The sequence below is a fragment of the Lepidochelys kempii genome, chromosome 3 (genome assembly GCF_965140265.1).
Source record: "Lepidochelys kempii isolate rLepKem1 chromosome 3, rLepKem1.hap2, whole genome shotgun sequence".
NCBI lineage: Eukaryota > Metazoa > Chordata > Testudines > Cheloniidae > Lepidochelys > Lepidochelys kempii.
Genome location: NC_133258.1, coordinates 93109084 through 93391906, shown reverse-complemented (window position 1 = coordinate 93391906; position 282823 = coordinate 93109084). Strand labels below are relative to the sequence as shown.

At 41.9% G+C, this 282823-nt stretch overlaps 2 protein-coding genes and 1 long non-coding RNA gene across 3 annotated transcripts; 2 read left to right on the top strand and 1 right to left on the bottom strand.

Annotated features, from left to right (window-relative positions):
• The first annotated feature begins 40004 nt into the window (after positions 1-40004).
• Positions 40005-172167, top strand: LOC140908984 (uncharacterized). The gene is made up of 3 exons (XR_012158039.1): positions 40005-40047; positions 80098-80204; positions 171505-172167. It is a non-coding gene; the product is annotated as an uncharacterized lncRNA (long non-coding RNA).
• LOC140908231 (uncharacterized) lies at positions 101627-103441 on the top strand. The gene is made up of 2 exons (XM_073335181.1): positions 101627-102221; positions 102809-103441. The coding sequence occupies exons 1-2, from the start codon at positions 101639-101641 to the stop codon at positions 103363-103365; spliced, it is 1140 nt and encodes a 379-aa protein (XP_073191282.1). The 5' UTR covers positions 101627-101638; the 3' UTR covers positions 103366-103441.
• A 10573-nt stretch (positions 172168-182740) lies between the features above and the next one.
• LOC140908787 (uncharacterized) lies at positions 182741-195602 on the bottom strand. Its single transcript, XM_073336661.1, has 3 exons — positions 195020-195602; positions 194127-194432; positions 182741-182862 (listed from the first exon to the last, which is right to left on the bottom strand). Exons 1-3 carry the CDS (start codon positions 195600-195602, stop codon positions 182741-182743), a joined length of 1011 nt encoding a protein of 336 aa, XP_073192762.1.
• Between the last annotated feature and the right edge of the window lie 87221 nt (positions 195603-282823).

Below are 282823 nucleotides of genomic sequence, written 5' to 3'. Positions count from 1 at the left end.
CAGGTATGTCTCAATTTGCTTAGTACTGGAAATGAGTACTCGAGATATGTCTTTGTGTGTTGGGGATTGGAATGAAGTAATATTTGTGAGGAAATGTGTTGGAGTGTAGCATGTGGGAATATGCTAATATTTCATTAGTTCCAGATGCTGAGACTTAGTTTCACAAGGGTCCCATTAGTAATTTGCAGAAAGATTCATCAAGTGTCTGATCTAAACCCCACTGAAGTCAATGGAAAGATTCCTATTAACTTTGATGAGCTTTGGATCAGGGCCCTAATTTGTATATACATTGAAAATAAGTGCACGCAACCATAACATCTGCTTGTACTTAAATCTCCCTAAAAATTCAATAGAATTTAATTATTAGTTGAATTTACTAAAAGCAGCTAACTAAAGACTGCAACTTCACCCTCAAAAACAACTTCCTTGCCTATTCAGAGAGGGAGAGCACATGTGGTCTCCAATCTGACAGAATCATTAGGTTACACAGGCTGTTCCTATGTATCAAAATATAGGAGATGAGCAGGACCCCATGGAGTGCATTTAGCTCTGCTTTTGATCACCCCAGCACTATCATTATAGATGGCACTGGTAGTGATGCCTATAGTTGCCTAACACTTTCTATTATAAGTCCCTATTTTTAGTTGCTTAAAACTGAGCTGGACTGTCACTAATCAGAGTGAAATTTTCCATGCTTGGTCTCTGCCTCAGGTTGAATTTCTTTGGAAATTTTCAGCAAAAATGGCCCAGCCATTTCTGAGGTTAGGAAAAGTAGATCACTTTGCCAATATTAAAAAATGTTTCCAGACATCTCTTTGAAGAGCTCTAGCACTTCCAAGGTGTGGGAGCAGAAATTGAAATTTGGGAGGATGATCCTTGAGTTCTAGTCTCAGCTGTTCCACTGACCTGATAATTCTGTGCACATCACAGCACTTCTTACTGAGCATGGCCTCACAGGCCAATCTGAGGAGACAGGAAAGAGTATTCAGCTATGTTGCAGGTGAAGTAACTGAGAGAAGGCACAAGGGCACTTCTGACAGACCTGTGAATAGAAACTCTGCTGCAAATTTGCAAGTGGTGCAAGACAAAAGGCACAGGTGAAGTTTGAGATGAAAGGCAAAGGTAGTCTTATGTCACTTTTTTGCCTCCTAGAATCTGGTGATCCAGGGTCAGTGTCGCTCCCCACAACTCAACATAACTTAGAGGAACCCCAGAGGTTCCTCCAACTTATTGCAGCATTGCCTGGATTCCTGTGGGTATCTCAGTAGCCTTTGTCTACAGGAGGGCACAAGGCTCCAGGTATTTTCTCGCCTCCCCACAACATGTCCCTGTGCTTGAGGCTGTAGGAGGGAGGTAGTGTAGGGATATATATACTGGCCCCACAATGTCCTATACTAGAGGATTTCCCTTGGGAGCCACTATGCTGTCTTTATGGCCCCTGTGCACCATTGGAGCAGGGGCTAGAAGTTGGTCTCAGGTCCTGAATATAGCAGATCCAAGTTTCATTCTCTTAGCCACACTGCCTTTCAGAATGAATAAGCCAAATCTATATTTTTAGCTGTGTTGTCTGTAGCCAATAGATCACATTCCTCCAGAACCAGGAATAGAATGTAAGATTCCCAATATGTTACATCTTCCTCCAGTATCTGAGCCTCATAGTAGCTACTCCTTTAGCTCCAGTGGTAGAGGTTTGCACTGTGGATTTAAAGATCTTGGATTCCAACTCTTATGATGAGGGGGTCATTATGGTTTATATGATGGAATTTCTATTTTTTCAGGTTTCGACCAGCTCTATCCCTCATCACAACACAAAGGAACTTTTGTTTCCTTCTGTGTGTCATAATACCAACCCTTGTTGTCATAATGTTAATGCAGTTGAATATACTAGCTAAATTATATTTCAACATTGCTGCCCACCATTGTTGGTCAGAAAATGTAAGGAAATTTTGTTACTGTTCTTCATTAAATTATGTTTTCATCATAATATTCTGACCACTTGGGTGTCCTTCATGCTATTATTGTTGTTGTTGTTATTTTTGTGCAGGGGGTGTAAGGACTCCATTCAATGATTAGGGCCCTATTATGCCAGTGCCTAGTGCAAATAGCACAGTGACATTCCCTATCCCACAAAGGTCACAATCTGGTATCTATACAACAGGTTAGTAGACACAGAAAGGGGAGGGAGGGAGAGGGAAGCCGTGATCACACATTCATTTTCCCATTCTTTGCAACTATATGGATAAAAGTGAAAGAAAATGTGAAACTGAAGGAACACATCAATTAATGTTGCTAGTGGTATAAATCATTGAATTTTTATAGCATTTTGCTGAACATAAAGGGACATGTTAACCATTGTCACTGCACTGTTATTAAGTCTTGAAGGTTCTAAATTGTCATTCTTAACCAGCTTCATTGCTGACGAGCAACAGAACTGATTGAATTTATCTTTGTGAATAGTTGTTGCAAATGTAGGGTTTTTTTTCTGCTTACAAACCAATCCTGCTTTCTATTAATGTGTTTGTTATTCCATTGGAAACATTCTCTGGATAGTTTCAAAAGACAATTTTCATTCTTTGGGTTATCTGCTGTCTGTTCAGTTTGACTTTTTGCTATTCATGGTGAATGTTGGTCACATAAGTCTCATGGTATTGTTTCTGTTCCCTGAATGGATTATGTTTCAAACAGAAGGGAATAGAGAAAATGGTCTGTATCATCTGCATTTGCTTTGGACCTTTCATGTGATGCATTTTGCATACATGCTCTAGGGCAGTGGTGGGCAACCTGTGGCCCATGGGCCACATGTGGTCTGTCAGGATAATCTGCTGGCGGGTTGCGAGACAGTTTGTTTACATTGACCGTGCACAGGCACATCTGTCCGCAGCACCCAGTGGCTGTGGTTTGTCGTTCCCGGCCAATGGGAGCTGCAGGAAGCAGAGGCCAGCACATCCCTGTGGCCCGCGCTGCTTCCTGCGGCTCCCATTAGCCAAGAACAGCGAACTGTGGCCACTGGGAGCTGCAGGCAGCCGGGCCTGCGGAAGGTCAATGTAAACAAACTGTCTCATGGCCCGCCAGCAGATTATCCTGACAGGCCACGTGTGGCCCAGGTTGCCCACCACTGTTCTAGGGTATGTAAGATATTATTTTGATTTAAGAGCTTTGCTCTTAAGACTCACCATGTGGGTCACTAACATTACTATGGCCCTGATCATGCAAACACACATGTGCTTAACTTAAAGTAAGTGGAACTCCGCACGTGCATAGGTGTTTTGCAGGGGTGAGGCCTTTATTTGCAATGGAACCATGACCACTAAGTATAGCTATAAACAGCTGGCAATATGGATTTGTGCATAAAAAGCATGACCATCTTTTAAGTGATTGAGAACAATAGGTGTTTACCTAAGGATCAAGCAGAAGTTTTGTTGAAACAAATAATTTTACAATTCCTCACTTTGATTTATAAGCATATGCATGAAATGTCCTTCCAGTCCAGATGACGATAATATGGAAATTCCTCTAGGAAATGACAGTAAGTGTTGGAATGCTATCAGAAATGCAGAAATCAAGGGACTATTTAAATTAATTTATAAGAGCAAGATTCATGCCTGAGATAGTGTTTAAATGCACAAATTCAAACTTGTGGCTACAGTACTTCATCTAAAGAAGATTATTATACTTCTGTTCCAATTCAGTCCAAAGGAAAATGAGCACATTATTAATGTCCCCTTGGCATCCCCTTGATAGCAGAATCCATATAAAATCAGCATTTGCTCTTTGCAAAAGCCACTGGCTAGAATGCTTGTTTGGTATTTGCTGCATTTCTTCTGATATCCAAGTCTAATTAAAAGGCCTTCATAACTCACATAGTGGATGGGCAACATCTACAGATACTGACACAGCTTTCGTCAGCTGTGATCCATATGGTAGCAAAACAGAGAGTAGCATGATACACCAAGTTAGAATAAGGAAGCATTTGGCAGCAGAGTAGCTAAACTGGAACCACAGCTGATCTCAGCAGCAGTCAGACAGGATTAGTTTTCTGCTTGGCATGGACAGGACGGGAGGAGAGGATGGAAAGACTCTGAAAAGTTGCTCTTTAAAAATGGCACTTTTGTGCTCAGCAGATCTGTTAACTTTGTGACAAAACCAGGCCCTCTCCGAGGTCTAGAAAGCCCCGGGCCACTTCCAACTTTTGAGGCCCCTAGCTGTAATAAAAATTAAAAATTACAACACATGAAAACAAAATAAGGCACCAAAAGAAGAGTGAGACATAATTTGAATATTTTTTTATTTAACTAATGCTTTTCTAGCCTTTTTCTGTGCAAAGGCACTAATTATGGAGGAAAAATCTAGCTTTTGTGCAATGTCACAGTTGATATTAAGCATGGTGAGCCCATTCAAATGCTCTTGTCCCATAGTTGAATGGTGATAGTTCTTTACCTGCTTTACACATTGAAGGTGCGTTCACCTGAAGACACTGATGCAGGCAAACTGACAAAAATACACAATTCAATTGTGATATTAAGAAACACCGCAGAGAGTCCAAGTTTGGGTACTTCTTGAAGCAATTCCTTTGGCTTGCAATCCAATTTAAAGTTTATGGAATATCATCATTTGAGGAAGATGACCTCGTCACTAAGATCTTTTGAGACTTCTTTGTTGTACTGTTGCTGAAACTGTTCAGCTGCAGAAAGTAGATCTTCATTACTCAGTCTGTTGAACTGCCAAAGAAATCCCAAAAGGGTACAAATTAGTTGCAGTGACCCAAATCAATGTGTAAGACCTGATTGAATAGCGTCAGTGATGACAAGGAAGACATTGACCCTATAATGCTGCTTGGCATCAGATTCCGTAGGTAAGTTGCGATTGGTGGAGAACTCAGATGAAATGCCAATATTCTGTGCTGCTAATTTTGACTTGGTCAGGATTGCATCCCATTGTTCACGAATCTGTTGAATGTCATTGATAAGACTTTCAGTGTTATCCCTCTCAACATCAAGTGTAGTACTGCATGCTTCAATTACCAGATTAGTTTGATGATCACTGTAAGTAGCTTCATCCACAAAGATGACATCAGAATGCATTCAAATTTGAACATAAAGAAAAAGGAGTACTTGTGGCACCTTAGAGACTAACCAATTTATTTGAGCATAAACTTTCGTGAGCTACAGCTCACTTCATCGGATGCATTCAGTTCCGGAACTGAATGCATCCGATGAAGTGAGCTGTAGCTCACGTAAGCTTATGCTCAAATAAATTGGTTAGTCTCTAAGGTGCCACAAGTACTCCTTTTTCTTTTTGCGAATACAGACTAACACGGCTGCTACTCTGAAATTTGAACATGTGCTTCTGAATAGACTGAAGTTCAGTTCGAGCCTGTGCAGTGAGATTGAGAGATTCAAGCTCATTTAAAGCCTTTCTCACTGAATTCAAATGGTGTTCAACTGGTTGAACACCATCAATCCATGCAGATCATCTAGTTTTGGACATCCCATGCAGTGAAACAGGAAGATATTGCTTCAGAATGTCCCACCTTTGTGGACTGCTACTGAAGGGATTGTACAGTTGCTGAACAGTTCCAAAGTAAGTAGTTGCCTCCTTGCATGATTCAGCACAGTCAACATCTACAAGGTTTAGTGTGTGGTTTCTACAGCTGGAAAAAATAGTTTGAATTATGCTCATGCAGAACTGCTTGTATACCTTTGTACTTCCCGGTCATATTAGAACCATTTCATAGGCTTGACCAATGCAGACGTGAAAATCTAACTTAAAAACTTCTAGAATTGCTAGTACTCGAGCAGCAATTTCTTTTCCAGTTTTGCTCGTGAAATTATCAAACAAAATAAACCTTTCTTCAATTGAAAATTTTGAGCTGTCTACAATCTTAATATATCGAATAACCATAGTAGTCTGTTCCTTGTGAGAACAATCTGGAGTGGCATCAACAATGATTGAAAAATACATGGCATTTCAATTCTCAGACATGTTTAACATGCTCTGATAAAAGTGGGTCATATTTGGTGCGGAGCTCAACTATGCCTAGGAAGTTTCCATTTGCATGATCACCAATACGTTGTCTGGAACCAGAGAGCCAATCCCTGCTCAGAAAGAAAAAGGATGACATTCAGGATGCACTCAAGAAGTTTTTTCCAGTTATTAGTTTCTGTAGAGAATTCAGTCAAGAGTAAATTCTCAACTGAACTTTCAGCTGATGCTGCACTACTGGCTGATTTCCATGCAACATAGTTTTCTTTGTGTGACGTTGAACTCTCACGTGGTGGTATTCGGTCTTTCAACTTCCTCCAACCTCTGTTGGTTTCAGAGTAACAGCCGTGTTAGTCTGTATTCGCAAAAATAAAAGGAGTACTTGTGGCACCTTAGAGACTGACCAATTTATTTGAGCGTAAGCTTTCATGAGCTACAGCTCATCCTGATTGATCAGAGAGAACTGACGCATTTGCAGCACTTTTGTTCAAAATGAAGCAGGGTGAACAGTACAGAGATTGGTTTTTTCCGTACTCTAGCATAACCAGTCTCTTGTGCAGATCTCACCATTTGGAAGAGTTTTTTGTCAGACGAATAGGGTAAGCATGATTATCAGCATCTCATGGAATGTTACATGGAATTTCAAAACAACTAATTTGAAGAAAAGATTGTATTTGGGCAGCATTGCTCTTGTCAATAATTCCAATGTCAGTCACAGTCAAACCTGTAGTACTCATGAATTGCTCTTGCTGCGTAAGATCTACATCTTCCTGTTGCTGTTGAGTTTCTTGATCATACATAGGATCTTCTGCTGCATCTGCTACTGTTGGCACATCTTTCTTGACTGTTGTCCTCAGGTTCAGGTATTGGCATTGAAATATCACCTGTTGCAGTTGTGGCGTTTTCATTGTCTCTAGCATTGTTTGTTGGGTAAGGTGTGTATTTCAGTGGTTTGAGAGATGAAGTTATTGTCTTTGAGCTCTTAGCTGCTGCTTCACTCAGTTGTTTTTGCTGTCTCTTGCTTGCACCATTTCCAAATCTCCTCTTCATAGTGATCTATCTGATCAATATGTAGCCTATCCACACTTGAAATATTCTGCTGTAAATAAGTAGCTTATCTACACTTGAAATCTTCTACTGTAAACATACACAAATGCTGAATGGTACACAAATACTGAAAAGACTTAGAACAAAGGAATACTAATTAAGAACACAAAATGAAACAGTCAGACAGGTTATTATTCTTATCACTGAATCAAAACTCAAGCACACAAGGTATAATATAACTGGCTGAGCTGAAGACAAAGGGATGACATAGTAAATACAGACAGAGGGATAATGTCCAAAAATTTCAAACGTGTCCTCATGAAACTCACTGTACAAGATTGTCCTCACAAATTTTCATCTGGATTCTGGGCCTATAGACTACAAAAGCCTATGATGATGGCCAGGCTAGCAAGCTAGGGCTCAACCAATCAACCAGTCACCTCTTTTAGCTACCATATGAAGATGATAATGAGGAATTCTCAGAAATAAATAATTCCTTAGTCAACTAGATGTAAAACTATAAAGATACTAAAAATGTAACAATTCTCTACCTTTCAACATCCCCTTGATCCAGCACCAGCCACTAGTAGTGGTTTGTTTTTATAATCAGCTGATCTGAGAGGACACCTTCATCACACTCTCTAATCTTGTGCCAACAGAACCAATATATTTTTATTAATATTTATGAACATTTTTAACTCTGTAATATGACAAAATCTATATCAGTTAACAAAAAAATTCTTTTACCAAATCACATCTCTTATTCGATAAACTTTTCAGCTCTAAGCTGAGAGTGTGTGTCACATCTTGGTCCAATAGGGATGCACATAAAAACAAGTCACGAAACTTATCAAATGCCAAAAAATTAACAAGTGTCTAAAATTGAGGCCCCCTTTGAGCTTAAGGCCCAGGCTAAATCGTTCTCCTGCCGCCGCCCCCAATTGGCCCTGGAACTGAGGCTTGGTCTACCCTACAAACTTATGTTGGTATAAATATGTTGCTCAGGGGTGTGGAAAATCCACATCCCTAAGCAATGCAGTTATACCAACCTAGCCCCCAGTGTAGACAGCACTCTGTCAACAGGAGGGTTTCTCCTGTCAATATAACTACCTCCTCTCAGGGAAGTGGAGCACCTATGCTGGCAGAGGCAACGACTTCACTGAATGCTACAGCGGTGCTGCTGCACTCCTGCAGCTGTGCCACTGCAGAACTGTAAGTGTAGACAAGCCCTAAGTTTGTATTTCTTTTTTACATCTGCTAGCATTGTAAGCACACAGCTAAGATTGAGTGAGCTCAAGATTCAGTTCCATCTTGTGCATCAGCAACAACATTATTTACTAAATGCAGCCTCTTACACCTCTTACAGCCATGTTGACCTCTGTGTAAACACTGCCTGAGTCTCGCAATATTTGGCATCTTTATTAAAGTCCCAGCTCTTGGAGTCAAGTGATTACATAAGAATATTGGATTTTGTTGTTTAAAATTTTTTTCTAGCCCTCATGGTTGCCAAGAAAAGCATGGAAAGGTGACTCAAGCATACCCTTAAGGTTCAGAAACCAGAAGACAATAAAAACACCCCCTACCCTCCCAAAAAATCTCATGACTTTTAAGTCAGTCATATAATTTTTGAATGCTTGGGTTGGTAATACTGTGATGGAAATGAAGTTGCATTGGTGTTATTGAGGGCATAATTGGAAGAAATTGGAGTTTTGCAGGTATAACTGAGGCCTACTGTGGCTTGCAGAACCCTTGTTACCAGTGGTGATGCACAAGAAGGAAAGAATTCAGACTTGATTCTCTGAGTCCCAGCTGAGTTTGCAAAGCTGGTAGTTAGAAAAAAAAAACAACCATATTTTTACTTGTAAATGGAGCACATTTGATCTGGAAGTCATTGAGAGGCAATAAACATGGGAACTCACATTGCCAGTTTTTGGCTGAACTTGCAAGGTTTTACACTTAACTTGATAGAATTTCTATTCTTACACAATTTTTGAATGCTGCATCTGACAAATTTCAAAATTTCAGGGAATGTTGTGTGCAGTGTTTGCATTCCCAGGAGAGCTCTGTGTAAGCTCTAAAGCTTGTCTCTCTCACCAACAGAGGTTGGGGAGACAAAATGGGTGAGGTAATATCTTTTATTGGACCAACTTCTGTTGGTGAGAGAGACAAGCTTTTGAGCCACACAGAGCTTTTCCTCAGGTCTGGGAAAAGTACTCCCAGGGTCACAGCTAAGTGCAAGGTGGAACAGATTGTTAGCATAAGTAAAAAGAAAAGGAGTACTTGTGGCACCTTAGAGACTAACCAATTTATTAGAGCATAAGCTTTCGTGAGCTACAGCTCACTTCCTCAGATGCATATCGTGGAAACTGCAGCAGGCTTTATATATACACAGAGAATATGAAACAATACCTCCTCCCACCCCACTGTCCTGCTGGTAATAGCTTATCTAAAGTGATCATCAGGTGGGCCATTTCCAGCACAAATCCAGGTTTTCTCACCCTCCACCCCCCCACACAAATTCACTCTCCTGCTGGTGATAGCCCATCCAAAGTGACAACTCTTTACACAATGTGCATGACAATCAAGTTGGGCTATTTCCTGCACAAATCCAGGTTCTCTCACATCCCCCCCACCCCCATACACACACAAACTCACTCTCCTGCTGGTAATAGCTCATCCAAACTGACCACTCTTCAAGTTTAAATCCAAGTTAAACCAGAACATCTGGGGGAGGGGGTAGGAAAAAACAAGAGGAAACAGGCTACCTTGCATAATGACTTAGCCACTCCCAGTCTCTATTTAAGCCTAAATTAATAGTATCCAATTTGCAAATGAATTCCAATTCAGCAGTTTCTCGCTGGAGTCTGGATTTGAAGTTTTTTTGTTTTAAGATAGCGACCTTCATGTCTGTGATTGCGTGACCAGAGAGATTGAAGTGTTCTCCGACTGGTTTATGAATGTTATAATTCTTGACATCTGATTTGTGTCCATTTATTCTTTTACGTAGAGACTGTCCAGTTTGACCAATGTATATGGCAGAGGGGCATTGCTGGCACATGATGGCATATATCACATTGGTGGATGTGCAGGTGAACGAGCCTCTGATAGTGTGGCTGATGTTATTAGGCCCTGTGATGGTGTCCCCTGAATAGATATGTGGGCACAATTGGCAACGGGCTTTGTTGCAAGGATAAGTTCCTGGGTTAGTGGTTCTGTTGTGTGGTATGTGGTTGTTGGTGAGTATTTGCTTCAGGTTGCGGGGCTGTCTGTAGGCAAGGACTGGCCTGTCTCCCAAGATTTGTGAGAGTGTTGGGTCATCCTTTAGGATAGGTTGTAGATCCTTAATAATGCGTTGGAGGGGTTTTAGTTGGGGGCTGAAGGTGACGTCTAGTGGTGTTCTGTTATTTTCTTTGTTAGGCCTGTCCTGTAGTAGGTAACTTCTGGGAACTCTTCTGGCTCTATCAATCTGTTTCTTTACTTCAACAGGTGGGTATTGTAGTTGTAAGAAAGCTTGACAGAGATCTTGTAGGTGTTTGTCTCTGTCTGAGGGGTTGGAGCAAATGCGGTTGTATCGCAGAGCTTGGCTGTAGACGATGGATCGTGTGGTGTAGTCAGGGTGAAAGCTGGAGGCATGCAGGTAGGAATAGCGGTCAGTAGGTTTCCGGTATAGGGTGGTGTCTATGTGACCATTGTTTATTAGCACTGTAGTGTCCAGGAAGTGGATCTCTTGTGTGGACTGGACCAGGCTGAGGTTGGTGGTGGGATGGAAATTGTTGAAACCTACTCTACTTGCGCTATATTGATGACATCTTCATCATCTGGACCCATGGAAAAGAAGCCCTTGAGGAATTCCACCATGATTTCAACAATTTCCATCCCACCACCAACCTCAGCCTGGTCCAGTCCACACAAGAGATCCACTTCCTGGACACTACAGTGCTAATAAACAATGGTCACATAGACACCACCCTATACCGGAAACCTACTGACCGCTATTCCTACCTGCATGCCTCCAGCTTTCACCCTGACTACACCACACGATCCATCGTCTACAGCCAAGCTCTGCGATACAACCGCATTTGCTCCAACCCCTCAGACAGAGACAAACACCTACAAGATCTCTGTCAAGCTTTCTTACAACTACAATACCCACCTGTTGAAGTAAAGAAACAGATTGATAGAGCCAGAAGAGTTCCCAGAAGTTACCTACTACAGGACAGGCCTAACAAAGAAAATAACAGAACACCACTAGACGTCACCTTCAGCCCCCAACTAAAACCCCTCCAACGCATTATTAAGGATCTACAACCTATCCTAAAGGATGACCCAACACTCTCACAAATCTTGGGAGACAGGCCAGTCCTTGCCTACAGACAGCCCCGCAACCTGAAGCAAATACTCACCAACAACCACATACCACACAACAGAACCACTAACCCAGGAACTTATCCTTGCAACAAAGCCCGTTGCCAATTGTGCCCACATATCTATTCAGGGGACACCATCACAGGGCCTAATAACATCAGCCACACTATCAGAGGCTCGTTCACCTGCACATCCACCAATGTGATATATGCCATCATGTGCCAGCAATGCCCCTCTGCCATATACATTGGTCAAACTGGACAGTCTCTACGTAAAAGAATAAATGGACACAAATCAGATGTCAAGAATTATAACATTCATAAACCAGTCGGAGAACACTTCAATCTCTCTGGTCACGCAATCACAGACATGAAGGTCGCTATCTTAAAACAAAAAAACTTCAAATCCAGACTCCAGCGAGAAACTGCTGAATTGGAATTCATTTGCAAATTGGATACTATTAATTTAGGCTTAAATAGAGACTGGGAGTGGCTAAGTCATTATGCAAGGTAGCCTGTTTCCTCTTGTTTTTTCCTACCCCCTCCCCCAGATGTTCTGGTTTAACTTGGATTTAAACTTGAAGAGTGGTCAGTTTGGATGAGCTATTACCAGCAGGAGAGTGAGTTTGTGTGTGTATGGGGGTGGGGGGGATGTGAGAGAACCTGGATTTGTGCAGGAAATAGCCCAACTTGATTGTCATGCACATTGTGTAAAGAGTTGTCACTTTGGATGGGCTATCACCAGCAGGAGAGTGAATTTGTGTGGGGGGGTGGAGGGTGAGAAAACCTGGATTTGTGCTGGAAATGGCCCACCTGATGATCACTTTAGATAAGCTATTACCAGCAGGACAGTGGGGTGGGAGGAGGTATTGTTTCATATTCTCTGTGTATATATAAAGCCTGCTGCAGTTTCCACGATATGCATCTGAGGAAGTGAGCTGTAGCTCACGAAAGCTTATGCTCTAATAAATTGGTTAGTCTCTAAGGTGCCACAAGTACTCCTTTTCTTTTTGCGAATACAGACTAACACGGCTGTTACTCTGAAACTTAGCATAAGTAGTTAGCATAAGGTAGAGTGGCCTGTTAACATCTCTGCAGTCATAGGACAGGCCATGATTTTTAGTGTCTATAAGAGTTATGAATTTAAACTCCCAGGCTCATCTTTTGAAGGTGTTGTGCAGGTTTCCTTTGAGGATGAGGACTGACAGGTCAGATATGGAGTGATCATTCTGTAAAAAAGTGATAGTGTTTTTGTCTTATCATTTTCCTATGTGAGTTCATTCGAGAGCATAGTGATTGTCTGGTTTTACACACACAATTGTTATTGGGGCAGTTGGTGCACTGGATGAGCTACATCAGATGTTGTGATAGGCATGTGTAAGACCCCTGGATCTTGAAAGGTGTGTTGTGGAGGGGTGTTGATCATTGTAACAATGGAGATATGTCTGTGGGTTCTGCATCTGTTGTTCTGGCAGGATCCAGTGCCACTTTGAATTGATGTGTCGTGGTCTTTGGGGAGCTTGCTTCTGATGATGAGTTTGGAGAGTTAGGATTGTTTGAAGGCCAGAAGAGGGAGTTCAGGGAAGATTTCTTTCAGGATGGGATCCCCATTGATTATGGTTTGTAGTTGTTGATACCCCATATAGATTGGTCCAATAAAAGATATTACCTCACCCACCTTGTCTCTCGGGAATGTTCTAGGCATGAGTGGTCACAACCTACTGATCTTGGTGAAAACTGGAAAACCAGAAGTGGGAGACAGGGGACATACGAAGCCCCTGGCAGCTACTACCTGTGTAATTGTCTACATATGAAAGAACCAGTTGATGCAGACATTAACATAATCCAGCATAAGAATATTCCTCATTTTAGCTCTGCCCATCCTCTCAGTACAGTTTTAAAATAATGACAACCTGAAAAAAGAGAAAAGAACAGATAAAGAAGGAATACCCCTGGCGTGTGTGTGGGGGGGGGGGCGGGAGAGGGAATGCGGGGGGCACGTTTTGGAGGGAAGAATGGGGGGTGCATACAGGCCCTGTCATGGAGTAAGGGGTGGGGTGGGGTTCCAGGGAGACCCTTAAATAGAAGGAGATAGCAGTGTGGCTTGTGGGAAAGAATGGGGAGAATGCAAGTAGCCCCTGCTGTGTATGGAAACAACAAGGAGGGTGACCCTCTAGCTAGTCACTTTTTTAAATGTACAACTACAGTGTAATATTAAATACACCAAACAATGAAAGGCCTCCCACCCCACCAAAAAAAAAAAAAAAGTGCCCATAAAACGAAACATAGGAGAATAAAAAATCTGACTGTGTCTAAATGTCAGTAACACTAATAGGTGCTGGTAGCTTATATACCAAGGCAATCATAGAATGATTCAAGAGGAAAATATGGATTTTTGGGGGTTTATCATACCACCTTTGTCTTTACTTCAGTAAGGGCCTGATCCAAAGTCCATAGAAGTCAATAAGACTCCAATTGAATGGGCTTTGAATCAGACCATATGTGATTAAGAAATCCAAGTAGTAAATTCCCCACTTCTGGGAGTATCATGGCTGGGACATGAAGCTCTGGAATCTAATGGGACTAGCAACAAAAAGAGAACTCCAGTAGCACAAGGGAAAAGAAAGATGATGGGCTTCAATTCTGAACACTAGAGTAGTCTTTCTTTTCCATTTAAATTCCTGCTTCCCTTCTTCTCAGCTCCACACTGGACACCTTATTAGAACCAGCAGGGCTAAACTGCAGAGCAAAAGAGAACTGCATGAAAACATTCAGAATATATAAATGCCACTTCCAATAATATAAAACAAAAACAATTTCCCTTAAAGATTCCAGTTTGTCAAACACTGCAGTGACTTATGTCCTGTTGCATTAAGAGCTAAGAACAGCACATGGCTCACTCTAGCTATCACTTACACGTAAGTTCAGATGTAAGTCTGGATTGAAGTGAAAGCAACAAAATTTTTCAGGCAAATTGGGAAAAAACGTTTGTTTCCCACTCTACCCGCAGTATATACAGAGTTGGATTAAAGCATAGAATCTCTAGGCCAGGGGTTCCCAAACTTGGTTCATGGCTTGTTCAGGGTAAGCCCTGGCAGGCCGCGAAACACTTTGTTTACCTGACCGTTTGCAAGTATGGCCGCTCGCAGCTCCCGTGGCCGTGGTTCGTGGTTCCCGGCCAATGGGAGCTGCGGGAAGCAGTGGCCTGACCTGCGCCATTTGCTGCAGCTCCCATTTGGCTGGGAACAGCAAACTGTGGCCACTGGAAGCTGCAAGCAGCAGTACCTGCGGACGCTCAGGTAAACAGTGCCTCACAGCCCACCAGGGGCTTACCCAGAACAAGCTGCAAATCAAGTTTGGGAAATCCTGGTCTACACTTAAAAGGCTTTGCAGATATAAATGTACCTGTAGAGCTATAGTGGGATCCCCTCCCTAGTGGAAATGTAGCTTTTGCTGATATAGTTTAAACCAGTTCTCCAGACACAATAAGCTATACCGGCAAAAGCCCCCCCCCCTTTTGGGGGGGGGGGCAGTGTAACTGCTTCTACATCAAGGCTTTTTCTGGCACTGCTATGTTGATTAGGGGGTGATTTTTTTCACACTCCTAGCCCACATAGTTATGTTGGTAAAACATTCTAACAGAGACCAGGTCTCAAAGTACCTTAATCAGATCCTGAGTACATAACGTGGGGTTTCAATTGTTCCAAATATATATTCTCTCCATTTAGCTGATTTGAAAAGATGATGTTAATTAGATTAGTTCCCAAATTAAAGTTTTGGTTTTTTTTTTTTTTTACAAAAGCTGTATATATTATGGACTTTAAAGTTTTCTTAGTAGTTTTTTAAAAATATTGAAAAAACCCAGCATTTAAAAAATATTCATTCTTTGCTCGGCAGTGTTGGAAATACAAAGACAACTATATTGTGCTGGTTTCAGAGTAGCAGCCGTGTTAGTCTGTATCCACTAATTAGTTAAGATGCGCTATTATCAGCAGGAGAAAAAAACTTTTGTAGTGATAATCAAGATGGCCCATTTAGACAGCTCACAAGAAGGTGTGAGGATACTTAACTTAGGGAAATAGATTCCCTAAATTAAGTTAAGTATCCTCTCACCTTGTCAACTACCTTAAACTATATTAACTTATATCTATATCAACTATATAATCTTCTTAGTATATATTCCATTCTATGCATCCGATGAAGTGAGCTGTAGCCCACGAAAGCTTATGCGCTAATAAATTGGTTAGTCTCTAAGGTGCCACACATACTCCTGTTCTTAATATTGTGCTGGTACTACATAAGCAAACCATGACGCCTATTTAGTTTTACTGTCCATGCTAAATGAAACACAAAAATTAAGCCAACGTCATAAATGGATAAAAATTTTGAAAAGCAACAGTTTATGGAACACACGATTTCCAGTACCCCACTACGAGCATTACACTGCATTATGCAGTCTCAGGATGTCCCAGTCTGCCTAATTGTAAATAAGATTGTTGATAAAATATCTCGGGTTTCTGAAGAAAACATGGTCTTGACAAAGGCCCAAATCCAAGGTAGATAGTTCCTGGGAGAAGTGACTAAAGGGAGCCTCAGAAAAGTTAAAGAGAGAGCCACAAGTCTTCATCAAATATTTTGCCATTAAATGAGAAGTCTTACAAAGATGCTGGTATGTTATACTCTGGCTGGTCTCTGAATGGCAGACATGTCTCTTTTTGATGCAAAAGAAATATTTTTGATGCACTTTGGCCTTTATGTTCTTTTTGAGAAGAGAGGCCATTATTTATTTGTAAAGATCCTATGTCTAGATCTTTGTAGGAATTGACATTGAAAAAGAAAGTCTTAAGTACTTCTTGAAGTACTAAGACAAATAATTTATTTTTAAAAATAAACATCCAAAAGACCTGGGGGCTTTAAGATATCATTAAAACATGTGTACAGCTCATACAAGGATAATTTAAATTGTCCTGAAAGCAATTTCTTAATTTATTTCCTGTTCTAAGTGAAATAGGAAATAAAAGTAGCTCTGATGGAAATGCATTGGGCCATGCAACTCAGCCCAAATAAACGCCTTTTATTTTTCTTGCCTTTTCTAAACTAAACACTTCTTAACCAAGCGTTTGTGTCTCCATTCAGAATTCTATTGTAGTGTTCATTCTGCTACACATACACAATGAACATTCAGTGTGCGTGCCTCAGCACAGGGAAACATAAGGCATTTATTATAAATGAATTCCAAATAATTAGTGTAGGAGATCATAAAATGTGCATAGAAAAAAAAGCTTGCCTGAGACATATTGCAAGCAGGAGGGGGTCCAGGACATTAATGGGCAATCTGCACTACTGCTAATCCCTTAGGGCTCCTGCTACAGGTGGTTCATATTTCTAGAACTGAAAAGTATGCGGTATTAAATAGAAACTTTCTCTTAAAAATTTTCCACTACACCATTTCAGCATTAGACTCTCCTTACTATAGAATTCTTGAGAGGGTGGGCAATTGGTGTATTATTATTTATTTATTTATTTATTTATACCTCATTTTGGAAAAGCACTGAGTTTTATAGACCCCCATTCCCACCCGATTTAAGAACCATTTCCTTTGCTGGATTAGAATGGAACACAAAGCAATAAAAGCCATGCAATGATGACAGTTGGAGGTAAGAGCTAATGAAGGGGAAACAAAATGAGTTAAGAAAGGAATGTATTAGCCCCTAAACTGAACATTCGTCCTTTGTTGGTCTGTGGCCCAAGCTTGGCCATACTGCAGTGTTGGTTTTTTTCTAGGAATTTGCCAGGTGTTACAGTTTTCAACAAATACTTCATAGAAATTTTTAGAAAATATTCTATTCAGGACAAAAAAACCCAACCACCACCCTATGTCATACACTCCCACTCCCCACCCCAGAACACACTCCCTTCAATGTTGATTAGTGGGGTCATTTGCATAAAAACAAGCATTTTTGTTTTGTTTTGTTTGCTATTTGTTCTCCAGCTGAAGTTAACCACATGCTTTGCTGAAGCAGGGCCATAGGGAAGAAATAGTTCTGGGACATTGAGAAGGCCCAATGAAAGAGAAGTCACTGGGGTATTGTGATAAACAGTGGTTGGTTCGAAGGAACATCTCTTTGGGCAGAATGTTGTTCCAAAATTTTGACAAAACTCAAATGTTTTCTTTTCTGTGAGGCTGATTCCCAATATGAAAGACATTCCTTCAGGAAAGGCAGTCGTGGCACAGCTAGGGTTCCCTGAATTTAGCCGTGGGCATGCTAACATCATTATCCATCTCATGTGGTATTACAGACGAAAGAGCGGTAAAATGTTTAGTACTGTGGGTTATCAAATTGTCCAGTAAATGAAGTTAACACACAAAAGTTGATAAAAGTTTATTGGGCCACAAAAAAGCAAAGTAAAGTTATGAAGCATTAACAGACCATCTTAAAAACTTTCCAGTGCTTTGAAAAGCCTAAACAGGACTATGATCATGGAGTGACCGTTGAAATATGAGCACCAGGGTAGGACCATTGAACCAAATGTTGAATGGTGCCATGCCTTTATATGTTTACAGAAAAAAAAACCCGGAGAAAGTATATTGTAGCAACTTGAATCTTACTGAATCATAGAATCATAGAATATCAGGGTTGGCAGGGACCCCAGAAGGTCATCTAGTCCAACCCCCTGCTCGAAGCAGGACCAATTCCCAGTTAAATCATCCCAGCCAGGGCTTTGTCAAGCCTGACCTTAAAAACCTCTAAGGAAGGAGATTCTACCACCTCCCTAGGTAACGCATTCCAGTGTTTCACCACCCTCTTAGTGAAAAAGTTTTTCCTAATATCCAATCTAAACCTCCCCCACTGCAACTTGAGACCATTACTCCTCGTTCTGTCATCTGCTACCATTGAGAACAGTCTAGAGCCATCCTCTTTGGAACCCCCTTTCAGGTAGTTGAAAGCAGCTATCAAATCCCCCCTCATTCTTCTCTTCTGCAGGCTAAACAATCCCAGCTCCCTCAGCCTCTCCTCATAAGTCATGTGTTCCAGACCCCTAATCATTTTTGTTGCCCTTCGCTGGACTCTCTCCAATTTATCCACATCCTTCTTGTAGTGTGGGGCCCAAAACTGGACACAGTACTCCAGATGAGGCCTCACCAATGTCGAATAGAGGGGAACGATCACGTCCCTCGATCTGCTCGCTATGCCCCTACTTATACATCCCAAAATGCCATTGGCCTTCTTGGCAACAAGGGCACACTGCTGACTCACATTCAGCTTCTCGTCCACTGTCACCCCTAGGTCCTTTTCCGCAGAACTGCTGCCTAGCCATTCGGTCCCTAGTCTGTAGCTGTGCATTGGATTCTTCCGTCCTAAGTGCAGGACCCTGCACTTATCCTTATTGAACCTCATCAGATTTCTTTTGGCCCAATCCTCCAATTTGTCTAGGTCCTTCTGTATCCTATCCCTCCCCTCCAGCGTATCTACCACTCCTCCCAGTTTAGTATCATCCGCAAATTTGCTGAGAGTGCAATCCACACCATCCTCCAGATCATTTATGAAGATATTGAACAAAACCGGCCCCAGGACCAACCCTTGGGGCACTCCACTTGATACTGGCTGCCAACTAGACATGGAGCCATTGATCACTACCCGTTGAGCCCGACAATCTAGCCAACTTTCTACCCACCTTATAGTGCATTCATCCAGCCCATACTTCTTTAACTTGCTGACAAGAATACTGTGGGAGACCGTGTCAAAAGCTTTGCTAAAGTCAAGAAACAATACATCCACTGCTTTCCCTTCATCCACAGAACCAGTAATCTCATCATAAAAGGCGATTAGATTAGTCAGGCATGACCTTCCCTTGGTGAATCCATGCTGGCTGTTCCTGATCACTTTCCTCTCATGCAAGTGCTTCAGGATTGATTCTTTGAGGACCTGCTCCATGATTTTTCCAGGGACTGAGGTGAGGCTGACTGGCCTGTAGTTCCCAGGATCCTCCTCCTTCCCTTTTTTAAAGATTGGCACTACATTAGCCTTTTTCCAGTCATGCAGGACTTCCCCGGTTCGCCACGAGTTTTCAAAGATAATGGCTAATGGCTCTGCAATCACAGCCGCCAATTCCTTCAGCACTCTCGGATGCAACTCGTCCGGCCCCATGGACTTGTGCACGTCCAGCTTTTCTAAATAGTCCCTAACCACCTCTATCTCCACAGAGGGCTGGCCATCTCTTCCCCATTTTGTGGCCATCTCTTCCCCATTTCCCCATACTGCTTTTTGTTCAACACTCATTAAAATCCTTTTTTATAAAATGCACAGGTATTTCTCTTCTGCTAATAGCCATTTTTCAGCAGTTCTACATGAACAGAATCTTGATGCCTTTATACTAGAAATGTCACAGTTACACCCACAGGTGTGTAAGCTGCTTGCTCAAATTTGCAGGCTCTCTGTTTAGTTTGGACCTTATCCAAACTGATGTCAATAGGTGTCTTCCATTGATTTCAGTGTGCTTTTGATCAGGCTCTATATGTATCACGATTGCCACTGAGTTGATTGCACAAAGGACTCTCTGACTTTTAAGAATACTCTCATTTATAAACAAGCTTCACTGTTTTGGGAAGGTCATGTGCCTATTTGTGAGCTTCAGGGAAAAATACTGGTATGTTACTAACTGGGCACTACCTACCATGGGCCGATTACACTCATAGGCTTTAAGGCCAGAAGGGATCATCATGATCAACTAGTCTGACGTCCTGCACATTGCAGGCCACAAATCGTCATTCACCCACTCCTGTAATAGACCCCTAACCTCTGGCTGAGTTAGTGAAGTCCTTAAATCATTATTTAAAGACTTCAAGTTACACAGAATCCACCATTTACTTTAGTTTAAACCTTCAAGTGACCCATGACCCATGCTGCAGAGGAAGGTGAAAAACCCCAGGGTCTCCACCAGTCTGACACGGGGAAAATTCCTTCCTGACCTCAAACATGGTGATCAATTGGATCCTGAGTATGCCAGCAAGACCCAACAGCCAGACACCTGGAAAAGAATTCTCTATAGTAACTTGGAGTCCTTCCCATCTAGTGTCCCATCTCCAGTCATTGGGGATATTTGCTACTAGCAGTTGCAGATTGGCTATATGCCATTGTAGGTGGCCTCATCATACCATCCCCTCCATAAATTTATCAAGCTCAGTCTTGAAGCCAGTTAGGTTTTGTGCTTCCACTGCTCTTTTTGGAAGGTTGTTCCAGAACTTCAGTCCTCTGATGGTTAGAAACCTTTATCTGATTTCAAGCCTAAACTTGTTGATGGACAGTTTATATCCATTTGTTCTTGTGTGCACATTGGCGCATAACTTAAACAACTACCCTCCCTCCATAGTATTTATCCCTCTGATGTCTTTAAAGAGAACAATCATATCTCCCCTCAGCCTTTGTTTGGTTAGGCTAAACAAGCCAAGCTCTTTGATTCTCCTCTCATAAGGTAGATTTTCCATTCCTCAAATCATCCTAGTAGCCCTTCTCTGTATCTGTTCCAGTTCAAATTCATCTTTTTTAAAAATGGGAGATCAGAATTGCACATAGTATTCCAGATGAGGGTTCACCAGTGCCTTGTATAATGCATAGTATAATGTACTAAGATTACCCTATCTCTACTGTAAATATTTCCCTTGGTGCATCAGAAGGTTGCACTAGTCTTTTTCATGGCCGCATCACATTGGCAGCTCGTAGTCATCCTGTGATCAATCAATACACCCAGGTGTTTCTCCTCTTCTGTCACTTCCAACTGATAAGTCCTCAGCTTATAGCAAAAATTCTTGTTAGTTCCTAAGTGCATGACCTTGTGTGATGCTGTATGATTGATATTACCACTGTTATACAGTTGCAACAAATCGTGTACAAAGTGTGTCCTGTAAGGTGTCAATAGAGAAGTTATGATTTGTTAGGTATGATTATCCTGTTTACGTGCATATATTATCTTTGTATCTGAAGTTATGAATATTGGCTATGTACTGGTATCTTATACCTGTGTTGTATTCCTAGGTAACACCCACCAGATAGGATTTACATTGGTGCCAGACAGCTGGGACACTTAACTCTCACAATGGGCTTTTCCCACCCAAATAGCTTCTCCTGCGGATGCCGCAGACTCTAAGGGGCAAATGGCTACCCATTGTGAGTTATCAAAGCGTGTAAGGACATGCATGATATGCTAATGTGACCCTGGATTCCATCTTGGGCCAGGTTTCAGAGCACGAAAGCTCATGCTCAAATAAATTGGTTAGTCTCTAAGGTGCCACAAGTACTCCTTTTCATCTTGGGCCAGTAACTTTCCACAAACAGAGGCTATGGGCTTTGTTTGGGACATTAAAATTCCATGTACATGGCAGAGGATGTAAAAGGATCTCTGAACATCTTCATTTTGTCATTTCCTGCTTCATTTTTTCTGGACTGGATTTCTATCAAGGAATCTTTGAACAAGGACTGATGACCCGTAATATGTTTGGGTAATTCCAGAGAGACTTTTGTAAGATAGCAGTTTATTCCATCACTGCTATGATCCTGATATATGAACACTTTGAATTCTCTTGTATGTATCTGATATACTAACCATTATAACTCTCTTCTTCTTTTCTTTTATTATTAAACCTTTAATTTTTAATAACTAAAGGATTGCCATCAGCATGATTATGGGGTGAGATCTGAGTTATATATTGACCTAGCTAAGTGGCTGATCTCTTGGGATTGGAAGGACCCTATATATTATGAAATTGGTTATCAATAACCACTTATCATAAAGTTCAGTGTCTGGGTGTTAAGCCCTGGGGTGGAATGCTTAAAACTTCATTTTTTATTTCTTTTTTACCAGTGTGGTGATAGAGAAATTTACTTTTGTTACTGGCTTGGTATAATCTAATTGCCAAATTCACCCCAAATTGGTGTTTATTCTTTCTCAATTGTGACCCACTGAGGCCTGGAGACACCTTACACTTTAAACTATTAAATTTCATCCCATTTCTATTACTCCAGTTTTCAAGGTCATCCAGCTCTTCTTATGAGATATTCTGGTCCTCCTCCATGTTGGCAATGCCTCCCAGTAGTACATTTTATTTTGATTTAATCTCTCTCTTTGTCTCATATATGTAATATATATAACACTTCTATATAAAACACAAACCTTGATGTGTGTATCCTGATTAAAAATTCCATGGGATTCTTAAGAAAATGTGATCTTTCCTGCCACATGAAATAGAAACATTAAATACATTGCCTTGCATAATGACAGGTTTCAGAGGAATACATTGAAATTTCATAGAAAAAACAACCTCCTTGCATGTTATTTTTTAAATTATATATTTAATTTTAAGGTATTGCTTAATAGTTTAGTAATGAAAAATATACAATACTATATTTTGTAAAAATGAACAACTAGTCAAGAATGGGCCATCAGGCTGCAAGTCAGAGAATGGCAGTTCCATCTAAGATTATGGGAAGTCACCAGATGGCACTATTGCAGATGGTCTTGGTTATTTTGTGTATCTGAATGTAGAGGAATTAGATCCTGGAGAAATATTTATTGTCAACTGTGCTGCACTTCTTTTTACAAGATGAGTATATTACCACTAAATTCTGTTTTACCTATGTTGTTAATCTGATTGATTTGTGTGATACTCTGCACCCCAAAGCATCCCATATTCATCATGGTGATGTAATTATGATATGTTTTGTACAAAGTATGCCTTGTGAGTTATCATTCAAAAAGTCTTGATCTGTTAAACATTAATATGTCAGTGGATTGTATGTGCTATCATCCTAAGTGAAGTTATGAAATCTTACTATGTGTGAGTTACTAAAGTATGATGTAGGGCTGGAAACACCTCAGGCCAGCCATTCAGGTTCAGCAATAAAGTAGCCCTTGTTAATTGCTGTCATCAACACCATCAAGGGAAGAATCCACTAACACGGGAGCGCCGTATAAGGAAACCTCCTCAGAGGGAGCACAGAGATAATGGAGACTGTTTGGCCAATGGGGATATACCCCACACATGCATAGACTTTCCAGCAAGGTGGAAGAAACTATAAAAGATGGGGTGTGGCATCATGACTTGTCTTCACTCCCCCACAACTCAGCACCTCAAAGAACCTCTGGAAGAAAAAGGACTTTGAACGGGGAGGAGAACCCAGACTGCAAAGCAGATACAGCCTGTGGCCTTGTCTACACTGGCAAGTTACTGTGCAGTGAAGCAGCTTTCTGCAGTGTAACTCCCGAGGTGTACACACTGCCAGCCACTTAGTGCGCAGAAACTCCTCAGTTGCAGCGTTACAAAAAACCACCTTGACAAGAGTCGTCAAAGGCTCCAGCACTGTTTTGGCAGTGTAAACACATTACAGTGCAGAAAGCAATCAGTTGCCCTCCGGAAGTGTCTCATAATCCCTCAAGTGGCCGCTCTGCTCACTGTTTTGAACTCGGCTGCCCTGGAAACGTGCCCCTCCCCTTTAAAAGCTCCGTATCTGACAGCCATTGCGTGCTGTGCTGATTTGCTCCAGGATTCAAAGCAAACCATTAATATGGAATGCTCGTGCTGTTGAACACAGAGGAGTGTGTGTGTTCGTGTGAGAGAGAGAGAGAGAGAGAAATGTGCAGAGGGCAGGGGTGGGAGGCAGGGCGGATGTCGGGGTTTCCCCCTCCCCCTGCCTCAGGACTGGTTGCTTCCTGATGCTGTCTGAACTTACAGGACAGCATACTGACACATTCTCTGTCCCCCAAAACACACTCCCCCCCCCATATACACACACACACCCTGTCACACACTCACCCCCCCCATTGAAAAGCAGCTGGCAATGTAGTAGGATGCCCATGGAACAATGGGATGAGGAAACCTGCATCATGTGACTCTGTGCCTGCCCCATGAGGCACTGCAAACCCTTCTCAAAGCACCCTGGGGGTAACTGCACAGTGGGATAGCTACCACAATGCACTGCTCTCTTTGCCATTGCAAAAGCTGCTAATGTGGATGTGCTCCAGCATCATAAGGAGCACAGTGTGGACACGCAACAGCGGTTTAATTCCAGTGTTTTAATAAAAGTGGTATAACTTGTTGCACTGAAACTTGCCAGTGTAGACGTACCCTGTGCCTCAAGAAACTGTAAACCTACTTGTATCATCAGTCAGGGTGAGACACTGCTCGATTCAAATCGTATCAGTATACTAGGCTTAGACTGCGTTTTTGTTTATCTGCTAAGTAATCTACTTTGATCTGTTTGCTATCACTTAAAATCTATTATATATTTTATAAACCACAAAAATCATAAATCTATTTATTTAAAAATAATAAATCTACTAATAATAAATCTGTAGTTAATAAATCTATTATAAACCACACCTAAAACAGTGTGGTTTAAGTGAAGTGATGGGGGGAGGGGAATCTCAGCTCAGTTAGCAAATGCTTTGTGCATGTTCCTTTCCACATTGAGGGAGGGGGCGGACTGGGGTAATAACTTATATACATTGGTCAGGTTTTGTGACCTGCCAGAATGATACAGTTCTGGGGTCCTAGGCTGGGGAGCTGGGGATATTTTGGCTGAAGCCTTTCTATTGCTGTTTCATTAAGTGGCTGGCAGAGCATTCATGAACACAGCTGGGTGTGGCCCCTGCCTGTGGATGTTGGTATGAGTGCAAGCTTGGAGGGCTTTTCAGCTTGTCACAACGTCACCGTACTGAGAGGGAACCCAGGTGGATCAGCTGCTCCTGAGTTCCAGGTTGCACCCCAGGGGAGGGAGGGAGGGACCCATCAGAATTTGCTTCTTAGATGCAGGTTATACCCACGGGAGCAAAGGAAAACATATGGTATGAAAATTTTACATCACTGGACTGTAAAAAAGACACCTTTAAATAGAGAAATTAGGAAGCTTCTAGATAGAAGGGGCAAGGTTTTGGTTCCACATGCCCCCCTGCACACTACTGTTTTTTTTTTAAACACTCAGATCCCCCAATATGGAGCCCAGCAACTTGTTTGACTAAAGCATATCTTCCAGAAATATGTGAGACTAGCATAGTTTACTCATGTAACTGCACATTCCTTACTTGCATAGTTGAATGGAGCACATATTATATACATACATAATTTATGGCTTATTTTCCCCTATATTCTCAATTGAAAACAAAGCTCAGTCTATGAGAAAAGCAGTGAGCATACACAAATCTCCCCACACTGATGAGGCCTGCTCTATGTTAAAGTCAGTATCAACAACAATAAAACCAACAGACAAACCCTTGTGTATATATAAGCCAATGCTATACCTCCCTCATCAAGGATATTATATGAGGTGTGATCCATAGGAAAGTACTGAACTTTGAGGCCAGTTTCAGGGGATTTTTATCAGCATCAGATTTCAAGGACACCAAAATGTACTGTTAGAGATGAAACAAAAAGAAAAGGAGTACTTTTGGCACCTTAGAGACTAACAAATTTATTTGAGCATAAGCTTTCGTGAGCTACAGCTCACTTCATTGGATGCAGTATTCCAGCTTGAGAGCTAGCCAAAATGTCTGTGGTTGGATGCACCACAACTGCATCTTTTAGAGATCTTGTGTGTTTTAGGGACAATGACACATGCAGTTCAGAGACTTTTCTGCTTGAAAGTATTTTTCTCAGTGGAATATGGCATTCCGTTTCTAAAGGGTTTTAAGTTCAAAACCTGCCTCTTGCCTTTAATGTAAGTCCCAAGGTGCAATAATCTTAGAAATTAGCATTACGAATATACATCCTCTGAGCTGCATCTATTTCATTTGATTCTTTTTAACTGAGGGAATGGAGCAGTTGTCAGATAAATCAGTTATTTTTATTTAGACAGGGATGATTCTTTACAGGCAAGTCTCTTCATGACAGAAGAACATACAGGATAGTATTGTACTGAGGACCTCAGTTTTCTACTTTCTTTCAAGTCAAGCCACCAACTACCTGGCCTCTCTTACTTTTCCTTCACGAGGATCACTCATGGCTAGCTAAAGATACAGTAAAAACAATTAAGGAGAAGGAGTTTCTTAGATGGCAACATTCCAAATGATGGGATAGACATTCTGCCTTTCTTGAATATATGTTATGTCATCATTTGGCAAAAGATCATAGACTGAGGGATGAGTTAGATAGTGAAGCAAATGGACTTTGGACTAGGGATATAAATGTGCAATAAATGATTGTTGCCAGAAAAACTACTACTGCAGATGTGGTTGTATCTTCCTGTTCTGTTTTTTCACTTTTTTGAGACTACCACAAGAAGTGTAGAGTATCATTTTAAGTCTGGCTTTCATTCTGTTTGAGAAGGGGAGAGAGATGTGGAAATGTATACCATTTTTCTTTTAAGTATGTCATGTAATTTTTGTGTGTGGTGGGTTTTTTTTTTTTTTTTTTTTTTGGAGTTTCACCATCTGTATCCAATGACCATAGCCTTTCAGTGCACAAATGGTGAAATTCTGTGAGGAACCCCCAGAACTGTCACAGATAAAAGTTAGGGTGAGAGTATTCCTGAACAAAAATTACCATTTTCACAGCCAGAACAGATGTTCGCAGCAGAATGACAATGTTAATGACAATGTTAATGCAGAAACTGCCTTTGTTTTTGGAAAGAGCTTGAAGTGAAAGTAAAGAACTTTTTCACTTTTCCACAAGTCTTCAGAGATGTCATTTTTAGTTGGTGGTGAGGACTTTTCTCACAAAGCCCTTCCCAACAACACTTACTGTCCTCTCACAAATGGAAGCTGTGTCTCACAAAATATGTAGGGTGAAATCCTAACACCATTTGAAGTCAATGGAAGTTTTGCTTTTGACTTCAGCAGGGCCAAGGTTTCATCCCTACAATGTCCACAAAAACATGGCTTTCTCTGGTAAAAGGTCCACCACAAAAAATGCACAAGTAGTTAAGGCTGTAAGAAAGTTATGACTTTTTTGGTCAAATTGTTGCAGAAACTATTTAGTAAAGTTGTGTTTTTAGTGTGGTCAGTTCAAATATGAGTGGTGTTACGACCTGTTGCATAGGGTCACACCACTTAAATTTATGGCAACTATTCAAAGTTTCAGTTTCTTCAACAAAATCACAGCCTGCAATTTTCTTACAGCTTTACCAGTAGTAGATTAAACAAAAATGCATTAACATACTGCCCTTGCTTTGGTTCTGCCTCTGAAGAATATAATTATTTAGAGCCTGGTCCAGCACCACTGTTATTGTTAATAGTAGTCTGCTTCTGTTGTGCCCTCAAAATTAACATGTGACAGCATACAGATCTCAGTGAAATCGTATGCCGTCAGTTCTGTGCTGGCAGACTCCTATGCGCATGGGACACTCATTACAGGATCGGGACCATGGTCACCACACAACACCATTTCATTTTAAATGGTTTGGCTACATATTCTCAGATTATTTTAATTAATTTTGTAATTTAATTTAACCAGGAGAGCTCAGTTCAGATGCAAATTCCCATATGATTCTGTTATATTTTTTTGACCCAGTTTTCCAGGTAGATCAATGAGGAGGCTCAGGGAATATGCTGTACATTTTGGATGCACTGCAGATTGCTAGGATGTATGCTGAAAATTGTATCAAGCATATAACATGCATTGTTAAAGCTTAATTATTTTTTGTACCAGGGAATGCACATACAAGAAATAATGACAGGTTTCAGAGTAGCAGCTGTGTTAGTCTGTATCTGCAAAAAGAACAGGAGTACTTGTGGCACCTTAGAGACTAACAAATTTATTAGAGCATAAGCTTTCGTGGGCTACAGCCCACCTCATTGGATGCATAGACTGGAACATATAATAAGAAGATATATATACATACATACAGAGAAGGTGGATGTTGCCATACAAACTGTAAGTAACAAAACTGTAACAAACTGTTAATTAAGATGAGCTATTATCAGCAGGAGAAAAAAACTTCTGTAGTGATAATCAAGATGGCCCATTTAGACAGTTGACAAGAAGGTGTGAGGGTACTTAACATGGGGAAATAGATTCAATATGTGTAATGACCCAGCTACTCCCAGTCTCTATTCAAGCCCAAGTTAATGGTATCTAGTTTGCATATTAATTCAAGTTCGGCAGTTTCTCATTGGAGTCTGTTTTTGAAGCTTTTCTGTTGCAGAATTACCACTCTTAAGTCTTTTACTGAGTGGCCAGGGAGGTTGAAGTGTTCTCCTACCGGTTTTTGAATGTTATGATTCCTGATGTCAGATTTGCGTCCATTTATTCTTTTGTGTAAAGACTGTCCAGTTTGGCCAATGTACATGGCAGAGGGGCACTGCTGGCACATAATGGCATATATCACATTGATAGATGTGCAGGTGAACGAGCCCCTGATGGCATGGCTAATATGATTAGGTCCTATGATAGTGTCACTTGAATAAATATGTAGACAGAGTTGGCATCGGGCTTTCTTGCAAGGATAGGTTCCTGGGTTAGTGTTTTTTGTTGTGTGGTGTGTGGTTGCTGGAGAGTATTTGCTTCAGGTTGGGGGGCTGTCTGAAAGTGAGGACTGGTCTGTCTACCAAGATCTGTGAGAGTGAGGGATCATTTTTCAGGATAGGTTGTAGATCTTTGATGATGAGCTGGAGAGGTTTTGGTTGGAGGCTGAAGGTGATGGCTAGTGGCGTTCTGTTATTTTCTTTGTTGGGCCTGTCCTGTAGTAGGTGACTTCTGGGTACTCTTCTGGCTCTGTCAATCTTTTTTCTCACTTCAGCAGGTGGGTATTGTAGTTGTAAGAATGCTTGCTAGAGATCTTATAGGTGTTTGTCTCTGTCTGAGGGATTGGAGCAAGTGCAGTTGTATCTTAGAGCTTGGCTGTAGACAATGGATCATGTGGTGTGTCCTGGATGGAAGCTGGAGGCATGTGATGTGAATAATGTGAATTGGAGAAAGAGATGAAATGCCAAATAATGGCTATTTTGAAAAATAGTTTGATGGCATGCAAGTAATGAGAGCCCTATTTTATTAATCCAAGATGTGGCAGGAAAGTTGTGGTTTTTTATTTTTGTTTTGTTTTAATAATTGGAGATGCTGTCAAAAAATGAATGAGTAACTTAGATTCATGGTAGCAACTCCTTTATATCTCCTGGACATGTTTGGAAAATGGGAGTTTGTTAATTATTTTTAAACAGTGGAAGTTACAGAAGGTGCATCTAAAATGCCTAAGTGTCTTGAAATCTGGCACTTCTGGGATACATTGATCATCTTTAATACACAGGCAGGTGCTAGTGGCTGTGCAATAAACTGTATAATGAAATGTTCAGCAAAACCCAGGTGTTTCAACTTGAACATCCAGGAGGTTTAATGATCAAGTACAACATCCCCAGAAAATGTTTTCACTTGTGAATTTGAATGTGGGAACCATCTGCATTTACAGCACATGGACAAGGAGAGTCAAGGAGTAAGCAAAGAAGTTTGCTTGTGAGGTAACTGAGAGTGAGAGGTCAGCTTCTGTGAGTGGACATTTTCCTTTTAGAGCTGTTCATTCGTAGTTCATTCTAAATTCTGAGTGTAGGTTTATCTGGTAGCAGTAATTTCCCCTTATATATATATATATAGTGACGGGGCAAGGCCAGATGGCTATAGAAAAGTAGTGGGAGATAGATATATTAGCTCCAGGCTAAAGAAATCCTTGGTACCAGGTTAAGTGAAATGGAAGCTGCTCCAGGTCAATTAAGACACCTGGGGCCAATTCAGAACTTTCCAGAAGGCAGGGAGAAGGCTAGGTTGATTGGGACACCTGAAGCCAATCGGGGCTGGCTGAAACTAGTTAAAAGCCTCCCAGTCAGTCAGGTGGGTGTGCGTGTCAGGAGCTGTGGGAGGAAGTTGTGCTGTTGGAGAGACTGAGTAGTACACACCATATCAGGCACAAGGAAGGAGGCCGTGAGGTGAAGTGGAGCTTGAGGAAGTGAGGGCTGCTGTGTGGGAAGTAGCCCAGGGAATTGTACATTTCATGTTTCTAAAAGGTCAGCTACCATAGCTGATACTATTAGGGTCCCTGGGCTGGAGCCCGGAGTAGAGGGTGGGCCCGGGCTCCCCTCCTCCCCCCACCTTTGCCCCCTGATTAATCACTGAGACTGAGAGACAACAGAGACTATGCAAGGAATGATAACTTCTCCTCACCTCCCTTGCTGGCTTATGGTGAAAATGGCTCAGAAGACCGTAACCCTGGTCTCTAGAGAAAGAAGGGTTACGTGAAGGGTCACAGTGAGCCTCTGAGGCTAGCGAAATCCTCCAGGAAACACGGGACCCACAGAGGCAAGGACAGAGCTTTGTCACTATATATATAGATATATATACACACACACACACACATACAAAGGGGATATTACTGCTACAAGATAAGCCAACACTCAGAATTTAAAATGAATTATGAATGAACTGTTCTAAAAGGAAAATGTTGACTCATAGAAGCTGACCTCTCACTCTCAATTACCTCACAAGCAAACTTCTTTGCTTATATATATATAATATGTTGTGGTTGTGACTGGCACCAGTGGGAACAGCTGGAGGCAAACTACTGTAGGAATGCTGATGCATATGGATTGCATCCAGTGGGGAAGGGGGAATCATACTCAGGCCATGTCTACACTTATCGGGGATTGACACTGCTGCGATTGATACAGGAGGGTCAGTTTAGCAGGTCTAGTGAAGAAGCCTGAAACGCTGACAAAATCTTGGACTCACAGAAAGGAAGAAATCATCCTAGGGGAGGATGCATGTCAGGACTTTGTTACTTTTCCAAGATTTGTAACTCCTGAGTGAAGGAGACTGTCATTAAGAAATTCCTTTGCTGAGCCTGTCTTCCTTACTTTGCTGCTATGCTGTCTCCAGAAGAGTTTATCTAGAAGCTCAGAGGCCTTACAAAATCAGTGAAGCTCCAGGGGAGCATGTGTAAGTGATTGGGGAAGGTCTGGAGGTCTAAGGCACTGGTTTTCAGGGTCTAGGATGGCTGGATTTGTAGTCCCAAATCCAAAAAAAGGTGTAAGACAAGAGGTTTGAGTCTCAGAGTGCACCCTGAAGACTCTGCTAGAAACTGACTAGTCTCTGCCTGGACCCAGTTGTCTCAGAAGCACGGGGGACCCAGCAATTGTGTGTACTTGCAACAGACTGGTGACTGTCCACTACCAGGCCAGGTTGTATTGCCTTCTACTCACAATAGTATAGGGACTTCTCCCTCTCTACTCCTAGGTGGAAAGAAGAAGGAATGACCATGTATTTGTCCTTCTGTTTTTCCCTGCAATGGCTGATGACATCACTAGATTGACTTCAGTGGGAGCAGGGTTGGGCCCTAAAGTAGTACAAGGACTGCAGCTCCCCATTCTGCTTCAGTGTTAGCAACACTATTATTGTGTGCAGTGTTGTTGCTTAATGTAGCTGTGTTGTCCCCAGGACATTAGGGAGACAAGGTGGGTGAGGTAATATCTTTTATTTGACCAACTTCTGCTGGTGAGAGACACAAGCTTTCAAACTTACACACAGCTCTTCTGTGTAAGCTCAAAAGCTTGTCCCTTTCACCAACAGAAGGTGGTCCAATAAAAGATATTACATCAGCCACTTTGTCTCAGCAACACTATTAATGGTTATGTGACAACCACAGATTTCTTGAACTCAGATCTTGGCAGGTAACACAATTTTTCAGTTCACTTTTAATTATAGAACTGAAGCAGAAAATCTTCAGTAAGTATTCAGTTTGATTTGGCTCTACACAATAGAAATGGTCTTTCTGGTTGGATGGTCATTATTACAGATGAATAAAACAGTTAAAGTAAATGAAGTATGTCAAATCAGTTAAATGAATCCACCACAGTTTCAGAAGAGTTTGATTTCATTAAATAAATAGTTCTTTCTACGCCAGTCCAAGCAGTATCACTCTCAAGAGCTTCCCAAATGCCATCAATTTTTATGTTAATAACTATAATTGCTTTTGGCTAGACTGGGACACACACTAGCCCCTTATGAATATTCTCTGACATTGCTTGCTACTACTAGTATTCACACACAAATGAATTCTTTTGTAACCCTCTCCCCTTATGGTTGTGTGATACTTAAGCCTTTTTCCCATTAAATCATACAGAGAATGGGCAGAAACAACAATTCTACTATCAAATTATGTGCTTGGAAAGCAATTGGTGATTGCTGGACAATGATTCTTGAAGTCGTTGTTTGATAGAAGATTCAGATTTACAGCTCAGAGACAAGTTGAATAGTGGTGGCTCTCTGACTTGGATGTTTTTGGAAGCCATGTGGTCTGTAAGAAATAATCTGGGAGGCAGGTTATGTCAGGGGTTGATTTGTATTATTGTGCTGCAGTAGTACCTAGGGGACCCAGTCAGGGACCAGGACTCCATTGTGCTAGGTGCTGTACACACACAACAAAAAGACAACTGCTCAGAAGAGTTTACAATCTAGCTGTGAGACACGTTATAACAGATAGATACAGATAGATGGGAAAGTACCAGGAAACAATGAGACAGTGTTGGCATGCATATGCATTTGTCTAGCTCATAGATTAGTGCTTTGAGAAGGATACGTTTACAGATGAGCTGAACTATTCTAAAAGAATTCAAACAATCCACCTCCTATCTGGACTGTTCATGAGAAAAACTTCTTATGAAAGTATTAGTATAGTTATATTGCCTCATTAAGCAGGTATTTGAGTAATGCAACTATTCACCAGCAGTTCAATTTTGGATCAACTCTAATGATCATTTTCGTACTTTTAAAATTTTTTAGTATGAAATATGAAAAACAATTTAAAAATAATATTCATGTTGCAAAGTGAAGTCCTCAAAAATTAAGAAAGGTCAAAATTAAAGTTGCCTATGCAATCTTAATTAAATTCCCTTGTGCATATGCATTATTAGTGAGTCTTGCCCAACATTGGGGATGAAGTCTGTGGCCCACCAAGCTACAGAATTAACTCTTTCAGGTTCCAGTCCACTGTTTCAAATACAAGATAACATATTTGCCCTGTTTATAATCCTCTGCCCTATTCACTGATATAGGCAAGGGTCTTGAAGAGCATGTGGTATGGTAATCATATAATTAAAGCACATATTGTGATGCATATATTCAAGGAAGCATCTATAAAGATTGTGGGGACTCTAAGTACTGATATTTTTGAACTTGACTTTGCACCCAATATTGTATTAAGGACATTTCAGTAATAAATAATAATAAAAAAGCAGTGCAACTACAGTGATTGTCAGAACAAAGTCACCGTTTACCAGGAAACAACTAAATATGGACAAATTTTATAAGTCCTTGTATACAAATGCAAGACCTCTAAGTACTAACATGGGTGAATTTGAGTGTCTGATATTAAGTGAGGATATTGATATAATAGGCATCACAGAGACTTGGTGGAATGAAGATAATCAATGGCACATGGTAATACCAGGGTACAAAACATAGGAATAACAGAGTAGGTCACACTGGTGGGGTGTGTGTGGGTGGGAGGGCAGCACTATATGTGAGAGAAAGCATAGAGTCAAATATAGTACAAATTGTAAATGAATCAAACAGTACCATAGAATTTCTATGGATAGAAATTCGAGTATAGCATCAGTAATATACTGTCGACTACATGATCAGGATGGGGACAGTGATTGTAAAATGCTCAGGGAGATTAGAGAGGTGACAAAAACAGAAAAACCAATAATAATGGGGGATTTCAACTATCCCCATATTCACTGGGAACATGTCACCTCAACATGGGATGCAGCAATAAGATATCTAGACATCATTAATGACTGCTTGTTGGAGCAGCTAGTCCTGAACCCACAAGGGGAGAGGCAATTCTTGATTTAGGTGGTGCACAGGATCTGGTTCAAGAGGTGACTATAGCTGAACCACTCGGAAATAGCAACCATAATGTAATTAAATTTAACATCCCTCTAAGAGGGAAAATAACAAAGAAACCTACCACAGCAGCATTTAACTTAAAAAACGGGAACTATACAAAAATGAGGAGGCAAGTTAAACAGAAATTAAAAGTAACAGTTGCAAAGGTGAAATGCCTGCTACTTGCATGAAAACTTATTAAAAACACCATAATAGAGGCTCAAACTATATGTATACCCAAAATAGTAATAATAAAAAAACATCAAGAGGAACAAAATATACCACCATGGCTAAACAGCATGGTAAAAGAGGTGGTTAGAGACTGGTCTCTTGAAATATGTGTTAACTGCTTATACTGAACAATCTCTCCCACCTTGTGTTTAGCTGTGACACTCTGAGTACATTTCCTAGACCAGTGTAAGCTCAAAAGCTTGTCTCTCTCACCAACAGAAGTTGGTCCAATCAAAGATATTACCTCACTACCGTGTCTCTCTAATCTCAAAAAAGATATATTAGAATTGAAAAAAGTATGGAGAAGAGCAACAAAAATATGTAGGGGACAGCTTCCATATGAGAAGAGTTTAAAAAGACTGGGTCTTTTAGCTTGGAAAAGAGACAACAAAGGGGTCATATGAAAGATGTCTATAAAATCATGACTAGTGTGAAGAAAGTGAATAAAGAAGTCATATTTATCCCTTCACATAACACATGAACCTGGGTCACCCAATGAAATTAGTAGGCAGAAGGTTTAAAACAAATATAAGGAAGTACTACTTCATACAACACACAATCCACCTGTGGAACTCATTGCCAAGGGATGTTATGAAGGCCAAAACTATAACTGGCTTCAAAAAAGAATTAGATAAGTTCATGGAGGATAGGTCCATCAATGGCTATTAGCCAAGATGGTTAAGGACGCAATCCCATGCTCTGGGTGTCCCTAAGCCTCTGACTGCCAGAAGCTGGGAGTAGATGACAGAAGATGGATCACTCGATAAATTTCCCTGCCTGTTCATTCCCTCTGAAGCATCTGGCACCAGTTACTGTCAAAAGACAGGATTGGGCTAGGTGGGCCATTGGTCTGACCCACTATGGCCATTCTTATGTTATACTGTAGTTACCACAATTGTTGCCTTTTCTTAGACCAGGTAATTATTGGCAAATGGCAACTATTCTACATGAAGCACATACTGTAGACACCAATGAGGAGCATACGTGTAGCCAAAATGGCATTTGTTAGGTCCAGTTGCTCTTAGAGTGTCAATGAAATATGAGGACATGTTGAATGACAGGAGCCTGGGTTAGGCTGGGTTTGTAGAACTCCTTGACTTCCAATAATTTTGGTTAATTCAAGGGACAGGTAAAGTTTCCATCATTAATTAATATTTATGGAATAAGTCTGCATGCCATTTTATAGAGCAATAAAAGACAAAACTGTTGTCCCCCAAAATTTGTAGCCTTGTGGATGGATGAGAACAACTGGTGGTTCAGTGGGTAGATCAGGCCCACCAGATCATTTTATTAGGCCTGTCACAGCCCAGGTCAGGGCAGATTATCTGGAGGCACCAGAGCTGGGAAGGGAGTGGGGCAGGGTATGTCATCTCAGGTGGAGGGTCCCGCCTGTGCATAGATGTGTGTGTTGCATGACGCTATGGCGATGGTGAGAGCCAGCAGGCTGGAGCGGGGAGCTGGGCCCAGCCTGAGGGACAGGAGCTGCCACTGTGGGGTGAGTGCAGGGTGGGCTCACTCTACAAACACCCCAGCTGGGTCTACCATCCTCAGGGACAGGAACCAATTCCCCACCCTGTGTCACACACCCCTGCCCACCAAAGGGTTTTAATGGATTTTGTGGTCCTCTGCTACCTTTGAGCTGACTATCTCTGGCCTAGCGGATATAACATGGGACTGGGATTCAATAATAACGGGGGAATTCAACTATCCCAATATTGCCGGGGTACATGTCACCTCAGGACAGGATGCCACAGATAAACTTTCTTGACACCTTAAATGACTGCTTCTTGGAGCAGCTAGTCCTGGAACCCACAAAAGAGACAATTCTTGATTTAGTCCTAAGTGAAGCACTGGATCTGGTCCAAGAGGTGAATATAGCTGCACCGCTTGGTAATAGTGACCATAATATAGTTAAATTTAACATGCTGGTGGCAGGGAAAACACCACAGCAACCCAACACTGTAGCATTTAATTTCAGAAAGGAAAGCACTCCAGAACAATAAGGCCATTGCGGGGAAACTAAATGAATTCTTTGCATCGGTCTTCATGGTTGAGGATGTAAGGGAGATTCCCACACCTGAGCCATTCTTCTTATGTGACAAATCTGAGGAACTGTCCCAGATTGAGTGTCATTAGAGGAGGTTTTGAAACAAATTGATAAACTAAACAATAAGAAGTCACCAGGACCAGATGGTATTCACCCAAGAGTTCTGAAGGAATTCATATGTGAAATTGCAGAACTACTAACTGTAGTCTCAGGTTTCAGAGTAGCAGCCATGTTAGTCTGTATTCGCAAAAAGAAAAGGAGTACTTGTGGCACCTTAGAGACTAACAAATTTATTTGAGCATATTTCCACTGAATGCATCTGATGAAGTGAGCTGTAGCTCATGAAAGCTTATGCTCAAATAAATTTGTTAGTCTCTAAGGTGCCATAAGTATTCCTTTTCTTTTAACTGTAGTCTGTAACTTGTCATTTAAATCAGCTTCTGTACCAAATGACTGGAGGATAGCTAATGTGACGCCAATATTTAAAAAGGCTCCATAGTTGATCCTGGCAATTACAGGCCGGTAAGCCTGACTTCAGTGCCGGGCAAACTGATTGAAACTATAGTAAAGAACAAAATTGTCAGACAGATAGAGGAACATAATTTGTTGGGGAAGAGTCAACATTATTTTTGTAAAGGGAAATCATGCCTCACCAATCTACTAGAATTATTTGAGGGGGTCAACAAGTGTGTGGACAAGGAGGATCCAGTGGATATAGTGTACTTAGATTTTCAGAAAGCCTTTCACAGGGTCCCTCACCAAAGGCTCTTAAGCCAGGTAAGCTGTCATGGGATAACAGGGATTGGTAACTGGTTAAAAAAAATAGGAAACAAAGGGTAGGAGTAAATGGTCAGTTTTCAGAATGGAGAGAGGTAAATCGTGGTGTCCCCCAGGCATCTGTACCCACAGGGCCCAGTCCAATTCAACATATTCATAAACAATCTGGAAAAAGGGATAAACTGTGAGCTGCCAAATTTGAAGATGATACAAAACTACTCAATATAGTCCCAGGCAGACTGCAAAGAGTTACAAAAGGATCTCTCAAAACTGTGTGACTGGGCAACAAAATGGCAGATGAAATTTAATGTTGATAAATGCAAAGTAATGCACACTGGAATACATAATCACAACTATACATATAAAATGATGGGATCTAAATGAGCTCTTACCACTCAAGAAAGAGATCTTGGAGTCATTGTAGATAGTTTTCTGAAAACATCCACTCAATGTGCAGTAGCAGTCAAAAAAGCAAACAGAATGTTGGGAATCATTAAGAAAGGGATGGATAATAAGACAGAAAATATCATATTGCCTCTCTATAAATACATGGTACATCTTAAATACTGCATGCTGATGTGGTTGCCCCATCTCAAAAAATATATATTGGAATTGGAAAAGGTACAGAAAAGGGCAACAAAAATGGTTAGAGTATGGAACGGCTTCCCTATGAGGAGAGATTAATAACACTGGCACTTTTCAGATTGGAAAAGGGATAACTAAGGGGGAATATGATCGAGGTCTATAAAATCATGACTGGTGTGGAGAAAGTAAATAAGGAAGTGTTATTTACCCCTTCTCATAACACAAGAACTAGGGATCACCAAATGAAATTAATAGGCTGCAGATTTAAAACAAACAAAAGGAAGTATTTTTTCACACAACGCACAGTCAACCTCTGGAATGCTTTGCCAGAGGATGTTGTGAAGGCCAAGACTATAACAGGGTTCAAAAAAGAATGATATGAGTTCATGGAGGATAGATCCATCAATGGCTATTAGCCAGGATGGACAGGGACGTTGTCCCTAGCCTCCGTTTGCCAGAAGCTGGGAATGGGAGACAGGCTGGATCACTTGATGATTACCTGTTCTGTTCATTCCCTCTGATGCACCTGGCATTGGTCACTGTCAGTAGACAGGATACTGGGCTAGATGGACCTTTGGTCTGACCCAGTAAGGCTGCTTTTATGTTCTTATGTTCTAGGAGATCTGAGTTCATCTCCCGTCTTTATTACTGGTTTGCTGGATGACAGTGGGCAAATCACTTCCCCTCTCTGTGCCTGAGCTTCACCACCCATAAAATGGAGGGCTAATGCTACTGATCTCCCTTATGTAGGGCTTTGAGATTTTCAGATGAAAAATGCTATTTAAGAGCTAGTTGTTATTATTATCTAGAATAGGAAAAGCATGACATTGCAAGGGGAGAAATGCTATCAGACTGAAAGTTGGGAATTGGGTGGGAGATTTACATAATGAAATGTTACGAGGTGACTGCCTTACACATCCAGCTATATATATTTTTTCATGGTGAGTGGGGGAGTCAGCATGGTATTTGTGGGTATACAACATTTTAAACTTTTGCTTTTTTAAGGTAAGATACCTAGGTGCTGGGTACACAGTGAGAAGGGGAAGATGTAGGAAACTGCTTGCCATAACTCAATGTTATGTAACTCAGGCTATGGCTCAGGTCAAGTGAAAGATTTTTGCCTGGTTTTATAAAAATGTAAAACTGGATTCTATACTGGCATTCATATTTTCCTTATTAGCGTAAGCTGAGCCAACAACTTTTAGTTTTAAAATATCCTTCCCATAACTAACAACAAAACCATGTTTGCTTTAGTGCCACTGTTACAGACCAAATTAGTGGTGTAGCTTTGAAGACTAAAAACATGGAAAACTTATTTTAGGGCCAGCCTGATGGTAGGTTTATACTCTGCACTACCATGCAGGAGACCTAGATTTGACTCCAGGTACCACTCCCTGGACTGGCCAAAGTTGAAAGTGCTTCTGAGACAGGGTGTTCAGATCTTATAGGGAGCTAGAGATTCATTTCTGACACTCAGGAATTCCTCTGATTTGCAGCATTCAATAGTGGGCTATGAAAGGAGCTCAGCCAATCCTTCCTAGCCAGGAAAAGGTCCCCACAAAGGTCTGGTTCCCGCAAATCCTCACTCAGGGTATAGCTGTGGCAGGCAGGGGTGTGAAAAATCCACACCCAGGCATGCCATAGCTATGCCAACTGAACCCGTGTGTAGCTGCAGGTCGGGTGGTGGAAGAATGCTTCCATTGATATAGCTACCACTGCCCAGGGAGATGGTGTTCTTACAGCAATGCACAAGCCCTTCTGTTGCTGTAGGACGCATCTATACTATGAAGTTATGCTGGCTTAGCTATGGCCCTGTAACTATGCCACTATAGTCCCTGTAATGTAGTCTTGGCCTTAAGCTCATGTGTGATCCTCAGCAGGCAAATGAGTGCTTAAAAAAGGTTGAGATGCGGAGCACTGTGAATATAAGCACAAGATAAAAGCATTATGATGCGTAAACCTCTCAGGCCTTATTCCTACTGGTGGGCAGGAGTCACTTGGTAGCTCTATAGCAGTCCTCTGGTTCATGCAGGACCTGGTCTCCGTGAGCTCCCTTTCCTTCTCTTCACTTTCACTTTTGCTTACAGGTGCAATAGGCCAGACCTGTGCTGTGTATGACCAAGTCTTGAGGATGAGATATAACATAGGACAAAAAGGTAAGGTGTATATGATGCCATTCTTTCTCAATATTCAGCTTCAAAATAATTCCAGACTTGAAATAGTTCATAAATAATCACCCAACTTCTGTACTGCATTTTCATTCATGGCACGTCTTGCTTTACAATATTGCTATCATACATATCAACTCTGGTCAGTATTATATAATACACTGTCTGCAGGAAAGGCTCAGTCCTTCAAAGTGCAGAGCACTTTGGTGCCATTGAGCAAAAGGACATGAACATGTGCTTAAAATTAGGTACTAGATGGGAGCAAGAATGCTCAGCATTCTGTAGAACAGCATTCTAACCTGTGAATATATGAGCTCCAGCAATGGTGTCTGGATGACATCTCCGAGGGAAACTTGCTCTAATTTCTTTTCTTTTTTTTTCTTTTCCTGTTTCTTTTCCTGTTTCTGATTCACCCATGAGTCTTTTCTATGCTTTGTGCTTGCCATTTAATGTCGAGTCGTCATTATATTATATTTGTCTGTAATGTTGTTATTGGTGCATTGTATTCTTTGGCCATCTGAGCATGAATTTTCTGCCCTTTTACATCCAGTCCGGTGAAGCGAGCCATCCACCCTGAAGAACTTCACTTGACACCCTGCTTTTTTGGAAACCACCAAATCAATCTTTCATATTAATGTAATCATTTTGTTTAAACTAGTTGCTGACATCCCTAAGCAAGGAGAGCAGGAGAGTGATCTCTCTCCTTGGCTCACTGGAGATGAGATGTTGTCCAACAGTTAACCTGATTTCCAGAGCCACTGACACTGAAAGTGCCTAAATGTGTTTTTTTCCCAGCATCTAAGTTTGAAAATGTTGGTCCTTGCAAATGATCCTCCTTTAGACCAAATGAACCTAATTCCTACTGCACAGGAGCTATGGCATTTTGCAGAGCAAGAGACATGATTCCTGAACCCACGCACTTAAGAAACACAAGAGTCAAGCTACTGGGTCTAGCTCCTGTCATCAAAGTGTATTTTATTATATTTAAAAAAAAAATTCTAGACTATTCTCTCTCCCAATCCAGGCTTCTATTACTTTGTATGAAAATCAATCAGCACGTTACCGCAGACCAGAAAGCAGACTGCTAGTTGATATATTTACCTTTATTGGCCTATCACAGCATAGGCCAATAAAGAAATCAGGATTAGACAAAATGTTTGTGTTAAATTAACATCAGTGGTAATTTTTGTATTCCCTGATCTGAAGTCAGTACATTCAAACAAAACAAAATAGAAATACCACACCAAACTTGCCATCTTAATCAATCTTTTTTTTTCCTGAAATGCTTGATGTTAAGACTGATCAAAGGAACATTTCAGGGCTGAGGCATAGGAAGAATGAACAAAGCAAAGAGATGAGCCCCAGTACCTCCAGTCTTTTCATCCTCTTTTTATATTCTTTATATTCTTCCATATTTATATTCCATTAATATTCTTTTTAATTCTTTGCATTAATCCAAACCTTGAATATGTTATCTGCCCGCTCATCTTCTTAGCAATGAATTATGCATAAAGTTTCAATAGGAACAATGAACCTAATTAAACTAATAATACTAGCCTCAGGAATACAGGCTAGCATAAATACAAAATGTCTTGAATAGATATGTAATATATTGAGTTAGAGAGGAATCCAAATCAAGACCCCTTTTGCTCCAAACATCCTCTGAATTTTGGAGGAAGCTCAGATCAGGTTGCAGACCTGAAGTTTGCAGTTGGCCCCTATATCCAAAATGGATCACAAAACAAACCTGGCTCAAACCCTTCTAAACTCTGAGTCTTTGATCCAGCAAATCATGAAAAGTATATGCTTAACTTTAACTTCCAATGATCCCAACTTTGTGGTTCAGGTCCATCCCTATTTTGAAATAAGAGGTTGCAATGTCATTGCCTCCTTTTGTTCCTAGATGGTATTTCAGAGCCCCCACCCCTTATCTAGTATATACTTGTTAGCTGCATGTACCATCCTAACAATATAGCCCCGAGGCAACAATTAAATGCCATGAGAGGCAGTTCAAGCATCTGGCCCAAGAGGCCTATTAGGTATATGAACAGGTTGAATTACCTGGGAGAAGTCCACATGAAAAGACTAAAGAATTTGCATGAAATAAAATGTCTAAGCACTTATTTACTTTCATAAAGCTCAGACCTTCCATATGAAACACTCTCTGCCTCTCTCATTTATCCCATCTATGTGGATGGTGTTCTGGGATTGTGCTCAGTTATATGTATTCAATTCTTGTTGAGTAGGTAACAGCTCATTTGATTTGGCAAAACTTATTTCCCAAATATTTTTGCATTGGTATGAGATCATTAGAGCCAAGAACTTTCAGTGCAGACTGAGAATTCTGGTTCCCTTGCTGCTTTGGAAGCCCCTAGTGTTCTTTGACTCCCACTCAGAACAATTTGCTGAAAGTTGCTGAGTCAGCTTCTCACAGTGCTGCTGGCTTTCTGCCACCAGAACTGCAAGACTGTGTGCTTGATTCCAAGCCCATTGACGTCAATGGAAAATCACCCATTGCACATTGGATTGTATCGAATTTGAATGGTGCCATTAAAAAATAACTTATAATCTAAAGTACCTCTTTGACTAAAAGCGATCCACAGCCCTGAACACTGGTGAAAAATATTGTGTCCAACCCTGGTCTCACTGAAGTCAAGGACAGAGTTCTTTGGTGCAAATCCATGGTGTATAGATGACGGTGGTGCAAGATTGGGTCCATTATGAAAACAACCTGCTCCAGAACCTTTGGATAAATTAAAATCCATCTGAAAATCTCAAGTTAAAAACAAGTTCTCCCCACCCCCAAGTTCTAAAAAGTAGGTTAATTTAAATTTCTCCCATTTTTTTTTTATTTTCGTGTGTCTCTGCACGTTTGGGTTCCAACCGTGCATGGAAACAGAAAGTACTTGAAATCTGGCAAGAGAAACTGATTCCATGAATCTTCCCGACCAATACTGCAGATCAAAGAAAATCCAGTGCGTATCTGAACCAAATTGTCAGAGGCTCACCCACTGCTTTAAAAGTATTAGGTTTCCCTTTTTTCTCTCTAGATCTTTAATGAAGTGTTGAAAATTGTATGTGTGTTTTAAATTAATAATTTGCCCCTTGTTCCCAAGTCAGATAATGAGCACATCCTTTCTTATTTGTTTCCTCTTTTCTTTGCTTTCTGTCTCACTGATTATAACAACAAAAAACAAAATTCCTCCCTTGGCATTAGTGCATTACCCAGCTCTAAACACTGAAAGCCTCTCCAGTCCTCTCCGCTTCATTTGGAGTTACATTAGGAATAAATTGGACCCAGTCCAGCAGAACTATCTGAAAAGGGAACAATCAAGCTCCCAGGGATTCTTTCCATTGATTTGCATGGGAACTGAATGTGGTCCAAAGCAGGTAGAAATTGTCACTTGTTCAGATATACACTGACTCCATCTGCTCCTAGCCTAGCTACTGGAGGAATTTGGTGTACCCTGCAGTGTTCCTGTCATCCTACAAAGCCAGTCTTGGTCTGGTCTAGTGAAAAATGTGGTTTGGAGACTGTGCTTTCAAGGGCTGAGCTTCCCAGACAGTATCTGGGCTGGGTGCTGTGAAGCTCTTGTTGTTATACACAGCAAGGAGCCGGATACACAATAAAATAGAGCTGTTGCAAGCCCCTTAAGTACTGCATGATCACTTAACACCACAATGTGTATGTAGCCTGCACAGGTGCTAGAACAAAGTGTTCCTCTTGCGATATTCTGCAAAACTTCAAATCATGAAAATTTGATAGCTTGTTCCTTTTAGAAGATAATATTGAGTGGCAGCTGTAGGTCTACTTTTTAGGTGGGACACTGTAATGTACCTCTACAGGTGCTCATTACTGAAGGACAATTTTGAAAGTGTTTCTCAGTTACAACTGTTCCATGAAGTCTATGAGCAGCTGCTACTTTTGGAGTCTTCTGTTGGAATGTGTACTGTGCAATCCGGGCACCAGAGCAACAGCCCGGCATGGATTCCTCATCAGAAGAATACTAATTTCAATAGACAGTGTGAATGCTCAACATAGACTTAAGAAGAATGAAAATGTATTTACCTCTGACTTAATGTTTATGAGTGAGACAATACCCCAGTGCTAGAGAGCCTCCAGCTCAAAATTGTAAGACATTGTCAAGTACTTATTCAATTAGGACTTTTTATTTTTACTCCCCATAGTTTTCAATGACTTATTTTTTAATGCTTTATTTTAATGTTTTAAAGGGAAGTTAGTGCTCAGGTAAGATACTGGACAGCTTGAAATCCTGTCTTTACCTGTAGAACAGGTCTAACATGACAAGCAGCAAATGCAAGCTTCCTCACATACTTCCCCCCATTACTTCAAACATGAACTGAGTGAAAGGATAATTTAGTTTCCTTTGTTATTTCATCTTTAGTCTCTCTGCCAAGCTTTCCAATTAAAATTAATATTGTTATATGGTAACCTGGCCACTAAGTACTAGGTCAAGACCAACAATTTGTTTCATATTAGGTGGCAGCTCATAATGACTTTTGATCACTACTGATCTGGACTGGATTTGAATGAGTTGACCTAATGTTGGAAGATTCTAAATTCCATTACCAAACCTCTGAGCCATCGAGTCACTATACTGAAGTATCCTTTTAAGAGCTTCAAGATTTGCATACCAATTTTGTATTTCCCAACTGTAGATCATTATTTTCTTGAGTTTAAAATGAACTTGAAATTTAACATAGTCTTTTTTTTCTACATATTTTGTGCACCAGCAACAATTCAAGAAATGTAACAGATGTGCTTTCTTGCAAGAACTCCTACAGAGTTTTGGCTCACACAGCTCTAGGAATAGTGTTTACATTAGTTAAAGTACAGTTTTCCTCTGAAAAGTCATTCCTCAACAGTGCATTGTGGGGCTCCATGTTTATTTTCTCTGAATGACTCCATATAAAATCAACTCATCTTTCCTATATATTTCTATCTGCAAGCTCATCCTGGAATCTAAAGTCAAGTTGGGTTCTTTCTGGTTTGTGTGCCACCATCAGGAAAAGAATGGCAATTGGATCTTAGTGAACAATTCTGATGATGGTGCATGAGATAGAAATGAATCCGGCTCACACCCCCATAGCTGTGTTGGCTCTCTACCAGAGTAACCTAGTATTCGGTGTGTTATAAATCCCCTTTGTGCCTATCGACAGAGCATTGCAGATTGTTACAAGCAGCTGGAAATATTTCTGTTTATGCAATTACTTTGTTTCGAATCAGCGTGGTAGAAGTCTGACTAGTGCAGTAAGAAAACCAATTTTCTGTCCCATGACAAATTTTGAGATTAAAAAAAAAACCAAAATAGGATGAGAAGCTAACATTTTGAATTTTTTACACAATGAAATTTTCAGTTCAGTCAAAACATTGCATTTGAAATTTGAAATGTTTCAATTTCAGATATTTATTTATGTTTGAAATATAAAGTAGTGTGAATTGTGAAGCAAAGTAATTTTGAAACAAAAACAGAAAACTCACAGAAATTGGGTCTTCTAACATTTTTGAAAGATTTTTTTTCAAATTTTTGTTGGGAATGAATTTTCATTAAAATCAATCCGATTTCTTGAAAAACTTAGTTTTTGTCAAAATGACTTTTAATTTCAGTTAAAAAGCTTTTGACCAGCTCTACTTCTGACTAAAATCCTGATTTAACACCAGCATTTATGTAGGAGAAATGGATGTCTATGGCGAAACTACCTCTTTGCAAAAGACAGTGAGAACCAAGGTCGAGTGAAAAATCTGTCATAAAAATTGAGCAGTTTATAAGATGGGAGCAGTGGGCAAAGAGAAGTAAGATGGAGGCTTCTCATGAACCATAACTGAACACTTACAGGACAAAACAGAGGAAGGACTATTGTTTGCAGATGTGACCGTAGCAACAAAAGAACGACGTGATTACCTGACAAACAAACTGATCGCCCTTATGTAAAATTGCTACAGAATTCCTCAGTAATTATCTAAAGGAAAGCATCTTGAAATAGTTGTTTTGGAACAGTAGTTACCACAAACACCACAAGAGAACCATTGTAAGCAGTCATGCAGAATGCATTAGTACATTTTATATGGGAATAAACCAAAATAGATCAAAGAATAAGTTGTACAGATGAAATGGAAAACAAACTAGTACTCTAGAAAACAAATGCAAAAATGCTGGATGACAATCATAAATTAAGTATTTCCAAAATTTATCCGGAGAAAAAGCAAATGATTGTGTGACATTCAAGTGAAATGTGTAATGCTGAAGAAAGAGTGAAGTTCTACATGAGATCATTAAACCAGTACTAAGGGTCTGATTCAAGGCCATGAGGGTCTTTCCTTTGACTCTAGTTCAAGCTCTAATGGTTGGACTGAAGGATGAAAATCTGTTGGCTAGATCTGATAATACAGGCTCTTGCACTGTACTGCTAGCATGGCTTTTTCAGTCACAAGACACCCCAGCAGAAGGTACAGAACTGCATATTAAAAGGCTTTACATGGAAATTGACATTTTATGGGAGATGAGAAATGATGTTCAGTTAGACATACTGAGCCAAATTGTGTTCTAAATAACACAATTCAAGTCACTGGTGCAACTGCAAGTAGGCTCTAACCTTGTGTTCTCTTCTCTTGGTGTTGTATACTATTGTCTAGAGAGTTGCTGTGACCTGTTCACCAGCAACCCTATTTGATCCGAATGGTGGCTGAATTTCCATGGTGACTGAAGTAGTATCTATAGGTTGAATGTGTAGTTTATAAATATGTTGAGAGTTTTGTGTGAAATGTGGGTCTAAGACTGGGGACTGAACTGCGGGATCTAAGGTCCACCTCAAAACTCACCACCTTCCATTCCAAGTGCAAGGTATATTTTATTGACCTTGCATCCACTAATAAAAACACACATACAGCTAACATAAAATAATTATAATAATTTAACATAAAATCCACCTGCAGTTTTCCCATTAGGGAGACGAAGAAGGAAGAACCACTCACGAAAGATGCTAATCATGCTGCCTAATGTACTATTGGATAGAGTTCAGATCCCCAGTAGTGAGCATTGCAAGAGAACTCAGAATAGAATGGGTACAATTCATTTTTGTTCATAGGACTGCTACAAAACCTATGCACCACTAACGCCCTATGTTCATGTATACTGGTGGTCTTAAGTGATGTAGAAGCCTTCTCCTGGTCCTGTGAACAAAAATAAATGTCACCATTTCACTGTGTATCCTCTCTCTACTAGTGGGGTTGCAGGTGAATGTGGATTGAGTGAGAAATTGAGGGACTAGGATAGAAACAAAGTATTATTGTGGTGAGTGGTGAAACCTGATGCCAGCTCGGGGGGGAGCAGGAGCTGCTGTGTGAGGGCTCTGGCTGAATTAAAGTTTGTTGGATTTTAGACAATGTGATCTTGCTTCATTCCTTCAGAGCCCGCTGATGTTACAGTGTTATCCCCATTTCACAGAGCAATGAGATTAAATGTTCTGCCAAGAGTAACAAAGGAAGTTTCTGTCTGAGCCAGGACTAAACCTACATCTCCTGAAACCCCAGCCAGTACCTCAGCCACAAGACCATCTTTCCTCTCTATACTTACAGCACATGGATGGATAAAATGAACTTTATATACCACCAGGGCACCTTTACTTTAACAATTAAAAACCACAGCTTTAAACATATGGGGAAAGCATTAAAATACCAAAAGTATTTAGATGAAACCATACCTCAATACATTGAACAAGCTTCTGATGCATTATAGTATATATTTACACCTGTGTGTGTGGTAGAAATGTTATTTTAACAGGCAGGGAATGCATTAAAACAAAGCGATTTTTTGGTTGGCTCAAACCTAAACTATTGGCACTGTGTGAGGAAATCTCAAATGTATCCCATGTGTTACAAATGCTTCAGTAGGGGCTGAAGATGAGCTTTCATCTCACTGAGCTATGCATCTGCATCAAAAAAATCTTCATTAAAAACCCCAGTATTTATTTTTTCATGTCATTATTCCAGTTTTAATGTAAGAGTTTGGTTTCCACACTGATGTCAAAGAATGAACGGAAAAATAAAGAAACCCTTAATAACTCTAATAACAGAATATGGTGACAAGAAAATTTTCCATTACTGAATTTTTTTTGTTAAACCAGTATCATTTTTCTTAGAACAGCTGATATATCATTATTGTTTTATTTGTTTTAAAATATTTGCTTGCCAAAAATGTACAATCCATCCTTGAACTAAAAACAGAACACGTCTTCAGATTCCTGGCTTCTCTTTCTTAACTGTAATTTTATTTTCTCCTCTCTGCTACTCCTATTGTGTTAAGTGACTGCAACTTTCTGGGATGGGGATAGGAAAGCCCATAAAGCACTAACTTCTCCACCCTTTTACTGTCCAGCTGTGTGGGATAACTACGACTACACTTAGCTTAGCACAACAGAGGTGAAGTCCTTTTTTACCCTTTATGACTCAGTTCCACTCCCTCACTCACAATGTTTTTTAAAACTATGATTTCCTCCAGACCTCTTACAACTCAGTCTCCCATATCTTCATTGACTAGTTCCTCCTGATTGCTGTACTATATTGAGAGAATACAATTTGATACATTAAAAACTTTCTTTATACGGGTTTGGTGGTCAGATCAGAGGACTAGGAGTCAGGACTTTTAGATCTTCTGTTGCTAACTCACTTTGTGACTTGGGCAATTCACAACCTCTCCATGGCCTGGATAATGGGTAAAACTACCCACTTCTCAGTGGTAGTCTGAAATTTAATTAATTTAATTAATACCTGTCAAGCACCTTGAGGTCCCTATTTACATGAAAACTATAATTGTGTTCTATTTGGTCTTCTTTACAATCTGACAGACTTCATCAGAGACCCAGTTGTGGTATTGTTAGAGTTTATATCCAGCCTTACTCTGTTATTCTATATGTCTATATGGTGCCCATCAACATGTGATCTCTGTTATAATGTATCATCCTATTATATACTACAGTCATTCTAGCCCAGACTTTCGATTTACTTAGTTTGTGAGGTGAGCCCAATGCACTGAATGCAGATGAAAATTCTGTATTTGCAACTGAGAATTCCCATCTGAGCATGTACATCAGGTGTTGAGTGTGCACAATGGAAACTTTGAACTCCAGTGCCTCCATTTTTACATTTCTGGGGTGTGAGCCATTTCCCATTGAAGCCAATGGAAAGACTCACATATAGCAACTGGAGGTTGGCTTGGGATCTTGATGTTTTCATTACCTTTCTGGATACTTTAAACATTTTCAGACCTTCCAGTAGTCTCCTGAACCTGTGCTGTATAAACATTATTGAACTGCCCATTCTTTTGTGTAGCTGGATTCATTTAATTAATTTTTACATTTTATGCATACTTTTTGCAGCTCATCTTAACCGTTAATGAGTTCTTGCCTAAGTTTCTCCAGTACAGAGCATTATACTTCTTTAGTACTATCATCAGCTACCAGTGAGGAACAGCAGTAATGGTACCTGTCAGGAAGATGTTAAGTACCACGGTACTGACCATCAGTTCCTAAAGGTTAGGAACTGCTCAGTGTGGCTATCATTTTTTAAAGTGATCAGTAGCCTATTTGTAAACCCCCACTCAAATGAACTATGTGAGGACACACCCCTTACCTGCTACCCCACTGATGAATCAGCATCGAGACGAACCAGAAACCCTCCCCTAGATGTATGCCAAGTCCCATCTTACGAAGCATGCACGGTGGGTGGATTTTTTGTTGTTTTACTTCCTGGAGTAAACCTGGCCCCTGACCACAACTGTGGACCAACCAAAAGCAGGATGGGGGTGAAAGACATTCTACAGATTGCCCACACTCCCCATCACTCAAGGGTGCTGTAACAGTTTTTATAGTGGGGGTGCTGAGAGTCATTGAACCACCCTATATATAATGGACACCACTTCAAGCCAGAGGGTGTGGCAGCACCCCAGCATCCCTATTTCCAGCACCTATGCCTCCACTATCAGTCTTAATCTATGACTGGGGTGTGAGCCAATCAGGGCTTGTGTGGGGAGTGGGGCCTCTAACACTCTGACCAAGGAGAGTGGGTATGTTGGCCAGCTTATGAAAGAGGCCATCTTGTCTGAATACCATACTTCTGAAATTGGAGGAAAGAGAGAGAGGAAGCATTGATTCTTGCATCCCCTCCATGAGCAATATGGAGTTTACTTTACCTTTTTTGGTGCTCAGGTGCCTGCAAAGAAAATGGTACAAAGCGACAGCTCAGAGGATGGACTCAAGGACAGTCCCTGGCTCAGTCTTTGGTTGAGACTCCAGAACCTGACTGGAAGACCGGGGCAAGGATAAGGCAGTTTATGAGTACTATGCTCAGGATCTAGAGCAGACCCTAAAACAGAGGGAGAAGACATCCACCAGTTATCCTAACCAGTGTTGAAGCATGCCATGTATGAGGATACAGATCCTCTGTTGAACAATTAGAACCATGGTGCTAAGGCATTGGTAAACATGTCGAAGGGGACGGTAGGTGGATGAGGGTGGTGTTATTGGTAAAAGGAACCAGCCATAGCAACTTAAATCTAAACTGGCGATTTACATATGTTTCTTTGTTATTTGAAATCTCTCATCAGTGGGATGATTGTTCTTCAGATGTCCTTGAGAATCTGAACAGTGGTAATTCTGCAGGCACAAATACCATGTTGTGGGGCCAGTACCCTCCTGTCACCCTGGGGGTGGAGCAAGGGTGTGGTAGCCCCGCGGTGAAGCGAATGGGTTTGTGCCTGGCCTCAGGGTCGCTTAGTCCAATGGCCAGAGTCAATAGGACTGCCCTTGGGAGCAGGATGGTGTGGCCTACTGGCCAGAGCCAATACAACCACCCTTGGGTGCAGGATGGTGTGGCCTAGTGGCTGGAGTCAATAAAACCACCCTTGGGTGCAGGGTTGTGTGGTGTAGTGGCCAGAGTCAATATAATCATCTTCCAATGCAGGGTAGTGTGGCCTAGTGGCCGCACCTGGGGGCTGTCACCAGAGGGATGGCGGCCCTGGTAGGGGGGCCCAGGCCCGCCCGACTCTACCAGGCCCCGACTCAGGGCCCTAACAGTGGCGGAGTGGTCCACCACTGGGTCAGTGGGGAATCCCACTGAAACACGCTGACCTCATGAGGGTGGGAGGTACCACTCACACACCCTCCCTGGGTCACTTCCTACCAGCTTGCTTGCAGCAACAGTCCATAGGGTATTGCGTCCTCCAGGCTCTTCAGCGCAGGATGCTCCCTGGGATTCTGCTGGCGGCAGGCTTCTGGTCCGGGCCTCAGGCTCTTCAGCTCCCATAGGCAAGAGCTGTAATGGCTCCTGGGCTGGAGCCTCTACTAAATATCTTTCCTCCTTGGCAGTCAGCCCAGACTGAGGTAGGCTTCTCCCTTTTATACTGCAGCAGCTGTTGGAGCATGCCCAGCAGAGTTGAGGGGGCATGGCTTCTGCTGCTAAGAGCACTGCCGTCACCCCGTCTGTTCCACTGTGGGGCCAGTCCACCCTGTCATACACCCTCCCCCTCAAGAGAGTACCTGTCTGGTGTCCTTCCTTGTTGTCCTCCCTACCCTATCTAGAAAAGAAGTCGGTGTTGGTGCGTGCCTTACATGGTCGATGGAAGACCCAGAAATCGTATGGCTGTAGGGAGAGATACAAATGCATGATCCAGGCATTGGTGTCTTTCATGCTATTAAGCCAGTGAAGGGGTGCGTGGTCTGTAATTAGTTGGAAGGGGTTCCCCAGTAAGTAATAACGAGGGCCTCCACGGCCCACTTCATGGCTAGCACCTCTTTCTTGATGGTTAAATATCAGGTCTCTCTGGGGAACAGTTTCTGGCTTAGGTATAGGACCAGGTGTTCTTCCCCATCGACTTGTTGGGAGAGGACAGCCCCGAGTCCCATTTCTGAGGCATCCGTCTGTAGGAGGAAGGACCTCGTAAAGTCTGGGTGGGTTAAAACTGGCTTATTGGCTAGACATTCCTTCAGCATCTGGAAGGCCGCCTTGCACCTCTCAGACCACCGGACCTTCTGTGCTAGCAAGTTCTCGGTCAGGTCTGAGAGGGGGGCTGCCAGCGTTGTGAAATCAGGTATGAACTGGCAGTAATACTCCACCTCTCCTAGGAACTGTCTCACTTGCCTCTTTATAGTGGGGACAGGCCAGTCCTTTAGGACTTGCACCTTGCCACAACCCACTGTGTACCCTAGGTATATCTCCTCCTGTTGACCAAGGTGACATTTTGCTGGGTTTGCCATGAGCCCAGCTTCTTTTAGGGCTCCTCACACATTGGCAATGTGTCGGAGAGGGTCCTCCCTGTTGGCACTATATATCACACTGTTGATGATATATACCACAGCGTACTGGTTGTGGGGCTGCAGGATGGAGTTCATTAGCCGCTGGAAGGTGGCTATGGCTCTGTGCAGTTTGAAAAGCATCCTCACAAAGTGAAATAGGCTGAATGGCGTAGGGAGGGCCGTCTTCGCCCTTGAGTTTGGTGTAAGGGGTATTTGTCAATACCCCTTTGTCAAATTAAGCATGGACAGGAATGTAACCCTTCCTAGCCTCTCTGAGAGCTCCTCCACATGCGGCATGGGGTACACATCAAAGCAGGAGAGGGCGTTGAGTTTCTGATACAAAAGCGAGTGCTCCTGTTCGGCTTCAAGACTAGGACAATCGGACTACGCCATTCGCTCCTTTATTCTTCCATTACCCCTAGCTCCAGCATGCAGTCTTTAAATGACTGCTTCTCGGAGCAGCTGGTACAGGAACCCACAAGGGGAGAGGCAATTCTTGATCTAGTCCTGAATGGAGCGCAGGATCTGGTCCAAGAGGTAACTGTAACAGGACCGCTTGGAAATAGTGACCATAATATAATAACATTTAACATTCCTGTGGTGGGAAGAACACCCCAACAGCCCAACACTGTGGCATTTAATTTCAGAAAGGAGAACTATGCAAAAACGAGGTTAGTTAAACAGAAATTAAAAGGTACAGTGACTTCAGTGAAATCCCTGCAAGCTGCATGGACACTTTTCAAAGACAACATAATAGAGGCCCAACTTAAATGTATACCCCAAATTAAAAAACACAGTAAAAGAACTAAAAAAGAGTCACCGTGGCTTAACAACCATGTAAGAGAAGCAGTGAGAGATAAAAAGGCATCTTTTAAAAAGTGGAAGTCAAATCCTAGTGAGGTAAATAGAAAGGAGCATAAACAGTGCCAAATTAAATGTAAAAATGTAATAAGAAAAGCCAAAAAGGAGTTTGAAGAACAGCTAGCCAAAAACTCAAAAGATAATAACAAAATGTTTTTTAAGTACATCAGAAGCAGGAAGCCTGCTAAACAACCAGTGGGGCCCCTGGATGATCGAGGTACAAAAGGAGCACTTAAAGACGATAAAGTTATTGCAGAGAAACTAAATGAATTCTTTGCTTCAGTCTTCACGGCTGAGGATGTTAGGGAGATTCCCAAATCTGAGCCATCCTTTGTAGGTGACAAATCTGAGGAATTGTCACAGATTGAAATGTCACTAGAGAAGGTTTTGGAATTAATGGATAAATTTAACAGTAACAAGTCACCGGGACCAGATGGCATTCACCCAAGAGTTCTGAAATAAATCAAATGTGAAATTGTGGAGATATTAACTATGATTTGTAACCTGTCCTTTAAATCAGCTTCTGTACCCAATGACTGGAAGATAGCTAATGTAATGCCAATATTTAAGAAGGGCTCTAGAGGTGATCCCGGCAATTACAGACCGGTAAGTCTAACTTCAGTACTGGGCAAATTAGTTGAAACAATAGTAAAGCATGAAATTGTCAGACACATAGAAGAACATAAATTGTTGGGCAAAAGTCAACATGGTTTCTTTAAAGGGAAACCATGTCTTACTAATCTATTAGAGTTCTTTGAAGGGGTCAACAAACATGTGGACAAGGGGGATCCAGTGGACATAGTGTACTTAGATTTCCAGAAAGCCTTTGACAAGATCCCTCACCAAAAGCTCTTAAGTAAAATAAGTTGTCATGGGATAAGAGGGAAGATCCTTTCATGGATTGAGAACTGGTTAAAAGACAGGGAACAAAGGGTAGGAATAAATGGCAAATTTTCAGAATGGAAAGGGGTAACTAGTGGTGTTCCCCAAAGCTCAGTCCTAGGATCAATCCTATTCAACTTAATCATAAATGATCTGGAGAAAGGGGTAAACAGTGAGGTGACAAAGTTTGCAGATGATACTAAACTGCTCAAGATAGTTAAGACCAAAGCAGACCGTGAAGAACTTCAAAAAGATCTCACAAAACTAAGTGATTCAGCAACAAAATGGCAAATGAAATTTAATGTGGATAAAGGTAAAGTAACGCACATTGGAAAAAATAACCCCAACTATACATACAATATGATGGGGGCTAATTTAGCTACAACTAATCAGGAGAAAGATCTTGCAGTCATCGTGGATAGTTCTCTGAAAAAAAGTCCACGCAGTGTGCAGCGGCCGTCAAAAAGCGAACAGGATGTTAGGAATCATTAAAAAAGGGATAGAGAATAAGACAGAGAATGTTTTATTGCCCTTATATAAATCCATGGTATGCCCACATCTTGAATACCGCATACAGATGTGGTTCCCTCATCTCAAAAAAGACATACTGGCATTAGTAAAGGTTCAGAAAAGGGCAACTAAAATGATTAGGGGTTTGGAACGGGTCTCATATGAGGAGAGATTAAAGAGGCTAGAACTTTTCAGCTTGGAAAAGAGGAGACTAAGGGGGATATGATATCTAAAATCCTGAGTGGTGTGGAGAAAGTGAATAAGGAAAAGTTATTTACTTGTTGCCATAATATAAGAACTAGGGGCCACCAAATGAAATTAATGGGCAGCAAGTTTAAAACAAATAAAAGGAAGTTCTTCACACAGCACACAGTCAACCTGTGGAACTCCTTGCCTGAGGAGGTTGTGAAGGCTAGGACTATAACAGGGTTTAAAAGAGAACTGGATAAATTAATGGAGGTTAAGTCCATTAATGGCTATTAGCCAGGATGGGTAAGAAATGGTGTCCCTAGCCTCTGTTTGTCAGAGGGTGCAGATGGATGGCAGGAGAGAGATCACTTGATCATTACCTATTAGGTTCACTCTTTCTGGGGCACCTGACATTGGCCACAGTCAGCAGACAGCATCCTGGGCTGGATGGACCTTTGGTCTGACTCAGTATGGCCATTCTTATGTTCTTATGTATCTAATTCCCTCTGGATGGCCTCTCACATCTTCCTTGGAAGGGGTCGGTGGGCGTCACAGACCCTTTGGCCTGGTAGAGTGGCTATATGGTGGTGCGTGACTTCCATCCGCCCTGGGCGGGAAGATAAAACTTCTGGAAAGGACTGCAAGAACTGCTGCTCAAGGCTCAGCTCAGTGCCCATCATGGCTGGCCCTGACTCTGGGGTTCCGTCGACCAGTGGTCCCAGTTTGGGCTCCGGAGGGAAAGGGGTAATGAACAGGCTCTCCCTGGCCTTCCACGACTTCAGCAGGTTAACATGGTATATGCGTCTCTCTCCGTCTCACCAGTAGCCGGATCTCGTAGTCCACCAGTCCCAGATGTTTAGTGATCTTGTAGGGTCCCTGCCAGTTGGCCATCAGTTTGGACTCTGTGAAGGATAACAAGAGCAGGACTCGATCTCCTGGCTCGAACCTGTGGAGTCTGGCCCCCTTCTTGTCGTGCTGTTCTTGTACATACTGAGCCTGTAACAGATTCTTCTGGGCAAAAGTCCCTGGAGTATGGAGTTGCTCCCGCAGTTGCAACATGTAGCGGATCACCCCTGTGACCCAGGTCGCTTGCTCTTCCCAATCCTCTTGAACAAGCTCAAGGAGGCTCTGGGGTTGCCACCCATAGAGGAGTTCAAAGTGGGAGAAGCCAGTTGATGCATGGGGTACCTCCTGCACAGCGAACAACAGGGTCAGGACTAACGTGTTCTAGTACCAGGTTCCTCTTCCACAAACGTATGCAACATCATTTTCAACGTCTGGTTGAAACACTCTACCAGCCGGTCTGTCTGAGGGTGGTACACTGTCGTCTTGAGAGCCCAGATGTTGAGTAAGCAGCAGAGTTCGGCCATCAGACAGGATGTCAGGTTGGTACCTTGATTGGTCAGGATTTCCCACAGTATCCCCACCCAGGCGAAGACTTTCACTAGCTTGGTTGCGATCTTAGGTGCCGTGGCTCTTCACAATGGGATGGCTTCCGGGTGCTGGGTAGCATAGTCCACTATCACCAGGATGGAGCAGTTTCCCACAATACTTCTTTCCAGCGGCCCCACCAGGTCTAGGCTGATATGCTCAAAGGGAACCCCTATCATGGGTAATGGGATGAGAGGCGCCTTGGGTATCCCCTTTGGTCTGGCATGCTGACACTCCAGGCAATAGGCGCAGAAATCCCTCACCTCCTGGTGGATGCCTGGCCAGAAGAGTCGTTGGGACACCCTTTGGAGGGTCTTCTCTTCCTCAAAGTGCCCCACCCATGGCACTGCATGGGCCAAGTGCAGGAGATCACGCTGATGCCAGCAGCTGTCGGAGGTCTTCCTGCATCTGAGGGTCTTTGACCACCTGGTACAGATGATCCCCATAGAAGTCTCTGTCTGGGGTGGTGGTCCATCTGGTGCCCTAGGGGAGTCATAAGGGCCCTCCCCCAGGACGGGAACCACTGATTGGCCGAGTAGCCCTTCCTGTGGAGTCGCTGCCTCCTCTCCACCTGGGTTTTGGTGTCCATAGCCCCTTAGGAACTCCTTGAACCAAGGCCAGTCATGCCCCAGGATCAAAGAATATGCTAATCGGGGGATGACCCCAACCTGGAAGACTGCATTGTGTGGGGCGATCTCAAGTTTAACCCTCGCTATGGGATAGAGCCGTGTGTCCCCATGGATGCACTGCAACTGTATCTCCTTCTCTGTAGGCTTAGGGCTAGGTACCACCCCATCATGGATGAGGGTCTGGCTACATCCGGTGTCCACCAAAGCCAGTGTTGGGGCCCCATTTACCTTACAGGGACCATGAGTTTCTTTGAGCTCTTCCTCTGGGCCCGGGGGCTGGCCCATACTGAAATCCATGTATGGGCAATCTCGGCAAAGGTGTCCCTCTTGCGTGCACTCATAGCACTGGTCCAAGCCTCCCACGGAGGGTGCGCATATCTTTGGTGGGGGTACCCCCTCTGATGGGTTCCTTCCTTCTCCATTGGTCCTTCACCCGCTGGTCACCTTTCTTTGGGGCCTGAGCTGGTAGCTGAGATTCAGGATAGGTGCCATCCTCTCCCGCTTTGTTGCAATGAGGGGTCCCTCTGGCTGAACCATCCTTCCCCTTCAGGGTTGCCTGCTTGGGGAATTGTGGCCATGGGGTATCTGCCACCATTAATTCAATGGCTTCAGCAAGGGTTGGTGGCCTATGCCGCTAGACCCATTCCTTCCCTCCACCGGGGAGGATCTGGGGGAATTGCTTGAGGATCACTATTTTGGCCACCTGGGCCTGTGACTATTTATTGGGGTCTAGCCACCACCAGGCACAGTCCCAGAGACACTGAGCCACCACCCTTGGTCTGACCCCAAGAGGATACCATTCCCGGCAGAAATGATGGTGGTAGGTCTCAGGGCTGATGGCCAGTCTGGTCTAAGACCACTGCCTCTACCTTCTGGTATTCGAGGGTATTCAGCGAGTCCATATTCCGATATGCGGACTGGGCCAGACCTGTCAAGTAGGGGGACAGCAGGGTGGCCCAGTGTTTGGAAGGCCACCACACAGCAGTGGCTACTCTCTCGAAAGTCACAAGAAAGGCCTCCGGGTCATCTCCAGGTCCCATCTTTGTGAATCGCACCAGGAGGTTGGTGGGAAGGGTTCCGGCATCTGCTCCCGCTGGGCCGGAAGGGGGAGGGGCCCTCCAGGCCACAACAATTGTACCATTTGCTGCACAACCACTCCTGCTGGGTCTGGTGCCGGTCAGCCAGGTCACGCATCAGCTGTTGCTGCTGGGTGGTGATCTGCTGTATCAGCTGTGCTTGGCTCTGCTGCTGCTGGGTCACTTGTAGTTTTTGGTTCTCTAACAACCACTTCAATAGTTTCTCAGTCTCCATCGCACTTTGCAGTAGTTAACGAACGAGGGGGACCCTGGGATTGCCTTGAGCAGTTTCTCCTTGCTCGGGGCCTTCTAGCAGGTCCCAACCACTGCCTGCATTCTCCACCACGTGTCGCAGGGCCAGTACCCTCCTGTCACCCTGGGGGTGGAGCAAGGGCATTGTAGCCCTGCGGTGAAGTCAGTGGGTTTGCGCCCGGCCTCAGGATCACTTGGTCCCGTGGCCAGAGTCAATAGGACTGCCCATGGATGCAGGTTAGTGTGGCCAAGAGGACTATGAAAGCTGTGTCAAAGATGCAGCAGGACAACACCATTATGATTCTGAGACCTAGACTTCAGAGAATGTGGATTGCAAAATCACGGCTCTCAGTGTTGAACTGTGCAAGGAAAAGGTATTAATTGCCTTTAGTACAATGAGGCACGCATTGCAATATCTGTGCTGAATCCAAGAAAGTGTAACTCAAGTGCTTTTGGTAAGGAATGTGAGAAACACTAAAACTCTGATAGCCAGACCAGAGGATAAATGCTTAATGTTGTATGTTGACCATGCATTCTACACAAGAAATTACACAACCTTGCTCTTAAAAAGCACTGCTTGTAAGAAATCTTCAGGAAGTAAGTCAGAGGATGGTGAGGGGACAAGCAACTGATGCAATAATAAAAATGGTATCTGTAGAGAAAATATTAATTGAAAATGACTGTGTGGGAAGGGTGACTTTATATTGACCAACAGGCTAAAGAGAGTGTGTCGTTACATGAACATGCAAGAGTTGGTCATGGTGCATCATATTTTTGTATATGCCACAACCATGTATAAACCATGGGCATTCTACTCAAACACTCAGAATCGGTATAAAGTTAAAATAGCGAATTAAAATGACAGTCTATGTATGCATTATTTACACAGGTCAATGCCGGTTAAGAGAAAGGGTTAAGAAAATGGATATTAGGGGGAAAGGTGACTGTTATGTAACAGGTTTCAGAGTAGCAGCCATGTTAGTCTGTATCCGCAAAAGGAAAAGGAGTACTTGTGGCACCTTAGAGACTAACCAATTTATTTGAGCATAAGCTTTCGTGAGCTACAGCTCACTTCATCGGATGCATTCAGTGGAAAATGAATGCATCCGATGAAGTGAGCTGTAGCTCACGAAAGCTTATGCTCAAATAAATTGGTTAGTCTCTAAGGTGCCACAAGTACTCCTTTTCTTTTTGTTATGTAACAGTATCAGAGCTGTGTGTTTTATTTAATGGGCATTGTAAGGGAAAGACAAAGTGTAGGGAGGACCCTTGCATGTCAAGGCCTTTATGACTTTGAAACAAAACAGCGTTTGAAGGCGCCCATCTCCCATTGATTCTGATGGGTTTTAGCCATCCCCATTGAAGAAGTGCTGGTTCTGTTGATTTCTGCAACCCTGGTAATGGTGGTAGATATATTCATTGAATGGCCTATCAGTGATAAAGTTATAAAAACAAAAGAATGTAAGAATGTCCATATAGGGTCAGACCAATGGTCCATCTAGCCCGGTATCTTGTCTTCCAACAGTGCTGGTGCCAGATGCTTCAGAGGTAATGCACAGAACAGGGAAATTATAGAGTGATCCATCCCCTGTTGTCTACTCACAGCTTAGGACACCCAGAGCATGGGGTTGCATCACTGATCATATTGGCTAAAAGCAATTGATGGACCTATCCACTATGAATGTATCTAATTCTTTTTTGAACCTAGTTATAGTTTTGGCCTTCACAACATCCCCTGGCCACGAGTTCCTGTGCGTTATGTGAAGTAGTACAGTAGAACCGCATTTATCCGACCCTCTATTATCCGGCATTTCGCATTAACCGAACAACCAGGACTCCAGGACCAGAAGCAGGTGGTGTCTCTTGTGACCACTAGATGGTGCTGCAGCATCACATTTTTCCATTCTCTGGATTATCTGGATTTTTGATTATCTGATTTGTTCCCAGTCCCAATTAGATCAGATAAACAGGGTTCTGCTGTACTTCCTTTTGTTTGTTTTAAACCTGTTGTCTATTAATTTCATTGTGTGACCCCTGGTTCTTGTGTTATGTGAAGGGGTAAATGACACTTCCTTATTCACTTTCTCCACCCCAGTCATGATTTTATCGACCTGCATCATATCACCCTTTAGTCTCCTCCTTTCTGAGCTGAAAAGTTCCAGTCTTTCTAATCTCTCCTCATACAGAAGCTGTTCCATACCCCTTATGCTTTGCAGTTGTGTGGAAAGCTCATGGTAAAACTGATGGAATGATGAATGTTCAGACTTAAGCAACAATTGGTTCAGACACTCACATGACCTGAATTCTGCTTACTCTTAATAAAATACAATTGAATTGGCCAAATTGCAATTGTACGTGCCTCTTCATCATGAGGGGCATTTATAAGATGAAATGTTCATCCATCTGCCCCTTATTAACTGTACTATTATATATCTTCATGTTATATCAAATAAATTGGGATAGAATTCTTTACAGTTGAGATGCAAACATGAAAAATTAAAATAGCTTTTTCAGACCTAATGGTTTAACTACTATCACTACAGATTCCCAGGCAAAAACCTTAAGTTTGAGAGTACATAAGAGTTATTTAGGACAAAATGCATTACAAGCATCTTGTAATTATCACTGAACTAAACATTATAAATGTAGGAAACGTAGAGTTAAGGTTATATGTCATAGAAATCCAAACATGTTGCAGTATAGAAATGCATAAGGCAACCAAACGACCTTAACATGTCCCAGAAGAGACATCATGATTGGGAAAAATACTGAAAAAAAATGAGTGTATCTTTAAAAATCAATTCAATGTAATCTGGCTGCTTCCACGGACTATCACTGAATTGATTTAATTACATCTCATACTTTTTCTCACTCACTGGCAAACTCTGTGTATTCCTTGGCTGATTTAAGTAAAATAGATTTGGGATTATAATATATTTCTTGCTTGAATTTGGGTAATTTTTTATATATTCTTCTTCTTCTAACAGAACTCCTAACAGAAACAGAATTGAAATAAAGGGGTATTTCGTAAAACGATATATAGGGCCAGACCCTCAGTGGGTGTAAATTGGCATAGCACCATTGGCTTTGACTGATTTATATCCACTGATGACCTAGTCCATGATATGGAAACAGAATTGTTTCTCAACAAAATATTTCTTCAAAGTTTCCATAAAGCACCTGCTAGTCTATAATAGTAATTTGGAGGATTAAAAAAGGGGAGAGTCTCTTGGAAGAGCTGGCTGTTAATACTGAGACACAAAGGAGCAATGGAGGTGTCTCAAACATCTGGCTGAACTGTCATTTTTAAAAGTCTCTTTTGGGTTTATTGCACAGTATACATCATGTTATTTAGTAATTCGTAACTCCACTGTCAAAACTAAATCACTCCATTAAAAAAAAAAGTAGCCTAAATGAGTGCATGAATCAGGGCTGGAAAGAGAGGTAAACAGCTTCTTGAGCTGACAGCACTGAGTTTGCTATTGCTTTGGTCAGCTGCATAAACTATAAAATCCTTCTAAATATTGGTTGCTTTCAAAAATTCAGGATGAGCAAACAAAACACCAAAAAACTGACCACTGTTTAAATATTTTAACTTTTCACTCAGCTCGTTGCTAAGTATCTCTCATACAATAAATGTTATGCCAGATGATTACAGAGAATTAGAGGGCAGGTTCTCTTGGGAAAGAAGGTTGCATGCTGTAAACCCATCTGAGTTGGGACATGTGGCTTGTCTGGAGGTGAATATCCCACATGTCCCAACTCAGATGGGTTTTACAGAAGATCTAAAGAATACACCATGATATCAGTGGATTTAGTTAGATAATCTTTTGATTAACATTATGGATTACAGTCCTTCTAACATCTGCTGATCAAGACAATAACTTCAAAAGAGAAAGTGTAATAAATACATTGCACGGTCAGCAAAAGAATTTCATCAGCAAGTCATAAACAGTGCTTGAGCGCTGACAGATTTTCTTCTCCATACAGCTTAGGGTGTTGCCCAAGAAAAGGTGAGAAGGCCATCAATTTATTCCACGTATCGTACTGAAGTGGCCATTTTACATAGTTCTGTCGAAACAGTACAATATGCCAGGGGAAGGAGATGAAATGGGAAAATAATAGCAATTAGTCAAAGCTCTCTCTCCAATGGCCATTCACCTTTATCAACCTCCCCACCTCCAGGCAGGAAGTTCCTTCTGTGCCTGATTAAGCCTGCTTTGTGCTCAGAATCTGCCAGTGATACAGCAAAGAATAAACTTTGGTTTCTATTTATTTTAGGTACTTACATGGCCCTCATTACTCTAGTATCAAAGCATCTCACAATCTTCATAGATTCATCAGTTTTAAGGCCAGAAGAAACCATTGTGTTATCTAGACTGACCTCCTGCATAACACAGGCCATAGAACTTCCCCCCAAAAACTTTCTAGAGCAGATCTTTTATTAAACTATCCTATCTTGATTTAAAAATTGCCTGTGACAGAGAATCCACCACTGCCTCTCAGCTCGTCACTCCTGAGCTATTCTTAATATGCAACTCCGTCGGCCCCCTCAGTACAGTATGCACACATACTGGTATATTAATATCCCTAATTTGTAAACTCGGAATAAAACGTGTTACTTACTGGAAAGGTTTAACAACTTCTCTATGCCTGTTGTTCCATGCTCCATTGACAGGACCAAGTTTTATAGATACCAGTGTATCTCTTTGGGCAGTGCTTTTCCTAATGTCCAACCTAAGCCTCCCATGCTGCAATTTAAGCCCATTGCTTCTTGTCTTATCCTCAGAGGTTAATGAGAACAAATTTTCACGCTCCTCCTTGTATCTTTTATGTTCTTGAAAACTGTTATCATGTCCCCCTCTCAGCCTTCTCTTCTCCAAACTAAACAAACCAATTTTTTTCAATCTTTCCTCATAGGTCATGTTTTCTCAACCTTTAATTATTTTTGTTGCTCTTCTCTGGACTGTCTCCAATTTGTCCACATCTTTCCTGAAATGTGGCACCCAGAACTGGACACAGTTCTCCAAATGAGGCCTTACCAGTGCGGAGTAAAGCGGAAGAATTACTTCTCATGTCTTTCTTACAACACCCCTGCTCATATCTCCCAGAATGCTTTTTTTTCAGCAGTGTTACACTGTTGACTTATATTTAGATTATGATCCACTAAAACCACTAGGTCCCTTTCTGGAGTACTCTTTTCTAGGCAGTCATTTCCCATTTTGTGAGTTTGTGCAACTAATTGTTCTTTCCTAAGTGGAGTACCTTGGATTAGTCCTTATTCAATTTCATCCTATTTACATCAAATGATTTCTCAAGTTTGTCCAGATCATTGTGAATTTTAATCCTATCCTCCAAAGCACTTGCAACCCCCCCAGCTTGGTATAGCTGCAAACTCTCTATGCGATTATCTAAATCACTGATGAAATATTGAACAGGTAGAAATCTGAGGCTAAAATAGGTAAAAAACAAGACCCATGACAGATCCCTGTGGGACCCTACTTGATACGCTTTTCCAGCTTGACTGCGAACCACGGTTTACAATTTTCCAACCAGTTGTGCACCCACTTTGTAGTAGCTCCATCTAGGCTGTATTTCCCTAATTTGTTTATGAGAAGGCCATGTGAGAGAGTATCAAAAGCCTTACTAAAGGCAAGATATACAACATCTACCACTTCCCCCCTATCCACAAGACTTCTTACCCTGTCAGAGAAAGCTGCTAGGTTGGTTTGACATGATTTGTTCTTGGAAGATCCATGCTGACTGTTACTTATCACCTTATTACCTTCTAGTTGTTTTCAAATTGCTAGCTTGATTATTTGCTCTATTATCTTTCTGGGTATTGAAGTTAAGCTGATTGGTCTGTAATTTCCTGGGTTGTCCTTATTCCCCTTTTTATGGATTGGCACTATATTTTCCCGCATCCAGTCCCATTTTCCATAAATTTTCAAAGATAATCGCTAATGGCTCAGATATCTCCTCAATTAACTCCTATAGTATTCTATCATGTATTTCATTAGGCCCTGGTGACTTTTCTAAGTACTTTTTAACTTGTTTTTTCCCTATTTTAGCCTCAGATTTCTACCTCATTTTCACTGGCATTCACTATGTTAGACTTTTGATCGCTACTAACTTTTTTGGTGAAAACTGAAACAAAGACGTCATTTAGAACTTCTGCCACTTCCACATTTTCTGTTATTGTCTTTCTCCCATCATTGAGTAATGGGGCTATGCTGTCCTTGGTCTTCCTCTTGCTTCTATTGTATTTGTAGAATGTTTTCTTGTTACCCCTTATGTCTCTAGCTAGTTTACGCTCATTGGCCTTCTAATTTTGTCCCTACATGCTTGTGTTGTTTTTTATATTGATCCTTTGTAATTTGACCTAGTTCTGCTTTTTGCAGGACTCTTTTTTGAGTTTCAGATAATTGAAGATCTGGCAAAGCCAAGGTGGTCTTTTGCCATACTTCCTGTCTTTCCTACTCAGTGGGTTACTTCGCTCTTGTGCCCTTAATAATGTCTCTTTGAAAAACTGCCAACTGTTATCCTGCTACTTCTTACTGCCGCCAGGGGTGAAAGCCACTCTCACTGGGGCCTTCTCCCCCTTCTATACTTTTTATGGAGCTGTTCAGATACGGAAAGGAGATTTCACTGATTCAGTGGAAACTTTTTCAGTAACCCATTGTATTTTGCTTTTGTTCTTCTTTACAATTTGTCCTGAGAGTTTTCCAAAATGGTTGCTTTTAATCTATGCATGGCATTACATCCCTTTTATTAGGAAGTAATACATGGGGTGGTGAGAAGAGATTGCTCTTTGTTTCTGGCATCAGTCCTATGATATCAGGGTTGCAAAAAGATAATGGCCTTGTCATGAAGCAAGAGTCAATATCCAAGTACTCTACTTGGTATTGTTGTGGCCAGATTGTTCCATCAAGGCACAGGCCTGTGTTGGGGGCAGTGGGAAGGTGGGGGCCATGGACCTTGCCTCTTCCCCATTCCTCCCAGCTGCCTTTCCAGTATTTTGAGCCTTGCGTGAACCTAGCAAGAAGCAGGGACCGCTCAGGAGAACTAAAGCGCTGCAATTATGCATAGCCCTTGCAGTAGGGCATACCTGACGGCAAAGATTCCCTGAGCCCTCTCCAATTGCACATGTGCACAAGGGCCAGGCCCAAACTGGCCCTGGGTGAGCAAACTATACACCTTAAAAGAAGTTTGCATCCATTTTTTCCAGTCCAGTAGCCCGAAAGTAAAATGGGAAAGAATAAAAACAAAAGCATTGGAATTCAGTTAATGATATCTACTATGTCCTCAGTTCACCCCATTGTATCTAGACCTTGATGTTGAAGAGATCTCAGGACATTGCAAATGCATGCTGCAATATCTTGGCACAATGGGGAAAAGTTAATCTTTCGACACTGGGAGTCAGATTTTCCTGGCTTCATGCTTGTTGCTGGCATTTGACGCACTGTACGCATTCGCTCCAAGCACTGAGTAGTAGCCTTAACTGTGAAGTTTCTTGATTTGTCAGTTTCAGTTAGGCTTTGAACACACCATCTTGTAAGATTTTACATTCTGTGTTCTCCTCACTGGTGTTACTGCATAACTGATAAGTCTGGCGATTAATTAGTCTGTCCCATGAGAATGTCCGTTCAGTTTGGTTTGCTTGTGCACAGTCCATTCCTAATGTGATCATCTCTTGCTTTTCTGTCATTGTCAGGTTCCAGCTTTCACCACTATACACTGAGTAGCAGCTGTTAGCTCTTCATCTGATATCCTGTGATACAGAAACATTTCCAAAGACATGTCATGTCAAAAGTAGCATCTCTCTATGCAGTCCTCCTTGTGAGCTAGTCAAATAATAATAATGTTGTTTGATCCATAGATGGCGCTAGTTGTGTTACTACAGATACCTTTGTTGTGCGTTAACAAGGTAGTGACTGAAGTGATGAGTAACTTCAGCCCGTAGCTGTGGCAGTGTTCCTAGCAGACAGAATAAAAAGCAATTCCTAGCTTTCTTCCTTAAACGTTGAACTGAACAGCATGTGTCACATATACGAGAACAAGATGTAAAGTTTAGGTAAATCCTCTTGAATTTCAGACAAAGAATTGCTCTGTTAGACATGTCAGGCTAAGTTCACCCCTTTTGTCATTCCACTGACTTCAAAGGAACTACACCGGTGAGGAATCTGGCCGATTATCCAAGGTAAAACAACAGATTTAACTATGGAGAGTTCTAATTAAAAATGGATATGATGATACAGAAAAATATATAATCCATTCTTACTCTTGGGCAACTCCACTGACTTTGACTTTGCATCAGGAAATAGAATTTGGTCATAGATTTTGGTCCTGGTTGCTTACCTTTAAAACTAAGTTTTGTTTGGGATACCTTATAAATATATAGACCCAAATTCTCCTCAGACTTACAGTATGTAAAATATAACCTCACTGAATAAAGCCAGTGGGATTCCATTGCAGTGATGATTTGGTCCATAGTTTATTACTGAAAACATAATAAAACCTCAAACCAAGAGAATTCAGATAAAACATGACTCTGAAGTGACAATCCAATATAGATTCAATATTATCTTGCTATTTTGTGTTTTCAATTGTTGTTATTGGTTTATTTTGTATTAAAATAGCACCTAAGGGTCAAGTCAAAATCAAGGCTTCATTGTGTTAGCTAGTGTATAAACACACAGCTAGATCCCTTCCTTGAAGCATTTGCAATCTAAGATGAAGTAATATGCAGTCTAAATAAAATACCAGTGATCATACCACAACTAATGACTGGGGCCATGATCTTGCAAACTGCTCTGTTTTGGAACTTGGAACCGCTTGCAGGATTAAAATCAAGATGAATAGTATATCTGCAATATATTCATATAGTACATACAACAACCTCGGCATTCAAGCTTCAGAAGCAAAGTTGCCTTTTATTGTGAACCTACATGCCTCCAGCTTTCATCCAGACCACAGCACACGATCCGTTGTCTACAGTCAAGCTCTAAGATACAACCGCATTTGTTCCAGCCCCTCAGACAGAGACAAACACCTACAAGATCTCTATCAAGCTTTCTTACAACTACAATACCCACCTGCTGAAGTGAAGAAACAGATTGACAGAGCCAGAAGAGTACCCAGTCAAGACAGGCCCAACAAAGAAAGTAACAGAATGCCACTAGCCATCACCTTCAGCCCCCAACTAAAACCTCTCCAGCGCATCATCAAGGATCTACAACCTATCCTGAAGGATGACCCATCACTCTCACAGATCTTGGGAGACAGACCAGACCTCGCTTTTAGACAGCCCCCCAACCTGAAGCAAATACTCACCAGCAACCACACACTACACAACAGAACCACTAACCCAGGACCCTATCCTTGCAACAAAGTCTGTTGCCAACTGTGTCCACATATCTATTCAGGGGACACCGTCATAGGGCCTAATCACATCAGCCACACTATCAGAGGCTCGTTCACCTGCACATCTACCAATGTGATATATGCCATCATGCTCCAGCAATGCCCCTCTGCCATGTACATTGGCCAAACCGGACAGTCTCTATGTAAAAGAATAAATGGACACAAATCAGACGTCAAGAATTATAACATTCAAAAACCAGTTGGAGAACACTTCAATCTCTCTGGTCACTCGATTACAGACCTAAAAGTCGCAATTCTTCAACAAAAAAACTTCAGAAACAGACTCCAATGAGAGACTGCTGAATTGGAATTAATTTACAAACTGGACACCATTACATTAGGCTTGAATAAAGACTGGGAGTGGATGTGTCATTACACAAAGTAAAACTATTTCCCCATGTTTATTTCCGCCCCTACTGTTCCTCACATGTTCTTGTCAACTGCTGGAAATGGCCCACCTTGATTATCACTACAAAAGGTTTTTTTCCTCTCCTGCTGGTAACAGCTCACCTTACCTGATCACTCTCCTTACAGTGTGTATGGTAACACCCATTGTTTCATGGTCTCTGTGTATATAAAATCTCCCCACTGTATTTTCTACTGCATGCATCCGATGAAGTGAGTGGTAGCTCACGAAAACTTCTGCTCAAATAAATGTGTTAGTCTCTAAGGTGCCACAAGTCCTCCTGTTCTTTTTTCATAGGACACCATCATCCTTGCCATTTCTGATGTTTTGTTCAGTCGTTACACAATAAGTTTCCTCCAAGGGACGAGGAAATTGTGTAAATGGTCTTCAAAATGTTGCTAATTTATTGCAAGATACTGCTAGGTATAATTCAAATGGTCTCAACAGAAGACATGCATCTTTTTACAAAACTGATAACATACGGCTCTCACACAGTGTGGCTGATGCTGTGTGTGTGTGTGTGTGCGTGTGTGCAAATATATCACACTAAATATTCTCAGAAGAACTGGCAGCAGCATTTTGGCTGTAGTCACTATAAATAACAGTGTGGATTTTTTGTTGCCCTTTTACATTAGCCTGTGGGGATCTACTTGTTCCTGTATTGAGAGTTAAGAAGTATTTTTCTTTTAATTGCTTGTTTTGGATAAAATGTCAAATCAAAGCAGCATTAATAGGGCTGGGCACAAGGACCATTGTAATGGCATAAATGTGCCATTGCAGCCAAATTTTCTGGAACCTATAAAGACATGTGTCCTACCCAGCTCTTTTGTATTACACTCTGTAAATATGATGCTTCTCTTGGAAAATGCATTAACAGAGCTACGGGCCCTGACAGATCTTTGGCATTTTTTCTGGGCAGCTGCATGATTTAGTTGGGGCTTGGTCCTGTTTTGAGCAGGGGGTTGGACTAGATGACCTCCTGAGGTCCCTTCCAACCCTGCTATTCTATTCTATGATTCATTAAGAAAGGAAAATATTTCCAGCTTCCTTCCGACCTATAGCATATAAAACTGCAAGCCACAATGATTATTTATTGTAGCAAGCCATAGGAAGTAGCATAGAATTCTGCTCCTATTGATTGGTGATCACTACATTTTGCCGCCCCTTATCAATGGTGTCTGTTGTCGTCTTCTTTTTAGAAGCATATCCAAAAGTCCCATTTCTGATAGTTTTATCTTTAAGGCCAAGCAATATTCTTTATTGGAAATGCTCCATCCCCACAAACTTCATAAGGATCACCACAAGTAATTGATACCTAGTGAAAACTCTGTGGTTTTAGAGAATGCTATCCCTATAGCAGTGAACTTGATTTATAGCTTACTGTAGACTTAGGGGTTATTCTTCTCTTCTTGAGGACAGCAGACAGGAAGAGGGATCAGGAAGAGGTTTCTATTTGTTTATTTAAGTCTAAGTCAGGGGTATTGACAGTGTGTGTTTGCAATGTTTTTCCATTGGTATAGCAGAGACGCTATACTAGCCCCAAGTCTCTGTTTTAGTTAGCAAATTTTGGAATGTTTGCTAAAACCCTGCCTCACCCACATATGATAGATTAATTCATGCGGGAATTCTTCAGAATTTCCTATCCCAATAAATAGGAAATTAAGGCCTTATACGCTCTCCTTATCACAACCCCAGGAAACAATATTATAAAGGGAGAGTTAGCATATTAGTTAGAAAAGAGGATTTGTGAGTCAAGACTCCTGGCTCTATTCCCAACCCTGCTACTGATTTGCTAAGTGTAGGAAGCTCACTTAGCCTTTGTGTGTGCTAATGACCCATCAATGGTTATAATCATATATAGGTGTCAGAGTAGCAGCCGTGTTAGTCTGTATCAGCAAAAAGAAAAGGAGTACTTGTGGCACCTTAGAGACTAACAAATTTATTTGAGCATAAGCGTTCGTGAGCTACAGCTGATATGTAGTTAACTCAAAGGGGTGGTGGGTTTTGAGGCTTACTTAAATGTTTGTGAAGTGTTTGTGGGTCCTTGGATGAAAGGCCCTAGGTAAGCATTATTATTCTTACTGTAAAAGTTTAGAAAAATATTAGAAGAGCCCACTATATATATAGCTTAGTTTTAACTCTTCTTCAGCTTAATGAAAAACAAATGTATATTAACTGTATACATTTGATTTTCTTTAAGCTGAAGAATTAAAACTAAGCTTCTGAAAACATCAGACAACATTCTGTTGCACTCAGAAATTACAGTCCAGATGCTCATGAGTTGGATGGAATGGGGGACTCTTGACTCTTGAAACTTGAAATATGCATCTTAATGGGATGCTTTCATGTTAGCGGAGAATGAGCTAGTTAGAAATAAATCTTCAGTTAAATCTTATCCAAATTCATGTTAAGATTCATTCTTATGATCAAGGTGTTGAAATGCATCACATTTTCATTTGGTGCACAGATGTGGTTGGAACAAGTCTGGCTTGTGCTTCAGAGTATCTATAATAAATTAATCTCATTCACTCACTCTCTGAGGTACTAAAGCTGTGGGTTTTAACTACTAGTTCTGATGTTAAAGAATCACTTGAGATCAGGTTTCAGAGTAGCAGCGGTGTTAGTCTGTATCCGCAAAAAGAACAGGAGGACTTGTGGCACCTTAGAGACTAACAAATTTATTAGAGCATAAGCTTTCGTGAGCTACAGCTCACTTCATCGGATGCATTGAATGGAACATATAATAATAAGAAATATATATACATACAGATAAGTTGGAAGTTGCCATACAAACTGTGAGAGGCGAATTAGTTAAGATGGGCTATTATCAGCAAGAGAAAAAAACTTTTGTCGTGATAATCAAGATGGCCTATTTAGACAGTTGACAAGAAGGTGTGAGGATACTTAACTTTAGGGAAATAGATTCAATATGGGTAATGACCCAGCCACTCCCAGACTCTATTCAAACCCAAGTTAATGGTATCTAGTTTGCCTCTTAATCAGTATTCTGAAGAGAAGGATTTTTTTAAATTCAGAATTATCTGAAATGGAATAATTTCATGAATAGCTCATGAGCATTTAGTAGCACTGCAAGTTTTTAGATATACTTTAACCATAAAATGTACATTAATTTCTGAACATTAATGGGCCAGATGGTGTAAATTGGCATCGCTCCCTTGGTGTCAGTGGAGTTATACCAATTTATACCAGCTCAGGATTCTGCTCCATCGTTCCTCATTCACATCCTGTGACATGTTAAATTATAAAGATGATCTGAAAACAACAAGAAAAATGGAATAAACAGTTCCTTGCCAAATTCTCAGGGGATACCTGACTTATTAAAACAAGAAATTACATATGTTATCCTTTTTATATAAATACAATTTCTCTCTCAGAAGAAAACATGGTTTAGTGGGGAGCTGTAGTAGTGGCTTCTGATTTTAGGATATAATCTAGCATATGCATGTGAAAACCCAGTGGCCTGAAGCTCTAAAGGGTAAGGAGCTCTCTCCTACCATCTTTTGGTGAACCAGGGATAAGAAGGGCCACAGAGCTGCTTCATCTGCATAAGCTATTTATCCTGAACTTCAGATGGATAGAAGCTCCAGAAGGGAAGAAGCTCTCAACTTCCATCTAATAATGAACAAGGGAAAGTATGGCTAAAAATTGAGCTTTATTTGCATAAACCTTCTACCAAGAATTCCTCCAGTGACACTTTGGGAGCCACCTCAACTGTACACAAACTAAGAATTAGGTGGCTAGTGGACTTGAATTAAGGGAAGACAAAAGGATTCCCTACTTTTTGGGAAGGAGTCTGTTCAAGAGGTTGTATTGGGAGGTGTACTTTTAAGTGGATTACCTCAGCAGAAAGAATGTCTGGGGGGAGAAATGCTGTAGAGGCAGTTGGGGAACTGCTAAATAAAGAGAATATTTTTTGAACTATTTGAGCCTAGATTGTTACTGAACACCACCTGGCACCAGGAAAAAATAGCAATTAAAGCAACTAACCTGAGTGGAAGAATAGAGCAGCTAAAAGCTTCACCAGAGCTGAAACTCTCTGGAAATATGAAAGACAACTGTAAGACATTTAAACAGCATTTCACTTTCTGTTGGTGAATAATGAGTGCCATTGGAAAGGAAGACAATCAGAAGGTAGCCTTATTTCTGATAATAGCAAGTTCTGATTCACTCAGTGTGCTTTACAGTTTTCAATTAACTCAGGCAAAGAAGGCTAAGAAACTATATTACCAAAAATTGAGGATGCCAATTGAACATTAAATTTATGAGAGAGATGTTTTTAACCTCAGGGTACGAAAATAAAATAAAACTATAGTCGCTAATAAGAAACCAGGATGTGATTTGAATCCAGAACAAAAAAAAACTCAGGGAGAGACCACTGGAAGAGTCAGAATTAATCCCTGACTATGCAATTAGAATTTGCCAAGCAAAGGAAGTCACTCTGTCCAGAATGAAGCTTGTGGATGGTGGGAAGTGCTCTGACACTCTGAACATGATTGAAAAGAAACCTGAGCCAGCAAGGCATGTGCAGATCAAAGCTGGAGTCCAGCAAAAACAGCAGATAGAGTTGTATATGATATGACAACTAGCACAAGCCAGGACAATGCCTAGCATATGAGAAAAGATGCAAGAAATGCAATGGATTACATCACTCTGCTGGAGTTTGCAAGCACGAGCAGAGCGTGCATAGTGAGGACCGGGAAGACAATGATGACACCACTAGCTCAGCTGAATTCCTCAAAGGAGCAGTGGAAAGTGTTGCAGCAGAAGATGAACGGACTATTACCCTGAAAGAAAATGAGACATTTATTCATTTTAATTTGGACATGGGTTCACAAGCCAACATGATGCCAGAAAGAGTATTGGCAGTACTAAAAGAAAAGCCCTGGGTAGTGGAAGATAAACAGGTGAAACTAAGGGCTTAGTGTGGTGAGCTTATTTACATTGGCATATGCAAACTAGATGTGTAGGTAAACAAAAAATTGGAAAAAATACAATTTGTAATAGTACCAGGGGAAAGAGTACTTACTATTGGGTTAAAAATATTCCAAACCCTTGGTCTTATTAAGAGGATGAATAAGGGACCAAAACATTTGAGGAAGAGATTGAGGACATCTTCCAGGCAATAGAAAAACTCTCAACAGAGTATAAAATAGAGCTGAAAGAGCTCAATTGCTCCATAATTCATGCCCCTAACTCAGTTTCCCTTACCCTAAGGCAGAGACTAAAAAAAGAGCTGGATAGGATTGTTTCTCTGGAAACTAAAGGGTGAATAAAAGAACTAGCAGAGTGGGTGCATGCCTTGGTCATGATACAAAAAAAAAAAAAAAAGACTGAACCCTTCACTTATGTACAGACCTGAAGAATTAAATAAATATGTAAAAAAAAATCCCATTATCTAAAAAGAGGAAGACATTTATGGGGAGATGGATGATGCCAAATATTTTTCTACACTTGATTTTTCTACACTTGATGCATCAGCAGTGTTCTGGCAAGTGCCATTACAAAAACAAAGCACATATTTCAGAATAGCAGCCGTGTTAGTCTGTATCCGCAAAAAGAAAAGGAGTACTTGTGGCACCTTAGAGACTAACCAATTTGTTAGTCTCTAAGGTACCACAAGTACTCCTTTTCTTAAAGCACATATTTGTATACCTTCAGCACCCCTTTTAGGAGACCTTGTTCCCACAGACTGCCATTTGAATTGTGAAAACAACAAGGAGTCCGGTGACACCTTAAAGACAGATTTATTTGGGCATAAGTTTTCGTGGGTAAAAAACCCACTTCTTCAGATGCATGGAGTGAAAATTACAGATACAGGCATAAATATACATTGGCACATGACGAGAAGGAGTTACCTTACAAATGGAGAACCAATGATGAAGGCCAATTCAGTCAGGGTGGATGTGATCCACTCCCAATAATTGATGAGGAGGTGTCAATATCAAAAGAGGAAAAATTGCTTTTGTAGTGAGCCAGCCACTCCCAGTCCCTATTCAAGCCCAAATTGATGGTGTTAAGTTTGCAAATGAATTGTAGCTCTGTGGTTTCTCTTTGAAGTCTGTTTTTGAAGTTTTTTGTTGAAGAATGGCTACTTTTAAATCAGTTATTGAATGTCCAGGGAGATTGAAGTGTTCTCCTACTGACTTTTGTATGTTACCATTCCTGATGTCTGATATGTGTCCATTTAGCCTTTTATGTAGAGACTGTCTGGTTTGACCAATATACATGGAAGAGGGGCATTGCTGGCACATGATGGCATATATCGCATTAGTAGATGTGCAGGTGAATGAGCCCCTGATAATGTGGCTGTTGTTGTTGGGTCCTATGATGGTGTCACTAGAGCAGATTCGGGGACAGAGAAGGCAACGGGGTTTGTTACAGGGATTGGTTCCTGGGTTAGTGTTTCTGTGGTGTGGTGTGTAATTGCTGGTGAGTATTTGTTTCAGGTTGGGGGGCTGTCTGTAAGCGAGGATTGGCCTGCTCCCCAAGGCCTGTGACTGTGGGAGATCGATTTCCAGGATAAGTTGTAAATTGTTGATGATGCACTGGAGAAGTTTTAGCTGGGGCTGAAGGTGGTGGCTAGTGGCATTCTGTTATTTTCTTTGTTGGGCCTGTCCTATAGTAGGTGACTTCTGGGTACCCGTCTTGCTCTGTCAATCTATTTCCTCACTTCCCCAGGTGGGTACTGTAGTTTTAAGAATGCTTGATAGAGATCTTGTAGGTGTTTGTCTCTGTCTGAGGGGCTGGAGCAAATGCGGTTGTATCTTAGAGTTTGGCTGTAGACAATGGATCGTATGATGTGTCCTGGATGGAAGCTGGAGGCATGTAGGTAAGTGTAGCGGTCAGTAGGTTTCTGGTATCGGGTGGTGTTTATGTGACCATCACTTATTTGCACTGTAGCGTCCAGGAAGTGGATCTCTTGAGTGTACTGACTGCTATACTTACCTACATGCCTCCAGCTTCCATCCAGGACACATCACACAATGGTTTTGGCCTTAATCTGAAGGCATAAAACATTTCAGGTCTTTATTTATGGGATGACAGTGTTAGCTGAAACTGATCATAAATTACTTATTCCCATTGCCAAAAGGGGCCTGGCAAACAGCCCCACAAATAGAGAGATTATTTTTTTTTCAGCTACAGATGTCTAACTTGCAGATAGAATATAAACCTAGGAGAGATCTGGTGGTTGCACACCCTTTCTCGAGCATTTGACAAAAGTGCAATTCAGTGAAGTCCAGAACTAGACATTGTACATGTCAACCTAATTAATTAAACAAACAAACCACCTTGTTCCAGAAGAAACGTGGACTGTAATTGACAGAGCACCTGCTCAGGTTGAGGCCCTGCAGAAAGTGAACGATGCTATTAGCATAGAATGGCTGGGATAGCATAGTCCCAGCTCCTATAAGCAACTGAAAGGGGAGCTCTTAGCCCTAGATGGGATTTAGTTTAAATCCCTAAGGAGTTACAGAAAAATATATTACAAAGGATACATGAAGATTATTTAGGGATTGAAAAATAAAAGCAGAGATCTAGAGATATTTTATACTGACCTCAAACAAATAATGACATTGAGGAAGCTGCCAAGGCTTGTCAGATATGCCAGTATTACAGGCCACGATAAGCCACAGATCCCATGTTTCTGGCACTGAAAAATTGGCTCAGTGGAGCAAACTAGGCATAGGTTGTCTACATTGACTAGAAAAATCTATGTACTTGTCCTAGACTATTATACTTACTTCTCTGAGATAACCTTATTAGAAGATGCTAGAGCCAAACAAGTGATTTTGGAGGTCAAATCTATTTTTGCTAGACATGGTATACCTGACATAGAAATGTCTGAAAATGGGCTGAAGTTTAGTGGGCATGAGCTGAAGCAGTTTGCAGTGAAGTTTGGGTTTAGGCATATAACCACTAGTCCCCAGTCCAATGGGTTGATGGAAAATGGTATTAAAATAATAAAGCAGCTATGCAGAATCTGACTCTAATCCGTATTTAACACTGTTAAACTACAGGATGACACCAGTGAAACATTGTTTGTCACCTGCAGACATTTGTTTAACAGAAAATTGAGAACTAGAATGCCAGTAATGATAGAAGCTGAGCTACAGGAACTGGGGATTTGCAGAAATACAAAGAGAAAGAAAGAAAGAAAGAAAGAAAGAAAGAAAGAAAGAAAGAAAGAAAGAAAGAAAGAAAGAAAGAAAGAAAGAAAGAAAGAAAGAAAGAAAGAAAGAAAGGCAAGTTTTCACGCTACACAGAGCTCTTCCTTGAAAGCTTGTCCCTCTCACCAACAGAAGTTGGCCCAATAAAAGATATTACCTCACCCAGCTTGTGTCACTAATATACTGGGGTCGACACAGCTACAACAACACAGCATACAACAGTAATACTGATGTTGCAAAGGGAACCTGCAAGTCCAAACAACTCAGATACTAATTGAAGTGTTTAGTTATAAGCATTTGGAATAGTGTGATGTATAAATGTTGTTTGTTAAGTGTTGCTATTATTAAGTTTTGACTGAGAAAAGAAGATGTGGTATTTGGAACTGTACCTTTAGGCGGGTTATCTTCCCAGACAGGAAGTCTGGGGAAAGGTGTTTCAGAAGTCCATGTTCTGGTATGCAAGGACATTTAGAACTGGTCACTGAATAAAGAGGATCTCTTTCAAGCACCTTGGCCTAGAGTGATTACCCAACCACATGCAGGAGTCCTCTATGCTGCTGGTTCCCTTCCCTTGAGGACCAGGTGCTGTTGAAAATACTTCAGTGCAAGAGCTGTTGCAGAGGACTTGCAACAGGAGATGATGCACAGCTGGTTCCTCCATGGGGTGTAACACAGACAGGGTTCTTCACTGAAGCTGCTGAGGACAGTGGAACAGCTGAGTAAACCATGGTGAGGTCCCTCCTAGCCAGCCCCTAAATAAAACTGAAATTGTTATCGCAGGGTCAGGTGGAGGAGCCTGAGGACAGGATCAAACAGCACTTCCCAAGGGACTGGAGACAGATCAGCCCAAATGCACTTTAGGACTCTGGGATTATGTTATCCCCTGGCACCAACTGTGAGTGGGGTTTAGCAGATGGGGATGTGACATGGTAAAGGGGCACTTGCCTATTGGAACTTCACACTGGTGGGTGGGAAACTGAGTTCATAGAATATCAGGATTGGAAGGGTCCTCAGGAGGTCATCTAGTCCAACCCCCTGCTCAAAGCTGGACTAATCCCCAATTTTTGTCCCAGATCCCTAAATGGCCCCCTCAAGGATTGAACTCACAGCCCTAGATTTAGCAGGCCAATGTTCAAACCACTGAGCTATCCCTCCTCCCTAAGTTAACAGACTGCTGCCAAATTTACATGGTGGAATATTTACTTATTACTCATATAGCTCTATTGTTGCTAGGTTTTCCCAAGTTGATGTTCCTTCCCCCCCAAGAGAGTTTTCCTTGTTTCCATTATACATTTGATTTTGACCACCATCTTTCCATGTTCCCTGCTTCTTCCAACCTTCTGGAAAGAGCTAGTTTTTGCTTGAAAGTTTTCATCTTTATTGTTAGAGCAGAGGAGAATTTTTTGGAAAAACTGAGCTATTTTTGAATTATGAAATCATGAAAGGCTGGTAGTTTTCAGTAAACAAAATATTGCAGTCCTATTTTAGGTAATATTTGTGATAAACAATATTGGAAACAAATAAAATTTCCTGGAAAAAATGAAAAATCGGTCTGTTTTGAACATGCTGAACTGAAACAATTTCTAAATTTCAGGATTTTTATTTTCCCCCATGAAAATAGGCTTTTATTGTTTGACCAGATCTCTTCTTGGTTTGATAAGGTAGATCCTCCTTATAAACATCTGTTGTGGGTGGTGCTGCTGAGTAGATAATACTGCTTTAGAATGCAGGTCTGCAAGCACCTTCTGTTACTGTTGGGTTGCTCTAGAAGATGTTATTCTCCTATTGTTCTGTGGTAGGATCATATTGTACTGGTGGTGGTTACACTAGCTAAACAAGGCAGCCTTTCTCAGTGTTGGACTAGGGCTCTGAATCAGTGGGTTCTCGGTGGTTATTTGTGTGTGTTGTTAAAAAAATGGGGTTAAAAAGATATTTAAAGCATAAAAGAAAAATGAGTATACAGCTTATAAATAGTACAAGTGATTTTAAGAGAAAAAAAACGATACTGAAAGTTGTAAAGAATGTCCAGAAACGGTATCATGCAAATATCACGTTTTCAAGTCCTCTGGGAAATTTTTGCACATCACTCATGCTCCAATATCTCTGCATGCTGGTCAGCAAAGGCTATTATAGAATGGTGATGATTGTTGAAAGATGAGTCATGCCAGGGGCCACTACAGCAAGCTGCTTAGTTCTAAGAAAGGACCAACAACGATAAATGGCTTAACTATAGTAGTCAGCAAAACATTCTAGCTTATAAAACTAGGCCTTGAACCTTGGAAAGGCCGTGTCTTTGAAACTATCACATCCTTCACTTCATGTCTTCCTTCTATTTATGTGCTTCAGCTGGTTAAAATATAAATTAGTCACTTTTCTTTTTAAAATGTTTCTGCATATGGCCTCTTTTGTTGTTAGGGCTACAGGAAGTCACAATTTTTTATCTGCTATACAAGCCCTTCCTTTCTTCCACCGAAATCTACTTATTTATTTACTCTGGGTGAAGTTTACCCTATACAGGGAAGCCACTACAAGGCCTATGCACCATTTAAATCCCAAAGTAAACTCTCTTTTGAAGATACGAATCTGACTGAGGTGATATATTGACTTTATGCACACGGGTGAATGTTACCCTCTGTGTCTTTATTTTTCATTCCTTCCTCTCTGTTCATCTTTCTCTCACTCATTCTTTCTCCTTCCCAGTCTCTCTTTCTTTAAACAAAGAGGCTGATGCAGATTTTTTTATGCCTTTTCCTAATTAGCTTCTATTACCAGACCATTTGTTAGAGGGAAAATGTTTGGCCAAACAAGAATAGTGTTGTAACAAGGGTGGAGTACATTTATTAATTTATAAAATCATTCCAAGATTCTCCTCTTCAGTTTTAGTCCAAATGTTTAGCCCCAGAAAAATATATAAAATAAATAAGTAGAAAATCTCAACGGGTAATGCTGATATAAAACACAAAAAATATTGTTCATCTCCTTTTTTAGCTACAGATTGGTACACAATTGAATAGAAAAACAGGCCTCTTCAACATTCACAATTAATAATACTCTCTTGATATTTCAGTAAAGATTTAAGAGCAAAAAGAATGATTGTTTGACCATGTAACCGATTTTGGAAAGATAATAGGCTAGATCTAGCATGCTGCATCTGCTTTGCACCACACTGTCAACATAATCTGACTTCACATCCTGATTAACTGCCTGAGGGAGGATCACCCTGCTGAAAATAAAATATTCTACAGGGCTGGAGCTGATGTAGGGGCTCTTACACCAGGCTCTTCCTGCTGCTAAAGCAGCAGAGGAAAGGGTGTGTGGTTAGAGGAAAGTTGAGGCACCCCCACACAACACCACTACCGAAATTTTGCACCATATAGCCACTTTGGCTAGTTGTAAGTGACATGACCCAGGGGTCTTGAACCCAGGCCTGCCATTGGTACAGGATCAGCCACATGCCAACCCTCCACCTGGCTGCCTGCTAGCAATAGGTTACTTGAGACCCATAAAGCCCAGCCTCAGTGTGATGCTCCAAATGGCAGAGTTCCAGAGAGGCTGACTGGCCCACTGGCTCTACTTAAAACAGCAGCAGGAACAGGAAGCTGTCTGAATAATTGGGCTCTACGCTGTTCTGGACTGTGTGCACTGTGCTTCTTGCTACCCACTCCTGCTTCCCCAGCTTGATAGCCTATCAGTGCAACCCAGCTTGGCTCCTGGCAGCAGACTTGTGTTTCCCAACCTCTAGTTTAATCACCTTACTCAGACCCCTAGTAACTTGACCTGGCCTGACTCTGGTTCCTGACTCATAGTTCTGTTCTCCTGTTTGTCTCCTACCTCTGACCCTGGTATCCTGACTTGGCCTGACTCTGGTTTCTGACTCATAGTTCTGGTCTCCTGCTTCTGACCTTGCTGTATTCCAACCCAGACAACTCATGACTGTGGACACTGGCTCCTACCACTAGGTTTGGCCACCTACAATCCAACTGTGACAGTAAGTAGTATTCTGTAAATAAATGAAAAATTAGGGGAAAACATTGTTTTGGATCAAACAAAAAACAATGTTTTTCCAAATGTTTGGTAAATTAACAAGTTGAAAAACATCAGTTTGGATAGAATGAAATGTTTTGTTTTGATTCCAGGTATTTTTTAATACTTCGATTTTTTTTTTATATAAAACTGAAGGAAATTTCTAAACAAAAAGTTATTTTGAACTGAAAAATCAAAATGTTTAATTTCAAAGTGTCAATGAAATGATGAGGGGTTTTTCCAGAATTTTTGTTTGCTTTTCATGCAACCAAGATAAATTTGAGGAAAATTTTAGTATCAAAAGAATCTGAATTTTTTTTCTGAAAAGTTCTCACTGAAAAATTGCACCCAGCTCAAGATGTAAATTAGAGCTGCTTTCAGGAATGTTTACTGAAACAGTGAATTTTGTGGAATACTTGTGGAAAGTGTATATGAGATGCACAGGTTTGCACATGCTATGTGATCATGTGTGTCCAATCAAAAAAGCGCAATTTTTGAATAATAGCAGCAAACTGCTCCTGAACAAACTACAGAACTGATGGGTTCTCCCGTTGCTTCAATGGCTGAGTGTTCAGCTATTATTGACTTGAGTTCTGGATTTATTTGTTTTTATGGCTTCTCACATGGAAAGCGAGTCCAATCCCAGATTTGCAAATGAGTACAACAGCATGGTAGATTTGTATCTTGGTTCAGAAGCAGATTCCATGCTCCCTCCAGAGCCTGTGGGTGAGCCTGCCCAATACTGAATGATCTCCTCATCCAATATGACATTGCTGGAAAGTATGCTACCCAGGGAGCAGAATTTCCTGACTGAGTTGAGGGGCATGTTGTCAGTTGTGATGATGGGAACACAATGCTTATGATGATGCTGGTGATCTGGTGCTGGATGCTGCATGACCTCCATCTTTTTTGGGCTGATTATAAAACCACAGCATTTTGAGGCATGGGCAAAGCAGTCCATTCAGTAAGCTGAATGTTCTCTAGCATGTTTTGAATGAGGGCACAGTCAGCAACAAACAAAAGCTCTCTTAACAGCTGTTCAATTACCTTGGTGTGGGCCTTGAGTCACAGTAGATTGAATAGCCCCCATCCTAATTAAACCAGATGTGTATGCAGCTGTCAAAGTCCTGGTATGCAAACAAGAAAAGCTGAAAAGACAATGGCAAAGGGGACTGAAGCCATTACACATCCTTGTTTGGTGCTGTTGGTGACAGGGAATGCTTCTGATGAGTCACCACACTCCATAATCATGGTCATCACGCCAGTGCAAAATGAACGGATGATAGCAATCATCTTTTCTGGACAACCAACTTTATGAAGGAGTTTCCATAGGCCCTTGCAATTCACTGTGTTGAAGGCCTTAGACAGGTCAACAAACACCTTGCACTGGTCCTTGTTCTGTTCTCGAGCCTTCTCTTGTATTTCTCGGGCTTCAAAAATCATATCCATAGTGCAATGACCAGCACGAAAGCCACATTGATTCCGAATATGAGTCCACTAACAGCATGTCTACATAGCAAGTCGACACTGGTGTCTGACCTGCTAGCTGACTCGGGCTCTTGGGACTCTGCCTGTGAAGCTGTTTCACTGCTGTGTAGACTTTTAGGCTGGAGCCTGGGCTCTAGGACCTTGAAGGGTGGAGGGTCGCAGAGCTCAGACTCCAAGCCCAGCAGCCCGAGCCCCACAAGCCCAAGTCGGCAGGCATGGGCCAGCTGTAGGTATTGTTTTATTTTGTTTTTTTGCTGTGTGGTCATACCCTAAGTGAGAGAAAAGTCTGTTGACGACAACCCATTCAAGGATCTTCCCCACTGTACACAGCAGTAAGATTCCACAATGATTGTCACAGTTAGATATGCTTCCTTTCCTTTTGTATAGATGGATTATGAAAGCATCCTTTTACTCCTGGGTCATGGTTACCGTATAGCCTTGAAAAGGATTGTGAGTTTCCTGACCAGCTGAGTACCTCAACATTTGTACACTTCAGGAGGAATGCTGTCAGGGCCTGGAGACTTGCAGAATAATGTGGCTACTAAATTTCTACTCGTTAGAAATTATTTGTCCAGTTTCAGATGGCTACATGGCCTATTTTTTGACATTGCCATCTTAAAATCCCATCAAAAGTGAAATATCTGTGTCCCCTACATTGACTTTGGGGCATCACAATTTGGCCTTATATATACTATCTATATTGTATATACTGCACAGATATACTTATTGAATTAAAGTTCTGCTACATGCTTAGGATACCTGGAAACATTCTCTCTTAATGAGTGGATACACAGTTAAAGGGCTAGAGTAGACTATTTGTGGAATTAGTACAATTAAATATACTGCATATTCTGTATTGGACCATATGTCACAAACATTAGTAAACAAAATAGATGGTTTGATTTTTTTAAATTCCTTTTTATGTTGTGCCTCAGGGAAACAGAAGAAGTTGTGAAATATTTGACCAACTTCCACTGGCCCATAATTTTTCTATTGGTAGTTGTTGTAATTAGTAAACTAATAATTTATTCAATGAATTTAGCCTTTATTTTGAATCTTCTGAAATGACTATGAGCAAGATGTGATTACTATGAATCCCTATTGTTTCTGTCCTGCTCGCTGATTGAATGAGCATAACTCATGACCAGGTCACCTTGAATAAGCCAATGGTCCTTTGAATTTCTCAGGGCATGGTGGCAGTTCAGGGAGAAGTAACAAGCACTAACAGGATTAGGGGATTTTACAAAATGTTAAACCTTTTCCTTTCTGTGCCGCAGGCCTTCCTAAGGAATAATTGCTAGAAAAATTAGACTGCTGATTGGAGAGTTTAAATTTAATATTTTCACAAAGCAAGTGTATATCCAGCCTTAGCTGGGAAGTGCTGACAGATACTCACTCTATAAACCCCAACTAACCAACCAACCAACAACAACAAAAAGGTGGAAATTAATAAAATCTAAATAAAAAATAAATCAAAACCAAAATCTCTACCTCAGTTTTTTACTCTTATAAGGGAAAAGTGCCAGAGACTTCAAGAAATCAATTAGGGACTTCACTATTGTTTCTGCCTGGAAGGCAGATGTTATGACGATGGGCACAATATGATATCCTAAAATAAAATAAGGCAATTCCCTCTGTGCAAGGGCGCTGGACAGGTATTTTGGGAACTGCTTCCCACTGGGTTGATTAATATCCCATCCTACATAATATACCATTCTGGTACTAATTCTCATGTGTTGGGAGTCATTGAATCCTCAAACTTTTTCCAGCAATGGCCTTCTGCAGGCAATTCTTATTTGAAACACATGGCGTCTCTTTCCCATTTTCATCATATCTTATCACACCTCAGAATGCCTGGTTCCTATGTGTTTATGTATGGCTGACATGTAGTAGCTTGACACACCAAGGCAACCTAGTGAGGGGGGCTTTAATCTAGGTTCAAAGAGGGCATGTGACAAAACCCGAGAGTTAAGCATTAAAAAATGACCTTAACAGAGGGTTAGATATTGGGGGGTGGAGGAGGCAGGGGAGGACATGAAAAATTACAGTAGAGTCATAGGAGTAACAAGAGGAAAATCAATGGGGGATCTGTTCAACATCTTAGATGTCTATACACAGATGCAAGGAGTATGGGGAATAAGCAGGAAGAACTGGAAGCGTTAGCGCATAAGCTAAATAATTACTTAATTGAAATCACAGATTTGGTGCAATATGTGTCACGACTTGAATATTGGTATATTGCTCCTGACGTGCTTTCAGTCCCTGCACGTATCCTATTCCCATTCTGCTCAAGCCTTGTTTCCAGACCTGCTCCTGCTCCATCTACTGCCTGCTCTGGCTCTTGGCCCTGTTCTCCCCTGGCTTCTGGCTTTCGCCCTTGGCTCCATCTTTGACTTAGGACTGACTGTGGGTTACCTCCAGCTCTGGCGTTCGGTTTCTGTCCCTCCAGTACTGATCCTCAGCTCATTCCTGGACTGTGCCCTGGTGGACCCAGCTGTAACCAGTAGGCTGAACTCTTGTTCCAACCACTAGGCCTGACCACCCACAGTCCAGCTGGCTATAGTTTTAGCAGCCCCTATACAATTTTTCCCTGGTGGAGCTGGTGTGGGCCACAAAGAACCTACAGCCACAGGTATTCACCTTGCAGATGCAGAATGCAGCCCTTAAAGCCCAGGCAGTTTTACCAGCAACCCTGGCTCCAGCCTCCCAGGAGCCAAAGGTCCTAGTCGCAGATACATTTTATAGTGACTGTGGTCAGTTGCATGGTTTCCTAAACCAGTAATGGCTCCTTTTCTAGCTATGCCCCCAATCATTCTCCATAGACCTTGCCAGAGTAGGACTCATGGTTAGTTTGTTCTCTGGGGCGGCCTGTGCCACGAGTAACTCTACATCAGAGCGTGGTGAGCGGCTGGGGAGAATAAGGTGTGGACCCTGGGCAGAGAGGGCGAGGAGATGTCACCAGACAAGAGGCCTTTGAAGGTCAGAGTTGGTGGGGGGACATGAAGCTGACGGAGGGACAATACACACTGAGAAAGGAGGAAAAATACAACGTGTGTGGGGGTCACTGTGTTTCAGGCAGAAACACTGTTACTGCACATCAGAAAACATAAGAATAATTGACAGACTCCATGCGTGTGCGAGGGAGAACACTTTCCTTCTGCCTAGTGTTTGGAGGCAGAATACATATATCCAATATAGCAATGACATTGGCTGCTATTAGCATTATGTAGTTAGGTCATGCGCATGACTTGGGTTTTGCAACAACCTGTATATATTCCAACTTCCCATGGCAGTTGGAATTATCACAAAGGTAGTCTCTAGGGAAAGCTCTCTGCTATTTTTGGAGTATCCACTCTATTCTCTAATTGACAGCAGTCATGCATTCATCTCACCCAGCTTGCTTATTAGCAAGAAGGAGGAAGTTTGCAAAACGTTGAGTGATTATATACTGCGGGAAAGGAGAAGGGATGCAATAATATATAAAATGCAAAATCAGTTAGTAGCATGGAGCAGCGAAATCCTCTTTAAAGATCCAGCCCATTCCTTCTTGGTAGGGCAACATGAGACTAGGGTTTTGTTCTTTTCACGTGCTACAATGATAAGAATTCTTTTAGTTCTGTTTCTTTATTTTGAGTTTCTAGGCGTTGAGTTGCTGAGAGACCTCCTCTGGGTAACAAACATTTGCATGCTAACATAATTGCAACAACAGTGAAGCTCCACACATAAAAATACAGAATGTGCTTTCAGAACTGCAGAGTTTGCCTTTGCTACATAGCAGAGGGATTAGAAAGCAAGTTGGCTCGTGTGCATGTGTGACATTCATTTGGAACTGTCCTCTCCTATTTCTGGCGGTATTGACCGTGGTGTACACTATATCAGCCTCCTCCTACACTCATTTGGCTGCACCACATGACCCATGTTCACCTCTGATCACACGCAGGATATGCGTGGCAGCTGGGGGATGCTAAACCATCAACCTCTGGGATGAACTTTGGCAGCGGCAGCACGTGGGCTTGCTGCTAGGTCTCTTCCTGGCCTTTCATATGGCACGTTGCCTGGTTCCACTAGCGAGTGTTGTCTGCAGCTGCCTTGTGCAGAGTTAGGCTGCAGAGCCTTCCATGTCTTTCTGGATGACATTTTGCTTGGATGCACTTTTAATTGGAAAGAATCTTCATCTCTGATTTATTTTGTTGTTGTTGGAATAAGAGAACCCGCCCACTCAGTCCAAATTACATTAAGATAAGGAGGTAGTTTCCCATGTATTGTCATGTATTTGGTGCTGATAGGCATTGGTCTAGTCACTCAGAGCCTCCTATCTCTTTTCACCATGACTGATTGCTGAGATTTCATTCTCCAAATGATAGTCTTTTTTTTTAGTAGAATATTTTTTTCTGAAACTCAAGGGTCCTCTCCTTAAACTAGCTCTAAGTAATTTGAAGTCAATGGACCTACACCAATTTACACTAAGGATCTGCCCAGGGTCTCCATGCCATATCCACATACTTCTTGGAGAGAATGACCGTAAAATAATGACAGTTGCTAGACAACTAGGGCCTGATTCAAAGCCCTAGACAGAAATACTCACATTAATTCCAATGAATTTTGGATTAACCCTGTAATGCAAGGGATTGTGGGGTACTCCCACGCCCCTATGGCTTTGAGCTTGGAAGAGTTTTCCCTGCACCCTGAATCAGAGTTCTTTTAGCATCTGGCTGACCTGATGTTAATGGTAGGTACTTAAGCCTCAGACCTTCCATGTCTAAAGGAATCACATCACAGTCTCTGTATTTAAAGGCCTTTCTAAACAACAGCACTGATTTGTAACTCATCTCTTAGTCACTGGCCTAATGGTAGTTAAAAACTCTTGTTTAAAAATCAGTAAACATCGAGGAACTTTTAGTTCCCTATTTAAAAATATTTAGACTTTTTTTTTCCTTTTAAAAAATTATAAGACTGGCCAAGTAAATTAAAAAGCCAAAGCAAAGGACAAGTTTTTTATTATGACTTTCTCACATGAAGTTATTTATTCATGATACCATTGGCAGAATAATATAGTGTAATCTTCTCCCCTAGCTATGCTAAAAAACCTTTCAGATAACACTATTGCCTTTCATTTCAGTAAAGCTGTCCTTTCAGGCTTCTTGTTTTGTTTGTTTTTTCGCTGTATACTAAAACCTGTCTGTAAGATCCCTGGGGGGACTGAGAAAAAGTACCCATTGTAGGCAGGTGGTCTGTCTTTGAGCACTTTCCAATTGGAAACATATGTCCATGAGTGTTAGGAGGCTTCTGTGAAGGCAGAGCAAAACTGAGGCCAAGGAATAGTTGAACTGCAGAGGCAAAAGCAATAGAAATACATCAGATTAATTTTATTTGATTCTTTGGGTATTTTGTACCTGATAAGAGAATTAGTTTGATCAGTTGCAGTTTTTTGTTCAATCTTATAATTTGTGTTGATGAAGAACTTTGAACCTAGTGGAGCACCTCCACCTTCAGCTCTCATGGTTTTATTGGTGCCCCCATTAGCATGTGATATTGCTCCCTTGGTGGCATTTCTTGTCAAGGCTGACTGGTCTTCTATGATATCAAACTTCCTACTTGCTTTTCCCATATCTCTATAGCCAGTTGAATATGGTGGAGCCACGTACACAAAACAGAAAAAGAAAATATGCTCCCATACACCAATTTACCCAAAACGTTTTATGGGAATGAATGGATAAAGACAGTAAGAAGAAAGTTCCCCAGTCCTGAACAGGCCACCTTTTCTCCAGTGCTGAATAGTGCTTAGTGTACTAGGGAATTGGGGTTGCTGCAAGGGAGTCATATAGGGTATGTCATCATTACAGAGTTAGCCTGGGCTTTTACTGTAACCCACTTCCCATCCACACAAAATGCCTCTCCCCTGAGTTTTAATACAAGCTATCTGGAATGGCTGGGGGTGTGGGTTAGAACTCAGGTTCCACTTTCACTCAGCCATCCACTTTGCAGTGAGGACAAAGACTAAATCACTTGAGTGCTGGTAATCCTTCAGTGACTACCCACTTTGCCCCTGTGTGCCCGGAAGGACAGACAAGTAGTCCTACAATTCACTGGGAAAGAATCGTAAAACAGCTCAGCTTACTGCAGTTCAAAGAATAATGGGACATGCTCCCAGAAGTTCTAGTGACATCTCAGGGGAGTACAGCACCAGTGAGGACACAATAACTCATATAGGGCTTTGCAGTGTGACTGCTCACACCCAAGCTATGCTAACTTGGGTGCTCTGACATGGGTGCCAATCACTCGGATTAACTCTGCGGCGAAGACATACTCATACAATTCCCTGCTTTTCTGTCTTGTAGACTTCCAGCCCTTACACAAAACCCAACAACTGAAATTTGACCGAAGTATCACAGCCCACAGGAGACTAGACTATTATGTTCTGCAGGCAGACAAGAGGCGGGAGCAAGGTGCACTCATGTCTCAGGCCCCCCACAAAGGCAGGTAAATAATTAAATGAGATATATGCAGATAATCCTGGTAAGTGATCCGCACCCACACGCTGCAGAAGAAGGCGAAAAACCCTCGAGGTTACTGCCAATCTGACCTGGGAGAAAATTCCTTCCCAGTCGCCACATATGAAAATCAGTTAGGCCCTGGGCATCTGAACCAACCACCTGAGAGAGAATTATTGGTGCCACTTCAGAGCCCTTGCCCTGCCTGTTCAGTGTGCCATCTCCAGCCATGGCCATCCCTGATACTTCGGAGCACAGAGATAAAAACAAAAAACCCTGAATACATTTGAGGTTAGGTGTGGTAGGATAGACCCCTGCAAATAGCTAGCTGAAACTCTGAAGCAAGAGCTTTTAGGAACATAGGATATAAGTCCAGAGCAGTGTTTGCCAAGCAGTCTAAGACACACTTAGTTCAATAAAAGATTTGTGTGGAGCACCCCCTACCCTGGCACTACAATTATTAAAATAAAACTTACTTTTAATGAGATATTTGAGCTTGCCTTGATGTGCACAGTTGCTTAATCATGGCAGGAAATGTTGACAGTGCAACTCAGAGCTCTTGCTCTACTGAACTCAGACGTGCTCTCTGGCTTTGATGTATATCAGGCTTAAAAAACTTAACTCGCACGGGTACATTGTTGAAAATGGCAACAAAATGGAGATAGCACCATCTGAGATGACTGGGTATTCGTCTGCCACTGTCAACAAGAATGAGCCTAAAGGCATGTTGCCAAACTTAATTTTAAAAGTGCAGACCATCCTTAATTTGGCAAGTTGCTCTTGAGCCATTTTTGTAAGATTCTTAGCATTTTCCATTACAGAGGAACTCCAAGGATGTAGGACCCAGTTGAAATCTTCTATATGAAGGAAAATATGAGCTGAATTTTTATTCCAGACTTCAAATGCTCAGAAATGACATTGACCAAAATACTGCCCATAGGATCTATCACGTTTGTCCTGGGGAAACATTTCTATTGTGCCTCTTGCTACCTTTTCACACCAGAAGGCTAACTTAGATTGAACCCAGGCAGTTTATCCATGCAGGGGAGAAGATTCTTGTTTCTACATTACATTTTCCTGCTCAGTTCATTGAGGTGGTGGAATATATCAGACAGGTAGGCAAGTTTTGCACACCAGGCCATGTCAGCAATTAAGTCCATGTAAATGTATTCCTCCAAAGTTCAGAACATTTTTAACTCCTCTCTCAACTCATACAAACACGAGAGAATTTTCCATTGAAAAGCCAGTGTATTGCTGTGTGCAAAAGTACACTCTGCTGTTCTGCTCCCATTTCCTCACACAACAGCAAGGAAAAGGTGACATTTTAAGAATTGTGATTTTATTAAGTTCAATATCTTTACTGTTCCACTGAACACTAAAGAAAGTTCTTCTGGTAGTGTTTTGGCCACAAGAGCTACATGGTGCAGGAAACAGTGCATCACCAGCACATCTGGGCTTTGTTCTTTGACCTTGCTTATAAACCCCTTCACTTTGCCAATCATGGAGGTAGCCCTGTCTGTGCAAATACTAAGACTATTTTTCCAGTGCAGTTATCCCTCCTCATGGTAGATTGTTGTCATCCTGAAGATTTCCTCTCCAGTCATGTGGCCTGGCCATTGTTTGCAAAATAAAAATTTTCTTTTATACTATCTCCGCCAACGTAGCTGACATTAGCCAAGAGTTGGGCATGACCACTGATGTCTGATTCATCAAGCTGCAATGCAAATTTTCTGCTTGATTTGCCTTTTTTTCTCCACAGAGCACAGTCTCAGTGTCTGTTGACATGTCATCTGTGCGGCAACTTATTGTGGTTGCCGCACAGATGACATGGGGAACTTTTGTGATTTCATTGACTAACTGCATTCGCACCTAACATTACTCTCACCACTTCTTTGCATGCTGTTAAAATTAATGTTTCTGTGATTGTATGAGTGTTTTTTGCCTTTGCTACAAGCTTGGAAACCACATAGCTTGCTTCCAGTGCTTTATTAGAACCCACTGCAGTCTTTTCATCATTTGTGCTTGTTTTTCATTCTAATCCTTCAAACGCTTGAAAAAATATTTGTCCTTATTGGCAAGGGACAGGTGTTTGCTTTTAAGGAATTGTTTTAACTTATTTGGAACCATTGCACAGTTTGAGAATTTCTACTCATATGTGAGATGTTATGAAAGAGGGCAAGATAGTGCACCTGAAAACAAAAATCCAAATGACAAGTAACTCACCATTTTGACTCATGTTCAGCTTCATTACTGACAGTAGGTGTGGAGGCACCAGAATCTCTTTTCTGGACATATTTGTCCATTTTTGAGTCTTCAATTCAAAATTCACCCCTGTAACTTGATGATTGATCAGAAAACACAGCTACCATGTGATACCACATGAATGGCAAGGTCATTTGAATGCACTGTGATGTAACATCTGTCTCACATACACCCAAGAAGCAACAGCACAAAATGCAATTTGGTTCTTTAGACTAATTAAAATAAATGCGTTTTTTCCAGAATTCTGCAGCACCCCTATTTATGCCTGATGGCACACCAGTGCGCTATGACACACCAGTTGGGAAACACTGGTCTAGAGAATGGTGCTGTACACCTGTTAGGGATGGCTCCCAAGGGACCATCTGCTAGCTGAGAATTGGTGGACTGCACTGGGGCTTTGGTCACGCACCATCTTGCCCCCCGGTATAGCCATGTGCTAGGATAGTATAGGAGCTGGCTATTCTGGCTTTAGACTCCCTTGTCAGGGCAGAGCTCCTCCGTTGTCAGGGAACTTCTCAGTCTGTCAGATACACCCAGTATCTAGCCCCTTTGAAACCCCAAGCAGGAAAAAGGAAAATAATTTGACCCTATATTACAAAAATAAAGGAGTTATAAAAAACATACCCAGTAAATAAACACAATAAGGAACTGTAGATGGTGGCCATGGAAATAATGCTTCCCAAGTGTGTGTGTATTTGTGTGTACATATATATTAATTACAAATTAGCACTAGAATAAGATCCTGCTGGTATAGCTGTCAATGGCAAAGCTCCATCTGACTTCAGAGGGAATAGGATCAGGCTCCCAGCACACCACCATGTACTTACAGCCCATCTTACTAAAGGCCTGATGCAGCTGAGATGCTGACATTTTTGGTCACATTGCCTGGAATAAAGTAAAAATAAGCTAATGTAACTGGAGTGTGGAGCCTTAAACACACTTTTTGTCAAGCTGTGAAGTGCACTAACTGATAAGCAATTATCCTCCAATGCATCAAATAGCAAAATACAATAGAAGACAGAATGCTGGTGAATCATGTATTTTCTATCAGTGTAGCTGCCCAAAATGTTTTTCCTAAAATACCGCAGCCCTAAACAACACCTGTGCACAAGAGACGTGCAATACCAAAAAAAATTGAATTGCTAATGCAACAAAGCTTTCTTCTACTGTAGGAATGTACCAGAGTTCCTATAACTAGCTGCATTGTGAAAAAGAGGCTTGAAAGCTTTTGCACTATAACTTATTTGTTGCTCTAAAAGGAGTTTTTGAAAATCCACTAGTAGCCTATCTACATCCTTAGTTACCTAAATACCTGTAAAAAATCTGGCTCTTCAACTATTTGTGTCTTAGTTCCGTGTGTGTAAAATGTGGGTCATAGAACTTTCCTACCTCAGAGGGATGACAACAATAAAAACCTTAAAAGGTGTGAAGTGTTCAAATATTATTGTAATGAGAACTGTAGATGACAGCTGAGAATCAGGCCCCAAATATTGAAAGTCTGCAATAGTCTACTGCCTTGGAAACTGAAAATTCCACCTCTTATGTAGAAAGGGAGGGTCTATTTTACAGGAACTCACTTTTAATAGAAATGTACCCAACCGGAATTCTCCAGTTGGATAGGCAGACCTTTTTAAGTCTCTAGCACCCGGATCCATAAAGGGACTTAAGTGTTACAATGCTCAATGTCACAATGCCTAACTTTTAAGCACCTAAAAAAAATATCACTGGAACAGTAGGATCCACAAAGCCTGAGTTAGGCTCCTAGCCTCCCTATACAATGCAGGGGGGGAAGACAAGCTCCTTCAAATGTTAGGTGGGGAGCCATCTAAATTAGCCAGTGGGAGATGCTGACCAGAGGATGTGTTCTAAGCCCCTCCCCTCTCACAGAGTTAGTGCCTAAGTCAAGGCTACAGGTAGGTGCCTATCTGTGGATGAGATCCACAGCCAGGAATTCTTCTCTTGAAGTCACATAGCTTATGCCCCTAGTCAGTTCTTGTGAGAATTAATTAGGCACCTGCTTCAGTCCACACAAAACAGCTAGATCAGGTGTAATCTTATAATTCTTAGCCCAGTGGTTAGGGCCCTCAGTTGGGATGTGGAAGACCTGGGTTCAGTTTTCATTCACTGCCTGGAAGAAATAAGCAAGGATAAAAAATCAGCCTTAACTATGACTAAAACATCTTGCAGAGCTGGGCTACAAACAGGGACACAGGTCCTTAAAGGTATTTGAAGAGCCTAATTCCTATTGATTTCAAATCACAAGCTTACCACTTGAATTAAAGGAATAGTTGTGTTAGGTGTTTACTGTAGAAGGATGCTTTTTCTTAGTTTGCATTCTGCCAATAGTAAGCAACATACTCACACATGTATGACCCGATTTTTCAGAAGAGCTCACAACTCAGAGCACTGAGATCTCTTGAAAATATGGCCTCTTTTTGAGGTGCCTAAGCAAGAGAGAAACTCTTTTGAAAATCTGTTCCATAGTGACCAATCCTGCTGCCACTGGATTAATTGCATACCATTTCTATTGACATTAGTTAACTCTGTATGGGGCCCCAAATAATTCACAACACAAATCTTCAATAGCTTTGTTAATTAAAATCTATTTTCTTTCAGATGTTGCTGGCACATATATTTCCTATATAAAAAGTTTGAAGTGGGAGTGCAAAGGCATTTTTAAGGTAGAGGGAGACAAATAATGAATGATAGTCTACATTTCAAATCAGGGTAAGTTTGTAATGACCTGCAACTTAAAAACTGTTTGACCACTTTTCTTCATTCTATTCTTTTTTGCTTTCAGAATACATCTGGCATGTCTCATGACAAATTATTTTTCCAAGCGGAAGTTATAGGGGAGCCAAAACAGAGCCTTATAATGAAAGCTACTTGCAACCTAAACAACGGAGAGGTTTGGCTTCAATAGACAATGTCTAGCAGTTCATTCCTGTTAATGAAAAAGCTAATATGCCAATTTGACATGTACCACTTCCCACAGCAAATCATGCATCTATTCATTTCTATCATAGTAATTTTATAAGTATAGTCACTTCAATTATTTCTCAATCTTGCTAAATATGGAATGCAGCAAAATTATACAAGAATTAATATATATATATATATATATATATATATATATATATATATCCAGGAGCACAAGGTTTTTGTTTGCAGGTGCCTAATGACATTCCCCCAGATATCATTAACTTGAATCTAATTCTGATTTTGCAGTCATTTTATTTAATTATGCAGCATTTTGCACTTCTTGCAGAGAGTCAAACAACAGCCTCCATGCCTTTTACTTTGGACCTGACAGGGTTCTTGGAACAAATATGGATTATAAATAAAAGATTTTTTTTAAGATTAAACAGGTGTTTAATTTATAAACTCTAAACAGATGGTGTCTGTGTTCATAAACACAGACTTCCAGTAAGAAGTGCACAAAGTGCACAAAGAAGTGCAGCTTACAGAAGAACAAAAACTCCTCCACTTACCACTGAGGCTTCACCACCCAAGTTTGTACAGGCCACTGGTGATTTTCTTTCTCATCTGAACCAGAAACTCTTGCCCTAAGGACTATAACAATATAATTATGGACCATGCTGTATTAAGGGTCTGAGTCCTTTGACATTAATGGGATTTGGATCAGATCCTAATTTGGCTAAAGTGAGTTTCTAGTACAGTTAAAAGTGTGAGAGGGTCAAATTCTGGAGTTAATCTAGATTCATACCATAGGGTAAATAAGAGTATAATATGGTCCAGAGACATTCCAGGCATCTTACAAAGGGGCATGAGCACAGTGCATGCCAACACTAGTTAGTAGGCCAGCCTCTGAGCTGTGAATGAACTTGCACAGCAAACAAATATTATTACTAGTATTAATTGGTGTATTTTCTGAGGATCTCTAAGTCAGACCTAACTTAGGGGCACCTCTGGAGTAGGGGTGCCCCTCCTCCTGCCGTTGCTTTGCTTGGCCGCTATCTGCAGCCGCCGTTCCTCCTGCCTTCCATCCCCGCCTTGGAGATGCCCCTGGCCAAGCTGCTTGGGACCAGGAGCCTCCTCTCTACTGTGCAGAGTGGGGTGGGAGGCTGTTGTTGGGCTATACCCATCCCCCCACCCATGTACCTGGTCTCCACTGAGCTGGGGTGGGGGACAGAGAGCCTCTATGAGCTGCTGTTGGCTGGTGCTGTCTGAGCAAGCATTCAGGTTCAGCTCCCAGGCAACAGCATGGAGCCTGCTTTGAGTCTTAGGCTGAGGGCCAAGCACCACGAGCTGCAGCACAGAAGTAAGGGTGGCAATACACCATATGCCAGGCCACCCTTACTTCTGCCCTGCTGCTGGCGGTAGTGTAGCCTTCAGAGCTGGGTGCCCAGCCAGCAGCTGCCTCTATCCAGCCACTCAGTCAGTGCTTAATGTGTACTGAGGCTGAGCTCTGGCATCTCTTTCCATACAAATTAAGCACGGGGGGCGGGGGGAGGCAGTGGGGCTTGGGGGTGATGGCGGGGGGAGCCCAGGGAGCCTGCAGGGGTAAGGGAGGAATCCAAGGGGATCGGGGCACCAAAATACAACTTCGCCCAGGATCCATTTTCCCTAAGGCTGGCCTTGTCTGTAAGCACTATACAAATGTTAAATGCTATCCACACTCCATTTAGGTAGGAAGTCTTACAGTTCTCATTTTCCTCTGAGACAGAGGTATAAATACATCCCAGGTCTCTTGACTCCCAGTCCCCTGCTACATTAGATTGTAGTAGACTTTACTGTCCCCCTTATTATACCATGTCATAGCAAAAAGAAACTGGTCAAAGAACTGAGAGCTAGAGAATGCCGTAGTTAACCATATATAGCCAATTTCAATGGCTAGTTGGCCAACAGACAGCACAGCTCATTTATCTTAAGTGTTATCAAATCTGAAGGAGGATACAACGCATGAAGTTCTATGTTTTATTATTAACTATGCCTCTCTAACAAATATTTGATGTGAACTTTTAAATAAGCAACACAAATATATGTAGATATAGCAGGGTGGTCTATTTGGTCAGTTGCCTAGTGGTCAGATATATCGGAGCATAAGCTTTCATGGGTGAATACATGCATCCGATGAAGTGGGTTTTTACCCATGAAAGCTTATGCTCCAATACATCTGTTAGTCTATAAGGTGCCACAGGACTCTTTGCCAGTAATACTGAAATTAATACTGAATATTTGACATGAAACGGAAGCACATATAATCAGCTTTACTACAACTGACAGCATGTGACAATGACTAATGCATACATACTTCCATGTAAATACAATAAACATATAATTTAATATAATTTCAACAAAACCATGCCAAAAATAGATGCAAGATCAGGAATAAAGATACAAATTTTGGTACTTCAATAATGCCCAAGATCATTGGAAACTCTTGTGGGGTAAAAAGTCTCTGTACTATGATACAATTAAAAAAAACAATATTCAGTATTTCCTCATTGATTAGAGCTTTCTGCAGTGGGATAATGAACAAGTTTTTCTAAACCTTTTTAAAACAAAAAGGACTTTGAAACAAGAATCAGTGGCTTACTGGATCTTTCAAAGGAAGGACCTACACCAAATTTTTAAAATTTCCTAATTGCTAAAAATTAAGCTCCTAATGCCATATTTAGGCATCTGAATTTAAATGACCCGAATTTCAGAAGTTCTGAGAACCTACAAATCCTACTGTAGTCAATGGGAGCTGCAGGTGCTCTGCGCCTTTGCAAATCAAGCAACTTTTATTTGGGTACTGACATCTGGAGTTAGGAGCTTAACTTCAGGTACCCAGGGTTGAAAATGTTGGCCCTAATTTTTTCAGAAGGAAGATCTTAAATTGGAAGGGGACCAGCAAAGTTCCTAAAAGCATTTCTAAGCTTAGCAACCGGAAAAAAATCTAAGTTAATGCGCTAATAAATCAAAAAGTGAGGAGGCTGTTCAAAGCTGGAGGATACCAGAGCCAAAATCCTCACATGTCAAAGCTGCAAATGTGCAGATGTTTTCTTCATTCAGCAGTCATATCAGTAATTAGAAACGGAGCCCTAATTCCAGCAGTGATATCACTAAAACATTGGAATAATGGATTGAAGGAGCTAGTAGAAATGGCTTTTTTTTTTTGGTAACTTCAACAAATCAAAACACAGGATCAAGAGTATGGGATATGAAGAGATTTAGTAATCCTAAATCCATGTGATGTACATACTGTAGCATAATCCATGTGTCCCTACTGAATAGTGGTCTGACTGTATCGAGGTATTCTGCTGAAATCATTAACCACAAAAAATTAACCTTGACAGTCAGTTTATTTCTGGATATTATATCAATAGCCAAGCTCATGTGCCTATTCAAGTTAGTGATTACTGGGGAACATTTATTTCAAATACCTTTAGAAAAAGTATATGATCAATCAAAGGGAAAAAAAAGAGTGGGGTAGGGAAGTTGAAACATTTATACTCTGATGTAATGTAAAACATGCTGAGGTAGGAAATACATTAAACATTAACTGTGCATAAGAAAATGAAGCCCAGGGAAAGAAAGCAAGCTGTCAATCAAAGCTTAATTTAGAGTTGAGCAATGGAAATACAATTAAAAAGTCAGTATTTTTTATGAATTATACCTGACAGTTTACTGTGCTTCTCTTTATACTCTCCCCTCAGTTTTCTTTTTCATTAACACTCAAGTGTGCAAGTTTTGATTCCTAAGAATGTTTGTAGAATGCACAAATATCACAAATAATAGCATGAAAAATACTTGCTCTGCAGTGTTTTGGTGGCCATTTTGAAAGCTCATTGTAGCTTGCAAGATGGAAATGGAAGGGATAAGTTTAGGTGGGTGGTTAAGGAAAGAAAATTTTTAAAGAATATTTTAAACTGCCACCTATCTTGTCAGGCCTCCTTAGCCAGAGTTCCAGATTATGGCATGAGGTGACATGCTGAATCTTTGTTCTTTTTCAGCTTGCACCTGAAGGACGGGAATAGTTACTAGTTTTTAGCATTGGCTAGTCCAGCCTACATATTGACCTGCCAGGGGCTCTTGCAATGGCAGGAGGAATGTTGAGCCCTCGGCTGGGAGTTCACTGTCCTGAAGCCTGGCAGACCTGGGCCAATAGGATTCCCGGTGGCTGGTGTCAGGCCATCTCCCCAGAGTTGCAGAAAATAGCCTAAAAGATGAATTACCATACAAAAATTCAGACTCATGAAACAAATGCCTAACAAATCTCTGAGTTGCTACTTGTAGTATGTCATTCTTAACAGGTAAAGGCATGGAGTTGGCCAAGACAAACACCTGTCAGGGATGGTCTAGACAATACTTAGTCCTGCCATGAGTGCAGGGGACTGGACTAGGTGACCTCTCAAGGTCCCTTCCTGTCCTATGATTCTATGATAAAATGATGGTCTGAAGAAATGTAGATTCTGTGTGCAGGATGCCAGCTGGTTAGGAAATACAGTCTATGTACTGGGTCTGGGCTGTAAGTTCTACTACTCTTTTGGTAGTAGAAGGAGAAATGATGTAGGAGTGGTGGTTCACAGAAAACTCTAAAACTGTTCAGGAAATCATCAGGGTGAATGACCATTTAATGGCTGTCCAAATACAAGTGAAGGTGTGCAGATTATTTCTGATGTCAGTATAAACTCCAGAATAAGGGTTGATTTGAGGAACAAATGGAAGAGTTTAGGCAGAGCCTGCAAAATGTAGCAGATATTGTGGGAGATTCCAACGCTCATATGGGTGCAAGTTCAGATTATGAGGAGAACCTGAGATATTAGGTATTGGGATCATAGAACACAGAGGGCGCTGCTCTGCTTCACATATATCAGTAGGTGACTTCCAACACTTGGTTTAAGAAAAAAGAAAGTCATCTTCACATATACCAAATTGGTGGAATAAGCATGCAAATAGATTTCTTGCTAATCCAGATGAACCAGAGGAAGATGGTTAAGGGTTGTAAGGTTATCCTGAGCAAAATGGTCAAAGCCCAATGGGTGGCAATGGCCGTGACTGGCAAATGGGCCCACTCTGCACAGGTATAAATGATTGTACGTGGGACAAAGAAGTGGAGTATCATGTCTTGTAAGCTTGATGACTACATAAGGCAGTGAGGAATCAGAGTATAATTTGATTTCTAGTTATATAGCAGTAGGTTAACTTTGCTGGACAATAGATGCTAAAGGTCTCTTCTAGACCCAATCCACAGAGGGGAGGGCACTCTAATGAACAGTCTTTGTGTGGATGTGTCTGTATACCATACATGTTCCTTAATGTAATCTGGCTGCTAGATGACAGATGCCTGCACTCTCTGCTGAGCTGAAACTTTGAACTGTAATGTGTTATTAATTATTCTTTTTAATAAAAAGAAAAGGCCTCATTCACCATTGTGCTACTCCAGTTTAAACCAGCGTTAACTCCCTTACACAGGAGTAATGCAGTAGTGAATCAGACCCAGAGTATTTGTTTTAAAGTAGCCAATGTGTTTTATAATGACAGCAAAAACCTCTACATTTCTATCAACTAACTATATCTCTGCTTTAGCTCATTTAAATGCTCATAAATAATGATTTAATTTCTAGGAAATGTTTTCTTATCTCCTTTAACATTCATTAAATTTCCATCTTTTGCCAAATTATGACTAATCACCAGAAGAAAATTCTTACTTTCCTGTCCCTGTGGTAGTATCTTTCTTCCATAATAACTTGAAAAAATAGCATATTTAACACCAAATTTATATTAATAGGAATACTCCCCCAAAACAGTGCTCTTTAGAGCTCTCCAGTCTGAGCCAATGAACTAGTCACACTCTAGGCCAGGGATACTGAGATCTCAATGGTTAAGGAGCCAAATTAGCAATCAACATTACCCAGAAGAGCCACGGTAGTGTGAATTCATTGTTTCATTTACTATTTATGTATAATTATTCTCACAGGAAAATGACTGACCAAGTATTGTTATTTTATTGTCTACAATTGGTTAATAACGTAGCAAAAGCCTCCCAAATGCTTTATAACTTAGATTGGCTAATAATTAAATCACATGGTCTTTTAATATCATGTGCTGCAAAGAGTGGAGGAACATTAAAGAACCACTTGCAGCTCACGAGCCTCAGTCTGACTATCACTGCTCTAGACCCATATGCCTTTGGGTTTATACAGTGTCAAGCTTAGGCTTTGTCTACACTGGCACTTCCTCTGCAAAACTTTTGTTGTTCAGGGGTGTTAAAAAAAGCCAACCCCGAATGACAAAAGTTGTACTGACAAAAAGCACCAGTGTGAACAGTGCTTTGTTGGCAGGACCTCTCTCTCCTGCCAACAAACAGCAGCTACACTGCATGCCTTTTAGCGGCACGACTATAGTGGCACAGCCTCGTAGTGTAGCCATACCCTTAGTGCTACTATTTGGATCCCAATAGATGGTGCTGTACTGAAAACTGTCCAATGTTTTCCTCTGTCAGCCTATAAGCCTTCTCTTCAGTAATTATCACTGTATAGCCTATATTGAGGCAATGTTACTATTTTTTTTACTAAAAAATAAGGTTGCAGGCAGCACAGCCATATTTGCAGTTCCTTCTCAGCATCTTCAGATGCTCATTTTTTAAAAACAAAACAAAATGCAGTTTAAATCATGTTGACAGTTTAGGAAAATTTTAAATTATTTGGATTTCATATAATATTTTGTGGATGATCCTCAAGACTCAATCTTCTTCCTCTTCTCCAATAAAACTTCTATTTAAAATCAATGGGAGTGTCTTGCCATGTCTATACCTGAGCTTAGATTGGCTTATCTACATGTCTCAGGGCTCTGAATTTTTCACACTCCTTAGCAACATTTCTATGTTAATCTACATTTTAGGTGTAGACCAGGTCTAAGATAAATGGATACAGTTCCCATTGAAATCTATGAGAATTTTCCTGTAGGATCAAACTCAAAGAGTTTGTATATAAAAATCTATTTCTAGAGAATCTGTTTAGTTGTAATAGGTACATTGAGGATAAAAATTTCAAGTGTGTCTATCTTTAATTGAGGCACCTAATGGCATATTAGGAATTGGACCTAAATTAGTCTGACTTCTAGATTTTGAAGTCCAGGGGGAGCTCTGGGTGTTTAGAATCTCTGAAAATCAGGCTGCTTATTTAAGGCTAAAATTGTAAAAAGTGACCAGTGATTTTTGGGTGCTTCACAATTTGAGTGCCAAGCTGGACACACTTTAAGGGGAAGGGACCTGCTTTTTCAGACATTGCTGAATACTCACTTTCTCATAATCAGGAGCCTTTGCGGTGTTAAGCAGAAACAAGCCATCCAAAATCTGTAGTTGCCTTGGAATATCTTGGTTCAGGTTCCTAAATCTAGAAAATGTTTGAAAATGTTGGCCTTAGTGACTGTCAGTCTCCATCATTAAGTGACCTTGACCAAGGAACAAGGACGTTGAGCTGGACCAGCTGGCCTTTTACTTATATTGCACTTTCATGTGAGAGCACATTGCTCTACTGTTTTGTCTTCCTGGCTTCTGCAAAGACAAAATACGCTTTCCTGCAGTAACATATTGAAAAGTGAGAGCTGCTGCTGGTGTAATTGGAATGCTGCTGAGTGTTTCAAAACCGGAAAAGATAGCAGCGATAGTGATCTATTAGTTATAAGATGATAGAATTTAAATGCTTTGCATAGCTTCAGTTCAGGTTCTGATCTGAAGGTTGAGTTTTTTTTAAAAAATCTCCTTATAAATACATGAAAAATGAAGTTTCTGGATGTGTAAGTAATGAACACATTTGAATGCTTGGTTGCTGTGGCCTAGAATAGACTTAGCCCTGGTCTACACTAGGACGTTAGGTCGAATTTAGCAGCGTTAAATCGATGTAAACCTGCACCCGTCCACACAATGAAGCCCTTTATTTCGACGTAAAGGGCTCTTAAAATCGATTTCCTTACTCCACCCCTGACAAGTGGATTAGCGCTTAAATCGACGTTGCTGGCTCGAATTTGGGGTACTGTGGACACAATTCGATGGTATTGGCCTCCGGGAGCTATCCCAGAGTGCTCCATTATGACCGCTCTGGACAGCACTCTCAACTCAGATGCACTGGCCAGGTAGACAGGAAAAGAACCGCGAACTTTTGAATCTCATTTCCTGTTTGGCCAGCGTGGCAAGCTGCAGGTGACCATGCAGTGCTCATCAGCACAGGTGACCATGATGGAGTCCCAGAATCGCAAAAGAGCTCCAGCATGGACCGAACGGGAGGTAAGGAATCAGATCGCTGTTTGGGGAGAGGAATCCGTGCTATCAGAACTCCGTTCCAGTTTTCGAAATGCCAAAACCTTCGTCAAAATCTCCCAGGGCATGAAGGACAGAGGCCATAACAGGGACCCGAAGCAGTGCCGCGTGAAACTGAAGGAGCTGAGGCAAGCCTACCAGAAAACCAGAGAGGCGAATGGCCGCTCTGGGTCAGAGCCCCAAACATGCCGCTTCTATGATGAGCTGCATGCCATTTTAGGGGGTTCAGCCACCACTACCCCAGCCGTGTTGTTTGACTCCTTCAATGGAGATGGAGGCAATACGGAAGCAGGTTTTGGGGACGAAGAAGATGATGATGAGGAGGAGGTTGTAGATAGCTCACAGCAAGCAAGCGGAGAAACCGGTTTTCCCAACAGCCAGGAACTGTTTCTCACCCTAGACCTGGAGCCAGTACCCCCCGAACCCACCCAAGGCTGCCTCCTGGACCCAGCAGGCGGAGAAGGGACCTCTGGTGAGTGTACCTTTTAAAATACTATACATGGTTTAAAAGCAAGCATGTGAAAGGATTACTTTGCCCTGGCATTTGTGATTCTCCTAGATGTAGTCCTAAAGCCTTTGCAAAAGGTTTCTGGGGAGGGCAGCCTTATTGCGTCCTTCATGGTAGGACACTTTACCACTCCAGGCCAGTAACACGTACTCGGGAATCATTGTACAACAAAGCATTGCAGTGTATGTTTGCTGGCATTCAAACAACATCCGTTCTTTATCTCTCTGTGTTATCCTCAGGAGAGTGAGATATAATTCATGGTCACCTGGTTGAAATAGAGTGCTTTTCTTCAGGGGACACTCAGAGGAGCCCATTCCTGCTGGGCTGTTTGCCTGTGGCTAAACAGAAATGTTCCCTGCTGTTAGCCACAGGGAGGGGGGAAGGTTGAGGGGGTAGTCACGCGGTGGGAGGAGGCAAAATGCGACCTTGTAATGAAAGCACATGTGCTATGTATGTAATGTTAACAGCAAGGTTTACCCTGAAAGAGTGTAGCCACTATTTTATAAAATGTGTCTTTTTAAATACCACTGTCCCTTTTTTTTCTCCACCAGCTGCATGTGTTTCAATGATCATAGGATCTTCCCCTTCCCAGAGGCTAGTGAAGCTTAGAAAGAAAAAAAAACGCACTCGCGATGAAATGTTCTCCGAGCTCATGCTGTCCTCCCACACTGACAGAGCACAGACGAATGCATGGAGGCAAATAATGTCAGAGTGCAGGAAAGCACAAAATGACCGGGAGGAGAGGTGGAGGGCTGAAGAGAGTAAGTGGCGGGCTGAAGAGAGTAAGTGGCAGGCTGAAGACAGGGCTGAAGCTCAAATGTGGCGGCAGCGTGATGAGAGGAGGCAGGATTCAATGCTGAGGCTGCTGCAGGACCAAACCAGCATGCTCCAGTGTATGGTTGAGCTGCAGCAAAGGCAGCTGGAGCACAGACTGCCACTGCAGCCCCTCTGTAACCAACCGCCCTCCTCCCCAAGTTCCATAGCCTCCACACCCAGATGCCCAAGAACGCGGTGGGGGGGCCTCTGGCCAACCAGCCACTCCACCACAGAGGATTGCCCAAAAAAAAGAAGGCTGTCATTCAATAAATTTAAAGTTGTAAACTTTTAAAGTGCTGTGCTTAAAGTGCTGTGTGGCATTTTCCTTCCCTCCTCCACCACCCCTCCTGGGCTACCTTGGTAGTCATCCCCCCATTTGTGTGATGAATGAATAAAGAATGCATGAATGTGAAGTAACAATGACTTTATTGCCTCTGCAAGCGGTGATCAAAGGGAGGAGGGGAGGGTGGTTAGCTTACAGGGAAGTAGAGTGAACCAAGGGGCGGGGGGTTTCATCAAGGAGAAACAAACAGAACTTTCACACCGTAGCCTGGCCAGTCATGAAACTGGTTTTCAAAGCTTCTCTGACGCGTACCGCGCCCTCCTGTGCTCTTCTAACCGCCCTGGTGTCTGGCTGCGCGTAACCAGCAGCCAGGCGATTTGCCTCAACCTCCCACCCCGCCATAAACGTCTCCCCCTTACTCTCACAGATATTGTGGAGCACACAGCAAGCAGTAATAACAGTGGGAATATTGGTTTCGCTGAGGTCTAAGCAAGTCAGTAAACTGCGCCAGCGCGCCTTTAAACGTCCAAATGCACATTCTACCACCATTCTGCACTTGCTTAGCCTGTAGTTGAACAGCTCCTGACTACTGTCCAGGCTGCCTGTGTACGGCTTCATGAGCCATGGCATTAAGGGGTAGGCTGGGTCCCCAAGGATACATATAGGCATTTCAACATCCCCAACAGTTATTTTCTGGTCTGGGAATAAAGTCCCTTCCTGCAGCTTTTGAAACAGACCAGAGTTCCTGAAGATGCGAGCGTCATGCACCTTTCCCGGCCATCCCACGTTGATGTTGGTGAAACGTCCCTTGTGATCCACCAGAGCTTGCAGCACTATCGAAAAGTACCCCTTGCAGTTTATGTACTCGCAGGCTTGGTGCTCCGGTGCCAAGATAGGGATATGTGTTCCATCTATAGCCCCACCATAGTTAGGGAATCCCATTGCAGCAAAGCCATCCACTATGACCTGCACATTTCCTAGGGTCACTACCCTTGATATCAGCATATCTTTGATTGCGTGGGCTACTTGCATCACAGCAGCCCCCACAGTAGATTTGCCCACTCCAAATTGATTCCCAACTGACCGGTAGCTGTCTGGCGTTGCAAGCTTCCACAGGGCTATCGCCACTCGCTTCTCAACTGTGAGGGCTGCTCTCATCTTGGTATTCATGCGCTTCAGGGCAGGGGAAAGCAAGTCACAAAGTTCCATGAAAGTGCCCTTACGCATGCGAAAGTTTCGCAGCCACTGGGAGTTGTCCCAGACCTGCAACACTATGCGGTCCCACCAGTCTGTGCTTGTTTCCCGAGACCAGAATCGGCGTTCCACAGCATGAACCTGCCCCATTAGCACCATGATGCATGCATTGGCAGGGCCCATGCTTTCAGAGAAATCTGTGTCCATGTCCTGATCACTCATGTGACCGCGCTGACGTCGCCTCCTCGCCCGGTATCGCTTTGCCAGGTTCTGGTGCTACATATACTGCTGGATAATGCATGTGGTGTTTAATGTGCTCCTAATTGCCAAAGTGAGCTGAGCAGCCTCCATGCTTGCCTTGGTATGGCGTCCGCACAGAAAAAAGGCGCGGAACGATTGTCTGCCGTTGCTCTGACGGAGGGAGGGGCGACTGACGACACGGCTTACAGGGTTGGCTTCAGGGAGCTAAAATCAACAAAGGGGGTGCCTGTACATCAAGGAGTATTTCAGGCAGGACTGCACGGAGGGTTCCAATAAGAAATGGTGCACCTAAGTTATCGTTCTTATTGGAACAAGGAGGTTAGTCTGGCCTCTGATTGATACATGGCTAGATTTACCTTGCTGCACCTTCTCTGTGAGTGACTGCAGTGTGATGTAGAGGAATGAGTCCCCTAGACAGGGGAGGAGGCAAATGAGTACAAAACAAATCTGGTCTATTTCTTGTTCTGACCCACTCCATCTATCTTTTACATCTTTGGCTGGCAGCAGACAGTGCAGAAGGACTGCATGCCATCCACATCTCATGGCTGCTCGGCAGAAGATGGTACAGTATGACTGCTAGCCATCTTCATCTCTTGCCTGCCTGGCAGAAGATGGTACAATACGACTGCTAGCAATCCTCATCTCTTGCCTGCCTGGCAGAAGATGGTACAGTATGACTGCTAGCAGTCCGTATCGCCTGCCCGCTCACCATAAGACGGTTCAATAGGACTGACTGCAGGACTAAAGAGAATGACCTGGTCAGGTCACTCCAAATTTAGTCCCTGCGCCCATGTCTGCCCAGGCGCTCCCAGCCGACGTGGCCAGGAGCACCTCGGACACGACGAGGATGACTACCAGTCGTATTGCACCGTCTGCTGCCAGAAGGCAATGGGTTGCTGCTACTGTGCAGCAAAGCCGTACTGCGTCTGCCAGCACCCAGGAGACATAGGGTGACGGTTACCTGAGCGGGCTCCATGCTTGCAGTGGTATGGCGTCTGCACAGGTAACTCAGGAAAAAAGGCGCGAAACGATTGTCTGCCCTTGCTTTCTCGGAGGGATGGAGGGAACGGGGGCCTTACGATATGTGCCCAGAACCACCCGCGACAATGTTTTAGCCCCATCAGGCATTGGGATCTCAACCCAGAATTCCAATGGGCAGCGGAGACTGCGGGAACTGTGGGATAGCTACCCACAGTGCAACGCTCCGGAAGTCGACTCTAGCCCCCGTACTGTGGAAGTGCTCCGCCGAGTTAATGCACTTAATGCACTTAGAGCATTTTCTGTGGGGACACACACACTCGAATATATAAAACCGATTTCTAAAAAACCGACTTCTATAAATTCGACCTTATTCCATAGTGTAGACATACCCTTAGCCATAAGCAATGCAGGGAAAGAGAGTTGGAAAAGCATTCAGCCTCATTTCCATCCCTGCACAGTGAGCTACTCAAAATCTTCTGTCCTTTTGCTCCCCAAGTGCAAGGACTACTCCATCATTGCACTCAATGTCAATATCTCCCAGGAGAGGGCTTAATTCCTTGCACCAATCAATAGGACTGGTCTGATGTGTTGGAAGGAAAGAGGGAAAAGAGTGCATGGTGCACTCTTTGAAAGGGCCTGGAAGAGGCTTGCTGCAACCCACGTTCTTGCAGTGCTCAGAGTTATTTTGCCTTCCTCAGACACAATATCTTTGAGAGTTCCCTCTGAGCTTAAAGAGATCTCTGCAAACACTCCTACTATGGGACTGTGTGTCATAACCTAGTTCTAAATATTAATACACAAAACACATACATCTTTTGTATTAAAGATGTCATAATTTCCAGTGTACATATGTTTTCCATTAGGCAACACTGGTTTGTTGCACTGATTACATTGGTGTGGAGGATGAATGCTTTCTCACACACCAAACTGCGATCACTCCCAGAGTGTACGTATGAGCATTAGTATTATTAGTCACAAAATCCCCCACAAAATCCTACCTCCCTTCCTCAACATTGTTGTGGGGGTGAACGGGGTTCGACAGCGAAGTACGGTGGAGCGTATGCTCTAGCTGGTCTTACCAAGCTGAGAAGGTGTCGAGCTAGTATCCAGGGTAGTAGGTAGTCTGACCGTATCTCTATTACTCTAGGGCAACCTGGCCAAAGTGAAGGGGGTACCGCAGCTACAGGGCACAAGGTCTGGCACCCCAAATGCACTCTTGCAATCTTCTTCTGACAAACAAGCCGCACAAAGCAGAATAAACTGGGAAACTGAGCACAGACTCATGCATCGGCCTGACTGACGCTCACAACCTGGGGTGGCACAGGACAAAAAATGGAAAATGGTTAAAAGAATAGTCCAACTATTTGTTGCAAGTCACAATATAAGAACACTATCATCTGATCCCTACATCGATTCTTACACTGAAGTCACAAAGTCAATAAAAGCCGACATCATCAGGATATGTGAAACAAGAAGAACAAAAGACCTCATTGCACAATGGAAAAGCGGATAGCAAGTACTCCTAGCAAGATCATTCGACAATAGAGTAAGGCCTGAAGGCATTGGGATTCATTGTTGGGAAAGAGACCATTCCAAGGATAGTCAACTGCGACATCATATCACTCCGGATAACAGTTCTCACACTTCAGATAAAATGAAGGAGAACAATTAAAATTATTCAGGTATATGCTCCCATGCAGCAAGCAGAAGACGAAGACATGGAACATTTCTCTGAAGAGCTGGAGCAGGTAATGCAGCAAAGATCCACCTACACAATTATCCAAGGTGACTTCAATTCAATAATAGGTGGAAAGGAGAGTGAGAAAGAAAAGTATGTGGGGAAATTCGGTAAAGGTTAAGAAATGATTGTGGAGTATGTCTGCTTGCATTTGAAGAAGCAAACCATCTCCACATAATTAACACAATATTATAAAAAGAACAGCATCAGCAGTGGACATGGAAAGTCCCAGAAGGAGTCACACTGAATCAGATTGATTATGTAATGATGGATACCAGAATAATCTTCAATGATGTGGCGATAATAGGAGAACAAATCATTTTCACATGCTCAGATCATCATATGTTGCGCTCAGAACTATGTGTTGACAGTGTCTATGAAGACCGACTTAAGAGAAGCCAGAAACCGAAGCAAAAATGGCACTTCAACAAAGAGGCATTTGTACAGGAAGTGAGTGAAATGGACCTCAAGTATAAGGTCAAGAAGGACATCAATGAGGACTACGAAGAGTTTATCTTGCAGATAATCTCAGCAGCTAAAAAGGCAAAGTCACTGAAAATGCTGGGACACAAGCAGAGGATCAGCGAGGAAACTGAATCTGATGGCGAAGAGGGGGCGCATGAAATTAAAAGGAAAAATGGGCGAAGAATACAGAACATTGGGCAAAGAAATTCATGTGAAGATCAAAGAAAACTATGAAGACTTTAGAAAGAAGAAATTGGGAGAGGCGGCCGAAAAGAATGAGAGTCTGAAGAAGGTAGAAAGAGATGTTAGGCTGAAACAGATTATCCTGGCAGTGCTAAAAGATGAAAAGGCGAAAGGACATCAGAAAGGAGCAAGATAAATGAAATATGTCCAAAATTCTACAATGACCTCTACTCCTCACATGTCAATGCTCAGGACCAGCTTTAGGGAAAATGGCACCCTGGGTGAACTTGCATTTTGGTGCCCCGTCCCCCGTGGTCTTGGTGCCCTCTCATTGCTCCTGGCCCCCATGAGCTTCCCAGGCTCCCCTTCCACCCTTCGCCCAAAGGCCTGCTCCCCCTCCTGTGCCCCTAATCCTTGAACTCCCTTCACTCCTAACGCTGGCATCCCCCTCCTGCACCCATTTGGGGAAAGTGACCTGGATGCACGAAGCAGCTGACATTGCTTCTCACTTCCTCCACTCCTCTGCCCCGCACATCCCTAGGGGGCTGTGAGTTGGGGAGGGAGGAGCAACATCAGGGCTCCCTGCATCCAGGTCACTTTCCCAGCCTGGGCTGCATAAGGAGAGGGCATGAGAGCAGCAACTGCTGATGCCTCACAGCACAGCCCAGGTGGGGAAAGGTTTCAGGGGGTAGCCGTGTTAGTCTGTATCAGTAAAAACAATGAGGAGTTCTTGTGGGACCTTAGAGACTAACACATTTATTTGGGCATAAGTTTTCTTGGGATATAACCCACTTCATCAGATGCATGGAGTGGAAAATATAGTTAGCAGGTATAAATATACAGTACATGAAAAGATGGGAGTTGCCTTACAAAGGGGGGGGGCGGGATGTAAGGGCTAATGAGGCCAATTCCCAACAGTTGACAAGAAGGGGTGAATATCAACAGAGGGAAAATTACTTTTTGTAGTGCTAACGAGGCCAATTCATTTAAGTGGATGTGGCCCATTCCCAGCAGTTGACAAGAAGGTGTGAGTATCAACAGAGTGAAAATTATTTTTTGTAGTCACCCAGCCACTCCTAGTCCTTATTCAGGCCTAATTTGATGGAGTCAAGTTTTCAAATTAATTCCACTTCTATATTTTCTCGTTGAAGTCTGTTATTGAAGGGTTTTTTTTTTTAAGAATGGCGACTTTTAAGTCTGTTATTGAGTGTCCAGAGAGATTGAAGTGTTCTCCTACTGGTTTTTGAATGTTACAGTTCTTGATGTCTGATTTGCATCCATTTATTCTTTTGCATAGAGACTGTCCGGTTTGGCCAATGTACATGATAGAGGGGCATTTCTGGCACACGATGGCATATATCACACTGGTAGATGTGAAGGTGAATGAGCCCTTGATGGTGTGGCTGATGTGGCTGGGTCCTATGATGGTGTCCCTTGAATAGATATGCAGACAGAGTTGGCAACATGGTTTGTTGCAGGGGTTGGTTCCTGGGTTAGTGTTTCTGTTGTGTGGTGTGTTGTTGCTGTTGAGTATTTGCTTCAGGTTGGGGGGCTGTCTGTATGCGAGGACTGGCCTGACTCCCAAGGTCTGTGCGAGTGAGGGATCGTCCTTCAGGATAGGTTGTAGATCCTTGATGATGCGCTGGAAAGGTTTTAGTTGGGGCTGTAGGCTGGCCAGTGGCGTTCTGTTACTTTCTTTGTTGGAGAGTGTGTGTGTAAAAACAGCTTACAAAAGCCAAGGCTGACCAAAACACTAGCCATGTACTGCTCCCACTAAAAGGGGAACCATCACAATATCTCATCCTTCATATTTCTCATATGAACTACCAGGGTTTGAATTAAATTTTTGTATGAAACTGGGGCAAATTTAAAATTGTTTAAAAAGTTTTAAAAACAAAAAATATGAAAAACTTTAATACATTTTATTTACAGCATCATTATTCATACTAGTCTTGCTAGTCCTTCCCCCCAGACAGAGAGGCACAGAGACTAGGATCTGGACCAGCTGTGCCCCCAAAAGACCAGGCAAATCCTCTCAATCAGACCAGACCCACATCCCACCTTAGACCAAATCCCTGAACTGGATCTGATCCACATCTCTCCCCAGACTGAACTGGACCCAACCCACATCCTTCCCTAGACCAGGGGTGCTGTGGGGAGATGGGGCAGGGGGCACTGGGTCTCCCTCATGGGCGCTGGTGGTGGGAGGGGGCAAAAGGAATCCAGTTGCTCTGTGGGGCCTGGGCCGAGGGGGATTATCCGGAGCAAGGAGCACCCACTGGTCAGAGTGTCTGTCCACTGGGTGCTGGTGCTGCCTCCTGGGCCTGCCCAGCAGGGTCCAGGACCCCCACGCTCCCTGGCATCCGCATTCGAAGAATGGCAGGGCTGGGGCAGACACATGGGGTTGGGGGGAGCTGCATGCACAGCACCCTCCCACCAGTGCTGTCCCAGGCCTGGCAGGGGCCGGAGAGCCCAGGGAGGAGGCGGGGGACACACTACAGGGCAACCCAGATGTCCATGGTGCGTGGCAGCTGGAAACCCTGGGCCTGCCCCCTCCCTTCCCCCTTCTCCTCCACCCCACACTTGCACCACCAAGTGGTACAAGCCTCGGGGGGATGGGGGGGAGCGGGAGGAGGTGGGGCCAGAGCGGAGCCACAGTGGCTGAGGGCTCCTCTCCATCCCCTGTCACTGCAGGAGCCCTCAGCTAGCTCAGAGAGCAATGGAAAGGTGAATGTGTAAGATATCGCTCCATGATCATACACCAAATGAGGAGATCAGAAGGCACACAGAGATGACCAATGCAGGCGATGTCCAATGCAAAGCGAAGATGGGTGGGACATGTAGTCCGCAGACAAGACAATAAGTGGACAACCCACATCAGTGACTGGATCCCCAGACCACAAGCAACTGCTGGGTAGATCAAAAACACACTGGGCCGACCTCAGGACAAAACTCTTTGGCCAGAAATGGAAAGATCATGCTCACAACAAAATAGAATGGTGTGGCATCAACTTGCATTTGTGGAGGGATGGACGTGGACAAGCCAGACAAAGGTGATTATTAGTCATAAACAAATCACCATCCAACACTATGGCATGGGATGAATAGACTGCTAGGGATCCTGGTACTCTGATGAATCAATAATTGATTTCATCTGGCCTTTTTTGATTCCACAGACATTATAGATGTGACTATGAGATTACTAATAAAGCCCTTTGAAGCAGTTCAGTTTTTTGCATTGTACTGATGCACATGCCATAAGGAATCCTACAAAAAGTGGAAACATGGATGGATTGTGGAGGAAGAGTACAAAAGAATAGAAGAAACATACAGAGACAAATTCAGAAAGGCTAAAGCCCAAAATCTGTTACACATAGCAAGGGACATTAAAGGCAATAAAAAGAGTTCTTTAAATACATTAGGTGCAAGAGAAAGATGAAGGAAAGTGCAGGTCCTCTACTTAATGGGGAAGGAGAGCTAATAACAGATGACATCAAGAAGGCTGAGGTGTTTAATGCCTATTTTGCTTCAGTCTTCACTAAAAAGATTAATGGTGACCTGATACTCAACATAAGTAGCACTAACAAGGGTGAAGGAATGCAAATTGAAACAAGAAAGAAAACATTGAAGAATATTTAGATAAATCAGATGTATTTAAATCAGCAGGGCCTGATGAAATTTGTCTTAAATTACTTAAAGAACTATCAGAAGCAATCTCATAACCATTAACAATTACCTTTGAGAATTCCTGGAGGAAGGGTGAAAACTGGAAAAGGGGAAACATAATACCTATCTTTAAAAAGCGCAGGGGAGGAAGAGGACCTGAGGAATTATAGGCCAGTCAGCCTAACTTTGATACCCAGAAAGATACTGGTAGAAATTATCAAAACAATCACTTTGTAAGCACCTAGAGGATAATAGGGTTATAAGGGATAGCCAGCCAATTCAACCTACTAATCTTTTATCTGCCCTAGTGAACAGGGGGAAGCAGTAGATGTGATATATCTTGGTTTTTGACACAGTTCACATGACATTCTCATAAGCAAGCTAGGGAAATGTGGTCTAGATGAAATTACTATAAGGTAGGTGCACAACTGGTTGAAAGTCTGTACACAAATAGTAGCTATCAATGATTCACTGTCAGACTGGGAAGGCATATCTAGTGGGGTCCCTCAGTGCTGGTTCTGGGTCTGGTACTAGTCAATATTTTTATTAATGACTTGGATAATGGAGTGGAGAGTATGCTTATAAAATCTGTGGATGACACCAAGCTGGGAGAGCTTGCAAGCACCTTGGAGGCCAGGAATAGAATTCAAAACAACCTTCACAAATTGGAGAATTGTCTAAAATATATAAGATAAACCTCATTAAAGACAAGTGCAAAGTACTTCACTTAGAAAGCAAAAATCAAGTGGACAACTATAAAATGGGAAATAATTGGCTAGGTGGTAGTACTGCTGAAAAGGATCTGGGCATTAGAGTGGATCACAAATGAATATGAATCAACAATGTGATGCAGTTGCAAAAATGGCTAATAGCATTCTGTGTATTAACAAGAGTGTTGCATGTAAGACACGGGAGGTAATTGTCCTGCTCTATTCAGCACTGGTGAGGCTGGAGTATTATGTCCAGTTCTGGGTGCCACACTTCAGGAAAGATGTGGACAAATTGGAGAGAATTCAAAGGAGAACAACAAAAATGAGAAAGGTTTAGAAAATCTGATGTATGAGGAAAGGTTAAAAAAACTGTCTTTCTTGAGTAAAAAAGACAGGAAGGGGACCTCATAACAGTCTTCAAATATGTTAAAGGCTGTTATAAAGAAGACAGGGATCAATTCTTCTCCATGTCCACTAAAGGTAGGATAAGACGTAATGGGCTTAATCTGCAGCAAGGGAGATTTAGGTTAGATATTAGGAAAAACTTTCCAACTAAAAGGGTAGTTAAGCTCAGGAATAGGCTTCCCATAGAGATTGTGGTATCCCCATCATTGGAGGATTTTAAGAACAGGTTGGACAAACACCCTTCAGGAAAGATCTAGGTATATTTGGTCCCACCACAGCATAGGGAGCTGGACTTAATGACTTCTCAGGGTCCCTTCCAGTCTTACATTTCTGTGATTCTATAAATAAAGGCTGAATTCTGGGAGGGACCTACAGAGAGGCACGAAGCACTTCCAGATGGCCATGCACATAAACAGAAATAAGGCCGGTATTGAACAACTCTCATATTCTGCCCATAAATGCTACTTTTGGTTTTTCTTCACATGCATGCTCACTTTGGAGTTTTTTCACATCTTGTTAGTTGTTGTAGGGTCACATCAATTAGCTGGAATATAAATGGTAAAGATAAATAGCATATAGCTTGCTAGGATGGATGAAGGCTCTGAGCTACCAATTGTGGCTGTCCAGAGAGGGAGTATAAAACTTCATTACCGAGCTGAAATAAGCATTTTTGGAGAACATGTCAAGAACCGCACAGAATAATAAATGACACAACTAAGATAAATAAGATCATATTTTTTTTAAAGATAAATATTTATCTCCTGGAGGAAAGAAATCATTCAGATTAACACATCTTCCCATCACTCTAACTTCCTCTGGTATTCAAGTACTGCAGAGATCACAGATAATACCATAGATATTCTAATATAATGTGACAGTTAATGGACATTAATGATATGGTCCTAGCACATTTTAAAATTACATACACAATCACATTGTTGTTTGGGCAACCTTAATTCTGGCATTTCCTAACTTTTGAGTGCTTGACTTTGTAATCTTAAAATCCTTCACGGTAGCCTTTTAGATGTAATATTCATATAGATGGAAATGTATCCTTGTCTGAAGGTCAGAGCATGACTCAGACACCAACTAAATGAATGGTGTAACTCTCATTTACTTCTATGGTTGCAAATGTACTATGCAAATGAGTAAATATGTAAGTTGCAAAGTGTGTATCAACTACATGAACAGGATAGTATAATTTGTTAGGGCCAGATTCATCAAAGAAATAATGGGTAAATAGTTTTTGTTCTCATTTTTAAGATTTTGAGGGCCCAATTCTGCACCATTGGAGTCTTCCATGTGAGAAAGATCAAGCCCAAAGAGAAGAAAAGTCACCTGTAAAAGTCACCTTAGTAGTTTTTGTACTTTTGTATAAAACTCCAGTGTTTCCACAGAAATGTTGGCATATGTACATACGCAAGAGCCTGATTCTAGTTCTCTATGCACCTTTTTGAAGATTAAAAATAAATTGGTTATTTTTTCCACATGTGCCTAATGAAATACTGCAAGAAAGCTAGCATTTCTCTCTTGATCTGAAACAGGAAGTTCTGGAAATTTTACAAAATATGTCCTCTTAGGGCCTGATTCAGCACTCATCGAAATTGATGGAAAGACTTTTACTGATTTCAGTTGGTGTTGAAGCAGGCTCTTAAAGATTTATGTCCCAAGACTCAGATCCTCAAAGGTATTTAGGTACCTAACTCCCATTAAAATCCATGGAAGTTAGGAGCATAAATGTCTTTGAAGATCTGGGCCCAAATACTTATTTGGCTCACAAAAACCTCCCTCCAGAGTAGCAGCCATGTTAGTCTCTATTCGCAAAAAGAAAGGGAGTACTTGTGGCACCTTAGAGACTAACCAATTTATTTGAGCATAAGCTTTCGTGAGCTACAGCTCACTTCATCGGAGAATGTAAGTGTAGCTCACGAAAACTTATGCTCAAATAAATTGGTTAGTCTCTAAGGTGCCACAAGTACTCCTTTTCTTTTTACAAACCTCCCTGAATTTTAAAGTCTCCTCTGCCATATTAGATACATTTTTCTCTAGTTGCCTTTAAAAGGAAGAGCTCGTTTTCAAGCACAAAAAATAGTTAGAAAGAAAGAAATGAGGAGGCTTATCCAAATTAACTGGCAACATACTGTGCCAATTATGAGACCTGACTTTCAGTGAAGTCATAAATTCCACAGCACTATGAACAGAGTTTTGTGGAATAAAGCAAAATAGTCTGCTTTTAACATGATTCCTTGTCTGTGTTTTCCTTCCTGAAGGTTGGCAACTTTAGAATGCTACTCTGAAACCTTTAGAATTATAGCAATTACTACAGCTGATGTTTTGTAGCAATTAGTTTTCTTCCTATTATAACACACAAAATATGATAAAGGTCAAATCAGAAGCAGAAAGATTCTCTCTATCTCTCATGTGTTTCTACAGAATGCAATGTATTTTTTTTTTTCATTCTTATGGAGCTGATCCTAACTGGATAAAATGTGACCATCCTGTGACATTTTAAAAGGACTCTTCTGAAGTTCTTTTAGTTCTTTTTTAAAGTTGCACTTTGTAATACAAAATAAGTAAAGTTAGCATTTCTTACTCCCTTGTTCAGCTTCTGAATTGTCCTTTTTCGAGTTGCAGAGAAACTTAAAGACAGGTTTCAGAGTAGCAGTCATGTTAGTTTGTATAGGCAAAAAGAAAAGGAGTACTTGTGGCACCTCAGAGACCAGCAAATTTATTTGAGCATAAGTTTTCGTGAGCTACAGCTCACTTCATCAGATGCATTAGATGAAGTGAGCTGTAGCTCACGAAAGCTTATGCTCAGATAAATTTGTTAGTCTCTAAGGTTCCACAAGTACTCCTTTTCTTTTAGAGAAACTTAAAAAAAATTGATGCTGGAAATATCAGAATTTGATATTGAAACATTAGCTTATTCACATTGCAACATTGTTTCAGTTGTTTGAACTGGAGATGTGTAAGGACTGAGTGGCTTTGCTGCTTTCTTTATTAAAGAGGCAGAGTAGTGTTAGACGGTTGATCATCTGCTCCAAAGGTGGTGGTGGTAGGATACCAGAATTCGATGTAATTGCTGCTCCTGAGCAATGCATATGTGAGGTCATTTAGAGGGTTAATGAGGAGATGTACTATTTGGTGCTTTGTGTCTTCATAACGTTTAGCTCTTTCTTTCTCTCTCTTGCTCATCTGATTCAACTGGGACAAGTGGACAACTTCCCTTATGTCTACCCGAGAGAGGGTTTCAGATGAAGGTTAGCTGGCTGAAGTTTAGTCCTGGTAAGACAGAGGTTGGGCCTGATACTGATTCTATGACTCCAATGTAAATTGAAAGTGACTCCACTGAAGTCAGTTGAGTTATTTTAGCCTTTGCGTTATGGTAACACCTGGATGTCCCAATTGTAGTTGAAGTTCCATTGTGCTGGACACTGTATAAATATGTAGTAGAAGACAGTCCATACCCTGGAGGGCTTACAGGCTAATTGTTTCTTCATAATCTTACCCTGGTTTAAAATCAGCGGACTTCAGATGATTATTAGACCTTAAATTAGCATTACCAAATGAAGCTAAACTGATATCAAACATTCCTAAACCAAAATAAAATCCACACTAGGAGATTGCATGGATTTCATAGAATTATCGAACCATAGGATTAGAAAAAAGAAAAGGAGTACTTGTGGCACCTTAGAGACTAACAAATTTATTTGAGCATGAGCTTTTGTGAGCTACAGCTCACTTCATCGGATGCATTCAGTGGAAAGATGCATACAATGAAGTGAGCTGTAGCTCACAAAAGCTTATGCTCTAATAAATTTGTTAGTCTCTAAGGTGCCACAAGCACTCCTTTTCTTTTTGCAGATACAGACTAACACGGCTGCTACTCTGAAACCTGTCATAGGATTAGAAGGGACCGCAAGGGTTATCTAGTCTAACCCCCTACCAAGATGCAGAATTTATTGTGTAAACCATCCAAGACAGAAGGCTATCCAGCCTCCTTTTGAAAACATCCAGTGAAGGAGCTTCCTAGGCAGTCTGTTCCATTGTCCTACTGTTCTTACAGTTAGAATTTTTTTTCCTGAGATTTAATCTAAATCTGCTAAACTGTAGTTTGAACCAATTGCCTCTTGTCCTGCCCTCAGTGGCAAGAGAGAAACTTTTCTCCATCTTTTTTCATGGCAGCCTTTTAAGTATTTGAAAACCATGGTCAGGTCATACATAAGAACAGCCATATTGGGTCAGACCAAAGGTCCATCTAGCCCAGTATCCTGTCTTCTGACAGTGTCCCCCCTTATCTCCTCTTTTCCAAACTAAACATACCAGTTCCTTCAATCTTTGTTCATATGTCTTGCATTCCCCACCCCTTTGATCATATTTGTCACTTGCCCTCTGGAGCCTTTTCAGTTTCTCTACATCTTTTCTATACATTGGTGACCAAAACTGGACACAGTACTCCACCTAAGTTCTAACCCATGCTGAGTAGAGTGGCATTATCACCTCCTGTGACTTTCATGCTATGCCTCTATTAATGCAACCTAAAATTGCATTAGCTTTTTTTTTGCAACAGCATCACACTGTTGACTCATGCTGAGGTTGTGATCCACCATGACTTCCAGATCCTTCTGAGCAGTGCTGCTGCCAAGCCAGTTATCTCCCATTCTGTATTTGTGCATTTGTTTTTTTCTTTAAGTGTAGCACCTTATATTTGTCTTTATTGAATTTCATTTTGTTGTCTATAGCCCAGTTCTCCAATTTATCAAGAGCCCTTTGAATTTTAGTTCTATCTTCCAAAGTTTTTGCAACTCCCCCTACCTTTATGTCATCTACAAATTTGATCAGCATGCTCTTTATTGCTACGTCCAAGTCATGAAATAAAGATGTTAAATAATACAGGACCCAGAACAGATCCCTGTGGAACTCCACTTGAGATTTCTTTCCAATCTGACATCACTCCACTAATAGTTACTTCTTGTTTGTTGTTGTTTAACCAATTATGCATCCACTTAGTTGTAGTTCCTCCGAGGCCCCATTTTTATAGCTTACTTATCAGAATGTCCCATGACACTGTGTCATAATGGACTTAACTAAATTAGTTTCTAAATAGATTTAGTTGAATCAGTATGTGCCTTGTGTAGAAGATACTGTAGATTGAAAGTTGATAGATTGATGGAAGCTACCAGAGGTCCCTTGAGCGAAGGAGCACATTTGGTTTGTTACTGAGGCCTAGTCTACACCTAAAATTTGGGTTGACCTAGAGACATAGCTCAAGGCTTGGAAAAAATTTCATGCCCTGTGCAACATAACTAGGCAGAGGTGTATTAAGGTCTCCTGGGGTCCTGGGCCAGAGCAAGTGGGGGGGCCCCCGCAGCAGATCTGTGGCCCCGCCCCACCCCTTCTGCCTGCAGTCCTACCACTGTTCCGCCCCTTTCGTCTGGGGCCTCACCCCTGTTCACTCATTTCTGTCCCATCCCCTCCCACGGCCCAAAGACAAGAGAAGCTCCATCCCCTTGCCTCGGCTATGGGGCCTCAGCAGGGAGTGAGATCTTCTCCAGAGCTGAGGCCGCAGCACAGAGCTTGAGCTCCTTCAGTCCCAGGGCCGCAGCTTGAGTCAGGGTGCTGGACTTCCCCTGTTCTGCCCTGCCTGCCTGGTGCTTCTGCAGGGGACTGGAGTTGGGGCACTGAGGCTGCCCCTGTCCCCACCAGGGCTTCTGCCAGGGCTCTGGGCTTCTGCCGCCTCACGGCAGATTTCTGCTGGGGTGCCCATTTTTCTGGGGTCCCCCAGTTGGCCGGGGTCCCTGGGTATGGGCCCATTGGATAATTCACCACTGTAGTCAGGTTGACCTAATCCCCACTGTAGGGGCAGCTTGGTTAATGGAAGGATTCTCTCAACCTAGCTACCATCTCTCGAGGAGGTAGATTTGCTACAGCAATAGAAAATCCCCTCTGTCTCTTGTAGCAAATGTATACATGACAGCAGCACAGCTGCAGCAGTGCAGCTGTACCAATGTAGCACTTGTAGAATAGACATAACCCTCAGATTTGCAGCTTCTGGAATCGTATTAGAGCCTAAACTGCTCCTGGATGCACAGGTCATTGAAGTGACCATGGCTGTTTTTTCCATCTGGGTTTGGTGAGAAAAGTGCTGGCTTTGTTACCCTGGCATTACGTTACTGCAATGCACCCTCTGGGTTAATGTCCCTGCTTTCCATGTAAGCTGGGGAAAAAAAGAAAAAAAAAAAAGCCGGCGTGTTAACCTACCAAAAGATGGTGAGGTAGTGTCAAAAAGGAATTAGACCATCAGAGAATTTGTCCTAATATGTGTAATCCAGACAACTCCACCATTACACAAAGTAAAGGAGGGCATGTCAATAAAAACGGAGGCATAAGGCACAGGGAAAGAACTAGCACCACATGTTCCCCTGTGATCTACAAGCATAGAAAATCAAGGAAAATAAAGTAACATGAAGTTTCTCTAGGTAGCTCTAAAGTAGCTCTGAATCTGAAAATGAAGATTTCAGGGTTAAAAGTAGGAATAACTGTGATGGCAGGTAGCTTATAATTCATTGTCGGAGAAAGCAAATCTGATGTCTTTGGTTATCACGCAGCTGAGGCCAAATATCAATGTGTTTCTGTGTTGGCCATCTAGTGAAACAAGTTTCCCATTGTTTCTGTGCTAAAATAGTTGCTGGTGTGAAATGAGGCCACAGCAGGACTATCCAAAATAAATCCTTTTCATTAGCTCTCAACATAGCAATTTACATGATGCTGGGCAATCATTTATATTCATACAACGTTCTAATCAATTAATTTCCTGGATGGTTTGGTCCTGCATTCACACTTGGATGATAGAATGAATCTGTGAGTCAAGGCAATGCTTAAAGCCAAACCTGCCAATACTGCCTCTGGGAATTTCATCTGCATATCAGAAGGCCCACAGAGAAATAAAGAGACCTGCTTGTGCTTTTGTGCACAGCCTGGCATGTCTCTATTTTATAACACTCTGGTTTTCCTCCCATGAACATCCCCTCCACACATTTGCCCAGGGGGGCTGGCCCCCAGCAGAGTACTGTTTGAAATGGATAAACACACCAGGGCTGGCTTGTTAAACATTTGACAAGTGTTTGTGATATTTCACAGCTGGCCTGTTAAATGCCTGTCCAAAGACTGAGCATGGGACTCGTTAGCAATTCTCCATCCAGAGAGAAAATACCATTTGATCTGAACTTTTATGCTGCTTCATCCTTTTGTTTGAGCAGATAGGTACCTTATAGCTCCCCAAGATAGCTGTTGGGAGCTGGGTGAAACCTTGTTATGGGTTGAGATTAGTAAGTGTGAATACACCCTTCAATTAACAGAACTGTAAGCATAAGCTCCCCCTATGACAAAAGGTATGTGTGATTTCCTCCCCTCCTCCCCCCCACCCCGGGAGCTTTTGGCTGAGAATTGTGTGTGTGTGTGTGTTACACAGAAACTGAACTCAGACAAGGACAGAGAGAGACAGCCTGAAGAAGCATCTGAAAGCATGGTGCCTGACCCTAGATGGAACCTGGGAAGAGATTTTTGGGTCAGAGGTGCAGGCTAAAAGAGTATGCTTGGTGTTGTGAGCTAAAGAAGCTGTTTCCTGCCATTTGATTTATGCTGGGGTCAGAGACACAGGACTTTGTACATTCTTTGTAAACAAACAAAACTGTATCAAAGAAATCTCCAATCCCAACTGGAACATGCCCAGGGTCCCAAACTTTGACTAGCCCTAACTCTCCCTCCCCTCTCCTCCACCATCAGAGGTGTTAGTTAGGTGAGCAGTTAGTCTGTTCCATCAATTCACAGACTCAGTTCTTCCTTTACATCCATTTCCTCCACTCCGGCTCCTATGCTTCTGAGTGCCTCTGTAGAAAGTCTCAGGCTAAGGCCTTGTCTTTACTTGGAATTAGCCTCAGTTCAGCAGCTGGTGTAGCTGCACAGGTGCAAACCCCAACTGTAGCAAATTGCACTGATTTCAAGCAGCAGTATACTCCAATGGTACAAATCATCGCTGTCTTTGTCTGCTTTTGGGGTTTCCAGTAGTACATGCACAAAATGCTGAATCTCAAGTGTGAATCCCACGATCACCGATTTGTCTTCTCCTTCCTCAACTCTCAGAGTAACAGCCGTGTTAGTCTGTATTCGCAAAAAGAAAAGGAGTACTTGTGGCACCTTAGAGACTAACCAATTTATTTGAGCATAAGCTTTCGCGAGCTACAGCTCACTTCATCGGATGCATACTGTGGAAAGTGTAGAAGATCTTTTTATATACACACAAAGCATGAAAAAATACCTCCTCCCACCCCACTCTCCTGCTGGTAATAGCTTATCTAAAGTGATCACTCTCCTTACAATGTGTATGATAATCAAGGTGGGCCATTTCCAGCACAAATCCAGGGTTTAACAAGAACGTCTGGGGGTGGGGGGGGGATAGGAAAAAACAAGGGGAAATAGGTTACCTTGCATAATGACTTAGCCACTCCCAGTCTCTATTCAAGCCTAAGTTAATTGTATCCAATTTGCAAATGAATTCCAATTCAACAGTCTCTCGCTGGAGTCTGGATTTGAAGTTTTTTTGTTGTAATATCGCAACTTTCATGTCTGTAATCGCGTGACCAGAGAGATTGAAGTGTTCTCCGACTGGTTTATGAATGTTATAATTCTTTACATCTGATTTGTGTCCATTTATTCTTTTACATAGAGACTGTCCAGTTTGACCAATGTACATAGCAGAGGGGCATTGCTGGCACATGATGGCATATATCACATTGGTGGATGTGCAGGTGAACGAGCCTCTGATAGTGTGGCTGATGTTATTAGGCCCTGTGATGGTGTCCCCTGAATAGATATGTGGGCACAGTTGGCAACGGGCTTTGTTGCAAGGATAGGTTCCTGGGTTAGTGGTTCTGTTGTGTGGTATGTGGCTGCTGGTGAGTATTTGCTTCAGGTTGGGGTGCTGTCTGTAGGCAAGGACTGGCCTGTCTCCCAAGATTTGTGAGAGTGTTGGGTCATCCTTCAGGATAGGTTGTAGATCCTTAATAATGCATTGGAGGGGTTTTAGTTGGGGGCTGAATGTGACGGCTAGTGGCATTCTGTTATTTTCTTTGTTAGGCCTGTCCTGTAGTAGGTGACTTCTGGGAACTCTTCGGGCTCTATCAATCTGTTTCTTCACTTCTGCAGATGGGTACTGTAGTTGTAAGAATGCTTGATAGAGATCTTGTAGGTGTTTGTCTCTGTCTGAGGGATTGGAGCAAATGTGGTTGTATCACAGAGCTTGGCTGTAGACGATGGATCATGTGGTGTGGTCAGGGTGAAAGCTGGAGGCATGTAGGTAGGAATAGCGGTCAGTAGGTTTCCGGTATAGGGTGGTGTTTATGTGACCGTCGTTTATTAGCACTGTAGTGTCCAGGAAGTGGATCTCTTGTGTGGACTGGACCAGGCTGAGGTTGATGGTGGGATGGAAATTATTGAAATCATGGTGGAATTCCTCAAGGGCTTCTTTTCCATGGGTCCAGATGATGAAGATGTCATCAATATAGTGCAAGTAGAGTAGGGGTGTTAGGGGACGAGAGCTGAGGAAGCGTTGTTCTAAGTCAGCCATAAAAATGTTGGCATACTGTGGGGCCATGCGGGTACCCATAGCAGTGCCGCTGATCTGAAGGTATACATTGTCCCCAAATGTAAAATAGTTATGGGTAAGGACAAAGTCACAAAGTTCAGCCACCAGGTTAGCCGTGTCAACTCTGCTATCTACATTGACAAATACCTTTTATTTCTCTTTCCTAATTGACTCATATGCTTTCAAGCCTATTTTTCACATTATTGTATGCAGTGTTGTAGCCATGTCAGTCCTAGGATATTAGTGAGACAAGCTAGGGGAGGTAATATCTTTTATAGGACCAACTTCTGTTATTGGAAGAGACAAGCTCTCGAGCTTACACAAAGTCTACCCTTAAACTATGTCTAAGGATGGAGATTCCACCACCTCCCTAGGTAACCCATTCCAGTGCTTCACCACCCTCCTAGTTTCAGAGTAACAGCCGTGTTAGTCTGTCTTTGCAAAAAGAAAAGGAGTACTTGTGGCACCTTAGAGACTAACCAATTTATTTGAGCATGAGCTTTCGTGAGCTACAGCTCACTGCATCCGATGAAGTGAGCTGTAGCTCACGAAAGCTCATGCTCAAATAAATTGGTTAGTCTCTAAGGTGCCACAAGTACTCCTTTTCTTTTCACCCTCCTAGTGTAATACTGTTTCCTAATATCCAACCTAGACCTCCCCCACTGCAACTTGAGACTATTGCTCCTTGTTCTGTCATCTGCCACCACTGAAAACAGCCAAGCTCCATCCTCTTTGGAACCCCCCTTCAGGTAGTTGAAGGCTGCTATCAAATCCCCCCTCACTCTTCTCTTCTGCAGACTAAACAAGCCCAGTTCCCTCAGCCTCTCCTCATGTGTTCCAGCCCCCTAATCATTTTCGTTGCCCTCTGCTGGACTCACTCCAATTTGTCCACATCCCTTCTACAGTGGAGGGCCCAAACCTGGATACAATAGTCCAGATCTGGCCTCACCAGTGCCGAATAGAGGGGAATAATCACTTCCCTTGGTCTGCTGGCAATGTTCCTGCTAACGTCCTAATGCTCCTACTATGTCAGTGGGACAGCTTCTCCCAGTGACATACCTTATGCCACTCGCAGAGGTGGGTTTTTATGCTGACAGCAGCGATTTTTTATGCTGACAGTACTGCTGCACTGCTGCAGCGCTATATGTATAGGCATGGCCTTAATATTTGTGCTCTTCCTAGTGCCAGGACTTCTAATTTCTTGCATGGCAGCGGGAGGAGGAAAGACTCCTTGTTCCCTTCCCATCTTCTATGAGTCTGGGAAAATCTGCTTGTTCTGTGTTCTGGTTTGATAAGGCTGTATCTTGTATAGTCAAAAAAGGAAACTTTCTCAGTGCCCACATTTTCACATTATTGGCACATGGGAGGCTCCCTGCCAAAATGTGCCCACTGGCATTGTAACAAAATGAATCACAAATGTGGTGACTTGAGAGCCAAATGTTTATGGTGGACGAGAAACAAAAATGTCCAGGCTGGCTGCCATACAGAAAAAAGCTTGTAAACGTCTTTTGTGAGTGGAGTCCTAACAAGGTGCAGTTATTTAATGCTGAGGCTTTGAAGCTAGGTCATGAGCTCCAAATAGGCTTCGCCTTAGTTTCATTAGTGGCAGGAATGCTTCAGAATGGAGTGGTTTCCCTGTTGTCAGCATGCCTGCTATTAAAGCCTAACGTCTGTGTAATGACCACAAGAAGATAAACCCAAAACACAAATCTCTTTCCTCCTACCCTTTCTATTTTTCAGGCTGGACAGTAATCCTGTGGTATTTTCAATGGAAATACCAAGAGGAGAATGCTTACAGAGGTATTTCCATCTATAATACTGGGAAAAGACTGCTGCTTTGGATATTTAACAGCAGAGAAAATAAATGATATTATCCATGCCAGTCAGAGCATTTGGCACAGGATTAGATTAATCCGAGAAACTACATTTGAGGGGGTTGGAATTGACACAAAACAGATTTGTTCATTGTTATTAGCATTGTATATGCTATTCTTGACAGCCTGAAGGGGGCAGGGGTTAGGTACATAAAATTTAGATTGCTGTTCGGTTGGACTATGCTAGGTGAGTGCAGAAACTTGTGCTTGCCTTTCTTGGCCAGCGAAGCTTTTTGAAGCTGGCTGCTGTTTTCTTCTGCTTCATTCTGTGCAAAGAGGCTGACTGTACCTTTCTCATTGAAACACACTGAGAACCTCAGAGCATCAAATCTTTTCCAGTTACAGCTGGAAAAAAGCCAAGAGGCTTAAGCTACTACCCACTGTGTATCACAGAAAGGAAATGATTTATGGAAATGCGAGAATGAAGTATAAGTCGATATAAAGTTGTCAGTTAATAAAGGAAAGGTTGATAGTTGGAAAGAGTTCCATCATGCTGAAGAAATTTGAAAACTGTGTATCATGGTTCCTTTTTTTTTCCTTGGAAACTTATGAAACAAATAAAAACCTAACTCTCTCTCCCTCTTGGATTATTGCTTAGAAATATTGTCATTTTGTCTCTGGCTTCAGGGCTGACTAAGGCATTTGCAAGGCAGCATACGTGATTTTTAGCAGGTAGCTTACTTTCCAAAAGACTTACGTAGAGGAAGGCCCTGAGGAATAGTCTTTGGGCAGAATAATTATTGTCCTGCCCTAAATAAAATAAGGGGAGGAAAACAACAAGGAGTCTGGTGGCACCTTAAAGACTAACAGATTTATTGGGCATAAGCTTTCGTGGGTAAAAAAACACTTCTTCAGATGCATCAGGGGAGAAAAAGTACTCCCTAAAGAGGATATATATATCCTTTTCACATGGACTTTGTTTAAAAGAACCAAAGTGGGAGTATTGTCTAGTGGTGAGAGCTGGGGGGGGGGGGGTCAGAACTGTGCCTGTCTTTTTGTAATGAAAGCCAAAATCATATCTTTTGGTGAGCCAGGGCTGAGCCTTGTTTGCATATAGCCTTTTCATCATTCTACAAGGTTAATCTGATAGGGAAGTCCTAGAAGAAGTTTTGTTGTCATCATGACAGGTTTCAGAGTAACAGCCGTGTTAGTCTGTATTCGCAAAAAGAAAAGGAGTACTTGTGGCACCTTAGAGACTAACCAATTTATTTGAGCATGAGCTTTCGTGAGCTACAGCTCACTTCATCGGATGCATACCGTGGAAACTGCAGCAGACTTTATATATACACAGAGAATATGAAACAATACCTCCTCCCACCCCACTGTCCTGCTGGTAATAGCTTATCTAAAGTGATCATCAGGTGGGCCATTTCCAGCACAAATCCAGGTTTTCTCACCCTCCACCCCCCCACACAAATTCACTCTCCTGCTGGTGATAGCCCATCCAAAGTGACAACTCTTTACACAATGTGCATGATAATCAAGTTGGGCTATTTCCTGCACAAATCCAGGTTTTCTCACATCCCCCCCACCCCCATACACACACAAATTCACTCTCCTGCTGGTAATAGCTCATCCAAACTGACCACTCTCCAAGTTTAAATCCAATTTGCAAATGAATTCCAATTCAGCAGTTTCTCGCTGGAGTCTGGATTTGAAGTTTTTTTGTTTTAAGATAGCGACCTTCATGTCTGTGATTGCGTCTTTTTGTAAGCTTTTTGTGGCTGTAATAACATCAGCCACACTATCAGAGGCTCGTTCACCTGCACATCCACCAATGTGATATATGCCATCATGTGCCAGCAATGCCCCTCTGCCATGTACATTGGTCAAACTGGACAGTCTCTACATAAAAGAATAAATGCACACAAATCAGATGTAAAGAATTATAACATTCATAAACCAGTCGGAGAACACTTCAATCTCTCTGGTCACGCAATCACAGACATGAAGGTCGCTATCTTAAAACAAAAAAACTTCAAATTCAGACTCCAGTGAGAAACTGCTGAATTGGAATTCATTTGCAAATTGGATACTATTAATTTAGGCTTAAATAGAGACTGGGAGTGGCTAAGTCATTATGCAAGGTAGCCTATTTCCTCTTGTTTTTCCTACCCCCACCCCCCCAGATGTTCTGGTTTAACTTGGATTTAAACTTGGAGAGTGGTCAGTTTGGATGAGTTATTACCAGCAGGAGAGTGAGTTTGTGTGTGTATGGGGGTGGGGGGGATGTGAGAAAACCTGGATTTGTGCAGGAAATAGCCCAACTTGATTATCATGCACATTGTGTAAAGAGTTGTCACTTTGGATGGGCTATCAGCAGCAGGAGAGTGAATTTGTGGGGGGGGGGGGTGGAGGGTGAGAAAACCTGGATTTGTGCTGGAAATCACTTTAGATAAGCTATTACCAGCAGGACAGTGGGGTGGGAATAGGTATTGTTTCATATTCTCTGTGTATATATAAAGTCTGCTGCAGTTTCCACGGTATGCATCCGATGAAGTGAGCTGTAGCTCACGAAAGCTCATGCTCAAATAAATTGGTTAGTCTCTAAGGTGCCACAAGTACTCCTTTTCTTTTTAGATAAGCTATTACCAACAGGAGAGTGGGTTTGTGGGGGGTGGGGAGAAAACCTGGATTTGTGCTGGAAATGGCCCAACTTGATTATCATACACATTGTAAGGAGAGTGATCACTTTAGATAAGGTATTACCAGCAGGAGAGTGGGGTGGGGGAAGAGAAAATCTTTTGTAGTGGTAAACACCCATTTTTTCATGCTTTGTGTATATAAAAAGATATTCTATACTTTCCACAGTAAGCATCTGATGAAGTGAGCTGTAGCTCACGAAAGCTTATGCTCAAATAAATTGGTTAGTCTCTAAGGTGCCACAAGTACTCCTTTTCTTTTTGCGAATACAGACTAACACGGCTGTTACTCTGAAACCTGATTAGGATATGACACACTCCAAGTAGTAAAATTAAGAGACTGCCCTGCTGTTTTCAATTAGCATGTCAGTCCCAAAGGCATGTCAGGCAGACAGTGTTTTATTAGTGGCTGGTCATCTACTCTGCAGGAGCCACGTGAACAGCCTGTGGTCTACATGCTTCACTTCTGAACCTCCAGCCAGACCATCGCTATGTGCCTATTCAGAGCTGAAGCATCTGTGGTTTGCAGCTGCATTTCCAAATCACCGGTGGTTATGCTGCTCCCAGGCAGGGAAGAGGCTGGGTTTGGGGAAATTAGGGATTTTTTTGGGTAATTAAATATTTGCCTTATTTTATATAAAAGAGACTCAGATCTTAATAAGAGGAAGTAGGTGTACTTTCCAGTCTCCTCACTTTGAATTTAAAGGCAAAGGAATCTGACTTCTTGAACTATGGCAAGAGCAGATGATTAGACATCAAGAAATTCATAGTGGAGTTGCGTTTAAGTAGCTACACTGCTGCATTTAAGGACATGAGTTGAAATCCTGGTCCCGCTGAAAACATTGGGAAATTCCTGCAAACCAGCGGGAGTAAATGAATGGATCTACTTGTGTACATAAGGACTGTTCATACGAGAAGGGGTTGGCAGAACTGGTCATGTTAATATGTATTTTAAAACTTTAAAGGAAGGCAAATTTATGGTGATATGAAGGGATTGCAAAAGGAATTTGGCTTTGGACAACTTGCTTCAGTTTGGATTTGGATTAATCTGCAATCTCCTCTTCTGACAGTAGAGTGCTTATCCCTGCCAAAAAATCTATATACTTTAGAATATTTGCAAGTGAAAGGCTCTGAAGATGAAGTTTGGTATCTAGAAGTGATCTGGACTTCTTCTTTAATCTAGAAATCATGCTGGAAATAGTGAGGTGTTGCTGATTTCTCCTTTCTGTAGTGTACTAACTGAAGTGACGTGTCTATTTAAAATATTCCTTCCCTTCCACCTCGCCCCGAAACACCAATTCCACATGTTTCCATCCGCCTTTAAAAAATCCATTTCTCCAGTACCCTCTTAGGGTATGTCTACATGGGGATAAAAAAACCCTGGCTGACCTGGGTCAGCTGACTTGGGCTCTCTGGGCTCAGGCTCCAGAGCAGAAAAATTGTTGTGAACACATTTGGGCTTGGGCTGGAGTCCTAGGTCTGGAACCCACAGCAATTTTTCAGCCCCAAAGCTCGAGCCCCATGAGACAAAGTCAGGTGACCTGGGCCAGCTCCGGTCATGCTGTGGGGCCTTTATACTCATGTAGAGATATCCTTACTGTCCAAATCTGTCAGTTCTTCCAACCCTGGCCCAGCCTCTCTTGACCGGCTACATTCATTATCACTTTGTCTGGCCACATTTTATCTGGCATTTTATCTTCCTTTTATTCTGACCAGTAACATATTAATCCACAAGCATTATAAGAATAAATTTTTAGCTTCCCTCAAATACTAAACCTTCCCTCCTCCCTTCCCTACCTCCTCCACCATAAATAAACCAACTCTTCACTTAATGGGGCAAAGAGTCCCTCTGATACTTCACTTAATGTACATCAAATGTGGCATATTGCCTCAGGTCATGAGGTAAGCATGACTGAGCCTGACTAAAGGTGGAAGGTAAGAACTACTGAGAAAACCCAGAAACAGGGTGTATTGTGGTACTCCTCACTCACAACTGGATGGTATAATTTAGTGATAGCCCCTGGGGGAGCATAGGGAATAACTGTTCTTCAGGAGTCTCAGTTCCTATCAGAGTTTGCTGTGCACATGGGTCGTTGTGTGCACTGAACCGTGCCAAGGGATAGTTCACTGCACTCTATCCATCACTCAGCTCTGAAGACCAGGGCAGAGAGGAGGTTGGGTCATCATGTCTCCTCCTCCTTCCCTTCCCCATCCCCTCTGAAGTGCTTTTTTCCCCTGGAGTGCATGGGGGGACCTTGATCTGTGCTTCCTTGACCTCAGCAACTGCACTTGTTACTGGCTCATGCGCAAAGTGTACAAGGGAGGCGGGGGTGGGCTACTTGAACCCTCCCCAAACCCTATACACCCATTTTAGGACTAGGACAAATCTGTCAGGCACTCAATACTGATCCATTATCCTTCTCCGATTTTGAGAGAGCAGTGCTGTTGTAAGGCTGCCTTTCAGGTGACGTGATACAGGCCCCTAGCCTCTTGTGGTAATTAGAAATCTGGTAGGCCTTATGATTGTACCTCGTGATGTAATTCCAGATACGCTGTACTATATTATATACAATGAATCCTTAGTGACTGGGGACTTCGCTACCAGGTGGTCTCTGCTATGAAGGCTTTGCTGAGAAGAACTGAGGAGAAAGGGCTATTTTTATGTACAAATTAGTGGACTACAGAGAAGAGAGAGGATCTACTGTAGCTGAAATGTGATGAGGGGGGACTACCAGCTATAGTAACCACACTAAATGGGAATTTACGTGGGCTTCTTAAACATTCATTGCCAGACCTTTGTCTTAAAGACAGAGGTCTCTTTTAACATGTGGTGAGTAGTAGTGGTGGTTACTCTCTAGCTCTGTCTAGATCGGCAACCTTTGGCACAATCCGCTGGCGGGCTGGGACGGTTTGTTTACCTGCAGTGTCTGCAGGTAAACAAACCAATGGGGGCTGTGGGAAGCAGTGTGGGCCAAAGGATGTGCTGGCCGACGCTTCCTGCAGCCCCCGTTGGCTGGGGGCAGCAAACCGCAGCCATTGGGAGCTGCAATCAGCCGAACCAGCAGACGCAGCAGGTAAACAAACCATCCCAGCCCACGAGCAGATTTCCCTGATGGACCCCATCCCAAAGGTTGCCAATCCCTGGTCTACATCGTTGCTCAAACTATTTTAGTTCCACAAATGTTAGGGAGATTGTGAGCCCTTGTGAAGGCCACCAGCTGCTGCTATCTGTGGAGAACAGTTTTAATCAACCTGGCCTTGAACTTTTTGGCAGTGAAGACATAATCTTAGGAATGGAGTGAAAATGACTTCCTGATCTCATAAGATATGCTCAGCCATTTAAGGACACAGGGACTGTCTTTCATGTCAGGTTTCAGAGTAGCAGCCGTGTTACTCTGTATCCGGAAAAAGAATAGGAGTACTTGTGGCACCTTAGAGACTATCGTCCTACTGTATTTTCCACTGCATGCATCCGATGAAGTGGGCTGTAGCTCACGAAATCTTATGCTCAAATAAATTTGTTAGTCTCTAAGGTGCCACAAGTACTCCTGTTCTTTTTGTCTTTCATGTGACTTTCTGTGACCTGTACAAACAAGCACAGTTTGAACCCAAGTTGCATCAGTGAACAGCAGTCTCAAAGTGCTAATGGCTATCCCCACTGAACTAAAAAAAAAAATGGACAATAAATATGGAAAACATACCATAGCAAGTGACAGATGAACCAAGGCTGATTTCAAAGTGTATTTAAACCATTCATTTCACATAGCTGCTTTCATCCCCAGAGATCCCAAAGCACTTCACACACAGGGCCTGTCATTCACCTTGCCTAATCATTTACCCTGTGCAGAGTATGACCAAAGTGTGTGTAAAATGCTGCTAGATCAGAATGGCACATCCACTTTGCACTGGGGCAAATGACTATACAAGGTGCAAAGCTTGTAGAGAATCTGGCCCTTAATTTCTACTACACAACTTAGGGCAGGGAGTGAGGAATAATTTATACAACTGAAACTATAGGAGTGTTGTAAAGAGCACACATTGCTGTGCTCATTTTTCTGAAAATTACATTTTGGAATGCAATCATGGTTCTGCCATCCTTTCTCATGTTGACCAGTACTTTCTCTGTGAGTAGCCCCACTATTTGCAAAGGGAGTAAGGGCAGCAGAGCTGGGGCCTCTATTAATGTTTTAGCTATTGATCCAGAATGTCATAGTGAGAAAGCAGTGATTGTTATGAACAATCAGACTTCCCTACCTCCGTGAAACACTTGTTTCTTCCTTGCTGTGTTTCCTTAGTCCTCTTTTTTAGATGAGAGTGCGGGGTTGACTTGATGATAGATGTGCTGGCTGACTATAAAGTTGAGTTGGTTTATTTCCAAAGCACTGTATAATCTTGCTGTTCCATAGCTGTATAGATTGCATGACAAGTCAAATGTGGGTTGAATGGAGTGCTGCCATCTTTTGGTTATTGTAGGCAGATTACAATAATATATTTTCCTGCTAGTTAAGAATGATGCAGAAGTTTCAGTGAACAGCAGCTACCTTGGATGAAAACATTTAGGCAGTTGGAAGTCTAATTGTCGCTTGTACGTATACATACACATCTCAGCAGGGAGAATAGGATACATCCATCTGTAAAACAGAGCACTGCATTATTTTTATTAAGGTTTTTTAAAAATGCAGATATATTAACTCTGGGAGTGAAGTGATATGTTTGTATATATCCACCATAAATAAAAGGAGGTGGAAAAGAAGAGGAGATGCTTTTCAGAGGTAACTGTAAGCAATAAGAGCTTGCATGCACCCACTGACAGGAGGGCCTCCCCTCCCCAGCCCCTCCTTTCATCAGGGCCTTTTGGAGATGAAGCTTGGAGTTCCTCAGCTTCCCCTGAGACCTTCACCACCAGCTGGAGCCAACTGCCAGCTCTCCCTGTATCCTCCACCAGATCTGAGGGGACCTTGATCCAGGGACCTTGGGTCATGGTGAGAGCCTTTAAAAGCAAATCCTCAGGTTCATCATCCAGCTTCCTCAGAGGCCTCTAGTGGCAGCCAGGGCTGCCAGGCTTGCCTTCCCACAACTTTGTCCTGGGAGCCAAAGAGACTCACTCCAGGGACACCCAGTCCATTGCAGGACTGCCACCATTTGGACATCGCCAGTCCCCCTTTCTCAGTGACTTCTCAATGAAGCCACTAGCTTCCTCAGAGTTCTCGAGCAACCCACAGATGCTGGGCTTTTCTACTACATCAGCCCTTGTAAAGTCACAGCACTGCTCCAGCACCTGGCTCCCCAGGACTTCAACAGGCTATTGACTCTCTTCTGCCATTAGTAAGACAGAACTGCATAAGGGATATCAGCCCTCCTGCAGATCTAAAACTGGGGTTGGGGAGACTTCTTCGAGAGGCATATTCTAAATTAATATAAGAAATATAAAAATAAGAATATTACCCCAAAAGTATCACCTCACCACAGCTTTCCCATTACCTTATTGTTTTTACCCCTTTCCCCCACCCTGTCAGTATTTGTTGCTTCTTCTTTGTCCTAATGAAGACTGTGAGCTCTCCAGGAAAGTACTTTGTCTCTATTTATCTGTACAATGCTTGGGACCGTTCAGAGGTCTGACAAAAGTCTGTTGCTTAAGGAAGATGATCTTCTAATTGGGGTGGGGGGTGGAACAGTATCACACTAGGTATAATTGGAAACAATTTGGGGCATTCTCTTAAGATATTAGATTTCGTAAGTGTTCTTTCTTACATAGTTTCAGTGCAGCAGAAGTAATGATGAGGACGATGTTAAATGAAAACATCCTGAGGTCATTGTCCATTTCCAGCAAAGCACAAGATCACTTGCCTCAAGATCAGCCATCTGCTATTAAGTTCAATGTATCTGTTTGGGGGTGGGGAGAGGAGGGATACCTCAGTGGTTTTGAGCATTGGCCTGCTAAACCCAGGGTTGTGAGTTCAATCCTTGAGGAGGCTGTTTAGGAATTTGGGGCAAAAATTGGGGATTGGTCCTGCTTCAAGCAGGGGTTGGACTAGATCACCTCCTGAGGTCCCTTCCAACCTTGATATTCTATGTTAGGAAAGACTTTCACTTTCCCAAAGATGACTTCCCCTTTCACCCCCAGAATAATGCATATATTTAAGCTGTACACAAGACATGTATTTACTGTAATCATAGCATGCCAAAATACTCTGGACATCACTGAGGCATCCTTCATAGACAGAACAAAAGAGCAGTTCCTCCTCCCTCAAAGCTTTCTGGAAAGTTCCTTCAGTGGTACTGATTGTGAATACTCTGTGGAAACCTCTGGGCTCCAATTTCCTGAACAGCCAGTGGAGTCAGGCTACATTTGAATCGGAATTTGAATGTGGGTGGTAGCATGTGGGAGAGCAGAAGTACTCAGTACAGCTGTACTTATCTTTATGGCTAACCGTCTACCAATGCAATGACAGCATATAAAAATGACAGTGTGATTTCACAGTTTTTAATCTAGTTTATTATCAGGTTTTTGTTCCATTTGGTTTCTCGGAGCAGGAGAGGAAGGGGAATTACACATTCCTATTCCACACTGATTCATGACTAATCACTTTCAAAATGTGTTGACTTTTCCAGAAGAATTGTTTTTTATGCCCTATTATCTTTTCCATAACAGTACAGGGTTATCAAGAGCTGATATATTGTATATCTGTAAATGGAGCTGTATCCTTTAAAAATAATAGACAGGTGCAGGATTTCACTGGAAAGTATGATTCAGACACCGTCTTCTACATCTCTCTGTTTGAATTTACATTTACTTAGGACCTATATAGCTACATCTAATCCAATTGTCAGTACATAAATTAAAGAAGAAGCTTATTTAATTGATGCAGGGGATGGGGGCTAGTGCCCTCCTGACCTGATATGTTTTATGAGAGCTCTATGCTCTGTATCCTGGGCCAGACTATGACATTCCGAGGCCCTAAGATATGTAAAGTGTAAGAGGCCCCATACCATTAAAAAAATTTATTATTTTCACAGAAAGGACATTGAATATATAAACACAAAAGCTTTATATTTGCATATATTTAAAGGAGAAGTTGTAAAAACAGAATAATAATCTAACTAAAACACGTCTTGCAATTTGCCTGTTTGCATTATAAAATAGTTTCAGATTAACATATTTTCATCTGATTTCTTAATTAGTAGATATGAAAACTTTATATCTACAGCAACATAAAAGCAGTTATAGTTACACAGACCAGCTTACTTAATGGAAGCAGTTGAACCCGCAGTATGTCTGTTTGCACATCACATTAATTTTAACACTGAAATTTAAAAAATTTTCTGTCGTGATTTTTGGAGAGCAAAGTCATTGATGATGTCCTTAAATGATAAGCTATCGAGTTTGTCACTTTCGATGCACAGAATGTTTAGGGCAGATAGCTTTTCTCACAGCATTTTCTAGGCAGAGATCTCTCTTCACATTCGCTTCTCCACCCTCTGTCTCCCCCAGGACCACTAATTAATCTCGAGTAAACACCTCAGACACACAGAGTGACAACAAGCTATAGAGAAAGAAAGAATTTACCATCTCTGACCTCTCATTTTTCCTGACGTTATCGGCAGTGAGATTATTTATTTATTTAAATAAGTTATGAAGGCACGGTCAGAATTTTACCAGTAGCAGCTGGCCCACAAAATGCTGCTTTAGGAGACTGATAGTGGACTTACTCGTAGAAATACTAATTTAACAAGTGCAAATATCTTTTTTTTCCCCGCACCCCTGGCCTCCAGCCTGACAATAATGAACAATTAATGAAGGGTCAGGGTAGGGTAAGGGTATTTGTGTAACCAGATGTGTATATTTTTGTTATATTTGAACAAAAATGTCTATATGTAGAGAGATTTTTCTTTTTCCCATATCTCCTTTATTTATCAACCGATTTTTATTAAAATTGAAATGGAGTCAATTTTTTATTTATTAGAGGCCCCTCATATTTTGAGGCTCTAAGCTGTAGCTTTAAAACAACGAGGAGTCCAGTGGCACCTTAAAGACTAACAGATTTATTTGGGCATAAACTGTCGTGGGTAAAAAAACCACTTGTTCAGATGCATAGAGACTAAGCTGTAGCTTAGTTATCTTATGCCTTAATCCGCTCCTGTCTGAGAAAATAATGAGTAATGATAGAAAATGTAAAATGTCAGAAATGTGAAAATGTGAAAACTGATGCTGAGTTTTGATGGAATCCATTGCAAAATCTAAAACATAAGTAAAAAGGTGATTTGTTTATCCTGAAGTCTTCAGCCTCACACACAGCCCATCAGCCATCTTTGCAGAGAGCTTTGTTGAAACTTTCATGGATTCATTGCATGAAAAAACATGTCAGTAGTAGAGGTGATCTGGGCCAAATTCAGGGCTGGCACAGTCTCAATGTAACTGACACCACTAGAGCTGGGCCTTCTTACACCTGGCCCTCTCTTGGCCCTGGGACGTCTGCTTAAGATAAATTAAATAGCCTAACAGCTTAAACAAATAAGATGGTTAAAAAAGTGACTGTCTCAGAGAAGACACTAGGGAAAAATAAATAATAATAAAATATCATGACTGCAGACCTGTGAAACAAATGAAGATAACCAGGACTTTTCAGAAGAGCAATTAACAGTACTGTGACCCTAGCACTATTACAGAATCAAAATGAGGCAAACAAATCCATAGATTTGGGGAGTGGGAGAAGGAGAGGGAATGGGCTCAGTTTATGTCATCCCCAAAACACTCCTGGAAGCTGCTTTGTTGTTATGTAAAGGAGGATCCTTCAGCTGAAGAATGCAATTAGACATCTATATTTTTAACCAACTATGACATAATTTTAAATATTCTACTCTTACTATTGATAATTTTTTATCAATACATTTTAACTCATTGCTATTGGTAGGGACAAAATCAGAAAGTTAAGGCACAAAATGAGTTACAACTAGCAAGAGACATAAAAGGCAATAAAAAGTTCTTTAAATATATTTTAGGATTAAGAAATAGAAAAAAGAAAGTGCAGGTCCTATACTAATGGAGAATGAGAGCTAATAACTGATGACATCAAGAAGGCTGAGGTGTTTAATATCTATTTTGCTTCAGTCTTCAATAAAAAAGGTTAATGGTGACTATATACTTAACACAATTCATATAAACAAGCAGGGAGGAACACAAGTCAAAATAGAGAAAGAACAGATTAAAGAATATTTATGTAAATTAGATGTATTCAAGTCAGCAAGGCCTGGTGAAATTCAAACCAGCTGCATCAATCTTGGAACTGTTAGCAATTATCTTCAAGAACTCATGGAGGATGGGTGAGGTCCCAGAGGACTAGAGAAGGGCAAACATAGTACCTATTTTTAAAAAGGGGAAAAGAGGTCTTGAAGAATTATAGATAAGTCTGCCTAACATCAATACCTGGAAAAATAGCAGAAAAAATTATTAAATAATCAATTTGTATGTACCCAGAGGATAATAAGATAATAAATAATAGCTAACATGGATTTGTAAAGAATAAATCATTCCAAATCAACCTACTATCTTTCTTTTACAGGGTTACAGGCCTATTAGATGGGGGCAGGTGGTGGTGAGGGGGGAACTGTAGCCATGCTGTATATTGATTTTCAGTAATATTTTTGACACAGTCCTATATGACATTCTCCTGAGAAAACTAAGGAAACATGGTCTCGATGAAATAACTATGAAAATCCGTACTCAAAGAGTAGTTATCAATGATTCATGGTCAAACTGGGAGAATGTTATCCACTGGGTCCCCATAGGGATTAGTTCTGGGCCTGGTATTATTCAATATTTTCTTTAATGACTTGGATAGTGGGATGGAGAGTATGCGTATACAATCTGGGATAACTGCAAACACTTTTGAGAACAGGATTAGAATTCAAAATAACTTTGACAAATTGGATAATTGGCCTGAAATCAGCAAGATGAAATTTAATAAAGACAAGCGCAAAATACCACACTTGGGAAGGAAAAATCAAATGCACAACTACAAAATGGGGAATAACTGGTTAGGCAGTAGCACGGCTGAAAAGGATCTGGGGCTGGTAGTGGATCACAAGTTGAATATGACAGGTGGACAAACTGGAAAGAGTCCAGAGCAGAGCAACAAAAATGATAAAAAGGAAAGGAGTACTAGTGGCACCTTAGAGACTAACAAATTTATTTGAGCATAAGCTTTCGTGAGCTACAGCTCACTTCACAATGAAGTGAGCTGTAGCTCACGAAAGCTTATGCTCAAATAAAAAGTGAGCTGTAGCTCACAAAAGCTTATGCTCAAATAAATTTGTTAGTCTCTAAGGTGCCACTAGTACTCCTGTTCTTTTTGCAAATATAGACTAACACGGCTGCTACTCTGAAAAATGATAAAAGATTTAGAAAACCTGACCTAAGTAATTGGCTTAATTTGCAACAAGGGTGATTTAGGTTAGATATTAGGAAAAACCTAATACACTGTTGTTCAGTCACAAATTAAAATTCTAAGGATCGTTAAGCACTGAAATAGGCGTCCAAGGGACTTTGTGGAATCCCTGTTGTTGGAGGTTTTTGAGAACAGGTTAGAAAAACACCTGTCAGGGATGGTCTAGGTATACTTGATCCAGAGAACTGGACTCAATGACTTCTCAAGGACCCTTCCAGCCCTACATTCTTTGATTAAAAACCTTTCCAGAATTTAGAAGCTTAAGAGGTGACTTGATCATGGTCCCTATCTAGGAAGCAGATATCTGACATTATAGGGCTCTTTAATCTACCAGACAAAACCAGAACAAGATCCAGTGGCTGGAAGCTGAAGTTAGACAAGCTGAAATTAGACATAAGGCACAATATTTTACAGTGTGTGTAGCCTTTGGAACATTTACCCTCCTCGAACAATTTACCTGGAGACATGGTGGATACAGCTGGGTGGCAAATGATTTTCTTGCCCCATGAAAATCTTCAAGCTAACAAAAAAAAAAATTCCCATTTTGAATCAGGCAAAAAAGTCAGAATCAATTTTTTTCAGATTTTTGGTTTGTGAAAATATTTAAGGTTTGGGTAATTTTGATTGGCAAAAACTGACCTTTTTTCAGATTTCAAAATGTTTCATTTTGATTCTGACCTTTTTGCTTTAACTTTGTTTAGTCTACAGTTACTAAAATTTTGAAATAAAAAGTAGTTTTGACTAAATTTTATTTTGCAAATTTTGAAGTTTGAAAATGTCAACATGTAGATATTTTTCTAAAATATACATTCTTGTACAGTCACAAATTATTGGGCTTGATGCAGTAATCATGGGGGGAATTATTCTATGGCCTGTGTTCTGCAGGAGGTCAGACTAGACGAGATGATCATTAATGGTCCCTTTTAGCCTAAAATCTATGACTCTAGGCAATTACAGAAGGAGCCAGGAGCAGCTGCTGGGAAATTTGAACAGTGTGTTCCCAGGAACTCTACTGAACAGCCCAACTGAGATGGGGAATTCTGGCAAGTTAAAAGATAAAAGCACAAGCTAATCTTTGACCATTTATGTCACGTTCAAAAGTGAAGATAGAAAGTTTCCTGCTGTGACCCTTCAGTTCATGTTGTTCACGCTATAGTCCTACACTGACAGCAACACTGGAAGTTGAACATAGAAATGTGCTTTGTGGATAAGATTAAAGTAAACCTATGTGGAATAATTTTAAGCAAATCAAAATTTTCTAGGTGTCCCTGTAGTTTGATTCTGATGTGTGCTTCTAGTATAAGCGTGTATTGCATTTTCTGCTTTGCAAAATGGCATTCTGAAGGAAAGATTGTCATTTTCAGACTGGCAGAGTATACTCACAGTAGGTGGACAAAACTCTGTGACACTTACTCTCATGAGCCGTCTGATTGAAAACTGTAGGATTGTAGTTCTGATGATAGTTCCTCCAGTTTGGTTTGACAATTAGATTCAAGTTTACATCAGAACCCTGAATTCTCACTTTGTTAGACTCCAGGTGAGAACTCTGCCACCTGGGCCCATATATAATATTTATAAAACAAGGAAACATGATTCAATTCAGTACATGGATAGTATACTTAGTGTCCTACTAGATATAGGTGACAGATGCTACTAGTACTGAATCTTTATTTCACAGATTTCAGAATAGCAGCCGTGTTAGTCTGTATTCGCAAACAGAAAAGGAGTACTTGTGGCACCTTAGAGACTAACCAATTTATTTGAGCATAAGCTTTCGTGAGCTACAACTCACTTCATCGGATGCATAAAAGTGGACTCACTTCATTGGAAGCATAAAAGTGGATTCACTTTTATGCATCCGATGAAGTGAGCTGTAGCTCACGAAAGCTTATGCTCAAATAAATTGGTTAGTCTCTAAGGTGCCACAAGTACTCCTTTTCTTATTTCACAGATGTTTTCTCAGCTACCCTGTTGATTTTTGCAATTTTAAAATTTTGCTGATGATCATGTGGTTAAACATGTTTTTCAGTGGAGTACACACAAAATTCTGCTCTCACGTCACCACAACCAACTAATTCACAAAGGTGAGGATGGGGACGGGAAGGAGAGATAAGCAAAGGAAACCTGATAAATATTGACTATATTTATATCACTAAAGCTTTGGAATGTCCTTTAAAGCAACAAAAAACATGTTTACTGAAGTAGACTGGGGGGAAATGCATGCAGTGGTTATGATGAGAAATATACAATAGGTTTACAGCTGGAAAACAATTTGGAGGCAATGCAAGGCCCCAGCTGAAGTAGCTCAGTCAGGAACTGGGAGAAGCATAGAGTGGCTGCTGAGTTATTCCATGGCCACCTCCAGGCTGCAGTACCTCACACATCCCTTAGTGTGCCCTCTGTAGGGCAAAGGAAGGAGAGGAGGATCCACTTAACGCCGGATCATCTGACTCTGACACTTTCCCTGTACACACCCCCACATACACAGCCCTCTCCCTTTGCACAAAGTGACAGCACTGGTTCTCCTTCCGAGCATCCTTTTGCACATGTGGAAAAGAGAATAGAATATGCCCTTTCGTTAGCCTTTGATCCACTATTTCTGCAGTGTCCTACATTGCCCTTTCAATGGAGGGATTATCTCTATATGTATCCGATGATAGTACATTTTCCCTAGTTTTGGCAATGTGGACTAGATACCTGTCAGCTAGGAACTTGACTGAAACCAACCGCTCATTTCTAATAGGCCATTAAACAGCTATCAGAGAGCCGTGGCTGATCTGCTGCCCTGGACTTTTAGCAGACCACTTTACTTTACCTGGTGTTATATGTCATAGGAAAAATGAAGAAAACATGAGGGGTAGATACGACTTTACAAAAAAATGTTAAAATTGTGCTACAGATAATTCTTTAAATCATATGTTTGGAGAAAATTATGTAGTTCTTGAAAGTTATTTAGATGGTGAAAATTCTGTTTTTGCCAAGTTAACTACTACTTCAATACCATACAACCAAACTCTGCATTTTTCACTTAGTTTTGCAATTGGTCTTGATCATTTTTTCATGTAAGGGATATTGTTCTGTTGTTACACAGATACTCTGAACCCAAACATCCTTTATGTGGGAACGTAATCTACGCAAAAAACATTTTGTACATGTTGAGCATTCACAAAACATTTTCTCTTTACCTTTTATAACACGTTGTAAAATCCTTGAATGATTCAGTGAGGAAAGACTCAAGATAATGCAGGTCATTTTAAAAGCTTGGAGATAATAAACTTTACAGTACTTTTAGTAGTGCTCACTAGGGCTGTGATAGTTAAAAACTATCTGTAAAAATTCCACTACATAATTTCTGTTTTATTGTTGTACAACTCAGCCAAAATAACCACCCTGAATTGCTGAAATTTAGACTAAAATGGTTTTGCTGCAGAAGTGATTATTTGAAACTCAGTTTGAGTAACCATGGTTTGGTGTTTTTTTAGGTCTCAAGATGGGGAAATGGTTTGTAGATGTACAAACCTTTGGGTTTGCTTAGCTCTAAAATGGCTTTCAGGTAAAATATATAGTTTTGTCATTTTTGTAAATGTGCTTTGGGGGGGTGGGGATGGGGGACAGTAGCTGAAATACTGGTTTTAAACAGCAGCTGTGCATTCACAGTGATTTTTCCAAGGGATTTTTAGGATGCAGAACTTATACAGTAGTTCATTACTTTTTATAAACACACAAGGTCTCACTGAGGCAATATATTGTTATGGCAGCAAGCAAACTCTCCATCTTGTCAATGATCTGTAAATTAACAGCTGGATCCAAATCTCATTTAAGTTACTGGAAAGACTCCTATTGACTTCTGTGGACTTTGGATAAGGCCCTAAGTGGCCTTGACTTTATGCCCTGAGACACAAGACACTGATGAAATAGGTCATAACAATACAGCAGATATAAATAATGAAGCAGTTGAGATCAAACTAAGTGTGACATCCTACATCTGTGCCTACTAAAGTTATGTTCTTCTAAATTCAATTAAAAAAATAAAATTATTGTTTACCTGGATTTAAAAAGCAAGTGTTCCTATTACTTGAAAAAAAAATACAGTTAAAAATGTTCCATAGTCACAAACAAATATTTTGTGTATATTCACCAAAGGTCAACAGGGGTCAACACAAGGCAGGGGTCGACACAAGAATAAGGAAAACAATACTATCTGTAGACCTGCCCTGTTTCTCTCTGTTTCACAGTCAAACCTCTGCCTAGAACCTTCACCAGCCTTTCTCTTGCTTGCTTCTTCCTACAGATTTAAAGAAACAGTACACATAGCCTCCCAGTTCTCTCTTCAATATTTTCTTACTCATGATGGTTAGCTTTTATCCATTCCTTTATTTTTAAATATAAGTGTCACTTGCTGCTTCCACATGGACAGGTCCCATCTGCAACACATTTTGTCATTTGCAATGTCCCATGCTGGACCTGAACCCATGAAAGGCTCAATATTTCCTTACCAGTCTTCAGAACAATGCTGTTCCTCCAGTCTGCTAATAATAATTATGTGTGTAAATTAAACTAGCAAGAATCCGTGCCTTTTGTGGTAAAAGCAATCATTTATCATTTAAAAAGAACAGGAGTACTTGTGGCACCTTAGAGACTAACAAATTTATTTGACGAAAGCTTATGCTCAAATAAATTTGTTAGTCTCTAAGGCGCACAAGTCCTCCTGTTCTTTTTGCAGATACAGACTAACACGGCTGCTACTCTGAAATTTATCATTTAGTATTGATTTGTTGAAGCATTGACACTGCTAAGCAACGCTGTGCGTGCTTGCTGCATCTGTATCCATGCCAGCTCTTGTTAAGTAAATGTGGAAGATAGTCAAGGTTTCGCATTTGTTATAAGGTGTGCTATCGTTGTCTGTGCTACACACATTTTTCTGACAGTATCTACCGTACTGAAAACTCTCCCCCACACACAGAATCTGCACAAGACCAGAAGTTCTCTATGGTTCCAACAAACTAACATGAAGTAACTGAAAACAGCAAAATGATCCAAAGGGCCTCCCACTGACGAAAGAATTACTTTCCTAAAGAGGAGGGAGCACTAGGAGAGATGGCACAATGTGGATAGTACCCCTTAATGGCTATTTTGTCCCTGAAAGATTCAAGGCCCCTAATTATGCAGTTTCATCCTGGGAGGAAGCTGCTGAAATATCTGATAATTAATGTTTGGATCACACCACACTTCTCTCTTCTGGCCCGGATGGGTAATGACTTCTTAGCAGTTTGGAAACTGTTTCAGCAAAGATGACCGCAAATTTATTATGCTAAAGTTTAATCTTTGAGCTTCCAAAGAAGCTCTGCTATTACTTGAGATAATCTTATCATTTTTCTGCAAACAAAAAGGACGTGCTGGCCAATTGTAAGTAAAAAATGGTCTATCCTGCATTTCAAATAAAGAATAGCGGCTTTCAGATAAATCTTTTTTTCTCTTGCTGTGCCACCATTACTGTCGTTAATTATAAATGGCATGCACTAGAAAGAGTAAACCAATAAAATAGTTTACAGGCAAAACTTAACTGTCGTAATTCCTCTGGCCACTTTAGCATCTTGCTCCTCACTAACCATTTTGCTTTTTAAGTGATCTCACCAGGGTACCAACAATGCAGATGTCCTCAATGGATGTTCACTCAAGCCTACTAATTACAGATCAAAGAACACTCAACTGATGCATTGTATCTTTAGAATGAAGGCACACACACATTTTATTGTCAAAGGAGATTTGGCTGTGGGCTTCTTTGTTCTGAGGAAACATAGAATAGAAAGTAATAGTTGAAAATGTAGCTCCCCAATGAAGACACAAGATTTAAAATTACAAAAGTGGGTAAGCAATTAAAAAAATGCCCTTCAATCTCTTGAAGTCCATGAGGGACAAAAGAGGAACATATGCAAAATGTATGAATCAAATGCATTAGTTGACAGAATTCAACATCTGTTTCATATCAAAGTAATTGATTTATTGTCAGACAAATGGAATAAAATAAATTGCATATGCAAATTTTTACAAGTTAAACACTCCATTACTTGTAACAGTTAAGAGCAGAAATCACCAGATTTTACCTCAGGGCTGCAAACCATCCCTCAGGTAGATGGGATATTATATATGGCTCTAAACATTACTGGGAAAATATTAGAGAGAACTTCGTAAACAAAAGGCAGGCAGTGTGGGTTTTGGAGCACAGATGTCACCAACTCCTCCATGTAAAGGCCCCTTGTTAATCAGGCTGTCACTTTCTGCAGCTTCTGCAATCTGTGGGCATGTCTACACTACAATCACTACAGTGGCACCCCTGCAGCTATGTTGCTGTACTGTAGACAGATGCTACAGCCACGGAAGTGGTTTTCCCATCTCTGTAATAAATCCACCCCCTCAAGAGGTGCTAGGTAGGTAAATGGAAAAATTCTTCCATCTACCTAGCTGCATCCAAATTGGAGATTAATCAGAGAATTTCACAGCCCTGAGTAATGTAGCTAGGTTGATCTAAATTTTAGGTGCAGACCAGGCCTCAAAGTGATCATGTAGCACAGCTGTCACCAACTCTTCCATGTGAAGGCCTGTTTTTAGTCAGCCCAATGCTTTCCACAATTGCTGCCGTTTGAGCGGTTTGGAAAGGTGGCCCAAAATAAATATGTTTCATACCCCAGAGAGACCACAATGGCAAGATTCACAGTCAGGGTAAAAAATATTTCACATAATATATTTGTAAATTTATTTTCAGAGAGTTCTGGGCTTGATGGACTTTATGGGGTTGTTTCTGGACCTCAAGTTAAATTTTACAGCCAAAAATACAGCACACCACTGATATCAGTAACTGTAAATCTCTCTAAAACAGGAATTTTTCCTTTCATATGTAATTTACAATCTCCTTGCCTATCTCTATTAATACCCCTCCAAATGACTCCTGCTATTATGGACAGTTTCAGGGACTCCTAGGCTCAATTCCTTCCTTAGAACTCCTGCATCCCTGGGTGCAGCACAGAGGAGAGCTATCAGGAAGTTAGTGACAGCTCCCTGAATCTCTGTCTAGCCCTGAGCACACATGAGGGCATCTCCGTACACAAGCTGACGAATTCCAGGGCATGTCACACACTCGCCATCTCTCTGCTTGCTACCCCAACATGTTCCCTGGACCAGGCACTATGTGGAAGGAGGTTTAGGAGCTTAGGAGCTTACCTCTATGCCAGGGATATACCCAGCTAAAAGTTTAGGGTCAGTCTTTATTTTCTAAGCTATGCAACAGGAGTGGCCAGAGAATCTGGATCCTACAACTACCTACCTTTTAGATTCTCAGTGGTGACCTACTCTAATATAAATTCCTTTAAAGCATTCTCTTAAAGGAGCTCACTCTCTCTTTTTCTTCTAGTTTTAACAAGTACACAATTACACACATTTTAGAAAAGTAATAGTAATAATAATAATGCAGCTCGGATCATCTCTAGAGCTACTTCTCCCAACCATGAAGGTTGGTGTTAGATATAACATTATTTCTATGGTGCTAGTGTCCACAGGAGTTATGCTGTTTTACACCAGTTGAGTACCTGGCCCATTGTATTTACCTACAAATGAAAGCTGGCATTGCATGGAGGTAACTTTGTTACATCAACCATTGTCTTGTTCCAGTTCATAAACCTGACAATCCCTCTACAGAGGGCCCAACATGCCATTCCATTCTGACTCATACTGCTGGTGCTGGCTGCAAAGTAACAATCAATTGAACAATAATGAAGTGTTGAAAATCTGATGTTCCTAACTTCTGTGATGACATTTCAATTCGGTCGTGTTGTCTCTGGGAACAGCCAGGATGAGAACATTTTTGGGAAGAGGTCAAGAAGTGCTAAGATATATATTCATTAATGACTTGACAGGCTTGCTCAAATGACTAGGCTGACTGAGGCCGTTTTTTCATTTAATATTCCTGGAATATTCTTTTTGTAAAGAGAGACTTTTTTTTTTTTAAAGAAATCTTTAATATGAAAGAGTCTAAAAAGTAGTGCATCTGAAGAGAAGTTGGTGGCAGTGCTTAAGTGTGGGTGATCTGGACATTGTGTATGTCTTTCCTGAGGCATTAAAAGAGTTAATATATTAGTGCTGTTTTCCTGGCTGTTTTCTTGGAGCTCCAGAGATGTTATTGGTATATTGAGCATTCAAGTCACTTTCAGGCTGTCATCAAGTCATGGAAAGGATATTTAAAGATTTATTTTATTTGCTAGAAGCATTCTGGACTCCAAATTTTGTGGTAAGTTTGCCCCATTAATAAACAGGGCTGAAGAATTGAACTGGATAATTTAACAGTTGTTTGTAACAGATCCTCCTAATATTCTCCAGCACCACATCAGTGCTTGGAGCAAATTTTCTTTCACACACTAACAGCATGAGAAGTTTCTTTTGAACCATTTTCAATAATATTGAGGAAACAAGGCAAAGTAATGGTGATTGACAGATATTTTTCTGTTTCTTGCTGCAGTTGTAGAAAACTGGTGCGTTTTTTATGTTCTTGTATTTCCCTTTGCCCACAATTAAAACTTCTCATCCCGTTTCATCACAAAGAATTTTTGAAGATGCTAGTTCAAATATTCTGACAATCAAATTCGGCAAAGTAAGAACAATTCATGCTGATAATTCTAGTATCGTTTTTTCTGAAGTAAGACTGTCCCTCCCACCACACACACACACACACATACACACACACAGGGAGAGCACAAGAATGGCCATACTGGGTCCGACCAATGGTCCATCTGGCTCAGTATCCCGTCTTCTGACAATGGCCAATGCCAGCTGCTTCAGAGGGAATGAACAGGTAATCATCAAGTGATCCATCCTTTGTTGCCCATTCCCACCTTCCAGCAAACTAAGGCTAGGGACACCGTCCCTGCCCATCCTGGCTAATAGCATTGATGGACTTTTCCTCCATGAACTGATCTAGTTCTTTTTTTAACCCTGTTAGTGTTTTGGCCTTCACAACATCCTCTCCCAAGGAGTTTCACAGATTGACTGCGATGTGTGAAGAAATACTTCCTTTTGTTTGTTTTAAACCTGCTGCCTATTAATTTCATTGGCTGACCCCCTAGTTCTTCTCTTATGAGAAGGAGTAAATAACACTTCCTTATTTACTTTTTCCACACCCATCCTCCTTTTATAGACCTCTATCATATCCCCCCTTAGTTGTCTCTTTTCCAAGCTGAAAAGTCCCAGTCTTTTGGACATTGAGTCTTTTGTCCAGTCTGCTGGACATTGAGTGGATGTTTTCAGAGAACTATCTGCAATGACTCCAAGATCTCTTTCTTGAGTGGTAGCAGCTAATTTAGACCCCATCATTTTATATGTATAGTTGTGATTATGTTTTCCAATGTGCAGTACTTTGCAATTATCAACATTGAATTTCATCTGCCATTTTGTTGCCCAGTCATCCAGTTTTGTGAGATCCCTTTGTAACTCTTCGTAGTCTGCTTTGGAGTTAACTATTTTAGGTAGTTTTGTATCCTCTCCCCTGTTGCATCTCCCTGTTTATCCCTTTTTCCAGATCATTTATGAATACGTTGAACAGTATTGGTCCCAATACAGACCCCTGGGGGACACCACTATTTACCGCTCTCCATTCTGAAAACTGACCATTTATTCCCAAGCTTTGTTTCCTATCTTTTAACCAATTATGGATCCATGAGAGGACCTTCCCTCTTATCCCATGACAGCTTACTTTGCTTAAGAGCCTATGGTGAGGGACCTTGTCAAAGGCTTTCTGAAAATCTAAGTACACTATATCCTCTGGATCTCCCTTGTCCACATGCTTGTTGACCCCCTCAAAGAATTCTATTAGATTGGTGAGACATGATTTCCCTTTACAAAAACCATGTTGACTCTCCCCCAACAAATTTTGTTCATTCATGTGTGTCTGAACATTCTGTTCTTTACTAGAGTTTCAACCAGTTTGTCCCCCACAAAGTCCCCCACAAACTGGTGTTCTATGATATCTGTGTATAGATACAAGGAGTTGAAACCCCCTGTGATGTCTGCCGAGAAGGGGCTTTTTTCGATGCTGCACTTGGGGACCAAACCCAGAATGTTAGCTAGCTCCCCACAGGTAGAAAACATATACTGGTAAGTAAAATCAGAGGATTTACATCTAACTTTTCTACCCAAAGGGTCATAGTTCATGACCACCTCAGGCGATCTGGGATGACAAGCCACGGTACTGTTCATATGATCCAATAATTTGGGTACGGATGAGTAATAACTTCGTCATAGGATGAAACTCCATGCCATATTTCCAAAGGTGATTTCGAAAGGAGTGTCTTAGTTGATAGTGTTCCAGCTATGCGGGTATTGTATTTCCACTACTCCCACCTCCCGGGCACCCGGGAGATCCAACGGCTTAATTAGCCATATTGTAAAGTTCAAGCTGGTGTTTTGGGGAAAATACCCAGAGCTGGCATTGCTGGGCAAAGTGCTGTAAAACTTGCTATCACCCATCTCTCTCTCTCTCTCTCTCTTTGCAGGAGGAATTGTTTTCGTTTGCGTCTACATGTCACAGAGTTGAGAAGCTTCCACCCGGCTGTTAAACTTATCGAGCCTCCCCAATTATTTCACCAGTCGCTGCTTTTTTCTCCCTTTTCCTTTCTCCACTAGAACTTTTTCAGTCCTGAAAATCCTGTCTCGTATGGGGTTTACTTTTTGTAATTCTTCAGGTTAAAAAGATCCAGTAACTGTCTCACCCTCATAATCTTTTAATCGATATACAGGTCTCTGGCCCCTGGTTAAGGCTTCATCCACTGTGAATATCTCATCGTAAACGTTTGTTCATAACCTTTTTCAAAAGCTTCTTTGGTTTTAGATAGTCTCATGTGCTCACCTTTTCTAAAAGGGGCAACAATCGTTTTTATTTTAAAACCATCTCAGTAAACCATTTTCCATACCTTCAAAGAATTTGAAGGGTTAACATCAGCGAGTCTGGTATGTATAGTTCTTTGAAAGCTCTGGTTGTAACTCTTTATAAAGTCAGGTAACACGTTGATGTAGCAAAAGGTGTTATGGGCTCTAAAATATCTCCACAGCCTAGTTTTTAAATTCTGTTAAATCACTCCACAACCCCTGCTTTGACTTCATTATTAGTAACAAAATGGTGAACTTCATGCCGCTTTAACAATCTGCTTACAGGTTTGTTTAAAAATTCTTTCCCCCGATCAGTCTGTAATTTTTGAGGCACAGGACCTTCGCTGAAAATAGCTTTAAAGGCCTTGGATACCTCACCCCCCGTTTTGTCTTTTAGGCCTAAGGCCCAGGCATATTTGGATAGAATATCTATCATTGTTAAGATATACACATTCATATTGACAAATTTAAACAAGTTGTATTAATCACCTGGTTTAACATGCCCTTTTACAGCCACCTGTGAAAATGAATGCCATGACCCCTACCATGAGGGAGTCCTCCTCGGAACTGTCGCTGATGTACCACTTCCTCCACAGGTGGTCAAAGGCCCTTGGAGCTAAAACAGAGTCTGAAGGACTCACGGGGGTGGTGAAGGAGTCCATGTTTCCTCTCAGCATTTCCACAATTTCTAAAACACATGTTCTTGGAATGAAATGGTCTCTTCCGCATGGTGCTGGGACTTCTGGGGGCAGTGCTGTGCTCTGATTAGAAGAGGGAAGTAGAGGGAGCTCTTAGAGAGGTTACATGACCCTCTTCTGGGTGGGTCACCCCTGCCCAGAACTCCCCCCAATTAGTCAAATCCACTCTTGGAGAGGTCCTCTGCAACTGAAACCCATCCTGATTAGGTTTTAGAGTAATAGCCGTGTTAGTCTGTATTCGCAAAAAGAAAAGGAGTACTTGTGGCACCTTAGAGACTAACCAATTTATTTGAGCATAAGCTTTCTTGACATCTGATTTTTGTCCATTTATTCTTTTACGTAGAGACTGTCCAGTTTGACCAATGTACGTGGCAGAGGGGCATTGCTGGCACATGATGGCATATATCACATTGGTGGATGTGCAGGTGAACGAGCCTCTGATAGTGTGGCTGATGTTATTAGGCCCTGTGATGGTGTCCCCTGAATAGATATGTGGGCACAGCTGGCAACGGGCTTTGTTGCAAGGATAGGTTCCTGGGTTAGTGGTTCTGTTGTGTGGTATGTAGTTGCTGGTGAGTATTTGCTTCAGGTTGGGGGGCTGTCTGTAGGCAAGGACTGGCCTGTCTCCCAGGATTTGTGAGAGTGTTGGGTCATCCTTCAGGATAGGTTGTAGATCCTTAATAATGCGTTGGAGGGGTTTTAGTTGGGGGCTGAAGGTGACGGCTAGTGGCATTCTGTTATTTTCCTTGTTAGGCCTGTCCTGTAGTAGGTGACTTCTGGGAACTCTTCTGGCTCTATCAATCTGTTTCTTCACTTCCGCAGGTGGGTATTGTAGTTGTAAGAATGCTTGTTAGAGATCTTGTAGGTGTTTGTCTCTGTCTGAGGGGTTGGAGCAAATGCCTAACAAAGAAAATACGTAAAAGAATAAATGGACACAAATCAGATGTCAAGAATTATAACATTCATAAACCAGTCGGAGAACACTTCAATCTCTCTGGTCACGCGATTACAGACATGAAAGTTGCAATTCTTCAACAAAAAAAACTTCAAATCCAGACTCCAGCGAGAGACTGTTGAATTGGAATTCATTTGCAAATTGAATACAATTAACTTAGGCTTGAATAGAGACTGGGAGTGGCTAAGTCATTATGCAAGGTAACCTATTTCCCCTTGTTTTTTCCTCCCCTCCCCCCCCCCCCAGGCGTTTTTGTTAAACCCTGGATTTGTGCTGGAAATGGCCCACCTTGATTATCATACACATTGTAAGGAGAGTGGTCACTTTAGATAAGCTATTACCAGCAGGAGAGTGGGTTTGTATGTGTGTGTGTGTGGGGGGGGTCGGGGGGTGAGAAAACCTGGATTTGGGCTGGAAATGGCCCAACTTGATTATCATTCACATTGTAAGGAGAGTGATCACTTTAGATAAGCTATTGCCAGCAGGAGAGTGGGGAGGGGGGAGGTATTTTTTCATGCTTTGTGTGTATAAAAGATCTTCTACACTTTCCACAGTATGCATCCAATGAAGTGAGCTGTAGCTCACGAAAGCTTATGCTCAAATAAATTGGTTAGTCTCTAAGGTGCCACAAGTACTCCTTTTCCATCCTGATTAGTAGAGCGTCATGGGAGGAGTTCTTAGAGGGGTCACATGAAACCCTTTGCTTCCGGTCATGTGTCTGTCTTGACCCCAAAAGTAATACCCCCAGGGGGTAGGTTGACAAGTGGGTGGGTCCTGAGAGGTAAGGGGGAGGGGCCCACATTTGATTGATGGTAGGCCCCTTATACTGCTTATGGTGAAGTCACTGTGTGTAACAGAACAGCTTCACTAAATGTTGTTCCACGTTTCCACAAAGATTGTTCTTGTGGTGCTATGACTGGCCCCCTTACCACCTAGAGAGCCACTGGTGTTCATCTTTACAACATGTTATATATCCTTTAGCTAATGGGGCCTACCAAGAAAACTACCCAATTCTGCCAAAAGTGCCACCTGAAAAACAGCAGAAGAGAAGAAGTGAGTCTTTCTCTGCAGATCTTCAGGCATGATATGGTAACATTTCTGTCTTTGGTAGCCATGAGGCTAAGGGAAATAGTTATGCACTCAGTCACACTAGGGTTGATTTGGCCCATGTTCATTGACCATGCAGATAAACTAGCCGTATCTGACTGGAAGGTGCCAAACTTATAGGGAGATCCATGCAATCCTTCCACATGTAGGAAGAGGAATACATTTTTGATGAAGTTGCAATCTTTTCTGCTAATCATAACTGAATTCATATGTCTATTTGATCAACAGGGGATGGATCATCTGTTAAATTGCCCTGTTCTTTCACTCCGTCTGAAACAGCTGGTACTGGCCACTGTTGGAAGACAGTATACTGGGCTAGATAGACCATTGGTCTGACCCAGAATGGCCATGCTTTGTTCTTATATTCAAGCATACCATCTACTAGTATAAGTTAAATAGCTAGAGTTGCAATTTTCATTGCAAAAACTGAAACAATTTAGGACCTGTACTTTGTTTCATATGAATAGATCCAAGTACACATTAAGCAAGAATCCACTGTGTTTATCAATGAATATTGTAGTGAAGCTGTGTTAAACTTCCTAAAAAGATTCTAGGGGAATCAGCTGGCTTTATTGGCTTTAGAGCAGTGATGGGCAACCTGCGGCCCACGGGCCACATGTGGCCCATCAGGGTAATCCGCTGGCGGGCCGCAAGACAGTTGGTTTATGTTGACCACCCGCAGCCGCCCACAGCTCCCAGTGGCCACGGTTTGCCATTCCTGGCCAATAGCGAATCACAGCCACTGGGAGCTGTGGGGGGCCGTGCCTGCGGACGGTCAATGTAAACAAACTGTCTCATGGCCCGTCAGTGGATTACTGTGATGGATGCGTGCAGCCCGCAGGCCGCTGGTTGCCCACCACTGCTTTAGAGCATACATTAAGTGTGCAGATCTTTGATATGAGTGAAGAGAAAGTGTTATTATTTAATTGATTTGGAAAATACTTTAACCACGTCTAAGAGGGTAACAAATAGCTGATTTAATAGAATGAACTTTAAAAATGGGAAGGATTTTTTTTAAGGGGAAGTTTCCTTTGAAAAGCTCAGATTAGCAACCTTCTCAAAGAGCCAGAACACTCCCAGTGCTTTTGTTGCTTCATTGGCTCCTTGAGTTTTCTTTTCTCCCTTAAGTGTTTCCCAAAAAGAAAACAAATGGAAGCAAGTTTCCCCTCTGTTGAAAGGTATAAATGCATTACATGGAACATTTACTGCATTTTCTTGGAAACTGAAATCACAAAATAATTTCCCGACATTCTCTAATAAGACATACACTAACTTGGCATCAGCATTCTAGGCTATCTGAACAGGAACCAGCAATTTAGGTGTAATGCATTTTATACCAATTGATTCACACGTGTTCTTCTCCAACAAGACAAGACAAGTTTAACAGCATTCAGCAGCATGCTTTCCCTTTCCCTTTTGTTGCTGGCCAGTTAATTTTTATTCATTGGAAGTACCAGTTTTCCACATGCTATTCAGTGTGGTAAGCTGGCAAAATAAATAAATAAATAAAGGAAAAGATGCAGAAGATTTAACTATTTGCCCTTTTTTCCTCCTCCCCTGAATGCTCACTTCTAATTATTAGGGAGCAAAATGCAGGTGTGAATTATAAATCCAATAGAATGTCAAGAGTGAATAGTCACTCTTGGTTTAAACCATGACTATATTGTAAGTACATGGTGTGCTTTGAATGGTTAGCTCAGAGTGCTTTCATGCAGTTCAGATGAATGGAACATTCCCTCCCTCCCCTCTTCCCTCCAGATTCCTGTTTCACATTTAACAAATATGGCTATTTTTTCACGTACACTAAAAAATGCAAGCTCTTAACAGTTGCTTGTTTTTTTAAGAAGTGGTATGTAAAAGGAGCAATGAAATCCCATGAGATGCAGAAATACGCACCTTTTGACTAGCTAAGGAGAAATCCAGGGAATACATTACTCTAGGGTCACTTTGCATACAATATTTGGCAATCGTATCCTTTTAACTCAAAGATCTCAAAGTCCTTTACAAACTTTTGTTAATGAAGCCTCATAAGGCCCTTTGAGGTCAGTGTGTATATTACCTGCATCTTACCAAGATACAATGAAGTTAAGCTTAAGTGAGACACCTGAGGTCACGGCGGGCTCAAGTATGCCATTTGTGTGCAGGCCACAGTAGAGCGTAGAGCAGAGCACAGCGTAGAGCGGTGCAAGAGTACCATTCTGCCATGGGCAGGCAAAGTTCCTGGGGACACAGATGCTGTGCATCACTACTACACACCCCTTTGTGGGACTGAGCTTTCCACTCCAGATTGGCCAACAAACATTGCTGCCTGGTCCGAGGATAAGTTTGAGTCAAGGTTTTGCCTCTTGTCTACTTCTCCCTGTTCCATTTGGGGCCATCAGACACATGCAGGGGAGCAGGGACAGAATAGACCCCGAGCTCCTCAGTGTGCAGTGTCCTGGTCCTAAATGCAATTATACAATAAGGTAGTAAAGAAGGTGAACAGGAAACAATGAACTTTGTAGGGAGTCATTTCATCTTAAGTGTGAAGGTTAATATTGAATCAAAACATATTTAATTCAACCCAACCTACCTTTTTGAATGCCCTCAATAACTTCCATCATATGTGCAAGCCACTGAGTAATAGGTTTTTTTAAACTGTTTTGCATTTGAGAATTGTATGTCAGCCAACATATTTCTTATATGGAAAATATAAGGTCTCTTCTATGGAATTCCACTTACTTGAGGCCTAGCGCTGCTCTGAAACAGCAGGCTTTTCTCAAATTATGAGCTCAGTAGGGAAATGAACAAGTATTGAAGTATTGAGAAGGAGGCTCACTCTGCATTGTAGAAGTGTCCCCTTGGTAATTGAAACCGAGGTGTAGTCCACAGTATTGCCAACCCCAAGTACTAAAAAATCATGAGAATGACTTAAAAGTCATGATATTTAAAAAAAAAGAATAAATTTGTGCTCTTTTTCTTTGCCTTGTGGTTTCTGAGGTTTTGGGTGCATTTGGGTCATGTTTTCAAACTTTTCTCTACAAGCTAGCTGTGATTCTCCCATAATCATATGGCTTCAGGAGCTGGGCCTTTAAGAAACACACCAAATGGCATGAGATTCATGATACAAACACAAGAGTTGGCAACCATGGACCTGCATTAGCCATGCTGATTCAGTATGGGGAGACAAGATGTCCTGATTTTATAGGGACAATACCACATTCAGGGCTTTGTCTTATACAGGCACCTATTACCCCTGACCCTCTGTCTGAGTTTTTTACACTTGGTATCTAGTCACCCGATATCAGGAGCAGTTTTGCTCCAAGTCCATACTTGTGGTATACAGCACTATTGCAGTAGCATTGTCCTGTGACTACTTATTCCCCACTGTTCCTGGCATAGCTCCCTGAAGCAGTGGCTCCTGGGAGTTTTCAAAAGGCCTACTGGGTTAACTCCCATTGACCCATTGTGAAGCTTCCATAAGTTCTCAGGAATTGACACCATCTTTGTTTTTTATGTGTAGTAAAAACTGAATCAAATAAGAGGATCTCACAGGATGCAGAATTAAAGTATCTTGTGGTCACTTGCATCAAGCTTCCCTGTTTTTGTCGCATTCAAAATGACTTCCTTCCTATTGGTGAGAAAAAAATCTCAGAAGACTTCAACTCTGGTTAGTCTTTACTTTCTGGATTTATAAAGTTACCTTTTATATTGTTTAGGAATCTTTTTAATTATGCCCATTTGGCTACAATTGTTACTCAGCAGATTTCTGTAAGTTAAAATGTCTTGTGGTTTCAAATACAGTGGGAGATTTTTAGTATCTTTTCCCCCTTCTCAATCGCCTAATCTTGGTGGTCTGTAGCGCCAACTATCATTGGTTGGGAGCACCTACTGTCATTGCTCCTCTGCTTTTTTGCCTTCATCCTATGCAAAGAATTTCACTGTCTCTAGATACTAGCTCATTGGCACTGTAAATACTTTTGACATGTAACAACATCCCTCCTTTTCTGTCTCTCCTGTTTAGGTTCTACCCATCAATATGCCACATTTCATTTATGAATTTCCACAAGAGTACCAATAAATTATCTCTGTTTTAGGTTTGGTGATATGGACATGTCCAGTTTAAATGGACTGAATGGACTGAAGCTACCCTTTAACATAAGACATTAAACTGTCATCAGATGTAACTATTTTGAACAGATTCAAACTGGTAATCTAGAGGTGAAGAGTTATAACTAACATTACCTAATCCCCTGGGTTATCCAGTTTTACCGTAATCCTTTAAGGCCCCATTGTGTGTGCTCTTGACAATTAAAAGAAATGAACAATACAGGTCTGTCCCATTATGTCACACCCTGATTAAAGAAAATGCAGTCACATCCCCCAACATCAGGGCATGTAATATTTTACTCTGAAATATCCTCATCCAGCTAACAGGAGATACGGTATGTCCTAATTACATGTTGTCATAAATATAAAGGGAAGGGTAAACCCCTTTGAAATCCCTCCTGGCCAGGGGAAAGCTCCTCTCACCTGTAAAGGGTTAAGAAGCTAAAGGTAACCTCGCTGGCACCTGACCAAAATGACCAATGAGGAGACAAGATACTTTCAAAAGCTGGGAGGAGGGAGAGAAACAAAGGGTCTGGGTCTGTCTGTATGCTGCTCTTGCCAGGGACAGAACAGGAATGGAGTCTTAGAACTTTTAGTAAGTAATCTAGCTAGGTATGTGTTAGATTATGATTTCTTTAAATGGCTGAGAAAAGAATTGTGCTGAATAGAATAACTATTTCTGTCTGTGTATCTTTTTTGTAACTTAAGGTTTTGCCTAGAGGGGTTCTCTATGTTTTTGAATCTAATTACCCTGTAAGATATCTACCATCCTGATTTTACAGGGGGGATTTCTTTATTTCTATTTACTTCTATTTTTTTATTAAAAGTCTTCTTGTAAAAAACTGAATGCTTTTTCATTGTTCTCAGATCCAAGGGTTTGGGTCTGTGGTCACCTATGCAAATTGGTGAGGCTTTTTATCCAACATTTCCCAGGAAAGGGGGGGTGCAAGTGTTGGGAGGATTGTTCATTGTTCTTAAGATCCAAGGGTCTGGGTCTGTAGTCACCTAGGCAAATTGGTGAGGCTTTTTACCAAACCTTGTCCAGGAAGTGGGGTGCAAGGTTTTGGGAAGTATTTTGGGGGGAAGGACGCGTCCAAACAGCTCTTCCCCAGTAACCAGTATTAGTTTGGTGGTGGTAGCGGCCAGTCCAAGGACAACGGGTGTAATATTTTGTACCTTGGGGAAGTTTTGACCTAAGCTGGTAAAGATAAGCTTAGGAGGTTTTTCATGCAGGTCCCCACATCTGTACCCTAGAGTTCAGAGTGGGGGAGGAACCTTGACCCATGTGCTCAAAATTCCTGATTAAGCAATGACAACGATAATAGGAGCAATAACAAAAATCAGATCTTTTTAAAACAAACGACAAAGGCATAGCTTTACTTACCCCCCCCCATGCTTAGCTGTGGGTTTCAGTAAAACCCAGAGCTTTACAGTTTTCTGGTACAACGCATGGCAGGAAATGGGACTTGTCAGTATAATGCATCACTAATAAGCCAGGAACACTCAAAATATCAGTGTGTGGTTTACCAAGAATTGTTCCACAAAACAAAATTGGAAATTGATGGTTTTTTAATTTTGTTGCTGTTTTTCAATGGCTGGTATTTTTGGTGTCCCTATGGATGCATGAACCACTGAAACTTCATAGGTTGGCACAAGTTCACAAAAGTTTGGATAGTGACCTAAAGTTATATCTATGTGTGACAGCCCTCACCCAGAGTTGCTTGCTAGAGGAGCACTGCCTAGTGGTTAGGACTTAGGCTGATTATGTGCAGGGGGGGTTGTTGGTAGGGAAGCCTGGGCCCTCCCACTCTGACCCAGGCCTGTTTGAGGGCTATCGGTGATCTGACAGCCAGGGAGGCTTAAGGCAGCCCTTCCAGGTCTCTTCCTACTACCTCCCTGCAATTGTCCCAAGGTTGCTGTCTGAGGATAAGGCAGCAAGGGCAACTGCCTCCCCCTGGGCCAGCTCAGTCCAAGGCTTTCCCCTGCTGGGATAGTCTGAGCAAAAATAAAGGAGATTAATCCAGTCCAGAGTTCACAGAAGAGGGCAATGCTTCCCCTCTCAGGATGTCTCTGCAGCTGGCCCTGGCCTCTCTTAAGGAGGGGGTTTGGGCAATTGTTGTGTGAGAGATTCTGCCTTGCCTCAACTCATCTCCTGGAAACTATTGGTAGCAGGTCTGCTCTCCTCCCTGTTCTCCTGCCTTTTAGCTCCTCCTTTAGTGGGTGTACTTTTTACAGGTGTGGTGGGGCGGGGCTGGCTGAGCTCAGAGCAGCTCCTTAACGCCTTGTCGCTCAGTGTGGGCTTTGTACACCCCATCATACTATAATACCCAAAACTCTTGGTTCAGCAAAACTGTGCTAGTAATCTCACAAAATAATTTATCTTATGTCTAGTGCTTCCTATAGCTGGCTTAAGCTTCTCTCTCATTTCTGAGATCACAGGTGATCTTCTAGTTGACATTTTACATGACATGAAATGCTAGTAACTGGTACAGCATTTGCAGAGAAATATTTACATCTCACTTAAGGTGTACAAAATACTGCCATTTAATGTCAGTCAAAATCTGATAAAACAGAGAACCTTAGAGAACCCTCTTCCTTTCCAGTAAAACTAGAGAGACCTATTTCTGTTTAAATGACAGAACACTGGGCTGAAGAAAGTCACTAGGAAGTATGTCACTAAGAAACATTCCTCCCCATCTCTGCAGATAGTGAGATGTAGAAGTTCAGGTAGGAAATGTTTTATGTACAACAAATCAAACAAGCAATTAAAATGTTTGACCAAAACTAGAATCAAAACAACGGATCCTGCTCTTTGATTTGTGGACATATATTGCAGTTTCCTGCAAAACTAGCAACTGTGGCTAAGTTTATAGGACACATATCTGAGTGTGCAAGTGCACTGGAGACATGGCTATCAGACTGTTAGTTCCCTATATTTCTTAGGTGATGCAGTGAGTCTCATTTGAAACATTTTGTTTGTTACATACCACATTCCATTTCCTCTCAGCTTACATTGTGCTGTACCACATCAAACTAACTTCCATTAAACCATAACATAAAATAGAGAGACAATAGGCTAATATCTACCATGTCACAAGGTTCTATGTTTCCCTTCAGATATATGTCTTTCACATTAAACATAATTGTAGATAGAGTTCCATGTATGTTAGCTGAATAGATTCTATTGGGTTATTTATTGTTTGTATTAGGGTAATGCCTAGAAGTGTCAATCAAGATTGGACACCGTGTTGCCCTAGGTGCTGTATGCAGAAAAATGTGGTCCCTGCCCTTACTTTTAAGAAGTATTTAGGTGCTTAAAGATGCAGATAGGTGCCTAGTGGGATTTTCAAAAGTGTTTAGGAACTTAATTTTCATTATTTCAATGGGAGTTAAGTACCTAGTACTTTTGAAAATCTCACTAGGGCTATGTTTGCACACCAACTTGGGCTTGTGGGGCTCGGACTGTGGGGCTGTTTCATTACTGTGTAGTTTTCCATATTTGGGCTGGATTCTGGGCTCTACCCTGCGAGGTAGGAGGGTCCCAGAGCTAGGGCTCCAGCCCAAACCCAGTAGTCTAGCCCGCAATGAAACAGCCCCACAGTCTGAGTCTCACAAGCCCGAGTCAGCTGGCATGGTCCAGCTGTGGGTTTTTCTTTGCTGTGTAGACACAACGTAAGTGCCTATCTGCATCTCCAGGTGCCTAAATATCTTTAAAAATCCGGTTCTTACAGCCTAAGTACCTCTCTTCTTCACAGGGATGTTGTGTAGATCTCAGCTACTCTTGTGAAGGAGTCTATGTAAGAATCTATATAGACATATTAGAGAGAACACAATAATTGATTGGAGTGTACATTTTCTGAGACTAGATACTACTTTCCAGAATCCAGCATATAAATTAGCTCTCACATTGAGAATACTATTTATTTAAATGTTCCCTTTAAACTTTGTTTTTAATTGAGGGAGAAAGCATTAATGTTGCTGACCTGCAAGTCACAAGTGACTTAGATTAGGTCTTAAATCATAGAATGGAAGGTTTCTTTTAGGCATAGTTTTATTTTCTTCTTTCTCAATTTATATTTGCTATTGCAGCAGTCTCTTTTCTTAGTTATTTTTATGATCATAGCCACCATTCCTTATGTCACAATGAGATTTCTCTTGGACATAAATCCATAGGCACATCTTTGAAAAAAATAACCTGTTAATGAAACAATTCAAGTAATCTGACCATAAAACTATTATATTGTATTATATTTATATACAATAACTACCTATAAGATTATTTCTTATTGGTAGATGGCTTTCCTCATCTTTTTGCCCCCTCTTCCACAAGACTTCTATACTAGTTTGGAGATTAAAAGAAACAACACCATTAGGATTCTTGTCAATTTACCTTTACTTTTAGTTTTAAACTAGTGCCTTTGTAATGCAAGAAAACAAATTACGGACATTAATTGCCTATAAACATAATTTTCGTATTTTCCTTTCACATTTACTCATACTAGTAATAACAAGTTTATTTTCCCTTCTGGAAGTACATCAGCCCACAGGAGACTTCAGTAACGACCTGATACTGCAAACAGCTTGTGTTCAAGGACTTTCACTCCCACACATTATCCCACTCATCATCTTGCAGGATGACACCCTAAAATATAGCTTTTCGTTATCACGCTGATAGCATTGGTATTAGTACTATTATTTCTTATAATAATATTTCTAAGGCAAGCTTCAGCATTGTATCCAGATACCACAGGCCCTCCAATTATTGTGGATCAGTGACCCAATACAAATAAATTAAGAACTAAAGATGACACAAGGTGCAGTTTTGATCTTACAAAATGAGAGATGTTTCATATCTGGGTTCCACTGTATTCACTCCATCAATGTTCAGTGGATTTGGATAAAAGGTGCAAGTTTTGTTCTATCTCTAGAGCTGGCAAAATCGTGAAGGATTGAAACAAAATTCCATTTTTTCGGAACTACCAAAGCGAGAGCAGTGTTGAATAAACCAGCTTTAATAGACCTTTCTATTCTTATCACCCCCATAACTCAAACCAAACTCAAATGTGATTTTTTTTTTGTATTTTCAAAGAAGTTTGGTAAATGTTTTTCATTCCAACTGCTTCTAACCAGATGCAGAATTATACAGAAATCTCATGAGAGCTAATGAATGAGGAAGATATCAAAATTGTATGAGTGAGTTTAAATGTCATTGAAACATGGCAAAAAAACAACAACAAAACTTCATTACGGGCCCATTGAAGTTAAAGGGAATCTTTCCGCTGATATCATTGAAGGCCCTAATAAGAAGGTGCATTAAAAATTGTCTTAAAAATTAATACAAATGGAGGGAGACTTTTTCCAGATAAATTAGAATAGGTAGTTCCAAGAAAGTTACTTTTCATGAGATTTGAAGCCCATGAAGGTTCATGTTAATATTTTGGAGCAGATCCTCAGCTGGTATAAATCAATGTAGGTCCACTGAGGTCTATGGAGCTACTCCTGTTTACAGCAGCTGAAGTTCTGGGCCATGCATTTCAGAGTGTTTAGCCAAATTGAATCCAAAATCTGAATCCTGAGATTTTTCTTATCATACCTCATTACATTTTTCTTATCTGTTTTTTAAAAATATCAGTTGAAATAAAACACAGAGTGGAGGAAAACAGCCTGAATTGAACTTCTCTTTTCATAAGTAATTAAAGAGAATGGAAATGATTTGTGGGAGACTGCATATGGAGAAAATTTTCAGAGGAAAGTCTGGATATCAAATTTTCTTTAGTTAAAATTTTATTTTGTACAGGGGAGTTTGTTAGCATAACTGAGGTAAAAAACCTTTCTTTTTGTATGTTTTGGAAATGTATCAAGTTCTCCCTTCTGATTAGTTTCACCAAGACAAAATTCTGTTCTTAGAATCATCCAGCAATGCACTCCCTCTGTCTGTGAATATCATAGATCTACATGCTATGTAGGTATGTAGTAGCACAGTGAATCTGAGGGTATGTCTACACTATGAAATTAGGTCGAATTTATAGAAGTCGGTTTTTTAGAAATCGTTTTTATATATTTGAGTGTGTCCCCACAGAAAATGCTCTAAGTGCATTAAGTGCATTAACTCGGCCAAGTGCTTCCACAGAAGTGAGGCTAGGGTCGACTTCCGGAGTGTTGCACTGAGGGTAGCTATCCCACAGTTCCCTCAGTCTCCGCCGCCCATTGGAATTCTGGGTTGAGATCCCAATGCCTGATGGGGCAAAAACATTGTCGCGGGTGGTTCTGTGTACATGTTGTCAGGCCCTCCCTCTCTTCCTCCCTCCATAAAAGCAACGGCAGATAATCGTTTCATGCCTTTTTTCCTGAGTTACCTGTGCAGATGCCATACCACAGCAAGCATGGAGCCAGCTCAGCTCATTATTACCGTGCATCTCCTGGGTGCTGGCAGATGTGGTACTGCATTGCTACACAGTAGCAGCAACCCATTGCCTTGTGGCAGCAGACGGTGCAATAGGCCTGATAACCATCATCGTTATGTCTGAGGTGCTCCTGGCCGCCTCAGTAAGGTCAGTCAGGAGCTCCTGGGCAGACATGGGCGCAGGGACTAAAATAGAAATGACTTGACCAGGTCATTCTCTTTAGTCCTGCCGGCAGTCCTATTGTACCGTCTTATGGCAAGCAGGCAGGAGATGAGGATGGCTAGCAGTCCTACTGCACCGACTGCTGCCAGCCAAAGATGTAAAAGATAGATGGAGTGGATCAAAACAAGAAATACACCAGATTTGTTTTGTATTCATTTGCTCCCCCCTCCCTCCCTCCGTGAAATCAGCAGCTGACAATCATTTCGGTGAAGTCTGTCAGGGACACCTTGAAAAGTTTAATGGAGATTCAGTCTGAAATACTGGGGGGAGGGTTAGCTCAGTGAATTGAGCATTGGGCTGAGCATTGGCCTGCTAAGCCCAGGGTTTTGAGTTCAATCCTTGAGGGTGCCATTCTGTGTGACACTTGTTTTTGTTTCTCCTTGATGTAAAACCACCCCCTTTGTTGATTTTAATTCCCTGTAAGCCAACCCTGTAAGCCGTGTTGTCAGTCGCCCCTCCCTCCGTCAGAGCAACGGTAGACAATCGTTCCGCGCCTTTTTTCTGTGCAGATGCCATACCATGGCAAGCACGGAGCACATTAAACACCACATGCATTATCCAGCAGTATATGCAGCACCACAACCTGGCAAAGTGAAACCGGGCGAGTAGGTGACGTCAGCACGGTGATGAGAGTGATGAGGACATGGACACAGACTTCTCTCAAAGCACAGGCCCTGGCAATGTGGGCATCATGGTGCTAATGGGGCAGGTTCATGCTGTGGAACGCCAATTCTGGGGCCGGGAAACAATCACAGACTGGTGGGACCGCATAGTGTTGCAGGTCTGGGATGATTCCCAGTGGCTGCGAAACTTTCGCATGCATAAGGGCACTTTCATGGAACTTTGTGACTTGCTTTCCCCTTCCCAGAGGTGCAAGAATACCAAGATGAGAGCAGCCCTCACAGCTGAGAAGCGGGTGGCGATAGCCCTGTGGAAGCTTGCAATGCCAGACAGCTACTGGTCAGTTGGGAATCAATTTGGAGTGGACAAATCTACTGTGGGGGCTGCTGTGATGCAAGTAGCCAACACAATGAAAGATCTGCTGATATCAAGGGTAGTGACCCTGGGAAATCATAGAATCATAGAATATCAGGGGTTGGAAGGGATCTCAGGAGGTCATCTAGTCCAACCCCCTGCTCAAAGCAGGACCAATCCCCAACTAAATCATCCCAGCCAGGGCTTTGTCAAGCCTGACCTTAAAAACTTCTAAGGAAGGAGATTCCACCACCTCCCTAGGGAATGCATTCCAGTGTTTCACCACCTTCCTAGTGAAAAAGTTTTTCCTAATATCCAACCTAAACCTCCCCCACTGCAACTTGAGACCATTAGTCCTTGTTCTGTCATCTGCTACCGCTGAGAACAGTCTAGACCCATCCTCTTTGGAACCCCCTTTCAGGTAGTTGAAAGCAGCTATCAAATCCCCTCTCATTCTTCTCTATCGCAGACTAAACAATCCCAGTTCCCTCAGCCTCTCCTCATAAGTCATGTGTTTCAGTCCTCTAATCATTTTTGTTGCCCTCCGCTGGACTCTTCCCAATTTATCCACATCCTTCTTGTAGTGTGGGGCCCAAAACTGGACGCAGTACTCCAGATGAGGCTTCACCAATGTCGAATAGAAGGGAATGATCACGTCCCTTGATCTGCTGGCAATGTCCCTATTTATACATCCCAAAATGCCATTGGCTTTTTGGCAATGAGAGAACACTGTTGACTCATATCCAGCTTCTCATCCACTGTAACCCCTTGGTCCTTTTCTGCAGAACTGCTGCCTAGCCATTCGGTCCCTTGTCTGTAGCGATGCATGGGATTCTTCCGTCCTAAGTGCAGGACTCTGCACTTGTCCTTGTGGAACCTCATCAGATTTCTTTTGGCCCAATCCTCTAACTTGTCTAGGGCCCTCTGTATCCTATCCCTACCCTCCAATGTATCTATCTCTCTTCCCAGTTTAGTGTCATCTGCAAACTTGCTGAGGGTGCAATCCACATCATACTCCAGCTCATTAATGAAGATATTGAACAAAACCAGCCCGAGGACTGACCCTTGGGGCACTCCACTTGATACTGGCTGCCAAGTAGACATGGAGCCATTGATCACTACCCATTGAGCCCGACAATCTAGCCAGCTTTCTATCCACCATATCGTCCATTCATCCAGCCCATACTTCTTTAACTTACTGGCAAGAATACTGTGGGAGACAGTGTCAAATGCTTTGCTAAAGTCAAGGAACATGTGCAGGTCATAGTGGATGGCTTTGCTGCAATGGGATTTCCTAACTGTGGTGGGGCCATAGACGGAACCCATATCCCTATCTTGGCACCGGAGCACCAAGCCAGTGAGTACATAAACCGGAAGGGGTATTTTTCAATAGGGCTGCAAGCACTGGTGGATCTCAAGGGATGTTTCACCAAAATCAACATGAGATGGCCAGGAAAGGTACATGACGCTTGCATCTTCAGGAACTCTGGTCTGTTTTAAAAGCTGCAGGAAGGGACTTTATTCTCAGACCAGAAAATAACTGTTGGGGATGTTGAAATGCCTATAGTTATCCTTGGGGACCCGCCTACCCCTTAATGCCATGGCTCATGAAGCCGTACACAGGCAGCCTGGACAGTAGTCAGGAGCTGTTCAACTACAGGCTGAGAAAGTGGAGAATGGTGTAGAAAGTGCATTTGGACGTTTAAAGGGTAGCTGGCGCAGTTTACTGACTCAGTTGGACCTCAGCGAAACCAATATTCCCACTGTTATTACTGCTTGCTGTGCGTTCCACAATATCTGTGAGAGTAAGGGGGAGATGTTTATGGCGGGGCGGGAGGTTGAGGCAAATCGCCTGGCCACTGGTTATGTGCAGCCAGACACCAGGGCGGTTAGAAGAGCACAGGAGGGTGCGGTGCACATCAGAGAAGCTTTGAAAACCAGTTTCATGACTGGCCAGGATACGGTGTGAAAGTTCTGTTTGTTTCTCCTTGACGAAATCCCCCCCCCACCTTCGTTCACTCTACTTTCCTGTAAGCTAACCACCCTCCCCTCCTCCCTTTGATCACCACTTGCAGAGGCAATAAAGTCTTTGTTGCTTCACATTCACGCATTCTTTATTAATTTGTCACACAAATAGGGGGATAACTGCCAAGGTAGCCTGGGAGGGGTGGTGGAGGAGGGAAGGACAAGGCCACACAGCACTTTAAAAGTTTTAAACTTATTGAATGCCCGCCTTCTGTTGCTTGGGCAATCCTCTGGGGTGGAGTGGCTGGGTGGCCAGAGGCCACCCCACCGCGTTCTTGGGCATCTGGGTGAGGAGGCTATGGAACTTGGGGAGGAGGGCAGTTGGTTACACAGGCTGTAGCGGCAGTCTGTGCTCCGGCTGCCTTTCCTGCAGCTCAACCATATGCTCGAGCATATTAGTTTGATCCTCCAGCAGTCTCAGCATTGAATCCTGCTGCCACCTTTCAGCTTCAGCCCTCTCTTCAGCCCGCCACCTCTCCTCCTGGTCATTTTGTGCTTTCCTGCATTCTGACATTGTCTGCCTCCATGCATTCATCTGTGCTCTGTCAGTGTGGGAGGACAGCATGAGCTCAGAGAACATTTCATCACGAGTGCATTTTTTTCGCCTTCTAATCTTTGCTAGCCTCTGGGAAGGAGAAGATCCTGTGATCATTGAAACACATGCAGCTGGTGGAGAAAAAGAAAGGGACAGTGGTATTTAAAAAGACACATTTTATAGAAAAATGGGTACACTCTTTCACGGTAAACCTTGCTGTTAACATTACATATATAGCACATGTGCTTTCGTGACAAAGTCACATTTTGCCTCCTCCTACCACGTGGCTAGCCCTTCCCCCCTCCCCGTGGCTAACAGCGGGGAACATTTCTGTTCAGCCACAGGCAAACAGCCTAGCAGGAATGGCCATCTCTGAATGTCCCCTTAAGAAAAGTACCCTATTTCAACCAGGTGACCATGAATGATACCACTTTCCTGAGGATAACACAGAAAGATAAAGAACAGATGTTGTTTGAATGCCAGCAAACATACACTGCAATGCTTTATTCTGCAATGATTCCCGACTATGTGCTACTGGCCTGGTGTGGTAAAGTGTCCTACCATGGTGGACAGAATAAGGCTGCCCTCCCCAGAAACCTTTTGCAAAAGCTTTGGGAGTACATCCAGGAGAGCTTTATGGAGATGTCCCTGGAGGATTTCCGCTCCATCCCCAGACACGTTAACAGACTTTTCCAGTAGCTGTACTGGCCGCAAATGCCAGGGCAAATTAATCATTAAACACGCTTGCTTTTAAACCATGTATACTATTTAAAAAGGTACACTCACCAGAGGTCCCTTCTCTGCCTGGCGGGTCCGGGAGGCAGCCTTGGATGGGTTTGGGGGATCCTGACTCCAGGTCCAGGGTGAGAAACAGTTCCTGGCTGTCGGGAAAACTGGTTTCTCCGCTTGCTTGCTGTGAGCTATCTACAACCTCATCATCATCATTTTCCTCATCCCCAAAACCTGCTTCCGTGTTGCCTCCATTTCCATTGAAGGAGTCAAACAACATGGTTGCGGTAGTGGTGGCTGAACCCCCTAAAATGGCATGCAGCTCATCATAAGAGAAGCATGTTTTGGGCTCTGACCTGGAGCGGCCGTTTGCCTCTCTGGTTTTCTGGTAGGCTTGCCTCAGCTCCTTAAGTTTCATGCGGCACTGCTTCGGGTCCCTGTTATGGCCTATGTCCTTCATGCCCTGGGAGATTTTGACAAATGTTCTGGTATTTCAAAAACTGGAACGGAGTTTTGATAGCACGGATTCCTCTCCCCATACAACGATCATATCCCGTACCTCTCGTTCAGTCCATGCCGGAGCTCTTTTGCAATTCTGGGACTCCATCATGGTCACCTCTGCTGATGAGCTCTGCATGGTCACCTCTACTGATGAGCTCTGCACTCACCTGCAGCTCGCCACGCTGGCCAAACAGGAAATTAAATTCAAAAGTTCACGGGCCTTTTTCTCTCTACCTGACCAGTGCATCTGAGTTGAGAGTGCTGTCCACAGCGGTCACAATGGAGCACTCTGGGATAGCTCCCGGAGGCCAATACCGTCGAATTGCATCCACAGTACCCCAAATTTGACCCAGCAAGGTCGATTTCAGCGCTAATCCCCTTGTCGGGGGTGGAGTAAGGAAATCGATTTTAAGAGCCCTTTAAGTCGGAAAAAAGGGCTTCGTCATGTGGACGGGTGCAGGGTTAAATTGATTTAACGCTGCTAAATTCAATCTCAACTCCTAGTATAGATCAGGGCTGAGTATCACAATATGCATCAGAATGTAACATTTTGCTTGCAAAGTGCAGGGTTGGTTTTTGTTAATACATTATTAACCAAAGCACTGACTCCACCTAATCTGAAATGCAATCTACATTCCTTTTTTTCTATTTCAGCTTTAAAAATGGCTAATAAAGAAATTAAAGCAGATCATACCTCTTACAGGCAAATGCTTTAACTTTTTCTAGGAAGGAATACAGTGCCATAAATATATATTTGCTTCATTTATAGCAAGTTTGGTAGCAAAAAAAAACAAAAAAACAACCCATAATAAAATGAGGCTTAAGAGCACAAGTCTGAACTAAATGCACTTTTTTTGCTATCATGGTTGTTACTGAAGTTCAAATTTTAAAAAAGGATCAAGCAAATTGAGTGTTGCCAATGGCTGTTATGACTTCTGCAAAGACTGCGGAGAGACAGAGACTCTACAGTTAGGGAAGTCGGCACCTCTGTTGATGTCCCCAACTTGGATAATCTTTGGCAGAAAGTTCTCTTGTTCAACAACTACCAGATTTACAGCTAATCCAGTTTAAGGTCTTGAGTACAATCTACCATGCAAAATCAAGGCTCTTTCATGTGTGGGTGATAAATTGCTTGCAACATTTTCAGCTTAAAATACATTCTCTGAAAATTCATTAAAATACCCGGTTAAGGGAAGTCTTATGGTGAGATATCTTTCCGCCCAAGTTGTACGTCTATTCCTAACTGAATAAAAAAAGGTAGATTTCTTTATCCTGCCTTCATTTTATTCTCATTCTTAAGGAAAACTATATAGTTGGTGTGTCTCTGAGTTTTTATACATTTCTTATCATATTTATTACTTTTCCCATTGGCTAAATATTAACTACACAATATTATGTGGGTGACCTTTAGTTAATTAACAGATTTTTAATGTTGGGTCAGATACACATCATTATAACATATTGTACGTTCACTTATATGTCACTTGTGTGAAGTGTTAGCATGATCCTTTTAAAACGTATTTTCTCTTTCTATAAGCTCTTTCCTTTAAAAATGTGGGAAACCTGCAGTGTTTGGGAGTTTTGTGAAATACGTTAGGAAATGTTCTAGATATTTCACTGAATTTATGGGAACTTTTTTCAAATGAAAATGTCTTGGAATATAATTATAAATGTATTGATTTTTTAAAACCATATACATTGTTTACACACATGCCATGAGAAACTAAATACCATTTGGTTAATGGCATTGCTGATAATTTTAAAACTTTCTCTCCAGCTGTCTCTACCTTTTGTACATGCTCACATGCATGCACACATATACGCACGTACACCCGTCCCAACCCCCCACCTCACACAAATAAAATTTTAGCAACCTTCATGGAACTTGGAAGGAGGACCATAAATTGTAGGAGGGAAGAGTATGGAGGAGGCACCAGGAAGTTAGATTGTATACATGTGGTTTAAATGTTAGTTGCAGTTGCAGCCCCTCTGTAAATAATTCTCGTAATAAAGAGCCAGTTTAGTTTTACAGGCATAGAGTTCTCATGTTATTATCCAATGTTCAGTACGTGAAACAAATTTCCACTCTCAAGGTCATGTCTCTCCCTGTCAGCAGTCATACTATTTCTTCCAAATGACAGGCCCTTTCCCTCTCATTTCCCAATCTCTTTTTTTGATCTCAGCACCTAAGCTTCTCTGGGCCGGTACAAAAAGACACCTCCCTGAGCAACGTAAGTTACATTGACCTAAGTGCTGTCTACCCCAGCACTATGTCGGTGGGAGATGCTCTCCCACTGACATAGCTTCTGCCTCTTGTGGGGGTGGAGTACTTATGCTGACAAGAGACTGCTCTCCTGTTGGCCTTGAATGTCTTCCCCAGATATGCTACAGCGGCACAGCTGGCCTGATGTAGCACTGTGGTGTAGACTTGCCCTCTGTCTCAGCTGTTGAACTTGTCCTACTTACCCTTCAGGACATCTCCCTCTGTCAGTAATCTGCCATTTTCCCACATCTCTATTCCAGGATCCCCTCTCTTTTTTTATATTTGCTTCTTTCTCTGTTGAAGCCTCTCTCTTTTTTTCATGTTGCTGTCTTCATTGGTTGAATTCTTTAGGCCTTCTTCTCTCCAACAAGAGACCTCAACCTCTAATGATACAAATTTGCGTGTGTTGCTGATCCTTATAAAAATAGGTATTATTTGATAAGTATAGGACTGACTATAGAGATGAGATTATGCAATCGTGGTGTGGAAGTGACTATGCTAGTACATATGGTCAACTTCTGAGCATGCCCAGTATGAAGTAGATTTTTCCAGAAGCCAGTGTGATTGTAAGCTAAATAGAAGAGCTGTAACTGTCACTGTCAATCATATGGGACATAATTTCTAGACTCCTACTCTCTACTTGTGCATATGAAAAATTGCACAAGCACATATATGTGCTTACACTCTGCAGGTACAAACATTTGCATGCAAACTACTGTTTAATATCTGTATTAGAATTGGCATTATAAAATTTAGTAGGACAAAGAGAATTTGTACACCAATATCCAAGACTTATGCATTGGCGGGTATTAGAACTGTAAACTTTATTTGCATCTGTCTAGATTCAGGTATGTATCTGAATGTATGTATCAGGTATGTGAGAGGGAACAATTTTGTGCACACACATAATTGAAGGCTAAAAGACATCTGGCTGCAAATTTTGTCCTTAATATTTCAGCATTAACACAATTTCTGTTACTTACACAAACTTAACTGATGACCACACTTGGGCATGTAAAGACATAAAACAACTGCAAAACATTTTAAAAGATCTTCTAATTGCATGATGGCTAGAAATGGTAACATGTATTTTGTATTACTAAGCAGCCTGTCTTTTTTCATCTCTTTATGTCCTTTGGAATTGAATAAACTAGTCCATTATGCTGACTTATGAGAGCCCAGTTAAAACAATGAACAAAGATCAATCTCATGTCAAAACAAGTCACGAAACTGCTCATCTCTAATAGATTTACCTAGTATGGACTATTTTGTGAACATTGGTTGCTTCATGTATATATTCTCTTAACTCTACTTAGTAACAAGCAACAGTGTTTACAGTTTTGGTCTACAGAGGAACGTCCTTAAAGTGAAATAACTTTTTTCCAAGCAACATATTTACTGTGAGCAGAGGCTCACTTTCACAGTGCATTCCAATATTGCAGTTCCAATAAAAAAATGGGAACTTTTATTTTACTTCATTGTACACTGCAGCGAGGCCTAACCACAACCCTGCATATCCCAGAACTTTGGGTAGCGAAATGGAGGGGAGAAGCAGAATCCAGACTTTAATACTAAGTCTGTGGTTTTCACCCAGCTTTACTATAAAAAGAGTCTGAATATATCTGAGTTCACAATAAGCAGGTTCTGCTGTATTTTTACATCTCAGGCAGTCACAGATGGTAGGTCGCACGCGTTCTTTACATGACTGATACATTTTCCCAGCATTCTCCCTTCACGTATACCAGTGCAGCTCCACTAACTCCAGTGGAGTTACTGCAGAAGATCAGACTCAAGCCCAGTATATAGAACGTAGGAAAAGTTAGATCCCAAAGTGACCTTTGGCACCAGTACCACATAGGCCAGCATAGAAACCAGTTTTGTGGCCCATCGGAGATTACTGGCATCCCGCATGTCTGCTCAACCAGTGCTTCAGATCCCCTACAGGAGGTTTAAGTGGTAAGGACTACCTTGAGCTGGCTGACTTCTTGAGTGTTGAATTTTAACCTTAGTTCTTTTGTTTCCTGGACAAGGAGTTCTGCGGTGGCAGAGCATGACTCTGTAGTGACCCTATCTAATCAAGATGGGAGTGTTGTTGTGGGTCACTGGGTAAGCTGCATTATTTAGATTGGAAGCTCCTTGGACCAGGGACCATGTGTTTCTTTGGGTTGGGGTTTTTTGTTTTTGTTTTTTGTTCTTGTTTGCTATAAAGAGCCATGCACATTTCTGGAGCTATACAGATGTTAAAAAATAATTCAGTCCTCCTTGGTGATAAAGATAGAGTAGCCAAATGTGGGGCTGTTGAGTGGGTGGAAGTTAAAGGAGAAAACACAAGATCTTGAGGGACATCCCCAAATAGCTAAACATATAAAGCAGAGACTCTATATAATTCAGTTTCTGTTGTTAACATTTTGTTTTTAAAAATGCTACATTTCACTCTATTAAGTGACATTCACTTCCCCAAATGTTCACAGCATCAAATAAATTGTTATACTTCATTCATTTCTTGTGCATATTCTTATTTTAACAGTATGGTGCCTGATTTCACAAACACATTCCATCGCTGGAGATCTATCACCTGAAGGCATTAATGAAACTTCTGTCAAAATTTCTCTCTCCTGCAAGATGATTGGAGAAGAAAAACCTCCATCTCCAACAGAAAAGGAGTACTTGTGGCACCTTAGAGACTACTAACACGGCTGCTACTCTGAAACATCTCCAACAGAATGACTGGTCCTTTGTTAGAGAAGAACTACTGTATGATGTAATCTGTTTCCTTCAGTTTCTGCTGTAACCCACCCTGTGCCTGGTCCCATTTGTTAAGATTTCGAGGGGATTTGATGGAATGAGATCAAGAGTAAAAAGGAGTCACATCACGTGTAGCAGTCCGAGGAACTTGGCAAGGAGTTTGTACCTAATTGAGACGCTTTGCTGGCTGAAGTGTCCTGGCTTCTTGCCCAATCATCGGACTCCTTGGAGCAACCAATAAGGTCATTAGTGTGCAGGCTTAATACAAAGTGACCTTGGACTACCTTTTTTTCCTGGGAGTAAAAAAATCACCTGGGCACTATAGCATGGGAAAGTGACACTTTAATCCTGCTGTTTTTCATTCCTTTGCCTTTGGCCTGTGTCATGCACTTTCACAGACGACTGACTGACCTGTAAATGGAGATTAAATAATTTCTTTAACAAATTCATTGGCCAGTTGGGCTTACTGTTTGCAACATTGTAAATGAGGGCATTGCTGACTTCAGAAATACTGAAGTCTGATTTCAATTACTTTTTTCACTGAGACTGGGGACTGGGTCCTGTAAAAAAGAATCAAACCTAAAATTCACACAATGGTCTGAATACCTTGAAATAAACCTCAACTGACAGTGAATTTTGATCACAGCCTTTTTGATTTTTTCCCATTTCTGCCAGTATACTCTGCTGATATACTCATCCATACATCTCAAAGCACTTTACAAAGCCTAGGCTAACTACAGACTATCATATAAAGTTTACTAGGAATAGACAAAGTATAGAGTAATTTTGTGCAACTCTTAATATTGCATCCAGTGTTTGGATACTATGGTGGTAGGGAGTGGCATCATTTCAGAAAAAGTTTAGGGGGTAGGGAGCAAAGTTCTATCAGCGTCCCTGCTTCTGCCTCTCCATTGAGGTCATGGCTGCTCTTGATGGTTAGTGGGTTGGTCCCATCCTGAAGGGAGGCAGAGAGGTGGCATGTCTGTCCTATCCCAGACAAAAAGAAAAGGAGTACTTGTGGCACCTTAGAGACTAACCAATTTGATGTGAGCTGTAGCTCACGACAGCTCATGCTCAAATAAATTGGTCAGTCTCTAAGGTGCCACAAGTACTCCTTTTCTTTTTGCGAAGACAGACTAACACGGCTGTTACTCTGAAACCTATCCCAGACAGTGTGTGTGGGTGTGTGGAGGGAGGGGGGGAGCTGCGGGCATGGGATTTGGAGGTGATGGTGGGGGAAAGAGCCAATCCCCCCACATACACACTTTTTAAATAGGCCCCCCAAGCTGGCATGATGGAGAGGTGTCTGAGCCAAATTTGAGTGGTGGTGTTACACCGTGTGCCAAAGTTCATTGAGAAGCATTGCAACCAGAGGTGCAGGGTTTCGGCATCACTCAAATTTGGCCCAGCTGCACCTTGATCATTATAAATGGGTGGCCGGGCCAAATTTCAGTGAGTGGTATTGCAGCCTTGTGTGCCCAACCCACTTTTGCAGTCTTTCAGGTGTCCAGTAGCAGTAGCTGTGGGAGGGGTGCGTCTCACCAATGGTGGGCCCAGAGAAGGGATCAGGGCCCCATTCTCCCTGTGCTCAGCTCTGGCTCAGGCTGCCACTGCTGCTTTCTGTCTGGTAGGTGGGGGCGTGGGGGCGGCGCTGACAATGCAGTGATTAGGAGACCTGGCTTGGCCAGCTCCAAAGTGGCCCCGGGGAAGACACCGCAGCACTGGCTGGCGAGGACCTATGGAAAGCTTGCGGGACAAACCAAATGACACCCCCTGTGATAGGTGTATTAGAAACACTTAAGACAAGTAGTAAAACTTACTTAACTTGGCCAAAACTGTGAGCCATTTATTTTTCCTCCTACTCTCCATTTTCCTTATTCTTTGTCACTGCTGACAACACCAATATTCTCCTTGTCCCCATGGCTTATAACTCGGGCATCTTTTCAATCATTTCTGTGATGCTCCCCCAGGGGTACCCAGGGTTGTGAGGCACCTCACTACGACCTGTCCTTAGTGTGAAGGAGTCTTGTCTGTTCTCGCTGTGGCTCAGCTCCCTGAAACCACCAGCCTCTGGCAGCATAAGGACTGCCTTCCAGGCCTCTGCAGGCCTTGCTCCCTCTGTGCAGGTTAGTGAATAGCACCCACCAGCCCCTGAACCCTCTCCAAGCATTCCCTATGTCCAGCCTCTTATTCATTCAACAGTCACAGAAATACCAGGCCTGCTGTTCCCAAAACAACACTGCACAAGAGCTTGTAAGATTCAGCTCAGACCCACCACTTTGCTTAACACCATATAACTGAGATATATTTATAGTGAAAACAACAACAAGTTTGTTATTAAGGTCTAGAAATTCAAGAGATAGTGATCAAGGATATTGGAAATAATAGTTACATATAAAACAAAATCATAACACACTTTATGGAGAGTAAACTTAAGCCAGAGGTTAACCTCCAGTTTAAAGAAGTGTATCTGACCCTAAGTCCTCTTCAGCATTTTCAACCAGGGTTGGCTGAGATCCCATTTTCATAAATGCTATCTGTTTACTTCCGCAATGCAGAATGCTAGGGTGTCTTCTTTGCCTTCTAGCTATACCCCCAAAGTTCATTGTCTTTGCTCATAGACAGGATAAACTTCTATGATTTGTTTTTTCCTATGTGCGTCCTTCCTGTTGATTTCATATCTCTATGTAAACGTCTGACTTTGTATATGAATGGGCATCCATTGTTAGCTTACAGTTCTTAATTTACATCCCGACAGAAAGAGAGGTGAATAAATATCTCTTTTCTCACAGAAAACCTGTTTTTCACCTCTGCTGGTGACTAATACCTCGATACAGACCCTAAGAACATATTTTCAGTATATATATATATATATTTAACTTCTTACATAGTAGCTGTACATACATTTCACCATGATATTAATAGCCAGTGTGACACAGCTTTCAGTTGAGATTTCACCTGACATTTTTTGGTGAACCAGAATCAGGATATTCCTGTATTCCCCTTGCTAGCTGTCATTAAGAGATTCTTGGGTCACAACTCTTTCTTCTACCTAACGTAAGTACTTATATACCGCCCTCCCACCATAATTACAGTCTGAGCAACTTAAAGAGCAAATCTTTAATGTATTTATCCTCACAACATCCCTGTGAGGTAGCAAAGTATCCTTATCCCCATTTTACAGATGGGAAACTGAGTCTGTTGAACAGGGAATTGAATCCAGGTGTCCTGATCCTCAGTCTAGTACTCTACTCACTGGCCATCTTTTCCTCAACCTTACAGCCGGACTTCATTCAAACCTTGAAATATTTTCCCTAGACAACATTCCAAAAACCTGACCTTCCTTGCTATTCCAGCAACCATCTCCCATTCTGAATGCTACAACCTCTAGCCTCTATCATGAAGTGCCCTTAAACAGTCTGTACACAACATCACCACTAATAACTTCCTTATTCAACAATCTGACCATTTCAGCCTCTCTTTGAATCCCTCCAGTATCATCCCTTTTTTCCAGCAAATCATGTTTATACTTCTTGTCTGGCCTTCAAGGCCCTTGTCTCAAAGTTAGCTGGGTTTTTAAGAGACGTTCAGGCCCAGCCAGCTGCTCTGAGCACAGGCGCTGACTTTCCAATGCGCCAGGGGGGCACGGGGGGGGGGATAGCTCAGTGGTTTGAGCATTGGCCTGCTAAACCCAGGGTTGTGAGTTCAATCCCTGAGGGGGACAGTTAGGGATTTAGAGCAAAAAAAAATTGGGGATCGGTCCTGCTTTGAGCAGGGGGTTGGACTAGATGACCTCCTGAGGTCCCTTCCAACCCTGAGATTCTATGATACTTACAAACCCCTGGCTCTGCCCCCTTCCCACCCCATGCCTGTTATACCAATAAAATAAAAACCAGCAGGATCTTATTAATGGGAAAAAGGCAAAATACCACATTTATTGTGAATACAGAAAGAATCATAGTAAGCAGTTAGTTATAGCTATAACATTCCATTCAATTTCATATTTATTTACACACACACACACACACACATACAGGTTCTGCAAGGTTGTTATCATAGTCACCAGCCTTAGAGTTGCTCATGCCAAGCCACTGGCCAGGTGGCCTGGACATAAGGAGGGAGCAGGGCCTTGTCAGATGCACATCTGATGCTCCTGGAAGTTGGTTTGCAGAATCAGACCCCAAAGTTCTCACTTTCTAGAGTCCATTTTTATAGGAATTTCTTGCTATGCCAGTCTATGGGAATTGCTTCATCATGCTGTTGCTGAATCAATCAGCAGATGGCACATTCCTGACGGCTCCGTGCTGCCAGATGTTATCTTGTTCTTTGGTTCTCCCATTCTTGAGGCTGTTGGGTGGATTCCAGTCTGCCCTCCAGAGGTCCTCTGGTTATTTCCACTTGACGCCTTCTTCAGCCGATGGACACTGGATTCTTAGGCTGGCACCTCCCTGATCATTCAGTTATTATCCACACCAACAGGTTTCAGAGTAACAGCCGTGTTAGTCTGTATTCGCAAAAAGAAAAGGAGTACTTGTGGCACCTTAGAGACTAACCAATTTATTTGAGCATAAGCTTTCGTGAGCTACAGCTCACTTCATCGGATGCATACTGTGGAAAGTGTAGAGGATCTTTTTATATACACACAAAGCATGAAAAAATACCTCCTCCCACCCCACTCTCCTGCTGGTAATAGCTTATCTAAAGTGATCAGTCTCCTTACAATGTGTATGATAATCAAGTTGGGCCATTTCCAGCACAAATCCAGGGTTTAACAAGAACATCTGAGGAGGGGGGGGGTAGGAAAAAACAAGGGGAAATAGGTTACCTTGCATAATGACTTAGCCACTCCCAGTCTCTATTCAAGCCTAAGTTAATTGTATCCACTTTGCAAATGAATGTCCTGTAGTAGGTGACTTCTGGGAACTCTTCTGGCTCTATCAATCTGTTTCTTCACTTCCGCAGGTGGGTACTGTAGTTGTAAGAATGCTTGATAGAGATCTTGTAGGTGTTAGATAAGCTATTACCAGCAGGAGAGTGGGTTTGTGTGTGGGGGGGGGGTGGGGGGGTGGTGAGAAAACCTGGATTTGTGCTGGAAATGGTCCAACTTGATTATCATACACATTGTAAGGAGACTGATCACTTTAGATAAGCTATTACCAGCAGGAGAGTGGGGTGGGAGGAGGTATTTTTTCATGCTTTGTGTGTATATAAAAAGATCTTCTACACTTTCCACAGTATGCATCCGATGAAGTGAGCTGTAGCTCAGAAAAGCTTATGCTCAAATAAATTGGTTAGTCTCTAAGGTGCCACAAGTACTCCTTTTCTTTATCCACACCAAGCACCCATCCACATACATCCTCTATTTCTATTTTAATCACAATTGTTAACAAAGCAAGATGAATACAACAAAAGGGCGGGGAGTCTCTGGGTGCTGTTTCTGTTGTTACAGAGTATTGCTTTGAGTCTCTCTCTGTGTGAGTAGTTGTTGTTACAAAGAATTGCTTTGAGAACAGACTCTGTCTTAGAATGTACTAACGCAATTAGCAGCTTGCAAGTTTAACACATAGAGGGAGAGAAACAGTACCAAAAACTAAGAGACCTCTTAATTAGTAATACCCTGGAATTTAAACTATGGGGAATCAAACTCATTTGTGATTTTACTACAGAACTTCTTTAATGTGATCCAACACGCCACCCAACCCCACCCCTTCCCCCAAGGCCCCTATGTCCCTTTAACAGCTGTACCCAGCTTAGCTGAATAGATACACTGGGGGAGCTGCAAGGAGTTCTGATATAGCCATCTAAGTAGTAACACTAGACTCTGAGTTGCCAAGCTGAATCTACACTAAATGATATCTTTTGATCTTCCTAAAATCCTGACCGAGTGTCCTTACGCAGAACCCACAAACACCACATGGTATTAGGAGAGGATGGATAAGAGTGAGAAGAGAATGCAGGACAAAAGAGGTGTAGAAAATTGAACAGCTGAGAGCTCCACCAGAGTTGAAGTTATCTGGCAATGCAGCAGATAACAGGAAGAGATTTCAACAGAGATTTCAGCCTGTACATGAAAGCAAGCAGCTTCATTGAAAAAGAAAATTATCAGAATATATTTTTTAAAAAAATATTGCAGGGCCAGAAGAGATAGATGTTTATAACAGTGCAGTTCAGTCAGACAAAGCAAGCCTGCTTTAAGACAGTTATCCAGAAGTTTGAAGACTACTGTGCACCCAAGACAAATTACATTTTTGAAAGATATAAATTTCACATCAGAACTCAGAGAGAAGGAGAACCGTTTGAAAAATGTATGTTGGATTTCAAACAATTGAGCCAAATGTAATTAGGAACAGCTCACAGATTCAATAGTCAGAGGTCAAATAGTGATGGGTATTCGAGATTCAAAGATTAGAAAAAGACAGTTGGAAGATCCGGATTTGAACCTGGAGAAGGTAGTCAGAATATGCCAAGCAAAGGTTACCCAGAACAAATTGGCACTTTTGGAGGGAAAACAAGACACTGCTTTGATGGACAGAATCACTAACCCTCAATGCAAAGGGAAAGCACAAAGGCAGTACAGAGCAGAAATGAACAACAAGCCTGCAGAAAGCAAGTTTGCAAGAAAGGAGTTTGTTGAGGGCAACAAAAAAGAATTGGTCAAAGTGTGGATGCAAACACAGACCCAAGAAATGTCCCACCTTTGGACAAGGTTGCAACTAATGAAACAAAGTCAATCATTTTGCAGGAGTGTGCAAGCAGGAACAAAAAAAGAAACACCGTAAGCATGCTGTGTACCAAGAGAACCGTGCTAGCAATACAGGAGAAGAGTTTTCTTTAGGAGCTTTGAATGAAGCAGCAGCACCAAGTGTTTGGACTATTACCTTGGAAACGAATGGCACTTTTGTGACTTTTAAGCGGTGCTCAAGCAAATGTGGTAATAGCATATATTTTAATGGGTCTAAAGAAAAAAATGGGGTAGATTGACAATAGATGAGTAAAGTTAAGGGCTTACACTGGCGACCTCCTTCCGACTCTTGGCACATATGAGCTAAAGGTAAAGTTAAAAAATAAGAGAGAAATAATAAAAAATTATAATTGCGCCAAGAAAAAATGTGCCTATACTGGGCTTGAAAACATGTCAAGCTCGAGGGTTAATACAGAGACTATATTCATTAGGGGCAAGGGGAGGCAGGTATTAAGAAGCAGTTTCAAGATGTCTTTAAGAGCATAGGAAAACTGCCAGTAGGTTATCAAATTGAATTAACAGAGCCTTATTTTCCCATCATACATTCCCCTAGGAATACTTCTCTAGACCTGAGGGGGGGGGAAAAAACCTGAGAGGAACTAGACAAATTATTGGTACTAGAGATAATCAGGAAAGTAGAAGAGCCTACAGAATGGGTTCCTTCCTTAGTAATTGTAGAAAAGAAAGATGGAATCCTTAGATTATGCTTAGATCATAAAGAACTTAACGCATATGTCAAAAGAGCACATTTTCCCAAGTCCATTTGGGAATAACTTTCTAAAGAAATGGCTGGTGCGAAATATTTCTCCACATTGGATGCATCAGCAGAATTTTGGCAAATCTCCTTAGATGTGAGTAGCACATATTTATGCACTTTTAATTCACCATTGGGAATTTTTGCAGACTGCTTTTGCAGGCTGCCATTCAGATTAAGATCTGCACCCAAGGTATTTCATAGGACAATGCAACAAATATTCAAAGGTATAGAAGGTGCTGAGATATAAATTTCAGAGTAGCAGCCATGTTAGTCTGTATCTGCAAAAAGAACAGGAGGACTTGTGGCACCTTAGAGACTAACCTGAGCATAAGCTTTCGTGGGCTACAGCCCACTTCATTGGATGCATAGAATGGAACATACAGTAAGAAGATATATATGTACATATAAACAGTGGTGCACTGGAGCCGGTTCTCATGGGTTTGAGTGAACGGGTTGTTACATTTTGAACCAGTTTTAGAACCGGTTGTTAAAAATTGTTACGGCTCCCTGAGCTCCCGGCGGGGAAGCCTCCCCCCGGCCCCTCCCCCGCCTTCCCCCCTCTCGCAGAGCCTCAGTGTGCCATGCCGCCGGCGACAGTGCTCTGGACCGCTCCTGGGCCGCTCTACAGCTCCTGACTCTTTGAGCGGCATGGTCAGGGGGTGGGGCTGTGAGCTCCAGCAGCCCGCGCGGCATCCAGACATGCTGCCCTGAGCAGCACGGTCAGGGGGCTGGGCTGGGGCTGGGAGGAGGGGTTGGATAAGGGGCAGGGTGCAGCTGGAGGGGGTGGAGGTTCTGGGGGGGCGGTCAGGGGACGGGGAATGGGCGGGGTTGGGTAGGCGAGGGAGTTCCGGGGGGTCTGTCGGGTAGGGCCGGTGCAACCACTAGGCTGATTAGGCGGCTGCCTAGGGCACCTAGTGGTTGGGGGCACCAAAAAGCAGTGCCCCCCATATTTTTTTTAAACAGAGGAGCACAAGGTTGCCGCTGCTGCCCACCTCCTGGCTCCAGGGGCCGCCCACGGTGTGGCCAGTCCCTCCCCCTGGGGGAGCAGCCGGCGGTGGAGCGGGGAAGGGGAGGGTTTAGTGCTAGCAGCTACGCCTTCTTCCCCACTTTGTGGGCCAAGCCGGGCTCCCCGCCACCCCCGGGGCTCTCAGCGGCAGCTGCCACTGAGCAACCAGGGCACCCCTCCCCCAGCCAGTGCCACCCCCTCCAATGCCCACCGACTAGCTACCTTCTCCCCTGTGCACCCCCCACCCCAATAACCCACCCTGTCCTGCCACTTTTGCCTCTGGGCAACCTCCACCCAGCAACCCACCCCCCCCCAGCCAGCCACGGTCACCTTCACGCCTGCATCAACCTCGGGACCCCCCCCCCCCCGACCTGTCATCTCCCTCCTGTCCATTCCTACCTTGTGCAAACCCCTCCCTGCCACCTTCACCCCCCTGCAACAACCCCGGGCACATACACACACACCCCGCCTGCCAACCCCTTGCAACAACCCCTTCCTGCCTACTTCTCCGTTGTGCCATTCCCTCCCTGCCACTGCACGCTCTGCAACGAGCCCCTTTTGCCTCTGTGCAATCTCTTCCCTGGCATTACACCCCCGCCCCCTCCACCTCTTGGCACATCCCTTAAATCAGAACTTTTTATAGGGAACCAGTTGTTAAGATTTTGTCAGCTCATCACTGTATACAGAGAACACGAGAAGGTGGAAGTAGCCATACCAACTGTAAGAGGCTAATTAATTAAGATAAGCTATTATCAGCAGGAGAAAAAAACTTTTGTAGTGATAATCAAGATGGCCCATTTAGACAGTTGACAAGAAGGTGTGAGGATACTTAACATGGGGAAATAGATTCAATATGTGTAATGACCCAGCCTCGCCCAGTCTCTATTCAAATCCAAGTTAATTGTATCTAATTTACATATTAATTCAAGCTTAGCAGTTTCTCGTTGGAGTCCATTTTTGAAGCTTTTCTGTTGCAAAATTGCCACCTTTAACTCTGTTACTGAGTGACCAGAGAGGTTAAAATGTTCTCCTACCTGTTTTTTAATGTTATGATTCCTGATGTCAGATTTGTGTCCATTTATTCTTTTGCGAAGAGACTGTCCTGTTTGGCCAATGTACATGGCAGAGGGGCATTGCTGACACATGATGGCATATATCACATTGGTAGATTTGTAGGTGAACGAGCCCCTTATGGTGTGGCTAATGTGTTTCTCATATAGGGAAGAACAAAGGAAGAACATAACCACAGGTTACAGAGAACACTGGAAAAGGATAGGGCAGTTAAATTAATATTAAATAAGCAGAAATGTAAATTTCAGGTCTGAGATAATACATACTTGGGAGAAAGACTGACTGAACATGGAGTCCAAATATATCATCATAGAGTCCTGGCAATTACAAACATGCCACCCCAGTAGACAAATAAGGGAGTACAACGATTCTTAGGATGGTCAACTTAGTGTTGCTCATTTGGCTGCTAAACTCAGCAACCTTAGAGCACTCTTGCACGTAATCAGTGGACATGGGATGCCAATCTCGAGAGGGAATTTAAAAATTTGAAATCGCTAATTTAGAGGACTCCTGTCCTTAGATTTTATGATTGCAAGAGATGGACTGAGGTGTCCACAGATGCCTCAAAGGAAGGCATAGGGCAACTTTACTGCAAAAGTGTGATGAACACTGGAGACCAGTAGTATATCCTTCCAGGGCACTCCCTAAAACTGAGTATCAATACGTACAAATTGAGAAGGAGGTTTTAGCTTTGGTGCATGGCGCCAAGAAATTTCATGTGTTCATCTATGGGTGACTAATTATTGTTGAGACAGGCCATAGGCCTTTAATATCCATTGCAAAGATGGGACTGGCTGACACTCCTCTCAGAATACAGAGATTTTTTTTTCAATTGCAGTTATATGATTTGCAAATAGAATATAAACCAGGAAGGGATTCAGTGGAAGCAGATTCTCTGTCTAGAGTTTTTGACACTACTGTAGCAGAAAATGATTCAGGATGTGACAGAGTGCATGTGAACCTTATAAAGAAAAACTACCCAGTCTCTGGCAAAACATGGATTGCATTTGCAGCAGCCACAGCACAAGATGGGACCTTGCAAAGAGAGTGATCAAAGCTATATCAATAGATTGGCCTGGACACCATATATCTAGTCCATATTTTAATTTCAAAGAAAAACTTCCAGTGATTGAACTTATTTTATTCAGGGACTACTGATTAACTTTTCCCAGAGTGTTACAGCCTGACGTGCTTATTAGAATTCATGAAGGACATTTAGGAATTGAAAAATAGAAAAGAAGGGCCAAAGGTGTGATCTATTGGCCTCAAATGAATGAGGATATAGAAAAAATGTGAAACCTCACTCTGCACCCCCACCCATTAGGGCAAGTCAGGGCAATTTGGTTCCATGTTTCTGGTCGCCTGGCTCTGATTTTTGCATCCCTATTTCTTTCATTAATTCACAGTGATGAAACTGAAGCCAGCCTTTGTACTTAGTCTTCTTACACTGTAAAGCAGCAGCTGCTGGTTACTTTGTATGCTTTCTGCTCTCTTGGTGTTTGGTGGAGAGAAAGTGCCATCACCATGTACTGCAGGGATTTAGATTTGGTTACTAAAGGGGCCACTAAAGAGAGGCATTAAAGGATAACATTGCATTGGACGTACTCTTTGTTAAAGGAAAGATGGGAAGAGTTGGTGAGAATCTCAAAACACTATGTAGTCTCCATATCACCCATGAGTGAAACTTCCAGTGAAGTCAAAAGTAGGTTTCTGCACTAGTGAAACTGAAAATAGAGCATTTGGTAAAACAAAGGGTAGATTTCATCGATAACTGCTGCCTTTTTTCTGGTTAGAAAATGGGAAAAGTTGTAGGTGAAACCACAATACTGTATTTCATTTTTTAAAATATGATTTTTTTATATGAATTTTGTGGACCCAATCAAAAATTGTGCAGAACTTAAAAAGGAATGCTGTTTGCTTTGTGTTGCAAATGTTATGAAGCAAAGTTTTCATCTGCTCATTAGGGAACATTTGAGACATTTATGCCTCAAAGGCACAATCCCTCTGAGGTGAGATAATTCTTCACCACTCCCCTATTCTGGGCTGTGGCTAAATATCACAAGCTAGCCCTAAGCATTTCTTAAACAATACAATCACTGTTCAATACAACCTATGAATCAGTTACAACCTATGAATGAGTGAGTTTAACACATCACCTTCCATACCATGTGGCTGAAGTTTAGACACACACAAAAAGACTCCTTAGCTTGAAATATTCATGACTGTGTAAAGAAAAAAATCTTATATTAAAAATTGTTGTTTTAATACTGCAGATTATTTACACGACTAAAAATATCTAGCATCTAATTTATTTTGCACCATTTATTCTTTTTGTGTCTCACTCAGCTTGGACAGTAAAGCTCAACTGGACTGCTTCCCTTTCTTTTTAGTGTCATTTTCACTTCCTACTTCTCCACTTGAGCTCAATGCTGTTATCTTTGGTTTCATGACTCTCTTCATGACATATTATTTCTTTTGAAACTTTCTTAAAACCAATAGTGAAAACATTTCCATATATAGAGGCAGTTTGTAGGCCTCTATGGTACAAAAATTCAAGGCAACGCTTTAACTAATTTGACACTGACTTTTTCAAATTTTATTTAGAGTCTGATCCTATCATTTGATTTTTGGTGATGACTTAAAAGGGCATTGAGTATGTTCCCTGATGATTTGGGCCCTAAAAAATGTACTTGGACAATTTCTTCCACTCTAAGCATGTTTTTAGAAGTAGCAGTGTCAGAGATGCTTCTCTTCTGTATTGCAGTAAATGGTCTATCTGTAATAATCAAAGCTAAGCTCACATTTGGCTCCACACCAGATAGAAGTCATAAATACCACTTTTTGCTTATTGTCAAACTAAGCAGTTTTATGACCATTTCAAACAATAGTCTTTGCTCATCCCTCCTCTACACAGCGCACGTAAAAGAAGAATGAGTGAGAGTGGAGCATAATTCATCTATCTTGCATAACTTATTTGTAAATGGTTCTGTCCCACAGGAGAAAAGGCTTTTGCCTCATTGAGTTTCTAGGGTGAATTGAGAAAAATTTTTCTCCCAGTGAATAACCTAGATTTCTGTAGAACATGGGAAGAAAATATTCAGCCATTGAACTGCCTGATCTGATTTTAAGAATCAGAGGAAAACATATCCCAGTCCGCTATGACTGTCTTTGGGTTGGATGGTGAAAATTTACATTTTTTCCACTGACAGCAACAGAGCTTGTTGGCCCCATGATATTTTATGTAGTACAACTTTTAAATATTTGTTTACACTGCACTTTCCCCATGTTCAGTATAACAAATCAGATGTCAGATGAGTACCCTGTGCAGGATGGGTGTTTTAGTCTCTTACAAGACTGTTCAGAGGAAATGTCAGTTAGCAAACAATGGGGAAAAGATGTTTGGTTGTCTAAAGAACAATAATAGAACTGTGGGAAATAATAAGAAACATTCTGTCATGGAAGTGAAAGGGATTATATTATGAATATCAGGAAGAGAACTAATTGGAAATTATATCATCCCACCTCATTCATCTGACTGGAACACACTCCTAAATGAGCACAGATCTGTGTATGTGGGTGACACTGATTGCTTGAGAGATGTTTTAATCAGTTTAATTGGCCAAGTGTCTCCACATCAATTTAGGAACTCTGGCTTCTACTCTAAATAAATGAGTTCAGATTTTGACACCAGCATATTCTTGTTCATTTCTCCCCCTCAATGCAGACAGCAAATACACAGTCAAAGCAATGTGTTCATTTTAAAGTGCTTACTTTGGAAAGCAGGATTTTGTGGTTTAGCTCCACATAGCTGGAATAAACTACAAGATTCATTACACCAGGAATCAGCATTATCTGGGTTTAAGAAATATTTAATCCCTTATTTTAAAAGATTGGTCAACATAAAATGAACTGAATGTTTGACTGATCACTCTACTTTACATTCACTATCCCATGTTATATTGGAGTGACATTGTCTGACTGGTTTCTCCTGCAGCCTTTGGGAAAATTAGATGTCACAGTAATCTGTCACGGTAATCATCATTGTAAATACATTTTAATGTAGAGAACTTCCCTTTAAAAGGATACTGTTAACTTAAAAATGATATTCTTTTTTGAAAATGTTGTCCCTATTAATATTATAAGAAACACCTACAATTACTGTAACTGAAAGAGTTTAGCGAAAATGCTTTTTTCCCCAGTTTGTTTGCTTTGTGTATTTGACAGCATTCTCTGTATTATCAGTTTTACTTTTATCATTATGATGTCAGCCATTCTTCCCTTTGTCCTGGTGGGCTTTTTACAAAGCACTAAGAAGAGAAAATCTTTTTTTTAAAATGGTAAAATATAATTATAAGGTCAAAAATATAAATGATGACGGTACCTAAAATGTCTACTAACTTATTTTTGGAAATTGACTACAGATCCAGTTGATAGCGCCCGTTAAAGGCTAGTGGCCTGAATTTTTCACACGGGCTGAATACCAACATATCCCACTGAAGATAATGGGAGTAGAGGTTGCTCAGCTGGATGAAATTATTTGATCAAAAAATCTTCCTGATTTTGTAAGAAATATCATTTTGATGAAGTTTTCTGATTTTTTAAAAGGGAAAATACTAAATGAAAAAATACATTTTGAACTGACATTTGTTTCAGAATATATTGCTTTGATTGTCTCAGCATTTTTTATTTTGCTATTTCAGTTGTTAGTCCCAATAGAAGACAAAAACAAATTTTAAAATAATAGAATTTCTGTCCCGTGGGTAATTTCATTTTTTGATAAATCTATATGAGACACAAACGTTCCTAAAATGGATATTTTGCTGATTAAAACAAGATTTGGTGCTAGGATTAGAGGTGGGCCCAGGCCACAAACATCTGATCCAGATCCATGGATTTCAGGTCCTCCTAACCCAGGTGGGTGGTCAGCTCCAAAGTTTTGGTTCAACCCATTTGTGATGGGGTGTACACATCCCATCTTTAGAGACTGATCTAAAGTTGACTGAGGTTAATAGAAAGACTTCCATTGATTTCAAAGGGCTTTGAATCAGGCCTAGTATCAAGAAGGGAAAAAGTTAACTGCATTCAGAAGGAAACAGGCCGAGGACCTATCCCAGCCTAGAGAAGTTGATCATCCTGTCTGTCAAGAAGAGTAGACCCCCACCTGGCCTCATTAGATTATAGAGGCAGCAGTAGTGATGCCACATTTAAGATTGAATTGAACTTCTCATTTAGTGTGGACTTATATATATTTAGGGACAGCTTCATCTGGCCATCCTTACTTTCCACTGAGCAGCCAGGCTGCCTGAGGAGTAAGATACTAGATAGGAGCAGAGGTGAAAGTAAGCCGGTAGGCCCCGGAATGGCATACCGGTAAGAGCCGGTGCGCCGTACCAGGACCGGCTTTCCGAGAGGGCAATTTAAAGCCCTGGGGTAGCGATGGCAGGGCTGCGGTGGGGATTTAAAGGGCCCCGGAGCTCCAGCCACCGCTACCCCGCCCCCCCCCGGGCCCTTTAAATCCCAGCCTGAACCCTGCTGCCTGAGCCCTGGTTTTGTGGATTTACCATGTTTCGTGGCCTGCCAGCTCCAGCCGCTGCTACTGACCCGGGGCCCTTTAAATCCCTGCCAGAGCAGCAGGGCTCAGGCTGGGATTTAAAGGGCCCGGGGGCGAGGGGTAGCAGCGGCTGGAGCTCCGGAGCCCTTTAAATCCCTGCCAGAGCCCCGCCGCCGCTACCCCAGGGCTCGGGCAGCAGGGCTCAGGCTGGGATTTAAAGGGCCCTGGAGCTGCAGCCGCTGCTACTGCCCTGGGGCTCTTTAAATCCCCGCCTGAGCCCTGCTGCCGAAGCCCTGGGGTAGCGGTGGAGGGGCTCCAGAGCGGATTTAAAGTGCCGGGGTGGTAGTGGCGGCTGGAGCCCCAAGCCCTTTAAATCCCCGCCTGAGCCCTGCTGCCCGAGCCCTGGGGTAGGGGTGGGGGGGCTCTGGCGGGGATTTAAAGAGCCCCGGAGCGCCAGCCACCGCTACTGCCCTGGCCCTTTAAATTCCCGCCTGAGCCCTGCTGTCGAAGCCCTGGGGTAGTGGCAGTGGGGCTCCGGCAGGTATTTAAAGGGCCAGGGCAGTAGCGGTGGCTGGAGCCCCAGGGCCCTTTAAATCCCCTATGGAGCCCGACCACTGCTACCCCAGGGCTCAGACAGAAGGGATCAGGCAGGGATTTAAAGGGCTCGGGGCTCTGGCAGCCGCTACCACAGCGGAGCCCCAGGCCTTTTAAAGCTCTGCAAGAGCCCAGGGCCCCGGGGTAGTGGTCGCAGCCGGGAGCCCCCAGGGCTCCTCAGTGATTTAAAGGGCCCAGGGCTCCGCTGCGGTAGCGGCAGCTGGAGCCCTGGGCCCTTTAAATTGCCCCTGAGCTCCCAGTCACCTCCGTAGGGGGTGATTTAGAGGGCCCTGGGCTCCCAGCCGCCACTACCGCAGCTGGAGCCCTGGCCCTTTAAATCAAGATTTAAAGGGCCCGGGGATTTAAGGCCATGCCTCTTGAGGCCACGCCCTCTGCTCAGGACTCCAGCGTACCGGTAAATCCTCTAACTTACTTTCACCCCTGGGTAGGAGGACAGAAGGCAAACTGGAATTTGCAATGACTCTATAAAAATGCACATTTTTCATTTACTGAGGTATTTTTGCAGTATCATACTGTCTCTTTAAGAATATATAAATACATGTAAAAATGACATTTCTGAACATTGGTATTCACTGTCTCTCTATTTTTTGGTAATCTATAAACCTTCTTTGGGCCTCTCTACACAGGGACATCCAACTTAACTAAAAAAGTGTGAATTTGAAGTGGATTAGTTAAACAGTATTAAATCCCTGTGTGGACACTGTTATTCAGGTTTAAAATTATTCAGCCTTAAATTGGTTTTAGTTTAATTCACTTTGGAAGTGAGAATTTTGTTTTTAGTGAGATTATTCATTGGATTTGTACTTTACCACCCATAACTGTATGCTAACTTTTTGGGGTGTAGGGAATATATAAACAGGAAAGGAAAGTAGATTGGACTATTTAGAAGGAAAATGTTCTCTGTCTTCTCCTAGTCCAGGGAGGCAACAGAGTCAGGTGATTCCCAGACTGTTCAGATAGCACAGAGTACTTGTGGAAACAGACTGCTATCTTCTCACCACAGGACTGTACTTCTGCCACAGACTTTAAATTGAACACTGCTTGATTTGCCCATTACTTTGGATTCCTCTGGCTGAAGCAAGCCTGCCTATGTTTGGCTGGACCAAACAGAGGAAAACCTTTGCCTTGACTGTCTGTAAGCACTTGCCTATGTGAGGAAACTGACTGGAATAAGTATTCTCCAATAAGTATTTGAACTAGCTCTCTGCATGGATGCTCTATTTTCCAGAATTATAATGTCCCCTGGGGGGGCTATTCCACTGGGTTACATTTTAAGTTCACATCCTACCTTCTTTCAGAATAACTTCCTGGTGTAGACAAGCCTTAAACTGACCAGCGGAAAGGCTGTCTGCAGAGAATTGCATGCTTTAAATAGATGTTATATTTGTGTCCATTTTGTTACATATTCCCAGTTTTGCTGGTACCCAGTGCTATGCTCCCAAGTTATCCTTCATACACAATTATAGAAATATAGGCCAGCCACAAAATTCAGATCTAGATCAGAACATTGATTGTGAATGTTCTCAGAATTCAGAGATCTTTTGATCTGGGGTTTTTGTTGAGTCCATATTCTCTCATGATACCAAACTGCTGTTGTATCATAGCTCCCTACATAGACATCCTGAATCAGGCAGTGAAAACAAACTAGCTTAGCTTCCCACGCTCTGCATCAGCTATTGTTATAAACACAATTAGCTGCCAAAACCAATCCCTGGAATCAAACAAGCTGGACTTGTTGAACACCTGCAGAGATGTGAGAAGTGAGGCGCTCTGCTGAAAAGCCTTGTGGAATCCCTCCAGTGCTAATTTTGATCCTAATTATGCTAACTGCCAGTGAAACTGGAGAAAAATCATCTTTCTGCAGTTCATAAAGAAGCAACAGTTTTTGCATTCCTGTTTTCTCAAAAAGAAAAGGCAACTAATTATTCCAGGTTCAAAACTGTTGTTTCACCGGTCATATTACAGGCAACACCGTACGTGACAATATGTGATTAAAGTTATTATGGAATTGATAGCATTAAGACAGATCATAGTCTAGTCACTATACGTACCATCTCACTGCTGATATATGGGGATGTGTTGTTTCATTGTGCACAATTCATCACATTATAGTTTGTCGGTGCTGTCTTATTGTGCCCCCTATTTTGTCTTTTCTCAAACCGTATTGCATCATATTGCATCATGCATTATTCCATCTGTTGTTCCTTGATAAGCACTTTCTGAGTCATACATGTAGTAATTATATGGAAATATTGTACAGTTCATTATCCCCTGGAGCAAACAGTCTAACAATTAAAAACCTCTACAAAATACAATAAATTTAGCATTTTTAATGCTTTTTGTGAGTGAGGCTAATGGGGCATTTTTTAGGATGTTTCACAAATGTGATAGGAACACCTCACAATATTTGTTTAGTGTGCATGGTGGTACATGATACAATAACTATAATGTGAAAGTGCAATTTTCATTTTGTATGTGGCAACCCCATATGTTATAAAATCTACTATGTGGCTGTCTGTAATAAGATATAGCGTGCTTATATATTTGAGAAAGGTATATATTGAGAGAAAGGAATATCTCCCCTAATAGAGATGATAATGAAGCGTTTAAGGAACCATCCAACATGGAGCCTGCTACAATCTCTAAGATACCATATCTGTTTAGAGTGAAGTAAACTCCTAACCAAAATGTGCAAAGCAGTGTTTAGCCATACAACTCCCCATAAATGTAAATCAGACATGTATGGTTTTAATGCAACTCTTTGAAAACATATACCCCATGAATTACTTTGAAACAATATATTCCTGGAAGCTTGCCTCTGAAGCCAGTACTTCAGAAGGGATATTGCAGTAGCCATAATTCTGTTTCACTGAGACTTAAAAATGTGACACCCCGCCCCTGCAAAGTTCCTCCTTCCACGTTGAATGAATATGGGCACAAGTAGAGCATGGTGGAGACATGGATAAAATCTGGGCTGAGCTCATAGACATAAGCTGTATGTCTCCACATTACAAATCACATTAACTGGATCTGCATCATGTTAATAAATGGGGAAGTTTTCTTTTTGTGTTGTTTTTGTGCACACATTTATGACATAATCCATACAACTAGAGCTGGGATGAACACTGTGACAAGATAGACACAAACATTTATTTGAATAAAAAATATGTATTCACATACATGGCATCTGTTTTCCAAAAACATTGGTAGAGGTGATCTTTTGTTTGGATGAACATTTGCAGAAAGCAAAAGCTGAATGAATTCTCATGCAAATATGTGCTCAAGTGAAGGTTTGCAGCAGAAGTATCTGGCCATCTGGAACTCCCTTTGAGTTCCTTCCTGTTCGTAAAATTCTCAGGCATACAATCAATTAACAGAAACAATACTTTGTGACTTGGGTGCCCAATTCCACACCACTAATGATGACTAGTGAATAGCTAAATGAATAGTCAAAACAAGTAGCTTGCGCACCAACTTCAGGCTAAAATCTGTGTGTGTACACAGGGGTCTTGGAACAATGTGTAGTGGGGGTGTTGATAGCCATTGAACTAAACTGTAAACCTGTATATAATGCAAACCACTTCACACCAGGGGGTGTGGCAGCACCCCTAATTCCAGTTCCTATGTGAGTAACCGTATGTCTACACTACGGAATAAGGTCAAATTTATAGAAGTCGGTTTTTTAGAAATCGGTTTTATATATTCGAGTGTGTGTGTCCCCACAGAAAATGCTCTAAGTGCATTAAGTGCATTAACTCGGCGGAGCGCTTCCACAGTACCGAGGCTAGAGTCGACTTCCGGAGCGTTGCACTGTGGGTAGCTATCCCACAGTTACCGCAGTCTCCGCTGCCCATTGGAATTCTGGGTTGAGATCCCAATGCCTGATGGGGCTAAAACATTGTTGCGGGTGGTTCTGGGTACATATCGTCAGGCCCCCGTTCCCTCCCTCCCTCCGTGAAGGCAAGGGCAGACAATCATTTCGCGCCTTTTTTCCTGAGTTACCTGTGCAGACGCCATACCACTGCAAGCATGGAGCCCGCTCAGGTAACCGTCACCCTATGTCTCCTGGGTGCTGGCAGACGCGGTACGGCATTGCTACACAGTAGCAGCAACCCCTTGCCTTGTGGCAGCAGACGGTACAGTACGACTGGTAGCTGTCATCGTCATGTCCGAGGTGCTCCTGGCCACGTCGGCTGGGAGCGCCTGGGCAGACATGGGCGCAGGGAGTAAATTTGGAGTGACTTGACCAGGTCATTCTCTTTAGTCCTGCAGTCAGTCCTATTGAACCATCTTATGGTGAGCGGGCAGGCGATACGGACTGCTAGCAGTCGTACTGTACCATCTTCTGCCAGGCAGGCAAGAGATGAGGATTGCTAGTAGTCGTATTGTACCATCTTCTGCCAGACAGGCAAGAGATGAGGATGGCTAGCAGTCGTACTGTACCATCTTCTGCTGAGCAGCCATGAGATGTGGATGGCATGCAGTCCTTCTGCACCGTCTGCTGCCAGCCAAAGATGTAAAAGATAGATGGAGTGGGTCAAAACAAGAAATAGACCAGATTTGTTTTGTACTCATTTGCCTCCTCCCCTGTCTAGGGGACTCATTCCTCTAGGTCACACTGCAGTCACTCACAGAGAAGGTGCAGCGAGGTAAATCTAGCCATGTATCAATCAGAGGCCAGACTAATCTCCTTGTTCCAATAAGAACGGTAACTTAGGTGCACCATTTCTTATTGGAACCCTCCGTGAAGTCCTGCCTGAAATACTCCTTGATGTACAGGCACCGCCTTTGTTGATTTTAGCTCCCTGAAGCCAACCCTGTAAGCCGTGTCGTCAGTCGCCCCTCCCTCCGTCAGAGCAACGGCAGACAATCGTTCCGCGCCTTTTTTCTGTGCGGACACCATACCAAGGCAAGCATGGAGGCCGCTCAGCTCACTTTGGCAATTAGGAGCACATTAAACACCACACGCATTATCCAGCAGTATATGCAGCACCAGAACCTGGCAAAGCGATACTGGGCGAGGAGGCGACGTCAGCGCGGTCACGTGAGTGATCAGGACATGGACACAGATTTCTCTGAAAGCATGGGCCCTGCCAATGCATGTATCATGGTGCTAATGGGGCAGGTTCATGCTGTGGAACGCCGATTCTGGGCTCGGGAAACAAGCACAGACTGGTGGGACCGCATAGTGTTGCAGGTCTGGGACGATTCCCAGTGGCTGCGAAACTTTCGCATGCGTAAGGGCACTTTCATGGAACTTTGTGACTTGCTTTCCCCTGCCCTGAGGCGCATGAATACCAAGATGAGAGCATCCCTCACAGTTGAGAAGCGAGTGGCGATAGCCCTGTGGAAGCTTGCAACGCAAGACAGCTACCGGTCAGTTGGGAATCAATTTGGAGTGGGCAAATCTACTGTGGGGGCTGCTGTGATGCAAGTAGCCCACGCAATCAAAGATCTGCTGATATCAAGGGTAGTGACCCTGGGAAATGTTCAGGTCATAGTGGATGGCTTTGCTGCAATGGGATTCCCTAACTGTGGTGGGGCTATAGACGGAACCCATATCCCTATCTTGGCACCGGAGCACCAAGCCGCCGAGTACATAAACCGCAAGGGGTACTTTTCGATAGTGCTGCAAGCTCTGGTGGATCACAAGGGACGTTTCACCAACATCAACGTGGGATGGCCGGGAAAGGTGCATGAAGCTCGCATCTTCAGGAACTCTGGTCTGTTTCAAAAGCTGCAGGAAGGGACTTTATTCTCAGACCAGAAAATAACTGTTGGGGATGTTGAAATGCCTATATGTATCCTTGGGGACCCAGCCTACCCCTTAATGCCATGGCTCATGAAGCCGTACACAGGCAGCCTGTTCAGCTACAGGCTGAGCAAGTGCAGAATGGTGGTAGAATGTGCATTTGGACGTTTAAAGGCACGCTGGCGCAGTTTACTGACTCGCTTAGACCTCAGCGAAACCAATATTCCCACTGTTATTACTGCTTGCTGTGTGCTCCACAATATCTGTGAGAGTAAGGGGGAGACGTTTATGGCGGGGTGGGAGGTTGAGGCAAATCGCCTGGCTGCTGGTTACGCGCAGCCAGACACCAGGGCGGTTAGAAGAGCACAGGAGGGCGCGGTACACATCAGAGAAGCTTTGAAAACCAGTTTCATGACTGGCCAGGCTACGGTGTGAAAGTTCTGTTTGTTTCTTCTTGATGAAACCCCCCGCCCCTTGGTTCACTCTACTTCCCTGTAAGCTAACCACCCGCCCCTCCTCCCTTCAATCACCGCTTGCAGAGGCAATAAAGTCATTGTTGCTTCACATTCATGCATTCTTTATTCATTCATCACACAAATAGGGGGATGACTACCACGGTAGCCCAGGAGGGGTGGTGGAGGAGGGAAGGAAAATGCCACACAGCACTTTAAGCACAGCACTTTAAAAGTTTACAACTTTAAAATTTATTGAATGACAGCCTTCTTTTTTTTTGGGCAATCCTCTGTGGTGGAGTGGCTGGTTGGCCGGAGGCCCCCCCACCGCGTTCTTGGGCATCTGGGTGTGGAGGCTATGGAAATTGGGGAGGAGGGCGGTTGGTTACAGAGGGGCTGCAGTGGCAGTCTGTGCTCCAGCTGCCTTTGCTGCAGCTCAACCATACACTGGAGCATACTGGTTTGGTCTTGCAGCAGCCTCAGCATTGAATCCTGCCTCCTCTCATCACGCTGCCGCCACATTTGAGCTTCAGCCCTGTCTTCAGCCCGCCACTTACTCTCTTCAGCCCACCACCTCTCCTCCCGGTCATTTTGTGCTTTCCTGCACTCTGACATTATTTGCCTCCACGCATTCGTCTGTGCTCTGTCAGTGTGGGAGGACAGCATGAGCTCGGAGAACATTTCATCGCGAGTGCATTTTTTTTTTCTAAGCTTCACTAGCCTCTGGGAAGGAGAAGATCCTGTGATCATTGAAACACATGCAGCTGGTGGAGAAAAAAAAAGGGACAGCGGTATTTAAAAAGACACATTTTATAAAACAGTGGCTACACTCTTTCAGGGTAAACCTTGCTGTTAACATTACATACATAGCACATGTGCTTTCGTTACAAGGTCGCATTTTGCCTCCTCCCACCGCGTGACTACCCCCTCAACCTTCCCCCCTCCCTGTGGCTAACAGCGGGGAACATTTCTGTTTAGCCACAGGCAAACAGCCCATCAGGAATGGGCTCCTCTGAGTGTCCCCTGAAGAAAAGCACTCTATTTCAACCAGGTGACCATGAATTATATCTCACTCTCCTGAGGATAACACAGAGAGATAAAGAACGGATGTTGTTTGAATGCCAGCAAACATACACTGCAATGCTTTGTTGTACAATGATTCCCGAGTACGTGTTACTGGCCTGGAGTGGTAAAGTGTCCTACCATAAAGGACGCAATAAGGCTGCCCTCCCCAGAAACCTTTTGCAAAGGCTTTAGGACTACATCTAGGAGAACCGCAAATGCCAGGGCAAAGTAATCTTTCACATGCTTGCTTTTAAACCATGTATAGTATTTTAAAAGGTACACTCACCAGAGGTCCCTTCTCCGCCTGCTGGGTCCAGGAGGCAGCCTTGGGTGGGTTCGGGGGGTACTGGCTCCAGGTCTAGGGTGAGAAACAGTTCCTGGCTGTCGGGAAAACCGGTTTCTCCGCTTGCTTGCTGTGAACTATCTACAACCTCCTCCTCATCATCATCTTCTTCGTCCCCAAAACCTGCTTCCGTATTGCCTCCATCTCCATTGAAGGAGTCAAACAACACGGCTGGGGTAGTGGTGGCTGAACCCCCTAAAATGGCATGCAGCTCATCATAGAAGCGGCATGTTTGGGGCTCTGACCCAGAGCGGCTGTTCGCCTCTCTGGTTTTCTGGTAGGCTTGCCTCAGCTCCTTCAGTTTCACGCGGCACTGCTTCGGGTCCCTGTTATGGCCTCTGTCCTTCATGCCCTGGGAGATTTTGACAAAGGTTTTGGCATTTCGAAAACTGGAACGGAGTTCTGATAGCACGGATTCCTCTCCCCAAACAGCGATCAGATCCCATACCTCCCGTTCGGTCCATGCTGGAGCTCTTTTGCGATTCTGGGACTCCATCATGATCACCTGTGCTGATGAGCTCTGCATGGTCACCTGCAGCTTGCCACGCTAGCCAAACAGGAAATGAGATTCAAAAGTTCACGGTTCTTTTCCTGTCTACCTGGCCAGTGCATCTGAGTTGAGAGTGCTGTCCAGAGCGGTCATAATGGAGCACTCTGGGATAGCTCCCGGAGGCCAATACCATCGAATTGTGTCCACAGTACCCCAAATTCGAGCCAGCAACGTCGATTTAAGCGCTAATCCACTTGTCAGGGGTGGAGTAAGGAAATCGATTTTAAGAGCCCTTTAAGTCGAAATAAAGGGCTTCATTGTGTGGACGGGTGCAGGTTTACATCGATTTAACGCTGCTAAATTCGACCTAAAGTCCTAGTGTAGACCAGGGCTAAGGATGGCCAGATTAAGCTGTCGCTAAGTATACATAACTCCACACTAAATGAGAAGCTCACTTCAATCTCACCTGTTAGATCACTACTGCTGCCTCTATAATCTAATGAGGTCAGGTATGGATCTACTCTTTTTAACAGACAGGATAAGCAGCTTTCCCAGACTGGGATAGGTCCTTGGCCTTTTCCTTTGAATGCGGTTAACTCCTTCCCTTCCTAGTATCGGACCTGATTCAATTAAAATGTACCCTATGAAGAAAACTGGCACAAGACCTGTATATGATGTATTTCGAGGGCTTAAATGGGGAGTAAGTGATATGCAGATGTTGTGCTTGTCCTCTTCACAGGGCTGAAAGTCATACAAAGTGTGTGTTTGCATAATGAGACACTGAGAGAGAAGGACCTGGCTGCCTGGGAGAAAAGAGTACGTGGAGCAGGGCTGGGGGAAGGCCAGAAGAGCTGGGGAGCTACAGCCTGGAGAACCCGCAGGCTGCAGGCCTTGCTAAAGGCGAGGAAAGGTACTGGGGTTACAGAGGTGTAGCCTGAGAACAGGCAAAGGTAGCAGTTCCAAACCCCTCTTGCTGATGATGAGTGGTTTACAGACTGCAGTCTGCCCCAGTGAGCGGGGGCTAGATGCTGACTGGCAGGAGCCACTGAGGCAAGGTAGGGATAGAGGGTGGGGGGGTTTCCCCTGGGAGGGGAGACCCAGAGTGTGGGGGCACTGCCAGGAGGCAGCACCCCAAGGTAAAGGGGCACTGGGGTCCGGAAGGGACACGGGAGCCAGCGGCAGGTGAGTCACCGGTTGCAGAGGTCGCTCTGGGCTGGAAGAGCTAATTCCTGAGACAACCAGCCGGAGGTGCCGCACAGGTGAGTCATTGCCTCGCTATAGTGTCAAAGTATATAATTTTTCTGTAACCTGTGTCCTTTCTTACTGCTCCCCTGCCTGGTGTATATTGTTTCTGCCTTTGAAGAACTGGTCAAAAATGGTGTTTATTTTCAATGGAAAATTTTTGAACAAAACTAAAACTGTTTAATTTGAAATTTTTTAACTGGATTTTTAGTCTCAATTTTTTTCCATAATGGAAAAGGGAGGCAAGGGGGAAATGTGAGTGTGGGTAAGGGGGAGAGGAGGGAGCCCAAAATATTGAAAACTTTTTGGTTTCCAGTTTTTCAGTGACATTTTTTTTAAAAAATATCTTCACCTAGCTCTACTCTCTTGTCATTTACATGTTAAGTTGTTTAGGGGAGAAGAACCTGTGTTTTGTGTATGTGCAGTGAAGCTCCTAACACAGTTATGGGCAGAGATGACCTGTACCTGCCAATAGGTGAGGGAGGCAGAATGAGGTCAGCAGCTTCAGCAGATATTACTAAGTATGCTCAGTCAATCTGAGTATGCTTAGTACAAGACAAGCAGCAAATCTGGGAGGCGGGCACATGACCCACATCCCTCCCCATGCATCACCTCTGTTTGTGGGCACTATTGTATTGCAACAAAGAGAACATTTTTCTTTCTGCCACAAGAGGGTGACATGACTGCTTGCTTGGAATGGGACTCGTTGTCATGACAACATCACTTGCAGCGCTCCTGCTGTGAATCTGCATGCAGTGCGTCGACACTGCTTTCATCCTTCCGAGGATACAATAGCATAACCACATCTGTTTTCAGTCCCGTCTGCCAAAACGCTCACTGCACAGTCTTTATGTGAATGGACAGCAAATGTTTGATCTGAAAACGAAAGGGCTTCCCCCCTTTTCTGTTTTAACTTGATTTGATATTTTGCATTTTCTCTTATTTAAAAAAAAAAAGTGGAGCAAAATGTAAGCCAGTCTGAAAACAGAAAGCAAGAAGGGCAGGGTAGGGAGGAAAAGTATGTAAAACCCTTAGCTCATCATGACTACATTGATGCAAAATGTCTTTAATTCAGACAAGATTTAAGAATATAGAAAGTGTTAACAATCTGAGAGTTAGAGAATCATTTGTTGGGATTTATATGCAAGGTAGTGACAGACCTGGCACCTCTTTGGGATCATTTTAAGACCGGGGTACAGGGTTTCACTGAAGGAGAAGTTCATAACCGAACGAGAGGTTCAATCCATTATAATGTTTCTCTTTTTTTGGACAGCAGTTCTCAAACTTTAGCAACCCGAGGACCCCAATTTTGATTTGATTTTTTCATGGTCCTGCAAGCTCCTCCACTCAGCCCCAGACACCACCCTCACTCCACCACTTACCCAAGGTTCCACCCCTGCCCCTGCCCCACCTCTTCCCGCCCCTGTTCCACCCGTCCCTCCTCTTCCCCACCTCTTTCTGCCCCCTTGCCCGAGCATGCCCCATCCCTGCTCCTCCCCCTCCCTCCCAGCACCTCTTGCATGCTGCTAAACAGCTGTTCCCCAGGGTGCAGGAGGGTCTGGGAGGGAGGGGGAGGAGTTGAGGTAGGAAGGGAGAGAAGTTGATCAGCGGTTGAAGCAGAGAAGTTGATCCACGGACCCGCTGGAGTACCCTCACAGACCCCAGTTTGAGAAACTCTCCTTTGGACATTTTAGATTTGGCTGCTGTATGACAATATGGGGATACACAAGAGTGCAAATTGTCTCTCATTGTGATATGCCAGCATGATGCAGTGCAAGATGCTGAAGCTATAAACAGCAAGAAGAATGTAACTGGCTGTTGGTTGCCAAGAAAGCATTTACCCAGCTGCACTATCCTTGTTAGCATTTGGTACATCTGCACTTGGATTTTTTACAAAGGCCAGTAAAAATCACAGCCGGAAAAAAGGATCCATCTGTATTCGCCTGTGTTCCTTTAATGGGAAATTGTGTCTGAGCAGTCGTCTGCATAAAATATTAATATCTCATATTGTCTCTGGATTACAAAGCTACTTTATTTATGGCATTTTCCATTTAATGCAGCAGGGAGAAGAGAAAATAGCACAAGCTGGATACGTAGAAACAGAACAGTATTTGAAGGAAAGTGATTCCCAAAGGGAAAGAAATTCCCTGAGCTCCCATTGCACGATTTCCAGTGGGAGCTACACATGAAGCCATGTTCCAACTCAGGTTTCCTTTTAAATATGAAGGAGGTAAAAATTTGTGGTGCTTTCTTTTAAAAGCACAGAGTAGGACTAGATAAAAGTTTCCATAGTAGAACTACTGGGTCTGATTCTCCTATCACTTTCTCCAATGCAACTCCATTCATATTAATAGAATTGCAGCTGACTTAAACTAGTGTTGTAAGTGAGATCACAATCAAGTCCATTCATTGTACTTCAAGCCCTTTTGCTTTGAATGTTACCTACGCAACAAATACCATCAAGATAAAAATCCTGGCCTCAGTTCTGAGTTTCCCCCATCTCTACATTGTGCACAGGAATGTGGGGTTTAGAGCAGGATGGTGGTTTTAAGCCAGCTGTGTACTCTCTGAGTTTTGTGGCAGCTAGGGACCTGCCTAGCCCATAGAATAAGGTAAAGAAGCTCCAAGGTTCCGCTAACGTACACTCCCTGTTTCTCATGGCCTCCTTTGTTCTAAACATAATTTTAAAATGAAATTAGAGCATTGTGTTGCTCTAATGATAGGTTCTATACATCTTATAAAGTAAGTTACAGAGTAGATTGAGAACCAGTGGTGACCCACATGCCTCAGATACATGCCTCTTTTCTCTTCTGAAAAGGCAAATTCTTCCAAAGGCAGGACTGTTCAGTTTCTTTGCAGCAAAGTGATCTGCGGGTGTGACAGAAATCTCTGGAAAAGACAGAACTTTATGGAAAAGTCATATGGAATGTAATAAGGATGAGACCAACAGGGTTCTACAGAATTTCTATAGGTTTCTATAGAAATTATTCTAATAACCTACCTAATGTAATAATAATAACTATCCATAATTATCATTCTGTAACTTATATAGGAGTTTTCTATAAGGGCTCTTGCCCTCTGCAGAATGGGAGATGAATTTGAGATGGAGATTGTTTGTTGTACAAAACAGTTGGTGATATAGATTGCCGTTTGTCTCAGGCAGGTTGTCAAGAAGGGCTGGTTGAATCAGCAGTCTGTGTTTTCTGTCTATAGCAACCCGTTCAGAGAAAGGAAAAAGTAAGAGAACAATTCTTTTGCTGTTATGTTCCACAGCCAACATTGCTGACTCACTTGCAAATCATAGCACATCACACCCTTAGGAGTGCTAATAGTCAGCTCGTTACTTCTCCAAACAGGCCTGAGAAATTGGTAGTGAAAGATAGTTATTGAATCTAATACACAACAAACAACATATTAGATGAGAGCTGAGTTAGAACCAAGCAACCATGAGAATTTAAACTAACAGTCATAGGGGATGTAAAGTACCTCTGGAAAATAACTGATTTCTGCATGCTGATAATCCAACTCAGTAATCTGGACTGTTGTGTTTGGAGCCATTGTAATTATTAGTCTGTAAACAGATTAGAAATATAACTCAGTTTAATAAGAGGTGAACTGAACTTCATGACAGGAAAGAGAATTCTCTGAGCTTCCACAAGATTCCAGCAGAATAGCAGCAATCACACCAGTAACCAAAGAAATGCTTTAAAAATGAAGCTCTGGCCCCATTGAAGACAGTGGCAAAACTCATACTGACTTCATTGGGGTCAGGATTTCACCCTAAGAGCGTGATCTATAGTCCATTGATATCAACGGGATTCTTTTCACTTACTTCAGTGAGCTTGGATCTAGGCCCCAAGTTAGAAAAACATTACATTGTCAGAACAAACTTTCATTGACATGTCATACCCTGAGCTCAAGACACTGTTTCTAGCAGGAACTGCTTTTTCTTGGCCTTTAAAAAATAAAAATCTTTTTATTGTCTGCTAATCATTAGCAGCATCAAGTAAACTTTGCAGAATATTATAAAGTTGGTGGGTTCCCTCTGAATGCTCCCCCTTCCCTGACACAATTTACAATATATGGCTCAGGGAAAAAGAGTGGTCTTATCTAACATAAAATGAAAATCAAAATGTCAGAAATTTCCACTATCATAAATAAGTACCAGCTGTCAGAGAAAATAACAAATGGTTAAGATTTCTGAAGCAAATGTAATAATGTATAGCAAAATGTATGCATTACACATACACACTAGTTCAAAGATCAGGGGACTATGTTTATGACATATATATATATATATATACTTTCTTGGTTTAAATGCTCAGAAATGTACATATGGTCTTCATACTACATCCCATACAATGTCTCCATGCTATTTTTTTTATTTTATCACTTTAAGACTCTCTGTAAGATAATTTTTTTTAACTGTGCCTTGGTAAAGCCCATGAGGCTCTGACCCTTGGAGCTTTGATCAACCCGGCTGTTTGAAGTCTGTGTGGTTAACTGCTCTGGTGTGAGGACGGAGCTGAGCTGAGCGAAGCAGGGAAACTTCGTATAAAAAGTCACTTGTTAGGTTGAATGCAAAGGCTGCTGATAGGGGCAGCTAACAGGAGATTTTCTGAGGTAGTTGAGAGAGAGAGCGTGAGAAGCTTTATGTGCAATTTCCAGAAGGCCAGCAATAGAACAGAGGAGGTGACCTGAATTGATGCACCATGTTTACTTTCCTGCCTGAAACCAGAAGACACTTCCTGCACATGAAATCCAAGTGGGTGGCTGTGCTAAAGGAGAAACACACCCTATTGGGTTAGAGGAGCAGGTAAAAATTCTACTGAGAATTAGAGAAGCTGTGTAGTTCCTAGACACTCAGGCATGGGACATATCCATGTCCGGGATTCAAGGAAGAAAGGAGCTGGCCACCAAGGAGACAGACACAGGTATCCAGAGAGGAGGACTGGCAGTTTGTAACCACCAGGGGTAAGAGATCATGTTGCCATTCTTCATGTCTGGAGGCAGATGAGGATGGGCAGAGAGAAAAGGACCAGGTGGAATTCCAAAACACTAGAGGTTTCTAAATGATGCCAGTTCCTCAACATGGAAACTATATTAATTAAGATAACGGTCTTGTCTTGCATACAAGACGGCTCACTGAAGGCAAATGATATTGTGTAGTACCAACGGAGAGAGGCCCTGTTCATTGCATTCCTAACTCCCTCCAGGAAGCAGACATGAATGCTTGAAGTCATCCAATCAGTCTGGACTCTGGAGTGGAGGGGATAAAAATCCTTGACAAGGAGAAAATTAATCTCTTTTATGCTGTTTGGACTCTGAGGGGCAAAAATTCCTAAACATAAGCAAAGAAATCTCCATGCTGTTTGGCATGGGTTAGCCCTGAAAGACATTTTGAATTGACAGATTACTGCAACTGTGTCGCCTTTTGAATCACAGACTGAAACTCATTTGTGTATATGCTTGCTTGCTTTAACCTGTGAATAACTCTCATTTCTTTTTTCTAGTTAATAACCCTTTCATTAGTTTGTTACAGAATTGGCTACAGGAGTTGTCTCTGGTGTGAGATTTAAAGTACAAATTGACTTGGGGTAAGTGACTGGTCTCTTGGGACTGGGAGCAACCTGAATATTTTGAGATTTGTGGTGAAAGTGACCATTTATCGCAAGATAGACTGGAGTGTCGAAGAGGACTGTCTGTGACTCCATTATAAGTACTGTAGTACTTTGGGAGTTCATATTTGTTACTGGGTCAGTGAAATCTAATTATAGAAGATAAAAACAGTATGGGGTGTCTGCCCTGCTTTTCGACAGTCTGCCCTGAGATTGATACTCTCAGTCGTGAGACACTCCCGACAGCATGACAAATATCATAATCCAAAATGCTGGGCATTGCTCTTCTGAACAGCCCCAGGTGTAGCCTAAATGATGCCTGACTCAGCTGTGTAGCCGGACCCAAAGCATGGCAAGCTGGTTCTCCTGGCTGTTGGGAAGCATTAGATTAAAAGGATTCTAATATTTTTGTCTGCCCAGAATATTTGAAATTTGAACCTGAAGACATGTTGTACCTGTATTCATTGCCCTGATTTCCTCAAAGGGAAGTATTCCGTAAGTATGTGCTCTATTCTTTTGAACTCCAAACATCTGCCTCATGCATCTGCTTTTAATCAAATTGAAACAAATGGTTTACTTTATTGGACAATATGGTACAGATAAAAATGGCTGGTGGTGCTGTATTGACTGCAAAGCCCTCAGCTTTATTCTTCCTACTCAGATCCTCTGCCAAAGAACCTGACTTGTCATTTGAGTTTTCCAGCAATAACCAGAATTTCATGGCCAAAAGTTCATACTGGAAAGTTCGTATGTGAATAAACTTTTTGGTTTAATTTTGCCCTTCATTTTTCTTAAGTAATGTGCCAATATTCCTTAAGGATACAGATACAATTGTCCATGAGATGTTAAATGATAATTTATCTTTTCTGAAGGGCCTTGGAGGTGATTGTTTAGTGTGGTATGCACTGCAGAGAGTTGAGCACATAATTCTTGTTAGCAATAATGGGAACAGCATGGCTAGTTCAAAGTGCACCATGCTGAAAAAACCCACCCCTAATGTCTCAAATACAAATATACAAGAAATACATGGCATGTGCTGGAGATCCATGGAAACACTTGTCAGGGATGGTGTAGATAATACTTAGTCCTGCTTTAGTGCAGGAGACCTGACTAGATGACCTCTCGAGGTCCCTTCCAGTCCTACATTTCTCCAGACTGAGTCATATGGGGTTATAAAATACCATGTGCACCGAGAGTGCTATATAAGTACATATAAGCTAACTGATTTCAAGATTCCCCTCCTGCTTAGACAGAAAGAAAAGGAGTACTTGTGACACCTTAGAGACTAACAAATTTATCTGAGCATAAGCTTTCGTGAGCTACAGCGCACTTCATCGGATGCATTCAGTGGAAAATACAGTGGGGAGATTTATATACACAGAGAAAATGAAACAATGGGTGTTACCATACACACTGTAAGGAGAGCGATCACTTAAGATGAGCTAATACCAGCAGGAGAGCGGGGGGGCGGGGGAGGAAGGGGAGAAAATCTTTTGTAGTGATAATCAAGTTGGGCCATTTCCACAGCTGACAAGAACGTCTGAGGAACAATGGGGGGGGGGGAATAAACATGGGGGAATAGTTTTACTTTGTGTAATGACCCATCCACTCATTAAGTGATCATTCTCCTTACAGTGTGTATGGTAACACCCATTGTTTCATTTTCTCTGTGTATATAAATCTCCCCACTGTATTTTCCACTGAATGCATCTGATGAAGTGAGCTGTAGCTCATGAAAGCTTCTGCTCAAATAAATTGGTTAGTCTCTAAGGTGCCACTAGTACTTCTTTTCTTTTTGCGAATACAGACTAACACGACTGCTACTCTGAAACCTGTGCTTAGACAGAGTGGCCTCAGCAACAGAAGTGCAATTCAGAAATCTCTATGAGCATAAAGTGGGTGTGATGCTTGTGTCAAACAATAGATTATTTGGAAAACACCAGAATTAGGACACTGAAAATTAGAGCAAGACCTGTGTGCTTGCATATGCTTTTGAAAAAGACTTTTTACCTGCATCACCCATTCAAAGGTGATCTCTTCCCTCCCCCAAAAAATTCGGTTCACCTTTGTTAATAAAAGTAACTGCAGGCATTCTAGGTGTACAGTGCACTGACAAATTATTTATCCTGTCCTCATGCACTACCATTAGATAATGAAATACTTGTTCCTCATGCACATTTTTGGTATGTTACCCTGGTTTTGTTAATATATATTTACTCAGAAAAGCTAAACTTGTGCGATGCAAGACAACTTGACATATCCAGACATTCAGTGGCTTATCTGAAATAACATAGCTCATCCTCAATTAGAATGGCTAGGCCTTCTTTTAAGCATCATATTCTAGTGGTTAGAGCAGTTGACTGGGAAGATGAACATCGGGGCTCTATTCCTGGCTCTGTGCCTAGGCTTACCTTTCTGTAAATTACATATAATTCTGGTGACACATTCTGCCCTCAGTTACAACCAGGCAGTCTCAGTGTCTACTGTTTTTTGCCCATTTTGTTTGCTACTACAGAATGTCACCAAGTTACGGCAACAGCATGGAGTGCTCTGCCCTGAAGGGTGCCATGAAAAATATTTGAGACACAAGGCAACTGAGGCAATAACTTTTATTGGACCAAACACGGAAGTGGGCTCAATAAAAGATATTACCTTACCTGCCTTGCCTCTCAAATATCCTAGGTCCAGTGTGGCTACAACACTGCATACATGAAAAAAATATTTAACTTTCTGGCATTGGGTATCTAGATAATAATTTAATGATATAAAAGGCAGAGTAGTTAGTTTTATAGGTTGTCTTCCTAAAAGGTCCTGTTTTTTAAAAACCTAATATGCATTATCATAGCAGACAGAATGTTTGGTGGAGGGAAAGGGAAGAAGGTTAAATATCAGGTTTTTTCTTCTTACTTTATGGCCAGGAATTCACACTGGATGGTGCTGAAGAGAACCTTTGCATTGCGAAAATATTGGTAATCCTCTTACATTCTTCAGACTGCTGGAGCTGACAGCTCTCAGTATGGTTTTGAGCATGAATGTGTACTGAAGTGTTTTGTATTCCCTAGCTGCATGCCCAGCACAAAGCCACGTGGATTCAGAAACTAACTGTAGATCCACTTGCATGGCCTAACTAGAGGCAACTTAGCCCTCCTATGTGGAGACAACCAGAGAAACTGTCCTAGCAAAACAAGTATCCTTACTTATAAAGACAACCTTTTATATCAAGCCTGATTACTTTTCGTAAGTTTTTTTGGAGATGACAAATTTGAGATCTTGTGAGTTTTAAAAGAAAATGGCAGTTGCATGCCTGCATAAATTCCCTTCTGAACAAGCACTATGTTTGTGATAAACATCAACATTTGAAATGTTCCAAGTCTTTATAAGCAAATTTGTCTGGCATTAGATCCTTGATCGCATGTGTGTTTTCCATTCAAAAATAAACCAATGTATCCCAGAGGGAATAGGAAGAATTTAGGGGAACAAATATTTATTTTTCTACATTATTTTACCTCTTTTTAGACACAAAAATGGTATAATGTGAGTGAGTTTTAGTTGTTTCCATAAGGATAATTACACTCTTAAGCCTTTTTATCCATTTTGGGAACAGCTTAATCTGTTCATTTTATCAAAAACATATGATGTGGCTCTTTAGTGGACAGGCTAAACCAGAAGTATTTCTTGTAATCCCAAATAGTTTGGAGGGGGGAGAGTACAATGAGAAAGAAAGGATCCAATCCTGGGAAGTGCTGAGCACCCTCAATTATTGTGGTCTTCAGTCAAGTTGAGGGAGCTCAGTACCTGGCAGTACTCAGTACCTCACTGTATTGGCCAAAAAGTTTGTTAATCTTAAAAGGGATGGCTTACCATTGAACACTTTCGTGTCATGGTACAAGTTTGTACCCTTCAATAGGCATTAGATTGAGCCCAGATCTCTTTCCACACCAGAACTATGTTGGCAGATGAGATTGCCGAGAGAGAGGGTATAGAGAACCAAGGGTGGTGGATGGAGCCCTTAGGGACCTCCATTGGCAGAGACAGTGGGGAGAAGTACACACCAAATGAGACACTAAAGGAACAATCTGAAAAGTAGGAAGAAAACCCTGGAGAGGACAGAATCACTAAAATCTATGGATGACAACATTTCAATATGAGCATGGTCAACAGTGTGAAAGGTAGCTGATGAGTCAAGGAGGCTGAGTGTGGGGTATTGGCCCTGAAACATGGCCAGGAGGGGTTCTTTAGAATGGCTGGTGAGAGCTGTTTCCAGGGAATGGGGGGAATGGAAGCCAGACTTGGGTGGGGGAGGAGTCTATCATGGAATTATAAGACTGCAGTTGTAGAGAGCATGTTCAATGACACTGGAGATGGAAGGGAAGGGAGATGGGATAGCAATTTCAGTGGGAGGATGGTTGTGTAAGGGAATGTGGAAGTAATGTTATAATTGTGTAAGGAATAACTTTTCAGTGTAATAGGTGAGCTTTTCACAACATTGTTTCCACCTTGGTATTGTAACTATCCGAGAACTGATCATTCTTATTACTGAGACAAGATGGGTGAGGTAATATATTTTATTGGACCAATTTCTGTTGTTGAGAGACAAGTTTCGAGCTACACAGAGCTCTTGTTCAGGTGACCTGAAGGGGAGGGAGAATAGATTACAATCAGCTTTTGGAGAGACGGCATGGACAGGTAAGGGCTTTTTTCTTCTAAGTCACTGACCCAGTGAAGACAAAATTAGGCAGACATGGGTTGCAGTGTTTTCAGTATGTTGATGACATCCAATGGTAAGTCTCTCTCATCCAATGCAGTTCAGTACTTCCTTCAGTATCTAGTTGAGATTGGGCATGAATAAAAGCAGACTGGCTGGGGCTCAACCCAGAGCAGACTGAAGTGATGATGGTGGGTTGGGGCAAAGAGCTGCCAGAGATGGTGGCAGTAACATCAGTCACATTTGACTGACAGAGTACATCTGCCATTAGTTACTGGGGTTTGCAACTTAGATGGTGATACTTGAGCCCCCGCCTGCTGTTTGACAATTATATTACAGCAGTAGTCCAATCAGTTTTTAACCATTTGTGCCTGGCTGGAAGTTTGTGACCTTTCCTTTTGGATGTGGACCTTGCCACTGTTTTTCAACTCTGTCTCCTCAAGATTAGACTATTACAATGAGCTTGCCCTGGGAGTACATCTTGAAACCATTTGGAGACTCGAGCTGGTGTAGAACAGAGTGACTCGCTAATTGAGTGAGACACCTTTCTGTTACACAGGCTGCTCATTGGTCTCTGGGTGGAGCTTAAGTTGCTGCTCATGACCTATAAAGCCTTAAACGGCCTAGGACTGGCCTGCCTGAGGGATCTTCTCTCCCTGTGCCATACTGCCACAGCTGTGGTCAGCATGGGGTTTTTGAGCTGGATGCCTCTCATCATAGAAGAGAACTGGCTACTTGTAGATCATTCTCTGTGAGGGCTCCAGGACTCTGGAACTAGTTCACCATCTTGGTCAGAAATAGATTAATAGATTCTAAGGCCAGAAGGGACAATTGTTGTCGTCTGACCTCCTGTGTAACACATGCCATAGGACCTTCCTAAATTAATTCTTGTTTGAACTAGAGCAGTGGTTCCCAAACTTGTTCCGCCGCTTGTGCAGGGAAAGCCCCTGGCGGGCCAGGCTGGTTTGTTTACCTGCCGCGTCCCCAGGTTCAGCCAATCGTGGCTCCCAGTGGCCGCGGTTCGCTGCAGGCCAATGGGAGCTCCTGGAAGCGGCGCGGGCCAAGGGTTCTCTAAAGTTCTGTTCCTCCACTGTGTGTGAGGTCACATTGTGCATACATGTTAGGCCACACCTTATGCCAGTGACAGAAGAGGTGCTGTGGCTGAGTTCTGTCAAGCTCTTACACAAATTAAGCTCTGGATATGTTTCCAGCAGAGTGTCGCTCTTCTGTTATCTTCTTCTAAAGGCCTTTCAACAGCTACTGCACTTAAAAGTAATTTACAGAGTCGTTTGTCTAATTGACTGATACACTTTGAATGGCTTTTCAATAGTAACTAACAAGGAAATATGTGAAAAGCTAATGTCTAGCCAGATTCTAATTTCATACACAAGCTGATGTAAGTCTTGTATTTCAAAGTGTAAAGTGCTCTTGCCATTTCAGATATTGGTAGGCTATTCATCTTCAGATTACAAGTGATCCTCACTGTATGTTTTATCTCTATATAGTTTACTTGGCTATCCTTTAAAGAAAAATAAATAAAAAAAATTTGCACTGAGCTAACTGTATCATAAAATATTTGCTCGCATAACATTGTTAGGTGTAATTCTCTTCTGACATTTTTTCCAAAGATAGTAAAAGCCATGACATGAACAGTAGGGATATACCTAGCAAACTTGATGGGAAATATGTTCAATAAAGCTTCTCACAGTAAAACATGTTTTAGGGTCCTGGCTTTCTGCTGCTAGAAGTAAAATACATTGGTGTCTCCCCATCTCCCCATCCCCTACACTCCAAAGATGCACCTGATCCACCTTATAGGAAGACAATGTCAGGCGCATCTTGGATGGTGAAATTTGTCTTAAAGTATAAGAAACCAAAATCATCTCATTTCCAGACGTGTACCCTTGTTATCTGATCAGCTATAGGGAGTAACCCTGCAAATAACCACTGCTCTGCACACACAATGTAGTGTGGTGAAATCTTTGTGTTATGTTTAGTCATGGCAGAATTCAATCTTAGTTTTTTTTTATAATTTCAGTGATAATGATATTTATTTTGTGCATTTTTTAATTTTATCAATTTAAATGTTCACAGTTGTGGGAAATCATGAGAGAAGTCAGACAATAATTATATAATCTCAGTAGATACTGAGATTCAAAAATTTAAACTGTATAACCATAAGAACACAAATTGTCAACATCCCATATCATAATATACAAACCAAGCTCTTATATGTTCTCAAGAAGCATTTTTCTTACTTTGCCTATCTCTTCATTTTTATTATTATAGATGGAAATATTTTGTCACGCGTTTGTGTGTGCACAGTGAAATTGACATTTACTGACATTTACCAGTAAAAATCTAATCCTTACAAGCCTAGTTATATTGCTATCAAAGAAGTTACATGCGAGGATGGGAGCAGGGGTTGAGTTAAAAATGAGAGCAAAGGTCCATGCCTCAGCAGTTTATTGTACTTAATTTCCTGTGGGGTAAGTTCATTATCAGGCCCCTGTGGATATAGTTGTTATTTAGCACTTCATCCAGCCTCCTTCTAAACCCTGTGAAGCAGCAGACCTAAGGTCAGGCTGTCTGTAGGCTTTACCTTGTTCACAGTTGAAGGGAGCACCATCCTCATGACAGCAAGGTCCGGCTTCTCTAACGCATGTTAATTGCATTTCCTCTTGATCACTGGGTTGGAGGAATCTGTGTGCTTGTACAAGTTATTACTTAGTCTGATCTATCAGCACATTCCTGATTAACATAGCCAGTGGACATAAAAAATAGACTAAAGAAAGCAAGATTATGAAAAAAGTCGTTTCTTAATAGCTTTGATAGGGAGTATAGGCTTTGAGTTTAGAGGTTGTGGAAATTTGCCTTCGATTCTTATTTATGGTCTTAATAGACTTTCCTATGTCCCTATGTGACAATAGTGCCTTGGGGCCTCAGCTCTTTCCAATGTTTGCTCTGGAATTGGGTCTGTCTCTCTTGATGAATGATTCCATTTGATACCCAGTTAGGATTCAGTCTGAGGTGAGGTGGATTTTTAAAAATGATACAGAACTTACATTTTTTCTGGCAATTTTTAAAATAAGGTTTGTTTTTTTTAAAATACAAGATATTTTTGCCAATGAACAAGGAGAAAACGTATCAAAAGCAAATATCCTTGGTTTCATAGGACTTTTCCAATCTGCTGACAAGTTTCAAACATTTTCAGAATTGAAGCAAATACTTTCCCTGATTTTTCAGACTAAACAGAAATAATTGTTCTCCTAGCTCTGATGACATTAATTGTTTGATAGACAAGACAACACCTGCAGTGAATACTGAGAGAGAATTATAAAGCTAAGGTACTCAATGCTTTTTTTGCCTCTGTTTTCACTAACAAGGTCAGCTCCCAGACTGCTGCGCTGGGCATCACAAAATGGGGAAGAGATGGCCAGCCCTCTGTGGAGATAGAGGTGGTTAGGGACTATTTAGAAAAGCTGGACGTGCACAAGTCCATGGGGCCGGACGAGTTGCATCCGAGAGTGCTGAAGGAATTGGCGGCTGTGATTGCAGAGCCATTGGCTATTATCTTTGAAAACTCGTGGCGAACCGGGGAAGTCCCGGATGACTGGAAAAAGGCTAATGTAGTGCCAATCTTTAAAAAAGGGAAGAAGGAAGATCCTGGGAACTACAGGCCAGTCAGCCTCACCTCAGTCCCTGGAAAAATCATGGAGCAGGTCCTCAAAGAATCAATCCTGAAGCACTTGCATGAGAGGAAAGTGATCAGGAACAGCCAGCATGGATTCACCAAGGGAAGGTCATGCCTGACTAATCTAATCACCTTTTATGATGAGATTACTGGTTCTGTGGATGAAGGGAAAGCAGTGGATGTATTGTTTCTTGACTTTAGCAAAGCTTTTGACACGGTCTCCCATAGTATTCTTGTCACCAAGTTAAGGAAGTATGGGCTGGATGAATGCACTATAAGGTGGGTAGAAAGCTGGCTAGATTGTCAGGCTCAACGGGTAGTGATCAATGGCTCCATGTCTAGCTGGCAGCCGGTATCAAGTGGAGTGCCCCAAGGGTCGGTCCTGGGGCCGGTTTTATTCAATATCTTCATAAATGATCTGGAGGATGGTGTGGATTGCACTCTCAGCAAATTTGCGGATGATACTAAACTGGGAGGAGTGGTAGATACGCTGGAGGGGAGGGATAGGATACAGAAGGACCTAGACCAATTGGAAGATTGGGCCAAAAGGAATCTGATGAGGTTCAATAAGGATAAGTGCAGGGTCCTGCACTTAGGACGGAAGAACCCAATGCACAGCTACAGACTAGGGACCGAATGGCTAGGCAGCAGTTCTGCGGAAAAGGACCTAGGGGTGACAGTGGACGAGAAGCTGGATATGAGTCAGCAGTGTGCCCTTGTTGCCAAGAAGGCCAATGGCATTTTGGGATGTATAAGTAGGGGCATAGCGAGCAGATCGAGGGACGTGATCGTTCTCCTCTATTCGACATTGGTGAGGCCTCATCTGGAGTACTGTGTCCAGTTTTGGGCCCCACACTTCAAGAAGGATGTGGATAAATTGGAGAGAGTCCAGCGAAGGGCAACAAAAATGATTAGGGGACTGGAACACATGAGTTATGAGGAGAGGCTGAGGGAGCTGGGATTGTTTAGCCTGCAGAAGAGAAGAATGAGGGGGGATTTGGTAGCTGCTTTCAACTACCTGAAAGGGGGTTCCAAAGAGGATGGCTCTAGACTGTTCTCAATGGTAGCAGATGACAGAACGAGGAGTAATGGTCTCAAGTTGCAGTGGGGGAGGTTTAGATTGGATATTAGGAAAAACTTTTTCACTAAGAGGGTGGTGAAACACTGGAATGAGTTACCTAGGGAGGTGGTAGAATCTCCTTCCTTAGAGGTTTTTAAGGTCAGGCTTGACAAAGCCCTGGCTGGGATGATTTAACTGGGAATTGGTCCTGCTTTGAGCAGGGGGTTGGGCTAGATGACCTTCTGGGGTCCCTTCCAACCCTGATATTCTATGATTCTATGATTCTAAGAATATAGAGAGAGCTGTGGTGGGAGACATACTGGAACAAAATTCAAGGATGTCCCAGTCATGCAGAGGATAGGGTATCATGTCAACTGGATGTGTTTATACCGCTGCATCTAGTTCTATTTTTGCATGTACTTTGTATCTGGCATTTTTACATCTGTCTGTCTTCAGTGCCCCATCACAGTGGTAATGACGACTTCTTGAATTACCATTTTCAAGATTGAGGCATATGAGAAAGGTGCCATCTTGTGTATATCAATTCTTGTTCTGACCAAGCACTAAGTAGTAAAACCTGTATTTCCTGGATTTTTCTCCAGACATTGAAGATATCTGATTTAAAATAAAACAAGTTTGGCTAATGTCTTCTTGAAAATAATATAATATGAGTTATCAAAGTTTGTAACAAATTTTACCTTCCACATGCAGCATCATTCAAAAACTACATAATTCTGCTTCTTTCTGAGCATCTTGAAAACCATCATACCTGATTCTCTGTTGCCTCACACCTTGAGTAGGCATTTACACCAAATGAGTGTAAAATCTCCCATTGGGATCAACCACCATGTTATATTCACTTTGCACTGTTGTAAATGCCTGGTCAAGCTCTAAGGTTACAAAGAATCAGGTCCATTGTCTCCACTAAAAACAGGCGTGAAAGTAATATTAAATTCTTATCGGTACAGGGGTGGACTCTGGCCCCTGGAAGGGGCAGGGCCTCGAGTGGAAGGGGCGGGGCTGCAGGTCAGCCTTCCCCAGCCAGCCTATCCACGCTGCCTGGCTCCGGCACTGATTTAAAAGGGCCTGGGGCTCTGGCCGCTGCCACGGTAGCAGCGGTAGCCAGGAGCCCCGGGTCCTTTTAAATCGCTGGCCCCGGGGCAGCTGCCCCTTTTGCCTCCTGCATCGGTGGCCCTGCTGGTAGGGGCCCTACCGGCAGGGCCGCCGACGTCGCGGGGGACGGGGAGTGGGGGAAGGGACAGAGACGTTAAAGCGCTGGTGCAGCAATACTTTAACTTGGGCTGCAAACAGACCACTATCGGCTTCTTACCGGTACACTGTACCGGCTCACTTTCACCCCTGCCTAAAACCAAGCTGGTTTTCTTGGTCAAATATGTTCAGAAGTCCAGTAGTCTGGACTCCTAACAGAGAACTAGTACAATTCAGTACTTCAAAATTATATCTTTAATTGAATTTATTTATCTATCACACGTGTTGAGGTAGCACCAAGGGACCCCACTGCACAAGACACTGTTCAAACACAGAACAAAAAGACAGCTGCTGCCCTCAAGGGATTACAATCTAATATTCGGCTAATAACATTGTTTCATGCTCATCAAAGCAGTGAAACTTCAAATCCTAAAATGACATCTTGTAGGCTAATCCAATAAACTCACCATTTGAACTTGTTGATGATAATTATATGTAAAGAGAGAGTTCCCAGGGAACTCTATTTCTCTGCATGTTTAAAATTTGAATGATGAAGCACACTGGCATCTTTATTTCACACATGCAGTCAAAATATTCATGATTATTAAACTTTAGCAGAAGCAGCTGCTGTTTATGATGGATGGACTCTAGAATATTGCAAAGTAAATTTGCTTTGCGCCAGAGAGTCCTTAAACGCAGCATTGGCTGACAACTGAAGTGCTTGTTTCGCCATTAACAAGTGTAGCATGAAGTATTCCAAAAGAAAACATAGGACAAAAAATGTGCTCAATCAAGGATTAGTTTCATAATCAGTCTAACACCTACTTTTTTCCTCTTCCACTTGCTGTTGTAAAGAGATAGTCCATTAGCTTCATCCATTGTTTAAGTAGCTCAGTAGCAAGATTCCTATCAAGAACTGCATGATCATGGCTGACGATGTATGCAGCATTGTTGTAGCTGTGTGCGTACCAGGATATGAGAGAGAGAAGGTGGGTGAGGTAATATCTTTGATTGGACCAACTTCTATTGGTGAGAGAGACACTCTTTCAAGCTTTCACACTTTTGTTAATCCCATCAATCATTTGGAAACTGAACAAATGAGAGATCACCATTCTCTTGTATCTATACTATATTCCTACACTGTGGCAGCAAGAATTAAAACCATCTCTAAAGAGAAACATGGAGAGCAGAAATGTTGGAAAAGACTGGCAGGCGATTCATTCCAGGCTGGCACATGGACAAAAGGGAGGGGGGCTCCATTCAGGGATTCCAGATCATAGAATCATAGAATATCAGGGTTGGAAGGGACCTCAGGAGGTCATCTAGTCCAACCCCCTACTCAAAGCAGGACCAATCCCCAATTTTTGCCCCAGATCCCTAAATGGCCCCCTCAAGGATTGACCTCACAACCCCGGCCCTGATATTCTATGATTCTATGAGGCCTCACCAATGTCGAATAGAGGGGAATGATTACTTTCCTTGATCTGCTGGCAATACCCCTACTTATACAGCCCAAAATGCCGTTAGCCTTCTTGGCAACAAGGGCACACTGTTGACTCATATCCAGCTTCTCATCCACTATAAGCCCTAGGTCCTTTTCTGAAGAACTGCTCCCTAGCCATTTGGTCCCTAGTCTGTAGCGGTACATGGGATTCTTCCTTCCTAAGTGCAGGACTCTGCACTTGTCCTTGTGGAACCTCATCAGATTTCTTTTGGCCCAATCCTCTAATTTGTTTAGGGCCCTCTGTATCCTATCCCGACCCTCCAGTGTATCTACCACTTCTCCCAGTTTAGCGTCATCTGCAAACTTACTAAGGGTGCAGTCCACGCCATCCTCCAGATCATTAATGAAGATATTGAACAAAACTGGCCAGAGGATCGACCCTTGGGGCACTCCACTTGATACCGGCTGCCAACTAGACATGGAGCCATTGATCACTACCTGTTGAGCCCGACCATCTAGCCAGCTTTCTATCTACCATATAGTCCATTCATCCAGCCCATACTTCTTTAACTTGCTGGCAAGGATACTGCAGGAGACCGTATCAAAAGCTTTGCTAAAGTCAAGGAATAACACATCCACTGCTTTTCCCTCATCCACAGAGCCAGTTATATTGCCATAGAAGGCAATTAGATTAGTCAGGCATGACTTTCCCTTGGTGAATCCATGCTGACTGTTCCTGATCACTTTCCTCTAAGTGCTTCAGAATTGATTCCTTGTGGAGCTGCTCCATGATTTTTCCAAGGACTGAGGGTGAGGCTGACTGGCCTCTAGTTCCCTCGATCCTCCTTCTTCCCTTTTTTAAAGATGGGCACTACATTAGCCTTTTTTCCAGTCGTCTGGGACTTCCACCAATCATCATGAGTTTTCAAAGATAATGACCAATGGTTCTGCCATCACATCCGCCAACTCCTTTAGTACCCTCAGATGCAGCGCATCTGGCTCCATGGACTTGTGCTTGTCCAGCTTTTCTAAATAGTCCTGAACCGCTTCTTTCTTCACAGAGGGCTGGTCACCTCCTCCCCATGCTGTGCTGCCCAGTGCAGCAGTCTGGGAGCTGACCTTGTTCGTGAAGACAGAGGCAAAAGAAGCACTGAGTACATCCTCTGTCACTAGGTTGCCTCCCTCATTCTGTAAGGGGCCCACACTTTCCTTGACTTTCTTCTTGTTGCTAACATACCTGAAGGAACCCTTCTTGTTACTCTTAACATCTCTTGCTAGCTGCGACTCCAAATGTGATTTGGCCTTCCTGATTTCACTCCTGCACGCCTGAGCAATAATTTTATACTCCTCCCTGGTTGTTTGTCCAATCTTCCACTTCTTGTAAGCTTTTATTTTGTGTTTAAGATCAGCAAGGATTTCACTGTTAAGCCAAGCTGGTCGCCTGCCATATTACTATTCTTCTACACATTGGTTTGTTCCTGCAACCTCAGTAAGGATTTTTTAAAATACAGCCAGCTCTCCTGGACTCCTTTCCCCCTCATGTTATTCTCCCAGGGAATCCTGCCCATCAGTTCCCTGAGGGAGTCAAAGTCTGCTTTTCTGATGCTGGCTTAGCCCCTGGTGCAGACACATTCCCCTGACCCCCCACCCCCCCGTCATAGCCCGGTGGTTCTTTCATAAGTTATAAGGGCCATTGTGATACTCGAGTATGACTTCCTGTATAAAGCCTTGCAGCAGTGGGGAGTCTCCAGAATATAGGGATGGCTTGATTACAAAGCCACTCTGGATGGGGCTAGAGCCTTAAAGGTGCTGAGCATTCTGTCTCTGATCCAGCAGACAACTTAAGCATGTATTTAACTTTAAGACTTCAGAGGGAGTACCACACATGCTTAACATAAAGCATGTCCTTAATTGGCTGGTTGGATTGGGCCTAGGTGATCAGTATCTTGCAGAACTGAACCTGTGGCCAATTTACAAGAACTTGTTTTTTAGAACAGTGCAAAAAGTTTACAATGAAACGATACAGAAGTAGCTTATCTATGTCTGGGTTTTGTTACCATCTCAGACTCAGATCATGTTAGTGGAAGGGTTTTTAAGGGTATGTCTACACTGAAGTTAAACACCTGCTGCTGGCTGTGTCAGCTGACTTGGACTCACAGGACTAGAGCTAAGGGGCTGTTTAATTGTGAGGTAGATGTTCCGGAGGGGATCCCGATCTAAGCCCAAACATCTACGCCGTAATTAACACCACTGTAGCCTGACCCCAAAGAGCCTGAGTCAGCTGACACATGCTAGCCATAGGTGTTTAATCACAGTGTAGCGATGCCCTAAGGGTCATGAGCCATTTGAGAGAAAATGCTACTAGGAGAAAATTATATCCAATGTAAGTTCTTGTGTTGAAATCATTTGAAATTTGTGGTTTCATTGAGAAACCGATGAAACTCAGTTGATCTTTGAGTTTGGAGGTTCATCTCCAGGCATGAATAAACTCCTGCTGGTTTTAGATCAGATCAGGGTCCACTAGTCATTTCAATCAAGCTGAACTTCTCAAAGCAAAGCTTTTGGAGGGAAGGGTGTGAATCTATAAAGAGAGAACCCAAGGGAAATGTTTGCAATAACCTTTGCAGAGTGAAACAGTTGAGCTCTGAGCAGCTCTGTTTGTTCTGTAATTATCACAGCAAGTCAGCAGAAAAATGAGTCTATTAATAGTAAAATAGTGATTTTCATTTGGTCACTGCATAAGGTTGTAGGTCTGTTTGGCTGGGCCAAAGGGAGCAATCTATGTTATCTGATTTAAGAGTAGAATAAATTAATCTGGAACCTAGCAAACTTCTTTTTAATTGCTTTAATGGCATTTGGTTTTGAAAATCATTCTTATAACAATTATCACCTAACTCTTCCTTTTCTGGAAAGCTAGCATCCCCATTACCCAATGAATATAGACTTCAGTACCTTCCAAAGAACAAATTAATGGAAATAAAGAAGAATTTTGGAAGCTGTAAAAATTGGGAGTATGGCGAAAGGAATACACTAGACACAGAGACAGATCTTCTTGATGGTGACTGTATACTATCTAGTTGTGGATTAAGAAGATGCCACAGGAAGTGAGTTTTTTTCAGTGAAGTACATGTTACTCAATTATATTAGTGTTGCAGGATAATAACAGGTCTGTGTCCATACTTAAATTTAGGGTAATTATTATGACTTGACTTTGATATCTAGAAAGAAGGCACATTCAGCAGTAGATAAAAAGACAAAAAAATTGTTTGTTTGTTTTAATGAACCACGGGCGGGGGCGGGGGGGGGAATCAGATTGCAAGAAACATAGATACAAACAAAAATAATATTCGGGGGGGGGGGGGAGAATAACCAAAAATAATGTCCTTTCACATTCTAATGCTACAGCTGAGAATTGAAAAACACATTTTTAAAAAAAAGATATCAACCCCTGGCATGTTGTGCTTTGTATTACGTTAATGCATATATATGGAGGGGGCAATTTATAGTTGATGTAAGTAACCATTTTTTGACTGTTTAAATGCTCAGCTATAACATTGTATTTAACCTTTTTGTAATATGTAAATATGGGGAAAAGAGCTATCTTTGTTCATGCTTATAAATAAACATACTACATGTCATAGGAGATTCAAACACTTCTTTATTTATACACTAAATATCCGCAATGGTTTAAGAGGCACTTGTTCTCACTGAGAACTAAGCCCCTGAAGTTTTTAAAATAAACCATTTCTGAGTAATCCTAATACAAAAAAAGCATTTGAAATATTTCTTAATACCGTATATTCATACTTGAATAAGTAAAAAGAGCCAAGTGGACTTTTAGCAAGCTTTCCACAGACTAAAATGTCTCCTCTCATCTAAAAAAGAAGCATGACAAATTTCAGCCTGAAGAATCATTTTATGGGGGGAAATACTGCAAAGCTCTAATAAGAATGAGATGGACAGATTTCTACTCAATTTTGCATTCCATATGCTGACAAAAGTCCAATGACTTGGAGCTACCAGGGAACACATCCAGGATCAGAGATTTATTATAAATCTACTAAGATAGGACTATTAGCCATTCTAGAAATTTTGGTGGAGGAGAAGTTGTTTCTAGTGTGACAAAGTTCCTGCTCTACCTTGGTGGGTCTTGCACTTATTGGTGGATTTGCTCACCTTGGAACTTCACGGCAGCCCTCAGCTTGGCTGTTTTTCTAAACCCACAGTCCAGGTCGACTCCTCCTGTGTCTGACCAGGAGTTGGGAGGTTTGGGGGGAACCCAGGCCCGCCCTCTACTCCGGGTTCCAGCCCAGGGCCCTGTGGAATGCAGCTGTCTAGAGTGCCTCCTGGAACAGCTGTGCGACAGCTACAACTCCCTGGGCTACTTCCCCATGGCCTCCTCCCAACACCTTCTTTATCCTCACCATAGGACCTTCCTCCTGGTGTCTGATAATGCTTGTACTCATTAGTCCTCCAACAGTGCGCGTTCTCACTCTCAGCTCCTAGTGCCTCTTGCTCCCAGCTCCTCACATGCACACCACAAACTGAAGTGAGCTCCTTTTCAAAACCCAGGGGCGCTTAATTGATTCTAGCAGCTTCTTGATTGGCTGCAGGTGTTCTAATCAGCCTGTCTTAATTGTATCCAGAAGGTTCCTGATTGTTCTGGAACCTTCCCTGTTACCTTACCCAGGGAAAAGGGACCTACTTAGCCTGGGGCTAATATATCTGCCTTCTATTACTCTCCTATAGCCATCTGGCCCGACCCTGTCACACTGGTTCATTGAGTTTCTTTACCAAATAGGATTCCCCATTATACGCTTTATAAAGATATTCCATCTGCCTCTCAAATCTCCCCATCTTAAATAATTATCTGCATCATCTATAACTATAGTGCCTCTTGTATTGTTATGAGACCTAAAGTGTATTATGACTACATGTAGGAGAAGGAAGTGTAATATTTATTCAAATGATAGAAAACATTGTTGTATATATTGTTGTTGTAGCTTTGTTGTCCCAGGATATTAGAGAGACAAGGTAGATGAAGTATTATTTTTTATTGGACCAACTTGTATTGGTGAGAGAGAGACAAGCTTTCCAGACATGCAGAACTCTTCTTCAGTTCAGAGACCCACCCCCACACTTGCATTATAAGATGAGGTTTTTGGAGCTTATAAGACATAATTTTTTTGTTTGTTTTTCTTTAGTGATGCCAAAGCACCATTAGATTAAAAGGAAACTTTAAATAATATTTTGTTAAATGACTATGAAAAGTTGACATTACTGATGACAAACTGGTAATTGGGTGTATTACTTTAAATGCCAGAATTCAACGTGAGGAATGTTTGATCTCACATTTGAATTACTGAAAGTTTCCTTCCATTTTTGTCCCCATAAAGTTCCTGGCAAAAGATTTTTTTACTTTACCTTTTTGTGATTGAGACCCCCATACAACTTGTCTAGCTTTATTACAGTTACATTATTGTAACTATTCCTGAATATGAATTTCAAATTAAAATAAAATAAGATCATCAATTAAATAAGTTTTGTGTTTCTTAGATACAGTTGGCCGAAATCTGCCCTGAATTCTATCTTTTTTTAACCTCAGCTAAGGCTATGTCTACAATGGTAACTGAAAGACACAATTTTTGTCTTTCAGAACTGTTAAAAAAAACCACATACAGCCCTGAAAGACAAGATTTGCCGATGACAAACGCTGGTGTGAACAGCCCTTTGTTGGCAGGAGCGCTCTCCTGCTGACAACACTAACGTTACTTGTTGGAGGTGGAGGATTTTTGTCGGCGCTCGCAGCTACATTGCACGCACTTAGCGACAGGGCTGTAGCAGCACAGCTGTGTTGCTAAAAAGCTGTGTAGTTTAGAAATAGCTTAAATGCTTACACTGTGTGGTTATGAAGGTATAAGTCTGTGTGGAATTTCACCCTGAAAAGGAATGCTAAGTGGAAGTGAGGAGAGAATACTTGAAATAATTTCTTAACTACAGATTGAGCGAAAATATGAGTTGACACAATAGCCTCCATTTGCAAAAATTACACCTGGGTTGTGTGCATGCTGGTGCTTTAGAGTAGAGAAAACCAAATCACTCCCCTAAATGAGAGCACAGAAACAAGGAGAAGGGTCTCAGGGGCTATGCTGGACTATTTAAGCATTTGGTTTTTTTCAGCGTAAGTAGAAACCTGATCCAAATCCTCCTCAAGTCAATGAGGGTCTTTCCACTGACATGAATGGAAACTGGATTGGGCCTTAGGGCCTAAATCCGTGTTTAAAGTCGGTTGCTGTATATTTTATTTAAGTAATTATGATTTATTGGAAAGCATTCGAGGCTGGATTCTTCAGTCCTGATGCTTGCATGACTCCAATGGGAGTCTTTATTAGTCTGGCATCCAGCATCAAACACTCTGTCTGTAATGTGCTGTTTTCCCATTTCCTAGACATTTAAATAAGAAAAGCTATCTCTTTTTAAATATTTTTGAAAATGTTTAGCTTCAGAGGTTTAAAATTCTCACTTTTATTAAATGTTTTCACAGTAAAACCCACAAACATAAATACCACAAACAACTGTGACAACATAAAGAAGGTCTCCTCCTTTCCTCCTCTAAAAAAACAAACAAAAAAACTCCACCAAACCTCTAAAACCAATTGTATGCCCAAATTCTGCCCTGAAACCCACACCCCCATTCACATTGTCTTCATTAGAAACCACATGCAAACTTGCAAGGGTGGAATTTGGCTTTTCAGTATTTTATTTTAAAATGAAAAACAGTATAAGACAATATAGAACAATATAAACCATGCCTAAAATAGACATAATAAACACATCTTATCCATGTCTGATCCACTAAACATATGTACTTTTTCTTAGAGAGAGCCCCAAGTTCAAATGGTAGCCCAAGTAAATATGAAGGGGTTGCCTAACCTCCTTCATACGTAGCAAAAGTGAGAGAGAAGGGGATTTTGTTGTCAATGGGAAGCGTAGGAAAAGAGCTATGTTTACACTACAAGTTCTATGGCGACGAAAGGGGCTTTTTGTCTCTGACAGCTACTTCAAGGATGTATTCAACCGCATAGCCCGGAATGACGTGCAGCGCCCAGAGTGCCTCGCCCCCCTGCCCCATGTTGATGAAGCAGGTGTCCTGGAAACTGACTATAATCCCAAGGAAGTGATGACCACACTCTCAAAAACAAAAAACACAGCTCCTGGGAAAGACGGCATCCCCTACAGCCTCCTGAAAAAGCGAGATCCCGGCTGCCTGGTCCTCGCCACGCTCTTCAACCAGTGCAAGCGATTCTGCCGGACTGGTGTACAAGAAGGGTGAGCGGGATGACCCCAGCAACTGGAGGCCCATCTCTCTCTGCTCCACGATGTACAAGCTCTATGCCAGCTGCCTGGCTTCAAGGATCATGGAGTGGTTGGTGAGCGAGGAAGCCTTCAGCTCCATCCAGAAAGGCTTCATGTCCTGCGAGGGCTTCTATGAACACAACTTTGTCCTCCAAACCACCATCGAAATGGCCAGAAGGGCACAGAGGCAGTGCACGGTAGCGTGGCTCGACCTAGCTAATGCCTTTGGGTCCATGCCCCACCACCACATCTTTGCCACGCTCCAGGAGTTTGGGATGCTAGAGATCTTCCTTCATGTGATCTGAGAGGTGTTCGAGGGATGCAGCACCACCATTTGCTCGGTCGAAGGGGAGACTGCCAAGATCCCAATCCAGAGCGGAGTTAAGCAGGGCTGTCCCCTCAGCCCCATCATATTTAAACTCACCATGGAGCCATTGCTGCGAGCGATCTCCAATGGCACAGATGGCTTCAACCTCCACGGTGAGAGGGTGAGTGTCCTGGCTGACGCGGATGACCTGGTCCTGACCGCGGACAACCCAGAGAGCCTCCAACGTATGCTAGATGCCACCAGTCAAGCTGCCAACTGGATGGGGCTCCACTTCAATGTAAAGAAGTGCGCAACTCTCCACATCAATGGCAGCAAAAGGGACTCTGTGCAGACAACAGGGTTCCAGATCCAGGGCGAGCCTGTCATCCCCCTGGCAGAGGGGAAGGTGAACCAGCACCTCAGCACGCTGACGGGTTTCCGTGTCTGGCAGACACCCGAGGACACCATCCAGGAGATCTTGCAAGATGCCGCCAAGATTGACGCCTCCCTGCTAGCACCATGGCAGAAGATAAACGCCCTGCACACCTTCCTGATCCCCCTGCATCTCGTTCATTCTAAGGGGATCCGCCATGGCGAAGGACCCCTCAACAAGGCAGACAAGATCGTCTGGCCGCTGGTGAAGAGGTGCCTGTTCCTTCCCCAGACAGCCAGCAATGAACTGGTATACATCGCCCACAGGCATGGCAGTGCCAATGTCCCCTGCATGGGCAACCTGTGTGACATCGCGGTGATCACCCATGCCTTCCGCCTGCTGTCATGTCCCAACGCCATGGTAAGGAACATCGCGACAAACGCCCTCCATGACGCAACAAAGAAGCGGATCGGCAGAGCACCCTCCAACCAAGACATCACCACCTTCCTGAGCAGTTCCCTGGATGGCAAATTCGGACGGGACGGGCGCGACATCGCTTCACTGTGGTCCTGCGCTCACAATGCCACACGTTGCCTGGGGAAGCACATCGGCTGCTGCTGGGAGTGGTGTAAGGAGCGCCAGGAGCTGGGAGTCCTGGTGCCGCAGATCAGGTCTGACGACAACACCATCATCACCCTGAGCACCAAGGGCCTGCTGGAGAGGATCCTGAAGGCAGCCATCCACTCACTGTACATGGAAACCCTGAAGCGTAAACGAGACCAGGGTAAAGCCTTCGAACTGACCAGCAAGTGGGATGCCAGCAACCACTTCCTTGCCGGGGGCGGCTTCACCCATTTCATCGACTGGCGGTTCATGCACCGTGCCCGGCTCAACTGCGTCCCACTCAACGGAGCCGTCCGCCACGGGAACCGAGACAAGTGTTGCAGGAAGTGCGGCTACTCCAACAAGACCCTGGCCCACGTCCTGTGCAGCTGCAAGCCCCACTCCAGAGCCTGGCAGCTGCGCCACAACGCCATTCAGAACCACCTGGTGAAAGCCATCGCACCACTCCTGGGGGAGGTCACCATGAACTGCATAATCCCCGGTACTGACAACAAGTTGCGACCTGACATGGTAGTCATTGACGAGGCCCAGAAAAAGATCATCTTCGTTGACGTCACGGTCTCCTTTGAGAACAGGACCCCAGCCTTCCGCAAAGCCCAAGCTCGTAAGCTGGAAAAATACGCCCCCCTGGCACACACCATGAGGGCGAAGGGCTACGAGGTGCAGATGGATGCCCTGATTGTCGGAGCCCAGGGAGCTTGGGACCCCTGCAACGAGTGTGTGCTGCGGACCTGTGGGATAGGTCGACGCTATGCACAGCTCATGTGGCGCGTCATGGTCTCGGACAACATCTGATGGTCCAGGGACATCTACATCGAACACATTGCTGGCCACCGACAGTACCGGGAGGTGTGAGCCGGTACGACATCGTGCATCAACTATGAGAAAGGGACCGAGAGACTTTTTCCATTGGACCATATGAACTGAAACCATAAACTGACTGAACATTAAATCTCACCAAATGAGGGTAAATCCATCCTCATCATCGTATCCACTCATTATACTCCACACCTGAACATAGCCATTATATGAACAACATACCCCCATATCTCAATGTCTGTACTTTGACCCGTTAACCTTTTAGCCCCAACTGGGGAGATTGCAGATTATGTATTCCTTACGCCACCCGTTCCTAAACCAAACTTCGCACCCCTTGATAATCTGTACCTTATTCCCTGTTAACCAGAAACTTCTATGCTTAAACTTTGTACCATTTTCTTTTTATTTTAACATCATCTTAATAAAATTATTAAATCCACCTCCTTGTAAGGCAGTAGGTAGGTTGATGGAGAATTGAAGGTTGAAGAATTCTTGAATTGATTTACTGTTTTCTATAATGGAGCTTAGATTAAATTTTTCACACCCCTGTGAGATGTAGGTAAGCCAACCTAAGCTTTAGGTGTAGACCTGGTCCTAGTTTATTACCTCTTTCAGAGGCAAAGGTGCTTAACAGATACAGTTACAATCCAAAAATAAACAGTAAGATGGGAAGAGGATTCATGAAAAGTATATTTTTAAATCGGCATCCATAAAAATAGGCTTTTGTTCACAGTACTTTTCTATTTGGTGACAGAAGCCATTGTTTTATTTAGAAGCCTTTTACATGGTACAGATAGAAGGGAATGTGAATGTTAGTGATCAAGGGGACAGAAATTGGCATACAATTGCAAGCACAATTTTTAATTTTTTTCTCATAAAGCTGATGATATCTTGCTATGCAATTGTGCATCTGATATTCTAAGAACACTCATTAAATAAACTGAAGGAGGCAGGACACTGTGTTCTTGTTTTAACAACCAAGTCCTGATACTTTTACATGTGAGACAGTTGTCTAAGGGATTGAAATATGAAGGGTAGAAAGATTTTTACACAAGTTTTGCAGGAAGCACAGTGAGACCATGCAGACTTGTTTAATGTGAACAAACTGGTAACATGAACCCTGTACATTCTTCATTCCCAGTCCTAATGTTATTACATTCTTAGATTTTATTTTTATTAAAGGTCTAGATAGCCTTAAAAATTGAGCTCTGTGCAAATCCAGCCAGTACTTGCTGGAAATATTTGATACTAGAAAGTAAATTTCGCAAATGGGGCTGAGAGGTAGCATGGGGAAAAAATCTTGGAGATCCTCTTTGAATACTTAGGGCTACATTTAAAGCCTGTGGCTCAAGTCATCTGATCCATTCATCAGACCATAATCTGCTGGTGAAAACAAATCTCAGGACCACATGATAGGATTTAGCATGGAAAGAAGTGCAAGTCTAGTGGAAAAACTCCGAGAGGAAATTCCAAAAAATTAGTCAATGTCATTAGGGAGATTTGAAACTCTTGAGAAGATTTGGGTGCAATAGTCTAAGACCCTAACACTCAATTGTACTTGGAATCTGTCACTGATTAACCAGGAACTTTGAAAGCAAACGTTAACAGAATATTTTTGTCTATGTAAAGCCAGCATTAGAACTTACATGAAACAAAATAGGCTAATAATGAAAGGATTGCTGCTATGTGTTGCTTATGATGGAAAGAAGAAGATGCTGAATTTCTGTTTCCAGAAAAAAATCATAGAATCATAGACGATTAGGGTTGGAAGAGACCTCAGGACGTCATCTAGTCCAACCCCCAGCTGAAAGCAGGACCAACTCCCTCTAAATCATCCCAGCCAGGTGTCAGATTGTGTGTCAGCAGTGGAAGAATGAAATGAAACAAAAGACACTATTTCCAAAGATGAATAACTGTTACAGTCATTGGAGATGACTCACAAGAGAAGACAAATGAAACATCAGATTTTTGAAGATGAGCTTACACAGTTGTGTTCACACAATTCCATATGCCTAATTTGTACACTCCACAAGCTGAGTAAATATAACAGTTGAATAAAAACAGAGGATGCCAAATATGCTGTATGAAGGAATGTTTAATTGGCTACCTGCTCAAACAAATCAGATATCTGTGCACCTAATTTGAGGCATGTGTAACTGAGCATGTGCTCATCTTTGAAAATCTATTCCAAAGTGTATTCAAAGGGTTCATAGCCTTGATTTGAATAAGTATCCTAATGCTTATTCAAAGCTCATTTAAAGTATCTGGGTCTGCAAAACTGGGTTGGAAACCTCACAAGACCAGGATTTCTTGTGAGATCTCCAGTACTTCCCTTATTCTGGTCAGGCCAAAAATTTCACAGTAATGTTCCCTATTTCCCTCTCCCACCGCACACATGGGTGGGGAAGCTTTATCTAAGCCAGCGATGGAAAGGAAACTCTTGGCCACTTTAAGGATTTAATTGCCCCTCACCTCTCCTCATGGCACTGAGTCTCCTTGTGGACTTGAAGAGTTGGGTACTGGTGGCAGATAGGCCTATGGAGCACCTTTATCCAGCCAGTTTGTTCCTGCGCACCCATGAGGAGGGTTTATAAGCCCTTCCCCCTGCCCAAGGTCACCATTCTCTGCTGGAAGGAAAAGTTCACCTTCTGCCTCGCCCCCCACTCCCCGAGTTTTGGGGACTTGCTGTGCGTATCATGCTAGTCACCTGTTTGGGGATAGGAAGGAATTTTCCCTCACTGCCAGATTGACCTGGAAGGGTAGGGTAGTGGGGTAGGGAGCCCAGGGACCCTGTTAGGTAGATTATGTTGTAAAATTCATTCTGTTGCTACTTGGCAGGTGCCCAGTGTGGGCATTCCTTCAACAGGGGTCTAGTTCCCTCAATAACAGGGAATTAGAAAGATTAGGAGAAGACATCCCCTAAAGAAGGTGGGGGATGAAACTGGGGGTCCTAATATATGGCACAGTAAGCAGAAAACCCCCTTAAACCTACTACAATGAAGGGTGATGGAGTCCCAGCAACTGTCCTGGGACCCCATCACCCTGGACCTGACAGCAGTCTTCCATCAGGTGGAAGAGAAGGGCTGGGGGCTGATGGTGCCTTCTGCCAGGTGGAACAGATGACAAAGGAAAGCTGACTTTCACTGGACAGATCATTGCCAGCTAGTTCCCAGATGTTACTTAAAATTTGCAGCCTAGTTAAACCATATTCCTGGTGTCCTGACTGGTGTCTAGGACAAAGGTTGTTTACATGGCATTTTTGAAACATCCAGTCCCAATCAGTACAAAGAAGTCCATAAGGGAGTGAAAAAGGAAAATACTGTATCAAATCCACAACCGCCTTGACCTGCTGTGTCATTGGGCTGCACACCATAGCCATTCAGACTTCATGGTGACAGTGGAAACAGAATTTAGATCTTTCTGCTCCAAATGGTCAGGTCATTGCCACTTAAACTAAACATGAGTCTCCTGTGTCCATACCTGTTGCTTTATGCCTAGCAGAAGCAGAGACAAGAGAGAAAAAATCTGTTTGTAGAGCCACACTGTGGATCTCTATTGTACTTATATTATGTACTTGATTACTGAGCAAAACTCCAGTTGACCTTAATAGTAGTTCTGCCCAGCATTCATATGCACAATATACACTACAGGCCTGATTCCCAGCACACTTACACCAGTAAAACTCCACTGGGCCAAATCCGACATTGGTGTAAATTGACATTGCTACACTGGATGTTAATAGAATTACTCCTCTTTTACAGGGTGAAATTGAGAGGAGAATTAGGGCCTGTAGCTCTTCAAGGCTGATCCAAGAGACAGATCTTGTTCTTAGAGTTTGTTCAGGGATATCTTGTCAAGTCCTTATGTAGTGTCTAAACCAACAATTATGGTAGCTAACATAATCTTTATCATGTAGTCACTAGAGTATTGCATGCTTGTTGTTGGTTTTCTTTGTCTTCACCATCTGCACATTTATTACCCTTGTTTACCCTTGGCTGACATCTATGAAATGACTCTCTGTGGGATTTAAAGGAAAGATAAAGTATCCACTAAGCTTTCCTGGAGAGTGGCTGTTGCAATCTAAAAAAAAAAAAAAAAGACACAAAAAATTATTGGATGTTACAATTTTTTTATCCCACCCCCCAAAGGTAAACAAACGAAAGTATCTTGTCTTATTTCCATTTCTCTTTGTGCACAGGAGGAGTGTAGGAAAGCAGTGTTACTACTGAGGGTGCTTGACTAAAGTCAAGGTTCAGAGTTATCTCAGAAGAGGAGATTGTGCAATGCGTGTCAGAGAAGAATGCCAAGATAAATGCAATCCTTTGACTAGATACAGTTTTGGTTTCACAAAAATACATCTGCTAATTTAGGACTAGATACTTGCTTCATATGAGTCGAGAAGGTTCAGGGAGGCACATCTCTCTTGTGTACTCTCACCAAAGGCAGCCACATTGCCAGGTCTTGTTCCTCCTGAGAACAAGCTAATGTGTTGAGCTCTATCATACACCTTTGTGCACCACAGGCTAGGGCTGGGGAGATGCATGCTGTGTCTTTAGAAGACAGGTGTAAGAACTTTGCTGCCCCAATGCATCTGGAGCATTCTGTCTGCCTTAACACGCCTTAGGTAGACTGGCTCCAGCCGCAACGCTTGTGCAGTACAGCCCTATGGGCATCAACTCACCACTATGGCTCTCGCTATTACACACACCATATGAGAGCTCTTGTTTTACTGCTGGCTTTCTAGTACCAATATGGAGAATCTTGCTTTCATTAAATGTTTTCTTTCAATTTCTATAAAGAAAATGTGTATCATCAAAGGAGAGCAGAGTATAATACAATCTACTCCCATAACAATGCAAGGAGGCTGAATTTGATGTTTGGACTTGCATGTGACACGTTAGCTCTGTGTGCCGCACATTCCTGTGGCTGAGTGGATGCTAGTGGTAGAAATAACACTACCTATGAAAATGAGGGGGGCTGCATTTCATATGGATCTCAGACATCTACTACTGTAAAATTAAAACAGATTTCAGGAGGCTTGGTTTGCACATGAGGGACAGTTTTGTGATTCTTTTGTCATAGAATCATAACACTGCAGGGCTGGAAGGGACCTCAAGGGGTCATCTAGTCCATTCTCCCATTCTGAGGCAGGATTAAGTATGTCATAAGGGATTACCGAGCAGTAAATGAGTAGGTGGGAGCACGAGAGGCACAGTCCAACGCTACATCTTCTGATGAATTGTTTCTCTGGCAGAAAAATGCCAATTTATGAAAAGTGAAATAATTTGTGGAAACACATTACCTTTGACCAAAACTTGTTTAGAAAGAAAAATTGAAAATAAGCATTCTGATTAGATCAAAACATTCCCTTTCGTAGGGGACATAGAGATTTTCCATTTTGAAACTTTTTGTTTCAATTTTTATTTTATATTATAAAATATAATACAAAAATTGAAAAGTCAAAATTGGAATGCAATTGTCACTGAAATTGTCAAAATCAAATGTTTCTATTGACTCGATGATTGTTTTTCTGGAATCTTGTTTGGCATGACATTTCTACATGCGTTGTGTGTGTTCCATTGCAGAACAGAAGAAATTCTGAAATTGCAGATCTTCATCTGAAATGAAAAATCTGGTTCTTGCACTGCTCTCATTACAAAATAGGCCCCTCCAAAAGAGCCTTACCATTTATCCTGCTTTACAGAGGTCCAACTGAAGAAACTATTCAGGACAAAGTCTTCCTCAGCATTTGTGATATAGGTAGGCAAGGACTGACTTCTTATCTCTAGTGCCACTGTATCATGCAGAGTAGACAAACTGTCTGCCTCCTTCGTTCTCCCCTTCTGATGATTCCACCGGATGACACTGCAATGAATTAGAAATAAACCTCTATCACTTTAGATATAAGAGAAGTTATGCTGGAGAACTAGAGGGAGACATGCTAAACAGTACTGGCAAACTCGGTTAGAGAGAGGTTCTGTATACCTACAGAAATCATATGTCCTTGTGCCCAGTGCCATCTTTAGCAATATTTTCTCTACCTCAGTGAAATTTTCAATAGCTCCAGATTTGAGATTGCCATGGCAAGGGTGGGGATTTCATTGAATCTATCCTTGTTGAGGATTAGATTTTGCACAGCCCTGTGCGAGGCGCCGTGCATATATTGCACCGCCTGAGGAGCAGCATTGTGACTCAAGGCTTCTCTGATTCACAAGTCTCCCCTGCTCCAGAGGAGTGGTAATTTGCTACAGACCTGAATCTGCAACAAATTATGGGAGTGGAGCCAAGAGTCCTTTCATTCATTGCCCCTCCCCACACAATCATCAACCACTTGCTCAAGGAAGGGAGTAAGCAAGTGTACAGAATTCACTCCTGCAAGCCCTGTTCCAACATACAGGTAACCCATGTAGCGTGGATATTCTTACTCCTTTATGTGGGCATGTAGGTCATGTCATAACCTAGTACTCAATCATTTGGGGCTAGACAAGTGTACAGGGTAAGGTATGGAGCAAATTCTTTCTCCATGATTCAACAAAACAATACTTTAAATGACAGGAGAAACAGTTCTAAGCATGACACCTCTGTTTAGCTGTAGCATGGCACTTATGGAAGACACTGATGCTTATTTTAAGTCATATCATGTCTACCCTTAATCTTCAGTGAAACCCTCCTTAAGAGTTCTACACATTCACCAAGGGCCCTGTGCTTCTGTTTAACATGTGTGTGTGTAAACTCAGCTGCCTTGTGTGTGTTCTTAAGTATTCTAAAGCCTTACAGAAGTTAAAAAATATTTCCAGGATTTATGGTGTAGATGCTCTTCTCCCTTTGGCTCAGCATAAATCAAGGGAGGAAGTACACCTTTATTATATTTGCCAAACCCAGAATATTTCTACTGGATATGTAGAGACATATGAGCTTGGGGAATTTTAGCATGGTTCCTAGCAGTAATGCCTTGAATTTGCGTGGTACATAGCCTACCTTCACATTTCATGTTTCATAAGCTGAACGGGACAGGTAAAAGGTTTGCAGTGATGTTGTTTGAGAAGGATGTCAATTTTGCCTACACTTTCTCATGCACAGTACTGACCTCTACACATAGTAAACAGGATCTTTCTTTTTGGTCTCCAATGGGAATTGCAACGACAGAGGAAATATTGTTAACTTCTGCGAGAAATTGTGTCTGAAAGTGCAGTTTACTGTTTTCAGAACAATTATGGGAAGCTGCTGCAGATCATGTCCTCTTTATTATACCTAGTGGAAAATGCTTCCACTTTCTTACGTGAGTGAAAGTTCAAAGATAGAATGTGAAGTTCCTGAAATCCGACAGCTCTTTACTGAGAAGTGATATCAGATATGGGATTCTAAACTATCTTTCGGTTTAGAGTGACTGATGCATAGTAACAGGTTTCAGAGTTGTAGCCGTGTTAGTCTGTATCAGCAAAAACAATGAGGAGTCTTAGCCCACGAAAGCTGATGCCCAAATAAATGTGTTAGTCTCTAAGGTGCCACAAGTCCTCCTCATTGTTTTTGATGTACAGTAGTTTTCATTCACTTTCTACAATGGTGTAACAAGCCAAAAGGAAATAAGTCATTGGTTAGGGAAAAAATAATTTGGCAGGAGACACAACTCTGCTCAAAAGTTTTTAGTCATAAACCTGGGGCTGAACAGTGCTTTTCACATATTCATTTTTAACAGTCATTTGTAAAAGTATTATCGGAAATACCATACTGCATTTCCTTGAGTATTACACCATTGTGTGGGCTCTCTGCCAAAGCAAAGTCTCATCTTTCTGAACAAATGTATCATTCTCAGTGATTATAAGGGTCCCATGGTTACTTATAATTGAATGATCAGGTGCATTGTGAGCAATATGGCCAGCTGGTAATGGATCATGAAGTGAGGCGGCGTTCAGGACAAAATAGTCTTTAAAAACTCAGACATTTTTATTTTTGTTATTTTTAAAGTTAAAAAACAAAAGTTGGTGTCGTGCTGTCTGGAGTGGCTAACAACTGAGAGTGCCTCCCTCAGGGCCAACTGTCAGAAAATAGGGCAGATATCCCAAGCCTTGGTATGTTCTATAATTAGATTTCACCAGATCAGTACCATATGTAAACCCCTGGGTCACTATACCAGTTTTACCATAGAGTCACACACAGTCCCCTTAGACTCTGTAGTCAATCTTGCCACCCAGACTTTGTGATAAAAGCTCACTTAAACCAAAAATCACACCTCATCAGGTTTCTCACAGTCCAATGAGACCAGTCACTTACCCCAGATCAATTGGTACTCCAGATCTTTCACCCAAGACAACACTGGCAGCTTTAACTAACTAAAGATGTATTAGCTATGTAAAAAAATGAAAGCTGTTGAGAGGTGAAAGCAGGTACAATATATGTACAGGTGAATCACAGTTTATGATTCCAAATCATGGTAGTGCTGTAATAAACTGCCAGTTTCCCAAAAGTCTTTCAGGGTTCCCAGATAGTCTCTGGGGATCTCCACTTTGTATCTGGTGCACTTCCCTGTAAGAGTCCAAACCGTTCAGCAGTGAAGGATCTTTCTTTGGATCCATTCTTATATCTTCTCACAGAAGACAAGCCGACAGTCACTTGACCCACGTGGGCTTTTCCTTTGATGGCGCTGAGTGAGGAATGCACTTTGAGTCTCTGACCTCAGTCGTCACACACACAGTGGCCATTTGCTTTGGAACTAGCTCCTTTTCTCATAAAGTCCTTCATTAGCAGTCCACAAGGCTTCTTTGATGTCTGATGAGTTATTGAATTACAGGCGTATTTACAATGCAAATGTTTGCTATTACACTATGACAGGACACAGAAAAGTACAAACAATACATGTAACATCTCATTAGTTTTATTAAGTTTAAACAACCAAAACACTTATACATTTAACAATCACTTTGATCTATACTATTACACAAGTGAATTGGACTGAATACACTCTGACATGATCTGGTCTGCCAGCGTCATTCTGTCCTTTCCACAGTCAGGATCTATGGTGACCAGGAAAGTCCAGGAACCTTTGTTGCAAAGTATCTTAACTGTGGCATTATCAGAGGTGGAATGTTCAGCTAATCCTTTTCAGCTTTCTGTCGAATTGTAAAATAGGGCTGATCTACACACACTTGCAATAAAATACCTACATCAGTGTTAATTCACACCTCCTTTTATTTCTGTGCAAGTCTGTGTAGACTCTCTTACTTTGGAATAAGATATTCTTTCAATTTCAGTCCATCAAAATAGGACACTTTTATCCAAAAATAAGAGTGTTCACAAATAAACTTGCACTGAAATAATAAGTGTAAATTAAATCGATTTAGGCATTTTGCTGCAGGTTTGTGTGAATAGGAGCTGGGTGAGTCACAGTGGAAGATACTCAAGCTAAGTAATTAAAACATGGCTAGCTGAATAGTTATACCAAACACACACATGCCTGAGTGATTCATGAGGCTTAGTACTGATGGCCAAGTACCTTCAGCAAATTGAGAATGTGATTCTCAATCACACTTCTTGAATGTTGCAGGTTTTATATTTTTACCATTTTTCTAAAGCCCCAAAACACTGTCTGTCATCCAAGATACTTCACATATACATAAAGCAGCATGAAAAAACAAGAAGAGTTAGCCATACAAAGATGGGATATCTAGAAAAGTCAGCCAGATTAGGATAAGAATAAACAAAGCACAATTAGGGCTAACTTGTTCCCCTCCTAGAGGGCATATAGAAGGTCTCATATGGGGTAGAATCATTCCAAACTTCATCTTAACTTTCTATAGAAAAACCCTTTTCTAGTGCATAAACATTCCTTTATCTAGCAAGGCTATATGTGAAATGTTAATGATCTTATATTAATGGGTACTTTACAGATTTTCCATGCATCAGATATCTGGGGCTTTCTAAAACTTGCCAAACTGGAGTTTGACAAAAACATCTTATTGAGAAAAATATTAATATATCCAAAATAGTACCCCAGAGCGCAAATTCATCCAGATACAAGTTCTGTATCATTAAGCACTAATTGCTCATGTATTGCTGTCAAATGCTAATCATGATGGATCACAGGGTAAATCAATAGGGGTTTTGCTTGATTAAGGACGGAGAATTCTTAAAATTTCTGTTTTCAAACCTATGAAGGCTTCATTATGAGTAATGCGTTTCTTTGACTGGCTTTTCTTAAATCTTTGTTATAGTCCTCTGGCATAGGTTATTTTTGGATAGATGGTACAGTAATAATTATTTAACAGCGTTCTACCTGATATTTCAGTCTGTCATATATAACATATTTTTTTAAAAACATTGGTCATTAACTATGGTATTTCTTCTCTTGCCACATTTAAACTTTCTCTCAGCAGTTTGGCACAAAGTCTTCTGTAGCTACAAACCATATTTTACTTGGATAATCTCATTGAGGCTTTGTGGACACTTCTCTAGACTTTCATAGAATCATAGAATATTAGGGTTGGAAGGGACCTCAAGAGATCATCTAGTCCAACCCCCTGCTCAAAGCAGGACCAATCCCCAATTAAATCATCCCAGCCAGGGCTTTGTCAAGCCTGACCTTAAAAACTTCTAAGGAAGGAGATTTCACCACCTCCCTAGGTAACGCATTCCAGTGTTTCACCACCCTCCTAGTGAAAAAGTTTTTCCTAATATCCAACCTAAACCTCCCACACTGCAACTTGAGACCATTACTCCTTGTCCTGTCCTCTTCTACCACTGAGAATAGTCTAGAACCATCCTCTCTGGAATCACCTCTCAGGTAGTTGAAAGCAGCTATCAAATCCCCCCTCATTCTTCTCTTCTGCAGACTAAACAATCCCAGTTCCCTCAGCCTCTCCACATAAGTCATGTGTTCCAGACCCCTAATCATTTTTGTTGCCCTCCGCTGGACTCTTTCCAATTTATCCACATCCTTCTTGTAGTGTGGGGCCCAAAACTGGACACAGTACTCCAGATGAGGCCTCACCAGTTTACGGATACCCAGTTTTTATTGTCTTCCTCTTGCATTCATAACTCTTCATTAGGGCCCCAATTCAACATGATATTTAACCATGTGCATAACTTTAAGCACATGAGTAGTTCAGTTGACTTATATGGAATGACTCATTTATTAATTATATATGAATAGCTTTCTCTCTTTGTTCCAGCCAGTCTTAAAGTGGCATATTTTGTTGTTGCTTCAACTGTATATATGGGTGAGAAAATCTGTAGCAGTAAAAGTGAAAGAAGTAAGTTTCCTTTGGATTCTTGGATAATGATTAAATGGTTTGATATTTATATACAGTGCTGAGGCATGTATCACATTTCTATGGAGTAATATTATACAAAAATATTATTACTTTCCTCTCCATCCCTCATTGTCCCATTCCATCTTTCCTCTCATTTTTCTCTTTCTGTAAGGTTTCTCCGTCTTTCTACATTCCTTTTCCAAAGTGTATTGTTTAGCCTTCCAAAAGTGTGCACATTTGGTTCAGATAACCATTCAGAAGTCCAAAGCTTGTCCCTATACAACCAGATCTCTTTGATCTGAAAATCTTGTAAGTACAGGCTTTGTCATGAGATTTCCAGTCCTCTCTGGTATCAGCTGCTTGGGAAATATTGTGAGCATGCCCTTTCTTACTGTGAGGTTTCAGAGCAGCATCAGTGTTAGTCTGTATTCTCAAAGAAAACAGCAATACTTGTGCTCTGACTTCCACTTCTTGCTGGAACTAGGAAGTTAATAGTCATGTGAAAACACAAGTTGACAGAATATTTTCATATATCAGAAAAGACTCATTTTCATCACGTTTCATTCAGATTCATTGCAAGCTTACTTATTATCCAAACTGTTTTCCCCATTCCTAATACTTCTGTCCTCCTTTTCCTCTGCCACTAATGACTTTATATGGTTTCACTCTTCCTCTTGTTCTAGTTCTCTTCTATTTCTTCCACCTCTCTCCTGATTTATGATTTACCTTTTTCTCCACCCCTGTGCCCTTCTTTCAATGTTGGTGTAACTGTGCCTCAGTGGGTCACAACTGAGGATACCAAATTCAGGATGAACTGCTGAGAAATAGGGCAGATACACCCCAAGACTGGTGGCTAATCCCCCATAGGATATACCAAACCAGCAACAAAAGTACACTTCTGTTTCACCACACTAGCTAACAAGAAGTCATAAAAGCAGTTTCCTTGGGCATCCCAAAACAACTGGATTTAAAGGTGAGTGGTTCTTTACAACCAGTCTCATCAAATAAAAGTTTCTTCTCATCCGAAAGGACCAGCCACACACCCAGGTCAATACATAACTTAGATCTTACCCCCAAATCACGCTGATGTCAATCCTTTAGTATCTAAAATCTAAAGCTTTATTCATAAAAAGAAAGAAAGAGAAAGGTGAGAGTTAAACTTGGTTAAAGGAATCAAATACATACAGTAATTGCAAAGTTCTTGGCTAGTAGCAGTGATGGAATAAACTGCTGGCTTAAGTCAAGTCTCTGGCTGCTTCCAAGTAATTGGAAGGTCCTCAGTCCATTGGTTAGAATGCTCCCATTAATATAAGTCCATATTCCAGAGGCTGGAGCAGGGTAGAGGCAAAAAGGAGTGGTTTCCAGGGCCCTTTATATCTTCTGCCATGTAGAGGAAAACCCATTGTTTTAAACAATGACCTCAACACAGCTAGTGGAAAATTACAGGTAAAAGATGGGAGTTTGGAGTCACATGGGCAAGTCACATGTCCATGTCCAATTTCGCTCCATCATTGCAGGAAGCCATTACCTATACTCTGGACAGCACGTTTATAGGACAGTCCACTCAGAGTAGATGGGCGTCTCCCATGGTCCATTGTGAGTTAAGTGTCCTTTTGATGGGCCACTCAATTTGAATAATCCTGCCAATATGTGCTGGCTAACAACCTTGTGGGCATTACCCCAGGAGCAAACATTTGAGATCCAGGTACAGAGCCAATACTCATATACATAAATACAAAAATGATACATGCATTTACCTTAGACCTTAGTCCATCCCATGCTTTGCTGCACATTGGGCTATCCATATTTGCCATCCTTGCCTGTCAACTTCATACAGGTAGCATAATCATAATCAGCAAATGATAACCTTTTTATAGACATCTTACATGTCACATTTTGTACACGATTTGTTGCAAATATATAACAGTGTTTGCAACAATGATCTATGTGGTTATATTTTAATCAGATAATGCCACAGTTGGTTCTTTGCCTCTGCCCTTGATATCCATTCTGTGTTTCTACCCATTCTGGGCCTTTGTTTGTCCTATTCTTTGTGCCTTCCCTTCATGTCTTGCTGTGTGTCCTACATGTGCAACAAAATGAAATCTGATCTCTAAAGCACTGAATCTTATACATTTCAGTTAGCTCAAATCTTATACATTTACAGGTTCAATTCTTCTCTGAATTAGATGCGTACAACAACCATTGACTTTGTGGGGAGTTACATCTGTCTAACAGAAAACAATCTGGCTTATTGATTTTAGCAGGGAACAAACCAAGGTGTGTTATAATACAACATACCAGTGAAAATGAGTTCACAGCCATGACTTCAGTGGGTCCAGACAGTGGGAATGCAACATGAGCAGGGAGAAGAAAAGGGTAAATTGTAGTCAGGTAAAAAGAGAGGAGAGGATGCAGAGCTAGTGAAGATGCAGGTGAGGATAAAGAAGGAAAGATAGGTCTTGTGGTTAAGGTACTGGCCTGGGCTCATGGTTTTGGCCAGTTCCCAGCTCTGCCACTCTCTACTTGTATGACCTTTGGCAATTCATTTAATCTCTGTGTGTCAGATCTCCATTTGCAAAAATATAGAGTGATTCTCTTTCTGTTTAAATTGTAAACTCTTCGGAGCAGAAACTTGTGTGTGTATCATAGAATGCTTCACAAACATTTGAGCTAGGACGCCTATACTTATTCCTGGTCATGGTTCAGCCATACCTAGATTGAGCCACCACAGCCAGGAACAAATGCTTGTGTCCTGGAACAAATGTTGGTGTGCATTTACAGTTATGTTAGTTTAAATGTGTTAAGTGGTAATCAATTAAAATATATTGCAACGTGACCAGAATCTGGGGCCTAGATAGGGACAAAGTGATCACAGCAAATATGGCGCTTTTCCTCCAGTTTTTCAGAGAATGTGAAACTTGAGCTATTTTGCCTGAAATTTTCTCTGTAGCAAAGATCAATGTTTCCATTTGAAAATTGCCATTCCATCCTTTATTTATTTATTTATTTATTTATTATTATTATTACTACTGTTATTATTTAACATGTATACTGTGATAGTAACTGAAGGCCACAACCAAGTTGGGCTTCGTTATTCTAGACTTGGTTCCCTCTCATCCTTACCACCATTAGTTCTTGTCTGTTACTATCCTTGTTTAATTATGCAGCAACTCAAAAATGTGCTAAGTGCTTGAATTTTCACTCTACAGTGATCCCTTATTAGAACCAGCTTATAGTTGTAATTATTCAAAATGAAGGCCAAGGCGTGACAAAGTTAATTAACTATCTCATCATTCTGGAGATGTATCTGGACCAAAAAGACAGAGCCAGACACCCTTGAAGTTTGTTGGAGGCCTTAGGGTCCAAGGTTTGAGCTCACCTCTAATAAGCCCTTCCCTTAGTGGGTGGATCTGACAAAAGCTTGGAAGATTTCTTAAACAGTCTGATTTGTTTGGAATTGGTTAATGGTTTCTGTTTGTATTTTCTCCCTTGGTGCTATGAAAATGAATTGTTCTGACATTTCTTGGTTGCTGGACAGTTATATAACTACATGCTGTTCTCCTCTGCTGCAACATGAATTCCATTTGAGGGAGAACTGAGGTTGCAGAGAGTCTTAGGGAAAAAAGAAAAGTGTGTATGTGCACGGTTGAGTGTTACTTTCTCCTCCACCTTCCATATGTCTCTTGCTTTTCAGATTGTTGGCCAAGATCAATTTGTGAAACTTTTGTGTTTGTACAATGCTACTGTCATATAAGTCAGAGAAGTAGTCCTAATAAATAATTGCAGACCAGGGCCCTGATTCTGCAAAGAGAATCTTGTGGGAAGACCTCCTTTGATATCAGTGCAATGTGGGGATCCCATTGCAGAAGCCCATTGATACCACCAGGGGTCTGCCTATGCAGTTCTATTTGCAGGATCAGAGCTCTAGCTTGCAATTGTTATTGCAGGATCAGCTCTTATGAGAGTACCTTAAGGACCCCCTACAGGAGGGTTTCAAAATAGCTACTCAGTGCTATTTTTTTCTATATAAGTAAATATCAACCACAACAACCCATTATTTGGCTGAAGTTGTCTTTGTAGAATAATGGATAGCACTGTGACTAGAGCTCCTTCCATCATTATCTAAAGTCTGCAATGCTGTGAAAATATAGTCATTAATGTTTGTGAGATGCTTGGATAGAATATGGCCCTAATTACCACACATATGGTGATTTTTTTTTTAGAAAACTTTGGGAAATGTGTTTAATTTTAATAGGCTAAATTTGATATTATTTGGCTATTATATAGCTACATTCACTCCTCAAATTATGGCTTTGCCACTACATAATGTTGAGACATCATTTCTTAACGAATTGCAGACTTGCAGCGTTTTCTACCCCGGAGGTCATCCATTATATACATATATATAGATATATCTTGGTTGGGTCAGCAGGGCACTTCTACAGGGATAAAGTGGAGGCAACTATCCTCTACCTTTGCCAATTTTGTGGGCACCCTCTTGTTGGCAGAGCAAACACAGTAGTAGATTCCAGGTGGAATTCGTGTACTGGCAGAAGTACAGTAACTCCAGGGGTCCACATTTGGAGGTAAATTGATTTCACTCTTCTAATGGAAAAAATGTATGGTATTTCAGAGCCTTTTGAAAAACAGTGGCAAAGCTGCATCCCTTGAGCTTTGGGCTTTTAATTGAAAATATTCTCTAAATTATGCGTAGGTGATTTTTTGTAAGGAAAGCAAAAAGATATCTCCAGATGGGAATAAATGGACATGTGGGAGTTTTTTTATTTGAAAATCAATTGTACTTTGAAAAACACTATCTGCTATGAAAGAATACTTTGAAATGTCACATCATATGTTATATTAACAACCTCCTTTTCTCAGTTGTATGCCATGAGGCACTTTTGATGAATGTAACATTAATCCTTTTGTGAATTCTGGGTATTTTTTCTTTAGTTATTGTGGATTTAACATGAGATGGGGAAAAGCCAAGATAGCTTAGCAAAGAAGGCTCAATCCTGCAAACATATACATGTCACAAACTTTACTCAGGTAAACAGACCCAGTCAGTGGAATTACTCACTTGAGTAATGGTACTGTCAGGTGGGTTGTGCTTGCAGGATTGAACTTGTGATTTGTACAATAACTCAGAAGGTTCCAATTTCTATCCGTCCTTTTATAATAAATTCCATAAACAACTTCATGCAAAAGGCATTAAGGCTGCTTACGTGTGAAAATGCAAACCCTTAAAAGCAAAGAAATACCACATCATGGGGAACTTCTTAGCTCTAATCAAATTCCCACACTGCAGGTTTCCCCTGACAGTGACAGACATATCATCACAAGGAACTTCCTTCTGCCTCCAGTTGATAAGAAAGCACAAACACCAATGCTAGTGCATACAGCATGAAAAGCCTGAGTTGCAGCTTCAGCTGCATTAACACATATTTGACTGACATACATGCACAGGTTAAGTGTGCATTGTGATGTGTGTTTGTAAAGGAAACAGGGATCGGTAATTAAGGTCCGGTAATATTTAGCCCAATGTGCAGTTATTGTCCCCAGAATTAGAATACTTGGGGGAGAGGCAGATATGTCAGCGCCACATACTTATATGACAGGTTTCAGAGTAGCAGCCGTGTTAGTCTGTATCCGCAAAAAGAAAAGGAGGACTTGTGGCACCTTAGAGACTAAGAAATTTATTTGAGCACAACCTTATGCTTAAATAAATTTGTTAGTCTCTAGGGTGCCACAAGTCCTCCTTTTTTTTTTACATACTTATATAACACACTTTACTGGAGCACAATATATCTAGTATCATAAGATGTACAATATGCCAGGGTTGTGTTGCTTTACAAGCCTCTTGCACAGTTTAGTGAGATTTCTGAGACTGAATTGGCTGCCACATCCTGCTAGAAGAAAGGAGTCTAGGGGTTTCTGTTTCTCCCTAAAGCATTGGGAATCAGGATAAAAAATGCCTGCATTCATTGCAGGAAAAAATAGACATCTGGATATGAGGCTTATGCCTGTGTGGCCCAATTAAACGTTACCAACGGGAATGAAAGGAACAGTCAGAAGGGAGACAATTGACTTAGCAATTGGTCTTAAAATTAATTCCTGATGATGTTATTAGCTAGATGTTTGCATTAGTTGCAGGAGCTTGAAATGAAATGGTGGTACTGTAAAAGGAAACCCTTGAAAAGGACAGTAGTCTGAAGGTGTTATCCCTGCATTCCTAAGTTCTAACTGAGTGTTAGAGGAGGAGGTTTCAAAGCCCTTGACTTAGAGATAAAGTAAGGCCGTTTTGTTTCCTTTTTAGTAGTATTGTGTATCAGAAGGGCATGATAGGAAGCACTGCAAGGTCAGCCATGCTGTATGACTCCATCTGCATAGAAGTCTGTGGGAGATAAGGGTTCCCTCTTCCCCCAGTGCTGCTCAGTGATCAGCAGAAATATCTAAACTGAACACACAGGATTTTCCTTTGCTTTTTAGTACGCAGTGTCTCACATTTATTACAGTGGATATAGACTAAAGCCTTATAGAGTTGCATTGAGAGATTTTGTGAAGTTTAAGCCTAAGAGATATAACTCCCTGCAGGAATTGTGTTTGATATCTCTTCTCACATTTCTTTTGTGTGAAGTGTTCTAAACTGTAGTACCCTTTAACCATTTCCCTCCATACTCTAAATACCATTTGAGAATAATCCTAGTTACCTAAGGGAGTAGCTATCAGTTCAATATCCAAACTAGTAACCCCAAGCAAAATGAATGGGTTTGGGAAAAACACTGCTTATCAGCATTTAGCAGATATAGCAAAAGAGGAGGGAGGCCATTTTAAATGTTATTGGAAATAAGAACATAGTGAGCAAAAAAATATTAATTTAAATCAACACGTCTCATCAATTCCCCCATCCTCAACCAATTAGCTTTAAATAAAATACTTGGCATATGGCTTGTTTCACAAACAGATCAGCAGAGAGACACTCCTCTGTCTGAATTTTGCTTGAGTTTTGTTTTGTGCCAGCCCCGCTGTGCTCCTTCTCTAAGCAGGAAACACCAGCTCAGGTTGGGGGGGCAATCAAAGCCTTCCAGTCCCTTCCCCAGGCCACCTAACTAGGCCAAGATGATCTTCCCTGGGGTCAGGGCATCAAGCCAAATGGCACCCCCTTGCCCCTTCTCATGGTGAGCAACATCAACAGTACTGTGAGAGGCTGGGGGTGGGGAGAGGATCTGGATTTCTACCAATACAAACAAGGACAGGGACTTTCAGTCCCTCCTCACCCAATGACCATGGAAGGACCTGTTCGGGGCATTTGGCCAGAAGCCTTCTTCTCTACATGGAGAGTAGTTGTAACAACCAGGAGGAGCTCACAGGGATCAGACTGTGGGAATCCCAGACCCTTTGTTCTTCTTCCCCAAATCAGCAAGTACCGTGACAGCAAAGACTATCCTGTGTATGACAATGGTCAAGTCACTTAATGTTATGTCTCAGTTCCCCATCTATAACACTTCCCTGTCATGCTGGGGGGTTGTGAAGATAAATCCATAAATATTTGGGAGCTGCTTAGATACTATGACACATTGGGCCGTATGCGTATCTAGACAGAGGGGCTATACGCAAGCAATTGTACAAAATTTCTACTCCTGAAAGGGCCCAGTTCCCAAACTCTCTAGTCTTTGACAGCTGAAAGATATAAGTCTGAAGTTACTAATCCACTGGGCCGTAAGACTTTAATCCTCCAAAGTCACCCTAGTGACTACTACGCCTGGTTGAACATCAAAACTGCACAAACAAATGCTGGCTAAAGTCTGTCTGATTTCATTTCAGACGGTTATTTTTTTTTCCCTCAGGCTCTCTGGAGAAAAAAAAGTTGATTGAATATGAAGGCAGACTCTGTTTATGTCACAGGGACCATGAAACAATGGCCATGGAACTCAAAACCCCAAAATCTATCTAGTGTGGGAGGCAGAAAAGATGAATGAGTCCAATGGGGAGGAAGAAAGAGTGTTTCAGACAAGGAAGAGCTGGGATAAATACTCTCTCTGGGGTGTCCTTGGTTAAGAATGGGAGCCGTTTATTGCTTGTCTTCTTAGATGGCAAGCTCTTTGAGGCAAGGCCTGTGTATGTGGGAATGCCACTTGCACGTGGTGAGTGTTACCAGATTACAGAAAGTTATAACCAGAGTAATGTTGCAATTTTTTTTTCCTGAGGGGCCCCCAAATTTTGCTGCATTCAAACTCGTGTTAGTCTAAATCTTCTCAAGAGATGCACAGAAAGAAAAACATTTTTTAAAATGGGGCAACAACGCTTTTGTTGCAGCTCAAAAACATGTTCAGGGATGGCCAATGCTTTGGGTCAGTTTTATTTCATCTGTGGTGTTTTCCCCCATATTTAGCACCGCAGGCAACAAGTGTGAGTAAGATTATCTGCTTGAGAATGATCATACGTTGTTTCAGGTGGCAAGTACAGAAGAAGACGATATTTTCCATATACTTGTACTGTGCTTCTTGTCAGATCATATTAAAGATATGTACAACTCTCATCATTCAAAGCTTCAGGAAAAAAACAGCATTTAAAAGGCCATGAAATAGGGCCACAGTACAAAGTTCTGTAACTGGAGGGGATCTGCATCAGTGAAGGAGCAAGTGAGCGAAGATTCCTGTGGAAGTCTAGGTCTGGTGATGGTTGATTGAGCTGTCTCTTTTGGTGAATATTTAAAATGACATTGTTTCACTTATAAAACAAATTATATCTACCACACCAGTACCTTCAAAGAAGTCCCTGCAGACAGCCCACTTTTTAATCTGGGGTATTTAAGATACCCATTTTGGGTCTGGATCCCAACTGTAGTGAGAACCACTTGTAGGAGAATGACAAAAGGTTTGAAAATATTGTTTGATTCTAATTAGATTCCTAAAGTTTGGGAGCTGTTTATCCAAACCTAGTGATGTGGAAACAGGGCTGGAAATATTGTGAAAACAGACTCAGACTGGGCTGGAAATACCTTCCAAGAGGCTATTTTTGTGTTATTTCCACTTCTTGTCTGAGCCTTAAACAGGAAGTGGTGAGAATCCCAACATTATGTTGTTTTCAAGCCTAAAAAAAAAAAAAAAAGTTGCAATTTTTGGCAAAAGGAGCTAGGGGATTTTTATCTAATTCACACACCAATTTTCCCACCTTGGGCTGATGCAGTCCCATTTACATTCATGTGTAAATATAAGATTATTTTAATCACAAGAGCTTTTTAAAAGTCAAAGGCCAAATTCTCTGCTGCAGCAAATTGGCCCAACTCTGTTGCCTTCAAAGAGCTTTACTAGTTTACACAAGTACAGAATTTGGCCCAGAGTTCTTTGTCTGTAGCAGTAGAGAATTTGGCCCAAAGTTGTTCTTGTGATAGTAAAATATGTGACTGATAACGTTTCCCATTGTCCTGGGATTAAAAACCAATGCCCAATAAATAAGCCTTTTCATTTTCTGTTGCTCAGGAAGGATCCTCTTTAGGTGAATGGAAGGGACTCTTCACACTGTTGCTCAGATGTCATGTTAGTCACAATATCAGTGCCAGCAATACTGTGGGTTTGATGTGTTTGCCTTATCTGGCCTTGGGGTGATAGGAGAATGGACCACTAGAGAACAGAGTAGTCTCAATGAAAAAAGGAGTCATAACCTTTGTATTGTGAGATAAACAAACAGGATAATAAGCCTCTTTCACCTGAGTCTATTATTAATAAATAGGAAAGATTTTACAAAAGGAACAAGGGATATCCGACACTGTTTTCCCTACAAATCCTCCTACGTCTCTGCAGTCACTCAGACAAACCAGCTTTTGATCCCAGAGCTTGGTTTTGCCAGCTAATTGTGTTCATAACAATAGCTGATGCAACACATGGGAAACTGAGCTAATACATGTTCACGGCCTGTTTTCTGAGTAGTCAGGATGTCCACTGCACATAGGGAGCTCTCACATTACTTCTGTGCAAAGAGGATGTGTAAATTACTGTCAATGACCTGAGCAAATTATATGCTGGGCTATTTTTATTAGTTAATTCGAGACACACAAACCAGAAATACATTTGTTACCAAGGGAGGAAAAATACAGTGTGTATTTGCAGTGGAGGCTTTAGCTATTATTTGACTCCCACTGAAGCCAACAGAAAAATATTGACTGATTTCAGTGGGAGTTGAATCAGGCCCTTAGACCCAAAGGGTTAGTCTACACTGGCAACTCTACACTGGCTGCACGGGGGGTGTAGCTACCAGGGCAGGTGCACGGTCTACACTGGCACTTTACAGCACTCCAACTTGCTGTGCTCGGGGGGGGGGGGGTGTTTTCACGCCCCTGAGTGAGAAAGTTGCAGCGCTATAAATTGCCAGTGGAGACAAGGCCAAAGATTGAAGCCTATTCATTTTTTTTTTTTTGCGAAGGAAAAATCATACAGTAATCTTAATTCTTATTTTCCTTTTGGTCTTCTCTAAATGTCTTATTTCTTCCCTTTCCTCCCCCTTTAGTTCCAGATTCTCAACAGCTTTTGTTTTATTTAGAAAAAAAGATTTGATTTTATTTAGAAGATAAAGTTTGGCAAACAAAGAACAAGGATTACAGGATTTATTTTACACTTAAAGCAGGATTAAGAAGCACTATACAAAATACCAGTGCATGTGAGCACAGAAATAAAGATTTGGAAATGGTTGAAGAATGAAGATGCTCAGAAAGATCAAACGTATGTAATAGGCCCAAACATTATTGAAAGGGGTTCTTCAAAAATCCTGGGGACTGAGCTTTTTATGTGAGCTCTTTTCATCCCCTGTTTAGAGAAACTGTGCTCTTTTTTGCACTCATTTTCTTATATGAGTTATATTGTAAGTATTCAAAAATTCCAGGATAAAAGCCTTCATGCCTTAGGGCATAAGCGAATATCTGATTAATAGTGGTTAGGAAGTAATTTCCCCTGTGGGCAGGTTATTCCATAACTGCCAGCTGCAGGGTTTCTTGCACCTTCCTCTGAAACATCGGGGGCTGGGCACTATTAGAAGCAAAATAGTGGCCAGACATACCAGTGCTTTGATCCACTATGGCAATGATTAGGGGTTTGGAACGGGTCCCATATGAGGAGAGATTAAAGAGGCTAGGACTTTTCAGCTTGGAAAAGAGGAGACTAAGGGGGGATATGATAGAGGTATATAAAATCCTAAGTGGTGTGGAGAAAGTGAATAAGGAAAAGTTATTTACTTGTTCTCATAATATAAGACCTAAGGGCCACCAAATGAAATTAATGGGCAGCAGGTTTAAAACAAATAAAAGGAAGGTCTTCTTCACTCAGCGCACAGTTAACCTGTGGAACTCCTTGTCTGTGGAGGTTGTGAAGGCTAAAACTATAACAGGGTTTAAAAGAGAACTGGATAAATTCATGGAGGTTAAGACCATTAATGGCTATTAGCCAGGATGGGTAAGGAATGGTGTCCCTAGCCTCTGTTTGTCAGAGGGTGGAGATGGATGGCAGGAGAGAGACCACTAGATCATTACCTGTTAAGTTCACTCCCTCTGGGGCACCTGGTATTGGCCACTGTTGGCAGACAGCATCCTGGGTTGGATGGACCTTTGGTCTGACCCAGTATGGCCATTCTTATGTTCTTATAACCTTTTGCATCTCTCCAGGTGTTATGTAACTGGCTGTGATAAAGTTTAGGATATGGAATAAAACTTGCTTTTTGTTTTGTTATGTTCTGAATCTTTAGAAAATGGATGTGAAAAGTTGATAACACCTGAATGCAGTGGATGGTCTTAAACATGTTCATTTCTGTGCAGTGAGCTGGGCTGTGGAAAATTACTGAAATTTGGGTGGGATTGCAGCCAGTTGTTGTTGATGTCTGCACTATTGATTAGTCTGTCACTGAGTGAATTTTTTAGAAAATGATATAAATTAAGAAAAATGAAAGTTTAAGAGGCATAATAAAGCATAACTTAGACCTTAGTAAGGTCCTTAAGTTTGTGCCTTAGTTTAAGCGTGTGAGTGATCCCACTGAATTCAACTATTAGTATGCTTAAAGTTATATACTTGCTTAAGTATCTTGCTGAATCGTGGCCTTAATAAATTCTCTGTGAAATAAACTTAAACATGAAGAGAAAACTCTTCTCTTCTTTTCTTTTAAATAAATGCCATAGGACATGAGGCAAACTAGTATGGTCAAAATATGCTTTATATTGCTGTTCATTTATATGGGAGAAATAATGTTTAATAGCAGGTATCTTGCCTCTTCTCAGAGGAACATAGCAATTTGTTCTTTAATCTGTGCAGCAAAACAAGGGACTCTTCACACTGTTCCTCAGATGTCATGTTAGTCACAATATCAGTGCCAGCAATACTGTGGGTTTGATGTGTTTGCCTTATCTTATTTTAACCCCCCTAAAATGGACACTTCCTGCAGATGTGAGATCTTTCAACAGAGAAGAATGACAGAAGGTGTAGGAGGAAGGTTGGCACCTGTTCTGTTACACATATGAACAATGGGCTTCTCAATGCCATGAAACTGTAGTGCATTCGGAAATAGCAAAATCTGTATAAAGAGATTATTGTTAGAACTACTGGAACTCCCAATATGCCTTTAAAATGACAAAAAGGCTCTTAGGGTTCTGGAATGGGGCTAGACATTTAGTTACCCAAGAGTTGTTTTTCTGAACAGATTTGTTCATTCCTAGACCAACATCTGGAAACATTGTCCTTTAATTTGAGGTGATCGGTCTTTTCGTAATATATCTGTTATGCCTTGTCTCTGAAATATTTCTTTCTTACTGAAATTCGTAGATCTTTGTCAAATGGAGTTTTTACTATGATCATGACTAGATAATGACTACAGCAACCTTGTTAGGCATAGAACAGGGAGCAAGAAATTTCTGTTAAGAAACATGATGACTGGCCCGTTCATAGATTCATGGATGCATAGATTTTTAAGGACAGAAGGGACTATTATGAGAATTTAGTCTGACATCCTGCATAATATATGCCAGTAAACCCCAGCCAATCATTTCTGCATCAAGCCCATGATTTCTGTTTGATCTACAACATAACTTTTAGAAAGACAGTTAAAGATTGCAAGCATACACCACATCTCTAAGTAAGTTGTTCAAAAGATTAATTATCCTCAGTGTTAAACTTTTTGTGCCTTATTCCTAGTCTGAATTTATCTAATTTCAGCTTCCAACGCTTGGATCTCATTATGCCTTTCCCCCCTAGATTAAAGAGTCATCTGCTATCAGAAACTTCTTCCCCATGTAGGTACTTGTAGTGTGATCAGGTCACCTCTTCACCTTCTCTTGGATAAACTGAATAGATTGAGCTTCTTTTGTCTCTCACTACAAGGCACTTTTTCCAGGTCTCATATCATTCTTGTAGCCCTTGTCTGAACCTTTAACAATTTCTTTTTGAAGCATAGACACCAAAACTGGACATCTCTTCCAGTAATAGTCCCACTACTGCCAGATACAGAGGTAATAGCCCCTCCTTAGTCCTATTTGATATCCCCTGCTTTGATATTCCAAGGATTGTGTTCATCCTCTTAGCTACAGCATGACACTGCAGCACATCTCCAGTTTTTTATCTGCTGTAATCCCTATATTCTTTTCAATGTCACTGCTTTCCAGGATACTGTACCCCATCTTACAAATGTGACCTACATTTGGCTCTGCCAAACTAGCTGTTTTTCAGATGAGCTCACTTGACCAAGCTATCCAGGTGGGGATGTATAACTGACCTGTCCCTACCATTATTTACCACCCCAACAACTTTTGTATCATTTGCAAACTTTACCAAGGCTCCTAAATCACCTAGGCATTTTGGACTATTCTATCCTTTGTCAATAAACACGACATTGATGACTGCCACATTTCTGAAACACATTGCTTTCTTTGTCTCCTTGTGTCTCTCTTCTCTCTCTTTGAGATAATAGTACTGATGGTGTAGTAATTAGATATTTTAACAAGATTATTTATACTGCATTGCACTGCCAAGAGCAATATTCATGTGGAGATGCTATGCTTGTCCTTTCAGAATCATGATCTCTGTTTTCTCTTTGTGGCTTCTCTGGATATGTTTTCTTTCTGTGTTTTTATAAAATGTAAAGTACATTTCATGCTTGTGAATGGTGTCCCAGAAACCAGAAGTGCTCTATTTATCCCAGAAGAAGTACAGCAAAGGCACCAGCTCGGCAAACTTCCCCACACTGACCCATCCTGTGACTTGGAAGGACTACGTATAAATGTGAATGGGCTGTTCAATCACTATTCTTTACAATACTTGCCATTCCTGCTGAGTCTATCAGCAACGGTGCCAGATATGATGCAGTGAATACTTGTCCACCAGGAACAAGCAGCCATTAGTAGTTAATGGTATTCAATCACTGCCATTCCAACCAAGAGTTGAAAGGCTTCATATCCCATTGCCAGTCCTTTAGGCCATCCAATCACCCAAAATATATTTTCACATTGCAACATTTCTATTAAAAACATGACATTACATAAAAACAAATACTAGGCCAAAATCTCCCCAGTTACAATGGGGAAAACCTAACTGATTTCCTGTCCAAACCTGACACTGCCCCACCCAAAACCAAAGACTCTTTAACGTCAGAGGAAAATAACAACATTGTATATTTAGCCACAGACCTCAGCTTTCCTAATTTTGGTCAGTGTTGTGGGTTGGCTGCAGCATAGGCTGGTGGGTGGGGCTGCCACCCTTCATTTTACATAGCTGTGAGAGACAGTTAAGTGTCCCCATCTAAAACAGGCATATGTATGTCCACCCAGGAGTCTGAACCATGTGGGTGGAGGGGTTTGGCCGGACATCGTTTTGAGTATCATGTAGCAGAAGTAGGCAGCACACAGGGAGAGACACAGGCCATAACAAATACGGTTTGTGAGCCTGAGAGAAGCCTAGAGAGAAATCTTTGGGGGCTTGTGCTGGCAAAAGAGGCTTGGGGCTATAAGCAAAGAAACAGTTTCCTGGTTTTTGTTCTTCCTGTATTCAGGGAAACGGAACTTTGAACATTCCGTGTAAATAAACAAATGTGCATAGAAGAAAACACCTGACTCTATCATCAATTTCTGCTACTAACTGGACCATCCCAAATTTGGCTAACCACTCAGGTCAAAACGAGTCTTCAGTGTCATAGATTATAGGACACCAGCAATGCTGTACTAGCCTATTTGATTGTCACTATTTCTCAACTGCTTATTGTGTGCAAACTTTGAATCTTTTTAAATGATTTTTTTCAATTCACATCATAAATGATATGCTGCAGGAGCTTCTGAAGACATGAGAGATAAGGAACTCTGAATTTGAATAAGCCCTTGGAAAGTTGCAAGGCAGATTGGTATTGTGATTAATGCACTGGATTGGGGCTTTATATTTCTGTGCCTCAATTTTCTATCTGTAAAACAGGGATGCAATATTTCCTTTTTTCCACGCTTTCTCTGTTTTGTCTAAATATGTTGCAAGATTTTCAGGGCAGGGACTGTCTCTTTCTACATTGAAGCCCAGTGCCTAGCATGATGCCCTGATCTTGATTGGAGTCTCCAGGCACTACAGTAATGTAAATAAAAAATAGTTACAATATTTTATAGCAGGCTGTCCTACAAAAGGTGAAAAACTCAAGTGATAGCCAATCAAAATCTGATTTGGACACATCTTGACAAGCTTAGTTAATCTAATATGATCACTGTTATTGAACTGCCCTCAAATATTCATCCCTCACATTAACCCAACTCAAAGAAACATTTTGTGCACAACTAAAACCCATTGAAAATAGCAAACTGTCACACAAAAGCCTTTTTTCTCATAGACATCAGTGGATGAATGCAAAAGAATGTATTAATCACTGCATACCATTCTCCATGTGGGCTTGTGCAGGTGGGGAAAGGGGTTCACACAGCCAGCACATTAATATTTTTAAGAAGAGAATTCATAAAGTGCAGTGCACTTTGTCTGAGCAAATAAACAGATTGGGATCCCTGAAAAATGATGCCAGCTGCCTTTGCCTCCCTTTGATGTCATACATTATAGAAGGCATCAGCCATAGGTATTCAAACATGAGAACCTACTGCCATTAATCAGTCCGAGGAACGTGACTGCCTGGACAAACCAGACAGAGCTTAGGTTTCCATTTGATTAAAAAAACCTGAAGGCAAAGAAATAATTGCAGTCCTGCCATTTCCAACTGAGGGATGAACTATTCATGGGTGAAGGAAGAAAGTGGCATAGGAAACTGACAGCTTTCAGATACGGATTTATTGTGACTAGTCCTTACAACAAAAGGATTTGATAAAAGGAAGGCTATTGGCTTTACTCCACAGAGAAGAATGCAGGCTCCAAGTTTATACTAGTAGTCACCTTGCTTTAATCCTTGCAAGTACAGTAGAACCTCAGAGTTATGAACACCATGGTTATGAATTGACCGGTCAACCACACTCCTCATTTGGAACTGGAAGGATGCAATCAGCAGCAGCAGAGACCAAAAAAAAAAAACCCAAAAAACAAACAAAAAAATGGAAATACAATAAAGTACTGTGTTAAATATAAACTACTAAAAAAGTAAAGGGAAAGTTTAAAAAATATTTGACAAACTAAGGAAACTGTTTCCGCGCTCGTTTCATTTAAATTAAGCTGGTTAAATGAACATTTTTCTTCTGCATAATAAAGTTGCAAACCTGTATTAAGTCAATATTCAGTTTAAGCTTTTGAAAGAACAACCATAATGTTTTGTTCAGAGTTATGGACATTTCAGGGAATGTCCTAGCATTGTTATGTTCTTCTTACACATTTTGGCAAACAGCAATGACATTTTAGGGATAAGTAACGTATGAATTAATTATGAATTTCAGTTCAAAGTAACAGAAAGGTGTTTATTTCAAACTCCAGGAGCCCTTGCCAAATAAGTAAAATGCAGTCTTCATTAAACAAGAAATCCTCAGCCTCTGTATCAAAATATAACCAAGCAAAACAATTAACAACACCTCCCCCCCACACACACCCACACCTCTATTCCACCACATGCCTCCCCTTACTGCTCACTGCAAGGGATGGGGTTATTTCAGACTAAAGGGGAAAAGAGGTAGTAATGTGTTCCAAAGTTCAGTGTCCATAATAGATGATGTCTTGCCAGCTGCTCCCCTGCCATCTAAAGTGAGAGGGCTCCAACATGAGTGCCTCAGCTCACCACAATTATGACAATTTCTCACAAGGAAAGAGGTGGTCCACTAAGGGGACAGTTCCCAGGCCATTTAGGGCTTTCTAAGTCAAAACCAATGTCTTAAACTTCCAGCCAGAAACCAAGAGACAGCTAGTGCAGATCCCACCGCCCTCCGCTATGTGCTCGCAGCAGGTTGCACTGTTTAACAAGCAGGGTGTCTACATTCTGCACTAGCATCACTTTCTGAATAAATGGAAGTTGCAGCCCCATGTAGAGCGCTGTTTAAATTTATTGAGCTTTATGGCCTTGCAGAGTCTTTCTGGACCATGGTGGCTAGCTGAGTGGTATTTCTTTTATTATATTTTTGTGGCTTGACAAAGGGTTTTCAAACACAAAGTGAATGAAGTGTTATTTTAAAAACCTTTGCAGAACTATGCAATTCACAGTTAAAATCTGCCATATCTCTGACTGTTTCCCCTCTCTCCTCCCCCCTGAAAGTGGCTCCATGAAGGTTGTGTGTTAGCTGTCACATCATTGGAACTACCCTTTCCTTGGAGCAGGAGCCATGTAATCTGTGACTTCGTGGAACCTTAAAACAAAAAAGGAAGAGGCATATTTCAAACCACTTCTGTCCTGAACAATTCTGGGCACTGAGCACATAATCCTACAGTTATGGAAAAGTGTTTGAGATCTTTGCAGTTCACCTTTAAAAATCAACTTGATTTTTCTAATTCACAAAGGTGGGGGGGGAGTAGCATGAGACCACATATAATACAGATTTTTATTATTTTGGGGGGGATCTGCAAGGTCCTGGCCTCATATGGGGCTCAATTCTGCAAAGTCTGAGAATCCTCAATTCTTACTGAAATGAATGGGACTGAGGGGTGCTCAGTACCCACCTCCCAGGACTCAGTCAGCCCTTTGCAGGATTGGGCCCATAGCTTTTCTGTGAATGGATAGTCTAGTGTCCTGTTCTCTTACATTTTCCCTGTTTGAAAAATAACTGTATATGTGTGAAAAGCAGGGGAGTAATTTATTAGAAATGGGACTAATCATCATGAAAAAGAAATTGGTGGGTGTATCAATAGCAGGAAAATGTATAATAAGGCATTGCATAACTGTCCCATTCTTGGCAGAATAAGAACAATAGATGAACTCTTATATTCCATGGTTTTATATTTGCGAACAAACTACAGGCCGTCAAAAGTTTTTCAGAAATGCTTGGTGTCTATGAATATATCGAAATATAGCTGGAGTTTGAAAAATCTTATATTTTATCATATCTCATTTTCATGTGGAGTCAATTAACAAAATGCAGAACAAATCCTTCATGTTTTCTTAACCTAAATAATCTCTTTAATAGTTACTTCAGGACCTTTCTTGCTTAATAAAGATTTTTTTTTGGTGGGACCATTTTATAATGCTATGATTATTGGCTTTATTGATGTCCATTTCTTTTATGTCAAAATATTATTTATTTGTAATTGTAACTGATTTGGAAGGTCAAAAGTGTTCTTTTTCTTCTCCCAGATAAAGAAATTAAATATGGGCAGGAGTATAGGAATGAATATACACAATACCCACCCTTGAATGAGGCCTGCTTTAAGTTAACACCAGAGGCAACAATAATGAAAACCAACAAACAGACCCTGAAACCCAGAAGACAATATTTTATGTCCTCTTTATGCTCATCCAAGTTATTATTTGAGGTGTGATGCATTCAGGATTCAGAGGGAACTCAGATTTCAACCGATTCAAATACGAAAAAGAATAAACTGGCTGCTAAAGAACTACAATATAAAGGGTTCCATCTGACAGCCAGTTCAGTACCAAATCACCCATATTGTTCAGAGGTAATTTAAACTGGAGGTGCAAGCAGAACCAAATTTTAAAGGTACACACTTCACTAAATCCTGTATGAGATTTGTTTTTTAATCTTCTTTCTTAGCATTGTTAGCTTCAAGGATGTCAGAGGCATTCTCCTTCATAAGCAGTTTTCCCCTGTGTAATTAGAGACGTCGTGTGAGACAGTGGATAGAGCACTAGAGATCTGGATTCTAGTCCTGCCTCTGCTCCAGACATGCTATATGACTATGGGCAAATCACTTTGCCTTTGTGCCTCTGTTTTCCCCTTCTATCCTTTGTCTGTTTTGATTATTTAGATTTTAAGTTCTGCAAGTCAGTGCTTTGTGTTTGTACACGGCCCAGCACAATCAGGCCTTGATCTTGGCTGGGGCCTCTAGCTACTACTGTAATGCAAATAATAAAAGCAATAATAAGTATAGCAGTAAACATTTTCTTAAACCTAACTGCACTGTTTTCTTTAAAACTCCTAGTCTACTGCAACGATCAGTGCAAATTTAACCACTAGTTAGATGTATGTTTTTTTCCTTCTTGCTCATAGTATATTAATAATAGCTAGCTCTGATGTAGCTCTTTTCACCAGTAGATCTCAAAATGCTTTACAAAGGAGGTAGCATATCATTATCTAAATTTGGTAAACTGAGGCATAGATTGATGATGTCACTGCCCAAGGACACACAGCAGGTCAATACGGAAGTGGGGGAGTAGAACTCAGGTCTCTTGAGTCCTAATCCAGTGAACAGTCTACAAGGCCACACTATCTCAACAAGCTCAACCAGAAGACTGAAGATTTGCTCAACCAGAGACTGAAACGAGTGACACTGAATAATGTTGCTGGTATCACTGTAGACAGTTCCTGCTTGTGATGCAGCAGACTTCTCTGCTAATGTTCTTGTTCATTTTTCTTCTTGTGATGGGGTGGACATACATCCCACCCCACAAACACACAGATACCCTACTCAGTCTCGGAAGGAGTTAAAGTCTGCAGTAGAAAAAGGCTTCCTAGACTGTCAATCAATCCCACCTGGGGCTTATTAGGGAGTAGGCATAAAAACAGAGGTGGGAGTGAACTAGCAGGGGTTCATTTGTAGAAGAGATGGTCAGAGTTGTTGTCAGGATGGTGAACTGGGGAGAAAGCTGATGCCTTGAAAAATAGACAAGTATTTGACTGTAACTTTCTAAAGCAGGGATAATTATTCACTTTACAGCCTAGTTCATTAAACAAAATCTGTTCTCCACTTTCACCTGTAGGAGATAAGATTTTGTTAGGATCAGAAGCCACTAAACCCTGATACTGAGATGAACATCAAGATATGGAGGGATTGGATCATTTATTAAACTCTGAAGCAAGGGGTTTGGGTTACTCTCTTTCAAAACAGAAAGCTGTTTATATTATAGGAAGTAAGGGTGCTGTGTAGAATCATGGAGGAAGTAAATAGGGAAGCATTATTTACCCTTTCACATAATACCAGAACCAGCGGTCACTTGATGAAATTAATAGGCAGCAGGTTTAAAACAAACATAAGGTAGTGTTGTTTCACACAACACACAGTCAAACTGTGGAATTTGTTGCCATGGGATATCATGAAAGCCAAAAGTATGACCGGGTTCAAAAAAGAAATAGATAATTTAATGGAAAATAGATCCATCAAGGGCTGTTAGGGAAGACGGTCAGGGACTTAACTCCATGCTCTGGGTGTCCCTAAACCTCTGACTGAGGGAAGCTGGGTACTGGATGACAGGGGATGGATGACTCAATAATTGACCTGTTCTGTTCATTTCCTCTGAAGCTTCTGGCACTGGCCACTATTGGAAGACAGGATACTGGGCTAGGTGGACAATTGGTCTCACCCAATATGGCCATTTTTATGTTATGTCCTGGAAAATAGGGCCCTTTTTGTTATAGACTGTCCTGGAGTATATGGTTTTAAATAAAACTGAGGCTGCCAGATGGCCTGGTAATTTTTAAGATACAGAACTGGCCAAAGCATGCTGCCACCTAACAAACACTTTTCCCTTTTGCAAAATGCCTCTTGCACAAACATAGTAATGTCTTTCTAAATGCCTATTTAATGCTTTAGAATACCCATATCACAGTTTCTTGGTTGCTTAGAGTGTTTTTGTTTTTATCCTTCCAGTGCAGATTTTCTTGTTACAGATCAAACAACAGATAACTATCATGCACACAAAGAAAAACTACTTTGCACTTTGAAAAATCCCTCTCTAATAATACAACATCCATTTTGTTTGTAACACTAGGATGAAACAGATCACTAAGGCCTCTTTCAAGCGACACTAAAATGTCCAATGCCTTATAGAATGGGATGAACTGATGCTGATAAAAGCTGGCCTTGCAATTCTGCTCTAAGATCTATAAAAACAGATCTGATAAGATTCTACACTTATATTTTCTTCTTGGGGGAAAATGATCAAAACATAAACTGACATGGTTTATGTTTTTTTCCTATACAACTATGTCCATCAACTTGCTGGAGTGGGAGTGGGGTCAGTGTGGACAGCACTATGTTCAATGGTAGTGGGCAGCGGGGACACTTAAGGACACAAGAAATGGAGTTGAAAAAATATTACATCATTATGTAAACTGATGGTACACTCTCCCCTGGGACGCTGTGCTCAGTTTTGGTCATCCTGTCTCCAAAGGATACAGCAAAAACAGAGGGGTTCAGAGATAGAAAATGAACAGTATTAGGGGACAAGAAAGGTCCCATATGGAGAGAAACTAACAAGATTAAGACAGGTTAGTTTACAGAGGAGATGAATGAAGGAGAGGGGGAACAACGTCCTGGAAGTATAGAAAATATTCAGAGGACTAGGGAAGATGAAATATTTACTTCTATTTACCCTCTCAGAAGAAGATGACTTTCACTGAAATCGTAACAAATTTCAAACTGGTAAAGGAATTTTTTTTTGCACAATGAATAATTTACCTGTGGAATGCATGGCCACAAGATCCTTCTCCTAATTGAAAAATATTCCATAATTGTTCATTTTGGGGTTCTTGCACTTTCCTCTGAAGCCATTTGGTAGCAGCCTTTCCTGAAGACATAATACTGAACTAGACTGACCACTACCCTGACCTGGACTGGAGATTCCTACATTCCTTTGTCAAACACGTACAATAACACATCACAGCCCCAACAGGAACTGGGATTACTTTAGCTATATATTTTGCAAAGTGGCATTTGCGGGTGGATAGGGAAAGGGGGAGGAGTAGGACTAGGGATGGTAAGTCTGCCCCTTTGTGAAAGTACTGGTTATTTCCCCCTGCCTAGTAAGAGTGCAGGAGCCATTTGAAGGCTATTGCAGGCTTAGGTCTGCCATACCAAGTGCAGGGAGACAAACTGGGTGAGGTAATATCTTCTGGCGAGGGAGAGGAGCTTTTGAGACAGACAGAGCTCTTCTTCAGGACTGAGAAAGGCACTGGAACTAGGTGCAAGGTGGAACAGATTGTTTAGCATAAGTAGTTAGCACATATTCTAAGGGACCATTCCAGATAGACTGGTCCATTAACACCCCTCCAGTCATAGGACAAAAAGAGGGGGTTAGTGGGTTACAGATTGTTGTAATAAACCACAAATCCAGTGTCTCTGTTCAGCAGATGCAGAGCAGCTTTGTCACCCTTCTAAAGAGCGCCTTCCCTGCATTCTTCCAGCAGCACGCCAAGCCATCTTGATTAGGGTGGTAGGGATGATTTGGTCTATAGTGATCTCAGCTGATGATAAATTACTGTGATTAAAGATCTGCGGTAGTTATGCACAATAATGTTAACAGCTCACAGCTCACTGAAAACAACATCCGATGAAGTGAGCTGTAGCTCACGAAAGCTTATGCTCAAATAAATTGGTTAGTCTCTAAGGTGCCACAAGTACTCCTTTTCTTTTTGCGAATACAGACTAACACGGCTGTTACTCTGAAACCTGAAAACAACTTGTAAACAATAGTCTGAGAGGGATGGGGGTGTGTATGTATGTGCGCCGTCAGAATGATGCCAAACATACCAGGTAGGTCTTAATGTTTCACTGATTTCAGTGGCTGCAACATGAAGCAGTGCAGGAGTCGGCACAGAGGCCCAGCAGTGAAGAAGTGAAGCAATCTATTTTCAGAAAACTCATAACAAGGAGATTGCATATGTTACTGAAAGCAAACACTCACGACAGCAACAACCTGCCTCAGCAAAATTCCCTTAGTGCTCCAGTGCACACCCAAGGACTCAGCTGTGCCCTACAGAACTTCCTGTTTAGAGCTATGCATCCTCCGACACTAGAGCACACTGTGCTTCCCACATCTCGGAAGCCATACATGGCTCCCCTAACATCCTGTGTTTTTCCGTCATCACAACGCTTTTGTTCTGAGAACCGCTGAGAGAATTCTCTCACAGGGTTGTTAACAATTGGTTATCACCTTTTTGATGTGTCAGACATTAAAGTACTGGGGGCATTCAGGCTCATTATTCAACAAGGAAACAATACTGACAAAACATTCCCCCTTGTTCCTGCTGTAAGTTCAATGAATTGTTAGCCATCCTAGATGGTACACTGTAAACAACCACCTTCTGTATGGAGAGTTCCCATGGGCTGATATTAGAATATACACTAAACTAGCACAAATGACACTAATGGCTACGCGACAAAATTAAGTAAGACTTAAGTTGACATACAGCCACTGCAGTAACTAAGTCAGTTGTGCACAGGGCGGCTGGCACAATTTGTACAGTGGGGGTGCTCAGAGCCATTGAACCGAACTGTAAACCCTGTATATGATGGAAACCACTTCACGCCAGGGGGTGTGGCAGCACCCTCGGCACTTCTAGTTCTAGCAGCTATGGTTGTGCATGTCCACACTATGCTCTTGGTATGGACAGAGTGTGTCCTCACTAACAGCTCTTGCATCTATGCAGAGAGCAATGGGCTGAGGGTAGCTATCCCACTGTGCAACGCACCACCATTTAGCATGGGGTGTTATGGAAATGGTTTGCAATGTCTCATGGGGGCAAAATATTCTAACAGGAGGGAATGGGAACGTGGGTGAATGTCCCACAATGCAGTTTTCTCCCTCCTCTAATTTCATCTACCTCCCATAATATTTTGCACCCATTTTCAAACACTTAGCATACCCATCTCTAAGGAAGCCTGGGTCCCGCACAGCTGTGCACTATTGTGGTGAGTGTTGCGAACACCGTGTGCCTGATCCTGCAATATTGCCAGAGCCACCAGAGGAGCTGCTGTGCAGAATATGGCAATTCCTTACAAGTAGCCCTGCTGGGAGCCATGGAAAGAAACAATTCCCGGTTGCTGTTGGCAATCACAGAGCAGCTGAACATGGTGGAGTGCTGGTTCCAGTCCTGAGAGACATGCACTAACTGGTGGGATCACATCGTTATGCAGGTATGGGAGGATGAGCAGTGGCTGCAGAACTTCCATATGCATGAGGCCACCTTCCTGGAACTGTGTGCAGTGCTCTCCCCAGCCCTGCAGTGCAGCAATACTAAAATGAGAGGGGCTCTGACAGTGGAGAAGAAAGTGGTGATCACTGTGTGGAAGCTTACAATGCCAGACTGCTACCGGTCAGTGGGGAATCAATTTGGAGTTGGGAAATCCACAGTGTGGGTCGCTGTGATCCAAGTATGCAGGGCTGTTAATCGACTTCTGCTAAGAAGGACTGTAACTCTGGGCAATGTGCAGGAGATACTGGATGGTTTTGCCGCAATCGGGTTCCCTAACTGTGGTGGGGCAATAGATGGCACGCGTATCCCTGTGCGGGCACCAGACCACCTTGTCACAGAGTACATAAACAGAAAGGGATAATTTTTCTATGGTGTTGTAAGCATTGGGGACGTTTCACCAACATCAAAGTGGGATGGTTGAAGAAGGTGCATGATGCATGCATCTTTAAGAACACATGCCTGTTCAGAAAGCTGCAAGCAGAGACTTTCTTTCTGGACCACAAAATCACCACTGGAGATGTTCAAATGCCAATAGTGATCCTGGGAGACTCAGCCTACCCCTTACTCCTGGGCAAAGGTGGCCTGCGGCTCTTGCATTTGGGGAGGCTGCAGGTGAGCGCTGGAAGCTCCCCAGAAGTGTGGGGGGGGAGGGGGCACCAGCACCCAGATCGTGGCCCCACCAACCACTCTGCCTGAGGCCCACTCTTGCAACAAATACATGTATGAGAGAAATAAACTTTAGAAATTCAGGGAAATGAACTTGAAAGGGGGAAAGCACATTCATTTTCTTTTTCAAAATACTTACACCAACCTTGCCTGTCACACATCTGTTCGGCTGTGATTGTCTGTACCCTCCCCTGCCCTGAGGTGAGCAGTAGGGATAGAGGTCCCTGACATCATGTGGAAGTTGTGTGGGTTGGCAGGGGGGAGTAGGGTGGTGCTGGAATGCAGTTCTGGACAGGCTGCAGGGGGAGGTGACCTCAAATGTGTTGCAGCACCTGACTCAAGGTCAACCAGACTCCTCAGTATGTCATTTGCACCTTCAGTAGTGCAGTCATCTCCTGCTGCACATCACGCTCCTTCTCCTGAGCTTTTCTCCTGTCCTGAATGTTCATGTCCATTTTGTGCGAGAGAGTGATCCTCCATGCCCTCCGCTCAGTGACTGCTGCATGATCTCTACAAACATCATCACGTGTTCGCCTCCTTATCTGGCTCAGCTGCTCTGCTGGTGTGGCGGTAGAGGTGAAGGCCACATTTTCAGCTGCAAATAATACAGTGCCCAGAGGTACTTTGTGAGTGCATAGTTAAGGTACATAGAAAACTTGCTATATTGAAATCACTCCCCTTAATCCATGCAAGTTTAAAGCAGAGCATTTTCATTTTGGCCAGGGATTCATTGAGCGCACTGGCTGTCCCAGCTATGGTGAGTGTGGCCTGGGGCAGGGGGCGGAGGGGCGAGCTGGCACAAGGTAAGGGGGCTCACAGGCACTAGAAGTTCATAGGCATGGCTCTACAGAGATGTTCATTGTTTAAGAATGCACTATCAGCAGACAATATAGGAACTCTGGGCACAGGGAGTTTTATTTGTAATATTCTAGCAGTTTCCTTTGCTAATATACACTGTATTTATACATGTTCTATTTTATTGTGGGGTAAGTTATATACTACTGACAATTTATTGTCCCTGTTACGTACCAATTAACTTTTGCCTACCAGAATGGTTAAATAAGTCTCCAACAACTGCTTCACTTTCTCTCTTTTTGTACTCATGGAAAGATTAGTTGACAATACAAGTAGACATCTCATAAAAATTCTTTTAAAAAGCCACCCATGGTGTAGGAATCTGGTTGTGGGTTTGTCATGTAAGAGGTATAAATTCCAGTGTCTGTGCCTGTATTTGGGAGGAGTTCCCCCAATAATCATAAGAAGCCAAATCAAAATGCTTGTCCAGTCCCCCTCCTGCCATGCAAAGGAACAACGCCATGGTTTCCAACTTTCACGCAGTAAATAAGCACCTAACTTTCAAAATAAGCCAAAAATCAAGCTAATCCCATTTCAAAATAAGGCCAAAACAAGCCAATCCCGAAGAACCCCAACACTCTGTGACTAGATCCCCCCGGCGTGCAGTCTGGGACTGGTGGGCCTGCTGTGCACCCCTGACTTTTCCCCCCCTTGCCCCTGCTAGCCCCCCCTTGCCCCTGGTTGGTGCCGATCAAAAAAAAAAAGAAGCAACAAGCTACAGCAAGCAACAAGCTACAAACCAAACAAGCAACAAGCTACAAGCCAAAAATGAGCCAACAGGCAACGCACAAGCCAAGTAAGCCCAAACCAAGCCCAATTTCTGTGTTTTTTGTGGGTTTGGCATGTCTGAACCACATGCCAGCCTCAGTTATCCTGAGGATAATCAAGTTGGAGAAGCAGGGGATGTACAGCAGCTGATCTCCAGTCCATGGTTAAGACTCATAGAGGCCCAAATGGGTCTGGGGAAATCATGCAAATTAGCTGTCCCACCCACTCCAATCGTAATTTCATTGGTAGTTGAGGGTATTCCGCACCTCCCAGGAAGCACTCAGCATCTTACAGATGAGATTTTAAGTCTGAATCCTTAAGAGGACTGTATGAAATTATGAGGACAATAAGAAAAATTGGTAGAAATGCCTAAACAGAGACACTGTGCACAATTTGTCATTTCATTTATTTTGTGACTCTCTAATATGTAACATGGATTTTTTTAAGTGTCCTCAAGAACTGTTTATCCATCCATGAGTTGCCAAGAGAGCTATATGCCATGAGGGGCACTATGGCTAACAAATCCCAGGATAAAACTGTCAAGCGCTGTGGCTGTGAAACATCTTCGCAGAAAACAATAGTCTGCACAGGAGCTTAAACATGCTCAGAATCTCCGTGAATGATCCACTTCTCAATTAAGGCCTTCCCCTTCTTCTCCTGTGGCCAATTCATGGGAGGGGGGAGGAGGGACACAGGTAACAAGAGGGCAAGAATGAGAAAATAAAAGAAACAAGACAGAATTCAGAGAGATGGAGACAGTTGAGTTCCCTTAGTCAAGATTAATGTTACCTTTAGTGGTTCAGAGCCGACAGTCCACAATTACTGGCAACTTAGAAATACCTACGTTTGATTGACTTTTCCTTCCTTATTGGTCCATTCTCCCTTCAGTTTGTGCATGTCAACCCCATCAAAACTAATAGGAGTCATGTGCATATAGAAAATGAAAAATTAATTCCCTAAAGTGTCTCTATAGTTCACATTATTGACAGGATTAACACAGAAACCAGAAATAAATACATTGAATTGACATGATTCTTCATGCCACTTGATTCCAATCTAATAGTTCTTTTTCTTAAATACAAGGAGAGGTGACTTGGGTAAGAGGGTGAAATCTCTCCCGTGACAAGCAGTGTCCTACCCAATATGATAATAATTAAAGCTAGTATTCATATAGCACCTTTACTCTTCTCTGTTGTATTATTCTCCTTATTGGATGGGTAGAGAAGCTTAGGCAAAGAGATTTAGGGCTTGACTCCATCATTCTTATTCATAGAACAATCCCTACTGATATACCTGTTTAAGGACTATCTAGAACTAGGTCCATTGTAAAATAAAATTGCTCCCATGCTGAGATTTCACAGGGTGAAAAGTTTTATAGCTAAATTAATTACCCTCCACCCCACTCCACCCCCACACTCTGATATTAGGAGTTTGCTGTCAGACAATGTCATCAGCTCCCAACCATAATTGTGTATACAGCACAATTCTGACAAATGGCAAAACATAGTTGCTACCCTGCCCAATTACATACCCATTTGAAGACTAATACATTGCCCATTAAAGTCAGTGGGTGGATTTCCACTGAGTTTAATAGGCATTTGGCTAAGCCCTAAAATAGTACAGTATTAGGGAAGGATAATATACAAGTGGGATGACTGTAGATTGAATGCTTGCATTTTTTCATAGTGATTGGTGTCATACTGTGAAGCCACTGCCTCTCCCTGTATCATAACAGAAGATTTCTGGGCTTGGAAAAGATAACAGATTTCAATGTTTTTTTCTCTCCTTTTTAAAAATGTATGTATCCAAATACTGTAATCCAAAGTTGGACTCAATTTTTATGTTTATGCATATCCATAGAAGATCTATACTGCAAAAATTAAAACCTGCCCTGGTCTTTTTCTATAATAATTACCTACCTGTTTCACTATATATATGCCAATATGCAATGTTGTGAAATTGTCATTGAAAATTATATTTACACATATTCATCCATAAGTATTTCCCTTGATGATAGTTCATATGGATCAAGATCTGGCAACATGGTTCGAGCTTTGCTAAATATACAAAGTATGCACTCCACCCTTCTTGTAACATCATTCTGCAGAGTCTAGTATTTTGAGTGTTTTAAGGACATACTGTTATCGGAAATACTGAAATTCTGGTCTGTGGTAAACACAGGGAGGGAGTGGGGGAAGGGAGGAAGAGGGAAAACAATAATGAGATCATGCAGTCACTTAGGTGCATGATGTGTGTCTTAGTTTTTTATATGTAATGTAATTTGTTCATTACATACATAAAACTTTAAAATAACTCAATTTAGTCTACAAAGTCAAGCACTGAAAAGTCAGGAAATATGAGAATTAAGGTTGTCATTACAATTTTAGTGTGGCCTCTTGGGCATATGCATTATGATGCAGTCTTTAGTTATATGATCACATACCATTTTTTCCTCATTCGGTCCATAGGGTGGACATTGGGGGATGAATCAGGGCCGTGCAGTGAATTATACTGTTATCTGTAAGATTCCTGCTTTATTTGTGACAGAGGCTGAAAGGTGTGTGGTGAATAAGCATGGAGGTAGCTATGGGATGGGGCTCTGAGGGGGAAATCAGGCAGATAGCTTCAGCTGAGTTAAGTAGGCATTGTGGGGAATAAAAGAAAAGCAGAGAGGTAAGAGGGAGATAATTGTTAGATGGCTTTGAAAAAAAGAGTGAAGAGTTTGAATTTGATGTGGGAGGCAGTAGGGAACCCTTGACTGATGTAGTACTTGTGGCACCTTAGAGACTAACCAATTTATTTGAGCATAAGCTTTCGTGAACTACAGTTCACTTCATCGGATGCATACTGTATCCGATGAAGTGAGCTGTAGCACACGAAAGCTTATGCTCAAATAAATTGGTTAGTCTCTAAGGTGCCACAAGTACTCCTTTTCTTCTTGACTGATGTAGGGCCTAATCCGTTCATATCAATGGAAAGATTTCTACTGACTTCAGTAGGAGTTGGAATAGGTCCCTAACAAAGGCATAACAATATCATGATGGCAGGCAAGAGAGATCACTTTTGAAGCTGACTTTGGGGGGAAATCAAAGATGTGAGAGAGAGAGTTGTCAATGAGGCCAGAGAGGAGAAATTCGCAATAGAAAGGCATAAGATGATCAAGGCCTACACACATTTTATCTGTCTTCTGGTAGGGTGAACAGAAGAATGGGTGGATTTTAAATTTGCTGCGGAGAGACAGTCAGCAGGACTTAGTGATAGTATCTATGGCAAAGGGTTTGTCTACACACAAAAAATGTGCTGTTTTAACTATACTAATATAGTTAAAGCAGTCTAACCATTGAGTATAGATGCACTTATACGGGTATAAAGGGGAGGCAATAAGCTATACTGGTATAAGGCACCTTGATATTGATAAAACTATGTCCACACTATCACTTCTGATTTAACTATTTCAATAGAAACTCACCCCCCCCCCAACCAAACCATTTAAATTAATTCAGAAACTGTACAGACTAGGCCTGTAGCACCTGGCGGGCAGTAAAGTTGTGAAGAGTAATGGAAAAGAGCTGATGAGGGGGAAAGCTGAGCTTGGATTTTGACAAACTGAGTGTGAGTTGGCAGTGGAACATTCAGGAGGAGATGTCAAGGAGACTGTGAGGGCTAAAGAGATGGAGAGAAATCAGCATATGGAGAGAGAGAGAGAAAAAAATCTTTCTGAGCCACCAGCATAAGCATCGTAATGAAAACAGAGAGGTTGCCCTGGGATGGATATGCTGTGGAGGGGAAAGAATGGCTCTCTCTATGGAGCAGGAGTCAGGACCTCATAAACCCTTGCTTTGTTAGAAGTAACTTTAGGAATGTTCTGCATCTATTCATTTTCAGGGGAAATTCACAAATCCTTACAAGGGCCTTACTAACCCTGACCTAGAAATAATGGATCAAATACTACAAATCTTAAAAACCTGATGCCTACAGGGATGTCTCCAGGTCCTACTTAATGTTTAACTCACGATGCCAATTATCCTCTCCACATTAGGTGAATGGTAGCTAATTAAGTGGGCTCATAAAAGCTCATACAGAATCTAGAATGAAAGTATAACTGATGTGATTATATTTCTATACATTCCTTGCTCACAGGCAATTTTTAAGTTGTATAAGTTAAGCATTCCAATAAATAGAAAGTGAATGCCTGGGATTATAAATTTAAATCTATCATTTCTTTTTAAATAAATCATTCACTAATAATAAGGGATCATTATATCTGATGACATTTAGAGGCAATTTTGTGTAATGATTACAACTAAAATTTGTCTTGGATATAAGTACAAGTGAGCCATATAATTGTGTGATATTGGGTTAGTCTGTTGACTTCTTTTCTCCTTATTCAACCCAACTGGAAACCTGGCCAAAGTGAGAGACCTAATTGAAAATCAGATGAGTTATGTGCTGTCTTGGAAAATTAGCAGGCCCAGAATGGGTCACCAGGCAACCAAGGATTTGACTGTTATACAGTGCATGGCATGGGCCACAGGGCCAGTGTTAGTCGTAGTTCTGATCTTGCATCCACATCTGCCTATTCTAGTTTCCTGAAAGGGAGAGCAATCAAAACTCCTTCTCATGCTGCTATGCACCTGGTGGTAATTCAACTGCTAGTGGGTCATCCCTTTCCTTTTGGTGTCTCACTCCATCCCACTAAGTGGACAGAAAAGAACCATTCTGGGTTTTCCCAGAGAAAAGAATGATCTATTATATTATTATTACTATCGTAGCACATAAGAGCCCTAATCATGGACCCAGGACCCCATTGTGCTAAGCGCTGTACAAACAGAACAAAAATGACTCCAACCCCTTGCTACTCCCATATATTAGGAAGACAAATGAACAATCCTGGCACTATTGGCCTTCTTTGGAGGGTGCTACTCAGAAAATACTTCTATTAGTTCTTGCTATCTTTCCCTGTCCTGGGGTGAGGGGAAGAGAGGAATTCTCATCTTCATCTTGGGGACCAAGACAAAAGTATCCAATAAAAAATGCATGTAGCAAATTGGAGAAATGTTCTGCAATACAAAGTACTACACTTATGAAGGAAAAAAATCAAATGCACAGCTGCAAAATGGAGAATAACTGGGTAAATGGAGGTACTGCTGAAAAAGATCTGGGTGTTCAAGTGGATCACAAACTGAATTTGGGCCAACAATGTGAAACTGTTGTGACAATATTAAGTATGTAACATGTAAGACACGGGATGTAATTGTCCTGCCCTACTCAGCCAATGGTGAGGCCTCAGCTGGAATATTGTGTTTAATGCTGGGTACCACACTTTAAGAAAGACGTGGGCAAACTGGAGAGAGTACAAAGGAGAACAACAAAAATGATAAAAGGTTTTGAAGATATAACCTATGAAAAAAAGTTTAAAAAATTTGGGCATGTTTAATCTTGAGAAAAGAAGACTGAGAGGGAAAATGTGATACGAGTCTTCAAATATGTTATGTGCTGTTATAAACACGAAGGTGGTCAATTTTTCTCCGTGTGCACTGAAGGTTGTACAAGAAGAAATTGGCTGCATTGCATCAAAGGGGATTTAGGTTAGTCATTAGGAAACCTTTCTAATGATAAGGATAGTTACTCAGTGGAATAAGTTACCAAGGGAAGTTGTGGAATCTCCGTCATTGGAGGTTTTTTGTGAATACATTAGACAAACACCTATCAAGGATGATCTAGGTGTACTTGGTGCTGTTTCAGAGCAGTGGGATGGACTAGATTACCTCTCAAAGTCCCTTCCACTCCAACATTTCTATGATGGCCAAAGTCCTTTTGCTTCTCAGAGGTTCCCTCTGACTCAGCCCCTTGCTGCTGAGAGAGTAAGTATTTTGTCATGTTCATTTTCTTTTGTATATTTAAGCACTTCAGAGCAGGACTGTTTTGTGTCTTCTACAGCACTGGGCACATCATAGGTTATTAACAATATTTAATAAAAATGATGTTTCAAAATAAATTAAATATTCTGCATTCAAAAAGAGAAGAATTTTGTGACTCATTTGAGACTCCTCAGACAGAAGTGCTTGTTCTGCCTGAAGGTTAGACTCACGGGATTGTGCTGTTACATAGTTTTAATGTGGCTTAGTGTGCCTAGATGACTTCACAACATTTCACAACTATACTTTCTATACTTTGGTTTGGCTGCTATTAAAGTTTTTCCTCTGTGGCAACATATATCACTACCAATTTCAAGCACTTTCATTAAAGAACCCTGAAGCTAAATTCTCTACTCTGATATGCACTTTTGTGAGCAAAGCTAAGGAACTGAATTAATTAATAAATGAAACCCACATGTGACAACGTGTACCAAGAAAGCTGAGATTATCATAAAAATATGTTTTAGCTACTTAGCTGATTTTTAGCCCATCCTTAAACATGCCTACAACTGCCATTGTGATCTCTCTGAAATTATAGCTTTTCCTGTGGCTTAAATACTTACTCTTTCAGAAGTTGCCACATATTTCAGAGAACAATTATTTTGTTTCATCACACTGTACAGTATGATTACTTCCATATTATTCTAAAGCATCAAGACATGTTCAGCAAATCAAAATGCTGGATCAGCTGAAAATATGCAAAGCAGTGTTGTTGTTTTTTAAAAGTGCTATCTACTTGGAGCCATGGAATAGCTTTGGTAATATGTCCAGATACTCTTTTCATTTCTGCTGTTAAGGGGGTGAGAATCTTAGTCATATTTCATTTGTCCCTTTTTCCTTTAATTAAATATTTTTAAAGATAATTCAGTTCATTGTGAGACAGTGGAATTTGTCATAAACAACCACCCACAGTCAGACGAGTGAATGTCAGTTTGCCTATCAGTAGTGATTTTAACATGGTTAAACAAAATGCATTAGAATAAAACTGAAAGGGGATATTTTGAAATGGTTGCTTAGACAAGGAATTGCCTACTATGGTGGTTGTTAGTGCAGGTCTCACTATTACAAGGATTCTTTGCTTGAACACTGTGTGAAATCCTGACCCCACTGAAATCAATAGGGCTATGATTGCCCTATTTCTTTTGGTATCAGAGGCTGAGGTTTTCAAAGCTGAATAGGGCATTTAGCCACACAACTCCATTTGTGTCTTCTGGTTGGCTCTGCAAACCTCAGCTGTTGGTTCCTCAAATCTGGGAAAGCTACTGTTGGGTTAAAAGCTATCTGAATCCTCAGCTTGAGCAGTTACCTCAAGAATTTTTGGACAAAGGGTAAGCCTTGTCATAATTATTATGTTTTCCGTTTGGCAATATACTGTGAAAATTACTTCATGTTAGCACAAAGATTTCATGCTCGTAAATCCTGCCTCTCATTACAGGCTGTAGATTTAATAACCAGGTGGGGCAGTCATTTTCTAAGTGTCATGAGTTTTATAATTTAAGCAGGAATATTCAAAGAGGAATAGAAGAAGTGAATCACAAAAGTTACCATGTGGCATTGCTCATACAAGTCATGGGTTTTGTAACAACATGGTATAACAGGTGTGAATTTTGCAGAATCCCATAGGTCTAAGAGGGGACCCTTCTATCCTTTCTCCATCATTATTTTCTTAAATGTAAATGTTGCTTCTTTATTCTTCAGTCTAGAGTGGCTAGTCCAAAACAGGCAATGCGTATCACGTTTTCAGTGGTCTGTACAAACCTCCACCTGAGACCAAAAAGAAAACCAAAGGAAATTAGAAAAGGGACCTGACCCACACAAAATAATAATATTGTGTCAAATTTTCCAAAACACTTTCAGATGTTTCCCGCATCCACTGCTTTTCTAATACTCTCTGGCAGTGGTTCTCAACCAGGGGTCTGGGGCTCCCTGGGGCGGGTGCGAGCAGGTTTCAGAGGATCTGCCAAGCAGGACCAGTGTTAGACTTGCTGGGGTCCAGGGCAGAAAGCTGAAGCCCCACTGCATGGGGCTGAAGTGTTGGGCCCTGAGCCCCACCACCTGGGGCTGAAGCAGAAACCTGAGCCACTTAACTTCATGGTGCCCCCTGTGGCATGGGGTCCCAGGCAATTTCCCTGCTTATTACCCCTCAGTGCCGGCCCTGGTTTTTATATGCAGAAAACCAGGTGGGCTATGGAGTTCTTATAGTATGTTTGGTGGGCCTCAAAAAGAAAAAGGTTGAGAACTACTGCTCTATGGGTCTTGACTTCCATGGAGCCAGGATTGCACCCAACTTCACTGAGGTTCTGCTCACTTTGGTCTTGATCCAGCTCCCACTGAAGACAATGAAATGTTGGTTCAGACCCTTTCAGCAAGAGAGGAGTAGGGGAGGATTTAGGATATATTGAGTCACAATTTGTTCTCTGGTATGCCCCTGAAGCAGAGAAACTTAACTTAACTTACTTGGGGCACATTTTAAAATTAAAGTCTAGCCCTTTGAATAATTCAGAGTACATCAGATTTTTGTATTTGTTTGTTTCTTTGTTTGAAAGATGGAAGGCAATTAGTGAAACTGGTTTTAATGTGCTTTAAATGACATTTTTAAAATGTATTTTATCTACATTTTTGAGTCCCTCTAGGTTTTTTGTAAGAGGCTTGATTTAAGCTTTGTCTATATTAAATACTACCAAATTCTAGCACATAGGTTAATTTGAAAACTTGATAATGTTTTATTTAATGAAACTCAAACATATCACTTTTATAGAGATGCATGTTTTAGATAGTCTATATGGCTCCTGTGATGGTGCCCCCCATAATACTTCATGGAAATATGTGTATGAATGTATATATGACATAACTAGAATATGTTTTGCCACATAACATATCTCTGTAAAGGTTATGATCTACTGAATCTATTAATCCTATTTGTATGCATGTATCATGTATCATGCATGTATTTTTGTATTCGAAGTTATGAATATTGGCTGTGTACTGGCTTGATTTCTAAATAGCCTGAGTAGAGCATTTGGTCAGCTTCTTGAGAAAGGAATGTGCAAATTAAGTGCCTAATCAAGAAACACTTAAAGGACAATGAATCTTGTAAGGCTCCAGTCCACATAAGAAGTCTACCCAAGGATGTTCAAGGAAGCATGTGAACCATGGCTGCTACTGGTAAGAAACTCAGATATGCAAGGACATGTGACTGGCCCATGTGACTCCAAAACTCCATTTTGTAGCTGGATTCTACACTGGGGGAGGGAGGGGTGTCCAGCCACAAGAGAACGTGTATTTAAACCGCTGGGAGGCCCCTCCATTTTGTCTTCAGCTGGCTGAAGAGAGAGCCTCTCCACCCCCAAGGATACCTGAAAGAAACTGGAACAAAGGACAGTAACTACAGGGGGTGTGAGTGATTGCTGGACCCAGACTAGAAAGAGACTAGTTTGTAAAAGGAAGCTTACTGGGTGAGGTTTTTATCTGTATTCAGTTTTCTTAGACATAGACTTGCGTGTTCTATTTTATTTTGCTTGGTAATTCACTTTGTTCTGTCTGTTACTACCTGGAACCACTTAAATCCTACTTTCTGTATTTAATAAAATCACTTTTTACTTATTAATTAACCCAGAGTATGTATTAATACCTGGGGGGAGTGGGGGGCAAACAGCTGTGAATCTCTATCAGTGTTATAGAGGGTGAACAATTTATGAGTTTACCTTATATAAGCTTTATACAGGGTAAAACAGATTTATTTGGGGTTTGGACCCCATTGGGAGTTGGGCATCTGAATGTTAAAGACGGGAACACTTCTTAAGTTGCTTTCAGTTAAATGGGCAGCTTTGGGGCACGTGGTTCAGACTCTGGGTCTGTGTTGGAGCAGACTGGTGTGTCTGGCTCAACAAGACAGGGTGCTGGAGTCCCAAGCTGGCAAGGAAAGCAGGAGCAGTAGTAGTCTTGGCACACCAGTTGGCAGCCCCAAGGGGGTTTCTGTTATATAACCCATCACAGCTCCATGTGTACTGTGTAAATTCTGCATAGTTCCATACGCATTTAATAAATTATATGTATGGAAAGAAAGGTATGGAAGAGGCAGGAACCCTGAGGAACTTCTAAGGTCTGCAGGCCACTGAACTGGTTGCTGTGAAAAACTCTGCAGGGCCACAACAAGCTAGGAAGCCAACTACCTGAGTAACTCTACAGTTTCTGCAGGGCAGTGGGGGGTAAGCGAAGAACTCCGCAGAGCTTTTATGGCTCCATGTTGTAGGGAAAGGCAAGGGGAGAAACTCCTCAAGAAAGCTTATCTAAATAGAAAGAGAACCGGAGTGGGAATCCCAGAGGCTTTTTTACCTTTTAGTTAAAGTTATTATCTAATTAAGATTAACATTGAGTGTTATATAATGTTACCATTAAAAATCCTAAGCATTTAAGAGTAGGGAAAGGAATGGCTTAGGAAAAGGAGTATCTAATTTCTCACAATTCATACAATCTCATCAATAAATCTCATGAACAATATAATGTTGCAGAAGGTTGATTAGCAATTTCAGTTAAAGGTAACAACTGTTTTTCTGTTAGTAGTACATAATATGAGACACAGAGGAAAAGCGGTTGATGAGCAGGATTAAATGTATTTGTGTCTTGCATAACAGCTTGCAATGGGTTACTTTTGTGTGTGCAGTTGTTTTATATGTGCCTTCTCCTCCCAGGTTCCCTATTTTTTCTATAAAATAAAAATATTTTTAACAGGAAAAAGCCCTTGGGTGCTCAAAGATCAACATTCTGTAAGTAAAATCCCTCTACTTTCAAAATGTTTAAAGCTCCTTTTAAGTAACTTGATAGAAGTGAAATGTTTTAATCTCCACCTTCCTGCTGTGATTTGATTCCATTCCTCCTGAGTAAGGGAGTTCCATTCCTCCTGAGTAAGGGAGTTTGTATATTATATAGGCTTTTTATAAACGCCTTTTGAACTTTCTGCCCCTTCCTACAGCTCCACACTGCTCCATGCATCCTGCCATCATTCTGGAAAGACCAGAACAAAAAGATTTGCTAGTTGCAGCAGCAGGTACAAAGTTAAAGTGTAAATCCTTAATAGTTCCAAAATCTCTCCTTCTTGACTCTCTCATAGCTATTGTCAAAGTTCTCCTTGAATTTCTCAGACCACCCATCAATACCAATAAAGGAAAAAATATATAGTATAAAATAAAACTACTTGGAGTACCTATATTAGGGCTTCTAGAACATGAACAGTAACTCACCCCTACCCTCCTAAAATCTTTAGATGAAGCAAAGAAGAAACCTATATATGTTCTTTCTTTTACTGCCACAATGTAATTGTTCAGATATGTTTAAGAAAGTTGTATTTGACTCCATATAATAATAGAGATACAGAAACTAGTGACAAGCAAACCTTAAAAGCTTTGGTGGAGCATTACAAATAGGTTTGTCTATGTATCCAATTTAAGCTGTGTCCTTTTAATTTCTTCTCCTTCCGCTCCCTCTCCACATTCCATTCAACTGTCCATCTATCTTTTGATCTTTCTGTCTATACATTTGTCACCTGAACATCTTCCAAGAAAACAGCAGCTGGAAGCACACAGCAAGCTGAGTCTCTCTCCCTTCCATCCCTGTCTGAAATCAGGACATGACCTCTGGTATTAGCTATTAGTAATCTTGGCAAAATTTGATTTTTCTTTTATAATTTCAACAGATAATATTGAGGTTTATTTTTAAGCATATTTTTCTATTTTTATCAAGTTAAATGTTCAGAGTTGCAGGAAATTAGGAGTGGGGGAAGAAAGAATTATTTAATGACAGTAGATGCTGAGATTCAAAAAAGTAAAGCATCATACAGTGGCTGGCTTAGCAGAGCTGTAAATATGTGCTTTATGCATATTAATTGCATCAAGTTTTATATACATTAAGTTCTCAAGCAGCATTTTTTGTACTTTGCCTATCTGTAAATTGTGATCATTATCAATTGACATGTTTCTTTGTCGGTTTGTGTGTGTACAGTGAAATAGACATTTGCTGATCAAAATGTAATCCTTCCAAGCCTAACTATTAGGGTTTTACTTTGAAGAAAACTGAAGACAAAGAGAGAGGTTTCCTATTTCAACCTTAAGATGGTGAAGGTCAAGGTTCTTTTGAGCAAGGGAATTCCACTGAAGGAGAGGGTCACCAAAAACCCCCTCTATCTCTAGTTCTCACAAGTTTCACCCTTGTGGACAACTCCAGTGTTCCTGAGAAGTACAGCTGCCATGGAAGGATGCGATCACATAGAGAGAGGGTTATCTCAGATAGCTTGGAGTTAACTCATGGAAAACTCCAGAAATTTACAACAAACTTTTGAACTGGATCTAGCCTATAATTCAAAGCCAGAGCAATGACCCAGGAACCAGGCTGATGTCTGTACTTCCACCTACTGGTACTGCTTGGCAGATGGGCTTGTGTATTCATTCTCAAGAGTAAGGCATTAAAGTAGTCAAACCCAGAAGTGATGAAACCCCATGGATCACTGTGGTCAAATCTGTATCTGTCAGTCTCTTGCCACATGCAGATGGAAGGTGTTCCTAGTTGCCATCACAATTACAGTCCTTAGAATCAAAAGTCCAGAAGGACTCTGAGGCTATGCACTATTTTGACTAACTGTGGACTGATGCTAAAATTATGATAGCTAGTTCTTTGAAGGGCCTTCCTCTGCCCAACACCTCAGTCTTGCCTGATTTCAGTTTCAGACAGCTGCTCTTCATCTCTGTACTTATTCTGCTTAGTCAGCAGTCTAGTTGGAAAATAGCGGTGTTTGCATTTGATATGAAGGAGATGATCATAAGCTGCTGACTTTTGAGTCATGATTTATCACAGTAGTTTTGCATAAATGTTGAATAAGATGTATTTTGAAGATACAACTTTGTAGAACACCACCGGTGGGAACTGGAGAGGTAGAAGGGCCATTGATCATCACAACTTCCTCAGCTTGTTCTGAGAGAAAAGACTTTAGTCATCTCAGTTCACTTACATTTACCTCTGCAAAGTTTCTATGCTTAAGCAGAAGCATTTTTGTGGTTTGCAGTGTCAATTACCGCAGAGGAATCCAGTATTAGGAAGATGGATGGTTGCCTGCTGTCCATGACTAAAAGGAGATTATTCCCCCAGCATGAAGAAAGTCTGTACTTGGGAGGGATCCAGATAACTGGCAGGAATCAGGCACTCCTACCATTGCTGGAAGATCAGTAGACCTGATAAGTGTTTGTCTTATGGCAAATGTCTTATGGGCTCTTGAACTTCCCCAGGGCAAAGGCAATCCATACTGTTCATTGCATATTGCTGACCTCACAGAATCATATATGATTTGAAAATAATCATAGATGTAGACCTACCTAGACCCTACAACTAATTTGGCAGAATTTAATGAAAAGTAGGAGTGGTTGAGTCTGAGAGGGAGTTTCTTACTGGCGTATGAAAGGATAGAGAGAATAATTAGATATATCCAAGCCAGTTCTCAATCTTTCCAAACTGGATTTCATAGAATCATAGAATCATAGAATATCAGGGTTGGAAGGGACCCCAGAAGGTCATCTAGTCCAACCCCCTGCTCAAAGCAGGACCAATTCCCAGTAAAATCATCCCAGCCAGGGCTTTGTCAAGCCTGACCTTAAAAACCTCTAAGGAAGGAGATTCTACCACCTCCCTAGGTAACGCATTCCAGTGTTTCACCACCCTCTTAGTGAAAAAGTTTTTCCTAATATCCAATCTAAACCTCCCCCACTGCAACTTGAGACCATTACTCCTCGTTCTGTCATCTGCTACCATTGAGAACAGTCTAGAGCCATCCTCTTTGGAACCCCCTTTCAGGTAGTTGAAAGCAGCTATCAAATCCCCCCTCATTCTTCTCTTCTGCAGGCTAAACAATCCCAGCTCCCTCAGCCTCTCCTCATAACTCATGTGTTCCAGTCCCCTAATCATTTTTGTTGCCCTTCGCTGGACTCTCTCCAATTTATCCACATCCTTCTTGAAGTGTGGGGCCCAAAACTGGACACAGTACTCCAGATGAGGCCTCACCAATGTCGAATAGAGGGGAACGATCACGTCCCTCGATCTGCTCGCTATGCCCCTACTTATACATCCCAAAATGCCATTGGCGTTCTTGGCAACAAGGGCACACTGCTGACTCATATCCAGCTTCTCGTCCACTGTCACCCCTAGGTCCTTTTCTGCAGAACTGCTGCCTAGCCATTCGGTCCCTAGTCTGTAGCTGTGCATTGGGTTCTTCCGTCCTAAGTGCAGGACCCTGCACTTATCCTTATTGAACCTCATCAGATTCCTTTTGGCCCAATCTTCCAATTGGTCTAGGTCCTTCTGTATCCTATCCCTCCCCTCCAGCGTATCTACTACTCCTCCCAGTTTAGTATCATCCGCAAATTTGCTGAGAGTGCAATCCACACCATCCTCCAGATCATTTATGAAGATATTGAATAAAACCGGCCCCAGGACCGACCCTTGGGGCACTCCACTTGATACCGGCTGCCAACTAGACATGGAGCCATTGATCACTACCCATTGAGCCCGACAATTTAGCCAGCTTTCTACCCACCTTATAGTGCATTCATCCAGCCCATACTTCCTTAACTTGCTGACAAGAATACTATGGGAGACCGTGTCAAAAGCTTTGCTAAAGTCAAGAAACAATACATCCACTGCTTTCCCTTCATCCACAGAACCAGTAATCTCATCATAAAAGGGATTTCCTCATCCCTAATAGAAATGCCAGCCCTGAGCTTTCTTGTCACTACCACTGCTGACATTTCCCATCAAACACTGCTGACATTTCCCATCAAAATCAATTCTATTTTTAAATGAATTTCCTTTAACTGCGTGTACTTCCTTTTTTGTTCACTTTCTGTGACTATCCCAGCAAATGAACATTCACCAAAACAGCAACATTTAACTGAATATTGCAGAATACTTCTGGAAAGCAGACTTTGAATTCACAATCACATATATTCTCACTAGAAAGCTGATTCTAAGATACATGTCCAGTCAGAGCAAGGAAACATGACATGTGACCCGTGTTCAATAAAATAGCTCAATTTTTCCCCAGATTATCGAGAATAACAATAAACATCAAGAAATCACTGTGGGAGAGAGTGTCTCCTGGATCTGAGCTCCATTAGGTGCAGGAGAGTGAAGGGGTCATCAAGGAAGCTAATTACAGATCCCTGATTTTGTAATGACCTTGGCATGAGTCTAAACAGCATAAGGGCTGCTCTGCCAGTGGTGTTTGGTCACTCAGGGATCAAAGGCCATTGGATATTTGGGAAAATGGAGATCAACTCCATTCCATCTCTACTTCACAATCCCATTATACCCCTGCCCTGCTTCAACATTACCCTTATGTAGGTTGTGGGAGGGGCAGTTGACAGAAGGCCTAGCAGAATCATAGAAACATGCTGTGTGACCCGTATTCTGTCCGAATTGGTTGAAGTAGTACTTAATGCCTGCAATGAAATTCCTGTTAATGGGCTGTAGAATGAGAATATATTCAGCAAATAATCCTGCATAACATGTAATCTCATTGTGAAGGTCACAGGTAATTCATGAAGAGAAAAAAGGCAAAGTATGTTAAATAGAATTTTCATTCTGAATTATTCAGCCACTTTTAAATGTGACCCCTTGGCACTCATTGCACTTTCATTCCCAAGACCATTGTGATAACTATTCACTAGTGAAATGGAAGCTAAAGTCAACCTTCTTTTCATTTTGTTGCCAGATTTAAGAAGAAATTGAGGTGAATTCCACCATTACATCCCCTTAATCTTGTGTGGACAACTAATCTGGTTATATGACCTTTATAGATTCATAGATACTAAGGTCAGAAGGGACCATTATGATCATCTAGTCCGACCTCCTGCACAACGCAGGCCACAGAATCTCACCCACCCACTCCTGCAAAAACCCTTTCACCTATGTCTTAGCTACTGTAGCCCTCAGATCATGGTTTAAAGACTGCAAGGAGGAGAGAATCCTCCAGCAAGTGACCTGTGCCCCATGCTATAGAGGAAGGCGAAAAACCTCCAGGGCCTCTTCCAATCTGCCCTGGAGGAAAATTCCTTCCCGACCCCAAATATGGTGATCAGCTAAACCCTGAGCATATGGGCAAGATTCACCAGCCAGATACCCAGGAAAGAATTTTCTGTAGTAACTCAGATCCCACCCCATCTATCATCCCATCACAGGCCATTGGGCCTATTTACCATGAATATTTAAAGATCAATTAATTGCCAAAATGGTGTTATCCCATCATACCATCTCCTCCATAAACTTATCGAGTCTAATCTTAAAGCCAGATAGGTCTTTTGCCCCCACTGCTTCCCTTGGAAGGCTATTCCAAAACTTCACTCCTCTGATCGTTAGAAACCTTCATCTAATTTCAAGTCTAAACTTCCCAATGACCAGTTTATATCCATTTGTTCTTGTGTCCACCTTGGTACTGAGCTTAAATAATTTAAATTATTTCCATGTACATAACTCTGTGAAAGGCCACATGAAAGCCAATGAAAATAAAGTGCAGAGCCATTCAAACTATCCTAAATTTAGATGCCTGCTTGTGTTTCATGGCAAAACTAACTAGTTATCCTGCCCTTTTTTCACTCCACCACTCATATCAGTTCTATTTTCATCTATCCCCACCATGCATTGCTGAGGAGTTATTCATATAACATTGTCATTCTTCCAATCAAAATCATTGTCTGCTCTTTAAGGAAAGCCTGTGGGATATTGGCACATCATTCAGACTTCCAAGTGTCTTCACTAATATTTTAGAAATACTTTTAAAACACTTATTTTTTTAGGTCAATTCAAATTACAAAATATCATGAAAAGTCTTAGATGTTAAACAGCTGATTGCAAATAGACACTTGCAGTTATTATAGATAGTGACACACCAGAGTCAATGCAATTAAACTCAGCTAAACTGCTTATTACTAGTACACACTCGCATCAATGTCCTACATTTATTACACCAGTGAATTGTTTAAAAGGAATAAAGACAAAGAAAGCCCAACTCCATAAAGGAATTTATTTTTAATAACTGGCTTTTGATCTGACTAAAGTCATTTGAATCTTATTGTCATTATTTACTATGAATTCATATATACTGTACTTCAGCCAAGATGGTAAAAGGAAAAGCATCAAGGTTTATTCACAAGAAATTAAACTACTTGACTCACTGGCTTGTAGTGAGATAGTTTATAGCAGAGACATGCTGGGATTGATGTAAATGCTCACGTATGCAAGACGTGACTGTCTGCATGAATGGAAATTGGGCAGCATATTAAAGAGAGACAACCAAAGATATTACTCTCAAAATTTGACATTTTTATTTACTTCAGATACAAATGCTAGAACATTTACTAAAAAAACCAACCACCTACGGTTTTGTTGTGGTGGCTACTATATATTAAATTACGGAATCATTGAGATGTTAATGCAGATCATCCCCTTTGTTTGTGTGAGCAAAAGGACACTTTGTAAGTTACAGGTTTCAGAGTAGCAGCCGTGTTAGTCTGTATTCGCAAAAAGAAAAGGAGTACTTGTGGCACCTTAGAGACTAACAAATTTATTTGAGCATAAGCTTCCGTGAGCTACAGCTCACAGTTCTCACTACTTATGTAGAAGGTAGCGCGTTCTCTGCATCGTATCACCAACTCCTCTCTCTTTTGAGTGCTCAGCTGCAATTTCCTCTCAGTTCTGCAATAATAAACTGAAGGGAGACAGGGGGAGTAGTAGTGAGGAAAGCAAGGAGCTGCGGGAAGAGCTACCAGCCAGTTTCTTGGATTCTGTAGAATGTGCCCTTCTTGTGAGAGGCCAATATTGCTTTCGAAAAATATCTCTAAAAGCCACCTACATTCCTCAGGAAATATTGCAGGTGATCCTGGCATTGGGCTCCTAAAAGATAGGGCCCTATATGATCACGTAGGTCTCCGATATCTAAACCAGTCTCTGGGTGTGGGATGAGAGGTGCTCACTCTACAAATGCATGATTATTATTATTAATAATAAAAACTAGAAGCATTCTGCTTTATGTGACAGAACATTGGGCCCCAAAAGAAAAGCTCAAAAGTTGCGGAGTAGGAACAGCTATTTCATTAGACTCCCTCTCCCTGACATTCATGAGTCATATGCCTTTAAAGGATAAAGCTTAGATCTGTCTCGCTTTAATAGTTTAACCGTTCTTGAAGAAAAAGAAAGACGATGCAAGCTGTTTCACCAGTGCTGACTAAGCTTTTTAGTTAAGACTCTACAGCGTGGAATGTAAAGACTAGAATACCTCCAGGAGACAGAATGAAAAAAAAAAAGGGGATGTCTCTCTGGACTTATATTTCCAGCCTCTGTAATTATCCTGTGCTTTCAGAAGCTGCATTTGAAAGCTATTATTTGCAGCCTGCTTCTTTTCAGAGTCTGATGATGCTTCATCACAGCCAGCTTAAGGGCAAACATTTCTAAATGTGGCTATGCAATCTTAATCAATGGTGCTGTATGTATTTGACTAGGAAAGATGATGTAGCTCCTCCCCCAAGCTTACTCTCTGGTGGCTCAAGCTTACTCTCTGGTGTTTGCTATTTGGAATGGCTTCTTCCCTCTCCATGCATGGATTGGGTCCTGGGTTCTTTTTTGTGATACCTGGGGCCTGCACCCCAAAGTGAGTGTGAGGCAAACCCACAGCCAGACTGGGGCTGGTGACTCAGCTGCACTGACTCATCCTTCAAGAAGAGCCTGCAGTGACTTATCTTTCAGGGATGCTGCAGGAGCCTATCCTGGCAGATAGCATCTGGGCACATGTATTTCACATATATCGGAGCTTCAAGTCAGTCTGTAAAACTGCACTGTGCAACAGCACTATGCAGTCAGGAGCTCTCCTGCTGCCTTGCAGTGATACAGACTCTCAGGACTTCCAGCCTGCTCTCAATCCTGTCCCTGTTCCTGCCCCAGATTTGCCCTTGCCTTGTTCTAGCCCAGGGATCGGCAACCTTCGGCACAAGGCCCATCAGGGAAATCTGCTGGCGGGCCGGGACAGTTTGTTTACCTACAGCATCCACAGGTTGGGCCGATCGCAACTCCCACTGGCCGTGGTTTTCCATTCAAGGCCAAAGGGGGCTGTGGGAAGCAGTGGCCAGCACATCTCTCGGCCCGTGCCACTTTCCGCAGCCCCCATTGGCCTCGAACAGTGAACCGCAGCCAGTGGGAGCTGCGGTCGGCCGAATATGCGGACACTGCAGGTAAACAAGCTGTCCTGGCCCTGCCAGTGGATTTCGCTGATGGGCTGCGTGCCAAAGATTGCCAATCCCTGTTCTAGCCCATTTCTGCCTTATCTGCACCCTATTTCAACCTTGATCCAGCCCTGTTTCTGATCCACTCCAGCCCTGACCTCCAGAACCTTGAACTTCCAACCTGGCTTTGACCTTCGGCCTGCAGCTGGACTCTGACTCTGATCCTGATTTGACTTCTCTAAAGACCCCAGACTGATCACAGTTCTGACCCACGGCCTGTCCCCAAGCCCCAGTTTCAGTGCTTTCATCAGACCAGTCCTGTCCAGCTTCAGTCCTTGGTTTCTGTTCTTGACAACTATTCCAACCATCAGGCCTGACAGCCTAAAACCCAGATCCTGATTGTGCCTCCCCCTGTGTCCAAGAAACAAAGGGTATCAGCTCTTGGGAAAATAAATAATGCTACCACTGCTGGCAAGGAGTATAAAACTCAATACAGAAGACACAATAAAGTACATCATAAGAAAATAAGAACGGCCCTACTGGATCAGACCAAAGGTCCATCTAGCCCAGTATCCTGTCTTCCAACAGTGGCCAATGCCAGGTGCTTCAGAGGGAATGAACAGAACAGGTAATCATCAAGTGATCCATTCCCTATTGCTCATTCCCAGCTTCTGGCCAATAGAGGCTAGAGACACCATCCCTGCCCATCCTAGCTAATAGCCATTGATGGAACTATCCTCCATGAATTCATCTAGGTCTTTTTTGAACCGTTAGTGTCTTGGCCTTCACAACATCCTCTGGCAAAGAGTTCCACAGGCTGACTATATGTTGTATGAAGAAATACTTCCTTTGGTTTGTTTTAAACCTGCTGCCTATTAATTTCATTTGGTGACCTCTAGTTCTTCTGGTATGAAAAGGAGTAAATCACACTTCCTTATTTACTTTCTCCACACCAGTCAGGATTAAAACATCAGATGCAGAATCTCTTAGGCTTTCCTCTATCCTTTTTCTTTTTCCATTAGCGCATTGCCACTCTTTGATCATCTGAGTGGCTTGGCCCATCCAACTTTCAAAATCCTCCTCACCAGAAGGAGTGGGTAATCGTTCTGAAAATGTCCTCAGGCTCTTATAGCGCCTGTCATCAATGCCAGGGGGACCACACATCTCCACAAGTTGTCTCACTAGCTGGAACCAACTATGGATGCAGGGGGAACATCCTCTGACATCGAATCTTTCAAATCCCTTAGGGTATTTTCTTTCTGTGCCAGGAAAGACTGCAACTCGGCACTACCATTCATAGGTGCAGGGTCAGCAGGCACAACTCTCACTACATCCTGAATCACTATCCCCTTCAGATGCTAGCTCCTCCTTTGGTATTCTAGGGTCATCCAGTACTTCAGAGCATTCTATCGGGGCACTAAGGCACTTTGTTTTGGTGATGGTGAGACTGCCTTTCACTGTTCCCAGACCTCCCCAGTGTGGAGAACACTGACCATCTGTTGTTTCACAGGGGATCCCTGTTACTAGAATGGATTTGCCTAGCTGCAAGCATTCTGCTTTGCTCCAGTTAGAAAGCAAAGTGCTCCCCATCTTGT

What these genes read in the sequence shown, in the direction of transcription:
- LOC140908231 (XM_073335181.1), top strand. Translation starts at nt 101,639, where the DNA reads ATGCAGTGCTCATCAGCACAGGTGACCATGATGGAGTCCCAGAATCGC. An exon ending in AGGCGGAGAAGGGACCTCTG is followed by an intron (nt 102,222 to 102,808) that starts GTGAGTGTACCT and finishes TTTCTCCACCAG; the next exon opens with CTGCATGTGTTTCAATGATC.
- LOC140908787 (XM_073336661.1), bottom strand. Translation starts at nt 195,602, where the DNA reads ATGCAGAGCTCATCAGCACAGGTGATCATGATGGAGTCCCAGAATCGC. An exon ending in AGGCGGAGAAGGGACCTCTG is followed by an intron (nt 194,433 to 195,019) that starts GTGAGTGTACCT and finishes TTTCTCCACCAG; the next exon opens with CTGCATGTGTTTCAATGATC. An exon ending in GCTGCTGCAAGACCAAACCA is followed by an intron (nt 182,863 to 194,126) that starts GTATGCTCCAGT and finishes GCCTCTCTTTAG; the next exon opens with TGGCCCCTTTAGTAACCAAA.